Source organism: Ochotona curzoniae, unplaced genomic scaffold (genome assembly GCF_017591425.1).
Source record: "Ochotona curzoniae isolate NIBS_2020 unplaced genomic scaffold, NIBS_Ocur_1.0 scaffold_1852, whole genome shotgun sequence".
Lineage (NCBI taxonomy): Eukaryota > Metazoa > Chordata > Mammalia > Lagomorpha > Ochotonidae > Ochotona > Ochotona curzoniae.
Window position 1 is genome coordinate 23,636,144 of NW_024467087.1, and position 236,110 is coordinate 23,872,253.

Consider the following 236,110-nt stretch of genomic DNA (forward strand, 5'->3'; position numbering starts at 1 on the left):
CCAGGCTCCCAGCTTTGGACAGGCTCCTAGCTATTTTACAATAGCTCTGGCTATTGCAGCCTTTTGGGGGAGTGAACCACTTAATAGAAGATCTCTGTTCTGCCTCTCCCTCTCCTGCCTCTCCCTCTCCCTCTATTTATAGCTCTGCCTTTCAAACAAATAAAATAAATCAGAAGGAAGGGAAGGGAAGTGGAAAGAGGAAGAGGAGAAAAAGAAAGAAAGAAAGGAAGAAAGAAAGAAAGAAAGGAAGAAAGAAAGAAAGAAAGAAAGAAAGAAAGAAAAGGAAGTTGGACTCTTCATTCCAGACTGCCAACCTCAGTAGAAAGCAAGAATAGATTGCCATCTTGTTAACAGGGCATGTGCGGCCAGTCCACAAGGCTCCATAGTTCCTTATTGCTTTCTGGCCTGGACAATTCCTCTCCCATTACTTATTGCTTGCCTGACTTTTATTTGTCACTTCTGATTTTCTCATACTACAGATGCCTTCTGTTTACCAGGAACATTTTTCCATATTGCATGTCAATTTGTGTGTGTGTGTGTGTGTGTGTGTGTGTGTGTATACATGTGTATGCATGCATGTGTATGTGTGGTTATTCTAAGCCTCCAAAACAAATGCCTTGCTTTCTCCTATGTGTGCACTCATAGCCTTTCACAAGTTCCTATATCACACCAAATAGCAGAAGTGTGTGTGTGTGTATTGATTTCCTTCCCTGGACTCAAACTCCTAGAGGCAAAAGACCCTGGCCAGAGTGGCTGCGGGGTTTCTGTTAAGAAGTAGTACGCAGACCATAATCAGATTAGAAAGGAACAAGCCACACATAGACAGCAAGCATCCTGCTCATCCTTAGTGTCCAAGGTTAGGTGTAGTAGCTCGGGGGAGGTAATCCCACTGACACCACAGAGAATAATATAAAGACCAATGCAATGTGGTTAGGAGCACATTCTGTGGCCCACAGTGTTTATCTTTTGTGGAATCTAGGGTCCCTGCTCTTTGAGTGGTTTTCCTTTGCTTCTGCATTTCTGGTTTTTTGTTGTTGTTGTTGTTGTTGTTGTTTAGCAGAATTTATTGGAGAGTGTTGTTTGTGCAGGAAGCCCTTATGATTAGCCTGAGACAAAGTGGGCATGCTGCTGGGGTGGACTTGCCTTGTACCCAGCAGACAGTGGGACCCCAGACTTCAAGGAGGTTGTTACATTACCTCTTCAATTCCACAAGGCATTTCTTTGTACCAAACTCTCCAATGCCAAAGTCCTCCCAAAGACTCTTCCCATGGCATGTGGCATAGGGATGATCCATATTCCCTCTAACTCGCTCTGTTGCTATTCGCTACACCCTCACTTCCTGACAGGCTCTCCCAAGTAGTAAGGAGCCTCTGAAGGCTTGTCCAAGCAAAGTGATGACATGATTCAAGTGATGTTTGGGAGAGCTGGCTTGCTGAGATAAATTACTAAGATTTGCAAGATTGCACTTCTCTCCTGGAAGCCAAAAGGCAGCTGGAAAAGGCTGTTTGTGATGTTATCAGCCGGAGACAGGGCCAGCCTCAGACAAAGAGCTGGCTTCCCCAGGAAGAGGCCTGGTGTGAGGCGGATTCTTCTTTCCTGGGCAAAACAACTTGGGAGTGCTGCTCTATGCCAGAACATATCCCTGCGTACTGGGAGTCCTGATTTCTCTCACTTGCTCCCTTTTAAAGCATTCAGTACCACCCTCTTCCACCCAGGGAAACGTCCTGTCCCTTTCCCTGACCTAGGCAGGAGCAGGGCAGACCTTGCCTACCATCCTAGGTGGCATTTAACAGCCTCATCACCCAGCTCCCTTCAGCTTTTGGATGCCTCAGTTTAGCATTCAAATCTTCATCTAGGTGTCAGGAGCCTGCACTCTTAGGCCTAAAAGGGTCTCCATTGTTTTCCTGAAAGTATAGGGTAATTGATATTTACATTTAAACAAAGAATCCTCCAGACACTCTTACCTCCATCTCCACCATGCCTCTCCCCTGAAGGGTACTCTTTGCATATCTTCTACTATGCTCCAGGAATCAACATGGGTATTTGCATATCCCACTGGCACTCCAGTAGTCACTTTGCATATCTGGCTGTTGGATGGATCACTTTTCCCTAGGAGCAGAACAACTCAACTCCAACTCATCCTGGGATTGCCTATTAATCCCACATCACTTCTTTCACCCATACTGCCTTTGCTGATCTTGGTGGCAGAGCCAGTTGTAGGAATAGGATGCTGTGGGTAGGGATAGGGACCCTGCTCCTATGCTAAGTCACAGAGGCCACCAACAATGCTGCCATTTCCTTGTGCTGCATCCCCAATCCTCAGGATGATATCCATTCCGGATAATTCAGTGTGGTTTGCTTGCTGACAAAGCAGATTGTGTAATTTCTTAAATGTTCCATGAGTGTTTGAAGAGCATGTGTATTCTGTGATTGGGTCTAGTGTTGTACCCGTTCCCATTAAATCAAGTCTATGAATTGCATTGGCCAAAGCGGTATATTTGATATTTTTTCTTTCTCACAAACCAATTGCATTGCTAATAAGTATTAAAATCTCCCACTATGATATTGTGGTGGCATGTAGTCCTTATAATTGCATTGTTTTTTAAAAAGATTTGTTTATTTTTATTTTAAAGAGTTACAGAGAGAGAGAGAGAGGAAAAGAGATCTTCCATGTGCTGGTTCAGTCCTGAAGTGGTCACAGAAGCTTTAGCTGAGGTGATCTGAAGCCTGGAGCCAGGAGCTTCTGGTCTCCCTCATGGGTGCAGGGACCCAAGAACTAAAATTATCCTCTCCTGTTTTCCAAGTCATAAGCAGGGAGCTGGATCAGAAGTGGAGCAGCCAGGACTTGGACAGTCACCCATATGAAATGCTAGTACTTATAAGCTGAGGTTTAGCCTGTTGAGCCAATGTACCCTCCCTCAATTCCATTAACTTTTCATTTATATATCAATTTCAAGGCAATTTCATCATCTACATGCAAAATTGTTACTATTTTCTAGTGATTGCAATCATTGACCTCTATGAAGTAAATCTCAGTAATCTAGTATAGTAGTGTATTTTTTTGGCCTTAAAGTCTATTTTGGCACAGCAGTTAGAATGCTGAGTTGTAATACTAGCATCCTGAATCAGAGTGCCTAGGTTTGAGTCTTGATTGCAACTTCCTGCTAATGCATGTTCTGGAAGGCAGCAGGTGATGGCTGAAGTATTGGGTCCCCGCCACCCATGTGACAGGTGTGGATTGGGTTTCTGCAAACTCCAGGCTTTAGTCATTAGCATTTGGAAGAGGACCAATGCATGGGAGCTTTGACTGTTTCTCTGTGTGTGTGTACTTCTACCTCTTATATATATATTATTTGACAATCTTGACATAATTAGGGTAAAAAGGTTCAAGCACTACAGGAAGATGGGCAAGACAATCAGTTCTGTTGTGGGCTGAGGAGTTGATTAGCATTTGTTAAGCTTGGCTCCTGCAGGAAATGGCTTGGAGGCTAGTGGCACCTTGTCTGTCAGACTCATTAGCATCCAATTGTTCTGCTAGAGGCTTGGGGGAAAGGTATATATGGCTGAATAAAGGGAGGCTGAGAGAGACCTCTTCCACCACTACTGGTCTCCTGTTGGTGTCTGATTCCCTGACCCTCGCGTGTCCATTCCCCGGCTAAGCCGGCCTGTACAGGTGGCACCCAACGTGGGGCACGGCACGGCATGAACATCTGAGGGACCCCTGGACCTGCGAAGGTAAGTTTAGAATTTAAGAATTTTGCAGGGGCATTATTGATTTAATCCCCAGACCCTCTCCCTGCGCTAGGGCACGAGGGACAATCTGAGGGACCCCTGGAACTTTGGAGGGGCATAATTGATTTAATCCCCAGGCCCTCTCCCCATTTAGGGGCACGAGGGACAATCTGAGGGACCCCTGGAACTTTGGAGGGGCATTATTGATTCAATCCCCAGACCTTCTCCCCATTTAGGGGCACGAGGGACAATCTGAGGGACCCCTGGAACTTTGGAGGGGCATTATTGATTTAATCCCCAAACCTTCTCCCCATTTAGGAGCACGAGGGACAATCTGAGGGACCCCTGGAACTTTGGAGGGGCATAATTGATTTAATCCCCAGACCCTCTCCCCATTTAGGGGCACAAGGGACAATCTGAGGGACCCCTGGAACTTTGGAGGGGCATAATTGATTTAATCCCCAGACCTTCTCCCCATTTAGGGGCACGAGGGACAATCTGAGGGACCCCGGAAATGCAGAAGCAAGTTTAGGATTTAACTTTGGAGGGGCATAATTGATTTAATCCCCAGACCTTCTCCCTGTTTAGGGGCACAAGGGCCAATCTGAGGGACCCCGGAAATGTAGAGGCAGGTTTAAAAATTTTCGCAGGGGCATAAGTAAATTTATCAGGGAGCAATAATTCACTAAAATGCAGGTAATTAAGGGAGTCCGAGATCTGCTCCACTCACAAGGCACCGACAGTAAGCTTAAGGCCTCGCAGAAGTTTGTTGAAACTATCTGCGACGTATCCCCATGGTTTGCTCTCCTTGTAGCCACCTTTTTCCTCTGGCACTTGGTAAATATTGCTTTGTCATCCCGTCAAGCGGTGGTGCATCCCTTCCTTCAAAAATTATCTATAAGAAGGGGGAGGGAGCCGCAAACCAGAGTAAGTACACAGAAGGAACTCCAAACCAGGGTAACAAAGAAGGAGCTGCAAGCCAGGAATAGTAGACAGAAGGAACATCGAACCAGAATAAATAGACAGAAGGAATTCCAAACCAGGGCAAATAAGGAAAAGAAACCGCAGAACAGACAAAGTTTAGAGCAATTGTGCGAAGTAGATTCAGAGTCCTCTTCTGAGGACAAGGAAGGGGTAGAGGATGGAAGTGAGTCTTCGAGGATCCCCCGCCCATTGGAAGTTTGGCTGAATGCTTTTGCTGGCTGCTTTTTGATTCATCCAGACCTCCAATACCTGACTCTAAGTTTTCTGTTGCCTGGTTGTCCACCTGTTACATATTTTTATAATATGATCAGGAAAATAGGTAAAGTCAAGAAAAAAGATTTTACAGAACTTGTCCTGTAGGCTTGCAAATTGTACTTTGGTAGGTCTTTTGTTGTGATAAATGTTTGGCAAGCTAGCTTCATCTGCATATCCATGGCCCATGGCAACTTTTGGGGTTTTAGAATTCTAAGAAATACAAGTAATACAAGGCAGATCTCTTAAGTTTCATTTGTGATACTTTCAAAAATGTGAAATTTTATCTCAAATATTTGTTTTAGAATTAAACTCTAACGCAGTACTAAATTATTTCAAGGTATAAGTTAGATTAATGTGGTATTGTATACAAAGCATTTTTATAGTTTTAAATAAGTGTTGTGTTTTTGGCTGGTTATCAAATTTCTCACTGCTTTAAATTGGTAAAGGTTTTGTATTTGTTTTAAAGGTATTTGAGTGATGATTCATGTCAATAACGGAGTCTAATCTATAATGCGTTATACTAACAACAACAAAAACCTTCTTTTAGATATTTTTAGTCATCCTTAAAAAGGCATCCAAGAATTCAAGTTTCCAATTCTAGGGTTTCCCTTGGTATTCGTATAAAGCCTCAAGAATGCCAACAAATTTATCTCCCGTTTTGTGGAGACAGTTAATCAGGCTGATTGGATTAAGATTATTGCTAAATGGAGTAAAATTTTGTCGTGTCAAAATGTTGTACACATCTATGGAGTTGTGAAAGTTTAAATCCTAGTTTACACACTTTTAATGGTTTAGCTCTGCAGTTGTATCTGGTTATTCACTATGTATTCTTAGCATAGTTATTTTACTGAAAAGACTAAAATTCGCATTCTTATTATGATAAAAGAATTTCATAAATGTGACTTTTCTCTCTCAAAGTCGTGGTTCAAAGCTATTTACTTGATGGTTTTTCAGCTACTGGTTTCTGGTGAACACTACTACTACTAAGGTTAATTTAACAATTTTTTTTTAAGTCTCCAAAAGTGTCTGTGTGTGTGTGTGTGCGCGCACATGTGTGTCTTAAGTTTGTCTTCTGTATAAGTTGTTTAAAGTTATAATAATGTGTTACTGTCTCCTTATTAGTCAAAAAATGTTCTAGCTTTTTGTGAAGTTTAAACTTCCTGTAGGAAACATTTTAAAAAGCAGGTAAATTTGCACATCTGTCTCATCAGCTATCTGGATCCTTAGCTGCAAACCCAGGACACATAATTTGCATATCAATAGTAAATGCAGGTTGCCTTGAGCTCTGAATTCTGCAGGCACTCCCAGAGCTTTCTGATAGGACTATAAAAGTATCTAAATGATTTTAAAACTTTGCTACAAACTCATTTACTTTGAATAAAGCTATTATTTGACAGTTTTCACTCTATACTGTCCCCATTAGAGTAAGCAACCTGGTAGCTCAAATTTAAGCCTTCCTTGCTTACAATCTTCAAGGACAGATATTATGGAAAGTGCCAACCGTACTATCAAGGATTATCTTACTAAAACTAAAAAGGGGGAGTATAGCACTCCCCGAGATCATTTGAACCTTGTATTATTTATCTTAAATTTCCTAACTTTGGATGCTGAAGGACGGTCTGCTGCAGATCGTCATTGGAATCCGTCTCATAAGGAGAAGGGTTATGTGATGTGGAAGGACGCCTTGACTGGGCAGTGGCAAGGCCCAGACCCCGTCCTCATGGGGGCGAGGTTCAGTTTGTGTTTTCCCAGAAAACGAAAATGCTCCAAGGTGGATTCCTGAGAGGCTTGTCTGGCAAGCTCCTGCTGCTGAGTCTTGTGAAAGCTCAAGACTGGCCAAGATGATGGCATTTGAATCGGAAGATCAACGGGACAAGCAAGTATATTAGACCTTTATATAAGTATATTAGTATTTGGTAAGCACCCCTCTCTTTATCTTTTCTTTGTCTTATTGAGAGAGGAGTTAGATTGGGTACCCAAGTCATTTTCTCAAAAAATATAATATCCCCCACCGTGTCTTAGATTCACCAGAGCACGTCTCTTCCATGGGACAAGGATGCTATTAATATATCGATTCCCCACCTGAAGTATCGGCCACTACCTCTGGCCATTGTGGGAGGGCCTCAGGTCGATCTCTTTATCATTGATAGGAGGGCAGGAAGAAGTAATACACATCTGCCCTAGGCCTGGAATGTCCTATGTCTGGCACCTTTGCGGCCTTTTGTCCCAAGGCAAAGTGCCATGGAAGGCAGTAATTTTCTTTGTTTATGGATTTCATGCTAGTTTCTCCTTTAACCAGACTTCAGACTATATCTGGTGTGCGACCCCAGTTGTCAGGGGTCTGGCCCAACCTTTATTATAGCTCAATTTCTGCCTGTGCTTTTTCTTATTATTCCCCTGTTATTACCACGGGGAAAATACCCACCTTTTCTATGTGGCAGCTTTGTGGGGTATGGACATGCACTGGCATGCACCCCGTTTTCCCTTCTTTAGGAATGCAGTTATTCCTATGGAATTTATCAGTTCCATCACTCCTCTGGACTTGAGGACTCACTCACGTGGATGTACCTCAACTCCTTGAATTTTGAACTTGTGTCTGCCTGTATTATCCCTATGTTTCTCTCTTACAGAAAAGGCCTGTAAAGTGAATGACACCGAGTTCCAGTGCACCCTGACAGCATGCTAGAATGGCTATTGTGATTCTGCTGTTATCCTGCAGCCGCCCTGAATCCTGCTGTGCCTGTTGGGACTGACGGAAAGGCCTCTGTTGGCCTGATAAGCTCAAAAGAGACTTTGGCATAACGGCGACCATCGTAGCCAGTACATCAGCAGCAGCCGCCACCAGCTATCGTGGTAATAGTGATTGAGGTCGCAGATCTGACTGCCAGTGTTATGGAACAACAGGACTTTACTATGAACATGAGGGTTGGGCATGCTTACGCTGTAACTGTGGGTTGATTTGTTGGCATAGGACAGCAGATGCTGTGAGATTTGGTTTGGCCTCCTGTATTCCATCATATGCCTCTTTGTGTGTAACTCCCCTGTAGTGCAAAATGTTTCTCTAGGCCCGGGAATTGCTGTCTGCGTATTGCTACCGAACTAAGATGTTTCTATGGTCAGGGCCTCTTGTCTCCCATTATGCCTCTATGTATGTTTCACCTGTGTAGTGCTATGTTTTCTCAAGCCCAAGAATTGCTGCCTGCTTGTTGCTACCGAGGTAAATCACTCCTAGCCATGGAACAGGGAAACCAACCTCCCCAAGTATGGTTTGTGCAGCTGCAGCAGACAACGCGTTGGATGGCAGCCAGTGACGGGTAAGATGGACCGGGCACTGACCAACCTAAGACAGGGGCTCCGTCATGCTACGGAGATTCCCAATGACGGGTAAGGCTGGTAACCTAAGACAGGCACAGACAAGTCTGCTTTAAAACAAAGAAGGGGGGGGGGATCTGTTGTGGGCTGAGGAGTTGATTAGCATTTGTTAAGCTTGGCTCCTGCAGGAAATGGCTTGGAGGCTAGTGGCACCTTGTCTGTCAGACTCATTAGCATCCAATTGTTCTGCTAGAGGCTTGGGGGAAAGGTATATATGGCTGAATAAAGGGAGGCTGAGAGAGACCTCTTCCACCATTACTGGTCTCCTGTCGGTGTCTGATTCCCTGACCCTCGCGTGTCCATGCCCCGGCTAAGCCGGCCTGTACAAGTTCTGTGTTGTTTCCTTAATATATCTGATATAAAAGGAGATTTTAAGGGAGAAGCCCCACCCAGTCTCCCACCCCAAGTCCCAGATGTGGGACATGCTCCGAAGGTCTTGCTCAAGTGGTTCTGAAAGTTCAACAGTTCTGAATTGCTGCCATTCTCACGACTCCAAGCATGATGAGGTCTTTGGAGATTCCACTGATTGACATAGTCCATCATATAGTCTCTGTCTGCCCAGTATTTTCGTTGCCAACATATAGCTAAAGTGGTTGATTGACTTGTTCTGTCCTCTGTCATTTGATGGTTAGCGTTCTGAGTCTGAAAGCTCGATTGGGAGGATCCCCAAAGAAACTTTGTCTGAGGTGTTCCCAGACCAGATTCTTGTATGTACTAGCAAGAACAGGGCTCAGCACAGTCCATCGCCCTGATCAGCTGGTGGTTGCAGTTGCTGGGTTGGTTCTGTTTCCATCCCTGTCTTTCACTGGAACCAATGGATGTTTGCAGTCCAGCCTGGTTCTGCCCAGCACATACTCAGCCCTCACATAAACCAGTGGGAGCTGCAGCCCAGCAGGAGCAACCCACAATAACCCCAACCAGGCCAGCCCTCTACCCTGGTTTGCCAGTATGTGTGGCAGACTAGTCCAGTCTGTCCCACATCCCCTTCATACATGTCAATGGGTATTAAAACCTTGTTCCATCTAACCAGCTCAACTATCCAGCCTTCTCAGATGTTGTTGGGTGTCTGTCTAGCCACCCCAGCCCCTGTCCTAGTTTTTGTGCCCTCCCGTGGGGAGTGGTAACCCAAGAGGGAGGAGCCCACTATTTCCCTCCCAGGCCACTCCCACTCCCAGATTATGCACTCTCCATGTGGTTCTGTGGTTTAACTTGACAGAACTAGCCCCCAATGCCAGCTTCTGCCAGCTGATGCTGTGGCTAAGCCCCAACAACCCTCACCCACTCTAATTGTAGATTGCACCAGTAGGAAAAATCAGCCCAGCCTGGTTTTTCCCTGATCTGGTCCACATGGACACACAGGTGCTGTAGCCCTGCCTAGTCTGGTCTGGCCCCATCCCAGCTCACGCTCTCCAGTGGGAGTAGCTGTCCAGCAAGGGAACCACCCCTTATTCCCCTGCCGGCTCTGCCCCTTCCCTTCCTAGTTCTCACGTGTGCTGGTTGGGTGCTGTAGTCACATCTGGCACAGGCAACCTCACCTTGGCATTCCGTGTTGTGTACTGCTTTTGTCGCGCCCGAACCTGGCTCGACCCACACTCTGTTCTGGTGTTCGGATTTGCCAATGGGTGACGTCAACTGATTCAGCCTGGTCTGCCCCCGACCCATGCCAAATGTATGCCAGTGGGACACTTTCCATGACCTCTTGGCTGTTTCCTTCCATGCTTCTTGCTTCCACGCTTACCTGCAGGGTCTGTGTCCTGCCAGAGGAGTTGCCTGGGCTCCTCCATCAGAACCCCTCCAAGTGCCAGGTTTCACGCATACCAGTGGGTCCATGAGCCAGCCCTACTCAGTTCACCTCCTGTCATAGCAGGAACAGTGGCTTTTCCTAACTGGCCTTCAACCCAATCTGGTTCTTCTACCTCTTTAAATAAATACATAAATTAGTAAATAAAATTAAAGAATTTAAAGTGCATTTTGGATGTGGGCTTTGTGGTGCAGTGGATGAAGCTGCGCGTTAAGACAACTGTATCCCATATTGACTGCTAGTTTAAGTACCTTGTATGTTGCCTCTGATTCAGCTCCTTGCTTGTACACCATGCTAGTGCATGGTGACCCAAGTTAGTTGTGTTTTTGTCACCCACATGGGAGACCAGAGTTCCTGGCTTTAGCCTGGCCTAGCCTGGGCTATTGTGGGCAATTAGAGGAATGTGCCAGCAGATGGAAATTATTTCTTTCTCTCTCTGTTTCTCTCCCCGTCTTCCTCTCCCCGTCTTCCTCTCCCTCTCATCCCTCCCCATCACTCTGCCTTTCAAATAAATACATCTTTAATTTGAAAACGTGTATTTTTGTTAATTTTATAGTAACTCAATATGCTTTCTCTGATTAGGATGTGTCTGATATGTTTTCCTATGTCCTTATTTCCCTTTTTCCCTTTTTATTGCCATTATGTTTGTGTCTACTCTTGGACTCAGTGTATGATGTAAATTTTTTCTTCTGTCCAATCGACCATTCTTGCCTTTTAACTGTAGAATTTAGTTCACTTATTTTTACTTCTAGTATATACATATGTTAGTACCACCAGATTTTTTGACAAATTAATTTTTTAAAAGATTTACTATTTTAATTGGGAAGTCAGATTTACAGAGAGAAGGAGAGACATAGAGGAAGATCTTCCATCCTCTGGTTTACTCCCCAAGTGGTCACAATGGCCGATACTAAGCCAATCCGAAGCCAGGAGCCAGGAGCCTCTTCTGGGTCTCCAATTTGGGTACAGGGTCCCAAAGCTTTGGGTCATGCTCTATTGCATTCTCAGGTATAAGCAGGGAGCTGGCTGGGAAGTGGGGCAGTCGGGATTAGAACTGGCACCTATACGGGATCCCAGTGCATGCAAGGCAAGGACTTTAGCCACTAGGCCACCACGCAGGGCCTAGCAAATTAATTTTTAAAAACCTTATTTGCATGGGAAGGACAGAGCAAAAGAAAGCGAGGCAGAGAGAGAAAGAGAAAGAGACAACCATCCAACCACTGGTTTATTCCTCAAATGACTTCAATGGCTAGGCCTGGGCCAGGCTGAAGCCAGGAATCAGGAACTCCATCCAGGTCTCCCACATGGATAGAAGGCACCCAGGTACTGGAGCCATCTTCTACTGCTTTCCTGGGTGCATTATCAATGAACTGGATCAGAAGTAGAATCAAACTGATGCTCCCAGGGAAATCACATCACACGTGGCAGTGCTTGGCTGAACACAGTGATGCACTCAACACAGTGAGATATCCTTTTCCTGTTTCTTTTTATCATCTGCTCTACTGATATCTTTTAAATGCCATGAAGGTCTTTTTTTTTTAAGCTTCTTGGTCTGTTGTTACTTTATAAATTGAGTTATTATAATAGCATCTTTACCTCTTGTAAAACAGGTGGGGATTAAATAAAATGAAATTTAAAAAAAACACCTCACATAACCTTCTTCCCTAGTGCCTAACGCCTGGTAAACATTAAGAAATGGGAACTATCATTAGAATTTCTAGTATTCTTTCATCTCTATGGTTCCCTTGTCTCTTGCAGTTCTGCTTCTGTTGTTCTCTTTTCTGCTAGCACTGTCCCATGCATCCTCAATCCTTTTTCTTTCAATTCTCCTTTACTGCCACTCAGTTTCCTGTTTCTTCTCTCTCTTTCATCCCTCAGCAGCTATGTGCAAAAGCTGCAGTGATGAAGCCCACCAGGCAAGAGAATCCCTTTGCAAGTTGGGAGGGGTGGGGCTTGGTGGCCCGGCCATGCAGGAAGAGAGACTGTAGGGCTTGTCCACTGAGTCCCCTTCCAAAAAGTGGCAGCCCAACACACAGCCGTGGACTGGCCAGAGTGAAATCCCATCCGTGGGGATCCTCAGTTTCTGTGAATGGACATAAAGACCACAGGCTTCACCAGCAATGATACAGCCAAATTGCCTCAGGCCTTGCCCTAGGCCACTCTTAACTGGCCACTCTCTAGCAGTCCTGTGATAGAGCGGGTGACACTTCACTGGGAATTTGTATGTGCACAGGCAAGGCCTGGAAAGAGGAACAATTTGTACTCAAACATATTGCGGTCAAAGCAACATTTTGTCATCACTGTTGTAACAGAGCTGCCACTAAATTTAGCAAAGTGTTCCTTTTTTTTTTTCATGATGTTTGGAGAAAGCAACACATTTTATTTCCAAAGAGTTTTTGAAAACTTCCCAAACCAATGTGGATATCATTTCTAATTTGGTATTTAATTGATGTGGAAATTCCTCACTCTAGCTATAACACACCTCTTTTTTTCTGTGTCCTTTTTTATCATGACCTTCTTTAAAGATACATTGTGTTAAGGGAGGAACATTGGCACTTGGTGGAGTTTTGGGTACTTTTCTGTTCTCTGGTGGTTTCTGTATTTGGATGGAAATAAACAGAGGTGCTGAACTTCCATATTTGAAATGGATCGCCTTTGAACTTGAGAGTGTAATCTTTTGATGGTAATCAAGCATATGCTTTTATTCTTCACAATAGAGTTTAAATAGGTACTGCTGATATGTTTTGAAATTTCTTTTTTCCCCTAAAGTATAATTTCCACTTAGGACTTATACAAATTGCAATAAATTCTTGACTGTTAGCCTGTACAGTAGCAAAATACATTTGCATGGTTCACAAATTCTTTAAAACAAACTTTATATATGTGATCTCTCCTTTCTGTCTTCACCAATAGGAATGCTGCCAGTATACAAGGAAGAGCAGTGTGGTGGCCTGCAACCCAGAAGTGATGTGAAAGAATAGCAGATGAGAGAGATCTGTTCCTGTGGGTTCACAGGCATAGGCCCAAGCACAAGCACAGTGAATGAAGCCCAGGCACAAGGGAGCAGAGAGGAAGACTGTGGTAAGAAGGAGGGGTGCGGTGGGGTTGCGGGGACAGTCAATGAAGGTAGGGAAGACAGAAGATTGGTGTAGTTTTTGTCCCTACAGCCACACAGGCTCCTTCAATTTCAGTGTGCCAGTTTATATGGTTTCTGTTTCTTATATCACTCCATGGTTCAAGATAGCTGTTCTAGCTCCAGCCTTCACTTTCTTTTTTTAAAAAAAAATCTTTTAAAATTTAAATTATTTTATTTATATCAGGTGAATACACTTCATATGTTTCATATATACAGACTTATGAGTGTAGAGATACTCCCTCCCCCCTTCTGCTCCTTCTCTCATCCTCCTTCCTCCTTTCGTTCTTTTTTTTTTTTGTAGTTTGTATAATGCCATCCTTTCAGTTTATTTTATAATCACAGTTCTTTTTCTGTGTCTCCCCTTGTCTCTGAAAATCTGCCTTTCCAATAAAAGTAAATAAATCTTAACAACAACAAAAATAGACACAATGGCCAGAGGTAGGCCAAACCAAAGCCAGGAGCTTTTTCTGGGTCCCCTACTTGGATGTAGGGGCCCAATCACTTGGCCCAAATTCCACTACTTTCTCAGGTACAATAACAGGGTGACGAATCAGAAGTGGAATGGCTGGGACTTGAACCAGTGCCCATATGGTATGCTAGTGTCAAAAGCTGTGGCTTAACTCACTGTGCTACAGTGTCAGCTGCGTGGAATTTTCCATTTTCAGAACATAGTTGATGCAGATGTCCAAGTGGAACTTTAGCCTCTAAACAAATGTCTATCTCAGATGTTCACTTTTCTGTTTGGTTGGAACATCATCAATAGAAGAGTCAAATGATGGCAAGTTTACATTGCAGTCAGGTTGTATTGGTGCCCTGCCCATTGGTTAAGGTATTGGCTATGGCCACTTTTGTCCTGTCACAGTAGTAGTGAGTATTTGTGACAGAGATGGAATGGATGGCAAAGGTGCAAATACAGGTAGCTCGCGGTCTGCAGGTTTCATAGCCACAGACTCAAACAAGCATAGACTGAAAATATTTGGTGGAAAAAAAACTATCTGTACTGAGCACCTATGGGCTGTCTTCTTATCATTACTCTAAGCAACATGGTATAACAAGTATTTACACAGCATTAACATTGTGTCATGTAATCTGGTGATGGCAAAAATATATGATAGGATTGCATGGATTGTAAGAAAGGGCTATATTATTTTGAAGATGTATTTATTTGGAAAGTAGAGAAACGGAAAGAGAGGGACAGCTGCAGAAGTTCAGATCTTGCATGTTCTAGTTCACTCTTGAATGACCACAGCAGTAAATGCTGCCCCAGGCTGAAGGCAGGACTCTGGAGCTCCATCTGGGTCTTCTAATGGGTACAGTAATCCAAGCACTGCTTTCACAGGTGCATTAGCAGGCAGATGTATTGGAAATGGAACAGTCAGGGACTCTAGTGCTCTGATATGGGATGCCAGCATCACAGGCAGCAGCTTAACTTTCTGTGCCACATCACCAGCCTGGCTATGCAGCTATGGTGTTTTATATAAGGGTGTTTCTTTTTTTCTCCTAAGATTTATTTATTTTATTTTACTTGAAAGAGTTACAGAGCAACAGAGGGAGAGAAAGAGCTCTTTCATCTGCTGGTTCACTCCCCTTATGGCCACAATAGCAGGAGCTGAGCCAATTCAAAGGTGTGAGCCAGTAACTTCTTCCAAGTCTTCTCTATGGGTGCAGGGACCCATGAACTTAAGTTATCCTCCACTGCTCCCAGGTCAAAAACAGGGAGCTGGATAGGAAGTGGAGCAGCCGGGATACTAACTGGCACCTATATGGTATGCTGGTGTTACAGGCAGAGGATGAGCATGCTATGCCACCACACTGGTTGTTTTGGGGTGGGGCAGTTCTATATTTGACCCTTTATGAGGAGAATCAAAGGAATTGGAGAGTTGGAGACTGGGTATCTGGATGGGAAGTGGCCTCATTACCAAGATGAAGGACACAGGGGGAAGAGCAGCAGGTTGAAGGGGAGGAGGAGTAAGTCTAGCAGGCCTACAGTGCTTATGACATGTCTGTGGGTATCTAAGGAGAAAACCCCAGAAAACAGCTGAAGCCATATAAGGTTCCGGGACTTGCGTGAGTGGCCCTGGTAGGAGAGGGAAGGTAAATATCATTCCCATTTTCAGAAGTGAATTTCCAAATTTTCAAGTCTCCGCCCATTAATTTGGTAGCAAATGTAAATTTCCAATTTTCTTTTTTTATTTTTAAAGATTTATTTATTTTATTGGAAAGGCAGATGTACAGAGAGGAGGAGAGACAGAGAGGAAGATCTTCCGTCCAAAGATTCACTCCCCAAGTGGCCACAACTGGTCCGAAGCCAGGAGCCAGGAACTTCTTTCCAGGTCTCCCACGTGGATGCAGGGTCCCAAGGCTTTGGACCATCCTCGACTGCTTTCCCAGGCCAGAAGCAGGGAGCTGGATGGGAAGTGGAGCTGCCGGGATTAGAACCAGCATCCATATGGGATCCTGGCGCGTTCAAAGTGAGGGCCTTAAACACTACGCTATTGTGCCAGGCCCTCCAATTTTATTTTCAATTTCAGTGTTTGCTTTAGAAATAAAGATTTGGGCCCGGTAGGATGGCTCAGTGGCTTAAATCTTTGCCTTGTGTGCACCGGTATCCCATATGGGTGCCAATTCATGTTCTAGCTGCTCCACTTCCCATCCAGCTTTCTGTTTGTGGCCTGGGAAAGTAGTTGAGGACAGCCCAAAGCCTTGGGACCTTGCACCCGCATGGGAGATCTGGAAGAAGCTCCTGGCTTCAGATTGGCTCAGCCCTGGCCGTTGCAGCCACTTATGGAGTGAATCGGGATGAAAGATCTTTCTCTATGTCTCTCCTCCTCTCTATCTGACTTTCTAATAAAAATAAATAAATCCTTAAAATTAAGAAAAAAAGGAATTCTGGCTGCCATGCTGTGGAGCCCAAGTAAGTCTGGGCTGCAGGTGTGGGTGCTTACTCTCCCAGCTGCTAAGCTGGGGGAACTTGGACAGGGCTGGGCTTGAGGCTTAGGATCCTAGCTCTGTCCACTGCTGCCATGCGGTGGGCGGATCTTGAGCTAGTCTGGGCTTGTGGCTTGAGAATTTTCTCCATCCATGGTCACCATGCTGTGGGCAGATCCCAAGTGGGTCTGGGCATACTCAGGATCTTGGCTCCACTCACCACCACAATGCTTGGGCAGATCCCAAGTAAGTCTGGGCTGGAGGCATGGGTGATTGCTCTCCCAGGTGTGTGGCGGCAGCTGGAGGAACTCGGGTGAGGCACCTAGGTGCCAATGGTGCTGAACAAAGCGCTCAAGCTGCCCTGCAGTGTGCTCTGGGAACTTGGGGATGTGGGGTTACATGGAGTCTGGGGATGGCACAGCTAGGGACAAGCAGGGATCTGAGGGTTCATTCCCTGGTGAGGAATAACTTCTTTGGGACTTCCATGGACCTGGCCACTCTACTTGAAGGGCAGCAATATGGAACCCACCAGTGAGTGTCAGAAAAGGGAATGGGTACTGTGAGGCTGCACCATGAAGCCGACAAATACTAGAGTGAATCAGGTCTTGGGGTAGAATCTGCGGGGAAATATGTGGGCTCACCCATGTGGAACTGCAGTCTCTATTGGCACACGCAAAATCTGTGGCTGGGAAATAGACCTGGTTGGAGAGCTAAGGGGATGTCCAAGCTAGGCTGGAATTCTTACTAGTGAGCACAAGAACCAGAATTGGGGCATTGGACTGGGCTGGACATGGCTGCAAACTCCCTCAGCACAGATGTGGACTGGGTCTGGGAAGGGCCAGGCTAGGCTAGACTCCAGCCCCCACTGGTAGTCGTGGTTGTCAGGGTGGGTGTAGAACAGACTGGGCTAGATCTTGGCTCCTGCTGAGAGCTGTGTCTGGGCATGGACCAGGCATGGCTGGGCTGCAACACTCAAGAGTAAGAACTGGAAAGTGTATGTTCTGGTTGTGCAAGGATAGCGTTCCTGCCAGGACAACAGGTGGACAAAATCAACTTGGGGCAAGGACCCACTGTGTGCACAAGGTCTGCCACCTGGAGGAGAGTGGATAGAGAAGTTAGTCAACTCTTGTCAGATTGCAGTCCCTACAGGTAAGTGCAAAAACCAAGGCAAGGAGTAGCCCAAACCAGGCCAGGTTATGGTACCCACTGGTTACCATTCACCTTACAGTACCTGCTGGTATACATGTGGGTCAGGTCTGGTGGTGGACCAGGCTGGGTCAGTTCATAACATCCACTGGCAGATATGAGAGCCAGGATGAGGTGCAGGAGGGACCAGGTCGGGCTGCATTATCAGCCAGTTCACACTGGGGCCAGGACAGAAGGCTGAAGCACCTGCTGGTAGATGCCAAGGTGAGATGAGCTATGCCAATCTGGGGATGGTGGGTGCCAGGTCTGTGAGTCTCAGGCATAGAAGGGCCCTTTATCCCACCTGCGATGTGGGTCTGGCCCTAGGGGTGGGGGTTCAACGGGGACTGTGTCATATGGCCCAAGATTTTCAGCCCACCCATGAGGTGGGTGCAGGATTCATGAGCCCCAGAGGTTGGGAATCCAAAGGCGCCTGGGTCTCCTGGTCCAGGTCACTGGGCCTGCCTGCATTGTGGGTGACAGGTCCATGATCCCCAGGGGTCAGGGGGCCCGGCAGGTTCTGGGTCACATGGCTCAGTTCCTTGGGCTTGTTCACGTAGTAAATACTGGATCCATGAACTCCAATGGTGGGGAGTCCAGAGGGACCTGGGTGTCCTGGCCCAGGTCCATGAGCCTACCTATGGGAATTGGTCCTCCTCAGTGTAAAGAATGGAGTGCCGGATGGCAGACCATGGTGCACATAGAGGATATGGTAGCTCATTGGGACCTGCAGAAGTCATGTGGTACATAGCAGAGAATGGAGAACAGACCATATGGACAACTACCCCAGCCAAATGATGACAGCATATATCTTTGCTGCCCATGGACATCGGAAGGGATTCCTCATCTGTAGATCAGCAAGATCGACACCGTTTTGGAACTATTGCATCCACCTGGGCAGAACCCTTGGAGCGTGTGCCACATTGTAACCCTGACTTAATATCAGGTGGCCTTTCCCCATCCTCGGGTACTGGGGTGGTTGGGAGGATGAGTATGGTCTATCCCCTTATCTACCCACTCTCCCCAGAAAAGGGAAGAAGAAATAGAAAGTTCGGAAACAATAATCACACCCACTTCTCCCTAACCCTAGATCCTTCCCACCCTGATCAACTATATAAACATCATGTAAAATGATTTATAAAAAGAGAGAGAGAGAGAGAGAGAAGAAAAAGGAATTGTATAAATGGGGCCCAATGGCAGTGAACATTAGAGAGCTTTAAAAAATTAGTTCCATAAAATGGGATTATCTTCGGTTTAGCTTACAATCCTCTTAGGCTATAAGGGGTTATTATTGTTGAAACTCTGTAACTTTGCCTTTTCCTGTTTAAATTATAGCTAATGCTGCAGCAAAAGGGAATGAGGTAGATTTATAAACATTTTGTTGTTCAGTGTTGTGTTTAGGCAGAGAAGAAAAAGCACCACCAAAAAGGCGGCATTTTGTGTTCCTTCACTCACATGGACTACTGAGCAATGCTTTTCATGATGTGAAAATAGTATCAGTTCCTCTGGGTGCTGTTTATTTCACTGGCTCAAACCCTTCTGGCCAATTCAGATCATTCCAGGAAGCTTTGGTATTAGAGACTGAGGTGAAGATTGCAAAGGTTTGGTTATGGACTGAAAATGAGGTTAAGTACAACCTGGCAATTGCCTTCTGGTGTTTGTGACTTGAGTTTTCCCTCCCCACCTCTGTTCCTCTGTCCATCCTTCCCTCCCATCCTTCTCTTTTTATCCTCTTGGATCTTTTCTTCTTGATTCCTTTCTGTAGGGATGACTAAGAGGATGGATTTTTTTTTTTTAAATATCAGAATCCATGGTTTCAAAGTCCAGGTCTGCCAATTAACTGATTGTGTGATCACTAACAAGTTATCAAGTTATTTATCTTCACTATGCCTCAGTTTCCCCATTCATAGATTAATTCATAAAGCTATAGTGAGCCTTGATTGGCAAGTCTAATGAGACCCACTTTCTTTTTTTTCTTTTTTTAGATTTTTTTTTTAAAGATTTATTTATTTTATTGCAAAGGCAGATGTACAGAGAGGAGGAGAGACAGAGAGGAAGATCTTCCGTCCAAAGATTCACTCCCCAAGTGGCCACAACTGGTCCGAAGCCAGGAGCCAGGAACTTCTTTCCAGGTCTCCCACGTGGATGCAGGGTCCCAAGGCTTTGGACCATCCTCGACTGCTTTCCCAGGCCAGAAGCAGGGAGCTGGATGGGAATGGAGCTGCCGGGATTAGAACCAGCACCCATATGGGATCCTATTGGACACTGGGAACATAGTGTGAGGAGTGCCCACAGCAAGGTCACATGGGGATTCTCTTGGAGACATAAAAGCAATAACGGTGTTGGTGTGTGGGTGTGAGGAGGGTTTTGGGAGATAGGGGCTACCCCTTTACTAGAAAGCAAGCGCTCCCCTTAATACCAAACCCCATCATAAATTGAGAATTAGATATCTTTAGACAAGATTGGTTGTGGGGCTGGTGTCATGGTGTAGTCAGGTAAGCAGCCACCTACAAAGCTGGTATCCCTTTTGGGTAGCAATTTGAGTCCTAGCTGCTCTACTTTTTATCCAGCTCCGTACTAATGCAGAGTGGTCCACCTGATTGGAACACTGTACCCACGTGGAAGACCTGGAAAAAGTTCCTGAGTCCTGGCTTTGACCTGACTCAGCCTTTACCATTAGTCATTTGGGGAGTGAATCAACAGATGGAATACCTCTCTGCCTTTTCTGCTCTCTCTGTAACTCTGCCTTTCAAATAAATAAATAAATACCCCCAAAGTATTTCTAGAGTTACGGAGAAATGGTTAGGAGGCAGGTTAGGAGAACTCTGAAAACCTTTGCAATCTACTTTTAACAGAGTCACAGAACAGCCATACAAGTATTACCAGGGAAGTCTGTAAGAGAGGTAAGAATGCAACTCAACTGAGGCAGGCTGTGTCTTGGATTTTCTTAAAAAGCATCCTGAAGGATCAACTGCCACCAGTTCTATCTCAAATCCCAGATTTCCGTGGTGTTTTGGTCGTGGATGGTGTCAGTGTAGACCCTACAGTGAGAAGGCCTAAGGGATTCTCATCAACCCTGAGCTGTGTATGAAAGCTCAAATGCCAAACAGCTGGCTTCTGTTCAAGGCGACAGGTGCAAGACGGAGCCAGTACTCAGCCAGGATTGTGGTAACACTGGGTGTCAACAGTCAGCATCTGTTAGTGTCCTTATCAAATGGGAGTCCAAACTCCCTGTGACTGTGTGTGTTTGGTAGGGGGTGGGGGAGGGGTATGTACAGAGCGCCATCGAAGAATGAGTTGGAGGGATGCCAGAGGAGACCTCCGGAATACGAAGTGGTAAAAATGGCCTGATCTGGACCCATCTGTTTCCCTACCAACATTTACACCTGTAATGGAGGGATGGTTCCAGGAATTCAGAGGGGAAGGTAGCTGGCAAAGTTCTCCTATGCTTGGGGGGAATGATTACAGCTATAGCCAACACATATATAGGTCAAGGTTATGCAGATATACCAGGCATCACTCTATGTCTTACTGTGCGTCATTGAATTCTCACAACAATGCGGAAAGGCAGGTATGATTTTTGTTAAGATTTTAGTCATGTTTTAATTGGAAAGGGAGATTTACAAGAGAAGGAGAGACAGGAAGATTTTCCATCCACTGATTCAGTCCTGAAGTGGCTGCAACAACCGGAACTGAATCGACCCGAAGCCAAGAGCTTCTTCCAGGTCTCCCACATGGGTGCAGGGTCCTAAGGCATTGAGCCAACCTCCACTGCTTTCCCAGGCCACAGACATGGAGCTGGATGGGAAGTAGAGCAGTCAGGATATGAGTCGGTACCCATATGGGATCCCAATGCGTGTAAAGCAAGAATTTAGCCACTAGGCTATGGTGTCGGGCCCCAGGGATGATTTATATTGATATTTTACACACGATGAAATGCAAGAACAGATAAGGAACAATGCCCAAGGTCCCCACAGATTGGCAAATGACAGAGTTGGTATTCGGACCTGGCCAGTCTGGCTTTAAAGTCTGTTCATTTTACCTCTATACTATGTAGAATGTCAAAACTCTTTCAAATGAAGAGCTGGTATTGGGGCACACTGGGTTTAGGCTGTCACTTCCAACACCAGCATCCCATATTGGAGCACTGATTTGAGTCCAGCTGCTCTACTTCTGATCCAGCTGCCCAATAATGTGATTGTGAAGGTAGCAGAGGATGTCCCACAGCCTTGGGCCCCTAAACCCATGTGGAGGACCTCAGAGAAGCTCCTGATTCCTGGCTTCAGCTAGCCCAGCTCAGGCCCTTGCAGCCATTTGGAGAGTGAACCAGCAGATGGAAGATTAGAATTATTTAAGATCTAGAGTTATTTAAGTGGTGGTTAGCATAAAACAGTATGACACATAAAAGAACAAGACCTGTATGCCATAAATGGACTGAGCTTGGGTGAAAAGAAAAAAGTTTTCTGTCAGGAAAATGAAACAAATTAAGTATAAATATTCTAGACCAAAAAGAAAAGGCTGGAAGTGGACGTTTGATTAAATGTTTAAGACACTGGTTAGGATGCCCACACCCCACACTGCAGGACAGAAGTTAGCTCAGCTTCCTGCTTGTCCTGCAGGTGCTGGGAGGCAGCCGTGATGGTTTGAATGGGTCCCTGTCACACACGTGGGAGGACTGGTTGTTCCCAGCTCCTGGCTTCGGCACTGGCACAATCGCGGCCATTGGGAGCATCTGAGGAAATAGCTAGAGGTTGGGAGCACTCTGTGCTTCTCTGCGTGCTGCACCCCACCCCAGGCTCTCAAATAAAATCAATAAAAAATAAAGGGAAAATGTTAATTCACTCAGTTTGAATGTAAGTGCAAAGCAGGATGATGGTGTCTGAGACAGATACTGCGGAGAACTCTACCCGTCTTTAAACACTGGCTATTTTTCCTTTGCATGCCTGTGTAGTAGTGATTGATTTTGATGGTCATAGTTTATGTAAAAATTAAAATTCAGTAGTTACTTTTTCTACCATTCTGTTAAAAATTCCATTTATGGTACTTCCCTCAACATACATACAAATGTGAGTTTCTCTCTAGCCTCCTTGGGTCTGTTCATGCTGTGTCCTCCATAAAGCCTTTTTGTGGGGATGGGGTCCACGTCTACAAGGGTTCTGCCTTTTCAAGAGCTTTATCACTGATTTGCTATCAGGCTTTTTGTGTCATCTTTTCAAAAAAAGATTTACTTATGTATTCATTTATATACATATTTATTTATTTAACCTCAAAGGCAGAGTGATAGAGGGAGAGAGAAAAATCTTCCACCTCCAGATTCACTCCCCAAAGACCTGCACTAGCCAGGGTTGGGCCAGGCTGATAGCAGGACCCAGGAATTGCATCTTCATATCCTCTGTGGCCGGCAGGAATCCAGACACCTAGGCCCCCACCTGTTATTACTCAGGTGCCTTAGTGCGAGCTGGATTGGAGGCAGATGTGATACTTGATCCCAGGCGCTGCAATATGAGATGTGGCAGCAAATACCCATCCCTGTATACTTTCTATGTGAGTCTTTCTTATCTCCCTCAACCACAATATCTCTGGGGACTGTGCTATTTGCCCATACTGCTTGTGCATAACGAAGGCCCTAGATGTACCTGTTTATCTCAATTGGCTTTATTTCCCGGAAACTGGTCAAGTGCATATACTGTGCCAGGTTCTGGGGAGTCAGGGTGAAAAGTTCAAATGCAGACTCCACACATATGGAGCTCCTTTTTAATTGATTGATTTTAGTAAAAACGAGTAGAAATATGAGCCTGTCTCATCAGAAAGTCACAGAAAGTTGCCACAGGAGACCAGAGGAAGTAGCATATAGTAATTAAAAATTTTGGACTCTAAGATACTTTGGCCTCCTCTCTAATTTGACATACCTTGAGTACATTTCTTAAACATTTGTGTATCCAATTCCCTATATGTAAAATTAAGTATCACTTGAAGAATTGATTCCTATATGATATATAGAGAGAATTGAATGAAAAAACAGATTAAATCATGTTGAGGGAAATCAAATGAACCAGGTTTTAAGCACCTATGACGAACATACAGCTAATGTTAACACAGTATTGAAAGGTAAAAAAAAAAAAAATCTGAAAGCTATCTCTCAAAGACAAGCATTAAAAAAAGGATGTCTGTTCGCACTACTGCTATTCAATCCCATTCAAAATTCCAGACAAGTTTTAGGTAAGAAAATGAAATGAAAATGGGAAAGATGTAAAACTCTATCTGCAGATGACATTATCATATAAGTATTACATGTGTTTGTGTGTATAACTGAAGAGATCACAAAAAACCCTACTGAAGCTTATAAATGATATCAGCAAGTTTTTTTTTTTAAGATTTATTTTATTTTTATTGGAAAGGCGGATATACAGAGAGGAGAGACAGAGATCTTCCGTCCGATGATTCACTCCCCAAGTGAGCCGCAACGGCCGATCCGAAGCCAGGAGCCTCTTCCGGGTCTCCCACACAGGTGCAGGGTCCCAAAGCTTTGGGCTGTCCTCGACTGCTTTCCCAGGCCACAGGCAGGGAGCTGGAAGGGAAGCGGGGCCGCCGGGATTAGAACCATTGCCCATATGGGATCCCGGGCTTGCAAGGCGAGGACTTTAACCACTGCGCCACCGTGCCAGGCCTGATATCAGCAAGTTTTTATGGTATAAGAACATCTATAGATGCTGGCACTTTGGCTCAACTGGCTAGTCCTCCAACTCCAAGTGCTGGGACCCCATATGGACACTGGTTCATGACCCAGCATTTTAAAATGTTCTAGAATTGTGGTGGTGCTAGCACAGACTGGAATATATGAAATTTTTGTTTACTTTTAACAATAATTTGTTTGCTTGGCGCCAGGATCCCATATGGGCACCGGTTCTAATCACAGCAGCCCCACTTCCATCCAGCTCCCTGATTGTGGCCTGGGAAAGCAGTCGAGGATGGCCCAAGGCCTTGGGACCCTGCACCCACAGGGGAGACCTGGAAGAGGCTCCGGGCTCATTGTTTCGGATTGGTGCAGCTCTGGCCGTGGCAGCCGCTTGGGGAGTGAATCATTGGACAGAAGATCTTCCTCTCTTTCATTTATGCTCTCTGTATATCTGACTTTCAAATAAAAATAAATCTTAAAAAAAAAAAAAAAAAGAAAGCGCTATTACTGGTCGATTCCCAGGATAAGACCATAGCCTTGTTCTACAAATGCATTCCCCATCATCAGTCAATTTTTATTCTTTCTTTTGATAATTCAAGCAGTGTATTGTTAGAGCAAGACTTCGGTTGAGGTTTTCCAATATTTTGTGGATCAGAAGCTTGAAATACAGAGTTGCTTATATATTTAAGTGTTTGAGAATTCCTATTATTCTAGTACATTACTAAGGTTCTTTGTACCAGGTAAGAGTAAATGTTTGTCACAGTTCTGGGTTCTGACAATGACCTGCTTAACTTATTAACCAGTGAGTCATACGCTGACCAAGGTCCCATGGGTGTTACTATCACTACTACTTTCAATTTCATTTTTATTTTTTTTTAAACTTATTTTTGTTTGACTTGAAAGGCAAATAGCCAGACAGACCCAGACAGAGATCTTCCACCTGCTTATTTATTCCTCAAATGCCCACAATAGCTGGGACTGGACCAGGCCAAAGCCAGGATCTCAGAATTCAATCCAGGTTTCCCACATGGGTGGCAGGCACCCATGTACTTGAGTCATTTGCTTTCTCTAAGGGTGTGTATTAACAGGAAGCTGGAATTGAAGGCACTAAAACCCAAGTATTCTGGCATGGGTTATGGACATCCCAAGCAACCTTTAAACATCTATGCCAAATACCTACAACTCTACGTCATTTGAAAATATATTTATACTATTTTTAAAAGGAGTTGAGCCATATTAACATAATAGCATTAACAGTGTTACCTTTAGACATGACACCATTGGTGATGGCTGGATTTTTCACTATTGGAGTGGCAAACAAAGGCTCTCAAAGACAACTTACTGACATCTCACAGTACATTCCCAGACAATCAAGAGTTTCCAGAGGGGAAATTTGGATTCAAGTTCAACTGCAAAACCATCAGTATAACAGACCTGTATTTTCATGCTAATTAATTTGTAGAGATTAAATCACCTCATGAAATCACACGTAGTGCACAACGTTCCCTAAACAGAATAGTCTGCTTTTTCTCTAGTTTGCTCCATCTTATTCTCACTGCTTGCTGTCCTTGTTCTAAAAGTCAGGGAAATTAATCCAGTAGAACTGAGCCATGACATGGAGAGCTCATTGGCCAGAGTACACATAATTATCTTTGTTCATTAGCCATCCAGTAATTCATATCCAGTATTTCCATGGCCTTGTCTTACCCTCTCTGTACGTTGTCACAACACTGAAGCCTAGGGCTTTACAGACTCATAACCAGATTAATGCTGTGTCTAATTGCTTTCCTTATTCTTACCTCAAATACAATCTGGCAGCAATATGAAATATTAGAGCTCTAAAAGTAACATTTCATCCAGTACTCTATCCAAATCTTAACCAGCTCCCCCATGCTTACTAAGTATATATAGCTCAAGCACCATTAGTCTGGTATTTGAGGACTTCAAAAATCTAGGTCTACATTTTCTTTCTAGATTTTTAAACTACTGTAGACTTGAACAAGATGGTTGTCCTTACCACCCACTGACCTTCTGCGAATTCTTCTTGTACCTCTGCTCATGATATTTATCCTGTTCAGGATACCCTCCCTGAATATTTACCCTTCAAAGTGCCCGCTCCTTCCTTGAATGTGATGCCAGGTACAGTGTCAGGTACTTGGTAATACTAATGCATAACTTTTCATATCTTACATTGTTAACTCTTGCAGTATTTAATCCTGTGTGAATTTTGCTTCCTCATCTACAGTGCACGCTCCTTGGGGGCCAAGTGCCATTTATTATGCTTATGAGGTTTAACAGACTGGGTTGAGGGCTGTAATATAGACTAGGTTCTGTCTGGGTGCTAGAGGTTCTCCCAAATGCCCACGTAGTGGTTCATTCCACATGCATACCAGTTATAACCACTTTCAATGTGAAACTGTAGAAGTAACTCCAAGCGAATAATGAATAATTGCAAACTATCTTTGAAATAGTTGAGAATCCTCCCTTAAAAGACAGAAGGTTCACTATTTTTCTTTTTTTTTTTTCTCCCCATGGTGGACTGTACTAAACGGGATGCATTATGAAAATGCTGCAGAAATTAATATGTTCATAGGTGGAAACAGAGAGAAGTAAGTCTTCATGCATGGACTACAAGGATGAACTCACAACGAAATGACTGATAATTCCCTACATTGTTGGGAGACATCTCAGTGGCAGCAAGGTGAATTTGTAAAAATTCACCCATTGTAAGACTGAAGGGGAGGACAGAAGAGGAGGGAGGGAACTTGCTGCAGTGGGGGAAGGGAAATCCCAGTGGCTACTAAACTGCATCATAAAACAATAAAAAAAGAGATAGAACTGACATTTAATTAGTAAGCCCATCCTCCCCTGAAAAGCTTAAAAATGACATGTAAAGATAAGTAGCTGGGGTGGGTGGATATTTGGCCTGTTGGTTGAGACATTGGTTAGGGTGTGCAAGTCTCGTAGCAGAGAGGCTCCAACTTCTTGCCACTGTAGATCGTGGTATGCAGCAGATGATGCTTCAAGTATCTGGGCCTCTGACACTCACATGGGAGACCTGCACTGTGTTCCTGGTTCTCAGCTTTCGCCCTCCATGGGGCTGCCGTAGGTACTTGGAGAATGAACCAGCAGAGGAGCTCTAACTTGCTTGCTTGTGCTCACTCACTTGCACATTCTCTCTACTGTTCAAATACACATTCAACAATTAACAAAAGGAAGAAAAATGGCCAAACCTGGGATATAATCTCTAAGATTTAGTTGATCACAAAATACTCAAAAGAACTAATGTGTCATGCCATTCATTTCTATTTCAGTGTTTTCATTGGTAAAATAGACTAAGCTACATAGGGAGAAGAAATCGAGAATTTGAAGTGTACATGGAGGGCATAACAATTCCATGGGCAACACCAGCTAAACAGCTCTTCACCTTGGCTTCTCCAGAATCATTTAGGAAATGTAAGATTTCTTCATAGAAAAAGGTAGTCTCAAGCCAGAAGCTGCTCAATATGTGGGCTTATGTGTGTGGACCCAAGACACACTATAACCATCCTGAATTATCAAAATGCTTATTAATCTTGTAAATGAAAGGATACAGGAAAGATAAAGAAAATCTTTATAATCCCCACTGAAGCCATTCTGTTGCATAAGATATACTGACTTGAACTTCTCACAAAGGCTTTGCTTCACTTTGAGGAGATGCCCAGACTGCAGCTCTGGTGACAAATGCTGCTTTTGATGGAAACCTGTGTCCAGCAAAAATCTCTCATCTCCAGCAAAACAGACATGTTGAGTGTTCATTACTGTTTACAGTCCTTGTTTATACTCTTGTGGAACTGTGGTTTTTCTACTTATTACTTGTTGAATTCTTTATTTAGTCGAGGGTTAACCTCCTGATTGTAAGATCAACTGAAAGCATGCCATTGTAGGCTAGGAATGTCATGACACTCTTAAATCTGCACAAATATGAAATACATGAAATTTCCTCACTTTATATAAATAAAAGAATTTTAAAAATATAACCCCCTCATCTTGTATGTGGAAGAGACTTCAGTGTAATTACTTGGTGACATCAAATCAAAACTACAAGGAAGAGTAAGCTTGTAACTTTTTTGTGGTGGGCTTAGAATTCTTGTGTTTTTCTCCAAGGATTACTACAAATCACGGATTGTGTTTCTCATCAAGAAAAATGCAAAGTTGAAATTATTACTACCTTCACTTCGAATTACAAATGACCTTTTATTGTGTTCCATTATACAATTTTACATAGTAACGTTTTTATTTTAAGCAATACTTAAGCACATTGAATTAATGTTTCAGCTCTACTGATCAGCATATAGATTTACCTTAAAAAAAAGTACAAACCAAGCACAGTGGTGCAATTTTCCAGGCACTTTCAAGTTGCTTAAATATTTACAAATATGTAAGCACCCTGTTGGAAAGCATGAAAATTTTGGTGTCAGGAAGAACCACTACATATGTCTCAAATCTTTTAATTCCAATGTTTCCACAGCTCCAAATATTCCTGAGAAAGGTCAGGCTCATTGTCATTTACATCTGCTTTTCCTCACACTTCAGTGAATCTTGGAGAGCCATAACTTCTGTCACTTGATGTGCCACTAATTGCACAAAACACATGTAACGTGTTATTCATCCAAGGAGAGTGCATCGTATCTTCTTGTAGTATCTAAAACAAAAGAAATTCACATGGTTAGCACAAAGCAAAATAGCCACTGCCAAAAAAGAATGTCTATATGAACTTAGGCGCATATTTCAATTTATCACTGACACTTAGCTATTTAAAATGACAGAAAGCAGAAAGAGCAAAGAATAACATTACCAACTTAAGTCTTCAAAGCTGTTTTACAAAGGCAGCATATTAAAAAAAACAGAAAAGATCTGGTTATTCATTAAGAAAAGGTCATAAAATATGAAATTCAATACAAAATGAGCTAATGCAAACTTTAAACTTTTCTCCCCACTAACAGTTGGTCACAACAACAGTTCTAAACAGTTAATGAATCTTCTCACACACTAGTTCTCAGAATCAACTGGGGGGATTTCAAATATTAAGATACACACCTTTCCTTCCCTGGACACTTGGAAATAATACATAATGCAGATGAAGTCATAAAATTGTATTTTTGAAGACATACTATAATTACATAAATTAACTAATAGAGAAGAGGTTTTTTTTGTAAATGAAGAGCTTCATAAATTCCTATTTCATTAAGTATATAATAAACTTTTACATTCATAATATTATAAATATTTTAAACATACCCATTTTATGAAATCAAAAACGAAAGTCAGGAGAAATTTGGCTTAGATGAAGAAAAAGAAGAGTGTACAGATTGTATCCAGCTCTTTACTATGAGGTCCCATTTTAAGTCTCAAGCTTTGGACATTTTGTTCTCAAGCTACCATTGAAAGCTCACTTGTATATGGTCCATAAATTAATCTGTTATGCCAGTGCTAAGTCATACTGTTTGTGTTGTTACAAGTCATACAGGATACATGAAGGCTATAGTAGAGTCATTTTTTTTTTTTTTTACAAAACTTATGACATTAATCTGAGAGCATGTTAGAGGTTTTAAAGATGACTGATTATCCAAGCCTATCAAGTGATAAGGAAGCAGTGTATTCACTGAGAAAAGACACTATAATGGCCACTAAAATTATATTTAATCAAGAAATCTGCAATTAATTGTTTTGAGATAATATGAATCGCTTTCAGAAAACCAAAAGCTTGAAGAAATGTTTACTGTAACAAATTATACTGAAAAATGGGCCAAGGAATTTCCAAGTCATATCTTTTTTAAACAACTCATTATGGAGTTCAACAGAGTGTTTAATATTTCAGTATCCATGGGTACTTTGCCTTATTTTGTGATATTATTATAACCTTGAAGTTTATGACTATGAAGACTCTCATATGAATATTTAACAGAATTAATTGCTTTACAAAAATTCACTGTAAGATCAATAGCTTGCATAATTAAAAACCAGCACAAGCTAACAGATCTCTTAGTTAGCTATCAAAATAAAATATCAAAGTTCTAAAATACTGATCTGTACAATTCAGACAGCCATGGTTTATGGTAATAATAATAATAATAATACTGATAGGTAGGAAATATGATAGATTTTTTAAAAAAATATACATTTCAGGGCAAATGGAGACTACAAAATGATCATTCTAAATATGCTGATCACAGGCTTTCAATTTGACTAACTTAAGAGTTCAAGACTAGTTCATGGAACTGCAGGCAAATGAAATGACAGTAATATAGTACACACTGGCTTCAAACGGCATACGCAATTTTTTCTTTTTGTAAAGAAGGAACTTGTAATATGATTTCTATACACTATGAGGAACAGAAATTCAACAAGTTTGCTTCAGGAACCAACATGCAGTCCAGTTAATAACAGCATCGGAATATTTAAAAATTCATGGAACAGAATGAAAAAAAATGTTGATTTCAGTACATTGTTTAAAATTCAGGTACAGTGCTTTCATAATACACATTTCATATGAACTTCGCTGCAAACCCCTGATATACCTCCAAATAGTGATGTTGAAGAGAGAACAGTACTCGTGAATTGAGGCCGAAATACAGACAATAAAGAAAGTGAAAGGTTCCCTGATTACCTATGACAGAAAAAAAGGCCTCTGATAACTGAGCAAAGAATACCTTGGAAGTATTTGCCTCATTACAAAGTAGGTGAATAAAAGTAAAGATGGCAAAAAGACAACACAGAACATAATCCCAAGTTCCTCAAGCCAACAAAGTTTTTGGCCACAGAGTGTGGGTCCACAGGAGATTGGGTAACTGGTGTTAATCAAACATAGGGGATGACCTAAGTCTGGCTGACCCATACAGGGAAGATGACAATGGTTGGAAGGGTAGATGCCTGATCACTCTGTCAATTTTAGGATGTAACTAAAATTCCCCACAGCTCATTCTGACAAATAGCACACAAAATAAACTGGGAAAGGCTGGATCTGATTAAAATTCAACTGGCTACCACTGTCCTAGCAGCCTCCCCACTCTGACTTTGCTCCAACATTGTACCACACTTCTTTGGATACTAAGCACTAGGCCTAATTCCATCCTCAGACAGTCTCCCATAGGGAGTAACTGCCTTCAAGTCGCACTGAAATGCACATACCAGAACAAATAAGGCTCCCTAGTTTCTTTTAGTGATCCTCCTTCATTTCTTAAATATTGAGAATCTAGGCCTGGTGCCATAGCCTGGTGATAGTGGCTAAAGTTCTCATCTTGTGTCTGTTGGGATCCCATATGGGCACCTTTTCATATCCTGTCTGTTCCACTTCCCATCCAGCTCCCTGATTGTGGCCTGGGAAATAGCTGAGGATGGTCCAAAGCCTTGGGACCCTGCACCTGCATGGGAGACCCGGAAGAGCTCCTGGCTTAAAATCTGCTCAGCTCCAATTGGGGAGTGGGCCAGTGAAAAGTCTCTCCTTTTCTCTGTAAATCTGTCTTTCCAATAAAAAGAAATAAACCTTTTTTTTTTTAAAAAAAAATTGAGAATCTGCAGTGTTTCTGAAGCAAATTATTGTCATATTGAGCATGTTGGCACTTCTGAGGAAATGAAGGAATCTTTATGATAAGCTTAATGAGCTCAGTTACTCAAGGATTAGACTATCAATGCTGTACCTCTACAAGCACACAGAATATGTTAGAATGCTCAAGTGGTCGTCTGAGAACAGCGGAGTTATACACATCCATTGCCAGAACTTCATATGGAAACAAAGTTTAGCAGAATAGCCCAGGAGTACTTAGATCTTTCTGTAAGGGTCAGCAGGTATATAAAACTTCTAACAACTTAAATTATGACATAATTTGGCTAAATGTGATGATCAGGTCATTGTTTGTACATTTTTACACTCGCCAAGTTATAGACTCAAACAGGTTTTATAAAAACAGAGTTTTGTAAGCCGAATTGGGTATAAAGACCATTCATAAAAGTTGGAAAAATCACCCAGGATATCTCATCCAAATGGTAGTTTCTAGTGGTTTGTTTGTTTGGTTGGTTTTTTTTATAGCCAAGATAGGGCTACTCATCTGGGGACTTGGCTGCCAACCCAACCACTGCACTTCTTTAGCCTTCTTCCTAAAAGACTGCTATCTCAGTATACGGGGATCAGTTCAGATTTTCTCAGCTAGTCTTCTAATGACACGGTTAGCACAAAGAACAGAATTGGTAATTGCTTTGGTTACAGCCTTAGGCAATTTCTTCACATGTGACTTGCACTGTATCATTTCAATCATTAAAGAGAACATGAACAGATTTTATAATACAGACTGAGTAACTTTCTAAGATACTATTTTAAACTAAGAGATTTTGCTAAGCAATAGTTTAGATATCCCAGGTTATATTTCTGTCTCCAGCCACACTAATACTTGCCTGCTCATGGATAATTTCAGACAATTCTTTTACCATGTCTCTGAAATTTGACTTCAGACCTTCATGATATTCAATTTGATCCTCTTTAATTAGCCGCTCATTTAGTTCCAGCGCAATGCTGCATGCTTGTATGAATTTCCTGTGGTTGAACATGAAATATGAATGTTCTGTTATGTAATCTGAGGACAGTTTCTTGATAACTAATTTGATGACACACTTATCAAGGTTTTTTTTAGAAGGAAGATTAGAACCCCACATAGGATCACTGTGCATTTGTTAACATTACCTCCTAAACCTGGAATAACTTCATTTTCCACCTTTGTCTTCATCTTAAAATACTTACCTCTAGTAAATCTAATTCCTCAATCATTTACTTGGCTTTATAAGTTGATTTAATACTAATATTAATTGGTACTTAGAGACAGCAAGACATTCATTTGCTCCAGGTGTGCAGTCGGTTAGCACGTAGTACTTACACTGCAAGTCATTCATTTAAAAATGCTTTATTTGAAAAAAGCTTTATTTGGAGCTTAGATAATGCGCTGTACAGTGGTCAGTACTGTAGCTGTGAAGTATCTACCTCGGGTTAGTAAGAGTGGGGACAGGAACCTGGTGCCATGGTATAGTAGCCTAAGCTTCTGCCTGTGGTGCTGGCATCCCATATGGGTGTTGATTCGAGTAGCAGCTGCTCCACTTTTGATTCAGCTCCCTGCTAATGTGCCCAGGAAAGCAGTGCAGGATGGCTCAAGTCCTTGGGCTCCTATACCCACATGGGAAACTTAGAAGAAGTTTCTGGTTCTAGATGTGAACAGCCCCAGCCATTGATGTCTCTGATGGAAGATGTCTCTGTCTCTCCTACCTTTTTGTAACTCTGCGTTTCAGATAAATAAATATGAATATTAAAAAACAATGGGGGCCCGGCACAATAGCATAGTGGTTAAGGCCCTCGCCTTGCACGTCCGGGATCCCATATGGGTGCCAGTTCTAATCCCGGCAGCCCTGCTTCCCATCCAGTATCCTGCTTGTGGCCTGGGAAAGCAGTCGAGGATGGCCCAAAGCTTTGGGACCCTGCACCCGCATGGGAGATCCAGAAGCTCCTGGCTCCTGGCTTCGGATTGGCTCAGCTCCAGCCGTTGCGGCTGCTTGGGGAGTGAATCATTGGACGGATTATCTTCCTCTCTGTCTCTCCTCCTCTCTGTATATCTGACTTTGCAATAAAAAAAATCTTTAAAAAAAACAGTGGGGACATAGTTGATGTCCACCATAAAGTTGAGAGTATTTTTCTAGTCTTTCATGTGTTTATGTTTAGTCTTCATAATCAGAGTACAGACCTTAGGGTACAAAGTACTACATTGTCATTTGTTTTATATTCTTGTCATAGCAACTATGTAGTCTTTTGTACATACCAGGCATTAGTAAATATTAGAGAATGAATGATTAATGGTTGCTCTTCAGCCTAGAATAGCTGATAACATGCAGGCATGAAAAGTAAATGAAATAGTAGGAAGCAAATTATTGGCTAGACTATCATCTTTCTCCTTGATTGATTTTACTCAACACTTTCTCTTAAGGCCTCTTGTATATTGAACAGAAAGATGTGTTTATTTATTTGAAAGGCAGAGAAAGAGGGATGGAGGTAGGGAGGGAGAAAGAGCAAGAGAGATCTTCCATCCACCAATTCACTCTCCAAATGGCTGCAACAGCCACTGGTCTGTCAGGCTGCAGCCACAAGGCAGGAACTTCATCAGGGTACCACCTGGGTACAGGGACCCAAGCACTTGGACTATGTTCTGCTGCCTTCCCAGGTGCATTATCAGGGAACTGGATTAGAAGTGAACAGCTGAAACATTAAAACCTAACTCACATAGGATGGTAGCATAGCAGGCAGCAGCTTAATCCATTGTACCATAATGCTAAACCCACAAATCTCTTCTTCTCTAATGTAAGACAATTCTGATATGCCTTAGCTTACAGGGCTGGTCACTGAACACTAGACCAGGCAGGCAGAATCCATCAGGAATTAAGGACATGGGATAGGAGCAAGCCTATATAAGCCTTCTAGTCCCAGTGTTATTTCTATCCTGAAGAGTATGAACTGCAATGAACAGAAGGTAAGGTGGGCAAAGTAGGCAATCCAGTAATGAACACAAGCTTGTATTTCTATCACTTAATACCACAGCAACAAAGTAGTGTTTGGCGTGTGTAATCTCTTGGGACGCTGGGGCACGGTTAAGGTGCTGCAGGACCTTAGGCGGTCACTGAAACATTGTAAAAGAGTGCAGAGGATGGTTCCCCCCCCTCCAAGGTGTTATTTGATGAACACTTTCTTGTGCTGTTTTTAAGAAGAAAACAGCAGGAATATAAAAGTTTTATCTGAAAAATGTAGAACATTACCTAAACATGTCTTTCAACTCATTCACTTTCTTAGGTGGATACTTGCTGGCTTGACTGTCATTTAAGAAAGCCCTTGCATATGCCAATGGACCAGCATTGACCTAAATTACAAAAGAAAAAAGAATATTGTCAGGATGTAACTGAAAGTAGCTTTTGTATTTATCCTTTTTCTTTCTTTCTTTCTTTTTTTTTTTAAAAAAAACCCAAATGCATAAGAAATCCGTAAGTGGAAAATACATGTATTATGGGTTACCACAAGTTTACATGCAAATTCATTAACTAAAGTTAGCAATCAATAAAATGACATCCTAATAAGTTAGTTAATGATTTCCAATATGTAAATACAGGCTTTGGCAGCAATCAGGGACTTATGTTAAAGTACTCTGACAACACAGATAAGTTAGAGCCAGCATGCATCGTTTCTATATAGCGATCTAAACTAAAGCATAGGCTTCTGCATTCAGTAAAAGTACAATTTAAACAATTATAGCAGTGCTTGCTCTGTGTCTGTAGGAACACAATAAGAGCACCAAGAAGCATCTCGTCCAGTTGAGCAACCATCCTACCTGTACGGAAACACAGCCCTGCAGCTTCAGCTGGAGCTGAATCATGTCCACGTCAGCAGAGGAGCACAGTTTTTGTAACTCTGCAGTCTTATCTTTTATTTCATCAGTAGCAACATCAATTGGTTTTAAATTAATCTGCTGTTCACAGTTTATAGGAATCCTCTTCTTCACATATGGGAATGAGTTTGATGCTATGAAAGTGTTGAGACTAAATTACTATCTTGAAAAAAAATCATTTCTTCAAACAACAAAATTCAAGAGAAAGATCCATTGCAACAAATGATTTGCACGCTTTCTGTGGAAGATGCCTTTGGCTACCATAGAGGACTGAGGGGGAAGTTCTCCTTAGAAGACATCTATGAGCAATTATGACCGGCACAAGAAAAAGGTGGTTTATAATATGGACATGTTTGTGCAAACTTGTAGCTGAACAAAACAACAGATAATTAACATTTCAGTTGAATATTCCTGCTGGCCAGGTGTTATATGTGTATATCAAAAAGGACCAAAACAAATATGAACATGCCAAATTCTACTTACTAGTCAAAATTGTCCGGCGTTTACACTGTTCTTCTATACACCCTTGCTTTTTCCCCGACAGAGTATAAGGAGCCTCAAAAACAAATCTGTTGATATTATGGTTTCTTTCAAACTCAGTTTTCCTTTCTGTGAGCTCTTTCTCATCAAAGTAGGGCTTCACATAAGTGACTTGTATATGAGCATATTTTGGATCAAGCTCTTTGGCATTTACCTACAAGGAAGGTGATTTAGTTTAATTCAATGGGAGGGAAAAAGGAGTCTAGCTAACCTGCTAATAATGCCATTGAAAACTGTGTTTCTGACTGAATATAATTCTGAATGGAGTCTCTCTTCTTTTTCTAAGGACCATTTACTTATGATTATAAGTAATAAAAACCTATTTGGAAGTCACAGAAATATATAAAAAAAACCACAAAGAAAAAAATGACTGCAATGCAACCACTCAGTGATACTTAGTACATTTTTCATATAGATCCTTCTAATCTATTTTTCTGTTCATACACACACACACACATATTTAGGAAATTAAGATCCTAGCATTAAAACAGCTGATTGCATGGGATGAAGCATTTGGTGTAGCTAGTGTTGCTTTCGACATCCACATCCCATACTGGAGTGCCTGGATTCAGATCCCTGCTCTTCTGCTTCTGATCCAGCGTCCTGCTAATGCAGATCCTGAAACACGGCAGGTGATGGCTCAAGTACTTTTTTTTTTTTTTTTGTCATTCATATGAGAAACATGGATTGAATTCTGGGATCCTGACATTTTATTTATTTTATTTAGTTGAATGACAGAGTTGTGGGGGAGGGGGAAGAGAGAATTAATGAATGAGAATGGATGAATCTTCTGTGTGCTACTTCACTGCCCAAATGGCCACAATAGTCAGGACTGTGCCAAGTCAAAGTCAGGACCTTCTTCTGGGACTCCCACATTGGTGGCAGGGGCCCAGGCACAATAGCAAGCCGCTGAATGGGAAGTGGAGCACCTGGACTTGAATTGGTGAGCATATGGGATGCCAATGTCACAGGCAACAGCTTTACCTGCTATGCCACAACACTAGACCCAAGAGCCCTAGCTGCTGTGGGCATTTTTGGAGTGAAACAGCAGATAAGGAATCTCTGCTTTCTTTTTCAAATAAAATGCATACATACATACAATTTCAAAAATTAATTGTGGATCATGTGGCTTCTTTTTTAAAAGATTTATTTATTTTCATTAGAAAAGCAGATATACATATAGAAGGAGACAGAAAGATCTTCCAACTGCTGGTTCACTCCCCAAATGGCCGCAATGACCAGAACTCAGCCTATCTGAAGCCAGAAGCCAGGAGCCTCTTCTGGTTCTCTCATGCAGGTGCAGGGTCCCAAGGCTTTGGGCCATCCTCAACTGCTTTCCCAGGCCAGAAGCAGGGTAATGGATGGGAAGTGGAGCAGCTGGGATATGAACCAGTCAGTGCCCATATGGAATCCTAGTGCATGCAAGGTGAGGACTTTAGCCACTAGACTACTGCGCCAGGACCAGATTATGTCACTTCTATCTCAATAAAAATATAGTTATCACAGTTCTATTTTTTATTCATCAATATGACACTTTAAAAAGATTTACTTATGGGCCCGGCGTGGTAGACTGGCTTTGCATGCACCTGGATCCCATATGGGTGCCGGTTCTAATCCTGGTGGCCCCATTTCCTATCTAGCTCCCTGTTTGTGGCCTGGGAAAGCAGTTGAGGATGGCCCAAAAAGTCTTGGACCCTGTCCCTGTGTGGGAGACCCAGAAGAGTTCCTAGTTCCTGGCTTCAAATCGGCTCAGCTCTGGCCATAGTGGCCACTTGGGGAGTGAATCATTGGATGTAAGATCTTCCTGTCTTTCTTCTCTCTGTATATTTGAATTTTTAATAAAAATGGATAAATCTTTAAAAAAGGAAAATCTAGTATCCTATAGTCAAGATATATTTGAAAGTTTAATTGTAAGTTTTTCTTTAAAAAAAAAGTTATTTATTTATTTGAAGGAGAGAAGAAGGAAGAGAGAAAGAGAGACATCCCACATCTGCTGGTTTCGTCCCGAAATGCCAGCAACAGCCACAACTGGGCTAGGCTGAAAATGCGAACCAGAACTCCATCACGGGTGGCAGGAACTTAAGCTATCATCTGCTTGCTTTCCAGATGCATTACCACAGAGCTGGATCAGAAGCCAAGTACCCACGACTCAAACTGGCATTCCACAATGGGACGTGGGTGTCCCACCAGTGGCTTAACCTAAAGTGCTGTAACACCCACCTGTCATTATCACGACTTTTAATACTTGTGTGGATATATAATTTATTGGACCATTCTTTATTAATAGATGTTTTTGTTATTTTCCAACTTTTTACTTTATATTTCCATGAACTTCCTTATATTTAAAACTTTATTTTTTTCTTAGAATAAATTCCTAGAAAAGAAATTACTTAACTACAAGATTTATATGGTTTTATGGATGTTGATATGAACTACTCAGTCACCCTACTAAAAATCTTACCAATTTGGCACTAGAAAACTATTTTTTGAACCTGTCATTGATACTGTCTCAACCCAGATGCTTCGAAGAATGGAACTTGCATTATTTTTAACATATTATTTACTCAATACTATGTCAATTAATTCCATAATGTTGTATATCGATGCTGAGGTTTTGTTGGGGCTTTTAACTGACCGGAACTTTACTCTGTTAGCTCTACCTTCAGACCAGAGAAGATCTCCCCAAGAGGCCACTGAACTTATCTGGACAATAAAATGCTGGACTTTATGCTTGCAATGAAGGAATCTCAACTGAACTTGAACTGTGGTTATGCAGCAAGGTGGAGGAATCCACTATGGGGGGAGGGGTATGGGAGGGGTGGGGGGAATCCCCAGTGCCTATAAAACTGTATCACATAATACAATGTTAATAACAATAAAAAAAAAAGAAAACTAGTGTTTAATATTGTAAGGGGAGGTACAATTTATTTATTTATTTTGAAAGATTTATTTGTTTTTATTGGAAAAGCAGGTTTACAGAGAGAAGATTCCAAAGTGGAATATCTTACAGGAGGATTCCACAGGTGGCCACAATGGCCAGAGCTGAGCTGATTCAAAGTCAGGAGCTAGGAGCCTCTTTTGGGTCTCCCACATGGGTACAGGGTCCTCAAGCTTTGAGCCATCCTTGACTGCTTTCCCAGGGCCTAGGCAGGAAGTTGAATGGGAAGTGGGGCCACCAGGATTAGAACTAACACCCATATGGGATCCTGGTGCATTCAAGGCAAGGACTTTGGCCGCTAAGCCACCACGCAGGGCCCTAAACACTTTTAAACATACATCTTGGGTCTGGCATTGCGATCTAGCATATAGAGATGTTGCCTTTGACACTGGCATCCCACAGTGGGTGTTGCTTCAGTCACTCCAATTCCACTCCAGTTCCCTGACACTGGCCTGGGAGAAGCAGTAGAAGGTGTCCCAAGTGCTTGGACTCCTGCTAGCTGCACTGCAGAACCAGATAAAGCTCCTGGTTCCAGTTCAGCTTGGTTCAGGTATGGCTATGACAGCCATTTGTGGAGTAAACCAGCAGACAGAACACCTATCTGTCTCTCCTTTTCTTTCTGTAACTACATTCCAAACCAATAAATCTAAAAATAAATAAATAAATAAACAAAACAAACACCCCCCCCAAAAAACCTCATGCATCTTTACGTGTATAGACCCACAAAATAAAATCTGAAACGTAAAATTTTTGGGTCCAAGAACATATTCACTTAAAATACTGGATGATATTAGGATGACCATATACTGCTTTAAATGGCCCTTAAGCAGATTTTACTTAATTTTCTAAATGTTTATTTGAAACAGAGAATAAAGAGAGGGAGGAAGGGAAAAGAGGGGGACATAGAGAACTAGAAAGAGATTGATCTTCATTTATTAGTTTACTCCCCAAAAGGCTAGGAAGGTCAGGGCTGGACCATGCCCAAACCAGAAGCCAGAAGCTTCTTCCAGATCTCCCTTATGGGTGGCAGGGACCCATCTTTTGCTGCTTTCCCAGGCATGAGTAGGGAGGTGGATCAGAAGGAAAGCATCTAAGACAAGAACCACACCACATCGGGACTTAACCTGTGATATCAACAACATTGGAACGCTTAAGCAGATTTTAAAGCAGGGCAGGGACTGGTGCCATGTTTTAGTAAGCTAAGCCTCCACCTGCAGTGCTGGCATACCACTGCATGCCAGTTTGAGTCCCAGTTGCTCCATTTCCAACCCAGCTCCTTTGTGACAGCCTAGGAAAGCAGCAGAGGACGGCTCAAGTGCTGGAGACCCTGCACCCACGTGGGAGATCCAGAAGAATCTCCTGGCTCCTGGTTTGAGATTGGCTAACTCCATTCAGGCAGTGAACCAGCAGATGGAATATATCTCTGTTTCTCCTCAGTGTAACTGTACCTTTCAAATAAAAGTATTTAAAAATAAACACTAAGGAATCTCTTTTTTAAAAAGTAGGATAAAAGGATGCTTTAATTTCTATTTTTACACATGAGAAAAAATATTTAAAATTACTTATTGTATCTGGTGTCTTTGAGGAATGGCTAAAATGTTGTACTTAGCAGATAACGTCAGAAGTGCAGATACCTGATAGTGGTTTGTCACTAGCATTCTTTTTTTTTTCTTAAAGATTTATTTATTTTTATTCGAAAGTCAGATATATAGAGAGGAGGAGAGACAGAGAGGAAGATCTTCCATCTGATGATTCACGCCTCAAGTGACCACAACGGCAGGTGCTGCACCAATCCAAAACCAGGAGCCAGGAACTTCCTGCAGGTCACCTGTGTGGGACCAGGGTCCCAAGGACTTGGACCGTCCTTGACTGCTTTCCCAGGCCACAAGCAGGGAGCTGGATGGGAAACGGGGCCACCGGGATTAGAACTGGCATCCAAAAGGGATCCTGGCATGTTCAAGGTGAGGACTTTAGCTGCTAGACCACCGTGCTGGGCCCATCACTAGCATTCTTATGGCCATATTTTCCAAGGCAAAATAAAGTAGTCAAATGGTTCACATGAATCATACCTAGATTTCCATTTAAATGTGAATTAATAGAGTGGGGCAAGCCAAATGCTATATGGCCCCAAAGAAATTTTCTGTTGCCTTAATTCAAGAGAACAACACAGAAAAGCGAAACTGGTAAGAAAACAGTAGGCTGGTTTTGCCTAATGTTTTAATTTTGAACCTATCAGCAAACCTATATTCACGGTAGATAATATTTTTACTGTCAGAGGCTTTTTAAACTCTGCCTCCTAGCTTCCAAGTGCTTTACATAGCACTATGCACATCACAGTGATTCATATTGCTGAGGCTACACATTCTGAACTGTGTATCCTAAAAGTCAGCTCTTGGCCCTGGCGTACCCACGCAATGAAGGAGTCAGACATTCCTACTGTGCTTTCCCAAAACTCTCTCTGCAGGAAACTATGTGTTTCCTAAGAAGCAACCTTGCTTGCTGGAACCATTCTCACCCTATGTTGGTTGAGCCTACTAGGATGGATTCCACAGAGCAAGGCCCAAGGCATTCCTCCTAAATACTGGTGCTGTTGGCATAAGTACTGCAGTATCCCTTATGCGTGCAGGTTCAAATCCTGTTCTGATCCAGCTCCCTGATGATGGCCTGGGAAGGCACAGGAAGATGGTCCAAGTCTTCAGGACCCTGCACCCAGGTGGGAAACCCAGGTGAAGCACCAGGTTCCTAGGTATGCACTGGCCCAGCTCTGACCATTGCGGCCAGATGGGGTATGAACCAGCAAATGGAAGATCTCTGTTTCCTTCTCACTGTAGCTCTGCCATCAAATAAAAATGAAGCTAAAGTGTAACTACAGTCACTCTTACTGAACTAAAGCAATCTTAGGATAAAATATGTACCTAAAAAAATTTTAATCACAAAGTATGTGAGAACCATAATATAGAACAGCCTTTATAATAATAGCCAACCTTTATTGTGTATGCTACCTCTTATTATTATTGGCGATGCTATTTATATACAAGAAAATTTAATCACTTTCTACATATGAACTCATTTCATCTATACAACAACTGTATGAGGGGGTACTGTGATTATATTCATTTCATTAATAAGAAAAATAAAAGAAATGAAACTTGGAGAAAACAGGTTAACATTCCCATGGTCACAGAGATGGCAAGTGGCAAAGAACGGAGATTTGAATCCTAGTCTCTCTGACCCAAAGCTTCTTTCCTTTCTTTCACTATCTGGAAGGCTCCATTCACATTCTTCTTCTCCACCAGTTAAAAATGGAAAAGGTCAGGGGCAGGGTAATAGACTATGCTAAGAATTAAGAAATAATGATTTCAAAATGCAGGGCATAGGTTACCTTGTCTGAATCTTGAATTATTTTGACATTCTCTGTACCAAATTTTTCACCATATAGTTTAACAAGTCTCAAGGAAATCTCTGAGAGGCCAGTGAGCTTGGGCTCTTTGTAGATGTACTCCTTTCCATCCTCCTCTTCAAAAAAAGCCTATAATAAAGTTTAAGAAGTAATAATTTATAAGCAGCATAATCAAACACATTTACCAAAACATGACTCATGTATTTGAAATGACATTCCTAAAAGCCACATGCGTATATTCACCCTTTTAACAAAAAATGAAGGATATTTTTCAAAATTTACAATCATGTGAAAGTATTATTGGTTCGATGGTTTCTTTACTACACTTTCCCTCTTCTCTACATACTTAGCTTTTCCTCTGGAAACATTAAGTATTAGATATTTAATACAACCTTTAATAAGCTTAAAAGAAAATGCAGATGAGGGAAAAAATCCAAACACAGAATTAGAGCCAGTAACTGTTGATTATAGTAAGCTAATAGTTCAAAAGGGAAGTTTTTTTAAAAACCACAACTTTATGAACTTGCGTATACTTACTTGGCCATAAAAGGCAACTCTGAAGAAAGTACCTAAAAGTCTCTTCTTAGTATGCATAACCTCTAGGATTTTTGTATAAGCTCCATGAAGAGTTCTATAAACTTGAGTAAGTTTCTGAGAAATGAGAATACACAAATAAGGTTTGTCTTCTGGTTAACCAGTGAATGTCTTCAAGATAATTATTTTAGAGTAAAAACCCCAATATTTTCTTTTCAGAATCGTTTTGGAGGGGCTGTTCACATCCCCTTCCCCCACCATCACAGACACAGTTCTCAACAACTTTAGGTGTTAACAGTAGAACTTAAAGTGATTACAAAACACTTGCTTTAATCATATCTGAAGAGCAATTTTTCCTTTAAAATACTGCATTTTAGGATCTGGTGCTGTCCTGCAGGGGTTTAAGTTACTACTTGCGATTCTGGCATCTCATACTGGACTGCCAAGCCAAGTCTCGGTTGCTGTGCTTCTGATCCATCTCCATGCTAATGGGCCTGGGAGAGCAACCGAGGATAGCCAAATTATCTGGGCCCCCGCCACCCACCTGGGAAACCTGGATAGTGTTCCTGGCTCCTGGCTTTGGCCTGACCAATCTGTGGCAGTTACAGTCATTTGGAGAGTGAACAGGTAGATAGAAAATATCTGTTTTTCCTTATTATTCTACCTTTCAAATAAATAAAAATACATAGCCAAAAATATTGTATACAAATCCCTGTTGTACATATCTGAATCATTTTAACTAAAAGGGCCTGTAATGAATCTGTAAATGCCTTCAGGGTAGAAAATAGCATGCAGGCACAAGAATAAGTAATAGTGCAAGTCTCAGTGAGGACTGCTTTACACAAATTCACAGATACTTTCCAATATTATATTCCTCAGCACACCCAGAAAAAGAGTACACTGTGCAAACAACAGTATTAAAATTGTGAAAAGACAAGTTACTGAATGGAACAAAATGTGTATGCATTATGGACATGGCATGTGTTTAATGGCCAAGCTATTTAGGGAAGTCTTACAACTTCCCTAACACACACACACACACACACACACACACACACACACATATTTTAAAAGGAGCAATAGGCTTGAATAGACATTCCTTCACAGAAGACATATATATGACCAATTAGCATATAGAAGGCTGGTCAACATCACTGGTCATTAAGGAAACAAAAGCACAATGAAATAACCCTTTATTCTCAGTAGCTGCTTTTAATAAAAAGGTAGGGGTGAAGGAAACTCCATTGTGGACAAACAGGTTAATGGAAAACTGAAATGCCAGCATTCTACATTGGAGCACTAGTTCAAGTCCTAAATACCCTGCTTCTGATCCAGCTTCTTGCTAATGCACCTAGAGAACACAGAGCATGATGGCCCAAACCCCTTTACTGCTGCCACCCACATAGGAGACTAGGATGCAGTTCTGACATCAAGACTTTGGCCTGGCCCAGCCTCATCTGGGGAATGAACCAAGGGACAGAATATATCTTTCTGTCTCTCCCTGTATGTTGCTCTGCCTTTCAAATACATAACATGTCTATTAAAAATCAAAACAAAACTTAGTGACAGCACCTCCCCTCCCACAAATGTGGCTGACAATATGGAGAAATAGGAACACTATTGCTGGTAGCAATATAAAACAGCATAGCTGCTGTAGAAAACCATATGACCCAGCAATTCCTCTCCTAGGGCTACAGAGGACTAAAAACATATGCGCACTCCAAAACCTGTTTATGAGTGTTTATAGCAGCACTATTCATAATAGCCCAAAGATGGAAACAAATCAATATATCTCTCAATGGACAGGGGAATAAACAAATCGCAGTCCATCCATAAAATAGGATGTTATTCAGCCTAAAAAGGAATGAAGTTCTGATACGTGTTACAACTTGGATGAACTCTAAATATCATGCTACGTGAAAGAAACCAGATATGAAAAGTCACGTGTTGTATTCTATTTCTTTATGATGTATCTGGAACAGGCAAAATCAAAGAGACAGAAAGCAGATTCCTAGTCATCAGAGGATGACACTAGGATCCAGAGTGCTTCCTTCATGGTACAGGGTTTATGTCTGTGGTGGTGAAAGTTTTTAAACCAGAAAGATAGTAGGCATAGGACACTATGAACACACTAAATGGCACTGTACTGTGCACTTTAACATATTATTTGTATATGTCACATGAATTTTACCCTAATAAAAAGAGGAACACAGAACTTTCTTTTTCCAAATTTCTTCCTCCATATTATCTCCTACAGTTTGTTTTAACATCAATTCAGGGGAAAATTTCCTAGTTTGCCTGATGATACCTTTTAGCCCATTCTACAAAAACACACTGAAAAATTAGACATCAGTGGCCTAGAACTAGTTGCTTCACTTCAGGCAGAATTCTAGGAGATCTACATGGATGCTTATAATCCATGAGGAAATAGGAATAATTCTCCCATGGAAAATATAATTTATTTTCAAGTACAGATAATATTTTTCTTTCTTATTGCCTAGTTGGTTGAGGCACAGAATGTTCTCTGTGTTTCTAATAGCTTGATAGAAACAGCTTGATCTCTTTAAAAGGATCAGAAAATGAGGCTTTCATTATGTAAGGTCCTTAGGGTGCTACAAAGGTACTTAGGAAATGTTTTCACATAAAGGGTAATGCCAAATATTTTGTCTCACAGGCTATTCTTTGCCATATATATGATCTAGATGTATTTTTATTTATTTGTTGTATTTCTTAAAGATTTATTTATTTATTTTAATTGGAAAGTCAGATATACAGAGAGGAGGAGAGACAGAGAGGAAGTTCTTCCGTCCATTGATTCACTCCCCACATGGCCATAATGACCAGAGCTGAGTCAATCCGAAGCCAGAGGCTTCTTCTGGGTCTCCCACATGGGTGCAGTGTCCCGAGGTTTTGGGCCAATTTCGACTGCTTTCCCAGGCCACTAGCAGGGAGCTGGATGGGAAGTGGAGCTGCCGGGATTAGAACTGGCACCCATATGGGATCCCAGCGTGTGCAAGGTGAGGATTTTAGCCGCTATGCTACCATAAAATATTTACTTACTTGAAAGGGAGTGAGTTAGGGACAGAAAAAAAGTGACAGATCCTGAGAGATCCTGAGGTCAGGGGGAGAGAGCAAGAGAAATATTCTATCCTCTGCTTCATTCCCAGGTATCCCTCATGGATGGCAGGGGTCCCAACACTCAGGCCATCTTCTGTTGTCTTTTCAAGTACATTAGTAGGGAGCTGAATCAGAAGCAGAACAGCTAAAACGCCAGCTGGTACTTCGATGTGGGATGCTGACTTCACAAGGGGTGACTAAACCCACTGTGCCATAAAACCATTAGCAGGGAGCTGGATTGGAAGTGGGGCATCCCAGACTCAAGCAGTGCTTATACGGAGCTGCCAGCAGCTCAGGTGGTAGTTTTACTTGTTATATCCCAGCACTAGCCCCTGGGAATTTAATCTTAATATTTAACAGCATTTTAAAGAATTTTAACTTTAATAAATATACACACACGTGCGCGCACACACACACAAGGATTTGTTTATTTGAAAGAACTGACAGAAAAGAGAATGAAGACGAGCAAATGAAGAGAACTTCTGTTCACTGGTTAACTCCCAAATAGCCCAAATAGCCACCAGAGTTAGACCAGGCAGAAGTCAGGAGCCTGTAATTCCATCCAGGTCTCCTGTGTGGGTGGCAGGCGCCCAAGTGCCCAAGTGCCATCCTCTGCTGCTTTCTCTGGCACATTAGCATAGACCTGGATTAGAAGTGAAACATCCTGGACTCAAATTAGCTCTCCAGTATGGCATGCCGGCATCAAAAATGGCAACTTCACCTTCTGGGCCACAACACAATAAGAAATATCTACTGCATGAGAAAACACAAATGGCATACTATAGTGAAGCTTGCAGTCTTCAGAGAACACAGAGGGATAGCAATATATAATATGCTTTCTACCAGGAGCAAAGTCAGCTACACAAGCTAAGGAGGAAACCGTTTAATCTGCCTACCTCAAACTCACGACGTTTCTCATAAATTGGAATGATCAACTTGGAAATCTCAGAAATGACTTCATAACGTTCCGCCTTCCACAAGCCATCAACACATTGTTCTAGTAGCTCCAGCAAAACTTCCTGCATTCAGAGAACACTCCAATTAGGAAATCAATGTTTTTAGGATTTTAGACATATTTTGAACCACTTCAACTTATTAAAATAAAAATAGATTGTACAAGGTTCAATGAAATGCAATAGGAGTATATCAGTGTGCCTGTATTTCTAAATCAGATATTTAGAAGTCTAGGGAATGTGGATGAAGTCTTACTACTTAAACTGAAACAGCAATTGGCATTTGGTCTAATACGATGTATACATCAAATAGCAATCTGTCTAAATATTATTACAGAACACCAAACAATTGCCCAAAAATGTGTTGACACAGAAAACAGATTACAAATTCTTCAATAGTAAGAATTTCTCCCAGGGGACAGTAGGATCAGGCTCAAGGATCAGGCTCAAGCAACTTGAAGCTGCTGTCTGGAAGGCCAGGCTGTAAGTTCAGTTATACTGTGGCATTTATCATCATTAAGTCCTCTGAGTCTTTCCAATATAAAACCAAAAGTTTCAAAGAAATCATCTAAGATCAAGAAAATAAAACTAACTTCTCCATGGGTTCACAACAAAAGATTGAGCTGGGATTAAAATTCAAGTATCTTAATTCTATTATAATCAATTCTTACAGTAAACACATCATGAAGCTTCTGCCACTTCAGGCCCTGATGGCAGCCTGCCTACTTGAAACTTCACTGCCAAGCAAGCCAATGTCAGCTGTGACATTTACAAAACACAGAACTTTGTGGCATTACAAGCCCATCAACTATGCTTTTCTGAGTTTTTTTTCTCATGTTCCCACTATTTGATCAGCCATAGATTTTTTTTTTCCATGTTTCAGTCCCTGGTTCTCTGCTTTTGACTTGGTACATGATGTCCTATACTGCCCCTGCTTTCAGTTCTCACAGGCATATGACTTCCAGATGTGGATTGCTAACTCTGATCCTGTCCCTCAGATTTAGTTCTGCATTTCTTTTTCTTTTTAAGGAAAAAAAAAAAGAGAGAGAGAGAGAGAGAGATGTGTTTATTTTTATTGGAAAGGCAGATCTACACAGAGAAGGAGAGACAGAGAGAAAGATCTTCCATCTGATGGTTCACTCCCCAAGTGGCCTCAGTGGCTGGAGCTGTACACATCTAAAGCCAGGAGCCAGGAGCCTCTTCCAGGTCTCTCATGTGGGTGCAGGGTCCCAAGGTTTTGGGCTGTCCTCGACTGCTTTCCTAGGCTACAAGCAGAGAGCTGGATGGGAACTGGAGCAGCCAGGACATGAATTGGTGCCCATATGGGATCTTGCCAGATATAAATCAAGGATTTACCCACGAAGCTATCACACCAGGCCCACTTCTGATTTCTAATGACATGATGGATATTTCTATTTTGACAAAATAGAATTTATAGCCTTTTCCACAAAATCCAGAAAGTATTCTTTAATTGTCATGGTGTTTCCTGAATCTTTCCTAATTGTGGTGTAGGCCTTAAGTGTTGTTTCACATTTAGACAAGCATGCCCAACTTCCAGCCTCCACCCCCAGCCTCTTTTCACCTATCAATGTATTTCCCACTTTATCATTAAACTAGCCATTCCTCTTCTACACATTATCCTGCTCAAAACCTTTGGTAGCAATTGAACACTTTACTAAATAAAGCTTAAACATTCAAAGTTTCCCAAAAAATCTGGCCTCAATTATGACTTTTCTCTATCTGAATTCACTGGTTTTATGAATGATCTACTCACTGTTCCTCAACTATGCCTGGGACTGGCATTGTGGCACAGTGGGCTAAGCCACCATTTGTGATGCTGACAATTTATCCTGGAGTGCCAGTTCAGAGTCCTCACTGTTCCACTTCCTAACCAGCTCCCTGCCAGTGTGCTTGGGAGGCAGTAGTCGATGACCCAAGTACTAGGACCATGTGGGACAGATTTCTGGGCCCCTTTTTCCACCTGGACCAGGATAAGCACCAATTGTTCTGGCCATTTGGGGAGTGAACCAACAGATGGAAGATCTGTCTTTTTCCCTCTGCCTCAATCACTTTGCCTTTGAAATAAAGTTTTTAAAGAAGACAGTGAAAAAAGTTCCAGACACAGGGCTCTACATTCTAAAAAGAGAACCCTCTGCCCTAGGCACTCTTAATACCTAAAGTTCATTAAGATTCAGTTACCTTCAAAATTAAGTGAGCTGTAATTAAGAAAAAAAAATTAAAATCTTAAGGAGTGAACAATATATAACTGCCAAATTCAGGCTCAGGTATCTTACTTCACTATAATGAACATCCATCATCCCAGCATCTTCCTTCATTGCTCCTTCTTCATCTATATTGGGAGTAATTTTCCTGAAGGCTGAACATCCATTAGGGAATAATTCTGTGTGGATGAAAAACAGGGACAAATTTATAAAGGTCTGCTTGGTAAATAAGAAAGAACTTTTCAGGATTAACTATGCTTACATAAATACAGATGTTTTATGACAAAAAAGGTCATAAGTACAAGTTTCAGTTACAAAAAAAAGAACATTACAAATTACTTCTGCAAACCATTTAAAAAAATGTTTACTTAAGAAGAAAGGGGAGAAACAAGAGGTGGGGAAGAGAGAAAGAGAGACAGATAGAGATAGAGAGAGAGAAAGAGAAAAAGAACTTGAGAGCAAAAAGCCACAATGGCCAGGGCTGGGCCAGGCTGAATGCAAGAGTTTCATCCAGGTCTCCCACGTGGGTTCTAGGGCCCAAATACTTAGACCATCTTCTGCTGCTTTTCCTAGGTATTAGCAGGGAGCCAGACAACAAATGGAGTAGCTGGGATAGGAACTGGTGTCCATACTGGATGCCAGTGTTTCACAAGGTGGCTAACTTTTATTTTCTGCTGTTTTTTTTTTTTTTTAATGAAAAGGTAAGATCAACTTACAAATTTTGTTTTTAAAATAATAGGAAGTACACACAAGAATCAGGTCTGGGATCACCTCAGAAGAAGTTTCTTTGGGGATCCCTCCAACTGAACTCCGGTCTCAGAACCCCAACCATGAAGAGACTGTCAGCCAGTGGATTCTGAATAGATTTCATTATGATTGGAATGGTGAGACTGGCAGCAATTCAGAACTGATGAACTATCAAAACTGCTTGAGCAGGACCCTCGGAGCATGCATCGGGGACCCGGGATGGGTGGGAGGCTGGGTGGGGCTTCTCCCTTTGTTTCTCTCCGACCCCAGATACAGGGGAAAATGATGATATTAGTGTGGAAAGAATGATCTTACCCACTTTCCTGTAGTCCTTGACCCTTTGTACCCTAATCAACTATGTAAGATTATAAACAATTTTTAATATTTATTTATTTACTTGAAATAATGACAGAATGAGAGAGAAAGAATGAGCGAGATTTTCCATATGCTGTTTCACTCCCCAAATGTCTACAACACTCAATTCTGTGCCAGGCTGAAGCTAAGAGCTCAGAACTACATCCAGGTCTTAGGACAACTGCAGAGGCCAAAAACTATTTTTTCCAGCAGAGACAGAGCGAGAGCGAGAGAGAGAGCCACTCATCCTTTGGTTGACTCCCCAAATGTTGGCAACAGCCAGGACTGGGCTTGGCTTAAGAAAAGCTTAGAAATCTCCCATGGCTTCCATGTGGGTGGGCAGGTGCCCAAGTACTTGGGCCATGTTCTGCTGCCTTCCCAGGTGTGATAGCAGGAAGCTGGAACAGAAGAGGTGCTCCTATGGAATTCTGACATTACAGGCACCTAAAAAGATAAATTTTTTTTTATTGGAAAGGCAGATATACAGAGAGGAGAGACAAAGAGGAAGATCTTCCATCCAATGATTCACTCCCCAAAAGTGAGCGCAACGGCCGATGCTATGCCGATCCGAAGCCAGGAGACTCTTTCGGGTCTCCCACGCGGGTGCAGGGTCCCAAAGCTTTGGGCCATCCTCGACTGCTTTCTCGGGCCACAGGCAGGGAGCTGGAAGGGAAGCAGGGCTGCCGGGATAGAACCGGCGCCCATATGGGATCCCGGGCGTGCAAGGTGATGACCCTAACCACTGTGCCACCGCGCTGGGCCCCAAAAGATAAAATTTTAAAAGTAGTACTACAGGGATTATCACCAAAAATCTTACCACTAAAATAAATGAGTTTTCTCAAAATAAAAGAATTAATACAACTAGGTGCTCTGAGAAACAGAAAGGAAGCACAAAATGAGAACAATTGTCTTAAAGACTGTAAACTGTTGCTGGGTCAAGTTATGCCAGCAATTGCAACCATCAGTACGTGCACAAGCTGAGTGGGACGATGGACTGTGCCAGACCCTGTATTGAAGAATCAGGCCTGGGAACACCTCAGAGAAAGTTTCTTTGGGGATTTCCCCCCAACTGAATCACTGGACTCAGAATCCCAACCATGGAGAGAATTGCAGGTTCCATTGTCTGACCATGGAGTGCATATGTCAGAGCTGGGCCTCTTCAGTGGTGCTCATGGAGGATATGGCAGTACATTGGAGTCTGCAGAGGACACCTGGTACCATAACAAAGGATAGAGGACAGAACAAATTAATCAACCACCCCAGCCAAGTGTTGGCAGTGAATATTTGGACAAATGGAGACTCTAAGGTAGACTGTGTCAACCAGTGGATTCTGGAGTGGCGATATTGGCAGTAATTCAGAACCGTTGAACTATTAAAACCTCTTGAGCAGGACCCTCAAAGTATGAGCCTACATCGGGGGCCCTGGGATGGTATAGGGTGGCTGTCCTCAATCCCAGGGTACAGAGGTGGGGCTTCTCCCCTTATCTCCCCCCTTACCCCACGTACAGGAAGATAAAAAAGAATGTGGAAATAATGGTCTCACCCACCTTCCTATAGCTCTTGACCCGTTGTATGCCAATCAAATATGTAAAGATCATCAAAAATAAAAATAATTAACAACAACAACAACAAAAGACTGTGGACTACATCGATAGCAAGAGTCTGGGGATAAAAGCCATTATTATTGTCCTACAAATTTTGGGCAATGGAACAAGTCCAAACAATCCTATTGTAGTCCTCATAGATGGTCAGCCCATGATCAAGCTTCCTTCTGATATTGGATGACAACAGGAACAAACAGCCACTGATATCTATTGTCCTCCAGACTCTAATGGTGATGATTAGAGATAATAATCTTTATTACAAATAACAGTCTGGCAACCTTCTTGGGGTTAGAGAGTGGAGAAGGAACAGAGGTTTGAGAAAGGCAGATTTCATGCTGAAGAGATTCCTTGTAACTCTGGTAGAAAAAAGGTCAGGTACCAGGTGGCCTGGGTCTTGCCTACAATTCTCGCTGAAGTGAAACCTGACATATATTTTTCTGGGCAAAATGTTCAACAGAACATGAGTTATTGAATGAGTCCCACATTTATACGACAGAGAAATGAAATCTGCCATGGAAAGATGGGATTCTTCTGAAGTACTTTTTAAGAAGAGAGAAATATATGAAAAATAATCAGTGGGTTTCCATTAAGGAAGAAATATAAGTGAAAGGCAAAGTTACAGAGAGAGGAGGAGACAGAGAATCTTCCACCTGCTGGTTCATTCTCCAAAGTGCTTCAATGGCCCCCCATTATGCCAGGCTGAAGCCAGGAGCTTCTTCCAGGTCTCCCGCATGGTACAGGGTCCCAAGACTTTAGGCCATTCTCTACTTCCCTCCCAGGCCACAAGCAGGGAGCTGGATAGGAAGTGGAGCAGCTGGCTCCCTATGGGATATGTGCATTACAGGCAGAGGCTTAACTTGGGACACTGCAACATGGCCCCAAGTGATATTTTCTTTGATCCGCTGGACTTTAGGATAATTTTTGCTAAAAGAAATTAGGTAATGGAGATTCTAAAGAGAGAATGTGTTTCATTTCTGAAGTATAAAAAAGTAGTATCTGGTTGATAAGGCTGAATTACATTCAGGACAACACTCCTTGTCTTGTTCTGAGCCAATAACAGTTTGCAGACCAGCAGCTGCTCTTTGGGATAGTCTGTGAGCAGCAGGTGCATGAATAGAACTTTGTGAAATTCAGAAGAAAATCCCTTACTTGATTACCTCCATGAAATCAAGAGATGGGCAGGAAAGAAGGCCCAAGACTTGAGTGAAGAGGCAAAGAATACCATTTCTGTCAAAGCAGCAGGCCAGTCTCTGAAGGCCTCAAGCAGTTAAGACCGTGAGTGGAGAAAACTTCTTTATTCAGAAGAAATTATTAAGTTATTCAGGAATCTAGGTTTTCTCTAGAGTGCCATGATTTATGGCTAGACAAAGAAAGGCATATACCTTTATGTCTCAGACCAGATGAAGTTCAAGGCATCTTGGAAGAGAATCTTCTGGGTGAAATATACTTAAGAGTTAGGGTGAATTATTCTTTGTCTCAGCAACAAAGAAGGTGATAGGTAAATCCCTTTTGGATCTGTTGTCTACTTCCTCAAAGGATTTCTGTCTATAATTCTTGCTAAATCTGTTCTTATTTCATATGGCTGATGAAATATCTACACCTGGAGGACAATATAATTATCCCCTTCTATGCTTAAGTTAACAACACTTGCTAATATCCAATGATATAAGAACCTCTTTGCGCATCTGGGTCTTAAAATGCTGAGTAGGGGGAGAAGTGCGGTATGGTGCCTCACCAGGCTAATCCTCTACCTTGCAGCATCAACATTCCATATAGCCACTAGTTCAAGTCCCAGGTACTCCACTTCCCATCTAGCTCCCTGCTTATGGCCTGGAAAAGCAGCAGAGGATGGTTAAAGTCCTTGGGCCCCTGCATCCACATGAGAGACCTGGAAGATGCTCCTGGCTCCTGGCTTAGGATAGGTATAGCTCTAGCAATTGTGCTCATTTAGGGAGTCAACCAGTAAATGGAAGATCTCTCTTTCCCTTTCTGTCTCCTTGCCTCTAGAAAATCTGCCTTTCAAATAAAAAATAAACAAAATCTTTAAAAAATGCTTGGTGAAAATTCTGAATCCTCTTAGTTTCAGAAAGATATTCAGAGAAACAAATTGGTGAGTCTAGAATTCTCCAGGGTCCATATCTCAGCAGCAGAGATACAAACAGGTCACTACTACCCTGAGTATAAGTTATCACATAGAAAAAGTGAGAAGGGGCGTCAAGGAAGAGGTAGCTGTATACTCTTGATAAAATATGACTTATAGGGGTTGGCATGGTGGCATAGTAGGCTAACTCTCTACCTGAGGTGCTGGCATCCCGTATGAAACTGGTTCATGCTTTCCACCACTTGTGCTATTAGACTGGGTACAAAGACTGAAAAGAGTATTACCCTATAAGGGATAAAAAGGACAAATTATATGGGAAAGGAAAATTCCTTCTTCTGAGTGAATGGGGGGGGGGGTCCGGGAGGCCTGAAGCCATGTTGACCCTAGCATGCTATGTGCTGGTGGAAGAATGCAGGGACTTGACTCTCGTCATCCCCAGGGAAAAGAAGTTGCACCCTCTCTCAGGAAAAGAGAGAAGAATGAGAAGCAAATAACCCGGCCCCTAGAGAACGTGGTTTAGAAATGCTGAGGTTCCCAAAGCAGAAATGAGGAAATCCTGACTTGTTTTTGAATTTACGTGTTTTGGGAATCTGGGAAGAATAAGTATCCCTGACTTAGTGGTGGCTTGAAGTAAAGGAAAAAAAAAAAAAAAAAAAAAAAGATCACATGTCAAGTCTTCCATAGAAACAGGGAAACAGGGAGAGCTCAGCTTCCCCTCTTCCCAGTCAGTTCTTTGCCTGAAAACAATGAAGAAAAGCACATAAACATGGTCCCTCAACAGTGTTATGCAGTCATTCTTGGGGCAGGAATCCTAAGCGATTGTCTGCTTAGGCAACCAACCAACAGGGAAAATGATTGTTTTCCTTTAAAAATAGTGCATAGTAGGGACTAGCATTATTACATGACATGTTAAGCCACAGCACCCCATATGAGCACAAGTTCCAGTACCAGCTGCTCTAGCTTCTGCTCCAACATGGGAAGGCACCGGAACATAGAGTATTTGGGCCCCTGGCACATGAGAGACCTGTGAGGGTTCTGAGCTCCTGGCCCAGCTCCAGGCATTGTGTCCATTTGAGCAGTGAACCAGCAGAAGGAAGATTGGTCACTGCGTGTGTGTGTGTGTGTGTGTGTGTGTGTGTGTGTGACTCTCTGTAACTCTGCCTTTCAAATAAATACATTTTTAATTAAAATTTTCTAAATAGAATATTTGCCTCTGGTGGGTTACCGGCTAAATATTATTTTATTGTGTGTTGATAAAAATGTTTTATAACAGAATTCAGAGAAAACGTCTTAGAAACTTATGAAAACAGACAATTTAGGGCAACTAAAGTAAACCAATGGATTTAAAATATACTGTAAATCTCCTTCCTTGTTGTCTCTTCATTATCAAAGTACAGTTATAACACAGAACTCATGGTTATGTAATTGTCCACATACTTTTGTTAAATATGTTGATCTTATATGTAAATGTTTATTTTTTTTTACAGTTCTGCACTCAAATTCATTTTTATTTACTTAGTAAATACCTAGGTGTTGCCCAGACATCAAAAGGCTCATTTTGTGGCTGGTATTGTGTGATACAGGAAGTTAAGCCACAGCCTGTGATGCTGGCATCCCAAATCAGAGCACAAGTTCAAGTTCTAACTGCTCTATTTCTAATCCAGCTCCCTCCTAAAGCACTTGGGAAACCATCAGAACGCACTCCAAGTGCTTGGGAACTTGCTACCTGTGTGAAAGACCTGAATGGAGTTTCTGGCTCCTGATTTCAGCTTGGCCCAGCTCTGACTATCACAATCATTTGAGGAGTGAACCAACAGATGGGAGATCTCTCTCTTTGTTCCTCTCACTATATCATTCTGCTATTCAAATTAACAAAATAAATACATAAAAGAAGCCCATTGATAGGAGAGTACTTCAGAGTTCTTAAATTTGACGTCAAATTAACAGATCAAGTTTTTAATTAGTATTTTAAATTAGTAGTCTGTCTTGGTCTAACTGTAACAGATCAGTTAATTTTTAGTTGTCAAAGGTAAGGGAGAAAAGTCCCAAGAACCTTACTACTATTATTATTTTTGAATAACCTTCTCTAGTTAAAGCAAGTAGAATTTTCCAGATTTAAAAATAGATAGGCCCTAAAAATAAATCTGCCAACTACACTCAAATTTAATATTTTTGTTTAAAGCACATATTTTTTTCTCAGTGAAGGGTTATTTTATTTCTATATAAAAGAAACCACCTTGGGTTTATAATAAAATATTTAACTGACTAGTTAAAAAGCCCATTTTTGCTTGCTGAAACATGCCACAAGGGCAGTTACTTGGTTTAACAGTGAAGAAGCTGTTTGGGATGTCCCCAGCCAGAATACCTGAGGGTCCTGGCTCCTGATTTCTAGCTTGCTGCTGATGTGAGCCCTGAGAGGCAACAGGCAATAGTCCAAGTGATTGGTTTCTCCTACCTAGATGGCAAATCTGGTTCAATTGCTGACTTTGGCCCCTGGTCGTTATAGACATGTGGGGAGTAAACCAGAAGATAGGAGGAGGAGAGGAGGAGAAAGGAGAGAAGGAGGAAGAGAAGATGTATATCAGAGAAATAAAAAATAAATTAAATATAAGTAAAATGAATCTATATTTAAATTGACATTATAGTTGGGAAAAATCTCTTTAGAAAGAGGTTGTTCACATGGGTATTATAAATGAGGCAATCAGAGTGTTGGATGCGAAAGGAAATAATTAACTGTAGGAATTATGTAAATAATTTTTTTAAAGATTTATTTTTATTATATTTTTATTGGAAAGGCGGATATACAGAGAGGAGAGACAGAGAGGAAGATCTTCCGTCCAATGATTCACTCCCCAAGTGAGCTGCAACGGCCGATACTATGCCAGTCCGAAGCCAGGAGCCTCTTCCGGGTCTCCCACGTGGGTGCAGGGTCCCAAAGCTTTGGGCCATCCTCGACTGCTTTCCCAGGGCCACAGGCAGGGAGCTGGAAGGGAAGCGGGGCTGCCGAGATAGAACCAGCGCCCATATGGGATCCCGGGCGTGCAAGGCGAGGACCTTAACCACTGCGCCACTGCGCCGGGCCCAAAATAATTTTTAAAAGCATGGTCTCAATCCTATGGTCAAAGCCAGAGTGATATAACTTCTACAGGCTGGTTTCATTTTGCTCTAATGTTACCTATGTGATTGCCTTATAAAAAGTAGTGAGGGGGCCCTCCATGATAGTCTAATGGCTAAAATCCTCACTTTGCACGCTCCAGGATCCCATATGAGTGTTGGTTCTAATCCTGGCAGCCCCACTTCCCATTCAACTCCCTGCCTGTGGCCTGGGAAAGCAATCAAGGATGGCCCAGAGCCTTGGGACCCTACACCGCATGGGAGACCCAGAGGGGGCTCCTAGCTCCTGGCTTCAGATCAGCCCAGCTCTGGCCATTGGGGCCGCTTGGGGAGTGAATCAACGGATGGAAGATCTTCCTCTCTGTCTCGCCTCCTCTCTGTATATCTGCCTTTCCAATAAAAATATACAAATCTAAAAAATAATAATAAAAGTAGTGAGGACATTGTGCTAAAAAAGGGTACATTTCTTGATTGCAACCTGCATTGCCAATTGATTTGTAAACCGAAGTCACTGCCTCACTATCTGCATAATTCTAGTAGGTACCAACACTGCTTTGTGCATGGGAAACTTTCAGGCTAATCCTGAGTTACAGAGTCTTGACTCAGGAATCCGGAGCTGTTTGAGCTTCATGCCCTTCAAGGGTATGACTTACTTTTAATAACCAAATACCAAACTGTGGACAGTGGTTGGTGAAGTACAAGGGAAAACAAGTCAAGTGATCCGTATTATCCTGAGCCACTCATGAGCCCTGAGAAGAATTTAATTTGTGGCAGCTTTCCAAGGACACAGTCCTGGAAGATAAACAGTGGGCATCAGGCCTGGTCTGTGCTATTTAACTTATTCTTGTAACTTCTAATGAAAACAGAAGACAAAACGAATAAGCCAGGCTTCTTTACAACAACATCTGGTTTAACCCTGAACAGGACTAACAGGGAATATATTTTGCAGAGCTCAATGCAGAGTTGCAAGCTCCATGAATTAAAAAAATAAAATTGTGTCAACCGAAACTCCCCCCATCTTTCAGAACAGAAATATCTTACTTTTTCGATGTAGAAATTCTGCCACCAGGGCTGCTACATGGACGTAACACATCGCAGCCTGAAAAGGGATGACAAAAGAACTGTCACAGTGTACACAGAGCGTTTTGAAACATCTTGTTTAGGACAAAATCTGAAGTAGTTACCTCTGAGAAATCTCCATTTTTTACATGAATCTTGGCCATGCTATCAAGCCAGGTCTTTCTGAGCTCTGGAGTGCTTGCATAGGACTTAGCTAGACTATATTGGAGGTCAATTAACATCTCAGGGTCTTTTTCATGTTCCTTCATTTGGGCAGTAGCCATAAGAACAGTACGGATTCTCTTGGTCAAATCTTTGACTTCTGTGGGAAAAGCAGTTGCCTGATTTGAAAACAAACAAGAAAGACACATTTGACAATATTATTGGTGGGTTCTGAGCCTTGACATCCAAGGTGATCTTTATTTCTCTTCCAGATCTTGGTATTGCAAGTGGGAAATTCAAGTAGTTTTAAATTATTTTCAAGATATGTATCTAACTCAGGTTTCAAAGGCTCTAAACTTGACAAGAGCATATTTCAATATATATAAAAACATGACCCCTGGAGGATCCAAAATACTTGGTTTTGAACCCTAGATCCTCCTTTGTGAATCCTATAACCATATGAGTGGTCCGTGTTTGCAATTTACTTCCAACAATAACTAAAAATTATTGACAGCATATAATGTCCCTGGCACTGAATGGTTTGTGTGCTATACATGTTTTAATATTCTCAATCATCCTATGAGTTAAGTATTATTAGAATTCATTTTAGCAATGGGGAAACTGAGGCACAGAGCAGTTAAGTACCTTGGCCAAATTCTCATCATTACTAAGTGGGAGAGACAAGATGGGCATCTGGAAGTCTAGCTCCAGAGCTAATGCTCTTTAGCCATTTTTTCACACTGCCTCTGCCACCTGTCATACATGCTAAGGTGAAAACCACACTGCAAACATTTCTGTTTATCTGAAACAGAAGCCATGAATCATGGAACACTCTGAAGGGTTTAAAGAGACCCCTTTCCAAGTGTTGTTTTTGGCCTTAGACCCTAGACTCTGCTATGAAATTCCTATCATTTCCTCTTAACCTTCACTGGAAAAAGCACAAGCATCTGTGATTCAGAGAAGATGAGATAAGAACAGGTACTGGGGGATTAGGAAGTTTGTTAATGGCAATATAATAAAATGTAGATGAAATGATTTTACAAACTGCTTCTTGACCTCTTTAAATCTATTTGCGTATTACATACACAAGGGTCCTTCTTATACTTTAAAAGAGATTCTACTGAATATAGGAGAGACACACCTTGTAATGGTGCTTGTTGGTGATAACTGCTCTAACAGAACAGAACCAAATCATTTCAGAAATGAGTCAAGAGTAAAAGATTTCCTATGAGACAGCCAACCAGCCCCTTTTCTGTAGAAAACCTTGCTAAGTCTATTAATGTGAGATGATATTAGTGATAGCAATGTGTAGCAAAATGAACTCTTAAGAGTCTAAGTAAAAGAACATAAATAGCATACATTGTTCTATGCTCAGGGGCATATACTGTTCCCCCAGGGAACCAGCAGAACTGGCTGAAAAACAAACTTTCCCAGCCCGACAGGGCCTGGCACTACACACCATCTTTTTCAGTGTAAGCCACATTCCTAGGGGAATTTTTTTTTTTTTTTTGGTACATAGAGTCTACATGGCCCACACATCAAGTATGCTGTGACTGTGAGATTTCAGGGTTTTTTTTTTCCTCCAGATTTTACACAATATATTCAGATTATGCTAGAATATGACCTTTCCCAAGAATAGAGATGAATCATTCCTCAGGAAGAAGTCCTCAACTGGCAAAGGACTCTTCTTCTCTTGAACACACTCCCCACTGATGATCAGGACCTGCACTCTGTGCAGTGAAACAACAGATACATTTTTACAATGCTATCATTTGAGGCACAAAAAGGTAAAAAAAAAAAAAAAAAAGAGGAATGCTGTTCAGGGTCTTGGGTCTGGCCTCAGGCCTCAGCTAAGAGGTAATTAACGAATGACAGGCCTGTGTTTAGATTTGCCAATACGGATGGATAGCAGGCCACAATTAGCTAACAGATGATTTTTGAAAACTCACACAAACCATTATGTAATGAATTCCTTCTGTGCCATTCCTCATCTGTTGGCCATGGATTAGGCAGCTGCTAGCTATTCTAAAAAGTGACTTTTTTTTTTAAATTTCAAGCTCAGTGCTTCATTAGCCAATTTATAAATGGTAATAAATGCTAACAAAGATCCACTAAGTTGGGAAATCAAGCCATAACAATTATGAATACACAGTGTATTCATTCTTTTCAACTAACACTGCATACCCTATGTAGCAGTCAGGGTTCTAGCAGTTAGGACAGTGATGTGCAAAAGAAAATCCTCATGAAGCTCACTTCTCACACTCTGCTGAGGCTGAGCATCCCTAATGTGGAACTCCCAGATCCAAAATGCCCCAAATCAGAAACGTGTGCTTAGCACTACCGTGATGGGAAACTTCCCAGGTAGAAACTTCCACGCTTGATATCATGTGACGGGTCACAGTAAAAAACCTATGTACATTAAAAGTATTAGAAAAAGTTACCTTCAAGTGAGGTGCATAAGGCATGTTTATTAATGAATCCTCACGTTTAGATCTGAATCCCATTCCCAAGATTATTTGTACATATCACGAATAAACAAATAGGATAAAATCTGGTCCTCAACATTTTGGATGAAAATACTTACTGTGTACTATCAAAAGTCGTGAATGTAATGACAATTTAACTCCAAGATGCAAACTTCCCTGGTAGTAAAACAAGTTCTAATTTACTATTCAAAACAAGAACATACCTTCATAGGTCTGTCACTATTTGCAAAATTATTGATAATAAATAAAGACTCCTGAAATCTCGATCCTCCACTCAGTGCAACATCAGCTATCAGCTGGCTTACAGCAATGATTATCTGTGGGAAGAAGCAGCAAACATCGTTTTTTAAATGGCTTATGAAACAATGCTGCTTATTTTCATCATGGTATAAGCAGCAAAAACACTCATGAAATGTCTCTTTTTACAATTCTAAATAGTACTATCTTAATCTATTGTTTTCATATATTGAGGAGTTTTAAAGCTTTAAATTGAAACACCTTTCCTGGAAATACGAACTACTTCAAGCATATCACTTAAAAACCTACTGAAAGGGCCCAGCACAAGAGCCTAGTGGTTAAAGTCCTCGCCTTGAATGCGCCAGGACCCCTTTTGGGTGCCGATTCTAACCCTGGTGGCCCCACTTCCCATCCAGCTCCCTGCCTGTGGTCTGGGAAAGCAGTCGAGGACGGCCCAAAGCCTTGGGACCCTGCACCCATGTGGGAGACCTGGAAGAAGCTCCTGACTCCTGGCTTCTCAGATTGGCTCAGCTCTAGCCGTTGCGGCCACTTGGGGAGTGAACCATCAGACAGAGGATGTTCCTCTCTGTCTCTCCTCCTCTCTGTGTATATTCCTGTTCAGTAAAAAAATAAATAAATCTTTTTTTTTAAATCCACTGGAATTTTTCAAAATTCATCACACAACAAGGGGGAGAAATCCACCATGGGGGGAGCGTTAGGGGAGGGGTGGGGGGAACCCAGTACCTATAAAACTGTGTCACATAATACAATGTAATCAATTAAAAAAAGAAAGAAAGAAAATGCATCACACAACTAGATGTACAACTGTTATGAAAATAGTAAACTGATACAACAGTAGCCAAGCTGCCATTTTGAATATGCTTTCTAGAAAGTAGCAATGGTAAAGTTGGGAGCAAATGATGTAGGATTTTTCATTCCTGTTCACTATGCTGTTTCAGCGTGTTGGACTCCCGAGTTCTCTGCCTCTGCTTTTATTCTTTGTGTTTAAGCAGAGTCTATCTTACTGGGTCTGTTTTTTGTTTTAACAGATTTATTTGCTTGCATTGGAAAGACAGATCTACAGAGAGAAGGAGAGACAAAGAAAAAGATCTACTGGTCCACTCCCTAAATGGTTATAATAGCTAGAGCTGAGCCAATCCAAACCTAGGAGCTTCTTTTGAGTCTCCCATGTTGGTGCAGTGTCCCAAAGAACCAGGCCTTCCTTCACTGCCCTCCCAGGCCAGAAGCAGGGAGCTAGACGGGAAGTAGAGCAGCTGGGACATGAACCAGCAGCCACATGAAATGCTGGTATTGCAAGGTGGAAGATCAGCCAGTTGAGCCATTGTGTTAGCCTCAGGGTCTACCTACTTTAACAGCAATTTATACAATGGCCTTTTATTGTACTTTTAAATCTCAGGCTTTCTTAGAGCTAAGGATTCATGCTAGGATATTAATGGTTGGATGCTTTCCACTGATCCTGAGAGCCATGATAAAATAGGAACCAAGTGTGAACTCCACAGTCAATCTGCCTTAGACTCAAATCTTGACTTTAGGGGTGGGCACTATAGTCCAGTGAACTAAGCCATGGCTTAAGATGCCTGCATCCCATATCAGAGTGTTGCTTCAAGTCCTGGTTACTCCATGCTTCTGATCCAGCTTCCTGCTAATGTGTCTAGGAGGCAGCAGATAATGAATGGTTCATGTAGTTGGGTTCCTGTTACTCAACTGAGAGACTCAGATGCAGTTCCTATCTCCTGATTTTAGCCTGACTTGGCTGTTATAGGATTTTGGGAAGTCAACCAGCTGATGAAAGATAACTCTTTCTCCCCCCTCTTTCTCCCTGTCAGTCTACCTTTTAAATAAATAAATCATTAGTTCATGATTTCATTAATTATTCACCATAATAACTAATATCCTGTGTCTCACTTTTCCCTTTGTAAAATGAGGCTAACAATCTGTAGACAGTTGCTATGAAGATGAAAGTGCCCCCAGTAACAATACTACTACTTAACTCTTTATTCAGTGCTTAGTATTTGTCAGACACTATTTTAAATCATGACATTTATTAGTCCATATTTCAATAAAGGACTTGGGAGGTCAGCCCCAAAGAATGGACTCTGATTAGTAATTTCAGGCATATTGGCACCATCAGTTAGTGCCAAGTTTGGGGAAGGTAAGTTAAAAGTGATGTCAGGAGAGAGAAAGATGGCAATAGAAGGTGAAGAGCAGTTTACACTGATGGAGAATCATTAGCCAGGGTGAAGTCGAGAGGACAGCTTCCTGGAAATAGGAGAAAACAGGCCGAAGAGCAGAGGGACACCTGGAAACTCACAGAGACAGGGAAGCAACAGAGACAACAGAGTGATATTGCAATAACCAGCTACCCCAGTGGCAGTCAGCAAACCAATCAGAGCTCCACCAGCGGCCAGGTGGGAAGGGGAGTTCACCGGAACCTCACAAGGTCAACTCAGGCAAAGAACTGCCTGTCCTGTAGATTTGAGTGAAAGAGTGGCAGGCACCAAGCAGGCAGTGCAAGAATAGGGTGGATTTTACAGCCCAGACCACCACCAGTGCCACATCAGGTGCCATTTTGGGTACTGAGACAAAGGCTGTGGGATTAGAGGGACAACAGAGAGCTGTGCGTGCGTTAAACTGGGAGTGAACTTTCAGCTCAATGCATTGCACTGGTCCTGCAGGGAAAACAATACTGACTTGGCATCCTAAGTTTCCACCCAAAATGAGGCCAACGGCCCTCACACCTAATAGCTAACAGGTTCTAGAAAGACCAGCACATCCAACAATCTAGTAATTTGGGACTGTTCGAACTGGAAGAAAGGCTGTGCAGGCAATATTGCAGCCACAGCAGGGGATCACAGGGGGTAGTGTGTGGTGGCTAAGAGTTGGGGCTATGCAGACCATGTTGGAAGCCTACCACAAGAGCCCAGACCTGAAACTCTCTGGAGGGAGTGGAACAAGTGACTCAAAAACAAAAACAAAAACAAAAACAAAACAAAAAAAACCCGAAAAACAGGTATCAAACATAATCAGAAAATTGACCTGTAGACTTATGGGGGACACAGCTTACAAACTAGTCCAAAGGACTAGTGAATTTGTGAACCAGAATTTGTGAACCAGAACTGCAATGACCAGGAGCAAAAGAAGAGACAGAAGCACAATGAATATTACTGATGACTCACCCACAAAGGAGCAAAAGCCTTTGCCAATTTCAGAGTTAACTGAGGAAGACACTGAGAAAATGGGGAATAAAGAATTTAAAAATTGTTACAAAGTTTCTTATCAACAATGAGAAGCACATACAGGAGTTCAAGGAATTTAAGGAATATGCCACACAGGAAATACAACACTGAAACAAAATTAAGCAGAATTGTTAGAAATGAAAGACACAACATAGAAAATTAAAAATTCATTGGAAAGCCTCAATTATAGAATGAATGAGGCAGAAGAAAGAATCACAGAATCGGAAGATATTTCTTGCCACAATGGGGACACAATCAAAAAGCTGGAAATGGAAAGGAGTCAAGCCAAAAAAAAGTATTCAAGAATTAAAAGACACTATTAAAAGGCCAAATATAAGAGTTATGGCAGTTCCAGGAGGCGCAGAAAGAGAAGTTGGGTTTAAAGATGTAGTCAATGAAATCATAAACAAAAACTTCCCTAATATGGAGAAAGAACTGGGAAACAAATACAAGAGGGGCACAGAACTCCCATTAAGATTGACCAAAAATGATCTTTTCCATGACACATGATAATCAAGTTCTCTACAATCGAACACAGGAAAAGATTCTTAAATATGCATGTGAGAAAATCAATTAACATTTAGATGAACCCCAATAAGACTTAAAGCTGACCTCACACAGGAAACTCTACAGGCCAGAAGAAAATGGAATGACATATTCCAGAATTTAAAGAGGAAAACTTGTCAGCCCAGAATAACTTACAAAGCAAAGCTTTTCGTTATCTTTGAAAATTAAATAAATTTTTCCACAGTAAAGAACAGCTCAAAAAATTTTCTTCCTCCAGACCTGCCCTACAAATGATATCTAAAGATGTTCCCTTGTCAGAGAAAAGGAATATCTAGTAAAACCAAAGGCGAATGTGGAGAACATCCCAATAAAATATCAGAAGACTAAATCAAACAATGAAAACCCCATTGCTAAAATGACAGAACCAAATTATTACCTATAAATATTAATCCTGAATGTAAATGACTTAAACTCATCAATCAAGTATCATAGATTAGCAGACTGGATCCAAAAACAAAACCCATTTATTTGTTGCCTACAGGAGACAGGAGATACATCTCACCAACAAAGATAGGTGGAAACTGAAAGTGAAAGGATGGAAAAGATATTCCAGGCTAATGAAAAGGAAAAATGATCTGGTATAGCCATTCATATATCAGATAACACAGACTTTGATGTGAGAAACATTAAAAGAGACGAAGAAGCTTTTCTACTAAGATGTGGAACTAGACAAGCATGCCCACTTTCACTACTGCTATTCAATGTAGTATTGGAAGTCCTTGCCAGAGCTTTTAGGCAAGAAAAATAAACGAAAGGAATTCATTTAAGAGGATGTGCAGTAACTGTGTGACAGGGACTATTACATGCAGATGTGAACATACTATGCAGCATGACCTCTACTTCCAAATCTAAGATGGACTCTCAATGAAACTGTTAAATGTATCTTGACACTATTGCTGGACTCTCTGCCGTTGTCTGTACCTACAATGTCAGGAAACACTTAAATAACAGAATGATGGACTTAAGATGGATTGTGAGGGACTATACTTTTGTAATAACATAGGTGAAATGAGTGAAGAGGGAAGGAATTGGGGAGCAGGGAAGGGACATCCCAGAGCCTATGGAATTGTATCATAAAATAATAAAATTTAAAAATAAAAAGTGATGTTGCATGTGAAACCAAACAGTAAAAGATAGTAAAAAAATCATTTATAATGCTGGCTGGCTCTTATTAAACAACAGATTCATAGGAAGCATTAATTGCTATAAGATGTTCACTTTAACATTCACATTTTTCAATACATTGCATTTGGGTGTGTGCTCATTAATTATTCTGTTTCCAATAAATAGCTTTAAGGGATAGATCATAGCAGTAAAGATATAAATATGACAAAGAATTTCCTATACTGCAAAAAGTCCTATTCAACCAAGAAGTCCTGAATGTGATTAAACTCCTAGCTCAAACAAACAGAAAAATGTGGAGAGGATGAGAAATAGCTACCAGGTAATAAATGTCTAGAGTGGAAAAAAATGTCTAGAGTGTGGCAGGCATTGTACCAGGCACATGCTATTTTTGACCCTCATACTAATCTGCAAGTGGAAAATACAGATGAGATGGGGTCAGTCAGATTGTGCAACACATATGTGATCACAGAGACAGTGAGTAGCTGAGCTATGGTTTAAGCCCAGCTACCAAGTTCATATTTTCTACTGCAACTTGATATCTTTCCCATTTTTTCAGTAAGTAGGTATGTTAGAATATTAAAAGGTAAATAGTATTATCCATATATCCAACAGACTTTTTAATCATCTCTCTTAATCCTTATTAAAAATGATAAAATAGCTACTTTTTTTCTCCTTTTTACAGATGATCATTTGAAAGGTAGAATGACATAGAAGGAAGGGGAGAAGAGAAGGCAGAGAAGACAGAGTCGGAGAAGGAGAGGGGAAGAGATCTTCTGTCTACTGGTTCATTCCCCAAATGGTCACAATGGTCAGGTCTGTGTTAAGCCAAAAGCAGCAATCAGGCCATTTTCTATTGCTTCCTTGGGTGCATTAGCAGGAAGTGTGCTTAGAAGTAGAGTATCTAGGACTTGAACTGCTGTTTTCATATGAGCTATCAGCATTACAAGTGGCAGCTTAACGTGCTGTGCCACAACGCTGGCCAAATAGCTATTAATATTTCCCTTCATTTTACAATTGAAGAAACTGAGGCACTGAGATACTGAGGATTTCACCTGCTCTGGGTCACAAATTATATGATACTCTTAGAATCTAAATTAGAGCCCATAATGTAACACACACATACGCTTGAACATGTCATCCATCTGAAATACGATGCAAGCCACACAGGTAACCATAAATTGACTAGTAGCTGCCTTACAAAGAGACAGAGTCAGGCAAGTGTGTGGTGCAGTTTTAGGGATACATCCACCCCATATAAAAGTCTCTGGCTTTGAGTCCTGGCTTTGCTGCTGCTGCCCCTATTCCTTGAGACAGCAGTGGAAGGCTCTAGTAGTTGTGTCCCCCTCAGCCAACTGGAAGACCTGGATTGAGTTCCTAGCCCCTGGACATCTGGGGAATGAACAGCAGATGGAACTTTCTTAATTGTTAGCTTGTTTCCCTGTGTTTTGAATAAACAACATATACAGAAAACAAGAGAGCTGAAGCCTATTTTGATATAATGGAGCTTTGCATATGTCATGGAAAAATGAAATTTAAAAAGTTTAATTGAAATGTATGCATTTTCACAACATTTTCTATGAAGTTTTTGAAGATCATATTTTTTTTTCTGAACCCAATATGTGTCTCAATTTATAATTTACTTTTAAAAGTATGTATTTTACTTTTAAAATTATATATTTAATTATGCTGTTAATCTGCTGGTTTACTTCCTAACTGTGTGCAAGTGCCATGACAAGGCCAGGCAGAAGCCAGGAGCCAAGAACTCCATATGGTCTCCCTTGTAGGTGGTAGGGGACGCAAACACTTAAGATATCCCCTGCTGCCTCCAAAGGTGTGCATTAGTAGGAATCTGGATTTGAGGGCAGAGCTGGGATGTGAATCAACCACTCAAAAATGAGATGCAGCCATCCCAAGTGGGATCTTCACCATGTGTCAAAAACCATTCTGAGATACCTTAGCTTTTATATATGTTATCGTCAGAAACCAATGGCTATTTTACCCTTTCACCATATCTTAATTCAGACTAGCGGCATTTCAAGTGCTAGACAGCCACATGTGACCAATAAGGAACTGTCCTGGGTAAGGCAGCAAGAGAGCTTGATCCTGATAAGAGACTAAAGGTTGAAGAGAAAAAAGATGAAAAGGAGCATTTGTGTTTTGTTTGTTTTTTCCACTGACCTGTAGGTGCGTCCTCAAGAAGGTTTTCCTTTTGGTGTACTCAAAGTTGTTTCTCATCAGAAGATACAAAAGTGCTGAGGCCTCATTTCTGGTTGAGCTAATTTTTGATGTGCAACACTTTAAAACTTCATAGCAAAATGCAGCACACATGTTTACTCTACCTTTGAAGAAGGCTGACGGAAACTAAAAAACAAAAAAAAAAGAGAGAAAACATTGGTTAATATTTCAAAACTCAACAACAAAAGGAACTAAAATTATGTGAGGTGCTTGGAAGATAGAAGTTGGGGTATTGCTCTTGAGCGAGACTGAGCTAATTCACACAAAGACCAATATGTGTCAATGAGAAATTCCAGTCAACATACATGTTACTGCTGCAAAGATGTAAAGGTACAAAGTATAAATGTTACAGAACTGAGAAGAACTCTAGAACACAAAGCAGGTAGGTACTTAATAATATGCATTAGATGAATGAATAGCTCAAATGATGAATGATGGGTGTCATGGGAAGGGCATTCTGTATTATTTAAAGAGTTCCTTATGAAGTTCCAAATGTTGACAAACTTGTAGTTGAAAGATACTCAACAGGTAAAGTTGATCTTTTCATAAAATTGGGTATAAGTGAAATATGCATACATGTGAAGCAGATATACACATGTGCACTCTCACATCCTCTAATAGTAAACAATTTGAATTAAGATCTGTTTTGGGCCTGGAAGAGGAGTACAAAAGTGAGTACCTAATTCTCCAAACAGCCGAGTACCATGTAACTTTAAGAATATATTCAGCTGGGTTTGTTGATGATACCATGCATACCTACGTAATACAGGCTTGTTACAATTTCCTGTGCTCGCATGTTTGGACAAGCAAGTAGTAGGCTGCTCCAAGAATACATGGATGTTTTTCAGGAAATGCAAACCTAGAGGGGTACCCTTTCAAAAATTACTTCCTGGAAATCCTGAATTTAAATCAGTGTTACAGGAATCTTTGCTTTATCATTCGTCATACCAAGTACATTGCTACACAGATAATGAAGCCCTAATAAATATATTTTTGCTTGGTATCTGGGGAGTTTCAATAATAGTTTCTCCAGATTAAACCAGTTCTTGCTGGATAGTCTAGTACGATAGCAACCTTTTAAGGGAGAAAGGCAGTTACAGTATAGTTAACCCTGTCATCAATCTTCTTTGCACATCACTCAGATTTCCCTAAGTGGGCAGTGGCTAAAATGACTTTTTTTTTTAAAAGAAATTATTTTTGATGATGTTTACATAGTTAAGAAGATGCATATCCATGTAGACTACTGATTAGGGTGGGAAGGTTGAGGATCCCTGCACCCACGTGGGAGACCTGGAGGAAGCTCCTGGATCCTGGTTTTGGATCTGATCCACTCAGCTCCAGCTGTTTTGTGGCTACTTGGGGAGTGAACCAGCAGATGGAAGATCTCTCTCTGAGCTTCTCTCTGTAAATCTGCCTTTCAAAGAAAAAAATTTTAATCTGTTTTAAAAACAAGTGGTAAACCTATCTCCCACAAATCTAGTTCTGTCTCTCCCTGCCAGAGACAGAAGGGTATACTTCTATACCATCACCCTTTCTCCAGTACCCAGTATAGCACTTGGCATGCAGAAGGTCAACCATTCAGCACCATGATGCTCTTTCCTTTCTTGTCTTTTCCTTATCAGGCACGAAGGGCATCGCTAGCAGATCCAAGGCTGGTGTTCTTACCTTACTGATAAAAGCTCGCAGAGAGGCAAATACATGTTTCAGTGACACTTCAGACTGTCCATTTTTAAGAAATGCCAGATGAATGTCAAATACCTTTTTCATTAATGGGTTGTGGCCATCATTATTTAAAAGTTGACTCTATAAAATATGAAAACAGAGTTTGTCGAAATACTTCATTCATACCCCATTGAGAATAAGAGAGCTGACTGCACCAATACTTACTTATGAGATCACTGTTTCAAAACCTCAGAAAAATAAATACAAATATTTAAAAAAATTTTTTAAATCTGTGCCATCTTTCAACTTGGAAATTTCAAAATATTACAAATATACATCTAGAATGCTGATATCCTACAGGTAAGAAAACTTAATTTTTGAAGGCAACACAGCATAGATTTACTAGGGGTGGGGGTCAGCACTTTGGTCTAGTGGGTTAAGTGGCAACTCATAACACCGGCATCCCACTTCAGAGTATCAGCTTGAATCGTGGCTCTTCTGCTTCTGAGCCAGCTCCCTGCTAATGCACCTGGGAAAGTAGCAAATCATGACACAAAGACTTGGGCCCTGTCTTCACTGTGTGAGACCCAACCAGAGTTACTGGCACTTCACTTTGGCCAGACCCAGCCCTCGCTGTGCAGCCATTTTTGGGGTAAACACGTAGATGGAGTTCTTTTACTCTTTTGTCATCTTTCTTTCACTCTGCCTTTTAAATAAGTAAATCAATAAATCTTTTAAAAAAGAAATCTCTCAGCGGTGTTTGCACTTTCTTCAGTCTACCTGCAAGCATGGGAGACTGGTTAGAATCACGGGCTTCAGTGCGCAACAGAATGAGCTGTACTCTAATTCTACCACTGACAATCTAGGCACCATTAATCTCCTTGCTCATGTCACTTTCCTCATTTTAAAATGAGAACAGCAATAGTACCTACATGCAAAAGGCCATTATGAGAAACATGTTCCTATTTGTATTTGCAAGCATGTCCAAAACTACCTACCATAAACATCACCAATGTTAAGTGCAATTCAGTTAATTTTAGTCAGTGTGCAAGGAATTGGGCACTCCAATTTGGGAATATTTTTCTTTACCTCAAAATGGTTGTTCATGACAATTTGTAGTCACCTGAGTTTCCTACTCCTAACCTCACAATAAGAAAGTGAGTTAATATTTATAAAGCACTTAGGATAGTACCTGATATCTACCAGGATCTATATAAGTGTTTATTAAATAAATATCAAAAGAGGAAGAAGGACTATAGCACCAATCATGAGAACAAACGCCCTTCTTGTATATATATATACAATATATATATATACAATGAAAATTTGACATGCTGGATGCATTTGAATGAGAACAAACCTAATACATCATAAAAAGCTTCTTAGACTATTTATTAACATCAAATGCAATTTTCCTTTTTAAACCTCTTTGGAAAACGCACGCCAGGTTTCTATAACAAATCTGGAGGCAGTGAGGTGATCAACTGAATTACTTAGAGAAGGGTGCAGGAAGACAAAGTCCGTACAACTCAAGGAAAAGCAAGCCAGTTTCCTACTTCGAGTCCTGCCAGTAATGCTGCCTTACATAAGACACGGAGTTTTCACTTTTCAGTATTCCCTCACATTCATTATCTCGCTTTTCCACTTTGAACAACTTTCCAAGAAAACAGCTTTGACCTTCTGTTTAAAATCATTCCAACAACGATTTGCACTGAGAGCTAAATATCTGAAGAAGAAAAAAACCCATGAAAAAACCCTGAAGTCCCTGACTACGAAATCGAGGCAGCTTGCCTGGACATTGTTTACCCTGACCAGAGACCTCATCACAACAGGTATTTTGGCAGAACGATCCACTCATAATTTGGGCTAAACATTTGGGGATATTTTCATGCAAGTGTGAAAGAAAAACTGTCTGAACATGAAAATAAAAATAGTGCTTAAGATGCAGAAGGGAGTTTAAGGCCAAATTAATCTAACCCCTTCATGTTAGGGATGACACAAGTGAATCTCAGTGACATCCCAAGGTTGTAATGGTAGACAAACTAGATCAGTCATCCACATTTCCAGACTGTGGCCAACTTTTCCAGTGTATTATCCTGCTCCCTCTGATGACTTAGATTTTCTATGATTCTTTTTTTTTTTTTGACATATCATGTCAACTGAAATTCTGATTCTTCATGTTTACCTTGAAGCACTGGGTGAAAAATGATATGGTATCTAGTACTGTAAGGGATACTTCTGTAGCAGTGTTGCCTTCAAGAAGTGCCTGATGGAAAATATCTGCTTCCGTTGTTGCAGAACCTAGGGTTAAAAACACAAAGATTCGTGAGAAAGAAATGCACATAATAGTGTGGATTGGCTCCCTAAACTCTGTGTGTGTGTGTATGCATGTGTGTATGCATGTGTGTGGGGCGGGGGAGGCAGGCAGGCAGGGGAGGGAGGGAGAGAGAGAAAGAGATTGAGTGTGTGTGTGTGTGTGTGTGTGTGAGAGAGAGAGAGAGAAGCAAAAACAAAGGAGGCTCACAATGCCTGCATATCTGAGTTTCACTGTATTTATATTCCTTAATCAATTACAGTTTAGGCTAATCAACTGCATTGCTTTTCATTTATCTAGATTTATTTATTTTTATTTGAAAGGTAGAGTTGCAGACAGAAGGAGAGACAGAGGAAGAGAGAATCTTCCACCTGCTGGTTTATTCCCCAAATGGCTTCAATAGCTGGAGCTGGGGTGCTCTGAAGCCAGGAGCCAAGAGTATCATCTGGGTCTCCCAGGTGGGTGCAGGGCCCAGGGATTTGGTTACTCTTTCACAGCTTTCCTAGGCACATTAGCCGAGAGCTGGGCGGGAAGTGGAGCAGCCGGGCCTCAAATTGGCACCCATACGGAATGCCAACACCTCAAGTAGAGATTATTTACCACATCAGCTCTTTGTTTTTAAAATTTATTTTATTTTTATTGCAGTCAGGTGTACAGAAAGGAGGAGAAACAGAGAGGAAGATCTTCCATCCAATGATTCACTCCCCAAGTGACCACAACAGCTGGTGCTGTGCCAGTCCGAAGCCAAGAGCCAGGGAACTCCTCCAGGTCTCCCCCATGGGTACAGCGTCCCAAAGCTTTGGGCCATCCTCAACTGCTTTCCCAGGCCACAAGCATGGAGCTGGATGGAAGTGGAGCTGCTGGGATTAGAACTAGTGGCTATTTGGGATCCTGGCGTGTTCAAGGTGACGACTTTAGCTGCTAGGCCACTGCAGTGGGCCCTTCACTTCAGCTTTTTATCAATAGCACTGCAGCACATAATTAGGTGCATACTTCTTTGGAAACAAGATTTTTCTAATAAATTATTGTGCTCTAACTAGGAAATAATGTGAAAGTAATTTTATGCCACTAATTATGTATGCAAAGATAAGAAGGCCATAGAAATTCAGCTGCACGCATACAAATGGTGTGCTAAGATGAGACATTTTCAATTATGCAAATGCATTGAGACTTATTTCTAACTGAGAAGTTATCTGGCCAACTGAAGTAAGTTCTTTATCCTGTTACAGGAGGCTTAAAGCTTTAAAATGTGCCTGGTTATAGAAGTCTTGAGTCTGTTAGCTTAGAGTTTATCTGCTCAAAATATTTTTTTCTTATTAGACCTTACCAAATAGCCAATTTTGCCAGATTCCTTTTCTTCAATTTTCAGGGGAGGATATGAAAATGAGAAATTTCTTACTGTGAGTTCTTAATATTTGCTTTGCAGAGGAGAGCTTTACTCGCTCTAGTCAGTCATCTATATTTGCCAGCTGAGAAAGATTTCTTCCCTCATTCTATTTGCATGGACAACAAATATTATAAGCATTCTAAAATACTTTGGACAACTTGTATTTACACTTCACTGCATTCAGCATGTATAATTCTCTAACCATTAAATAAGTAAAAGGAACTCCAAATAAATATTATTATATCAAACACTATAAAGTGTCAATATTTGCACTGAAGTTTAACAGTAGGGATGAAGGACTTCCAAAAGTATAATGAGAACATATTGCCAGAAGGGGAAAGAAACTTTAATACTAAGGAAAGGATTTTAATTAGAATTACTTAAAATTTTTGAATTAGCTATGTACATTTTATCATTACCTAGTCATATATAATGAAGTGCCTGTATATAAATACTTAGCAAAGATATTCAAGTTTATCTATATATGGGAAATTACTTTTAATAATACTGGTGATTTAAACCAGGACTTCAGGGGTAGGAGTCTGGAGTCTGCTCTTCAATATGCTGCTGCCCTTCACATCCAACTACCTGGACTGGAATCCTGACTTTGCTCTAGACACCAGCTTCCTATTAATGTTAACTGTGGGAGGCACTGGGCGATGTTTTAAGCAGCTGGGTCCCTGATACCCATGAGGAGATCTGGATTTTGAGTTCTTGGTGTTAGGCTGGCCAAGGTCTGGTTTTTCCAGCTACTTAAGAGTACGAACAAGGCTATGAGAATATTTGCTGTTCAGTAAACAAAATAGTAAACCAAGATTTAAAGTTAAATACCATATTAGGGCTGTTTCAGATGGATAACATACACACATTTTTCACTTACTGTGATTCAGTGTAAATGAACTTTCCAGGCTACTGAGATGCTGAAGCCGGGCCTGCATGATTCCTGATCTGCTTCGAAGAGCTGGCATAGTTTGTGATTTTCGGTCTATCCCTAAGTGTTTTGAAAGCCAAGCATCATGCACCCTAAAATAAAAATTAAAATTAGAAACTGGAATGCTCTAATAATACATCTCATTGCTAAGAGTTTAACTAAAAAACAATCAGGCCTCCATGTAAATATGGCACTACTCTCATATTCTACTGAGTGTTACTTGGATTAAATGAAGTGTCACTGAAAATTATTAAACATTTTAGTGTATCTTTAAAATACCTTGAGTTTCAAGAATATAATTTTTAAAATATGGCAGGAATTTATCACTTCTCCTCCTAAAAAACAAACAAACAAACAAAAAACCCAAACAAGAAGAATCTTCACAGCAGGTGAAGAAAGAGAAAAGTGAAGGGGATAGTCAGTCTTGAAATCAAGGTGAAATTCTGGGGTCAGGAATTTAAGAAAATCCATTTCTAGATTTAAATTTGCAATGGAAAAGTTTATTCTTTAATAATACCTATGATTAAATGGGTGATTTTTCTTCTTTCTTGAGTTTAAGGATCCATTTACAAAAATCACAAGTAGATCAAGTTTGAATAAAGAAGGAAAAAAGTTCATCTATTCTCTCTCTAGTGGGCAGAATCCTAGCTAAAAGCAACAATGACCACAGGGAACCATGATGGAAATGGGAACCCTTGAATACATATTATTAGGATACTCTAGAGATGTAGCAATAAACTCCATCCAGTGGCTTTCATTGTCTGTGAAATACTATGACATTTAACTTCTTTTAAAAGAAAAACTGTATTTCAGTTCCTCTGTTGGCCAACACTATCCCTAAAAAAATAGATGCATTATTGAAATAAACAGGTAACCTTGTTTTCCTTAGGACCTGCAAACATTTTGATGTTTCTTTCACTAGGCATGTAATGACAAAAAGAACCGATAATACTTAACAACTGTTCCAGGTTTGAGAGGATCTCACTAAGTTGAAACTGCATATCACTGTAATTATTGTCCCTTGGAAAACTTGATTAGCTTACATTCGCTTGCACTTTGAGTTGTGATGTGTTAAATAAATCGTGGCCATATTAATGTTAACTTGAAATCAATAATCTGGGTTTTATATGGCAAATCTGAGACTGCCCTCTGTTGGAAGAGCAAGAAAAAATTGGAAATTGCAGTGTTATTACCTTGCTATGTTTCTTTTCCCCATGTATCTAAAGTGAAACAAACACACTCTAGGACAAGAGAAAAACAAGAGCACGTTAGTAATCTATTACACTCCTCTGCCACTTAACAAACAACATGTGAAAAGTCATGAATCGTCCAAAAAATGGCCTTTTTCATCATATTGCTATTAATATGCATTTTGGTGTACAAATATAAAGATGCAAAAATAACTACTTAACAGGCTTACAATACTAAATCTATTACATTCAGCACAATCCTCGTGTCTTCACGAGGATTGAAAACTGACAGGTTAAAAACATGTTAGTTGAAATCCAATTGAAAACTGACAGGTTAAACATGTTAGTCTGTGTTCCATATATACCATAGCAAAGATCTCCAACAAAGTCGTTAATGCCTCAAAAAGGCCATAAGCCATAAAAACTGATGCTGCTACATTTTTAAATAATGGAATCAAAAATACTTTCTACTACTGAAAATGTAGAAGACGTAACAATTCAGCGATGGTAGCATACTGAACCCCACATATCACCTTCCAGCTTCAACAATAAACTCAGGAAAATTTTTGTTTAACCTTGGCCCCAAACTTTTAGTTCCATTGATTTCTCCTACCCCCTGTACCTTCATTCTTTATTCACACAAATTCCCAACATAAGATATTTTCATTAGTAGATATTTCAGTGTAATTGCAGTGGCTTTACATTTTTTAACTGCAGTTTCTACTTACTAACATTTTTGGTAACATTGTGAGAGATTTTAATCAAATGGCTGTGCAGTGATTATCCTGTGTTTTGCATATACACATATAAACCATATGTGTGTATTGTTTAGGTAAAATTTTCTTGCATTTGTTTTGATGTCAGATTTGTCTTTTAGCTTTCAATAATCATACACAAACAGCAAATTCCCTTGCACAAATGTCCTCTCTCTCACACACACACTTTAATCATTCAACTGTACATAAAAATACAAATGTTAATGTCTAATCACTTAACTGACCCCATTAATCCAGCATCTACCTCTGATGAATGATGCTTACAATTTTTATTACTTCTAGTTCTTCCAGATCACAAGAAGACTGCTTCTGAACTGCAGAGGTGGCTTTTTAAAAAAATAAGCTAAAATTTTCTGCAATATGGCAAGTATACCATCTGCATGCCTTTCCTATCTACAGGTGAAACAACTGTATGTCATCCTCTAGATTACATAATACTTTGTAAAAGAGTGTAGACATTATTATCAAACATGCTGTTTAATTCAAGGAAAAAGAATTTTAAAGAAACAGAAAAATTATTATAACTTTCCTTCAAGTAAGAAGGTATATAAAATAAATGAATAGAACTTACTCTAGAAGCACAAGAATGTTTATGAGCTCTTGAGGAGATACTTTATTCCAGTAAGTTAAGAGAGTATCTGAAAAGGGAATAATGAAAGCAAGATTTTGAAATAGAACAACTAGCACAGTGAATCCTCAGATACCATAACCTAGTGTCATGACCACCAGTTCACGTTAAAATTTATTTGCATCTTCCTCTCCCTTCCCATTACCCAACACTGTATTCTTCCGAACAAATCTCAAAAATATTATTTAATCTATAACTATTTCAGCTCCAACAACTCCTATTTTTAAATGTTCTTCTGGATGGCTTATTCCCATGTTTATATCATTCCTGAAGACAGAAGATGAATTATTGTATGGTTAAGTTGGAGTTGGTGTTTTTGTTTTGTTTTTATTTAAACCATCTGAACTCTCTGAATAGTGGTGTGTTTGTGTGCATTTTTTCTGAGAGTCAAATGCCTTTCCCTGCTTCTGAAAGTGACTGGTGAACCAAAAAGTTTAAGAACTTTAAAACTTTAGAAGTCCTTTTACTTCTTTCTTTTCCCTCTGTATTTCTGGAGTACTCTAGTGTATCCTATGCATCATTTAGCTTTCAAATAAGTTTTCACAGATTCAACAATCTCAAATCCATCATCTAAACTTTTCACCCATTTCTTTATTCTCCTACCATACACACAGTCATTGAGGTTTTCTTTGTTTTTTTATTTGTTGGTTTTTTCTTTGTTTGCTTTTAGATTTATTTATTTGAAACAGTTAAAGAGGGAAAGGAAGAGAAAGAGAATCTATCTTCCATCTGCTGTTCGCTGGTTTATTCTCAAATGCCCACAATGATTGGAGCTGGGCTGCTCAGAAAGCCAGGACTCAGGTGGTAGAGCTCCAAGCACTTGATTCAACCCCACTCCTCTCCCAGGCATATTGGTAGAGAGCTAGATACGAAGTGGAGCAGCCGGGACACAAATTGGTGCCCATATGAGATGCCGGCCCTACAGGCAAAGGCTTCATTTGCAATGCCTTGTTATACCTCACCTCCTATTCTGAGCCTTAAAGAAGTAGAGAATGAGTCACAGACAGCTGTTTTGCTCATGTGCCAGCTACTCCCCAAATCCTCAGATCTGGCTAAGTCAGACCGAAGCCAGTAGTTATGATCACCATGAACCTGGAGCAACCACAGCAGTTGGGATGTGGAGACAAGGGGGGAGTTTGATAAAATACAGAAGGGGGCATCCCAAGCAGTATTGTAACCTCTGGTCAATAGCCAAACCCGAGATTTATTTACTAAAAAAAATAAAGCTATCAAAATGTCTCCCTCCCATTCCTTTCCTTTTTTTTTTTTTTTTAAATTCTATTTGGACTTAGTTAACAGTATCACAGACTCTCCTTGAAACTGTAACACTTTTGTGGACACCATCATAGGGTAAATTTTCAAACAAGCTCCAGCTATTCGGAAGTCATAGGACGAGACCATTTGGACTTTACGGAAGGTGAAGGGTATACAAAGCGTGGAGGTTTTGGCTTGCCTGCTGGTCACTGAAAACCATGAACACTAAGAGGCTTTAAGGATTTCAAACTATTGATCAAGAATACAAACATTAAAATACACTCAAGCTTGCTTCCAGAAAAACAATAGCAGTGACTTCTACCCTCCCCCCTCCCCCACCTTGCCCAGCTGCTCAAATGGGAAAGGCCATTTTCCCAGAAGTCCCTGCGTTTCTGGTCGCGTTCCTCTCAGAACGCCGCTGCTTGACGCCGCCGTTACCGGCGTCAGGCCAAAGCACTGACGTGACGACCTCGACGGCGGCGAGGGCTTCCCTCTCCCAGAGAGAAGCTAGTGGCCAAAAAGCTGAGATTAGCCATCCCGCTGCCCCCCTTCCCAGCTCGGTGACCAAAGCAGCGTAGGAGAAGGTCTGTGTGGGGGTGAAGGGGCTCCTCAGGGGAGTGGCGAACTCTAGTCAGCCGCCATCTTGGTAACGGTTCTGCCGAGCGCCTAGCCCATCTCAAGCGCTTCGAAATCACCGAGCCATGATGCAGGCAGGCAGCACGGGTAGGGGAGACTGGGAAGACGATGCGAGATCTGAAGAAGATAAATCACAGTCTAGCGAATGTGACTTGTCTTCGGACGAGTTTAAAAATGCATGGGTACTGCTGAAAGATCTCCATGAGGGAGAAGTTTACCGTTTAAAGGCAAAAGTGAGACGACTTAGGAAAGAGAGGTTGGCAGCAAGGAAGGCTAGCAAGAAAATCAAAGAGAAAGAATTTTACGAACAGCAGAAAGTTCTTTGCGATGTTATTGTTGAGTTACGACAGCAGTTGAACTCGAAAGTTTGTATCAACTGTTCAGTCAATGAAGCACTTAGCAGTAAGCTCCAGCAAGAGCTGACTGAGATACAGGAGAGTAATCGTAAATGTGTCGCTGCTCTCACTGCAGAAAAAGAGAAGTTAATAGAAGAAAATAAAAGGCTCGTTGAAAAGCTGAAACTAAACCAGCAACAGTATCAAATCACATTTTCTGATAGCGATGAGCAGGAGGATGTCTTTCCTTGTACCCAAAAGAATATTCCAGTCTTTATAATGAAAGAGCCTCCAGAAGGAGCTAAGATTCAATTGCCTCTGAGGCGTAGAAGGCTGATACATTCTGAGAAGCCAAAATCTGTCATAGTCTGTTCTGACAAGCTAAAACCTGTCACAGACCATCCTGACAAGCCAAAACCTGTCACAGACCATCCTGACAAGCCAAAACCTGTCACAGACCATCCCGACAAACCAAAATCGGTCGGTCAAAAACAACAGCATAACAGTCCAGATTTTCCAATTCCATTTCATAGTCAGGATCTCTTTGAAGTACCCGAGACCTCCATGGAGGAAACTTCCTCTAACACGAATATGCCTGTCCCTGGAGGCTCTCCCAATCAAAAGTCATGTTCACGTTTTTCCTCAACAACCAAACCTGGTCCTCAGAAGGGGGATAGATTTCCAGGTGTGGCCACTTCTCCTGGAGATAAGCCTAAACAGCTTAAAAAGGAAACTAAAACCAAAATACCAAAGGTCTCTACACTGCAGCATGATACTCCAAAAGACTTTTCATGGAGTCTTTCTAGTATCTCAGGAGATAATTTACCTAGTGACATAGTATCTGAAACCTCAGAAGAAAACATGCCTGGTTATAACAAAAGCCCACTTTCAACTGCCATGAGAAAGAACACACACTCTCCATCTCTTGTTGATAATACTGGGAAATCTGGGGAAAAAAGGTTATCTAGTCTTCCTAATTACAATATTGGATCTGCAGTGAGAGATCGCAGTAGCCAGAAGCCTTCTAAGGAGGAAGCTGCCTTGAGTGCCGAACAACCTTCATATTTAGGTTATAGTGTTAGTAACCCTCAAGAAGACTATGAAAGTCTGTTTCCTGGCAGTACAATAAAGAGAAAGAGAGCATTTCCAAAAAGGAAGCGAAGGTAGGTTCCTTCAGCTCCAAAGGAAAATGCTATTGTTTTTTGAAAAGGACAGTCTTCCTATCAACTCAGACTGATCCCTTTTTTCAAGATCTAGAAAAACATGGCATGAAAACTTGAAAAAAATGTTTGGCAGATGACTGTAAAACTCTGAAACAAATTATTGATAAAATGTAGTTATAAATAGGTGAACTTTATTTGTTAGTATTTGTTAGAATCCTTATATTTCCATATAAAAGTGTGCAGATAGACCATCAGTTCTGTTGACACTGAAGTTACTGATGTAATGATTCAATTTTTAAGAAAGCCGAGAGAAAACCAAAAAGGCTGTGGACTAGTAAGAACGTAATATTGCAATATGCATAAGAATAACTAAAATATAATATTTACTGGACATGACAACTAAAAGGCAAAAGGAATGAACTTTGAGAACTTCAACTCATATGTACATAGATGAATTAAAGCAATATTTATCAGACAATCTAACCCGAAAGCATCCATTTAGAAGGGTTCAAAAGCAGTTTTCAGAATAAAACCAGTATGACTTTACAGATACCTAGTGTGACAATATTTTAAAAAGATAAAATGACATATGACCCAGACTGTATTATTTATCAAAAACATGACTTTTGAAAAAGCAAGAGCAGAAGACAGATCAAATACTAGGCAGGGTTCTGTTACTGAGCAAGCAAACATCTATAAGAACAACTATGAAGTCTTCAAGAAATGCAGCAGTTATGGTTTAACCTATCAGGTTAAACATTGCAGCCAGAGACTTGTCACTGGTGAGTACTGTATGTACAAGCATACATGCATATGTGTGTGTGTGTGTGTGTGTGTATGTATGTACTGAAGTGGAGGAGTGAAAATCATGAATGTATCTCTCTTTTTCTTCCTTTGCTATTTGTCTTCTCTATATTATTATTATTATTATTATTATCTTATTATTATTTTGGCTATAGTTTTATTCAAACACTTTTATTTTTCAGCTCCTTTTTCCCTGTTCTCTTTTTTGGGGAGTTTTTTTTTTTTAAATTAGACTCACTGATTTTTTTAATACCGTAAAGTAACTCATTTAAAATGCACAATACAATTTTGCATACTTTGTAAATTATACTTTTATTATTCTATAATATATTTACAAAATAATTGTAAAACCATCAAAACTTTGATGGAATTTTTTGATAATAACTCCCTTGCCTTAAGAATACCTCATAAGGGTCTGGCACAATAGTCTAGTGTCTAAAGTCTTCACCTTGCACGCCTGGGATCCCAGATGGGCACTGGTTTGTGTTCCCAGCGGTTCCACTTCCCATCCAGCTCCCTGCTTGTGGCCTGGGAAAGCAGTAGAGCACAGCCCAAAAGCTTGGTACACTGCACCTGTGTAGGAGACCCAGAAGAGGCTCCAGGCTCCTGGTTTCAGATCGGCTCAGCTCCAGCCGTTGTGGTCACTCAGGGAGTAAAGAGCAGATGGAAGATCTTTCTCTCTGTAAAAACTGACTTTCAAACAAAAAAAAATAAATCTTAAAAAAAAAAAAACCTCATAAACATTGCCATCAATTCCTACATTGTTTCAGTTTTAGCCTTGTTAATTGTGGCTACACTTGTTAAATGATTCATTCTAGAATGAAACTTCTCTCCTTTTACTATTTTTTGTGTGTGTGTGAAACGGTAAAATTTACCACATCGCTTCAATATCAATTTTTAAAAGATTCGTTTAAAAGAGTTACACAGAGAGAAATAAAAAGATATTCCATCTCTTGGTTTACTCTCTAAATGATTGCAACGGCTGGGGTCAGGCCAGAAAGAAGCCAGGAGCCAGGAACTCCAGGGTCTTTGACACGGGTGGCAGGGGCTCAAGTACTTGGACCATCTTCCACTGCTTTTCCAGATGCATCAATATTGGAAGTAGAGTAGCTGGAATTCAAACTGGAGCCCATATGGGACACCAGGGAAGACAGCAACATAACCTACTGTGCTACAATGTTAGTTCCATAATATCTGATTTTCAGTTTACATTGTATCTTCCTAGAACTTACAGATTTCATAGTAAGTTTAAAGGTTTAACGAATGTAGCTTAGCTTAATACCTAGTAATTTAATTAATTAGCTACTAATTTTATTATCTATTTCTTCATTATTAAATAGTTAAAGCAAGTAATATTTGCTAAAAAGAAGAAGAATAGAAAATGGATAAAACAATGACTTCGATGACAAGAACTCAGGTATGTATATTTGGGACACCAGTGCAGAGAGCAACTTAACCCAGTGCACCACAGTGCCAGCCCCCTAATATTTAACTAAATTTACATTGTATCTTTCTTCAGAGAACTTAAAGATTTTACATTGTTTAAATGTTTCATTAATGTATCTTAGTTTATTTAATATCTATTTTTTAGCTAATTAGCTACTAATTCTATTATCTGTATCCCTCATTGTTAAATAAAGCAGGTAATGTTTATTTTAAAATAGCAAACAGATAAAACCAAATAGATAAAAACATGACTTTAGTGGCAAGAACTCCAGTATGTTTGTTGGGACACCAGTGCACACAGCAACTTAACCCACTGCACCACAATGCAGCCCCATAATATATGACAGTTTACATTGCATCTTCCCAGAACTTAAAGGTTTTATATTAAGTTTGAATGTTTCATTGATGTATCTTAGATTTTAATATCTTTTGATTCTTAACTAGTTTTATTATCTATATCCTTCAGTATTAAATGAAGCAAGAACAGAAAATGGATAAAACCATGACTTCAGTGGCAAGAACATAGGTATACTTATTTTTCATTAAATTTTTAACAATCTTCATTCTTATATCTATTTTTGAGCAAAAATGTAAATAAAAGGAAGGAAAGGTTGGGGGGATCATTTTAAGTAAATGTGGTATTTGAGAATAAGCAGTCTGATTTTACTTCCAGGCGTGCTGCATCCATGGTATAAGAAGAACCGAACATGATACCAGATGGTACAGTGGAGTGATGGCGCAAAGGCAACGATGCATTCCCGACCACTTGCGAACAGTTCCTGTCTTTCTGCTTATGCTTTCTAAATCCTGGGTCATGTAAAGCTAACGTTTTAAATATGAAATCTGGTTATTATTATGTCCTTCTCATGGGTTGTTGAATAAGTTCTATGCATAAAAATAAATATAAGGTTATTCCTTTATCTCAGAAATGAATTCTTAAAATTTTTAAAAATTATTTTGACGAATCAAACCTGCACACACTGATATGATATGATCCTATCTTCAGGTTTATTTTCTGAAAGTTTCTTATTTGAAAGGCATATCTCTATACAGAGAGAGAGGAAGAAAAAGAAAGATCTTCCACCCACTAGTTGATTCACTAAATGACTAGGGCTGGGGCAGGCTGAAACCAGGAGCCCAGATTTCCTTGAGTTTTTCCTATAGCAGTGGCAGGGAGCCACATACTTTGGTCATCATTTGTTGCCTTCCTCAGTATTTTAGGAGGAAGCTGGATTAAAAGTGGAACAGCTGGACTTAACAGCACTCAAGTGGGTGGTGCTAATGTCTCAAGCAGAGGCTTTAACCTCAGAATGCTCTAGGATTCATTTTAAGGAAGGTTGTACAGTCAGTATTCAAAGACCTGTTTCTAAGATACATGTTTTCTATTTACAGAAAATGGTCAAATACTTGTATGAATCTCTGAGTAGCTACAATAATCAATGTTGGAATAGTCTATAAACTCACCTTCAGATATCATTTTTACTATGTATAAGTAGCACATCAACAGACTTCTGATTTCATACTGATCCAGCCGGTTATACTGGGAGACACTATTCCTTGTAGAACTCTGCCGTGCCTGTAATATAAGGACCAGACATTTGTGAAATGGAATTACAATTGTCTTTAGCCTCTAACTTGGTAACTTTTCATCATTATCCCTATTTAGAGAAGTTCTAAACAAATATTTTATTATATCTGGAATGTAAATGGGCTGAAGTACAACCACTGGGAATTACTTTGGTGTCCAAAAAGATCAGTAATATTGTGGGTTTCATTATGATTGTACATTTAATATAGGGGCTTCTACATGGGAAAGGACTGTAGGACAAATGAAAGGTTAAAAAAACATCTTAAATTATAGAATATCTCTATAGGGCTCATTAAAATCTATTCTGCAACTTTATAGATCAGAAAAACTGTCTAAAATGGGTTACTGATATTACAGTGAGATAATTAGACTAAGAAGGACCTTTAACAATACAACATAGCAATGCCCATATTATTTCATACCTCTTGTTAAAATATAAAAAATTAAACTATGAAAAGATTTGATTTATTTGAAGGTTTATATGACTAACAGTAATCACCTAAAGTATTTATTTTCTTATTTTTGAAAAGGGAAAGAGAAGCCAGAAAGATAAGGAAAAGAAAGAGAGGCAAGGAGATTTGAGAAGTATTTACTCTTTTTAAAAACCAATCATTTCAATAAGAACTGGACTAGGAATATACAGGATTTACTAAGGCAGGATTTACTAAGAGCTTGTATCAAACATGTATCTAAGTTCTGATCACTTATTAGCTATGTGATTACTAGTAAGCATTTGACTCTGATCTTTGTTTACTTATATATATATAAGAGAGTATATTATAAATGATGTGAAATTGGAACTTTTGAAGATAAATTATTTGCTCAAAAGGTCAAGGAAGTACATATAGTCCACTAGTTTGCAATTGGTGCTCCTAAGCTAGTGGCATTAGCTAATTTGCATACAAATTTGTGGGCCCTTTTCCAGACTTCCTGAATCTCATCATCCTGATGTATACTAAGTGAAAAATCAAAACATGTTAGAATTAGAAAACCCATAGCAGCATGTTCTAAGTCACAATTCAAATTTTAAATTCAAATCAATATTTGGAAATTGCTAATTTTTATGAACCCTTCTCTAATTCATATGATTCTATAATTTTACATGGTAGTGTGACAAAAAGTTTTATTGGTTTAAAATGAGATCTGTGCCTCAAGGCAAACACATCTCAAATTTGATTGTTCATCTTGAAACAATCTGATGGGAAGGTATTCTGATTAAGTCATGCTGAGGTGCTAAGATCAGTTTACAGACTTTCAGTTTCCCCCCTCTCCAGTTAATGGCATTTTAAAAGGTTAAGTCAATCCTGCCAAAGTGTTCTTCAGTTTTAATGACAAGGAGCAACAGATATTTATGAGAGAAGCAGAGGCAGAGAGAGGTTCCCATTTGCTGGTTGACTCCTCAAATGCCGACAGCAGTGAGGAAGCTGAAGCCAGGAGCTGCAAACTTAACCTATATTAGTGGCAGGAAGGCAGCCATTTGAGCCATCAGCTGCTGCCTCCCTAGGTCTGCATTAGCAAGCTGAGTCGTGAGTCGCAGCAGAGGTTCAAACACAGCTACATCAATTAGGGAGATGGGTGTTTCAGCCAATGTCTTAACCACTAGCTCACATGTCTACCATGTTAAATATTTAAAATGTATTTATTTTTACCTGAAAAGTATATAGACATATGGAGGGTTAGCTTCCATGTGGTGGTTATCTACCCAAATGCCTTCAACAGTCACAGTTGAGCCAAGCCAAAACCAGGGGCCTGGAATTAAATCTGCGACTCCCACATGAGCGTTCATGTGCTGCTTCCCAGGGTGCAACTGAGAAGGAAGTTGAATCCGAAATGTTTGGGACTTCAGCCAAGAACTCCAATATGGGATGTGGGCCCCTTAAGCAGCAGCTTAACCGCTGAGCTAAGTACTCCACTGGATATTTTAAACTTAAATCTTCCCTCTCAAGAAACAGGTTACAGTGTGCAGGTTTAAAGAAGAGTCAGAACTATTGAAAAAATGTTTTTTAAGATGTGTAGGGAAGGCAGAAATGGCAGGCTAGGACATACCACCCTGGTTCCCAGGTGGGGGGCTGCAGATTGCCTGGGGAAGAGGGGTCTAGGGGTATGTTAAGAGTGGGATCAGCTAAGGGCACGTCTGATGGGGAGGAATGACTTACAGAGGATTCCACAAACTGGGTCACTGCACTAATAGGTAAGTGAGGGAGATGAAACCATATGGTTTAGAGGGTGGAAACCAGAGGGCATGACTAAGTCAGGCCAAGTTACACACACCCTTAGGAGACCTGGACTTAGCTAAGTAGCATCATCCACTGGCACACAAAAAGCTGGGACTAAGGGATATACCTGGCTGGGCTTGGCTGCAGTACATACTCTCAAGTGTTGGGGTAAGGAGTGGACCATGTCAGGCTGTGCTGCAGCACCTACCAGAATGCAAGAGAACCAGACCTAGGGTAGAATCTGTAGGGGACTTGTGGGCACACATCTGTGGGACTCAAGCACCCACAAACTTGCATAAGATATGGGGATGGTGATGGGCTGAGCCAGGCTAGACCATGAAACCCACTAACACGGGAGCTAGGGCTGGGAGGAGGCTGGGATGGGCCAGGCTATAGCACCTGCTGGCACATGCAAAGGCCAGGACTGAGGGCAGACCATGGCAAGCAGGGCTGCAGCACCCACTGCAGGAAACTTCCCTACTAGGCCATAGCTCCTGCTGGGAAGCACAAAATCTGGGGCAGGGTGCAGGTCAGACCAAGCAGGGCTGCAGCATTTGTGTGGGCCAAGTTTGGGGACAGGTTGGGCTGGGCCAGGTCACAGCCCCTGCTGGCATGTATAAGAGCCAGGACAGGATGTGGGCTATGCTTGGATAGGCTAGGCTGTAACATTAGCCAATGAGAGCTGAGACTGCTGGTGGGCTATGCCAGGCTGGGTTGAAGCATCCATCAACATGCACAAGATCCAGGGCTAGGAACAGGCCTGGTAGGGAAACTTCGGGAACTCCTCTGCTAGGCACAACTCCCACTTGTGACTGAACTGAGCTGGGCACAGCTGCAGCACCCATTGGCATTCATGTGGGCTGGATCTGGGGGCAGGCCAGACTGCACCTGCTAGCACTTGTAATAGCCAGAATGGGTGTGGGACAGACTGGGCTAGGCTGTGGCACCCAGTGGGTCACATGAGAGCCAGGTCTGGGTGTGGGCCAGGCTGGGCTAGGCTGGCAGCACACACTGGCGAGAGCCAGAATGGATGACAATAACTGCCAGTACTCACAAGATCTGTAGCTGGGAGCTGATCTGATAGGAGAACTTAGGGGACTTCCCTGATATGCAGCAGCTCCCACAGGTGAGTACAAGATCCAGGGCTAGGTGCATGCCTGGTATGGAACTGAGTTCACCCCAGGCAATGTTTCTTGGAGGTCTCCCCAACAAGTTCACTGGACCCAAATCCCATGCACAGGTCAAATCAAGGATATGTGGTCCAACCTTGGAGTGCATGTATCAGGACTGGGCCTCCTTCACTGCTGAAGACTGTGTAGTGGACAGCATGTCCAGATGCACACAGAGGCCAGCAGGTGATATTGACTGCCATGTCAAGAGGACAGAAAGCAGAACAGGTTGGACAATTCTGGCCAAGCTTTGAAACATGTTCCTGAGTCTATGGGTGCACACTGAGCTGGACTTGGTCAGCAAATAGACCTTGGAAAGATTTTCTCAATCCTGTTACCACAAAGCTGACAATGCCTCAGAACTATCAAAGCCACTCCAGCAACACTCTCAGAACATTCTTCTCCACATCGGGTTCCCCATTCCCGGTGCTGATGTAGTTTAACAGCAAGGAATGGCTCCCTCTCCTTCCCTTATACCAGACCAGGAGAATAAAATGAAAAGAACTGAAATATTGGTCCCACCCACCTTCCTCCATACCTGGATCCCACCCTAACTGGAGTCCCACATGGGCATATTCTCAACTATGTAAACAATGTTAGAAATAAAATTAAAAAATTAAAACAAGAACTATCAAAAATGAATGCCTGATTGTCCAGAAACAGTTCAGGATATCCAAATAGCTGCTGCCAGGACACAACAGGATTGTTAATGCTTCTAAGAGTTATGTATGTCATGTTTTCTATAGCTCTAGGATGCACAATAGGAGAGTAAAGAGACTCATATGTGTTTTAAAAAAAAAAAGACTGTTGTGTCCTAACACATCACTAAAGTTATGATTTTCGTATCTTACGTTTTCAACTGTGTTGCCCTGATCTGGAAATCCTGTTGCTCCTTCTGGGATGAGGGACCCTCTGGAATCTTCCCTCTTCATGCCATGACCATTTGGAAAAGACACATAAGCTGGGAAAAAAGCCAAGTTACTGTTAAAAACATGACAAAATGTCAAAAAAAATTTTTTAAATAAGTACTGGTTTAACTTAAGATATGTGGGTACTTCAAAAAGGTTGTGGAACACTGAATTAAAAGATTTGTTTTGGTGACTTAAAAGTATTTTTTGAAATCCATGCATGTTTCTTCATAATATACATTTTCCATAAACCTGCTGAAGACCCCTTCTATTACAGGGAATAGACAGTGGTCATATAAAATCTAAAATAAATTAATATCAAAGCACTGTAATATGCCAAGTAACACTTAAGCAGATTTTTTTTTAAATCCCTCAAAATTTATTATCATGCATAAAATTACAAGAAATTCCTTGAGACATAAAACAAAGAAAACTCATAAAAATAGATAAGGAAACTTGGGTTCAACAAAAGGAAGTGTTTTGCCCCAAACTGGTGACAGATAAGAGGATTGAAACCAGTATTTTTCTCACTATCTTCATTTTCTCAGTACATCAAGCTAGATCTTTAAGAAAAATAGTCAAAGTTTAAACAAGCTTAGACAAAAACATACCTAGGCAAAGAAATGTGGCTGCAAGTGTAACAGATTTCAATTACACTTAACAGAGAACATGCTATGTATAGTTTTCTATAGTTTCCTAATTATGAAATACAAAGCACAATTTCTAAAACCCAAGCAATGTACAATCTTTAAAGTGCTTAATTACCAGTATCTTTTTCAGTACTCAGACTCCCTCTACTTGCAGGTGAAGTAAAGCCACATGGAAACTCATCCCTGGATGCCTGTAACAGAATAAGATATCTTGTTATTTAAACTAATTATATGCTAGGATAGGATGTGGTTACAAGCATACTGATAACCATGACTCTAATCAAGCGACATCGCTCTAGATGGCTGTAACTGGTGCAATCTAACCAGGGCTCAGTTCTCCTTGGAATCAGGGAAAATGCTAAAAGTAGGGGAGTGAGTCTAAGCTCTAAGTGAACTTGACCTACAAAAGAAAAGATCAGATCAGTGAACTATTTCTGAATATCACTGTTACATGAATACGGAGTGAGGCTAAGTATGGGCTACTCTATGCTCATTAGAAAAACCACCCTAGCACACAGGTAAATGCTTTAGCATTCACATTCTGCTGACTGACAAGCTCAGGAGGTCAAGGCAAGCTTGGCAGCGGTTGGCACTGCATAGGAGGAAATTCCAGAAGAAACTATAAAGAGACATTTTTGAACCTGTGATCCAACAACATAACATGGTTCTAAGTGCAAGAATGGGGCACAGTGACTAAATCCTTGCCTTATATGTGCTGGGATTCTATATGGGTGCCGGTTCATGCCCTGGCTACTCCACTTCCTATCCAGCTCCCTGCTTGTGACCTGGGAAACCTTTGGAGGATGATCCAAAGCCTTGGGATCCTGCACCTGTGTGGGAGACCTGGAAGAAGCTCCTGGCTCCTGGCTTTGGATTGGCTCAGCTCTAGCAACTGTGGTCACTTGGAGAGTGGGCTTGCGGACAGAGAATCTTTCTGTATCTCTTCTCTGTAAATCTGCCTTTCGAAGAAAAAAAAAAATAAACCTTTCAAAAAGAAAAAAAAAGTGCAAGGGTGGTTGTGGGCTGTACAGAACAGGGTTTGGGGGCATAGGACTCAGGGCTGGAGGAAACAGGTGTTTAGCCCATCTGTTAAGTTGTCCACATCCCCACAGTGGAGTGCCTGGTTTGTGTAACTGCCTTTGGCTGCTGACCCTAGTCTTGCCAGTGCAAACCCTGGGAGGAAGGGGTCTTCAAGAGACTGGATCCCTGTCACCCATGTGGGAAACTTAGTTTGAGTTCCTGGCTCCCAACTTTGGGATGGTCTGGGCTGGGCTGTTGTGGGCACATGGAGAGAAACAGCAGATGGGATTTCCTTCTTTCTCTCTGCCTTTTAAAGATATCAAATTTTATTTTTTAAAAAAAAGATCCTAGAGGAAGAAAACACAAACACAGATGAACCATAATAAACTAAAAGGGATTCACCAAGAAATATTCAAAGGAGATCACCAAGGGAGAGGAAAAATAGACAGAGTCTAATTCCCAGTGCATAAAACACAAGGTGAAGAATATTTGTCCAATTTTCATGCAGAATAAATATGTAAAAGAATATTAACAACAAAAAAAAATCTTAAAAACCAAGGGACTCCTGATGTTTTCTTGGACCTAATTATTGCTATTCACATTCTAGTGTACGGATCAACAGCAGCCAAAAGCTTGTTAGAAGCACAAACACTCTAGTCCTGACCTAGGTTTATTGAATTAAAATCTGTGTTAACAAATTTTCCAGGCCAGAGGCCAGCATTTGGCACAGCAGATAAGCAACCATGTGCAAAACCAATATTCTACTTGGGTACCAGAGTGCTTGGGTTGGAACTTCTTTTGGGTTAGTTCTCCATTTCTGCTTCTTGATTCTGTGCCCATTGCAAGGCAGCAGATGATAGTTCAAATGATTGGCTCCGTGCCACCCATACAGGAGACCCAGATTCAGTTCTAAGTCCCTGGCTTTGGCCCGGCCGAGCCATGAAGGTTTTGTGCACTTGGGGAAATGAAGCAGCAGAGAACTCCCTGTCTCCATGCCTTTCAAATAACTACCTATCTACCTACCCAAATAAGTTTTAAAAAATTTCCCAGGTAACTGACAGGTGCATTAGAGTTTAAGAAACACTTTTCTAGAAAAGATGATGTAAATTTTTAAATGGAGTAGAAAGTGAATTCTTAAGTTTGATACAACACAACATTTGGTTCAAGTTCCAAATGCATTCAATTAAGATAGGAGAAAACTCCAAAAGAAATGCGTTACTACTTACAGAATTAGGCATGGCTGCACAGGAATACAAGGTGTCTCGACCTGCTAATCGCTGTATATTTTCCAAAAGCAATCCAACAAATGGGAGGTACAGTTGTGCTATTTTTGCTTGTTGATTCTGAAAAATAATTAAAGTTTATTAGATATATAATATGCATATATTACAGATAAACACAGTTGGTTCCAGATAGCAGTTTGAAGACCCTCAAGAAATTAACAAAGCACGAGTTCATTTACACTTAATGCGAAGCTATCACAAAACTTTGTTAGCATTTAGTTGTACATGACTCAGTCAACTCATCCCTCAACATAACTACATGAAGTAAAATGTTTAACAGCAGTTGACCTATAAGGCAGGAAATATTCTATTTTTAGCTCCCGTGAGAGCTGAGCTTCATGCGAGCAGGGACTGTGTCAGTCTTGTTCACTGCTTCATCCCCAGTGTCGGGGAACAGAGCAGACAGTTAACACACATTCACTGAATGAATGAATATATGGGAAATGGGGGAAAATGGCAAATGACTGTACTCGTGTGAGAATGAATGGACTTTTTTCTTTGCTTAAAGCTGCAATTAGAATGACATGAGCTTAGCCCTCTGTGTCAATTCTGAAACTTGAGTGACTGATGTATTTATAGGTATAGAGATACAGTTGACCACTAACACAGCCAATGTGGCATCTTTTACACACATTTACTCTTGCTTTCCTGAGCTACAGGCATTCATCATCAGCTACATAGCTATATTAAAATCAGAGCAAACAATGTGATGGCCTAAGTTGTATCCTCCCCATTTCAGGACTTGGAAACATTTGACAAAAGACTTGAATAAGGTTTCTAGAGCAAAATGGTCAGTCTAGAGAATACAGATTATAGTACCTCACTGTTGTTCTAGTTTGAATTTATTCTAGACACCAGACATTTTTCATATGTTAATTGGCCATCTGCACTTCTTTTGTGAATTTCAAGAACCTTTACAGACTTACTTCCAACATAACACATCATTAACAATAGCTTCTATCAGCAGAAGGTTTGGACTCAATAGGTGTGAGCTGCTCTAGATGATGCTGATGTGCACCGTATAAAGGTTTAAAAACCCTTGTCCATTCGAACTTCCTGCCCAAGGCAGCAGTGGATCTTCCATAGACCCCTGGCAAATACTTCAGTCCTAACGGCTGGCCTTAAAAACGGTAGCCTTTTTGTGGGTTCTGGAGTTGAAACACATTGTTGTAAGTTCACCCAGCTAGGTGTGATTTTATTCTTCAGAGCTAGAAAGTTTAAGTCTGCTTTTACTTTCACATGGAGACTTTTCAGGTGTGGGGACCCTGCTTTCTGCTAAGGGATACATGGACAGTTATGATATAAATCACAAGCATATAAAATTGTAAGTTTAAAAATTAGCCTGTGGGCCTGGCGGTGTGGCCTAGCGGCTAGAGTCCTCGCCTTGAACGCGCCAGGATCCCATATGGGCACCAGTTCTAATCCCGGCAGCTCTACTTCCCATCCAGCTCCCTGCTTGTGGCCTGGGAAAGCAGTCGAGGACAGCCCAAAGCTTTGGGACCCTGCACCCGTGTGTGAGACCCGGAAGAAGTTCCTGGATCCTGGCTTCAGATCGGCATAGCATCGGCCGTTGCGCTCACTTGGGGAGTGAATCAGACGGAAGATCTTTCTCACTGTCTCTCCTCTCTGTATATCTGACTTTGTAATAAAAATAAAATAAATCTTTAAAAAAATAGCCTGTTACATAAAGGAAACAATATGGAAACAATAGTCTTACCCACTTTCCTATAGCCCTTGAACCTTTTTACCCTAATTAGCTATGTAAAGATTGTCAAAAATATAATAAAAAAATGAAGAAAAAAATAGCCAGTTATAGACTTACTGAATTTCAAGTTCTGTCTGGATGCCTTAGCACGGATAGACCAAATGATTTTTGCTGGCTTTCATGTGGTTCATGGGCCAGCAATGCCCCACCTCTGCTTTGGAGACTGTTACCATGAATTGTGTTAACTTGCTCTTCACGAGGGTAAATAGCCCTCGGGAATTATTCCTTTTTTAGTTTAGGGATTTGGATTTATGATTTTCTTATCACCATGATCATCCATTTGGCAGTTGTCTATGTTTTCAATGCCTCAACTTGAGATCCAAGAGACAGTACAGATTTGGGAACTAGCTACATATAAATCTTCCTCTTCCATTTAATGGCTGCCAGACTTTGACCAATTCAGCCTCACTTTTTTCCTCAGTAGGACCTGATACAGATATTAACGCATGTGATGTATTTAATACACTATTTGGCAGTGTGTCCTCAATGAATTCTGGCTGCTATTGTTAATACTACAGCTTCTAGATAAAAGTCCATTTTTATTTTGCTATTGAATTGTCTCTAGGGAGGGAGTCAGAACAGCTCTTTTCAAGTGAATGGAAACATAGGAAAACACATAATCACTGCAAAATACATGAAAGTTTTGCTGGCACAAAAGACAGAAAATAATATTTGAATATAAGACTATTCAGATAAACTAAATAAGGCATACCCATATGATGGGATACTTTGCAATTATTTTTTTAACGTTGTAGATCTACGTAGCAGGACGTATTGTTAAGTGAAAAAAGAAAAAAGCATAATACTCTCTATTATATATATGCACACATCTGTTTCACATTTATCACCTAGGTCTGTGCATACATATAATAGAAGTATACAAAAGAAAGGGGCAGCAGAAGTTGTTTTTTGGAAAGACGACCTTCAGGATGAAGATAAAGTGAGAGAAGCATCTTGCTTTTTGTTTTTCACCCTGTATTTGGGTCACATTTTCTCAAAACCAAACAAAACAAAAACTAATTTTCCCACAGCCAGCTGGAAGTAAAAGTTACAATTCTCTTAGGTGTTAACATCATTTGTTTTGGGTACAGGAACTATACACAGTCCAGCACAAGTATTAGATACTGGACATTCTTGTTTCAATTATGAAAGATGCCTCTTGGTAATTATAACAAGAGACCTCTCCCAGAAGTTTCTAAATAAACAGGGTCGGTCCTGGCTATGTATCTAGAATTCCATCAGAGGGTGGATCACATTGGTCATGTGAAAGGGAAAGGATGACCATGGAGTCTACGCTTAAAGTATGCTTTCTGTAGGAAACATTCCCTTAAAAATTTTAACTGTTGAAGCCAGCACAACAGCTCAATTGCTAGTCCTCAGCCTTCCATCACTGACATCTGGTTCATGTCCCAGCTGCTCCACTTCCCATCCTGCTCCCTGCCTGTGGTCTGGGAAAGCAGCGGAGCACTGCCCAAAGCCTTGGGACCCTACATTCATATGGGAGACCCAGAGGCTCCTGGCTTTGGAATAGTTCTGCTTTGGCCCTTGATGTCATTTGGGAAGTGAATAGCAAACAGAAGGATCTCTCTCTCTCTCTCTCTCTCTCTCTCTCTCTCTCTCTCTCTCTTTCTCTCTCTCTCTCACTTCTCTCTGTAAATCTGCCTTTCCAATAAAAATAAATATATTTTTAAAAAAATTTAACTATTTATTGGAGGTCACATTGGAGGAATGAGTGCAAATTAAAGCTTGAAGTTCCCTTTGAACCCTTGATTTGGCAACATCATTCCTGAGAAGCATATTTTACTTGAATGCATTTGACAAATGACCTGATACCCAGGTCACCTGTAAACTCTTCAGACAAAACACAGAAAGCACGTTTTGTATCTTCTTCCAATACGCTAGGATTGAAACAGCAGTAACCAGGTCCACGAAGCAAAGTTCTTTTGGAGGGATTCCTATACTTAGTTGATGCCTGTATGAAGCTTTTGAGCAAAGAGGTAAGGGCTTCAGAAATCACTAGAAGGTTGATGAAGCTGGACATGGCAATATTTCCCATAACTTAAAATATCAAACAGGCATAATGTCTAACATTTTAACAGGTACCACTTTGAAAGTGTGTGCTTGTGTATGTGTGTCTGTGTGCATGTGCGTGCAAACAAACTGCTTTCAGAATTTAAAATGTAACAATGTGCAAATTTGTGTTGTGAAATATTTCAATTCCAATTCTGGGGAAAACTCTGATTGGATCATATTTTCCTTCACTTTAATCTGTAGAGGTAGTAGAGAAAAACACATCTCTCTGCTTCACTGCAAGGAAGTTCATTTTGTACTTTTCCTGTGAATCCTTTAAATTTTCAGCAACAGGCATTTTCCTCTGCACCACAAAAGGCTCTTTCTCCTGTTCCTCAGCCGTTAAGGAGAGCTCAGTAACCCCTGACATTTTTGAAAATATGACTTAGCATGGCTGGACCGAATAACTTGCAAGATGTTTTTAAATTTGGACTGTTATATACCATAACATATATATAACTCGTGTTAAATCAGTATCAACATTAACAAAAAACTATATGGCACATCAGGGAGAAAACTACATGAAGTTACAGTGTGTTGTAACAGTTCAGATGTGGCAAAAACAATGTAGACCACAGTGAGCAAGTTACATTTTAAAGCATAGGCACTTTTACTAACTCTAGGAGAAAAAAAAATGAAAAAAAGCTAGCAAGATCCGTAATTAAAAAAAAAAATCTTTGAAAAGAAATCTTTGTAATTAAAGAGGTATGAGAAGACATCGCCGGCAGGCATTTTTGTTTATAAAGAGCAAAGGAGTAGGGGGCAGTGCTGTGGCAAAGCCAACTCAGCATCTGCCTACAGCACTGGCAATCCTATATGGGTACCAGTCCAAATTCTGGCTGCTCCACTTCTAACCCAGCTCCATTCTAGTGCCTTAAAGAGGAGGGCAAGGGAGAATGACCCCCGTGTTCAGAGCACTGCACTCAAGCAGCAGACCCAGAGGAGGCTCCCGGCTTTGGACTGGCTCAAGCTCCAGCCATTGTAGTCACTTGGGGAGTGAACCAGCAGATGGACAAGTTATCTCTGTCTCTCCTTCTCTCTCTGTAATTCTGCCTTTCAAATAAAAATAAATCTTAAAAAAAAAAAAGCCGAAATACTGTGGGAAAGAGTAAAACACATCTCTGAATCAGCTTTCCAAAATGATCACAATAATCAATAAACTCATCATTTATTGTATTTCAGTGTAAAAACAAGAAAAAAATTGTTCATTCAGGAACAACATGCTGTTTGCCTTGAGCCATGTAATGCCAGTGAAATAAGTCAGGCCATTTGAAATCTATTTAGCTTTTCAACCCAGAGGATTTAATGTCAGAAGATCTGTATACACTAGGGTCCTTCGAAGAGTATGCAGAAAACAGAACAAAAAATACAAGTTGATTTTGGTGCAAAAAAACCCTGCAATTCATGGATAGTTTTGTCATAATACACCTTTCCAATACATATTTTAAAGACCCACTGTGTGTACGGTTTTAAAACATTTCACAACAAAATTATTTTTAATTCCATTTCTGTGAATTGCTTCTTAAGCCCAGTCATTTATTAGAAGTGCAAATGATAGCAACTATAGCTGTGGCTTACACAAACAGCTATTGTATAACATATGTAGGGCTTAGAGCCTCACCCACATCGAAAGATAGCAACACTGCTACATCAACGTTTAGCGGGAACAAAATGTTCGTGTTACCTATTTATATATGATATGCTTAACATATATTACAATATTTAATAATGAATAACTATAATATTTATTTAAAATATATATATCTTTAAGAATATCTATTTAGCTTTACATTTGACAGAATATGCATGGCTGCAATCCTGTAAGAGTTCTTTAAAAATTCATAATCAGCTTATGTAACTATTCTGAAATGATGGCTACATTGTTCTTTAAATATTTAAGAAACCAGTATTTTTGTACAACAGTTAACTTAGCAGTTTTTTTTTAAAAACCTCGTGATTAGAAACGGGAAAAAAAAAAGCTTATTTGTAAAAATAAGACTTCAAGGCCTGCACAGTGGCTCAACAAGCTAATCCTCTGCCTGCAAGCACTGGTACCCAATATGGGCACTGGTCCATATCCTGGTTGCCCCAATTCCAACCCAGCTCTTTGCTCACTGGACTGGGAAAGCACCGGGGGAAGCTCAAGTCCTTGAGCCTCTGCCACCCATGTGGGAGACCTTTTAGGAAGCTCCTAGATACTAGCTCTGGATCGGCTCAGCTCCGGCACTTGTGGCCATTTGGGGAGTGAACCAGTGGGTGGAAGGACTCTCTCCCTCTCATCCTCTGTCTCTCCTTCTCTTTGTAAATATGACTTTCAAATAAAAATGGATAAATCTTTTTTAACATTTCATCAATGCTCATGTGCTCTTTCTTGTCAACTGAATAAAAAATCTTACTAGACATTTACTAATGTGGTGTTCACAACTCTACAGACATCCTTACCTTGTGTTGGTACCTAGTGTCAAATGCATGCTTTATCAAAAGATTCTTTACGACAGAGATAGCTGTATATCTGATTTCATAATTGTCTTGAAGAGCAATGGAGGTTTCCCTCAAAAGTAGACCAACCAGGAAATGATGCTTGCAATACTCATCTGATAAACTGTATTCAAGACTGGAATCTGCAGTACAATGAAATGGAAAACCCATTTATAAAAATATCAAAGAAATCATAATATAAAAAATATTACATTTATTGCCTACAAATCTATAATCATGCTAGCTAGAGCTATGATTTTTTATTATTCAAGAATCTGAATAATTCTTCCATTGTACATTATAAGCATGCAAAATTTCGTAAGAGCTCTCATCATTAGGACTAGATGGTAGTTTAAATGATAATTTCAGTCAGCCAGAAAATCCTGAGATTCTCTCCCCTGCCCCAACCCTAGATTATTTTAAACTCTTTAAAATAGCATGGAACCTAGAATAAAGTAACGCTATATTTGCTCATGTCTTAAACTATTTCTTTATATCTGAAGAAGTTTCATTACAATTACTCATGTTAAGTAACTATTCGACAGTTCTTTATTTATCCAAATATACTTGAAAATAGGAGGAGAAACTAGGAACACCTGAACCAATCTAACAACATCAACTGAATATTTTAGTAAACACTACATATTGGCCAAAATCTGTATGTGAGATATAGGAAGAAAACCAGCCTCATCTCGCTCCACTCCACCAGATGAAGTCTTCACTCCCTATTATCTTCACAGTGTATTTGAAACCCCAGATGTTAATTTCCCTGCTTGGAATTTGCCTTCTAGCTACTCAGAGGACACAGTGAATGGGTTTAATCATTTCAACTATGCCATTTCTACTCTCCATATCCTCTTTCCCTACCTCGTGATTTTGTGAGGGTCAAAAAAATGAAGTACATGTTTTCTTTCTTTTTTTGACCTGTATAGCATCTAATATAATTCTATTTATCCAGAGTGAACTTAATAAATGCAGAGGTGTAGTTTCATTCTAAATCCCTGATGAACTCCTTACCCCATTTTTTCCTGACTTCCTCATAGCTTTCAACACATTCTAGAGCAAGTAGGTGAGCTATGCAGATACTCAAAATGTATTGAAGGAATGGCTGAACAGGGCTGCTATGGTTTTTACATTTTTTTCTCTATTTTTAATGGCTGTGATTGCATCACTAAAGCCATCACTCAACAGATGCTAAAAACCAAGGTGATTGGTTTTTCTCCCTGCATTGGCCATGCTTTATGAATCTCACTTTGTATACATAAGGGCTACTTACTGCCTAAGCAAGGTAGTCTTATCTGAGAAGATTTTGCAAATGGATTTTTTTAGTTCAAGCCACACCTTCAAATACGAGAGAAGGCATGACTGAAAGAGATACCATACTTTTCAGAACAGATACTTTCAGCTCCACCCCTGGCCCCATGGCAGACTGCTGCAGGAACTTATGTTCAAACTGATTTCAAGACTAGCAACACTCGAGCTTATTTCCAAAGTAAACATACTGCCTCCTAGATTTTCTGAGTACTTGAACTGAAGCTTCACTTTGGCTAGGGAGGATTTGCCAAGCAAACAAAGCCCCCATCCACCTCAGCCATTCATCAATGGTGTTTAGAGATAGCAAACTACTTTAGAGTGAACCGAGTAAAACCTACCTACTGAAGTCAAACGGTCCACCGCAAATGAAAAAAAATCTAATTAATATATGAAAAGAAAGGGGACAAATAAAAAACATAGTAACATAAGAATAGTGCTACACAACAAAGCATACAATAAAACTAGCAATGGAGATCATGAAAGCATTTCATAGTTAATACATACATACTATGATTTTATTCTATAATTTTTTGATGCTTTCAGCAGAAACACATTCCTATTTTTCTTAATTTTGCCTCATGTAAAATTTCAAACACCAATACATAGAACAATTTTATCAGTATCAATATCAGCATTTAAGCAGCAATTTATGTAACACAGTGTCATCATGCTATGAAGACAACCCTTGACATAAAAGAAATGGCAGAATACCATTAATGGACCCAGCTTCACACTTTAACAATTCTGAGGTCACATTCAAGATGATCAGTTTAACTAGGCAGCACTACACTACACTAGCACTTGCGAAAACAAAAGGGCAGGAGCATCCCAGATGTTGGAAAATGCCAATACATACCTTGAACTCTCTGCAATTTAGGTTTTCCAAATGCCATTGGCAAGTTCAGAGGAATGTAATGTTCATGGTTGCAAATCGTTTGCAGAAATTCAAACTTGTATTCTGCCAAAACCTAAACCAAAAGAAATTAAACACTCACTCATATTTGGCAGGCATTTACAATTTTAGTAACTAAATCGTTTGTATTGATTGTCACAACAAAAGCATCTAGACTGAGATGGGCTCTGTATGCGTGAGAGTTAACACAGCTGGCCTGAGACTGCTCCCCTCACAAAGCACATGCTCCCAAGGTTGCTCTTTGGCTGGCATCTGGAAAGTTGGATTTTGACACATTTCCTTATCAATTTTTGCACACTGAGTGCCAGTCTGCACTATTGTTAGATTATTTCACAAACAATGATTTTACGGCAAAAACCTGTTTTGATTTCCTTCCTCAGAGTCTGGAATTTGGATGAGGCACCAGTATTCATACATGATCAGTCCCCAACAGAAATCTCAATGCATGGAGTCTGCAATAAGCACTCCTGAACAGAATTGATGTACACATGTGGCTGCCCGTTCAGTGATTAAGGGAGAGTGTGAGCCCACACCGGAGAGGGAAAAGCCCAGGAATCCTGCATAGTCACTGTGCCAGACTCTGCTTGATGTCTTTTGTTCTTTATGGGCCAGCTCAGGCTCCTCTCCATGTCAGTCTGTGGATCTTAGTCCTGAGTACGAGCTATATGCTGAGTTCCTGCTAGTAAGCCAAACATTATATTCTTTCAAGTTCATCTAAACTCAAAAGTACCTACATGAAAACAGCACTTTCAAATCCTACAGAAGAGAATAAATGTCACCTTGGTATCATGCACTCATGTCTGACATCTGCTACTATCATGTCCTTTTAACTTACCTTAGGATCTTTGGGACTGAATCCAGATACATAGTCATTTATTAGATTGAAAACGAATCCTCTATCCATTAGTGTCAAACAGCGCTACGGAAACCAAGAGAAAATGAACGGTTAGGTACATGATTCTGAAGGTCTGTCAGCCAGATATTTTTAATATTTTAAAATTTGTTCCATGCTGGAGGGGGTGGAATTTTCAATTTCATAGATAACAGAATAAGAGCTTTCAGAGCTACAGATGACCTTAAACAAGAAGAAAAAGGGCGAATGACTTGTCATTGGATTTAGGACACACACACACACACACACACACACACACACACACACACACACATCCCTGTGCTCTCGGCTTCATAAGGTCTGTAGTTCTCTCCCCCCCACACACATACACAGACACACCCCTGTGCTCTCAGGTTCTCTTTTTATCTACACACACACACACACACACACACCTGTGCCCTCGAGTTCTTAAGGGCTACAATTCTCTCTTTCCCCAACACTCACACATTCATGCTCTCAGCTTCTTAAGAGTTGCAGTTCTGTCTCTCTCTACACACACACACAAATACATACACACCTGTGTTCTCAGCCTCTTAAGTGCTGCAATTTCTCTCTCTCTCTCCATACACACACACACACACCCTGTGCTCTTGGGTTCTTAAGGGCTGCAGTTCTTACACTTACACACACACACACACACACACACACACACACATACACACACACACTCCCTTCCTCTGTAGTCTCTTGGTTACATTGCTGCATTTGGGTCAAACCTTAAAAACTCACATAGGGCATTCAGTTAACTACTGAAAGTAGGGCTTGCCCATGTGGAGAATTCAGATCAAAAGGGAAGGCTTTCTTTGGGTCTGGGAAGTCTTGGCCTGCTTAAACTGTCAGCCTCTGTGGCAGTCTTACTGGCTGTTCTTACTTGTCTACAGTCATCCTCTTAGTTAAGGCTCTCATTGTTTTTGCAACTCAAGAACTGCATTTAGCTGACTTGCCAGTTGGCACGACTCTAATCTCTCCAGCCATTCAACTGCTTCAGATTAATCTCTAAATTCTATCCCCATTTATGCCACCTTCCTGCCCCAAAGCTTGCAATACTTCCAAAGAATGTAATGCAATTCAAAACTCAGACTGACATTCAAGGACACTCATGATCTTGGATCAACATACTTTCCCAGCTTTACTTCCCAATAGAGCCCAGCCCATTGGTATATTATCTCCTCTGCATGCACTGGCATTTCTCACTTATGAGTTATGACTCATACCAAGCTCAGCAATTCTATCATCACCTCTTCCTAATCTTGCCCATTCTTTGATTCTAGGAACTGCATAGTAGCACAGAAGACAAAGCTGGAGCCTACAATACCAGCATCCCACGAGTGCCAGTTCATGCCCTGGCTGAGTCACTTCCAACCCAGCTCCCTGTTAATGCACCTGAGAAGACAGTAGAGGATGTCTCAAGTGCCTTGGTCCCTGCCTATCACCATGTGGCAGTCATAAAGTTCCTGGCCCCTGGCTCCAATCTGGAGCAGTCCTGTCCATTGTGGCTATTTGGGGAGTGATCTAACAGATTTCTCTCTCTGTCTCTCCCTTTATCTCTATAACACTGATTTTCAAACAAACAAATGAATAAATAAATCTTTTATAGAAATCAAGATGGTCTGTCTCCTTTACACTATAAACTTCAAGTTTAAAGTCCATGGAAGGAGTCAGCTCTACGGCACAGGAAGTTTACCTGTTGTCAACTACCCAGGCATCCTGAACTGGTACTGATTCAAGTCCTGGCTGTCCAATTTCCAATCCAGTTCCCCGTTAAAGGCCTGGGAAAAACAGCAGAAGAAGGCCCAAGTGCTTGAGCCCCTGCCATCCATGTGGAATCCTGGATGGAGTCCTTGGCCCAACCTTGGCTGTTGTGGCCATTTGTGGAGTGAATCAGTAGACAGAATATTGATCTCACTCTGTGTGTGTGTGTGTGTGTGTGTGTGTGTGTGTGTGTGTGTCTGTGTGTGTGTAAAATTCTGCCTTTCAAATAAATAAAATAAATCTTTTTAAAAAGTAGGAAGCCCATATGAGAAACAAGGATTTTCAGAAATGTCATCGCTAATTTCCTTTTTTAAGTATATGTTTGCTTTCGAATGCACAAAAAAAATTGGCTGATGTGATACCAATCAAGTATTGTTACTTTATATAGGATAGTTGTGTTCTGACAATATCCATCACACACTAACAATAACAGAACACAATAAATATTCTTTCATACATATAAAGATTTCTGGCATCTTACCAAAAAAGTGCACTCACCAAGACTGATAATTCCCACAAATGTGTACTTAATATGTACTTGCATATATGTAGATTGTGGTTTGGTCACCAAATGGGTTTAGTTCAAACATTGAAAACTCAAAAGCCAGCATGGGCCAGACAAGTGGTTTAAATACATCCATAGGGTTAGGGATAGAGTTAGGAGTGGTGGATACTGGTGACCTAGACAGTATGTGCCACATCTAAAAGCATCCAGAACACAATCTGTTTAAAAGCAGCTCATGGGGCCCAGGGCTATAGTCTAGTGGTTGAAGTCCTCGCCTTGTATACCTGGGATCCCATAAGGATGCCAGTTCTTGTCCCGGCAGCCCCACTTCCCATCCAGCTCCCCGCTTGTGGCCCAGGAAAGCAGTCAATGACGGCCCAAAGCCTTGGGACCCTGCACTTGCACGGGAGACCTAGAAGAAGCTTCTGACTCTTGACTTTGGATTGGCTCAGCACCAACCATTGTGGCTACTTAGGGAGTGAAAAAGCATGTGGAAAGTCTTTCTCTCTGTCTCTCCTTCACTATGTAAATCTAACTTTCAATAAAAATAAATAAATTAAAAAAAAAAAGAAAGAAAGAAAGCAGCTCATGAAAGAAGCCAATTGTTGCTATGTGGGAGCTCGAATTTAATCAATTAGCCATTTTAGCAAGAGTGAAAAAAATCAACCTTGGCTGAATTGGCCCATCAACTGAATGAAAAGGTTACTGTGACAGCTGTATGAAGATCTAGATGACATCTTAGGGTGTGGATGACTTTGATCCTTGGCTTTCAGCCTACCAGTGAAGAAGATATTCCTACCATGTTTTAGCTGCTTGTAACTCACCTTCAGAAAGCTCGCCAAACTATAATTGACATTTCTGGATTCTTCAGGAATCTCTGCATAGCGAATGGTCACATGGGGAATTATTGCAAGAAGCAAAGAATGTAAGACATGATGAAATGCTTCTGGAAATCTCTGGCCTCTGGGAAGCTTAAAACAAACAGGCAAAGAAAAAAAAAAAAAGTCAGTGTGCCATGAGTCTAAAGCAATCAGCCTTTTTTATTTCCAAACACATTCTCTATACTAGGTTTCTAAACAGAAATGCAATTTTGCTCTCAACTTCGAAATGATATCACTATTTCAAAATGTACTTTCCTCTAAATTATACAGGAACTAGCTGGACCCTGGTAAGAGAACTGAAATCATCAGCACGAACGGGTCATTCTGACCCAACTTGATGATATAATTTTCCTGATTGGCAGGCACATCATCACAGTGTTCCATTCCATTTAATTCTGGCACACAGAATAGGCTCGTGTCTCAATTTCAGAAAAACTTATCTTATGATTAATCCTTTAAAACAGTCAAAGCTTTATGATGCACTTAAATGACAGTTAAACTCATAACTGGTACTAAGAGATTATATACTGCTGTGACAACATGGGGGGAAATGTAGGAAGGGATAATGGGCTGAGAGGAAGAGGGGATTAAAGCCTATTTCTACAAATGTACCATGGAAATTTTTTTTTAATTGTAAAAAAGGAACCAGTAAGAGCTGAGCATTGACAATTTTGAGCTTTACAGCTACTGTAAGAAAATCTCTTTGTATTTCAAAAGCAAAAATAAAACTAAATGCCGAAAACCAAAGGTCTTGATGTCCTTGAATATAAACCTGACTTTGCACATCGTGGCTACCTGTAAGATTAGTTTCCTTTGTGTGTGTTAAATTGTATTCTTGTAAATATATACAATTATTAAGTGCCAGGTAAAAATAAAACAAAACAAGAATATTCTTGAGTCTACTTACCTTAATTTTATTTTCTTCCAGCAAGTATGTGGCCATCGACTTTGCAATTATTTCAAAGAAAAACCATGAGTACTAAAATAAATAGATAAGTAAACAAATGAATAAATAAAACCTTAATCAACTCGCAGATGGCTGAAGCCTTGCAAAATCTGCCAAGTCAATATGGAATTTTGTCTGTGAACTGATGCTAACATTTTCAACCACTACCAACTCACTATCCAAGTCCCACAGAATACCTTTGTATAATATTGTTTGAGCCAAAAGATAGGACAAGACCTCAGCGCTGACTAGTGGTGCACAAGGGGAGGATGGGAGTGCAGTGTTCTCCACGGGGAGGAGTTCTGTTTTTATCCTTGACATTTGTTCTGAACTGTCCACATGTGGTTATAAAAGCAGAAGAACTTTTTGTTTCTTTCGTTAATGCTTTCAAATGCTCTCCAAACAACAATGAATGCTCTTATTCCCCACACTCAGTGGGGGTGCCATCTTTGTCCCTGTGGCCTGAGCAGCTTGGGACTTGCCTGCCTTGTGAGGGGTAGAGGGAGGCCTCAAGCACATACATCCCAAGATATCCAAAACTGTACCAATAGAATAAATAATGAAAATAATGATGTTAATAAGGGCTACCATTTATTGAGTATGCCACTTGATTTAAATTTGAAAAATGAGGAACCGGAGGCTCAGAGATGCCAAAATTCTGGCCCTACATCACAGAATTGTGCTGAGACGGATATAAGACTCTAACTCAGGCTCACCCAGTGGAAATTTCCATTATGCATTTGTCTGAGGGCAGGGTGCAAGTAGGGAGGGTGAAGAAGCTTCTGTAGAGGACGTCAGGATAAGGACTCATGTTTGAAGTGGTACGACGACTAGAGCTGAAATGAGAAGGCATGAAACAAGCCCTTCGGGAACTGCGTTGGTCCCTGGCTGTGTCCCATGTCCTTACCTTTAGCAGTTTGTTTATTGCTAAAAAATCTGCAGACTGTTTCAATATTGCTATCATAGTAGTAGCCAGAGTTTCATGTATCAGCTGTGATTGAGGAGCACTTGGTTTTTCAGGTCGGAAACTATACTACAAAGAAAGGAAATGAACTGTAAGGTGCGATCTTCTCAGAAAACCAACCACCCAGAAAGAAAGCTGACTGCACGAACCTTGATGAAGGATCTTAAATAACTCTCCAAGCCTTCTTCATGGCATGTCGATACGATATGTAAAAGGACCCTGAAATGACATTCATGAAAGTCAGCATGCCCTGCGACAGTGAATGACCAGTTTGTTTGTTAAATAAGACCACTGTGCCCTACCCTAAAAGCACCTTACATTGCCTACACAATTCAAAGTGAGAAGACTATATAAAATAAATTATATAGATTTTAGCACCTGCTATATTCTGGGACTGGGAAATATATTTTCTGGTTCAAACATCCTATGGTATGGTCTAAGACCTCAAGGAAAGTAATAATCAAAATACCTCTAGTGAGAATAAACGCAAAAGAACAGAGAGATAAACAATGCAAAGCATGTTAACAGATGACAGAGTGTGGGGAAAGAGTGGAAGGGAGAAACAGGACAGGTGTGATATGAGCTGAAATAGGAGATGAATAAAATTAAAGAGGCTAGCAACGGCTGTCAGAGTTGAGTGTACATCAGCATCACCAGAGGGAGGGATTTGTCAGAAGACCACCAGACCTATCTTCCAAAGGTTCTGATTTTCCAGGTCACCATTAGGGTTTCTATTAAGCTCCCAGGTGATATTGACACTGGTGATCAAGGAAGCATACTTTGAGACTCACTGGACTAGAGCAGTGCATCTTAAATTTTCAGCCAGATCAAACTCCAAAGCAGGCAAGAGCAGAAGATGTGTAGGTGTGTGCGAGTTGAGGCCTGGTGTTGGGAGGTTATGGCCCAGCTGAGGTGGCAAAACCAGAAACACCTAGCATTGAGCTCATAATACTTCTGAATTCTCCTGCCTTAACTTCAAAATTCAAGGGCATTTCCACAATCTACTATGCAATATATCTTATAATATAAAAATAATACTCTGTATTCTTTCTAATAAAAGGCAGTGGCGTAGGATCGTGTTCTGTCCAACACAAGAGCTACTACTCAGATGTGACTATTCAAACTGGTTAAAATGAAACACAGTTAAAAAGACAGTTACTGAGACAAATTACCCAAAGTCCATGTGCTCGATAGCCACACAAGGATACCATATAAGATGATGTAAGTACAGAACATTTATACCATTGAAAAACATTCAATAGGAACTTGCATATTTTTCTTGCTAATTATACAAAGCAAATAGTAATGAACATAAATGGAGAAATGGAAATATAAAACAGCAAGAGACTGTTATTCTACTAAACATTCCACTTTCAATAATGAATGCATTAGAAAGTAAGAAAATACTGGACTATAGATCAAATGGACCTAAAAGACACACAGAATCTTTCTTCCAGCAATGAGAAAATACATATTCTTGTCATATGCACATGGAATATTCTCCAAGATAAACCATGTATGAGGCCACAAAAGATGCTTTAACAAATTTTAAAAGAGTGAAATCATATCACGCATTGCTTCCATCCACAATGGTAAGAAACTAGAAATCAATAACAAGAGGAACTGTGGAAAATGTAAAAATATGTGGATGGGTCCTGAACAACTGATGGGTCAAAAAAGAAATCATTAGGGAACTTTTTAAACACCTTGAGATAAAGGACAATGGAAACACAATATATCAAACAGACGGGATGCAGTAAAAACAGTTCTAAGAGGAAAGTTAGTAGCAATGAACATTTCCTTTAAAAAAGAAAAACAAAACATCTTTAATCAATCAGATATTTTGGTCTTGTAACACCAGAACTCACTCACATGGTGCAGTTGATAGGAACATCATCTTCATGGGTCATGTTTGTAAGTACTCGAAAGAGTTGCATAAGAATTACAGGTAGAAACTGTATCATGACTTGGATCTCCATGGCATGCAAACACTGAAATAAGTCATTATTAGTTATGAAAATACGCAGAACTATGATGTTACATAGGTGAAACAACAACAAAAAAAATTTAAGCAATTACAAATGCATTGACCAGAATACAAGCTTGCTTAAATGTGGGCTTCATGAGACAGGGGACAATGCTTTGTGACTAAACTATATACTTTTTCAGTGCTCAGATGTTGGTGGGTTATTTATTATGAAGTACTTTACTGAAGATGATATTATAATTGGGATAAACAGGTCTTGGAAAAAAGATAACCGACACTTTGTTAACCGACACTTTGTAAACCAACACTTTGCAGGGGCCTGGCATTGTAGCACAGTAGGTTAGCCCACCGTTTGGAACACTGGCATTCCATACCAGAGTACTTGCATGAGTTCCAATTGTACTGCTCCTGATCCAGCTCCTGCTAATCAGCATGGGAAAGCAGTGGAATATGGCCCAAGTGCTTGAGCCCCTGCCACCCAAGTAGGAGACTTGCATGGAGTTCCTAGCTCCTGGTTCTGGCCTGGTCCAAATCTGGCAGCTGCAACCAGTTAGGGAGTGAATAAATGAACCAGTGAATGGAAGATCTCTCTCTCTCTCTTCCCTGGCACCATCCTTCTTTCAAATATATGAAAATAAATCTTCAACAAAAAGAACCACTCATCTCTGGGGTTGGGGGTGGATAGATTCAGTAGTTAGCAGACACGTCAATTAGCACTCGACACTGTTTCACAGGGGAATGTGAGCTACTGGCTAACCTAGTAAGAACTTAAGCAGGTTTCAAAACTTAGTACTGCTTTTTTTCTTCTTTTTTTAAAGCACACTTATTTATGGGCCCAGCACAGTAGCCTAGTGGCTAAAGTCCTTGCCTTGCATGCACTGGGATCCTACATGAGCACCAGCTCATATCCCAGCTAATCTACTTCCCATCCAGCTCCCTGCTTGTAGCCTGGAAAATCAGTTAGGGATGGTCCCAAAGCCTTGGGACCCTGCACCCACGTGGGAGACCCGGAAGAAGCTCCTGGCTCCTGGGTTTGGATCAGCTCAACTCTGGCCATTGAGGCTGCTTGGGGAGTGAGCCAGCAAATGCAATATCTCTATCTCTCCTTCTCTCTGTAAAAAAATGTGAGTTTCTAATAAATATAAATAAATCTTTAAAAAAAGAATACTACAACAATAAAAAAATAAAAAGATAAAAAAAAATTAAAAAAAAAAAAGAAAGAAAGAAACCCTGGGTGAAAACAATCCTTGCTGGTCAAGCAGTAAGACACTCTTGGCTTCGCCAAGTTGTTCTGATAGAAAAGAGCCTGTAGGGCCTTGGGTGATAGGCTAGTGACTAAATCCTTGCCTTGTACATGTTGCGATCCCATGTGGGTACCAGTTCATGTCCTGGCTGCTCTGCTTCCCATCCAGCTCCCTGCCTGTGGCCCGGGAAAGCAGTCTTGGGACCCTGCACCTGTGTGGGAGACCTGGAAGAAGCTCCTGGCTCTTGGCTCCTGGCTTCAGATCAGTTCAGCAGCAACTGTTGCAGCCACTTGGAGAGTAGCTCAGCAGACAAGATCTTTTTCTCTGTCTCTCCTTTTCTTTGTAAATCTGACTTTCCAATAAAAATAAATCTTGAAAAAGAAAAAAGAAAAAAAAAGAATACTTATTTATTTTAAAAAGCAGAATGACAGAAAGAAGGGGGGAAAGTGAAAGAGAGGCAGTGAGTCAGAGACAGAAACACAGAGAGCTCTTCCATCCTCCAGGTCAGCTCCCAGAGGACTGCAACATCCAGGCCTGGGCCAGGCCAAAGCCAGGAGCCAAGAACTCCATCCGCGTGTCCTACCTGGGTGGCAGGGGCCCAAGCACTGGAGCCGCCCTCTGCTGCCTTCCCAGACTCATCAGCTTGGAGTTGGACTGCAAGTAGGGCAGCTTGGACTTAAACTGCTGCTGCACCATGAAATGCCTGCACTGCCAGCGGCAGCTTACCCGTTGGTGACATGATGACAGCTCCACTGAAGTGCACATCTATGCACACGTGGTTCTACACTGGCATCATTACAGAACTTGGGGATCTTTGCATTCTAACACCTTCATAATACATTTCCTCAAAGTGCTAACACTGTCTCTGAGACAAGGTGTGATAAAAAATACCAGGAAAGAAATGTGTGTGTGTGTGTGTTTCCAGGAAGAACATAAACAGTGGAGTTTTGTTGAAATCTCTTCTGCTTTCTGTCCTCTCCAACCTTACTCACTCACTCAGCTAATCCAAAAAAAAAAAAAAAAAAAAAAAGCAAACCAACCAGCCCGAGCAGCCTCTGTGAGTGCGGCAGAGAAATGAAGAGTCTGTGCTTCGGGAACGCATCCTGAACCTCTGCCTCCCTGTCTGCTGCCCCAACTTCCCATGTGTAACCTTTCGCAGCAATCACCAACTACATGGGAGTCATCTCGGAACAATCGCTTAGGCATCTGTGCATCTTCTCTTCCGTCAGATGCGCAGGGCAAGATCAGGAGCTTAAGCAAGCGGCTGCACTTGCAGCTTTTCCTTCCTGTACCCCCTTTCTCTTTCCATCTGCCCACCACCACTGCCTTTCAGGACTGTGTCATCTAGAACGAAAACAGCCTCATGGTTTTCTAATAGGAATCTGAACAATTTTTCCTGCTAGTACATTCAATGCCCACTTCCCAATGAACGTTCCTCGAATGCTAGACTGAAAATCTCCCTATTACACTTCACTTGACATCCTTTGGCCAGGCAGGGATTCAGGCTGTGAGTGTCTTTTTCTGGGAACAGGAATCAAGATGAGGAGGTATGGCGAGGATAACTGCTATTTGCTTTTACTGAGAGTCCTGAATAGCCATCTTTGACTTATTAAATAAAATCTGATCCAACAAATCAAATTCGATCACCAAATTTGCCAGGGTTGAATTCAAAAGAACTCTATCCTAGGCAATGGCTCAAATGTAGCAATTATATAAATGATCTGCAGTTTTCAAAGTTTGTGGGAGTGTGGATTTCAAAAAAATTACATCAAAATAAATGTATCTTTTAACTTCATTTTCTGACAAAAGTGCTCAAGGTTTCTCCTCCCAAGATATTTTTGATGCCTCCTATTCCCAGGGGCAGTGGATCTCCAACATGGGCTGCTTCATCCTGTCTTCCCCTGCCAACAGATCCAGCAATGCCTGAAGACTTTTTTGGTTGTCACTACTGACATCTAGTGGCTAGGGTCAAGAAGTGTTGCTCAACTCCCTACAACTACAGCAGACAGCAACCCAACAAAGATCCATCCTGCCAAAATGCCAACAGTACAGAAGCTGAGAAAATATAACCTAGAATAGTAAATCCTGTTAGTTCAAATGCAGGCTACATTCTCAACCTTACTACTTCATTACCAGTCTTTACAAGGTCCAACTGGTCTCTTCAGTGTTCCTTGGATGTATCATAAACTTCTTACCTTTGTGCCTTGATTCACAGCTCTTACACCCTTCCAAGACAAGTTCAGCGAACCCTTCATTTTTTCATTCAATAAATGTGTACCAAATAAATTCCTAATTGCCACACATGCGCACACACACATGCACACTGCAAACAAAAATGATTACCGCCATGCATCAGTGCAGTATAAACACACAGAACTCAATCAGTGTGATACAAACAGCACACCGTATGAGAGTGGGACACACAGAGAGCACAAGGGAAGAGGCACCTGAGTGTGGAGGAGAGTCAGGCACACCAGAAAGGCTTCAGACCACAGCAGAGCCCCCTGCTCCTGCATCCTTCTGCTAGTCTGATTTCTTCTTAACACCCAGGATTCTTTTTTGAAATGCAAACTAAACATCGCGCTCTCCCATTTGTTCAAGACAATACCAAACCAACCACCGCCACGAGTGAAGAACTGTCAAACTGGCATGGGCTTCCAACACGTATCCCCACGTCTCTCTCTTCAAAAGTCAACTCACGCCATGCACTCCCCCACTCCCCGCCTGCTTACTGAACTCCCACTAATAGTGCCTTTTCTTGCTCTGCCACGAATGTACCAATAGAAGGTGTCTCTATTTGCTGCAATGCGTTGGTATCCTTTCACACAGCTTCGTCACCTAAAACTTTCTTCTTGTCATTGCTTGAGAAGCACCTTCGCTGACAACTCTATCTAGAAAGTTCTCCTGGTAAAGTCACAGGTCATTAACATACTTGATCTTCTTTTCTAAAAACTTATTCATTTTTATTTTAAAAGAAGATTTACAGAGAAAGAAAAGAAAGAGCTCTCCCATTCACTGGTTCACTTCCCAAATGGCCTCAATGGCTGGAGCTGAGCCAATCCAACCTGAAGCCAGGAGCTTCTTCTTGGTCTCCCACATGGGGGTAAGGATCCCAGGACTTGAGCCATCGTCCACTGCTTTCCCAGGTAATAAGTGGAGAGCTGGATCGAAAGTAGATTAGCTGGGAACAGAACCAGCACACACATTGGATACTGGCAATGCAGGCGGAGGATTAGCTTGCTATGACACTGTGCCGGCTCCAACCCACTTGATTTCCTTCTCAGCATTAATCTCTATCTAAAAGTGTTTATTTATCATCTCTGTTCCCTAACTCAAACAAGTATGGACTCCAAATTTTTCCCACCTCTTCCAAGAACCTAGAAAAGTGTCTGGTCCATACTAGCTGCTCAAAAGAGATATCCAATGAATTACAAAACAAGTGAGTGAATAAAGAACCAAGGAGAGGTTAATTATGGATGCCTTCTGGCGGGCAATGGTTTCACAGTGATACCCTGTATCATTGACACTGAATCACATATGGTTTTGTATGACTGACATACTACCATTTAACTTATGTTGTCCTATCTGCGGCTGGGTTGTAATAACTTAATATGACCATTAAGTTATTCTCCACAAGACCCACAGCATTTAGGAATACATCTATCTGCATAATAAGAGCTCGCTAAATAGATATTATGTTATGTGAACTATCAAATGAAGTCATTTAAGGACAACAGACAGCCAGGTGTCTAGGTAGCAAGAGACAAATGGCACAGCTGTGGCTTAGCTCTGCTGTTAATCAGCTCAATGGTTGTAGGCAAAGTCACTTCTCACTGCTTTTGGTTCCTTATCTGTTAATAAAAATATCTGGAGAGCCCAGCACGATGGCTCAGTGGCTGGATCCTTGCCTTGCAAACACTGGGATCCCATATGGGCACCAGTTTGTATCCTGGCTGCTCCATTCCCCATCCAGCTCCCTGACTGTGGTCTGGGAAAGCAGTGGAGGATGATCCAAAGTCTTGGGACCCTGCACCCGCGTGGGAGACCTGGAAGAAGCTCCTGGCTCCTGGCTTTAGATTAGCTCAGCTCCAGCCATTGCAGCCACTAGGAGAGAGAACCAGCAGACAGAGATCTTTCTTTCTGTCTCTCCTTCTCTGTAAATTTGCCTTTCCAATAAAAATTAGATAAATCTTTTTTTAAAAAATGTCTGGAGTTCTTTCCAGCTATAATCTTTTTTAAAAAATTTTTTTATTGGAAAGTCAGATATACAGAGAGGAGGAGAGACAGAGAGGAAGATCTTCCCTGCTATGATTCTCTCCCAAGCAGCCGCAACGGCAGGAGCTGAGCCAATCTGAAGCCAGGATCCAGGAACTTCTCCCAGGTCTTCCACACGGATGCAGGGTCCCAAGACTTCGGGCCATCCTCCACTGCTTTCCCAGACCGTAGACAGGGAGCTGGAAGGGAAGCATGGCTGCTGGGATTAGAACCAGCGCCTGTATGGGATCTTGGCACGTTCAGGGCAAAGACTTGAACCACTATGCTATCATGCTGGGCCCTCCAGCTATAACCTGAATGTGACTGGCTACTTTCTATTTTGTCAGTGTAAAGGGAACATATTTATATTGTTCATAGCTACAAGTTAAAGAACATAACGATACCTTCCCTTACTTGCTCTCTTCCTGTTTTAATTTTTGCGATCACATTCTTTATTTACTTTATACTCAAAGGCATAACATTCCACTAAATAAAGGGTTTAACAAGTAAAACATAGAAAGATCAGAGTTCAATAGGAATATAGACCAAGGCTATAAATAATCAAATCCAAAGATGTCAATTCCATTCATGTACAAGAAATGTTGGCTATTTCTGAAGTCACACAGTAGTTAACTCACTGCCACTAGAGGGCGAGCATATGTCACAAAAATATCTGAAATTCCACTCTGAAAAATACAAGTCTGAGTAATTTTCTTTCATTTAAAAAAACAGGTATATGAAAATGACATTTTGATCCACTTAAGTCTGCTAACACTTTTAAAAAAACATCCTGGGCCTAGCGTGGTAGCCCAGTGGTTAAAGTCCTTGCCTTTCATGCGCCAGGATCCCATATGGGTGCCGGTTCGTGTCCCGGCTGCTCTACTTCCCATCCAGCTCCCTGCCTGTGGCCTGGGAAAGCAGTCGAGGATGTTTTGCCTTGGGATCCTGCACCTGTATGGGAGACTTAGAAGAGGCTCCTGGCTCCTGGGTTTGGATCGGCACAGCCTCAGCCATTGTGGCCACTTGGGGAATAAATCAGCTGATAGAAGATCTTTCTGTCTCTGTTCTTTGTATATATATGACTTTCCAAAAAGATAAATAAATCTTTTTTTTTAAAGCGTCCTGATTAGAATAAAAAGACAATGCCCCTAACAGGCAAAGTATCCAAATCCACACGCATAACTGATGTCGTCCTAGACGTCATCCAACAAAAGGATCTTAGTGTTAGATGACTATTATGCTTCTTTATGAAAATCAAGAGCAATAGGGCTGAGCATTTATTGCAGTGGCTGAGGTGCCACCTGGGATGCCCACACTCCACATCAAAGTACCAGTTCTGGCTCTTATTTCTGACCCAGCTTTTTGCAATGTTCATCCTGGGAAGTAGCAAGTGATGGTTCAAGGACTTGCGTCCTTGCCAGCCACATGGGAGACCCAGAGACTCCTGAGCATTTGGGGAATGAAGAAACAGATGGGAATTCTCACTGCCTTTCAGATACAATGAAAATAAATACAATTTAAACAAAAATGCAAAAGAACCATAGCTGCTCTCTCCCTTTTCCTGGTCTTCCAATGGAGTAGTTTCTACGTGGCTAAACAGAGTGATACTTCAAAAATCATGTCACAATGTGTCACTCCTTCGTTCAAAGTCTTGCAAAGCTTCTTATCTCACTTGGAATAAATTCAAACTTCTTAATCAGCCCAGCTCCTCAGCTACTGGCCAAGACACTGCATACCTCTGCAGCAGCAGTGCTGGGGATGGTGCTGCTCCTTGCATGTACTAACCCTAACCTTGGCAACGGCTCCCAGCTGTCCCCCCGGAAATCTCTACGCTCCTTTCTTGCCTTCAGGTTTCTGCTCAAATGTCCGTTCTCCAGAGAAACCTCATCTGAGCACTTGAAGCCAGCTTCATTCTTTTTCATGCCTCCTCACACTTCATTCAATGCTACTGTTTTGGTTTTCTTCAGAACCCTTTTTTACTGCCTTACATGACATACGCGTTTATTCCTTTAGGTATTTAATGTGTGTCTCCAAAAGAGAGCAAACTCCCTGACAATGAGAACATGCTTGGCTTTCTCTGCTTACATTTTCCGGCCCTTACAACAGCTGCCCTACAGGAAGTGCTCAAGAAAGAGCTGTGCCATGGATGACTACAACAGGGCACATCTTCCATTCCATTCAAGCCTCGGAACTACCTTGCAAGATAGGTAACCACTGCTATGCCCAAGCAACAGAGAAAGAAAGGAAGACTCTAACAAGTTCAGGAGCTTAGCCAAGGTTCATCACAGAACCAGTACCTGACAGAGCCGAGACAGAACCCCATTCTCTACTTCCAGAGCTCACGCATTTTATTTCATGTCTTACCACCTCTCAGGGAGAAACAAAACATGTTTGTTTCCTAAGACTATCATGCAGTACTGCCATATATCTAAAGGGAAGGTTTGCAGAGGTCTCCTTTACAGCTCCAAGTCCCCACGCGCTTTTCCTAGCTAAGCCACTAAACCCATAATCCAAAGACTAAGTGTGTGACAACAAGCATACAGTCCCAGCACAGTGGGAGTAAACTGACACATGTCAGAAAATATGGGTCTCCTGTCCCCTGTGCAATGTGCTGAAAACACACTTCTTTGCTCTCTTTAGCTAGTCCTTTTGATTGTCTGTGTTTTCGTGGATACAAGAGCCAGTTCCCATTTCATTCCCAGCAAAAGGAATTCACTGCTTCCCTCGCCTTTACTGGGCAGTCAGCAGGAAAAGAAGAGACCTCAAAAACCCATTTATGAAGTGGAAGTAAAACATTTTCATGAGATTAAAAAACACGAGCCTGGTGCGATAGCACAATGGTTAAAGTCCTTGCCTTGCATGTGCCGGGATCCCATATGGGCACTGGCTCTAATCCCGGAGGCCCCGCTTTTCATCCAGCTCCCTGTTTGTGGTCTGTGAAAGCAGTCGAGAACAGCCCTAAGCCTTGGGACCCTGCACCCACGTGGGAGACCCAGAAGAAACTCCTGGCTCCTGGCTTTGGATTGGCTCAGCTCCAGCCATTGCGGCCCTTGGGGAGTGAACCATTAGACGGAAGATCTTCCTCTCTATCTCTCCTCTCTGTATATCTGACTTTCCAATTAAAAAAAAAAATAAATCTTAAAAAAAAAAACCATGATATGAACTTCTGCACCCAAACTTTCGTCCTAACATAGCAAGCAATTGTGCCATGCGCATCTAAACAGTTCCTTGAGGGCAAATGCATACGACAAAGTATTCTCCTGAGTGTAGACAATCAAAAGAATCCATTGGGTTCTGCTTTTCATGTCAAAAGGTGATATCACAGTGCCAGGAAAAATCAACCCTTCACAGAAAGAGACTCTTGCATTTACCTTCAAATATTTAATGAGCTCGCCTGGAACTTGTTTGGATCCTGACTGAATCAGCTGGCAATGATGGAAGAATTTGTGCACATGCAGATCCTGGAACACAGATGGAAACAGCCATATGAGACTGGATTCATTGCCATCACGTGCACGCGCTCTCCTCCTGCGTTTTGCAAAAACCCTGTTATCTGAGATGCCGTTGTCAGACTCAGCAGCTGCAGCTGTCTGTGTTCCCAAGCCTTCTTGAGTACCCCACAACGCAGCAAAACCTGGCTCGGAGGACATGTCCCTACGCACATGTATACCCAAATACCCGAACGTTCATTGAATTCATTTTCTGCCTAGTGTGCTCTATGAAACTGAGGTGATCCTCCACTGTAATGGACAGGAAGAGAGGTCTGAGCTAACAGGTGAAGCGAAGGCAGCCACAGGGCTTTCAACGCTCACTTTCTTAGGGGATGCATCCAACATTCTACAAGGAATTAACGTACACTGATACTGTAGACAGTTAGGGCTCATCAGGAACTGGAATCCTAAGGAATGTGCATTCTGACTCGGTACCCCCAGTTATTACTGTGTGTTCCCGGCTAAGTCACCTAACCTGATGGAATCCCAGCATCTTCATCTACCAAATGGAGATGACAATTTTGATATTCCTCTACAATGAGTAGTGTAGGCTCCCATCAAGCTGCAGGGGACAAAGGGATTTTGTAATTCAAGAACTGTAGAATTGGGAGCTAGGATGATGTTACAGTTAATAGAAAAATCTTACATGCCACTTCTCTAAGGATGTTGAAATCAAATACAGTCCATTTTAAACAGGAATCATACTGTATAGCATGGAAATTGACAAAAGCTAGGTTATACAACTTACCTGAGTATACACAGTAGACTCTAAGTGGCTTCTAATCTTCAACAATGGCTTGGCACCATCTACCCACTTGATATCCACATTTGATTGCTGTGAACAGAAAGTGGAGCTTCTATGACAAAGCAATGGACACATGAACGACCCAACACCTTTCAGAGTGTCAATCTTTACCCAGGAACAAATGTGCCCATTTCACACAAAAGAGATTACTAGAGAAAATAACCCACATCTTAAATAAAAGTATCCTAAGTCATTTTAAATTTTGAATTGTTGCCAGACTAACACTTTGTAAGTTACACTGTAAGTGAATTACTCAAACAAATGAAAAATTTGAAATAGTGCACAAAATTAAAATACATTTTGAAAAAAAAATCACTGTTAGAATCAATGGGGATAAAATAGGTCTGTCACACTGCCAGACATGATAAACATGCATTCTCTCCATATTTTTCTTTATTGTGGACCACAGCTGTACCTCAAACCACATTTTTTGTGCACCGTCATCTTAAATGGACAAACTAGACCAAGAATGTTCTATTTTAAAAATATTTAGACATGATCACATCAACAAACACAAAGATTTTCCTACCCTTCTTGATTCTGGCTCGTTCACGTTCAAGTAGCCTGGGGGAAGATTAGCCGAAACTGGCAGCTGCTGCTCAAGTGTGATGATTCTACCATCCTTCAGTAAAGGCACCCAGGCGAAGCCAACTGCCAAGGCAATTAACAATGACGAGAAACAAACCAGTAAATGGAGCTAGTGCCACAAATGTCTGACAGTTGCAGGGCAGGGCATAGTAATGATGTTTCCAGGGATCTGTACATGGGAGTATAGTGGTGCGGCCTCAGAGGCCTGGGAAATGAACATCATTCTATCTCTTTAACCATGAATATGGCAACAACAGTGCCAGGATCAATGGCTGAATTGGCTAATCATCCACTCACAAGCTCCAGGATCCCATATGGGCACTGGTTCAAGTCCCAGCTGCTCCACTTCCTATCCAGCTCCCTGCCCGTGGCCTGGGAAAACAGTGGACAGCCCAAAGCCTTGAAACCTTGCACCCGTGTAGGAGACCTGGAAGAAGTTCCTGGCTGGGGGCTTGGGATCAGTTCAGCTCTGGCCTTTGCGGCCACTTGGGGAGTAAACCAGCAGACAAACTTTCTCTCTGTCTCTCCTTCTCTCCATAAATCTGATCTGCCTTTCCAACAAAAACAAATAAATCTTAAAAAAAGAAGAAAATAGTAACAGCAGTCTTTTCATCCCAAAGAGTTGAAGGAATAGAGTGAAATAATATGGGAAACAGCTTACAAATGTTAAAAAGTGCCTCAACATCATTATCTTAAAATCTGGGGGAATATTTTGGGAGTAGATTTAGCTTTTAAAAGGTTTAGATCCCTCGTGTTCACTCTTACATGTTCCAAATTCTTATGGTGACCCCTAGGGTAAAGTCACAATTCAAAGTTACACTCCAGGTTTATGCTGGGCAATTGCAGTACTAAGTCTTTGGTTTTCCTGATTATAGACAAGAGAGGTGTAAGAGGAGACCACAGCATGGTGTTTATGACTGGATGCCACCAAGAGATTTTCCCCAATCTGTACATTTGTCAACAATTTTACCCTCCCTTTAAGGGCCTCTTGGCTTCCTATTAGCAAACACATCATGTTTTAGCTAACAATGCCAGAGCCATCTGTGTTGCCCCAGTCGATCAGTGTCAGTGTTTCCATTATAGAGATCGCACTGGGTTTCAAGTGTTTATAAGTCAGCTGTAAAATCGCTTGCTCTGGACTGAGTTTTGGCAAATGACAGGAGCTGTTGGCTGGAGAGTACTTTGTAAAGCCCCTGCTTTCTGATCCTCTCAAGTTCTTGCCGAGGTCCACATGTGCACACGTGTGACTTTATACTGTGAGCGCCGAAGTCAACAAAAATCTGGTTAGAATATTTTTGTTTATGTGTTTCACTTGCCAAATGCTTGCATTCTCTAAAAGAAGCCAAAAGAATGGCTTTCTCTAAGTAGACTAAATGGCTTTTGCAGACTGCGAGACGAAGCTGGAGGGTATTTTTTTTTTTTTAGTAGTACCACTCCAGACAGGGTTTCCCAAAAACAGCTGAGGGAAGGAACAGAAGCACCACAAAACTGCACATCTGACAAGGGACAACAGATCTCCAGCTCAGAAAACAGAAGACATCCTATTGTTATTCTTCGGTTTAAATACAATTTGTATCTGAAACCAATGGTTTTCAGTGTAATTGCCAAGCCTGTGTCTTTATCACAGCTCCAAAACTTTTTCATGATCCCTAAAAGAAACCCCATGGCCCTTAGAAAAGGGGGAAGTTCCCATTTCCCTCTTTCTCCAGCCCTTGGCCATGTATCTACTTCCTGTCTCTGTGGAGTTAGTTAGGCAAAAGTTTTCACACTGCAATTTCATCAGAACAGAGCCAATCATGTCTTTTAGTCAAAACTCATACGGAGCACTTGGAAGCTAGAAGGGGTCAATGTCAAGCAGACCACTGGTTCAAAGGCAGCAAGCACCTCAAGAGAAAGGCAGTTCAAGGTGATGAATGGCATACAACAACCATCTTGTGCAGCATTGAACACCTCATCCACTTTAGTTTAGGATTTGGATAAGAAAGAATAATTTACCTTTGAGGAGGCCACATATGGGTTCCCACTGTTCTGTTGGACTCTGCCTTATTCCTCAGGGTCCCTGCACTAACTGAAATTTCTATGGGCACAGATAACAGGATCAAACTATCCACAAAAAGGACCCCTTCCTCTCAAGATGCTTCACTAGCACCTCAAACTCAGCATCAATCCAAAAACAGGCACTCACACTTTGGCTGCTGACAAACACCCTCTTTCCATTCATTCAGGTTTGAAACCCCAGTGTTGACTGTAAATAGCCTGCACAGACCTTCCTATATACCACAAGTCATCTCAGTACTACTTATAAGACATAATAGAAATGTGATGTAAATAGTGGTTATGCTGAATTGCTTAGGAAATAAATATGGAGAATAAAAGTTAGGTACAGTTACAATTTGGGGTAGCGGGGAGGATATATGTCCCATTCATGGCCAGCAGAATGTGTGGCTGCAGAACCTGTACATGAGAAGAAGGTTGTGTTTCTTCCATGACTGCCCTTTGTTCTATTCCCTGGTCCTGCCATAGAATGACCTGCTTTCCTGGTTGGTCCTTTAAAATGGCCTTTTAACTGCCAGTCTTCCTTCTTTATTAGAGACAGAATCAGATCAGACCCAACCACCCAACCACTGACATTAAAGGCTTTCCACAATCAGATGCCTCCTTTTCTTCCTTCCTTTTTTTTTTTAAGATTTATTTACTTATTTGAAAAGGCAGTGTTATACAGAGAGGAAGATGTAATGAGAGGGAGAGGGTTAGTGCTCCCATCCACTGGTTCACTCCACAAAAGGCCACAATAGCCAGAGGTTAGACCATGCTGAACCCAGGAGCCAGGAATTCTTTGTAGGACTCCCACATTGGTGGCAGGGTCCCAAATACTTAGGCCACCTTCCCCCATTGCCTTCCTGGGCACATCGACAGAGACCTGCATGAAAAGCAGAGCATACAACAAAGTGCCACAATGCTGGCCCCCATTTTCAGCTATTTGAAATGCAACTGGGCAGTATCTAACTTCCCTTCTTCAAATTACAGACTGCTGCTCTCCTTGACCAAAATTTTACATTGATGGGGTTAAAAGTTCTCGAAAATTCTAAGACATTATATGATCAGGGATTCAAACACAGATCTCATTTCCAGTTAGTGTATGATGTACTAGGAGGAAAGAGTCATTCTGTAGGCAATTGCAACACTAAATAGACAGGAAGCCTTGCAGTGTGAACATGGGAAGATCAAGTTATCTAGTAGGTGGAGGGATAAGTCGCTGGAAATCAGGGAGTACTTCCAGGAAGAGAGATGTTAGTGAAGTGTTAAAGAATGACATTTGATAATGTGATGATAGCAAGACTTCAGAGATCCTCAGATGAATGAACCATGAGTACAGGGACTAAGGATTAAGATATGGGCAGCAAGCTGTACTTGGGACATAAACCAACAGATAAAAGATTGTTCTCTCTTCTCTCTCTCTCTATTGCTCTTTCAATAAATAAATTTTGAAAAAAGCTGCAGAGTTGTTTTTAAACTATTATTTTTAAAACGTTAAATTTATTTTAGTTCTGTGAGAAGCAGAAAAAGAGAAATGGAGACAGAGAGTTTCCAGCTGCTGGTTTACGTGTCAAATGCCTGCAACAGCCCTGACCGGGGAGCCAAAACTAAGCACCAAGAATTCCATCAAGGTCTCCCCCATGGGTGCCAGAAGCCCCGTCACTGAAGTCATCACTGCTACTTCAAGGAGATATATCAATCGGTAACCAGAAGCAGGGCTAGCACCTAGATATTCGGATATGAGGCCTGGATACTCCAACAGCTAGCAGCCACTAGGCCAAATGCTCAAACAACGACAGATACTTAAGGCACACTCGTACCTGGTGTTTCAACGGTGTCCTGCTTTTTGGTAGTTCCCTTTGTGTTGATTTCACAACTCACATGATAAAACGTGAAAAGCAAATGATGTTTTTGATGCAGGTGAATGGGAAGCTCAATTTTCATCTGAAACGAGAGCAAACTCCACATGACATTTTTGTTTTTTTATCATCATCAAGCTGGACTGTTAAGACGTTTTATTGCATTTCAGCATAATGTTCCAAGAATGCTTCCTACACACAAACCAGGGGGCCCTGCAGTAGATATCATATCAATACATTCCAAAGGCTTCTCTGGTCATTTTCAGTTTGACAACAGTTATCTCCTGAATTGCGAGGGCTGCTTGATGGCTTTTGCTGAAGAATCCCATGGATTTTTCCCGGATTCAAATTTGCAACAGGAGTCTTCAAAAACATTTTATCAAAACCACAACTCCACAGCCCAGGGACACTGTATAAACCCAATCAGAGCTAACAAATACACATTCTGTTTAAGATGTGTGCTAATTTTGCAAGGATAAAGTTTCTATGTTTTTGCTTTCTTTTACATGAAGAAAAATTAAGTTCTTCAAATTAAAAAAAAACTGTGGCACTATAACATTCACAATTTACATAAATTTCTCTAGAAGAAAATCACGACTTTATATATATATACACATATACACACACATACATATATATATATATAAACCTGAAAAATTTTTACTCAAGACACATCAATTTGATTCAAAATTAAGGCTTATAATGAAGTTTCTGAAGCAATTTTATACTCAGCACTCAGCAGAAAGATTATAATCGATGATTCCCAGAGGTATGTAAAACACAAGTTATACACATTACAAATTTAATTGATCTAATGCATAGGAGTATATCCACATAGCATAGATGAACATCAGTCTCTCTCTTTACACTGTTCTCTATTCCTCCTTCTCTGTCTCCACCCTGCCCCTAGTCAATGAATGGTGAATGATTTAAAAACCTGCTCGTTTTAACCATCTTAAAACCAAGGCAGGTGAGTGACATCACATGATCAAGTTTGCAGTAGTACCCGGTGTTGGCCAGGTGCATGTATTAAATGGCTTGGCGATGACATCTGGCCCAACTGCCACTCACAGGAGGCATGGCTTTTGTGTTAAAACTCATGTGTGTGGTAAGTATATTTCACTATGGCATGTGGCTATTCACAGCATCCAGGCCATCTGGGTATCTAATGCTCTGTTGCACATCAATACGGGCAGGCATCCTCCCCCAGTGGCAACTGTGTGGCATTACTCTCCCCCCTCCCTGCTCCAAGCAAAATCATGGCCATCAGACAGAGAGAGAAGCAAGCAAGATCAGAGGCTTCTATAGATCAGCATGAGTCCCTGGGGGAAGTCACAGTGGCAGTGGGGTGGTTTCAGCTCAGGTCAAGAATGCGGACACGAAGATGGAGCAGTACAAACTGCACAATATCTGGCCTGGGATGTCCATGCCTGTTCCATGGAAATACGCAGGAATCAATAGCAATAAGATAATATGATGTCAAATCTAGGGATAGTATATGTGAATCTTACTCTATGTTACTTACCCATACCTTCTGGAACAAGATCTTGTGATGTAATTCATTAATCAACCAAACATAAGAGGCTGATTGTTTGTAATCACCTGAGACAATGAATGTCCCTTTTATCACTGTTATTGGCACTGCCTATAAATAACGAAGATCTAATCCTCATTGTACCTACATTAGGGCCCTAGGATACAAGCATGAATCCATAATGCAATGACTGACAGCCTCCTTCATGGTTGGGAGATACACTCCAGCAGCAGCATGACGGACTTGGGAAAATTCACGAAAGACACACATTGTGAAACTGGAGGGAAGAACAAAGGGGAGGAGAGGAAACTTGGGGGAGGGGGTAGGGAGAGTCCAGCACCAGCTAAATTGTATCCAAAAGCAAACACAAACAAAAATTAGCAGTCTACAGGTCTGGAAAAGCCAGATGCAGACACACCACAGAAGCTGTGGCACAAACACTGCAAAACATTTTAGAATGTAAAGAAATGTAAAAACAGAAGAGAAGTGGGAAAGGAAGGTGGAGAGAAGGGTTATAGATAGGCTCAGGAAAGCGTGAAATATAGGAGTCCACATATCCTGTGGTAGTTCTTACGCACTCGGACTCTGTTGTCCCAGCTGTGTGGCTGTGTCTCTACAAGTGTTTTATCAGGCAAGGCTGAGCTCTACTACATAAAACCACATGGGCAAAAAAGGTGCAAGAACTGTCAACACCTCTCTTCTGAATGGCTTATTTTAAAGCTGAGGGAACAGAAGCTCAAAAAAATTATAGAGACTTAATTCATGTGCCAGAGCTTGGCAAGGCCAGGCCGCTTGCCACATTCTGGCATCAGTTTCCTTACATTTGCATCCTGAGTCTGAGAAGTCCCTCACATGTGAGAGCGACCTGTCACTGTCATCAAAAGGCACCAAGCAGGCAGGTAGCCGTTGGCTTCGCGGTGACATTCTCTGTTTGCTCTAAATGAAACATTCAGGGATGGCAAGTGCAGATAAGAAGGACGGAAAAGACACAGAGAGAAAATGAGGAGCAAGCATTGGATTTACTACACGTCACATCATGATGCTTTTACCTCATCGTAGAACTCGGGATTTTGGTTATGATGTGAGACAACGGCATAAGCGTTTGTGGTGAAAACAGACCCTGCAGGTTTTCCATAAATACACTGCAAAAGAAGGAAACACAGTCACTGCTCAGAAGGCAGTCTTGGAATGTAACAACATGCAACCACATACACTCAGAAGCATCCGTGAGCACAAGAACACGGCCAAGGCTACCTGGCTTCTCCATCCTAAGTCACAGACACAGGCATGCCAGAGACCACCTTGGACAGCACCTAAGTTGTCTTTCTGGATGATCTGCAGCTTTCAGGCAACTAAAAAAATGCAATTCCCCACTACTGACAGCAAGAAGCTGAAGACCTAATCATTTGGGAGGAAAATTCTCTCCAACCAGGTCTATAAAGCCTCTGTCACATTATCTGTGTTCCTTAGCACGAGGGTACGCCCAGAAGACACACGGAAGTGGGATTAGTGGGTTGTGGTGCAGAAATCAACTGAAATCCATGCACAGATTTTTCACAGTACACATTTTTCTGGAATTTTGAAGACCTAAATATGAGAAGATTTCCCTTAGCCAATCAGCAACATTGGCTGTATGCTCACCGTACAGCAAGCAAGTTGAAAATATTTTTTATTATTGTTATTTCTAGGTTAAAACAGAGTTTTAGCCTAAAGGACTTTAAAAATAAATACCTAGTAAGCTATGGACAAATCTACTGTTATCATACATTGTTAAAATGTGGCACATTTAGAGCCACATTTTAGAACTTGTGGGCTTTCAGGTATGCCATTAAAATCAATGTAAGGCTCTCTGTGGTTCCGTGGAATGCTCCAACTGCATCTGTGATGTGAGTTCTTCACTTCCATGAGCCTAATAAGCCTGAAGATGAATATGAAGCTGGTATGCCAAGGGATGAGCTGCCTCACTCTGATACTTAAAGGCCAACTAAGAAATTGGGATCCTCTATGAGTGCACATCCAGTGCTCCTTAAACACGTTCCTGAAAGCAATTTGCAAGAAGTGCTGAGAGGTAACCTAAGACTCCTTAAGTACACAGAAAGATAATGCATGGAGGACAAGCAGCATTTCTCATTTGCACTAAAGGGAGAACCAGAGAAAATACATCAAAATAGTGGCAATAACTAAGTTCTCTCGGGAAAAAAAAAAAAACCTAAAAACCCAAAACACCCCTCTTTTCAAAGGTAAGTGCTACTGAACAGTGATAGAAGGGGCATTTTAGCCACTTTCCCTAAGTGATTTGGGTATAGGACTAGCCACTCCAGTGGCTTAAGCCTCGGCCTGTTGTGCTGGCATTCCACAAGGGCTCTGGTTCTAGTACCAGCTGCTCCACTTCGCATCCAGCTCCCTGCCTGTGGCCTGGGAAAGCAGTCGAGGACAGTCCAAAGCCTTGGGACCCTGCACCCACATGGGAGACCTGGAAGAGGCTCCTGGCTCTTGGCTTTGGATAGGCTCATGGCTTTGGATCGGCTCAGGTCTGGGCATTGTAGCCACTTGAGGAGTGAACCAGTGGATGGAACATTCTGTCTCTCTGTCTCTCTGTCTCTCTCTCTCTCTTTCAATCTGCCTCTCAAATAAAAATAGATAAATCTTAAAAACACAAATACTAGCCAACCATGCCTTTAACTTAGGCTAGAAGTGGGGAGTCAGGTAAGCACTGTGCAACGGCTGGCTGCTCTTATAAATTTCCTTTCAGGTCTGGTCCATGAGAGAAATAACAAATCAGAAAACCCAGCTAGGGAGAAGGAAAATGTAAAGGCACTGTGATGTGACAGGCATTTAAGGATTGCTGTATCAGGGTAACTGTTAGATTCTACTTTTCACAGATCACAAATCCATGTCTGAAGACAGCATCTGACCAGACAAAGAGGAAAAGTCATATTTCAGATCAAAGCAGTCATGTTGTGCTTCTGTCAGCGCAAAGCCTGTTCAGATTTCAAGGAGAAAGGAGTTCACAGTATCCTGTTGGAACCATTATAAGCTCTCAGGTCATGAGAAAATGATCTAGGGACTGGGAATCAGAGGGCTACAAAATCCAAAATCTCATGTAGAGAAACTTACCCCAGTGTAGACCTAGATCTATTTCTATTTGAACTAACCCTCATAACCCATGTGCAAGAGTAGAGAAGGAAATACTGCTTTTGCCACTTCAATACACTTTTATTTTGATTTTTGAAATATATTAAACTTAGAGCATGAGAACATTAAGTACCCATATGTCCACCTCTACCATCACCAGGCAAAGTGCAATGCTTATTAGGATCATAAACAAACCTTTAGAGCACAGGCATCACTTTCATCTGAATCCCGGAATTCCACGCAGACAGCAATATTCCTCGCCTAAAAGGATTATTTAAAATGAGTCACACTATGGGAAGATCACAAATAATAAATACTCCAGTCTCTGAAAATGTACCATTTTGGCTGTTTACCTTGGCAAATGTCTTCTGGCTATCATATTTTAATTGCAAGGGATATACATACAGATGGTTTTTGTAAATAGTAAACGGATAGCAATATTTTGTCATTTCTGGAACAAACTCTTCAACCTCCACAGCAATATTTTGACAGTTCTTTTCAAAAGGCTTCAGGGGCACATATGAAGATGTGATGCAATCTATAATTGAAAAAACATACAGGAAAAGAGCATACCATTTTAACAACCCTTAACACTCTCTGGCATTTGTAAAATCATAGAAGGATAGTGTTCCCAAAGCATAATTTTAGAGACAGAATTCTCGGTAATTGACCAAAAAAAAAAAGAGCCATACAGCCATTTTAAGAACCCAAAACAACAGGATGAGTAGCCTGGTCCAATTTTAGCGGAACCCTTCACATCAGACGTGGATTGCTTTTCATTCTCAATGTCGAGTCATTTGCCAAATATAACACATCATAATTTTGACAAAGTTAAACTGCAGAGAAATACACTGCAGTTTCCCTCCTGCGGCTGCAATTTAGCTTTCACTGCAAATTTTTATTAGTATCAGGGAAAGAAATAACAGTCAATTTATGCTTCCAATTAGCTCATGGCAGGTCATTTTTTAAAACGTTCACTGGGTGCAGGTGCAAATTTTCACCTAAGAAATAGAAGAAGCCTTTTCAAATAAGATCTTATGATGTGTTACAATCATAAATGCCATATCCCCAAATGTGAAAACACCAAGCTCAGAGAAAGTTTGGCAGCACATGGTACAGAAGTCACCACTTGCAGGAAAGGTTACGCATACACTTCAGGGGGTCTAAGACTGCTCCTCCTTACTGTAGGGCGTGAATGATGGAGAAGGAAGACCCAGGGTGAGCCAGACCTGAGGACACAATAGTTCTGGTTCGGTTTGTTATTCTCTGATTACTAAAGTGGCACATAATTATATTAGGATATCTGCAGATGTAGAGCAAAGGTACACAATAGTGATTAATCATTGTACTACTCAAAGACAACTGCTGGTAACATTTTATTTTCTTTTGATGCTGCTTCCAGGCATATTATATATCGTAATATATAAATTTTTACTATGTGTATATCTTCTATTTCTGACACTTCATCTGATGCCTTATTTCAGAAACTGTAAACCGCAGTTTTTAAAGACTGCACAAAGGTTCATGACACTTATGTGCCATGATCATTGTAATCATGCTGACAGTGTCAAACTCCAGTTGTGTCTAATTTCCTTCCAATATAACTAACACGGCAAAGAACCTTCATATGCATAAACTCCTGTCTGCATGTGAAATGATTGCTTTTCTAAAAATAATATTTATTTTCCTAAACGACAAAGTTAAGAGACAAGAAGGGAGAGACAGAGAAATAGAGAACTTCCAACTACTGGTTCACTCCTTAAGTGGTTGTAATGGCTAGAGCTGGTGGTCTAAAGCCAGAAGTTTTTTCTAGGTGTTAGAAGTGGGTGCAGCGGCCTAAGGATTTATGCCATCCTTCACTGCTTTTCCTGGCTCACTAGCAGAGAATTGGATCAGAGGTGGAATACTCAGGACACAAACTGATGCCAATACGGAATGTTACTGCTGCAAGTGGCAACATAACCTGCTAACACCACAGTGCCAGTTTTCAAACAATTCCTTTAGGGAAAACAATTCCCTGCACTCTTAGACAAAATGTATGCTGGATACCACATTTCTAAGTCTTCAGTGACTTTTCATTGGACTTAAAACAGAATCCAATCCTTTAAAGTATTACCTTGAGTTTTACAACTCCCTATTATGATCTGATTTCTCCTGCTTCGTCTCCTTTCTCCCCTTTTGCTGCAAACAGCACGCTGGAGCTACAATGGCTTCCTTTTCGCTTATAGCAATCCAGTACATTGCCACTGCGAGCCTCTGCAAACTATGTGGTACCCTCAGTCCCGAACGCATAGTCCCCACCAGCACATGCTGGTTCCTGCTGTCTCTTCTGTGTCTGATTGTCAACATTGCCTTTCCCAGTCACTCTTTTGAAAAGCAGCTTGTTTCCATTAGAAACTATAATTAGTCATTTATTTGTTTGCTTGTTTGTTTACTGTCACTCCTTCTAGATCTTACTGCTTAAGTTTAAAGCACCACGGAGCTGGTGTTGTGGTGTAGCAGGTAAAGCTGCCACTTGTGCCACACTGGCATCCCATATGGGTGCTGGTTTCTGTCCTGGCTACTCCACTTTCAAACAAGCTCCCTGCTGATGGCTTGGGAAGGCATTGGAGAATGGTCCAAAGCCTTGGGACCCTGAACCCGTGTGGGAAACCTAGAAGTTCCTGGTTCCCATTCTCAGGCCACTCTAGTTCTGGCCATTACAGCTATTTGGAAAGTGAACAAGCAGATGGAAGAGCTCTGTCTTCATCTCCCCACTACCCGTATACTCTGACTTCCATGTAAAATAAATAGAATATTTTAAAAAGCACCTAGGGTCTATCTGTGACAGGTCATGGTCCCTGGCCAAAACAGTACCGGCCTTAGGTGGCTTCATTTTTTATGATTTATTTATATTTATTAGAAAGTCAGATTTACAGAGAGAAGGAGAGAGAGAGAGAGAGAGAGATCTTCCATCTACCAGTTCACTCTCCAAGTGGCTGCAATGGTGAGAGCTAAGCTAATCCAAAGCCAAGAGACAGGAGTTTCTTTCATGTCTCCCATGTGGGTACAGGGTCCCAAGGCTTTGGGCCATCCTCCACTGTTCTCCCAGGTTACAATCAGGTTGCTGGATGGGAAGTGGAGCAGCTGGGACATGAACCAGCACCCTATGGCATGCCAGAGCATGCAATAATAGGATTTAGCCCCTAGGCCATCACTCCGGGCCAAGGTGGCTTCATTTTAAATGTTTTTTGTAGGAGTGGGCATTTACCCTGGCAGCGAAGACCTGTGTCTCATCAGACTACTTGGATTTCATTCCCAGCTCTGGCCTCTGACTCCAGCTTCCTTTTAATGTACACCTTGGGAGGCAGAACTGACAGCTCAAACAGTTGGGTTCCTGGCATTCACGTAGGATACCTGGATTGAATTTTTACCACCTGTTGTTGGCCTATCCTAGGTCCAGCTACTGTGAGCATTTGGAGAGTAAACCAGGATGGGAGACTTTTGTCTATATGTGTTTGTATATGTCTGCATGCCTCTCAAATAAACAAACAACATTTAAATTATAAAATAAAAATTAATAAATTCACTTTAAACATTTTCTGTAAGGGCCAGTATTCATAGTGTAGTGGTTTAAACCACCATGCACAACACCAGCATCCCATATCAAACCACTGGTTTGAGTACCAGCTGCTTTGCTTCTGATCTAGCTCCCTGCACCAGGGAAGGCGATGTAAGTTGGACCCTGTACTTGGAGTCCTGCCAAACATGGGGGAGACCTGGATGGAATTCCAGGTTCCTGGATTTGGCCTGGCCCAGTCCTGTCCATTGCAGATATTTGGAGAATGAACTAGTGGATGGAAAATCTCTTTCTCTCCCTGTCAATGCCTTTCAAATAAAAAAATTAAAAATTATAAATTATGATACATCAAAAGTATCATGCTTCAATTTGTGTTAGAATTATTCCTGATCTTGACTGTTTTGACATTATGTACTTAGCCATCTCATTTTTAAAATGTTTTTACATTTGTGCATTTTTTGAGAGGCAAAGACCACAAGCTCCCATTTGCTTGTTTATTCCCCCAGGGAACTGAAGCCAGGATCTAGCAGCTTAGTACAGGTCTCCTGTGTGGGTATCAGGAACCCAACTACCTGAGCGTTCACCATGGTCTCCTGAAATCTGTACTGGCAGAAAACAGAACTCAAGAGCAGGAGCTGTGGATTGGCTCTAGGCACTTCAGTATGGTACGCGGGTATCTTAACTACCACAACAAACATCTCTGTCCCTAGCTGCTTCATTTCACTGCTAGCAAATAACCTTCTGTGTCTTCTCTTCATTTTTCTCCTAGACTCTTAGATTCTGATCCTAAGACAACAAAAGAAGATGTCCTCATTGTTTGATCTCTTAACTAATGACAGGAGAAATGCACCTAAGATAAAAGGAGGCAGAAACGGGCTGAGGTACACTCCAATATCATCTTATGAAACAGTATTATGGCAAAATCAACATAATTTACTTCCTAACCTGTATTCATCATATACACAGGGTCAAAGACCGTTCCCTCCAAAAATCATGTCTACCTGAAACCTCAGAATGCGTCTTTATTTGAAAATAGGATTTTTGCACATGTAATTAACTAAGGGGATATAATAATGGATTGGAGTGGGCCATAAACCAATACATGTGTCTTTATAAGACCCTGACTCCAGATCTCTAGCCTCCTAAGCATTCAACTTTGTAATACTTGGTCCCAGCAGTCATAGGAAACTAACATACCATAGACGCAATAAGAAAAATGTTGAAAAGATCAGAATCCGAGAGGTGAAAATAATCCTTAAGGTTTATGTGCAATATGTTTTGTTCTTACTTGATAAATCCACAGGAACACATTCTACTGTGATGTTTAGCTGTCCAGGAATAATCTGCAATTTGGTTTTTTCCGGCCTAGGTATAAAACAAGGAAATTTTAGAGAGTAAAATTATGAGTACTAAATACACCAGTAACCCTAGATCCAAACATTAAATTTTAAGTGTTCAGTTCTGTCCATATACTACCTACATTTACCATTAAGAAATGGATAATTCATATTCTATCTAATATGTTCATTTATAACAATAAGGTTACTTACTTCTTGTATTCTGAGAGCAATTTGAGAATGTCTTCATTTGAAAGCTTGCTACTGTCTTGTTTATACAAGGGGGAAAATCTTCCATCAAGATCCAGAGAACCTTGAATATCTTTGAAAATGGGTCTAGAACAGCAGTAGAAAAAGGCTTTTTTATGTCTAGAGTTCAGACAAATTCAGAAGATATTAGCACTGATGGGAATGTAAAATGGCAAAACCGCTTTGGAAAATTTAGCATACATGTACTCAGGATTTCACAATATCACACCATAAGCATATTTCCATGTGGCACATGAATGTTTATAGCAGATTTCTTCACTATAGCCCCAAACTGATAATAATTTAGATATTTATCAGGAAGTGAATGGATACAGAAATTGGATTATATTCATACAATAGATACTATCCCAAAATGAGCTACTGATGTTCAAAATGATACGGATGAATCTCAAAAAATATATTGAGCACAAGAAACCAAACACAAAAATCGATATTGCCTGGCTCCATTTCTATGAAGGTTTGGAACAGAGAAAATCCACTTTTAGTGATAATTAGATTGGGGTGGAATGACTGACTGGACAAGGACCTGAAGAAACTTTCTGAGATCATATGTTCTAGAATCTTGGTAGTAATTATGACTTAACACATCTGTGTACATTCATTAAGCTGGGCATTCAAAAAGTACGTTACTTTATCAAAGCTAAAGCACATCTCAATGATGTTGATAAAATTACTTGAAAGGAGCATATGGCCCAGTGGTTAAGATTCCCCTTGGGGAGCCCACATCCTATGTTAGACTGTCTGGGTTGGAATACTGGCTCTGCTCCCAAGTCTAGCTTCCTGCTCATTTTATGCACCTTGGGAGGCAGCAGGCAATGGCTCAGGTGGTTGGGTCCTTGCCACCTGTGTGCAAGCTAGCACTGAATTCCCAATTCCTGGGCATTCCAGGAATGAACTGGCAGATGGGAGGTTTTTCTGTCTCCCCAAAACTAATTAATTTTTTTAAAATAGGATTAAAGATTCAGAGAAACCCTTAACGATCTTTAAAACATCAAATCGGATCTTTAACATAACTTTATATGGATAATTTATATATGTAGACTCTCTCATATGAATTTGAATTACTCCCCACCCCTGCTCTTCTCCCATTTTTGAACACCTATTTTACTGATAAAACGGGAAGTCAGTCTCAACACACCTGAAGGGGAAGCAGTTCCTAATTTCCCCTGGCAGAACCTCTGAAGACACAGATATAACCACTAGCCCTATTGTTCTCACTTCTAAGCATACTTCCTTTATTTCCAGTAAAGAAGGCTTTATCATGTATTTATTAAGTATTCCAGCCAAGCCTTTGGAGTAAGGTTTTGATAGTGCCAACAAGCAAGATAATCCAGCAATGAAAAAATTAGCATAATCGCTCACTGGAACTGGAGAACAAAAGTTGTAACATTGAAGATTTGAAAATTAATTTTGCAACCAGCAAAATCAGATCAAACAGCTACTGCTGAGTCTTGAGGGAAAGTCTGCCGCAGTGGTCTAGAGGGGGCTCTGCAGTCAGGTAACTGGGTTCTGACTCCAGCTCAGCCACATGCTGTAGGAACTTAGGCAAGGATCTTTTTTTTTTTTTTTTTTTTTTTTTGACTTCTGTGCCTCAATTTCTTCATCTCCAAGATGGGAATAACAGTAGTGACCTCTTAAGAAAATATTCACTGAGCACAGAGAGCTTTGCTTAGAATAGAGTTAATCTTCAATAACAGAATAAATTGTAACAGCAGCAGCCACAACTGACTTTCCAGGCTGCCGCATTGCTGGCGTGCTTGTTAATAAGCCACATTTCATCTTCTCGATCACTTACATACACCAATCTCCCTATTCTTGGCCACTCACATATCTCTTGCCTACCATTTCTTTTTTTCTCAGTGTGCACAATGCGATAATGAAACCTTTTCAGCAGCCAACATAAAATACATTTTGAGACCTTTCACAAAAATGAAATGATTATAAATAGTGACAGAGATGAGTTAATTAACTTAGAATCTCCTACCCTTATGCTAGTCCCCAGCACCCACTGAACATAATTGATTGAATTATTCAGAACATGGTGCCCTTTCCCCAGGAGTTCCAGTGAGCTGTACCGGTTGTATCATAAACAAGCCAGTGAACCTGTACTTCAATGCGGAGGGGGGATAAGCAAGAAACATGTTTTAGGTCATCACTTGCAAGAGTTGGATAAAATAATGAAACTTAACCTAACATATGAACTATAGATAACACATGCTTCCAGATACACTACCCCCAAAGGATCTGCTCAGTCTATCACCAGGAAGCAAGAAAATCTATTAATTAGTTACACATTAGCACTTCATGGCTGTATTCTTTGTCAAACAATTTTAGTATGTACTACAGAATTCTTTTCTAATAACTTTTTAAAAGTATAAGCCAAGACAACTTTAAAATAGAGGCATACTACTATAACTCACAGCAATGTATGGTCTTTTGGAAAAAAAATTCCATCACTTGGGCAAAGAGGCAGTGCTTTCAGCACAGTTAAATTAAGTTAAGATCAGTAACCCAAGCCTAAGGAAATTTCCCTAAAGCAAGACAGGAAAAAAATGACAGGTTCTTTGATGTATAATAAATTCTTGTTTTAAAAAAAGATTTATTTAATTGGGAAGGCAATTTGCAGAGAGAAGGAGAGATAGAAAGATCTTCCACCCTCTGGTTCATTCCCCAAATGGCTACAATGACTGGAGCTGAGCTGATCCAAAGCCAGGAGCCAGGAGCTTCTTCTAGGTCTCCTACATGGGTGTAGGGTCCCAGGGCTTTGGTCCAGCCTCCACTGTTTTCTTCAGCCCATAAGCAAGGAGCTGGAGGGAAAGTGGAGCAGCCAGGATATGAATCAGCACCCATATGGGATCCCACTGCTTGCAAGGTGAGGATTTAGTCACTGAGCCAAAGTACCAAGCCCGATGCATAGTAAATTCTAATAAAGAATTTTTATGTCTTAAGTGTCACAACATATCAAGACTCTTGAAAGTTCATGAAAATGATAGTACAAAAAAATTCACGTGGATTTAAACATTACTTGTGCCAAAATGAACTCCTTTTAGTTCTATATTGCATGAACTCTGGGAAGTTTTCTAACTGGATTACCAGTATCAGACAGATAAAACGCTGATAGGGGCAGTGGCCCTCACCATCAGATTGAGTGTGAACAGAAGGGTCAGGATTATAATTGCACAAACCTTGCAGCCCAAGCAAAGGGCATTCTGTATTGTCCAAGGCGGCTACACACTTGTTTAGCTGTCCTGTGCACCTTCTGGGCTGTCTAAGGTGAGAAAGAAAAAGATAAACTCATATTTGTTCTAATAGCCATAGACCCACCCTGAAAAGATAACATCATTAGGCTTTCAAAACTGCAGATATGAAATACATGACATAGGTTCCCTTTCAATAAATTAGAAAAAAAAAATAGTTTCCCTAATTTTCCAGTATCAAAGACTAAGAATCTAGAAAAATCACAGGAACAGCCTCAAATAAAAACACAATATGCTACCTAATTTCCCTAATCTTTCTTAACAATTTTGCATTCTATCATTAGCAAAGCCTTTACCGTTGTATCAGAAGACAGACAAAATAGATGTCAGATGTGTATAGTAGCAAAGACCTCTATGAAGAAGACCTTAAGCACTTTTAACATGTATTTCTTTTCCCAACGCAAACAAATGTTCATCATTCTTGGGAGAAACTTGTTCTGCATATAGTCAACCTCTCCACTCAGAAGGAGCGGATGGCCAGGAGTCAATGCACTTAGTCTAGTGTGGGCAGGAGATGCTGTTTGCATCTCTCTGTAAGATGACAGAGGAGATTAACTGCCTCTGGAGTGCAGGCAGGCCAGGAAATGCTGGCTGGATGCTTCTCCCCAGGGATACAGCATGCTATGGGCTTTTATCTCTATCACCGAAACATTTCTTTCACAAATTAGCCAGATATCTCTTCAGCATCTTTTACCTAATAAACGCTATTGGGATACATAACACAATGCTACATGTGAGAGATAGACACTTCATAAGCAACACAGCAGCCACGGTCCCACTTAAGAATTGTAACATGAGGGCCCAGCGCGATACTGATAGTGCAGTGGTTAAAGAAGTGTACCATGAGGCCTTTCCCTCTCTGGATCTCAATTTTTTTTCATTTATAGAATGGAAAGATGGGATTACATCAATGAATTCTTAATGTTTAGTTTTTACAATGGAGAAACATATCAGATGATATACAATTACTAACCTCATTATGTCACTTAAGGATATTCCATGAAACAAAATAAGTAAATTCCTTAATTTTTAATAACAATGCACTTTAAAACTTTTGTGAGAAATGGAATTAAAAAATAAGTTTATATTGGCTAACTTTATGTTGGCAAAAATTTTAAATTCAATCACAATTTTGTCATCATTCATACTTTCCATGAACTTTCTGAAGATCTTGTGGATTTAAAAAATAGTTTTCCCCAATATCAGTTTCTCTTTTAATTTGGTTTTCCCTGGACCTTTTGAAGTCCTCACATAGGCCAATATCTCATGAAAGAAACATGCACATAACATCTAAAATACTGGAAGAGCAAACAGAACAAATTTCATCCTTCAAATTAAACAGAGCTAGCTGCCTGAAACACTCATTGTCTGCCTTTCTTGTCTCATTTTATCAAAGGAGTAAATCTGGATATTCTGGCATTGGGACTGGCACTTGGGATCTTTGGACTAGATTTCCTTTTCTCTCCAGCATGGACATTCTATGTGGACATTCAATGGCTGAATATAGGCTGCAGCTAGGGAAGGAGGGGCTGCTGCCAAGCAGACAGTGTCAATTAGCAGATGCTGCCTAAAAGCTTTTAGCTCTGACTCTGATAAGCAAGCAAAGATCAGACTATCATGCTAAAAGAACACAAAGGAAAGGGCAAAGAAAGCCAGGTTCATGCTTCAGTGTATACTTCCACATCTATACAATCTATACACTCACACAGTGTACAATCTATAGTCACATGGTATACAGTACAATTTTCATTATCTATAGCATACTCCAAAAATAGGGTTGCTATGTATAAAGGGGTCACTGACAATGTTATGTAATATATCAGCAAAAGACAAACTTTAGGTTAAACTGAAATGTTCACAAATGGCTGTTGCAAATACCTTTACTGGGTCTGAATTTTTGATGTAGGGTTCTGCACAGTGTGTAATATTTCCCTGTAGCACCTTTTCAATTCTGGCAACTAGAAAAATTTCAGGATGTGGATTTGTCACTGAGAAAATTCCCTGGGGGGAAAAAACAAAGCACTTTCATTAGATTTTAACATAAATGCATAAGGGTGGCTGTTTGGTTAGTGACTCTCAGTAGTGTGTGTAGTATAAAAAGTTGATATTCACCGTATGATTGTGTTCAAGATGCTAAAATTATGTAGTATTTCCTATTACGCAGTATTCCAAGATCCCAGTCATCCTTTCAAAGTGGACTTTATATTTCATCAACAACTTCACTTTTATTAGTCCCTCAAGTACAGGTGTCACCATTACTGCTTAACCTTTTTCATGCAGCTACGTTTATAAAATGAGTTCTTAGGCCTAATTAATACAGTTTTGCTTTGTTTGACTTAATGGGTATGTGCTAAAACAGTGTGCATTTCCCAAGTGGAACTAGATAGGTAGGCCTTTTTAAATGCAGTGACATGCAATTCTGCAACAGTTCCCTCACAATTAATTCTCTTTGCAGCTAAAAGGAACAAATCACTTTGCCTCAACTGTTCAGCATAACATAAAAATGAAATCCACCTGAAGAAAGCAGCGCTTTGCTCCCATTAAAGGCCTGTGGTGTTGACTATGCAAAGATAGCAAGTGGACTTCACATCTCATTCTGTCTCCATTTTAGGGCTACTAACACAGACACAACCAAAGTTGCAGAAGTTTTTCTGAATGCAGTGAAACAGCCCTGTCATCCACCTCAGCTGCTTCCAAATACAACATCCTCTAAAGAGCATGTTGCTGGGTTGTGTCTCATTGAAAGGAATACCACACACATGGAAATGAGTGCAAAAATCCATCACTGGGTCTCTACCAAGTTTTGTTTTTCTGCCTGGTACATTACCAACTTCGTTATTAAACTGCTTGCCAGTTTGCAGTTCAGACACATTATTATCTCATTGGTTCCACATACAATCCTCTGAGGTAGACAGGGCACACCAGAAAACTGGGAGCTCAGGAATTCTCCCAAGGTCAGACAGCTTGTTAAGGAGCTCAGGCAATAGCTGCTGCAGCTTTGAATTTCAAGCAGCAAGCAGGGAACAAAGTTGTTAAAAACTGCTTAGGAGTCAGACTGCCTAGGTTCAAGTTCTGGCTGTGTCATCCATGAGTTTAGGCAAGTCACATCCTCTCCAAGTCTTGGGAGGCTCATCTAGGTAACAGGGTAATGATATACAGAGTAACTTCATCAAGCTCTTGCATGGCTTCAGGAAAACAATGCATGCTAGATAATTGGTTGTAGCCAGGGTGGCTCGTCAAAGCATCTCAAGGTCAAAGAAGTTGGCTCTGATCATGCTGTGAACATGTTACTTAGGCTGTGAGCTGGGTCTGGCAGACTGCCTAGCAGTCCCTACAGAAAGCATGCTGAGCAATGCATTGCAAGTGCAATCTTACACTGACTAATCGCCACCTAACCAGGCTGGTTGTTTTTCATGCTTCATCTCACTCAGCCTTCGGAACAGTCCTCTGATACAGCCACTACGATACACAAGTTACATATTAAGAAACAGACTCAGAGCTGTTTAGGCAGTCAATTAGGCTGAAAAAAAAAAAAAAACTGTAGCCTGGACTTCCAGACTATGCAGTCCAGACTCTAATGACTCACAGTCTTATGACTCACAGGCCGTGCAGCCAATATCCCACAGGATGAAACTAAAGTGGAATAGTGATATTGCATTTGGTGCAGTGGTTAGGACATGTTTAAAATGCCCACATTCCATATCAGAATGCTTGAGTTCAAGTCTTGGCTCAGCTTCCACTCCAGCTTCCTGCTAAGGCATGCCATGGGAGGTAGCAAGTGATGACTCAAGTACTCGAGTCCCTGCTTCCCACACAGAAGCTTTAGGTGAGTTCCGAGATCTTGGACTCAGCCTGACCTAGTCCTGGCCATTGCAAGTATTTGAGGAGTGGATGAGAGCCCTCTTATTTGTGTCTCAAATAAATAAAATGAATGAAAAAAAATTGGAAAAACAATGCTAACCTTGATTACTGGTATAACTAATATGCACAGAGTAGCTATTGGGCGCCATTCCCAGTACTCCAAACATTGCCTCACACTGATGCCAGCAAAGAGGATTGTAATTTTAAGATATTTGACAATAGATGAAAGCATTCTGTTTTCACTTCTTTGTCTGAAATCACTATATTACTCCCAGCAGCTACACCGATTGAGCAACCCTAGCCTGTCCTAGTGTTCGCTGCATTCTGAGGACAATGCACCTTGTTTAGCCTCATAGTCCCTTCGAGGCAGGGACTCTCATTACTTCCATTTTATAGAAGACGACTGATCAGGGAGTCCAAAAGTAGAAAGGTCATTCTACTTTTTAGTCCTCATGCTTCTGGTCATCTTGCTGGCCCCTAGAATGCACAAAGTGGCCAAGGAGTGCCCAGAAACCCCATATGGCATTCTAGCACACGTCTCCAGCACAGCCTTCCCTCCTTAGCTAGGGAAACCTGATGATGAGCATGCCCACTACAGGGTGACTCTTAGGTTACTACCCTTCTCTTTATAGAGATCAGGCTTAGGCCCCCTAACTCAGCCCCTAAAATTTGCACAGACCTCCAGGATGAAGTGAGACATGAGGTAATATTATACACTTAATTATAACCTGCAACATATTGTTTGCGTTCTGGCCAAAAGACCTAGATTCAAATCCTGCCTTTACCACTACCAGCTATGTAATGACTGACAAACTTCATTTCCCCTGAGCTGCAGTTTCCTCATCCACTAAACAGCAACAAACACATCCTCTCACAAGGCAACTATGATTACAATGGAAAATACACACACATAGGAGATATTTTTAAATGCTGATTTTTTTTCCTGATCTAGATCACAAGTTGGATGCCACCTGAAACCACAGTTTAAACTTCCTGTATTGAACATATAGCTGAGTACAATGAAGTAATATACTGTATACATCATTAGCTTACTTGATGTTATACAGGGATTTAAAGCATCTAATTCAATAACAAATTTTCAAGTACTTATAATCCAGTAGTTCTTCAATCTCTTTTAGAAGCCTCTGCCTATGGGGCTGGCACCATGGCATAGTAAGCTAAGACTCTACCTCCAGTGCCAAATGGTCACTGGTTCAAATACTGCTGTTCCAGTTCATGGCCTTACCATGAAATAATGAAAGATCCAGATACCTATGCACCTATGAAAATAGTGGAGGATGGTCCAAGTTCTTGGGCCCCTATATGCACATGGGAGACCAGGAGGAGACCTCTGGCTCCTGATTTCAGACTGCTTTAGCTCTGATGACTGTTGTGATCATTTTGAGAGTAAACAACTGGATGGAAGTTCTCTCCTCCCCTCTTTCTCTGTTACTCTTTCAAATAAATCTTAATTTTTTTCCCATCACAGTGGAATGTTCACATAAATGACAACTCTAGTCTGAGTAATTAATGAAGAGATGGGAAGGCAAAAAGGGACTCCTTATGGGAAAAGCAGCCATAGATCCACAGGCTGAAGAGAGAAATCATATGTAAAGAAACCCTGCCCCCATCATTGCATAATTTATGCCAATGAATATAAGCTTCCTTTTTAAAAAAAAAAAAAGTTTTTAAAGATAGAGAAACTGAGGCGGAAAGACTGGTCTTCCCACTAGTTCACTCTTCAAGTGGTGGTGACAATCAGGGCTGTGCCAGACCAAAGCCAAGAAACTGGAACTCAATCTAGGCCTTGCACTTGGACGCAGTAACTCAAGCACTAGAGCATCACTGCTGTCTTTCGGGGTGTCTATCAGAACATTGGAAACGGAAGCAGAGCTGAGACTAGAGCTTACACAATACGGTATGCAGATATCCTTAATTGTATTTTTTTTAAATATTTACTTATTTGAAGAGTTAGACACGCAGAGAGATCATCTGTCTACTGAGTCATTGCCCAGATGGCCATATTGATCAGGGATGGGTTAGGGCTGGGTCAGGCCAAAACCAAAAATCAGGAGCTTCTTACAGGTCTCCCACATGGTGCAGGGGCCCAAGCACTTGAACCATCCTTGTCTGCTCATGCCAGGCCACTGGCAAGGAGATGCACCAGAAGTGCAGCAGCCAGGATACAAACCAGCACCCATATGGGATCGGCAGTGGCTTTATGTGCTATGTCACAACATCATCCCTAAATGATGTCTTAACTGCTGCACCAAATGTCCCAGGTATAACACTTCACTTTGAAAATCTCAATGTTTGCAATTATTCTAGGAAGATAATTCATCGAATGAAGCAGAATGTATCCTGAAGAATGTTCAATATAGCGTTAACTATGTTATCAAAAGCTTAGAAATATCCTAAATAGCTAAATCATTAGAATATATCAGCTTCTGGAAATAATATGACTGTTATAAAGATACTAGAACAGAATGATTAACATGACAATAAATGAATATAATAAAGAGCAAAACATGGCATAATAGCTTCTAGTCAGGTCAGAATACCAAGGAACCATTAAGCTCTTCCTAATGGGGATTCTTTGTCTCAGATAGATCAGAACACAGTGGAACAGATTTGACACAAAAAGTCCTATCCCGTTGCTTTTTCACCAGAATCCCTGTATAAAGAGCTTTCATACTACACAAAAACTACCAACTCATCATGGACATGGGGGTGAGGAACGGGAGATTTAACGTAAGGTCAATATTTACTCACAGAACAAACTTTCTGGACACCTCACTCAAAAGTATGTGTCTACAGATCCATCTTGTGAGTCTCACATCATGGTTCCACTGAAATGGTACTTGGCAATGTGTTACTGTTGCATGATACTAACATGCTACAACATGTTGGTCAGTTTCCATTTTTCCACTCTGACTTTAGTCATCAGGAAAACCTAGAGGCAGATCTCATAGGAATTGGAATGCCATGAAAACATGGGCCCTACCATGAAATAATGCAAGATGAGTCTGTGTCTTATTCCAGCCATGCTAGAGAGACTAAAGAGATTCTTTACCTGCTTTATGCAGCGTAACTGAGACTCAGCAATTCCATGAATAAAAGATTCGGGTGAAGAGCCCTTTGCATTTCCATCACCAGCCAGGTGAGTTGAAGAGCCCCACAGCATTTCACGGACTGATGGGGGATTCAGGTCTACATGAAAGTCAGCTGAAATCTTACAATTGTTTTTTACATCAAATAAGGCAAGATTGATAAAAAAGGGCTCCACCTGGGAAGGAAGAGAGTTACATTTTTTAATTAAGACTTTTGGGGGTAAGCATAAATTTCAGGATAATTTTTTTCCTCATTTCTATGATTATAGTTTCTTTTTGAGTTCAACATGCAAATCACATTATGGCTTATCTGCCTAGGAAAAAGATCACTCCAGTGTAACCAACTCAATCAAATTTTCACTGTTGTCAGGTATAAATCACATCACAAGCTGCACTTCAAAACAATCAGTAGACATCAAAAAACACATTAAAGACAAATTGTTTGGTAAATAAAATTGAGTTATCTGCACACGTACCAAAATGAGTTAACACAATCTCAATATTATAGAGCAAAAATCAAACTTCAGTTATAGCTCATTGGATTATATATCTCATAAGAGCTAAAATCAGTCACTACCAAATTACTTGATAAAAGCTTTGCCCCATCAGCAATTTTGGAAGCCACAATTTCTCCCTACAGATGGCATTTGAAAGCCGGTCACAAAGAGAAATTTCATGCCAGATGGCATAAAGGTTAACCCTTTTCACACAGAAAAGTCTACTGGGTGAGTTTCAGCTGCTTTGTAAGAGAACTAACCATCACTGTCCATATTTGTAAAGGATAACGCTATCTCAAAAAAAAAGAGGAGCATCAAATATAGCCTCTTTGAAAATTTTACATTTATTATTTCACATGCTTTTGAGAAATTGATATGATCCATGACATTTTAAACTGAAAATCTGCTCTAAATTCTCATTCTACAAAACAGGAGTGAGCAGGCTGTACAGCATTTCTAACCCAGCACGGCTTGGGACTTGCTTACTCACAGCCATGAACCAATGTCAAAGAAGCAACCCTATTCTCTTGTAGAATTCACATATTCGGAAGTTTTTTCTGGGTATGTGGGGACAGGTCCCTCTGGAATGTCAAAAAGCCCACTCCTGCTGCTATTCTGAGTAGGTAAGACTTGCACAAATGTTCTCCAGATTTTTACACACACAAATACACATTTTAGCAAAGCAATGAGATATGAAATTCTTCCTTGTCACATTTATCATAATGCCCAAGCAAGGAATTTTTACCCAATAAATTCATTGTCAGCCACCAAAAAGAAGGTCATGTCTTCACATGACAGGTTTTCATGGGAAGCTAAAAGAAAAGTCATACGTACATTGGTGGATGGTCCTTTGGCATTGTCTCCAATTTGACCCAAGATATTGAAAGTTAAATCATGGCAATTTACCAGGAAACGCTTGTTGCATTTTTCTTCGAACGGCTTTATATCAGGTTCAATTCCTGAAAAGTCCAATCTCTACAAAGCAGATGGTATGAATCATTGGGGAAAAAACATAGGACTCATATTAAATATTGAATAACACAGTCAAAATTACAGAATCTCACAGTTCTCAATTTTTTTCACTTGAAGCCTTTTTGGTTTTTATGTTCCACAAGAGTTGGTGGAGCTCTTACAAGGTCAAATGGTGATGGAAAAATTCTAGAAGATGAAACTCTGATCTAAGCCAATAGAAAGCACTCAGGTCTCTACCATGCCTACAAAGCCCTACAGGACTTGTCTTCTTTTTTAAGATTTATTTATTTTTACTGTAAAGGTAAATTGACAGTGAGAAGGAAAGGCAGAGATAAAGATCTTCCATCCACTGGCTCACTCCACAAATGGCCGCACTGGCCTGAGCCGAGTTGAGCTGACCCAAAGCAGCGAGCAGGGAGCCTCTTCCTGATCTTTCATACGGCTGCAGGGTCCCAAAGCTTTGGGCCTTCCTCTGTTACTTTCCCAGGCCACAAGCAGGGAGCTGGGTGGGAAGTGGAAGAGCTGGATCATGAAGCAGCACCCATATAGGATGCTGGCACTTGGAGGCAGAGGATTAGCCAGTTGAGTCAAAGCACCGGCCCCAACCTTGCCTCCTTTCTTCCCTCTAATCTGATCTTCTACTACTTAGGCCTCCCCTGAACCCTCTTCTTTTATCAAATGTTCTGCTTTCCTTGGTTATTTCTTCAGTACACCAGGTATACTCCCATCCCAGAGCATTTTCACTTGGTATTCTGTCAGGAATCCTCTTTTTCCCAACAGTCATATTGTTTACTTCCCTGGTTTCACTTAATTCTGACCAACTACACTGTCTCACCAAGAGGGATTTCCTGATTCCCCAGAGAAAGCCACACATGCCTTACTAGGTTACGCTTCCTTTCTCAGATTCATCTATGCAGTGTCTCTTTTTAGTATTCATTTAGGGGTTTGCACTGTGGTGCAGTAAGTTAGACCATCACCCAGGATACAAGCAGCTCATGTGAGTATTCATTCATTAGAGTCCTGGTTGCCTCATTTTGAATCCCTGAAAAGGTGCTTGAAAAGAAACAAAATTGGTGTAAGAGTTTGGGCCCTGCCACCCACATATGAAACTTAGAGTTTCAGGCTCCTGGCATCAGCCTGGCTCAATGCTGGTCTTTGCGACCATTTGGGAAGTAAACCAGGGGATGGAAGAGCTCTTTCTGTTGCCACTCCCTCCCCCATCGTGTGTGTGTGTGTGTGTGTGTGTGTGTGTGTGTGTGTGTATGATTGCCCCTCTCTATCTGCACCTCTTCCTTTCAAATAATTATTTTCATTCTAAATATTCATTTAGTTGTAGATTATTTGTCTTTCCCACAAAATGTGTTTCAGGGTAGTGGACTTTTGGTTTCCTTCATGAGCTGGGGAGACAAAATTGACAGGAATAGAAATGGGAACATCTAGAATGACCAAAAGTCCTCTAGCTTGGAAGATTCCACAGATAGTGACATCGTGAACTCAGCCGCAAAATAAAAATGAATGGCAGACATGGGGGCAGAGCGAGAAGAAATGACAACTGCCTAGTGGGATGTGTTGTGTGTAAGGTGATGGTAACAGGCTGGCTGGAAAAACAGGAGAGCTCTGGCTTGGAGATGTAGATTTGCGAGCCAGTGGCACAGAGGCGAAGAGGCAGCCCCAGCTGGAACCCTGGGGACCATCTACATTACACTGAACAGAGAGAGAAGCGTCTGTTTCCGAGGCTGATAAACACCGGCTTCAGCGAAGCAGAGCTGGAGGATGTATTCTAGCTGCTACAGAGATAGGAAAGTACTTGGAAATGGTTATGGAAAAACATCCATTGATAAGATAAGCTTGTTTCTGTGCAAGAGTTTTTTGAAACTCACGCAATTTCTTCTTTCATAATATGCATGTTCCATAAAATCTTGGAATATTCCCCTCAAATTTTTAATGCAGCATTGCAAAAGTAGAAAAAAGGATTTTGTTTTTGAGGTTTTTTTTTTTAAAGATTTATTTATTTATTGGGGCTAGCACCATGGCTAAGCAGGCTGCCTGTGATGGCAGCATCACATGTGCATACCGGTTCAAGTCCCAGTTGCTCCGCTTCCCATCCAGTTCCCTGCTTGTGGCCGGGGAAAGCATCAGAGGACAGCTTAAGTCTTTGGAACCCTGCACCCATGTGGGAAACCCAAAAGCAGTTCCTGCCTCCTGGCTTCAGTTTGGCTCAGCCCCAAGTGTTGGCAGCCAATTGGGGACTGAAGCAACAGACAGAACATCTCTGTGTGTCTCTCCTTTCTCCTCTGTAAACCTGCCTTTCATATAAATAGTACTTCAAAGACAGAGTTACACACACACAAACACACACACACACACACACACACACACACAGGAGAGACAGAGACAGAGAGAGGAGGACAGAATAATCTTCTATTCACTGGTCCACTCTCCAAATAGCTACAATGCCCAGAGCTGGGCCAGTTCAAAGCCAGGAGCCAGGAGCTTCTTCCAAGTCTCCCATGTGGGTACAGCGTCCCAAGGACTTGGGCCATCTTCTGCTGTTTTCCAGGTCACCAGTAGGGAACTGGCTCAGAAGTCGAGCAGCTATGACTTGAACCAGCAATCATATGGGATGCTGGTGCCCCAGACAGAGGCTTAATTAACTACCCCACAGCATCAGCCTCATCCAACAGTATTTAAAAAACAAAGTAAAATCTGCCTTTCCAATAAAAACAAATAAATCATTTAAATAAATAAGATAAAATACTGCAAGTCAAGAAATTCCTCTTGATAGGGAAGGTATCTCCTAGTCCCAGGCCTCAGGCGATAAATTAATGTATTCATTGTGAATGTCAGAATAGACTTATGATCCAGACACAAATGTGCAGAGCAAAGCATAGATTGTAGCATAATTTACTACGCCTTCATAGGTGGGCCAGAAGAGGGTGAATCTGAGCAGAATGGAAAATTCCAGCCAAGAAACACACGGGCTTTTTCTCAATTATCTAAGTAATTGAGGCCAAAACAAGTACACTGTCCAACAGTTAGATAATTATGGCTGTGGTGAACTAGCCTGCACAGCTGACAAAAACCCTCCTCCAAAGAGCTTGATGCGTGATATGTGTACCTGAAAGCATGATTTCCCACCCTTCCCACCCACCCCCACCAGAGTTTATTTAGCTATCAAAGAAACACAAATGTGTGGGACTAAACCCGCTCTCCTGTGAACACTTATCTGTCCGCCGAGCCAGCAGACGCAAGTCATTGCTCACGGAGGTCAGTTCTAATTTCCACCCACTCATCGGCTCTCCTTTTTGTCTTACTCAGGTAGCAGAATGTACAGCAAACTGGACCCATCAACCCGAGCCCCTGAACCTCCTCCTTTCCCAGGCCTGGGACTGAGCACGAAATGTGGAGAGACACAGATTCCCCCAATCCTTCAAAGTCTGAGCCATCTTCTCTAGTCAATGCTTATTTTGTGAAGTCACAGTGCCTAAATGCTGAACTGGAACTGAAAGAGAGGGCTGAAATGATGGGCTGGCACTTCACCTAGAGCAGGTGATCCATATGTACAACATGGATTTCTTTGTGGCAAAACTGCTCTCCACAAACATCAAGTTCAATTTTATCTTGAAATACAAATGTTTCTCCCACTGTAGATCACTAATAAAGAACTCAAACACAAGATCAGATCAGCTCCATTACCACAAAAACACAACATCACAAATTTTCAAAAATACTAGATTTAGTCTCAACCACAGTCAATTGCATCCTTTGTATCCAGTGAAAGAGTCTGGCATGTCCGATTAGAGTCCAGTCGTGTGGATGGGATCAAAGGCTCAAAAACGCTTGAAGCCAAGTAAGTTTCTGAATGAGTACCTTACAACTAAACATTCCTGAGGCCTGCAACGCTGGTTTTTCATAATTGTGTGACTTCTACACTAAAGCATGACAGTCTGTTTTTTCCAGATAGTTTTATTTGAAGGGAATATTTTTATTTATGGTGAGAAAAATCTTTGCATTATTTACAAGCTTTATAGTTTTTTTCTTTAAAAAAAACAAAAGAGGTATTTTATTTCTTTGAAAGGCAGAGTGACAGGCAGAGGAAGATCCTTGGTCTGCTGGTTCACTCCCCACATGACCACAAGAGCCTCGATGGCACCAGGCTGATGGTGCAAGTCTGAAACATCATCCGGGTATCCCCCACGGGTGGCAGGGGTCCAGGCATGTGTGTCATCCTGTACTGCTCTTCCAGATGGTGTCACCAGGGAGCTGCATTGGATGAGGAACAGCTAGCACTTGAACTGGCACTCTGACATGGAATGCTGGTGTCACAAGCAGAGGTCCAACCCACTGAGCCACAATGCCCGCCCTGATTTTCAATGCAAACTAAATAATACATGTTAATTAAAAATGTTATTGAAGAAAATAAATAACAGCAAATAAGTCTTAGCCAAAGAGTTTATATTTTCACTGAAAAGATTAGAATGCTTATGGTAATACATTATTTTCTTTTTTAAAAAAGACTTTTTTATTGCAAAGTTAGATATACAGAGAGGAGGAGAGACAGAGAAGAAGATCTTCCATCCAATGGTTCACTCCCCAAGTGGCCACAAGGGCTGGAGCTGAGCTGATCTGAAGCCAGGAACCAGGAGCCTCTTCCAGGTCTCCCATGTGGGTGCAGGGTCCCAAGGCTTTGGGCCATCCTCAACTGTTTTCCAAGGCCACAGGCAGGAAGCTGGATGGGAAGCAGGCCACTGGGATTAGAACCGGAGCCCATATGGGATCCTGGCATGTTCAAGGTGAGGACTTTAGCTGCCAGGCTATCGCATCTGAGCCAATGCATTATTTTCTATTTTTAAACAAAATCAAAGACTTTTAAATAAGAAATCTCATGTGAAAAAAAAAAGAAAAATTGTGTCAGCCTGGATAAGTAATGATTAATAACACTGATAATTCCAATAGAATCCCTGGCTGCTCTGCTTCTGATCTAGTTCCCTGCTGACGAACCTGGGAAGCAGCAGGAAATGAACCAAGTCCCTATTACCCAGGTGGGAGACACAGAGAACTGGGCTCCTGGCTTCAGCCTGGCGCAGTCCAAGCCATCATGGTTGGGGGAGTGAACTGCAAGATGGAAGATCTCTCTTTCTCTTTCTCTCTCACTCTCAGTGAACTAGAGGTTAGAAGATGTCTCTTTCCCTACCTCCGACCTGCTCTCTTCTCTCTGTCACTCTGCGTTCCAAAAATAAATAAATAAATAAATAAATAAATAAATAAATAAATAAATAAATAAGGAAAGAAATCTTTTATAAAAAATAAAGAGGGGGTATTTAAAAAGTTTAGCTCCCCCACCAAAAAAATATCTCATTTTCTTATTACTTGGGAAATGTATTTGTAATGATTCTATACCAATTTTGTTTTCAATTTAAATAAGCCTACCTAGAAAATGTCATGGAATTCAAAATTAATCTATATATTTTATATAGAACATGAACAAGGCAAAAATATTTTTACAAACATGGATCTCCACCTGCACTCCCCTATGCCATTCTCTGTTTAAAAAAGATTCAGCCACACATGAAATTTATTCCTATTTTATAGCCCTGCATCAAATGTGGAAAATATGTCTCCCATGACTCTATAATCTTTATAGTGTAGATGCTCATTTCCAGTAGATCATGATTGTTTCATGGTTCAATGAGCACTGAAGCTACATTTAAGGATCCTTTTTTCATTGAGAGGAGCAAGATGAGGCAAAAAGAATACATCATGCAGTTAGTGTGTGTATGTTATTCTTGAGTGAAGAGACATGTGGTAAGCTGCCTGTTCAAAGTGAACAAGACTAACACAAAGCAGTCTGTATCCTCTACTGGCATAAAGCTCAAGGATTTCAATGTTTCACAACTGTTGTTGACCCGAATAAACATTTCTAGGACTCTTAAAATAAAGAGATCATTAATACCTGAACTTCTGAGTCAAAAGAAAAGAGATTCTGTCTTCCATCTCCTCTACTGAGTTTGTTTAGCTGTTCAGTTTCTCTTCCATACTAAAATTAAAACACATTTGTAAAGTCATTTCATTTTCTCCAAAAGAGTATTCAGTACCATTTCAATACACAACTATGTAAAGCATCAATTTGACACAGCTTCAAAAATGTAACATTCTCTGTTTCCATGTACTTAAGATGCCTAAAAGGCACTTGCTTGGCCGGAAGTGATAGATCAGCATTGTTACAACCTGCAATAAACTATAGGTCAGCTTCTCATCATCATCTCTATGTTCCTCTCCACAACACCAACAAAGTTACTCATCCCACAGTCAGTACCAAAAAAAAATTCAATGGACTTAGATGTAAACAAGGAAATAACAAAACGGAAAACACACACTAGTGTGTGTGTGTGTGTGTGTGTGTGTACATATATATCCAAGGAACATTATATACAATTCAGATTCCATCACCTTAGGAAGCACATAATGGGCTGCACAGTATAGGATGACAACATTGAAAGGAGAATACAACTAAAGTACACAAAATCATGCAAAGCCCAGGTCAGAGGATCAGTCCATTCCTAAATTTTGAAAAATATAGCTTTGAAGCTTAACAGGGTAATAAATTTAAGAGAGGAACAAATTAATTTCTAAACTTGTATAACAAAACAGTCCATGGAGAGGGAAAAATATATAAATATAAGAGGTTTGGGAATTCCAGTGCCTATAAAACTGTGTCACATAATGCATTGTAATCAATAAATTTTTTTTTTAAAAAAAAAAAGAGGTTTGACAAGGATCTAAATGAATAGATTGGGTCATTTCTAATCTATTGTAGCAAAGTCTACAGACTAAAATGTGCATCCTACTAAGCCTTGCGTAGTAATCCTAGCCATACTCTTAAAAGTAGTCCAACCCAAACCCCAAAGAACAAAGTAAACAGCATCAATAATGCCTGTTCACCAACACCTTTATTTGATGAAATTACTCACATTCCCACATATTTATATATAGGGAGACTGTGACTTTCCTATGAAATGAATATGTATAAATCATTAGATTGAATATCACATGCATTCACCCAATGTTATGAATGATATACAGCAGCTACACTGAATAATCAGCAAATAAAATAAAATAATAAATAAAGTCACAAAAAACTGAAAGTACTTTCTGGAATCTAGAAAAAAAAAAACAGAATTTTCCAAACTATCAGTTGGCACTTACAAATTTGTCTTTAAGAGAAATAACTTTCCTTTCACAATTGCTACCCATTTTCCAACTTGGTGTGGTTTTCACTTGGAAATGACATTGCCAAATAGAATCCATCATTAAAACATTAATTTAATAGCTGCTCCTGCTTTATCCCAGTTGAAGGCAATTTGCCATAAAAAAAGACATACCTTCATCAACTCCGGATGCATACTCCTCTCCAAACTAGCCATGATATTCTCGGCTTTTCCTTGGCTGCTCGTGTCATCATCTGCAAATTCATTAAAAGCAGATGTACTAAGCCATACAGACCATTACTAATTACCTAAGAGGAATGTTCTTACTATCTCTCCCACCCCATTCTCTGCTACTAGATTTATTGCGAAGAATTTTGATTATGAAAGCATAGGGAAAACTTAAATGGACTTTTGAAAATCTGCCATGAATTTCCTATCTGTTTTTAGTTTGGTTATATTTCCTGTGTCAGAGCCCATACAACATCAACACTTTTAAAAGTCTATGAATTCACATAGTCACTTTGAATTAAAAGGCAGATCAAACTTAATGATTAAGAGTTCTATATTCACCCCAGCACAAAGGACATTCCCATGGATTAAAATCAAGGGCTTATCTTCAATAATGAGTCATTGAAAAATTCTGACCTTGTACCGTGTCTACTGTCTCCTTTTTCTCTTGTACTAAACTGTCGGTATTGATCTGAATAATCTTTTTCAAAGTTATCAACCATTCCTCCATTTCCTGCTCAGTTTCAGCAGCCAGATAATGGCTATACTTATCTAACATCTTGAGTTCAAAAGCATGACGGCGCATTTTGGGGCACTGGAAAGGAGGGGAAAAAAGCATGCATTCAGTTAATTGAGTTGCCCTTTCAGTACTAGATTTCATTAGTTTGTTTATTTTTACCTCAGCTCAGCACTTTATGTGCGTCAATTCTTACATGAAATAGTTCCTTCTTTCAACCAGAAATAGACACTCTTAAGGCGATGAATGACCACATACAACACAACATCTTTGGTCCCTTGGGGACTGAGCACAGTAGTATGCACATGAAGTTGACATAAAAGACTACTTGTTAGTAAAAAGTATCAGCTAAGGCTTTTTGACATCCTTTCACATGTAGGAAAATCAAGCTTCCATCATAAACAGAAGCAAACTTTTCATTCTTTCCACCATATTTAAAGTCTTTATCATGCATATTTATAGATGTTTGAAGTCAGCTCTTTAAAATAAGCTTAAATGTGAACTGAAACAAATCTGCTGCTTGTTTTACATTGTAACACAAAATGCAATATGGACACTCAATAAATTTGAACACATATAACCCTGAATATATCACACAGTATAAAAGAAGACTATGCAGTTAATTCACATTAAATTGTGGCTCTAAATAAAATACATGGAAATTGTCCCACGCTAAATACTAGCATACAAGGATAGTAAAAGCTTCTCTCAAACCTGATACATTCTTTTACTCCACTACTTCATCTGCTGTGACAGAAGAAATGGCACAGTGTACCCTTCCAAATACCATAGCAGTAATTTAAAGAAAGGCTCGTGAATTTATTTTTCATTGCATGATCATTATTTAAGAAGGAATGAAGATAAGTTCTTCCTTCCTATCCTCAAAGTATAGGAAAGGATCAACTGAAACTACCCTAGTGCATCCTAAAGATGTATATGTTTGAAAATCTTTGGGAGGGGAGATCATAAATTCATGCAAGAGACAGATCCTAGGTGAACTACAAAGAAAGCTCAATCCAGACTAGGATTAAGTGAGAAAATCCATAAATTCTATGTGTCCTCCTTTTCCAATAAGACAAAAAGATGTTATTATGTATTACTCAGAGTACCTTCCATTTTCACAGATCTTCACACTTTTAAAGATGTTTTCCCATTTTATTTGACGGGATATGCAGACATTCTTATGATACAATTTTGAAAGTTAAAATTCAGGTAAACTGAACCAACACTCCCTGCTTCTTTGTTAGCCCAGGAGTCCTTCTGGTCAACCATATACTCTGGTATAACAGTAATGGCTTGGACAATTGACTTCCTATTCTGATCATCTCTCTGATACTGATTTCTCACCTCTGTCTTTGCTTATGCCTCCTCTGTAATTCAAGTAAGACCCTGCTGTGTGCATGATCATGCTAACTTTTGTAAGAGCTACAGAAGTGAGACGTAGTCCCAGTCATCTGGGAAAAGAATGTACAGAATGAACAACAAATCAGGAGTGTGACTCACTTGTAACATAGAGCAAAAGTCAGTGGCATGTAGCACAGTGAGGCGGAGTTCCACTTGGTAGCCAGAAGGTTGAGGAGGGAAACAAAATCTTTCATGGCAGGGGTGGCATTTAAGCTGAGTCTTAAAAGATCAAGTTCCAACAGGAACCAAAAGGGAAAATATATGGTAAGGCGAGACAAAAATCTAAGGGAAAAGTAAGTCTCTTATGTGGGAAATTAACTGCATAGTCTGGGGTATCCAGAAAAATCAGCAAGGATGAGGCTAGAAGGCAGAGGAAGGCCAATCACAGTAGCCAGTAAATGCCAGGATTAGAGCCTCAGCCCTCATTCTGTAAGAAAACAAACAGCAAACAAGGATCTGAAATGGCAAGTGGAAGATCTAATGTATGTCTTGGGAAAACAGACTAGAGAACACTAACAAATCAGGAGGTAAAAGGCGGGACTCAGGAACAGTGAGAACAAAAGAGAGAACCAGAAACACAGAAGTGGAAACAGAGCCAAAATAAGTGACTCAAGAGGCATTCTGGAGGCAGATATAAAGGAATGGGTCAATACTTAAGGGGCTAGCACTAGGGCAATAGGCAAGAGTAGGGCACTGAAGAGAAGTCTGAGGTTTCTGAGGTTCTGGAGGATGGAGATGACATTAACCAAGACAAAAAGTCACCGGGGGTCTTAGGTTCAACAACCCTCTTGGAGAAAAAGAAAAACTACCTACCTGAATGAAACAATTTTTTTTCTTTTAAATATACAAAGTGATGGAAATTGATTTGAAATTTTAAGTAAGCTGTTTATAGTAAAGCCTTTTTTTAAATCATTATTTTCCACAATGCAGTTTTATAGGCAAAGCAGTTCATCCTTCCCTCTCCCCTCCCACCCTCCCTTTTGCCCCCTTCCCCCATTTCTCTGCTTTATCACTATGGTGCCTTAGTACAAACTACAAGCTTAACTCTCTATTATTTAAATGTACCATGACATGGTAAGTACAGGATACAGATATCTAGAACTGTGCAAGCAAGACTAGAATACCAGGAAAGGAAAGGTACTATACAGTATGTATATACATCCGAATAAAAGTAGAACAAGACAGTCTTACCTGAACAACATCAATGCAGGCATCCAAGTAGATGCAACCTTTAGATTCTTTTGAATTTTTCTCATCTTTATAGGAATTAAGAATATATGAACCATCAGGAAGTTGAGTCAAGTAAAAATAGCGTCTCTTGAATACCTATATAAACACAACCCAGCAATGATAAGTTTGCTATGTATTATGTATATAATGCTTTCATGTAGCTTCTTACAGCAAATAACTTAGTTGAAAGGTTACTTATTTGAAATTCAGAGTTACTGGTTCACTTCTCACATCACGGAAATCAACAGGTGTGGACCAAATGGAAGCCAAGAGTTTCTTCTCACAAAGGTGGCAGGGTCTCTTACATGGATGGCAGGGGCCCAAACACTTGGGTCATTTGCTGCTGCTTTCCCAGGCACATTAGCACGGAGCTGGATGAAAGATGGAGCATCTAGGATGCAAATTGCTGCCCATAACGGGTGCTGGTGTTACAGGTGGTCCACTCATGACACAACACCGGCCACAAACTGCAAAACTTTAAATGGCTTGGATGACATTGTATCTGGACAATCTTCAGAAAGCCCGCAGAAATTTTTAGGACTTACCATTATCTTCCTTTGAATTAAGAAGAAAAATGTGATGTTAAGTGATCTACCATCAGATAATCAAATAGCTGGTGAAGAACAGTAAGATCCACTCTTTAAAATGTATAAAGCATTTTTCTATTTGAATCTCTCACTACAGCATTCTTTTCCCATTTAACTGCATGTCATGCTTAGATCATTTAAATTAGGTTGATGTGATCAGAAATCCAAGATGTGTGTGTGTGTGTGCCTGTGTCTTTGTTCATCTTTTCTGCATTCGCCTCTGCCTGTACTCATCTCTCAGCTGCTGGAAGTCAAACTTACACTGCACTTAACAGGGAAGCAAAGCATTAGTTGTCTCCCATTGTTGCCGAGTGCCCTAAATGCTGAGATCTAAATTCACAGGCCTAATGGGACATTTGTTTGGAGTTAGGGATTCATAATAGTGGAGGGACAACTTGTTACAAACAGCAACTTGTTACAAACAGCAAAGCTCACAGGTCAGGGAAAAAGAGGTAATCTATGTGATTCCATCCATGATGTCCCCCACTCTCATCTCCATGTGCAGTCCTGAAACCTGATGGAGAAGGTGAGTAAAGGGGACCAGGAGCTCCCTGGTAGATTTATGTTTCTTTAAGTCACAAACTACAGGCTGCATCAAGCCTTTGTCACAAAGGTACAACTTACTGCTATTGCACTTCCCCAGGAGTATGGATCTAAACTCAGTTCGGGATGGGAATGGAAAGGGATCAGGAAACGCTCTCTTGGCGATTACGGAAGGAATCTTCTCTACTTGCAGAATCTGGCTTTATAACTTAAGCTTCAGATTTTTCTATAACCTATAGGATGATCCAATATGATCTCTGACTATTTTAAGTGCTTTAATTATGTAAAGTGTATTATTTGGCAAGATAATTCTTGCAAACCACTTAGCTTTTGGCCAACTTCTGAAACATCAACAATTTATTTCTCCATCGCATAAGTAAGGAAAGTATATAAACATGTTAAGGGCTATTTCTTTGCAGAAAAATGAGCAAAGAGAACTGATGATGCTTGTAGCTATTTTATCACTTGCTTAAATATCATTGATTTTTGAACAAAAAACAAAAGTATTCCAGGGGCACAGCACAATAGCCTGGCAGCTAAAGTCCTCACCTTGAACACACCAGGATCCGATGTGGGCACTGGTTCTAATCCAAGCTGCCCTGCTTCCCATCCAGCTCCCTGCTTGTGGCCTGGGAAAGCAGTCGAGGACGGCCCAAAGCCTTGGGACCCTGCACCCACATGGGAGACCTGGAAGAAGCTCCTGGCTCCTGACTTCGGACTGTCTCAGTTCCAGCTGTTATGGCCACTTGGGGAGTGAATCAACAGAGGGAAGATCTTCCTCTCTGTCTCTCCTCCAAGCTGTATATCTGCCTTTCCAATATAAATAAATAAATATATTTTTTAAAAGTATTCTAGTGTGAGGAACATTGGCTTAGGCTAGTAAATGCTACAGCTTTGATTCCAGGGAATGACCACATGAGATATCTAGTATTAACAGAAAAGAGTGTAAAAAGAAATGTTTAGCTTGTTTTCCCTTGCTATTCAGATAAATATCACTATACAAAGAGTCCTTCAAAAGTTCATGGAAACACACATTCTGAAAAAATTATACAAGAAGTTCAAAAATTATTGTGTGTAAAAATCTTTGATTCTACTTTTTATGAGCTTTTAAACATATTTACTTACTTATTTGAAAGGCAGAATGACAGAAAGATGAACTAAGAAAAAGATCTTCACCTGCTGGTTCACTCCCCCAGATAGCCACTATGGCCAAACCCAGAAGCCAGGAAGTCCATCTCCCAAGGGGTGGTAGGAACCAAAGCACTTGGCCTAGCATCCAATGTGCTTTCCCCAGCACATTAGCACAGAACTGGACTGGAAGCAGAGTAGCCACGATTCAAACCCCTCTGACAAAGAATGTCAGTGCCATAGGCGGTAACTTAACCCACTGTGCTAAAATGCTGGTCCTCCATGAGCTTTCTGAGGTATTCCCATATTAAAAGAGAAAGATACAAGAAGAGCATGTATATGTTTATCTTTCATATCTCATATATATGAGACAATATATCAGATAATGCATATACTCTCATATTCAATTAACCTACACTTGAACTTTCAGAAAAAATCTAAATTAATAAATAAGAAAAGCTAATCATCCAAACAAATTAAAATTACATATTGAGTTTATTTTAAATGAGTGAACATTGAACACTTTGTGAAGAATACTACCTTTTAAAAAAAGATTTATTTTGGGCCCGGTGCGATGGCACAGTGATTAAGGTCCTCTTCTTGAATGCCCAGGATCCCATATGGGCACAGGTTCTAATCTCGGCAGTTCCACTTCCCATCCAGCTCCCTGCTTGTGGCCCAGGAAAGCAGTAGAGGATGGCCCAAAGCTTTGGGACCCTGTACCTGCGTGGGAGACCCGGAAGAGGCTCCTGGCTTCGTATCGGCATAGCATCAGCTGTTGTGCTCACTTGGGGAGTGAATCATTGGACAGAAGATCTTCCTCTCTGTCTCTCCTCCAAGCTGTATATCTGCCTTTCCAATAAAAATAAAGGCAGATTTACAGAGAGAAGGAGAGATTGAGAGAGAGAGATCTTCTATCCACTGGTTCACTCCCAAAATGGCCACAGTGGTTGGAACTGAGCAGATCCAAAGCCAGGAGCCAGGAGCTTCATCCAGGTCTCTAATGTGGGTGCAGGGTCAAGGACACTGGCACCTTCCTCCACTGTTTTCCCAGCCATAAGCAGAAATTCTGATTGTAAATGGAGCAGTCAGGACACAATCCATTGCCCATATGGGATGCTAGCATTTATAGATAGATTAGCCTGTTGAGCCACCATGCTGAGACCCCAAAATGCTACTTTTTGAGTTATTACAGCACCTATGTATGACCAAAATTAGAATATCTTTTCCATGAAAAATGAATATGGAAAAAGTGTAAGCAGATCCAGCTTTGTATTATGAGCAAATCTAAAATTTCAAGTCTATAATTTTGGTGATAGTCTATAGAATACACCTGGAGAATTTAGAGGTAGCAATGATGAAAGGGGTAGAAAAGGAAAAATACAGTGAAACATCCACGGCATAGAGTTAAATTATAGCCTGTGAGTCTCTTTTTCAACATGTACTCCTGTCTCACCAAGCGATGAAGCCCAGGAGCAGCCACTTTCTCCTGTATTTTAGCAAACCACAGTTGTACAGCAGGGAACGAAAGTTACATTACAGTAAACTGCTTCCTGTGACATCACAATTATGCCTGATTGGGGCACTGAGGCAGGCAGCTTGGGACTGTGTCAGGAGCATGATGCCTCAAGAGCACTTGGAAAGAGCAGATGCCTGCAAATTTTATTATCTTGACTCTCAGCCAGGAACTCCTGCTGATCAACAGGGAAATAGTCTTTACGACTCTGCTTCTCTTCCTCTCTTGCAAAATGATGGAACCAGACCACCTGACCCGTAAGAACACATCAAGATCAACAGATGATCTCATTGAACTTGAACAAATCACCCAGCAACTGTCCCAGGCTGCACACTATCCCTCTATGCCCCACCCCAAATTAATTCTTCATATACTGAAAGCACATGGTTTCCACTGTAAGGACTTAAAAAAATCTGTGCTCTACATCATGCTGCAAAATGTGTAAGATCTCTTCTCATTCCAGCGTTCTATGATATACGCCAGATTTCAATCATGGGAGGCTTACAAGCTGTCTTTTTCAAAGAGGAAAAGGGCATTCAAAGTCTCTTATATGACACCGAAAAGGAAATCAAAGATCCAGCTTCTCTGACATTTTTTTTTTTAATTTCAAGATGTGGCTATTTAAAGTCCAGGTTTACATTTGTTCTACCTTTCAAAAGGAAAATACATGTTGAAATAATGACTGTGCAGAATAGTGGAAATTATTGATATCAAGTCAAACCTTTCATCTAATCTACATCACATCATTCTATATTTATCATATAGCTACAGCATAACTTTCATTTGAAAGGCTCAAGTCCTTTGTAACCAAAAGTTAATTTTCTTAATGCCCCTTCAGGATAAGTATCATTATTGTCATTTTACCTAACACCAAACTAAGATTAAGAATCTCATTTAACTTTGCTTAGGCAAATCACTGATAGACTGGAATCAGAATCATATTAACAATCTTCCTACCAAGGTCACAAAAGTATCACAAAACCCTCACCAGATCCTAGAATGCTGTGTATAATATGGCCTCAGAGCACTTACTGTATTTGACTGTAGCCCTGCTGGCTCCAGTTACTTTCACATGCTGTTTCTCAAACATCTTAGGATAATTTGAACTTTCTCATTTCCTGTTCCCACACCTGGAATCCTCTTTTCCTACATATCCACACAGGTCACTCTCTCAAATCTTTGCTTTAATCACATCTCCAATGAGAGGCCCTCAATGTATACCAGTCTTCATCATAAAACCCTGTTTTATCTTTCTCACATAGTATCAAAGTATCATTTGTATTATCAAAGTATTATCTGTTTAAAAATGTTTAAGATTCATTTATTTACTGAAAGTCAGAGTTACAGAGACAGAAGGAGAGTTGGTTGGTAGATAGATTTTCCATCCACTGGTTCACTCACCAAGTGGCCACGATGGCAAGGGCTGAGCCAGGCTGAAACCAGGAGTTTCATCTGGGTCTTTTATATGGGCAGCAAGGACCCAAAGAGTTGGGCCATCATTTGCTGCTTTTCCCAGGCCATTAGCAGGGAGTTGGATCAGAAGTGGAACAGGGACGTGAACCAGCACTTATATGGGATGCCATCACCTCAGATGGTAGGTAGCTTTACCCATCTGCCACAGTGCTGGCCCTTCTATTCAAGTATATCTTATCCATCTATTTGTTTTTTGCTTGTTTTCTTTTTCCAGACCATTGAGGTCTATGTTTCATCTACTGCTCTGTCCCTAGTCCCTATAACAATGTCCAGATGCAATATAAATTTTGCAAATTGAGTAAATGAATGAATAATTCATGCATCAGCAGACTTTTCCAGTTTATGCAATGGAAGTATCTATATATTTGTCCTTCCTTGACTTTAATATTTTCCTAGATGGTGAACACATCTGAAAATTCTCCATCAATGGATACTCTGACCAGCCAGAAGAATAAAACAGAAAGGAAGTGAAAGAATCCAGTCTTACATTTTTTTTCAAAATATACTTTTTGCATAAATGTTTTGAAGGTCTCTAATATACAAGCATTTCTATATTTTTGCATGAAAATAAACTTACATTTTAATTCTATTTTATGTGAACTTTTTGAAGTCCCCTTCCATACTCACTTCTTCCTTTCTGATTCTCTTCCTTCAAGTGCCTGCCTTCTTCAGAAAACCTTCTCTGACCCAGGCTATAATGATCTGCACTCATACAGCACTTGGTCTCTACACTGCCTTCAAACTATTGTTCTTAGTGTGTGCTCATCTCCCCTAATAAGTATCAGTCTCTACATGTGACACTTCTTTCTACTCTATACAATGTTATTAGAGAAGGCATTCAATATCTATCTGGTGAAGGCTTTATAGATTATTAATATTATCTTGTACACAGAAAGCATCTAATAAACGGCTTTTGAACAGTGACCAATAAATCAGGGAAAGCAAAATACACAAAAACATCTGAAAAAATCCTTTATCCATAATAAATGAGCATTATCCATTTTCTGGGTATAAGAGAAAATCTGGTAGAATTGAGGATACAAATGGACTAATATATGAAAAATGAATTTTTTTCTCTTGCTCTTATTCCAACATACACAGTGATCTTGACCTCCTAGCAATTACTCTATTGCATGAACTTTCTTAGGTAAAATACTCTTTTGATCTACTATTCTCCTGCTGCAGAGGGGGAGAGAAACCATCCTGTAAATAGCCAAGAGTAAGTGAGGACTCTGGCTATATAACAAATGACTGTTTCTTGTGCATGGGGGGAAAAAAGGAAGGAAGGAAAGAAAGGGCACCAGAAGTGAGTCATACATCAAGCAGTTGAACTTGCAACCCTGATAACAAGACAGTTCAATGTTTAACTGTGGAGAATGAGGAGGAGGGAGCTAGAGGAATGTGACCAAATTGAGCCAAGAAGATATATAAAGGTGAATGTCCCAGGGTTGGTCAAGACTCTGCAACCATTTTTTAGAAATAAAAGATCATTTTCAAGTTCAAATTCTTCCTTTTCCTATATATCATTATATCCCTTAGGGGGGAAAACATAGTTCTAAATACCAGGGAAAAGTCTTGTCCAATTTCATGGCTATCACATCCACATAAAGTTCCTTGCTGATATGGAAAGAAATGGAATAAATTAGCTGGTTTTAGAAGCTACTTGGGAGGGACAGAATGTAAATGAACAGGTTTCTATTTAGGAGTGGCGTCTCCGTTAAGGGCTCATGCATTCTCTACCCTACATTAAGCCTGTCTTCAATTCTTTTCCTGGAATTGAAGAGTGGTAAAAAGGATGTGTTCTCCCTAACTAGGAAGAACAGGTAAGGAAATTAGTCACTATGACAACGCTGTCCTGCTTTAACATAAATCCCAAGAACAAAGCACATTAGAAGTGCTGGTTAAGATGATCAAGGTGTCCAGACAGCCAAAAGAGCTTGTGCAAGAGTTGTGTGAGGCCAGCAACCCCTTCAGTGAAAAGAAACCTAAGGGCCCTGAGCACTATAACCCGTGGCTTGAGGCAACACCCTTGGCGGCTCCCATGTAGCCTGGGATTCTCTAGGCTGGTCTCAGCTGACAACAGAATTACTCAGCAAGACCGCCTGGGAAAAAAAAAATAATGACAGCTGTCATATCTCTGGAGACCAGAGCCAGGAGAAAGGTATACGATGGAGAGAAATACAACATTGTACTATATAAATGGAAGTGTTATAACCTTTCAAAATGAAGAACTCAAGTTCCTCCCCTTAGCGGCCCAAGGCCCAAGTTCCTCCCCAAGGCCCATCATCACTCAAAGGTTCTTACAAAACTCTCCAGCAGGTCACTAGGAAAGCTTTACCTTTCTAATTCAGCCCTAGTATAAATTACTTTAGCTACATAGAGCACGCGCATGTGTGTGTGACACACATTTCAGGTCATGGGGTTGCTTTCTCTAAAGAATTTAATTTTTTTAAAAAGTTATTTCTTTATTTTAAAGACAGAGTTCCAGAAAGAGGGAGACAGAGAGAGATGGTCCAACCACTGGTTCACTACTCAAATGGCTATAAAGGTCTGAACCCAGGAGCCTCACTGAGGTCTCCCATGTGGGTATGGGGTCAAGGACTTGGGCCATCCTTTAATGTTTGACCAGGCCATTAATCAGGAACTGGACTGGAAGTGGAGCAAATGGGACTCAAACTGGCGCCAACATGAAATGCCAGTACTGCAGGTAGCAGTTTTAACCCACTTAGCCCACAGTGCTGGGTTTCTAAAGATTCTAAATATCTTATGAAGTAGGCATCCTCTACTCCCTTTCATCCAATGGACTTTCATTAGCTGCCTTTAATTCTTTCCCTTTATTTTATTTTCGTAAGTTTTGGGTTCCTGCACCATCATGGGAAACCTGGATGAAACTCCTACCTTTGCCCTGGCTCAGCTTTAGCCATTTGGAGAATAAGCCTGTGGATGGAAGATCAATAATACTCTTTTTCTCTCTCTCCTTCCGTCTCTATAACTCTGCCTTTTAAAACTTATCATTTTTAAAAAGCTGTTGTGCCATTTCAAACTTTCTAAAGGACAATTTTTTAACATTCAGAGAGTTTCCTTACACTGTACATAAAGAACCTAACACTATATTTCACTTTGAGAGGCAACAAGCTGACCTGCTTTTATTTTTCTACAGACCTCAGGGAGTGGTGGAGAGAAGGGAGTCTGCAGTCAAGTGTCAAGCCACAGTACATCAAGGAGACTCAGATAAAATGTGAGAGAAGAGGCCTGGATTCCGTAGGCTGTAATTTGCCCATGAGTCATGATGAATACCCGGATCCCACTGCTGGAGCTTCCTGGCTGATGTGCTGTCAACTCACAGGGGCCACTAAAAGCGTGGATTCTCTGAGGAGCAGTAGCTTTTTGCATTCAACATATGCGGCTGTTGTTAAAGAAACCTGAGGCTCTCATCAGCGTGGGCTGCACAAGGCTTGAGAAGCACTGCAAATCAATCCACCTCCACCATCAGGATAATGACTCACAGAGCAGCACACCTGAGTCATCTCCCCAAATGTGCTTAGGCCATCCATTAATATTCTTCACTGCAAAGATTCCATTTGGAATGTCTCAAACCCTGCCAACCTTTCACTTTCATCCCACCTTCTGCCTGTCCTAACTCTCCAAGAGCTGAGTCAGCTGCTCACCTCATCTTAAGGTTGAGCCTCTCTCCTATGCCTGAATCAATCTAAGCAGCAAGCAGAAAGCATTTCCATGCAGGTATTTCCAAAAGTTCATAGAAAACACATTTTTTTAAAAAGATTTATCCATTTATTGGAAAGTCAGATATACAGAGAGGAGGAGAGACAGAGAGGAAGATCTTCCGTCCGATGATTCACTCCCCAAGTGAGTGCAATGGCCGATGCTATGCCAATCCGAAGTCAGGATCTAGGAACTTCTTCCAGGTCTCCCACATGGGTGCAGGGTCCCAAAGCTTTGGGCCATCCTCGGCTGCTTTCCTAGGCCACAAGCAGGGAACTGGATGGGAAGTGGAGCTGCTGGGATTAGAACCGGCACCCATATGGGAAACTATTGGGCGCATTCAAGAAGAGGACTTTTAGTCACTAAGCCACGCCGCTGGGCCCCAAAGATACATATTTTTAAAAACTATACATGAGTTTCTTCAAAAAGAAAAAAACTGCACCCAGGGCCTGGCACAATGGTTCAATGGCAAAATGTTCATCTTGCATGTGCCCAGATCCCATAAGGGTGCCAGTTCATGTGCTAGCTGCTCCACTTCCAATCCAGCTTTCTGCTGTGGTCTGAAAAAGCAGTGGATGGTGGTCCACTCAAAGCCTTGAGACTTTGCACCTGTGTGGAAGACCCAGTAGTTCCAAGCTCCTGGCTTCAGATTGGATCAACTTCAGCCATTGTGGCCACATGGGGAATGAACCAGCAGATGAAAGCTCTTTCTCTGTAAATTTGATGTCCCAATCAAAAAAAATAAATCTTTTTTAAAAAATGCATCCAAGTAAACTTTTAATTCCATTTTCTCATGAACTCCCATCCTGTGATAGAACATCTAAAGATACAAACCCAAGTTTTTCACTGTGTTCCTGCTCATAGGTCTGAATTTCTGCTTGGCTATCATTCCAAAGTTCCAGCTAGCAACTACAAGACTGGTGTTTATTTCCAATCCTCTGGTAAAGACACACATGCATGCAACCACTTGTGCTTATAAAAAAAATTAACTGATTAAAATTATGAAAGCCAACACACCAATCCCAATATGGCTGAGCTAAGTTAAGAGCTAAAACAGTTCTCATAGGAAAAAGGAATCTTGGCAAAATCCTTTAGAATGTTCTAGCTGCGCCTTTCTCCCATGCCCATTCTAGTTTTGACAAGTCCTAAAATATATGACTACTGCTATGGCTTAGGCCATAAAGTCAGCAGAAGGGAGGAGATATTTATGGTTAGCACCCAGAGAGCCAATCCAGGTTGAAGGCGGACAGGGAAGATGGAAAATCCATAACCCAACACAGTTCCCAAAGCACAGGCGCTCTGTATACTATGGAGCATTCCCAATTAATATTTGTAAAAGCTCTGTCGCCGCATGTGAACATTTTGGTTTATTCCCCCTTTCCTTCAGTTGGTCCACCATTTCCCGAAGTTCTAAAAAGAAATAAATGCCTTACTGACACTGAACTATGGTCTCATACCCCAAAAAAGGAAATAAGTGGCCCAAATATGAGCAGCTGGCGATAAAAAGAGGCAAAGCACTAATGAGCTGGAGACAAGTGGCAGCTGCCCCCTTCAGTAGGCCTCAGGGTCACCAGGTGTCCTCAGACCTGCCACCAACTGTGGGGGTGAATTGATGGTTGCTGCCCGGCCCCTGTAAGTGCTAGAATTTTCTAAATTAAGGCTGGATAAGACATAGGCTGAACAGTCCATCTTTGATTGATTGTATTCCTTTCTATTTCTGCAACAGCACACTGCCACCAGCTGAGTGACCTAAAATAATACGAATCTGCTATCTTAAGAGTTCTGTAGCTGCAAAGTCTCACATGGGTTTTACTGAGATAAAATCCAGGTGTCAGGCTATGTTCCTTTCGGGAGACTCTTAGGGGGAACCCATTTCCTTTCCTACAGTTCCCAAGTTTTCGGAGGTGAGATTTGAACCTATTCAGCACACAGCGTATTTCCCAGAACAGGTTTCTGTACTCACTTGACTTATCCTGATTCATTTCCACCTCTCTTCCTCTTACCCAAATCCTTGCCTATCTTGAAAAGTCAGTGTTCCCTCCCTACCAGCTAATTAGTAACTTAATCTCAATTTGCCATTTCTGGGAACATTCATAGGTTGCAGAGATTGACACATGGACTCTGGGTAGCTCAAGGCTATGGGCCCCTGCGCTCACGCTCACGCAGGAGACCGAGAAAAAGCTCCAGGCTCTCAGCTTCAGACCAGCAAAGCTCTGGCCACTGCAGCCATGCAGCCATTTGGGGAGAGAGGCAAAGGATGAAAGAAATTCATTTTCTTTCTTTCTCTTTTTCTCTCCCTCCCTCCCTCCTTCCCTCCTTCTCCCTCCCTCCCTCTCCCCCTCTCTCTCTTCCTCCCTCCCTCCTTCTCTCCCTCTCTCTTCCTCTCTCTCTCCCTCTCTCTTCCTCCCTCTCCCTCGCCCCTCTTCCCCACTTCCTCTCTCCGATCCCCCCCCCCGGCTTTGTAACTCTGCCTTTCAATTAAAAACATAAATAAATCTTCTTTAGAAACAAAAGAATATAGATTTAAACATCAACCTGTCTCAATTCAAATTCCATGTCCATGTGACCTCAGGTTAACAAATGGATTTCTCAATGCCTCACTCTCCCCTTCTGCAAACTAAGAAAAACAACAGCACTTGTATCATTGGGCAGCCAGGAGGGTCAAACAAGACAGAGAAGATAAAACACTCAGGATGGTGCCTGCCACATATGAAGTCCGCAATCTCTTTTTATGACCCTATGCTGAGGCTCATGCCCAGGTGTGGGAGATATACAGGAAGCAACCTCACAACTTTGATTCATTATTTTCAGGGCTTGAAAATGAAAGTGAGACCAGAACATGACTACTAAAGGGAGAGTAGCAGGCAAAATATTAGCTTAAGATAAAATTTGAGTCTTCCCTTGGTAGACACCTATGGTTTCCACTTCCAGGCTAGCTGAAAGATAGAATGACCTTTAATTCTTAATGGGAGTGTGAATCATCCTCAGCAAAGTACATGAGCCTATATTAAATATCTGAAAGAACAGTTATATTTGGTATCAGAGAATAATTTGTTTTTCTTCTCAGGCTCTTCAAAGAGCTTGTTGGCTTTTTCCCTTGGATTTAATAGCTCTCCCAGCTTCCTAAACAAAAGACAACCTCATCCAGAAGTGTGTAAGGTTCTGCATGATTTTGTCCCTTTCCATGTGTCCACTTTTATCTCATGCATCCCTTACCCAGACAAACAACTGTGAAACCTTCTAGGTAGGCTGCTCTGAGCAGATTTAGACTGGGTAAGTGCCAAATTAGTAGCATGTGCTAAAGGAATGGATTAGGCTGTCCCTTCCACTCCTGAAATTCATTCCCACGTATGAAACTTTTGATGCCCTTTTCTATCAAAGCTATTTTCTTCATTCAACTGAGAGCCTCCTTTTAAATTTCCTGATTCAGAAGATGATAACTAAATTACAGTGCCTTAAAAAGCTGCAATTCTAAATTGATTCCAAGGTTGCAGACTTTTAAAAATCATATGGATCTGTAAGAAGCCTCTCATTAAATTAAAGGGTTTCTTGTGAGTGCTCATTATAAAATAAAGATTTTTTTTTCCAGATTGGGTACATACACCAACATCCTTAAAAAGGAGGAACAGTATAGTAACTACTTCCTACCTTCATGGTAACCGTGATGGTGCTATTGACATTCGCTTTGTGCAACCAGCCTTGTTTGATCACACCACCCTTCTGAGAACATAACGAAGATGAGTCCTGAAACAGAATGGAGGCCATCAGTCAAATAGTGGCCTCCCAGGGATTTAAGAAGCCAAACATCTGGGATATACAGAATCAGGCCCTGCCCCACTGCCTTCATTAAAATGCAAAATGCGCAATCCCCCATGAAGATTTCCAAGCAGTGACTATACAATGGTATGGCTCTCTACTGTGCGCACAGTAGGCCCTTAGTATGTCCTGAGTATATACAGACATCCTCTGGGAAAGCCTTCTGTACCATGTAAACAATCAAACTGCACTTTGAAATCGAAGTATCACTAAGTCCAGAGGAAGCAAGGTGACACAAGCCCAAGCAATGCATAGCAACTCTAACAGCATGTCCCAAGGGGGCGGAGCATGTTTATATACAAATCACAGTCCATTTCACTTGGTTTTTCCTAAACCTCATTTGTAAATTAACATTTAAACAATTTTTTTTTTTAGAAAAACACTAACTAGTTGGAAAGCTGATCACAGATCACTGTTGACCTTATTTCATGGCTTCTCATTAGTGGGAATGTAATAATGGAGTAATAGAGACTACCATATCCAGATGTGGGGATACAATGCAACATGTATCCCTACTTCCAAATCAAAGACGGACTTCCAATGAAACTGTTGGAGATGTGTAGACAATGGGATGCTGGACCGTCTGACGTTGTCTGTACCAGCAATGCTGGGGCACACTTAAATAACAGACTGATGGAATTATGACTCCTTATGAAGGACTATAGTATTGTAGCAACATGGGAAAATCTGGTGGGGGTGTGATTTTGGGGGGTGGAAATTCTAGTCTCTACTGAATTGTACCATAAAATTTAAAAAAATCAAAATAAAAATTAAACAAAATAACAAAAAAATTGAAAACCAATTCTTTCCTTCATCTTAACTCAAGAAATTTCCAGTGGAATCTCTTCCAACAGGAGTGCCCTTGAAGAAACACCCCTCTCCTTACCTCATCTTTCTCACAGTCCTCATCAATCTCAAATACATGATTAGGAATCTTTTCTGGTCTCAGAGATTTGCTGAAAATGAAAGAAAAATGCTTTTGACTTTGAACAGAATAGACCCAAACCAAACAACAAACAAAAGCATGATAAGAAGACTTCTTTGTTTCACTAACAAGAAAATGCCAACAAGACAAGAAAAAGTCAGGGGCTGGGGCCATGGCTTAGTATGCTAAGCGTCTGCCTCTGGTGCCAGCATCCCACACGGGTGCCGGTTCATGTCCTCGCTGCTCCACTTCCCAACCAGCTCACTGCTTATGGCCTGGGAAAGCAGCAGATGATGACTCAAGTCTTTGGGAACCTGTACCCATGTGGGAAACCCAGAAGAAGCTCCTGGTTCGGGATCAGCTCAGCTCTGGCTACTGTGGCCATTTGAAGAGTGAACAAATGGATGGAAGATCTCTGTCACTCTCTCCTCTGTGTAACTCTGTCTTTCAAAAAAATAAATAAATAAAATGAATATTTAAAAAAGAAAAGAAAAAATTCAGTCTCCCCTCTGACAAAACTTTTGTAGATACAGGTTCTCATATGTACAGCCAGCAAAAAAAACAAAATGAAAGGACTTACTGACATGTATGTCAGTGCTGCTGCAGGAGCAGAACCTTATCTTGAACAAAAGGAGATTTATTTGAAAAGCAGAGTCACACACACAGAAACACATCTTCCATCCCGATTCACTCCCCAAATGGCTGCAATGGCAAGGGCTGGGCTAAGCTAAAGGCAGAAACTCCATCTGGGTTTCCCATGTGGATGGCAGGAGACCAAGTAGTTGGGCTACCCTCTGCTGCTTTCCCAGGCACATTAGCAGGAAGCTAGATCAAAGCTTAAGTATTCAAACAGCACTCCCCTATGGGATGGTGGCATCAGTGGCTTCAGCTATGGTACCACAACACTGACCCCCAAGAAGCTTATCTTTCCAGAGGGAGGCCTTTGGCACAGTGGTTAGTCGCTGCTTGGGATATTTGTGCCCCTTATCTGAGTGCCTGGGTTTGAGCCCCAGCTCCTCTATTTCTGATCCAGCTTGATGTTAATGTGCACCCTAGGAGAAGCTGATGGATGGTTCAAGCACTTTGGGTCCCTGCTATCTACATGGGAAGATGGGAGACTCAAATTAAGTTCTGACTCCTGACTTCAGCCTGGCCATTTGAGGAGTAAATCAGTACATGGAAGACATCTATCTCTCTGCCTTTCCAACAAAAATATAAATTAAAAGTAAACATTTTATTAAAAAATACAATATAATTGTGGTTTTTAACAGTTGTTTGCTCTGTGGCCTTGGACTGGTGATTTTAGGACTTAGATTTCTTTTTGGGTGCCAGTTCGTGTCCGAGCTACTCCACCCCTGATCCAGCTCCATGTTAGGGCCTAGAAAAAGCAGTGGAGGAGGATGGTTCAAATGTCTGGGCCCCTTTACCCGCAAGGGAGATCTGGAAGAAGCTCCTGGCTCTTGGCTTCAGACAAGCCCACCTCCGGCCGATGTGGCCATATGGGGAGTGAAATAGCAAATGTAAGATCTGTCTCTCCTTCTCACACTCTCCACCTCTGTGTTTCAAATAAAAATAAATCTTTAAAAAACAGAAGACTACATTATATTTTCCAAAACATTTCACATATGATACTCTGTGCAGTTAATAGTATTAAGGAGGAGAAAAACAAAAATAAAAAAGAAAACGAGTGACTGATGCAAGGTCATGCAGCTACTAAGTGGCGTAAGAAAGACTTGAACCTTGACAGTCTGGCTCATGCTACTCCTTCAGATCAACTAAGAAAGATGTGCTATCTTCACATGATGTCTAATAACACCAAACTGAACCAAATAGCTTCTAGGTTTTTCTTTCCACTAACCTCACTGGAAAATGTGCACTGCATTATCTAAACGGAGAGTACACATTGTCATTGATATTAATGTATCAATACCAAAAAAAGAGCTTATCCATACTGAAAATAGTATCAATGAGCAATATCCAAACATTATCAGTTAACCAAAATACTACATTTATTAAATGTGCTGGTTACTTCAAGTCTTGCTTTATCATAACTTCTGAATTTGATATTTCCCCAAGTGGCTTTAAAAAGGGGGTAAGAAGTTTAACGGTTCCCCTTTTAAGCGCTTCTCTTGAATTCTAAACTTACCATGGCAACATTCTAAAGTCTCCAGAGAAGTCTTCATACTTGTAGTTTACCACATGCCAATCTGTGCTATAGGTTTTAATACACTAAAAGAAAATAGGAATGTTTAATCTCAAATATAGAGAAATACACATTTATCCACTTTTTACGTCTGGTAACATGCTATGGCTATAAAAAACATTGAAGAAGTATGGTAGTGGGATCTTCCTTTAGGAATAAACTGTATCACTAACTCAATTGGGCAATAAAACCAAACTCCTACTGAACACTCAAACCTCAAGTCTATAGAATATTCAAATTCAAAAGATGTCAAGAATACATGTTGCCGAGAAATAATTAAAATTTTTATACAGATGTATTTACAAGTGAATTACAAATATATGAAGATATAAAAATATTCTAAATCTATGATGAATGCTCTTCTGTGACCTTCGACCTTCTTACCTCTTTGACAAATAAACTCTGGGCCTTCTTTTCCGCATCTTCTGGCACAGTAGACTGTACCGTTCTGCGCTGGCGACCTATCACTGAGATCTAGAAAACAAAGAACATTTTGACAGCGAGAGGTGGCCTGGAAAACACCATTGGTTCCTTTGAAGCAGTGCTTGTGAACTCACAGATATATCTTCCATTGGAAACATCAGCAGGTCTCGGAGAGGGTCACTGTAAATCTGAGTCTTTCTTTGGGTGACAACATTCTCATAGTCCAGGGGCTCAACAACTTTGGCCTTTTCCTTTATGAAAGAAAACAAAAATAAAGTTATTATAGCGAAACTTACAAAAGCTATTTCACAAAAAAAATGTTTCTTGCTTACTAAAACAAAGTAAAACGAGACACTTTCACAAGAGAAATATCTTGCAGTAACAAGAAACACACACCAAGCACATATACACACAAAGAGACTAACCCTTACTAAAGACAATTCTGGAGAACAGTACTGTATCATGCCTCGCAGATATTTATTGAATTTTAAGTAAAATAAAAAGTGCTATATTCGGAAGCCTGTCAGTTGATATTCACTGAATATGCACTGTTCATTGGGTAACTGTAGGCGCAAAGTACCAATGGCCACATGTACATTCTCTACGGAGCATATTATCCAGAGTGTGTCAACTTCTGGCACAGCTGGGGCAGGCATGAGAACTGAAGCTACTTGAGCCTGTGGACAAGGCATGAGATGGTAAGGTTCCAGGTGGCAAAACCAAAGGATCCCTGTCAGACTCCCAGGATGGTAAGGCCCCAGTCTGGCTACAGTAACAAGGAGCAGGGTTGGCGATGCTGAGAAATGTAGGGTATGAGTTTAATACTAAGGGCAATCTTGATAGTGAGCCTTTACTGAACACTTTCTACATTTCAGTGAGGATTCTGAGTGCTTTCAGTCTATTTCCTCATGTAATACTCATAATAATCTGCTGGACTAGTTTTATTCAGAATCCCCATTTGTAAGTTCCTAGACACACATTAAGTAATTTGCCCACCTTCAGAGCTAGAATCCACATGTGTGTCTGTGACTTTTTTGAAAGACATATATTTTTATTTTCATTGGAAAGTCAGATATACAGAGAGGAGGAGAGACACAGAAGGAGTCTATGACTCTTACACAGCCAGCTTTTTCTCCCCTCGTACATACACAAAGATGGAAGGGGCATTTAGCACAGATTTAAGTCTCTGTTGGGGTAGCCCACATCTCACACCAGGGTGGCTGGTTTGAGTCCTGACTATTCCTATTCCAATTCCAATCCAGGCTCCTTCTGATGGATATTCTGCACCCTGGGAGGCAGTGGATGATGGCTCAAGTACATGGGTCTCTGCCACTCACATGGCACACTTGGATGCAGCTTCAGGCTCCGGGTTGTCCTGGGCATATGGGGAGTTCCAGGCATGGGCATATGGGTAATGAAACAACAGAGGAAAAAAGCTCTCACATAAAAACACAAGTAAAATAAAAATGAATTAAAATTAATCCCCTTTTTGAAAAGAAATACAAAGCTATTAATGTGCAAGGTATTAAACTTGGAAAAGAATTCCACTATCCACCTTCATACCATTTTTCCCATGATTAAATTTACCATGATCAGCATGCTATATCATCTATTTTACTTCTCTGCCTATCTGAGGCCAGGAATTTTATTTGTTTGCTGCTATAACCCCACCCCAATACTTACACCAGTACTGGCACATGTTATGCATCCAATCAGTTATGGAATGAAATACAGAGATACTAAGATTCACCCAGAATCACATTTCAACATTCTAAACCAAGGCAAGCATATCAGTAACTTCTAATAATTATGATTTACTTAAATGGAATTATTTTCTTAAAAATCTACAGTAAAAACCATAAAATGAAAACAAGGTGAAAATGGAATCAGGGTTATATTTATAGTTGCATGCATAGTATTTGAGGCAATCTATTCTCAAAACAGTGGTTTGAGAGTTGTTTTCACATGATTCACAACAGGTTACAGTTATTACTAAATATGTACATCTGAAGGGCATCTCAGAGTCTTCTCTATAACACTACTTACAGATACTAGAATAAACCACTCTAACCAATGAGAACCTTCATTCAACAACAAAAAGAAGATCCTAACAAAAAAGTAGGCTTTTCCCCCAAGATAGCGAAAGAAAAAGCAAATTTGGGAACAATGATTTCACCCACTTCCCCCTAACCCTCTATCCTTCCCACCCTGATCAACTATGTAAACATCATCAAAAATAAAAATTAAAAAGATAGACTTTATCTCAAGTATTAAATGTGTAAACCCATGAGACCAAAAGAAAGTTGGCTGTCTATCACGTCCATGACTACTAGTACGAAATGAGTTAAATAGAAGGAATACACGTTGTTCAGAAACCCAGAGATTTTGGTAGGAAACTCCAACCTCTTTTGCTACATCTATCATGTTTTCAATGACCCAAGTGAAAGGAATTTGTACTTTCCAGGTCTGACATTAGGAGTAGTGATTAATATCTTAAGAAGTTGAACAAACAGAACCCTATCTACTAAAATAAGCTTCAGACACTGAAAAACACAGGAAAGTCTTGCTTTTGCTGCCAACTACCATTCCAATATGGACTCCAATAACAGTCTCCTAATTCCAACATGTCAAGTTAGCTTCTACTAACTTCTTATTCTCTGCACAATAATCTCACAAGTACCTGCATCAAAGTAATGTGAAAAACAAACAAGCCAAATACCAGAAAATCCTCCTTGTAGTGTCAATAAGGCAGCTGTCAAGTTAAAATAGAAAAGCTTATATCAAAATGAATTACTTGTTTTTATGTAAACACAGTACATGCCTTCTAAAAAGGAAACTTCCAGCTATCCATCCATGTGTTTGGAAGGTGATAGATGCATGCTACAGAAAGTAAGCATACACTTTGCATTTACAGACAAAGTGCTCAGCGGCCTCACTCCTATTTGCTTTGTCAGAAAGATTGGGTCCTCAAAGTTTCCTTCACAAAGTATCTAAGCCTATGATCTGGACTTCAGCTCTGTAAGGAAAAAGCAGTAGGGACTGAATCTTAAATCTTCCACTTTCCTTTTAGGAGGCTTCAGCTTTAACTCTGCTAGCATCAGAGAAGGGAAACCTGATTGCTGGAATCAGGATGATTGAACAGAGACTGCCCAGTGCTCCGCAACTCATCCCTTACCCAACACTTTCCCTCAGTTTCACTGTTCCAAAAGCTCCTAGCACACTCAAAAAGTATCTTTTGGGTTTTCAGTGTATCCCTTCTGTAGGCCTGCATGCTGACTAGACTGCAAAGTGCTGTTGTGTTAACTCCAGGAACTCAAAATAAATGGGGTAGGTACTTCAAGAACATTCAAATGATGGCTGTATATTTTTATACAGTACTGTAGCATTGGGAAAGTAAAAGGCAAAGGCATTTATGCAATCTGGAGAGAAGCAAGCATATGTTTCGGTCTTTTCTTCCGAAGGAGTGACAGGAAAACCGTCAACCTAAATTTGGAACCTCCTCAGTTTTCACCACAGGGAAAGCAAAACAAAACAAAACGATCTGTCTTTGGAAGTTCTCATTCACTGAGCCTTAAACACTCTGGAAATGCATTGCTAGTAATAGTATCTCTTCATCAATGCATTTAGAGATCGCTTTGCAGCCTGAAGAAAACATGTTTCAATAAAAGGGTACTTCAAAAAGTTGTTTGTGGGGCCCAGCACAATCTCTAAATCCTCACCTTACAAGCATCAGAATCCTATAAGGGCAGCAATTCATGTCCTAGCTACTCTATTTCCTATCTAGCTACCTGCTTGTGACTTGGAAAAACAGTAGGAGATGGCCCAAAGTTTTGGGACCCTGCACTCACGTGGGAGAACCAGAATAAGCTCCTGGCTCCTGGCTTTAGATTGGCTCAGCTCCAGCTGTTTTGGCCATTTGGGAAGTGAACCAGTGGATGGAAGATCTTTCTCTTCTTCTCTCTATAAATTTGAACTTTCAATAAAATTAAATTAAATCTTTAAAAAAAAGTAGTGTGTGGAAAATGGAATTAAGATACAAACTTATTTTGGTACAAACAATTGTGAAATTCATACCTAATTAATTCCTACATGCATTTTTATAACATGTATTTCCATGAACTTTTGAAAGGGCCCCCTCATACATTCTACCAGATTCTTACAAAAAACCTGCCAAGCAAACAAAGAAAATATTACCATCTCAACCTTGCAAATGAAAACACTGAATCGAAAGTTTAAGTTGTTCTGTCTACAGTAGCAGCAGGATCAGGATGCAATTTCAGCAACTCCTGGTCCTTTTTCTTTTTTCTTTTTTTTTTTTTTAAATGATCTTTTCCAAACACAAGTACAACTTTCATGACTTTAAAGAAGATTTATCTGGGGCCCAATGTGGTTGCCTAGTGGCTAAAGTCCTGGCCTTGCACATGCCAGGATCCCATATGGGCACCTGTTCTAATCCCGGAAGCACTGCTTCCCATCTAGCTCCCTGCTTGTGGCCTGGGAAAGCAGTCGAGGACTGCCCAAAGCCTTTGGATCCTGCACCTGTTTGGGAGACCCAGAAGAAGCTCCTGGCTCCTGGCTTCAGATCGGTTCAGCTCCAGCTGTTAGGGCCAATTAGTGAGTGAATCTGCGGATACAAGATCTTCCTCTTTGTATATCTGACTTTCCAATGAAAAAAATAATGTTTTTTAAAAAAAGAATATTTATTTGAAAGGCAGAGTGATGAGTGGTATTAGAGAGAGTGGGTGGGGAGAGGCATAAAGAAAGAGAGAGAGAATTTCTATACACAAATTCATTCCCCAAATGGCTACAACAGTCAAGTCTCGGCCAGACCAAAAAGCCAGGAACTCCATCTTGGTTTCCTGCATGGTGCTAGTAGCCTCCTACATGCTCTGCTGCCTTCCCATGTGGATTGTCAGGAAGTTGGATCAGAAGCAGAAAGCTGGCATTCTAATCACTTGACTTAGAAAGAGACCATCTTAATCGGTGGTTAAATTTGTTGTGCCACAGCACTGGCCCGATCCTTACAACTTTTGCCACACCTTTTACACCAACATTTTTTTCTGAATTTTTCTTCAAATATCTTCATTGTTGAAATGCATTCATTGGGGGAAAAAATCTTTCTATCATCCTAGAAAGGAGAATAAATCACTACTTTCCTAATCCCTAAAAAAAAATTTTTTTAATGTGAATTTGTGTCCCATCCTTTAGGAGACAGTATATAGCACATGCTGACTCAGTCTACAGAGGACCAAATATCAACAGACTTCCTTGTTAAAATTCTACAACTTGGTAAAATGCATACAATTCAACATACTGAGAGAACACATTTATTGCTAGCATGGGAGAAAGGACAGAGATCAAAACAATTAGCTCATCAATACACACTCAGTTCCACTATGCCACTTGGTCCAGAGAGGAAGCCATGGATACAGACAGTAACAGCCTCATAACCTAGATGTTACACTTCTGTGGTGCTTCCTGGGCACATATTAGACAAAATTATTGATGCTTCATCATCTCACGTATTTCTGTATAAATCCAAAACCATTCCTGCAATCCTAAAACAAATACAGTCAGATGTTCAGAAGTACAGTTGACTTAGTGGGCCTATGCATGTTATCATTAAAAACTTGCGCATGAAAATCAAGATGGCAGAATAGGGTAAGAAGGACATGTTTATATAGATGGTGAAACATTAACCAGTGTGAAGCAGAGAGGTAACATTCGAGGAAACAGGAGAGGACAGAACAACAGCAGAGGGGCACCTGGAGACTGACAGACACAGGAAAGCAGCGGACACAATGGTGTGGTGCTGCAGTGACCAATACCCTAGCCATATTCAACAAGCAGTGATATGAATTGCAGTGGCAGCTGAAACTCCACCAGCAACAAGGTGGAAAGGGACATTCACCCAGAGCTCAGGAGGTGAACTGAGAAAAAGAACTGTCCATCATGCTGGTCTGTTTCATTTGATCAGGAGCACAGACAGAGCTGCAGGTCCCAGATGGGCAATGCGGAAACAAGGTGGATTTCACAGCCCAGTCAACCCCCAAGAGCTGAATTGGGTGCCATTTTGTTTTAGGAGGCAAATGCTATGGGACAGGACTGAGCACACACTAAGCTAGGAATGAACTCATTTCTGGCTGAACAAACTGCAACAAAGTGGCATCTTATAGGTTCCACCCAACAAAGGTCAGAGTAGCCCTCAGTCCTGACAGCTAGCAGATCAACAACTCTAGTAGTAGCACATCAGGTGCCATTTCTTGCAGTGTGGCAAAGACTGCAGTGACAATAGTGAGCTGTGCATGCTCTGAGATCAGCAAGAACTCACTGAGCTCTGTGCACTGCACTAATCCCACATGGAAAACAATACAGATTTTGGCATTGTACAGGTCAAAATAGGTCCGTATGGCCCTCAGACCTAACAGCCAACAGGTTTCAGCAAGATCACTACCACCAACAACCTAGGGATATAGGACACCTGGTATCTCCCTAATCCTGAGACCTGCTCCAACTTGAAGTGGGAGAAAGGTTGTATAGACAATGGTGCAGCCTCAGCATGGTATCACAGGAGGTGGAGAGTGGTGAGCCAGGAGCTGGGGCTACGGAAATCTAACATAGGAACCCAGACCTGGAACTAACTCACTGGAGGCAGTGGCAAAAGTGACTGTAAACAAAGAGACATGTACCAACTACAAAAAGTAAAATCAAACTGTAGACCTGTGGGTGACACAGCTTAGAAACCTGCCCCAAGGAGAAGACTCTGCTAACCATTAGTTCAATGACCAAGAGCAAAAGAAGAGACAGAGGCACAATGAATATTACTGAAGACTCCCCTGCAAAGGTACAAAAGCCTTTGCCAACCTCAGAATCAACTGAGGAAGACATTAAGACAATGGGGAATACAGAATTCAAAACACTTGTTATAAAACTTCTTATCAATGAGAAGCATGTAAAGCAGGCATTCACATAATTCAAGAAATATGTCACACAGGAAATAGTAGTCATAAATCAAATGAAATCTTATATATCAGAAATGAAGAATACAGTAGTGCAAATTAAAAATACAGTAGAGTCTCCAAAATAGAATGGAGGCAGAAGAAAGAATCTCAAAATTAGAATATACTTCCTGTCACCAGGGGGAAACAAACAAAAAGCTGGAAGCAGTGCTGGGTCAAGCTAAAATAAAAGTATTCAAGAATTGAAAGACACTATTAAGAGTTATGGGAGTCCCAGAAGGTGCAAAGAGAGACTGGGATTAGAGTTGTATTCAATGAAATAATAAGGGAAAATTTCCCTAATCTAGAGAAAGAATTGGGAAACAACATCCAGGAAGAACACAGAACTCCCAACATCTTGACCAAAAGCAATCTTTACCATGACACACGATAATCAAGCTCTCTTCAATTGAACATAAGGAAAAGATCCTTAAATGTGCATGTAAAAAAAAATCAAATGACATATAAAGGAATGCCAACTAAACTCACAGGAGATCTCTCACAGGAAATTCTACAGGCAAGAAGAGAACAGAGTGACATATTCCAGATTCTAAAAGCAAGAAATTGTCAGTCCAAGATATCATATCCAGCAAAGTTTTCCCTTGTCTTTGAAAATGAAATAAAATTCTTCCACAGTCAAGAAAAGTTAAAAAAAAAAAAACATGCTTCTTCCAAACCTGCCCTACAAATCATACTTCAAGATGTTTTCTTGGGGCCCAGCAGTGTGGCCTAGCGGCTAAAGTCATCACCTTGAATGCGTCAGGATCCCATATGGGCTCCAGTTCTAATCCCGGCAGCCCCGCTTCCCATCCAGCTCCCTGCTTGTGGCCTGGGAAAGCAGTCAAAGACGGCCCAAAGCTTTGGGACCCTGCATCTGTGTGGGAGACCTGGAAGAGGTTCCTGGATCCTGGCTTTGGATTGGCATAGCATCGGCCATTGCGCTCACTTTGGGAGTGAATCATTGGACAGAAGATCTTCCTCTCTGTCTCTCCTCCTCTCTGTATATCTGACTTGCCAATAAATAAATAAAATCTTTAAAAAAAAAAAATAAAACAAGATGTTCTATTGACAGAGCAGAGGAATAGCACGCACCAAACCCAAAGACAATTTTAAAGAACATTCCAGTAAAATAACAACAGAAAATTAAATCAATGAACAATCCATTGCTAAAATGACAGAACCAAATTACCGCCCATTCATATGAACCCTGAATGTAAATGGCTTAAACTCATCAATCAAATGTCATAGATTAGTAGACAGGATTAAAAAATAAACCCATCTATTTGTTGCCTACAGGAGACATATCTCTCCAACAAAAATCAACAGAAACTATATCTCACGATTTTGATTTTTTTGTTTCAAAACACTTTTTTTCTCATTAAATTCTTCATTGACTCATTGATCATGCAGTAGTATCATTTTCTTCAAGAAGTTTCTTGATTTGCTTTTTCATTTCTTCAACAACACATTCGTCATTCAGTAGCACGTTATTTAACTTCATGGTGTTGTTAATTTATTTTTTCTTCCTGTTAGTGGTTTTATTTTGTGGTTTTTCATTTAAGGGGATGTATAATAGCTGTGTAATAGAGACTGTCATATCTAGTAACATGTTAACTTCATGGCATTGTAAATTTCTGTTTTTCTTCCTGTTGTTATGTTTTGTGGCTTTTCATTTAAGGGGATGTATAGTAACTGTGTAATGGAGACTATCATATCCAGATGTGAAGATACAATGCAGTATGCATCTTCCAGACCAAAGATGGACTTCCAATGAAACTGTTCACTATATCTTGACAATAGGATGCTTGATTCTCTGCCATTGTCCATGCCCGCAATGATGGACATATGACTGTTTATGAAAAGGTATGCAACAGTAATATAGGAGAACTCAGTGAAGGGGGGAGGGAATTGGGGAGGGGGTAAGGGAAATCCCAGAGCCTATGGAACTGTATCATAAAATGATAATAATAATAATGAAGTGAAATTTTTAAAAACTTGGGCATATGATTTTTTACATTTCATTAAAAATGTACTAGTCATCATGTAATATTTTTTGGTGAACAAAGTGAAAATGAGCCCTAGGCTGCTTCTGTTTAGATAGAAGGTCATTAGTTAACCAGTAAATCTTTTACTTCACAAACTAGATAGCCTTAAGAATTCTAAGAATGTCTTTTCTACTGAGTCTAAAGTGAACACTGGCTTCATAGAATTACTCCTTCGCCACAATGCCAGCAGGACCAGCAGCAGGCAAAAATCTTAGCAGTGAACACAGGACCAATTCTAAAACATTCCTGGCACCTCCACATCACCACCTCCCCATGAATTCTTGGGGTGAGAAGAACACGGCAACAACAAGGCTTAAGGAACAAAGATTTAAGTCCAAATCTCATATATATTTTCATGTTAACAACAAGGCGTAGGAAGAAGCATGCTCACAAATTGGTGCCTCTCCTTCCCATGGTTCCTCCACCTCCCTCACGGGGACTTCTCCAAGCCTCCTAGCCTTTTGTTTCAGATGTCTCTTACAGAGTTACAGTGCCTCCTCTAGAGACTTGTCTTAAAATAACTCCCTACACTCAACATGGTCACCAGAGGCACAGGCAATTTCCGGTAGCACAGAAATCAAAGGGAGCTCCCTAAACCACACACTGATTGAATCCCAACTAGGGTCCAGACTCTGCTAGCAGCTGGCAGTGTAGACATGAAAAGAACCACCCTGTGCCCTATGGAAGTTCACAGTCTAGTGGGAAAGCTAGTAGAATCTGAGACAATTGAACTTATTACAGACAGTTGTAAACAAACAGCCCCCGTTGGGTCTGGTCTATCATACAATCTGCTAGCCACATCTTTGAACAAAGCAACTGCACGACGGGCATTGCACATGCACAGGATTGCATCGATTTCCACTTACACCAATCAAAAGGATTTTACAATGTGGGTACAACTCAAGTGTAGACTCAGATCTTTTCGTTCTGTCTTCTACTTTCAGTCATAAACCCTGTAAAATTAGACTCTTGAGAGTAGTGTTTGAAGATGAGGCATAGCAAATATTACTCTGAGTGACAGAAATGAGAAAAGCTATCACTGTGTGCTAGAGATTTTTAAAAGGGGGACACTCCACAGTACAATAAGGAACCATAACCATGAGGACCTTTTTCCTCATGTTCAATACAGAACTTTTGTTATGACCGTGTCTTCTAAACATGACTACCTTCTACCACTTCCTCTCTTGCCCTCTTCCTCATCAGGAACTCCAATTACTTAAGGAGCTCGGAATTACTGTAATGTAACGATGAGAATGCCAAGGGGAGACTGGGCCATCTTTTTAATTAGTACAATCCAACTTGGCAAAATAGATGTGAACATATTTTTGTAAAGATTGTTTTTAGGGCAAATCTTGGCATAAGAATCCAAACACAAATGGCATCAGAGAGAACATATCTTACACTAAATAGATCATACTTTTCATGAGCTGTATGGGTCACATTTATTTTTCATCTCTGCCATGACTTAGTTACTCTTTTGATTGCCCCTCCCTTCTCATTTAAGGCCCTTATTGCCTTAGCCATTTACTGTGATATTTAGTCATACATATTTTCCATGACCTTTTGGAAGACTGCCTTGTCTTTCAAAGGATTTCAAGGGAGACTCTTTTATTGTTCCCACTTTAAAGATGAGAAAATTGAGGGGTAGTCCAACAATATAGCACATTAATCCTCCACCTGCAGCACTGGTATCCCAAACAGGTATCAGTTGGAGTCCCGGCTCTTCCACTTCTTACCCAGTTTCCACCTTATGATCTGGGAAGGTAGTAAGTAGAGAATGGCCCAAGAGTTCAAGCACTTGCATTCATGAAGGAAACCTGAAACAGGCTCCTGGCTCCTAACTTCAGACCTGCCCAGCACTGGCCATTGCGACTATATGGGGAATGAACTAGTAGATGACAGATTAATATTTTCCTTCTCTCTCTCTCTCTCTCTCCCTCCCTCTATATCTGTATCTGATTTACAAGTAAAATAAATATTTTTTAAAGATGAAGAAATTGAGCCTTTAGGCAGGTACAGATTCAAAAACAATTTTTTTGATAAGTTTCAGGACACTGCTCCTAGTAATAGTATACATGACTCTACAGTACTAAAGTTAACAAAAACACAAAACATTTCCCTAGCCTCACTCCTACCATATTTTTCCCCTAGATGGAGTTTGCATTTTAGAGCTTTCTGAGGTTTACTCAAGAATTACGCTATTATTTTTACCAAATGAGGTCATGGGATGACATAGAGCATGACAAGCTTAGAGAACTTGTAAATGCAACTGGATAAGGAGTTTAACATTTGTAAACTTTTGCTTCCAATTTAGCAGGTGCCATCAATGAGCAGAGATTAGCACGTTAGGTCTTTCACTTGGCGGAAAAGAGTTGGCAGATTCAACTTCAAGTACATAAGAATCAAGTTACACAAAACATTAGTAAGGTATTGTCAAGGGACCATGTCTAATTCATGTCAATACCCTCTACAAAACCCCTGGTAGAGAGCATGAGAACTACAAAGCCAGAAGGTTTTGTGGTTTAGAGGAGGTGCAGCTGAGTAATACAAGGGACCGATCTTACACAAGTGCCTTCCAAGCCAAAATGGTGGCGCACAGTGGAAAGGGCAAGTCATTAATGCTTTCAGAATTTTCAGTTCTGCATTTACACTTAGGGACAACTTGATGTTCTAAAAATCAGCAAAATAAGATTTCAAAGGTCTTTTAATCTAGAAAAAACTGAGAAAAAAAGAGAAACCTTTTTTTTTTTCTCTTTAGTCTACTTAGCTACAGATACAAAGTTGAGGATGATTTTTTAAAAATAAATTGACAAGACTTTAGCCATGTTGTGTGATTCATTCATACTGTTAGCAAATGCTGTTCATCAAAGCCAATTCAGATATTATGTGAATCTAGATTATCTACAAATGAATAAATACAATTTTGATGAGTCCTCTATCAAAAATGTCATTTAACCAAAATTACTTTCTTCAATGTGCTGACAGGAATGAAAACTGATTTGAATTCCAGTGCTCTTGGCTTTTTGTGTTCACTGTATGCTAACTGGCATTTAGATCACTCAAACATAAGACAAAAACAGGTAAAAAGAGCTTTAATACATTGAAAGTATTGAAAATTAACTTTAACAATTATAACAGGAAAAAATTATGATAGGGTAGGCATTTGACATGATGTTTAAGACATGGCTTGGGATGCTCACATTCCGTATCAGAGTTCTGGGTTAAGTACTGAATCCACTTGCAGTTCTTGCTTCCTGCCAATGTGTACCCAAAGAGGCACCAGATGATGGCTCAAACATGTGGGTCCATAACACTCATTTGGAAAAACAGAATTGGGTTCTGAGTACATAGATTTGCTTGACCCAAATCCAGCTGTTACATGCATGTGGGGAGTGAAGTAGCAGAATGGAGAGTTCACTCTTTTTCTCTTCCAAATAAACTTAAGGAAATAGTTCTTAAATAAATACAAAGGGATAACTGTTTTGTTCAGCACACAAAGAAAAAAAGAGTACCTCGGTCATACATAACGAAGACCATCTAATGAATCAGGGAATTTAACAATTTCACATGGACACACAATTACTGTCAACAATTCATTCATGCAAAAAGAAACCAGATTGTACCCATTATGTGCCTATCAACTAACCTACAATCTGCCATGAATCTGTAGCACACACACACACTAAATCTTACTTTTTCCTGAGTTTTATGAACAAAATCATGGCATATTTTGCATTCTCAAGCAGAAAAAAAAAATGAAATGCGCAAGTGTTCTATAGGTCTATAGTTTTTGCCAGCTAAATCACTTTCATGCAATGAAAATTTGCATGCTTAAATGTCTTATTCATATCATTTGAACACAGCAGCTATAAAATTCAAAAACTCAAAAATCTATAAAGCACCCACCCATCATTTCCCACGTTGGGCCAAACCATTGGTCTACCAATCCTGTTAACTTGCTTCTGATAATGGAATAAATAAAATTGATGGGCCCTATTGTGAAAATCAATCCTGATGGGATAAAATGCATCATTCTACAAATATTTTCATTTCCCATACCCAGTCATATGGGTTCTACCCACTAACTGAAATTATCTCTCTTTTGTGAGCCCACCAACATTTGAAGTGTATACTGTTACATGAGATGAGATATGCTAAAATCTATTTTAAAAAAAATCAAGGAACAGCTCCTTTCAATTTCTTAAGCTTACCTCTTTAAAATGTCAGCAGGTATAATTAAGCTCAGAGTCTAGTATCCTAAGCCTGAATTCTTTTCTCAACTGTGGTTCACCCAGAAACTTGTATCTCACTTTCTTATCCACATTTTACAGCTCTGTGGGCTGCCTTGGCGGTACAGCTTCCACAGTTTACTCTCTATATGCTTAAGTAGAATGTTCAGTGAGACCAGTACCCCTAGGGTAACCAGCTCTGAGCTATTCAGTTTTTGAAACACATCTTCCTCTAAAACATACAAGCTTGATCTACCTACAACTTCCAATTTTTTTCATTGAATAAATTGAATAAACAACTACCTATCACCAGATATCATTTTTAAAAATTCTTAGTATTTGGAACCTGCACTGTGGAATAAAAGGTAAAGCTGCTGCCTGCTACAAAAGGTTCTTTGAACATCTTACATAAATAACCTTGAAATGATAAGAATCTTAAAAATTGATTAGAGTGGTGGTTTCACAGATCTGAGAATATACAAAAAAAACTGAAATATACACTGGAAATTGGTACAGCATATGCTTGTGAATTAGATATCAATAAAACAGCTAAGAAAACAAAAACAGGAAACAAAATTATTATTCACACCAAAGGACACACAAACCAACCAAACTCCAATACTTATTGCAAGACGATTTCCCAGTAAAGAAATATTATTAGATTGATTAGGTTTGAGGGTCAGAAACTTGGAGCAGCAATTAAGATAATGCCTAGGGCTTTTGCACACAGTATTGGAGTGCCTGGTTCCAGGCCTGGCTCTGCTTCTCCTCCAGCTTCCTGCTAATACACATCCCGAGGAGTCAGCAGATGACTCCTGGTTTCAACATGGCCTAGCACCACTTTATACAGGAGTAAACTAACAATGCCAATTCTCTCCCTGTCTCTCTGTCTTTCAAATATTTAAATTTCAAAAGAGAGAGGGATCTTTCTCTTTGTTTCTCCTTCTCTCAATAAATCTGATCTACCTTTCCAACAAAAACTTGAAAAATCTTTATAAAACAAAACAAAAAGGACCTGGCATGATGGCAAGCATCGGAATCCCATATGGGCACTCTTTCTAATCCCAGCTGCTCCACTTCCCACCCAGCTCCCTGCTTGTGGCCTGGGAAAGCAGTCGAGGATGGCCCAAGGCCTTGGGACCCTGCACCTGTGTGGGAGACCTGGAAGAGCTCCTGGCTCCTGGCTTCAGATCAGCTCAGCTTCAGCCATTGCAGCTGTTTAGGGAGTAAGCCAGCAGATGGAAGATCTTTCTCTCTGTGTCTCTCCTTCATTCTGTAAATCTGATCTGTCTTTCCAATAAAAATTTAAAATTCAGTTGTTTTTTTTCTTTTAATGGTTAGGTTTCAACATCTGAGGATGCTGCACTTAGGGTAGCCACAGATTTCACTGATCAATCTGCTAAAAGGGTAAGGCTTGATACTGTTATTTCCTGAGCATATATTAACAGAAATGGGGGGTTGGTGTGGAGGTATTGCAAGTTAATCATCCTAATCATCCACCTTCAGTGTGGATACCCCATATGGATACCGACTGGTGTCCCAGCTGGGCCACTCCCAATCCAGCTAAATGCTTATGACCGTGGAAGGCAGCAGAGGATGGCCGAAGGCCTTCAGACCCTGCACCAACACAGGAGAATTAAAAGAAGCTCCTGATCCCTGGCTTTTGGACTAGCCAAGCTCCAGCCATTTTGACCATCTAAGGAGTGAACCAGTGGATGGAAAATCTCTGTATTTCTGTCTCTCCTTCTCTCTCTGTAGCATCTGCCCTCTGCATAACAATAAATCTATAAAAAGAAAAGAAAAGGGGCCCGGCATGGTAGCCTAATGGCTAAAGTCCTCACCTTGCACATGTCAGGATCCCATATGGGTACCAGTTTGTGTCCTGACTACTCCAGTTTCCATCCAGCTTCCTTCCTCTGGCCTAGGAAGGCAGTAGATGATGACCCAAGGCCTTGGGACTCTGCACCCATGTGAGAGACCCAGAGAAGGCTCCTGATTTTGAATCAGCTCTGCTCTGGCCATTGCGGCCACATGGGGAGTGAAACAGCAGATGAAAGATCTTTCTCTCTGTATCTCCTTCTTTCTGTATATCTGTAATTCCAATAAAAATAATGAATCTTTAAAAAACATATTAAAGAAATGTGAAACACATGACTTAGTTCTACACATTCACTGAACATCAAATCTCGGGCCAGACAACAGGCAACAGAACTACAAAAACAAAGATGGTCAACATGGGGCTCTGCCTTTAACAAACTCATGGGCCAGAAGGAGAGAGACAGCATCCTACCCAGAGAGCTATGATGCAGCAAACAGCAGAACAGGGAATTCCAAGTGCTACATAGATGCAGACTGTGGGATGCTTAAGCCCCTTGGTTTAGGAGGTTTTGAGAAAAATTGCATCTGAGCTGAGCATTGAAGGGGATGTGAGAAAAATATCCATGGCTGGCCAAGCAATTAAAGGCATTTCAAGCAAAGGAGAGAGCCCAAGTGACAGCATGGAGGAATAAATGCAAGGGTTCTGTGAGTCAAGGGATATACAACATAGGGAGAAAGGGCATAGCAGGAACTGAGCTGGAATGGCACGTTTGCGGATAGCACTGCATGCCAAGGCGAGGAGTTTGGACGATTTTCTATTGTAAGTGCTGGGGAGCCAACAGAGGTTTTTAAGTGATGGAATGACATGAGCAGATGTTTTGCTCATATTTATGCGCTGGAAGCCAGAAGGTCAACACTAATGGAAAGTAATCCATAAAATGACAGCATAGGCTGAAAATCTGCCCCATTGTCTATATTTTCCGAAAGCAATACAGCGAATTATGGAAAACTACTCAGCAGAGTGCACACGAAACTGTTGAGGAACAGAACGTTAGAGCACTGGCTATGTGAACAGCCTGTCTTTCTAAAAGGAAAACACGCCGGCATCATCTGATTCCTCCTGAGACACAGAAGAATCTGAACTCTTCACTTGGATCAGCTGCTGAACTGCGCTCCATTTATTTGCAACACCATTTCAACAACTAATTTGATCCAAAATGGTTCAACTATTAAAGAGACAGAAGTTGGATTCCAGTATTCCTTTACTTAAATCTCATGCATCACTTATCAGAGGCTGCAGAATAAAGCACGGAACTGGTTAGCAAGGCTTTGAAGATGCCTTTGATCTGGCCTCCACTTGTAGCCAAAAAAGTCCATACCCTTCAGTTAGTGTGCAGCTTCCCTCGTGGGCCATGTAATTCCACCTTTGCTGCTCCTGACCCTTCTGATTCTCCCTCAGGTTCCCTTCTCACCTCAAGACCCCACACAGCTGCCTGCCTATACAGGTACAAGTGGTCACTCTCCTATCCAGTGCTACCCAGCTTCTCACATCTTTGCTTCCTTCCCCATCCTGGCCTATATCAGAGACAACCAGGGATAGTGTGAAGTCTGAATTCATGGGCACTGTATTGTTCAAATTATTGATTGATTGATTGATTGATTGATTTGAGAAACAAAGAGAGGGGGGAACTCTCTCATCCAGTGGTTCAATCCTCAAATGCCCAGGATGATCAGTGTTGGGTCAGACTGAAGTCAGAGGCCAGGAATTCAATCCAGGTTTCACATGTGACTGCCAGAGACCCAGTGACTTGAGCCATCACCAGGAAGATGCAAGCAGGAATCAGAGACAAAAATGGAACCCAGGCACTACAACGTGAACCATGGGTGTCAATCATTAGGCAAAATGTCCTTGCCTAGCACTATCTTTCTAACCCTCAGAATTCACACTGTTTCTGCCACTTAAAAGCTTTCTAAGATGACTATAACCTCGAAAATACTCACTGAAATACATCTATTGGGATAATTATTCAAAGGTGCCCTACTGTCGAATACTTTCTAAGTATACACCAACATCCACTCATTTCTCCTTTGGTAACTTCCTAATGCCATGCATGATGCTTTCCTAGAACAAAGTATCCCTACAGGAACACATATTCAGTGTCAAGAGGCAGAAAATAAGGTTGATTGAACACTCAATCTAAGAGGAAAATGATACATGAAGCCAAACTTCTTTCATAACTGTGTTCTCCTTGCCAAACTTCCTCTCTCCTCACTCCCTAGAACTCACATTGCGTGTGCGTGCTGAATGAGCCAACGGGCCCATTTCTTACCCTTTCTCACCCCCAAAGTTCTACAAAGCATGCACAGGGTCACACCTGCCAGAAACTGAGATGGGCTCATGTGGTGGAAGCTCCAGCATGCCCTGCCTCACAAACACTTCCCCAGGCATCTCCATACTGCAATGTTAACCCTGGGTCCCTGCAGAAGCTCCCATGAGACCTCAGAGTAAGAGCAACCCAGCCTCCACACACAGCTATCTATAGCATTTGGCTGAACTCTTGTCCTAATAACACAACCATGTCATTCCGAGAGTCTCTTAAGACTTTTGTGCCAGTACATTCCCCAGCTAGCTTCACATGGCCCTTGCCATTCACTCTCTGGGACGGTGGATCCCTACGCCGCTTTCATTTTCAGTTCAGCTGGGACTCCAAAGCTGATGGTGCTCTCGCTCCTGACTTGTCACTTCCACTGTCACTCCCCAGCCCTGGCTCAAATCTCCCAGCCTCATTTGGTTCCGAAGCTGCTCGAAGAGGCTTCCAGCCCCTGCTGCTGTGAGAGAAAAAAAAAATCCCAACTGCGTGCCTGATCAGGATCTTTACTCACACACATGCAAGCCTGAAACTCAGCACTGTGCTCAGCCCTCCCCCCAGCAGCTCCTTGGGCAGCAGCCCGGAACAGGACATGGGCAGTGTCACCCATGGGGATACAGTTCTGTCTTCTGCCGGCTGTCCTGATTGATGTGCACAGCCTGTCACAAGGACTATGCTTTGAGTCAGATGCCCCCACAATGACGTCAACAGAGAACACAGAACTCAACATTGTTCCATATTTCTTTAGCAGCTGATCCCTTTTGGGGGCACCACTTCATCTACTTCCTAAAGCAGATCCTAATCCAAGGTTTTAAGTGGGTCTTGGATAGGCTAGCAGGAATCTGTGAAATTCTGATGAAATTATATGGAAATGCTATATGGCTACTTTTCCAAGAACAGGGCACAGAGCTCAAAAAAATATTTGATACCTTCCCTCCTGTCTTCCCCTCCAAAAAAAAATTAGGCTCTACTGCCTTATCAGCCATACATAAACAGATTATTGTATTCTTATATAACATTTATTGGTTTTGTGTAATTATAACGGCAATATATGTTCACTGCAGAATGTGTCATTAAAATGTATACTGAACAGGCCTGGTGGCGCGGCCTAGCCACTACAGCCCACCCTGAATGTGCCCGGGATCCCATATGGGCGCTAGTTCTAATCCCAGCTGCTCTACTTCCCATCCAGCTCCCTGCTTGTGGCCTGGGAAAGCAGTTGAAGACAGTCCAAAGCCTTGGGACACTGCACCTGTGTGGGAGACCTGGAAGAAGGTTCCTGACTCCTGGCTTCGGATTAGCTCAGCTCTGGCTGTTGTGGTCACTTGGGGAGTGAATCATCGGATGGAAGATCTTCCTCTCTGTCTCTCCTCCTCTATGTATATCTGACTTTCTGATAAAAATAAATAAATCTTTTAAAACGTTTTTATACTGAAGACAAAACAAGTCACTTAGAAACCCATTACCCACAGATGGTCATTGTTAACATGTTGATGTCCCTCCATCTCTTTTCTAGTTTTTCACTTTCTGAATTGCATTCAGACTGTCAAGTGGATTCCTAATAGTTGCAGTGTCCTAAACAGTGTAGAGTAACTTCAGAGTGTAAGGGATATGGGACAAATGTTCAAAACCTCCTTTGATTTCTAGGATACATCCACCAGTACCCTCAAGGCAATGTGCCCCCAAGGCAAAAAAAAAAAAAAAAAAAAGTCAAGACGTATTCTGGTTTTTATACACAAGCTGTTTAAAAATGCCAAGGATGTTGGGGGTTGGTGTCATGGCATAGCAAGCTAAGCCTCCACCTGTGGAACCAGCTTCGAATATGGGTGCCAGTTAGTGCCCCCAATGGCTCCACTTCTGATCCAGCTCCCTGCTTATGGCCTGGGAAAGCAGCAGAGGATGGCTCAGGAAGAAGCTCCTGGCTCCTGAATTTGGGCAAATCCAGCACTGGCCACTGTGGCCATTTGAAGAGTGAACCAGTGAGTGGAAAATCTTTCTCTTTGTCTCTTCTTTCTGTGTAATCTGCATTTGTTCCCATGAGGAATTCTACCAAGTTTAAGGAGGAAGATCCATCATTGTCTATATATTTCATAATCAAGATCAATTCTGGAAAACAGGATTATTGCTTTTCCAGCCCCAAATGGAGGATTTCTTGCCACTCCAGTCCAGTTTTCACACAACTGTTATCCCCCATTATTGACATCCCAGAGCAGGTTTGCTTAAGATCTTGCTTGGGGAACCAGCATATCATTTTGGGATGATTGGATTGAAGTCCTGGCTTCACTTTTTTTACACATATACTTTTTAAAGACTTGCTTATTCTATTTGAAAGACAAACTTACAGAGAGGGAGAGACACAAAAAGAGGCCTTCTACCCACTGATTCACTGTCTAGATGGCCAGAACAACCAGAGCTGAGCCAGACTGAGGCCAGAGCTCTACTTGGGTCTCCCACATGAGTACAGGGGCCTAACCACTTGGACTATCTTCTGTTGTTTTCCCAGGCACATTAGCAAGGACTGGATCAAAAGTGTAACAGTCAGGACCCAAACATGCACACAAATAGTATGCTGGCACTGCAGGAAGTAATTTTACATGCAAAACCACAGTGTCAACCCTTCCCCTTCCCAGGGTCTACTTCTGATTCCAGCTTCCTGCAATCATGAATCTAGAGAGGCAGCAGGTAACATTCCATGTACTTGGATCCCTGACTCCCATGTGGGGGAACAACACTGAGTTCCTGGCTCCTAACTTCTGCCTGATCCAATCCTAACTTGCTGATGCAGGCATTTGGGGGATTGAACCAACACATGGAAGATTTCTCTCTCTTCCTTTTTCTCAAAGAAGTAAATTTTTTTCCAAAAAAATAATATACCGTTGTCAAATCGGAATACAAATAAAATACTGAAATGCCTACTAGCTTTCTGCACCAGTCACCCCCTCCATTGGTAAGCCAGTAAACTCCTCTTCCCTTCTCCTGTGGCCATTGTGAGGTTTTTCTCAGGGAACAATCCAGGCCAAGCCTGGTAAGAACTTTCCAGAACCCAGGAACACACCAGCACTTATAGGCAAAGCTAGGTGAGGGGTTTGCCTCAGCTTTGTTGGCAACTCCAAAAGCAGAAAGCAAGATGGTCCTCAGGACCTCCCTGTATATCACATTTTGCTTACATCTTCCTTTGCTGGTGAATGTTTGGGTTGTTTCCACGCTTTGGATACTACAAGTGATACTGCTATGAACATTGGTGTGCAAGTATTTATCTGAGTCTCTGCTTTCACTTCTTTGGGACCAAAGTTCTCAATTCCACCAAGAAGTGGGATTGCTACTTTCTATGCTCGCTGTATATTTATTCTTTTTTTATTTTTTGTTTTGAGAAACTACCCATATTTTCCACAGTGGTTACAACAATTTCCATCCCCATCGTTAATACACAAGGTTTCCAGATTCTCCACCTCTTCCCCAATACTGACTTTTCAGTTTAGCAGAGAGCAACCATACTAATAAAGCTAAGGTGGTATCGTCCCTGCGGGTTTTATGTACATTTCTCTCATGACTAATGATGTTCAACATTTTTTCTTATTCATTTTTAAAATATTTATTTACTTATTTATGTTTGAAAGGAACAGTGACAGAGAGATCTTTTATCTACTGGTTTATTCCCCCCACATGGTTTCAGGGGCCAAGACTGGACCAGGCTGAAGCCAGAAGCCAGAAGCTCCAACTGAGTCATCCACATGGGTAGCAGCAGGACTCAAAACATCATTTGCTGCCTCCCAGAAACCTTAGCAGAGAGCTGAGCTGTGAGCAAAGCAGCCAGAACTGGAACCAGCACTTCCCATATGGGAATCAAACGTCCCAAGCAGCTGCTTAACTGGTAGCCCCACATCTACCCCTTCAGGTGTTTACTGACCACTAGCTTATCTTTTTCAGAGAAATGTGTATTCAGGTCCTTTGCCTGTTTTGAACTTGTTTTTGTTAGCACTGGTGTTCAGCTGCAGGAGTTCCCTATATATTCTATATAGGAACTGTCTACCACATACATGTTTAGCAAGCAGTTTTATTCACTCTATGGGTTGCCTTTTCTCTTGCTATTTTCCTCTGTTGTGAACAAAAGCTTTTGATTCACTCTACTTTAAAAAAAGATTTATGTGTATTGGAAAGACAGATTTACACAGAAGGAGACAGAGAGGTAAAGATCTTCCGTGCGCTGGTTCACTCTCCAAATGGCTGCAATGGCTGGCTGGAACTGAGCCAATCTGAAGCCAGGAGCCAGGAGCTTCCTCCAGGTCTCTGACATGGAGGCAGGGTCCCAAGGCTTTGGATCATCCTCCACTGCTTTACCAAGCCACATGCAGGGAACTAGATGGGGAATCTAGCAGCCAAGACACAAATTGGCACCCATATGGGAAGCTGGTGTTTGATGGTGGAAGATTAGCCTGTTTAGCCACAGTGCCTGCCCCTAATCCAATATACTTTTCTTTTTTTTTTTTCAGTATACTTTTCTTTTTTTTTATTTTTATTTTTATTGGAAAGACGGATATACAGAGAGGAGAGACAGAGAGGAAGATCTTCTGTCCGATGATTTACTCCCCAAGTGAGCGCAACGGCCGATGCTATGCCAATCTGAGGCCAGGAGCCTCTTCCAGGTCTCCCACATGGGTGCAGGGTCCCAAAGCTTTGGGCCATCCTCGACTGCTTTCCCAGGCCACAGGCAGGGAGCTGGATGGGAAGCGGGGCCACCGGGATTAGAACCAGCACCCATATGGGATCCTGGGCGTGCAAGGCGAGGACTTAACCACTGCGCCATCGCGCCGGGCCCTCAGTATACTTTTCAAAGAAACTACAAGGAACATTTTCAGGAGGCAAGTAGATAGACTAAATTATAGACATGGAAGTAAAGTCTTGTATCTTCTTTTTATACTCCCTTCTGTGGGTAAAGGAACACAAGTTGGGGTCATCCCAACGAGGTTATAAATTCATGCCCCCTCCCCCAACTTGGTACCTGCTAAGGCAGGTGATGTTAGGATACTTGGGTAACTAATCAGAGTCCCAGGAAGATGACATGGTTATGGGGACAGAACCATAAGGTTCCAGGGCTCTGTCGGGTTATGTTTTAGAAGCCATCCTTCTTCTGGCTACCTCTTGACCAGATACTCAAACTTTCAAATTTCTCACATGGAAGATAAACATGAACATTTCTCACCACCAAATGCAGTGGAAATTTTTTAAGTAATCACTTCAGTAACGCCATGAAGAATCAAACTCTCCAGAAGTGATTTCCTATGCATAGATCACAGGCTTTCCCTTTCTTTCTTCTCTGCCTTTTGTTTTTCTTTTCACCTCTGCTATGGTTTGACTCTTTGTCCCCCAAACTTAGGAGATGAGTCCCCAAAGTTTCACATGATTGATGCTAAGGAGTTGGAACAATCCGATTACAGGCTTCAGAGGTGGCACCTTCATACAGTCATTAGACTAGATTAATTCTTTAGCATGAAATTACCATGATGGACTCCTCATGGCTTTATATAGACAGAGACACACAAACACACATATTTCCTGTCACTTGCCATGTGTCACATCAGGATTCTGTAGCCAGATGGTCACTGCCAGATGAGGTTCCCACACTTTATGCCTCCAGATCTGTGAACTACATAAACTTCTTCTGTACCAAGATAATCTGTCTTGTGTATTTTGTTATAGTGATTGAAAAAAAATTCTACTTTTCTCTTTCTCTCTGTATATACTACTATCTGTAAAATGGAGATTTTATACCACTTATCTGCCACATGGGAGTTTATTTTCTAAGTTTTATTGACGTATAATATTTACCTTTTTAGAAGATTTCATTTATTTAAAAGGTAAAGTAACAGGGGAAGAGACAGAGACCTTCTATTTGTTGCATTCCCCAAATGGCCTGCCTGGGCCTGGCTGAATCAAGGAACCTAGAATTCCATCCATGTCTCCCACATGTGTGGCAAGGATCCAAGGACTTGAGCCATCATCTGCTGCTTTTTCCACATGCATTAATGGGAAGCTGGATTGGAAGTAGAGCAGCTGGGACTTGAACCTGTGTTCATACAGGATGCTGGCATTTCATGCAATAGCTTAACGCACTGCACCACAATACCAGCTCCAAAACATAATTCATTTCTACAGATAACAAGAAGAAGCAACATACTCTCATTTTATCTTGGAGATGGCCTCAAAGCATATCCAACTCTTGAGATGCTGTGTCTCAGTAGTTAAGGTGAATAAACGCACTCTGAATTCAAGACTACTGTGAGACTGAACTGTCATTGGGTATTTTAGGGCTGAAATTTAGACACCCTGTATTAAGTCTTGATTGATATCTCTATAAAATGCTGATTTGTTCGTCCAAGGTACTATCAATTACAGACCACTGGCATACTCTCTTCACTTTATAGGTAGAATACAAAAAGCATTTACCATATCCAGAAAGTACCTCAAGTCACCAATCAAGAGAGAGCATACACTGAGTATTACACATATATTCATTCAATGAAGAATCAAATGAGAATGCTACTCAAGAAAATCCTGTAGGGCCCAGTGAGATGGCTCAATTGGCTAACCCTCCCCCTCCAAGCACAGAGATTCCATATGGGCACTGGTTCACATCCCAACTGCTCCATTTCCCATCCAGCTCTCTGCTTCTGACTTGGAAAAGCAGGGAGGATGGCCCAAAGCCTTGGGACCCTGTACTTACATAAGAGACCCAGAAAAAGCTCCTGGCTCTGGATCAGCTCAGCTCTAGCTGTTGTGGTTGACTGCAGAGCAAACCAGCAAATAGAAGACCTTCTTGGTCTCTCCTTCTCTCTGTAAATCTGCCTTTAAAATAAAAACAAATCAAGCTTAAAGAAAAAAAAATATGGGGCTAGGTCTCACAGTAGTCATGAAATTACTGCAAAGAATTGAACTGCACCAATCTGAATGAGCTTGGAAAGAGCCCCTGAACCTCCAGATGAGAACAGAATCCTGCCCACACCTGCCAAACCCTGAGTGGGGACTCCAGCTGAGCCTGCCTCTACAGAGACATTGTGCCACTGTAACTGTGCCTCTATTTCAGCTGCTTCCTTTATAATAATATGCTAGGCAGCTGCAGAGAACAAATATGGTCAGAATTCAGCATTAGGGCTACTGACTCCAGAGCGCATACACTGAACTCCTACAGGCGCTTCCACAGCAGTTTCACCAATTCCTACATGCTTCATTCTCTAAAGGAAGAGAAAGGCATAATCTCCACAGAATGGTACTACTCTTACTTTCCTCTTTTGATAAAATTTCAGAATATTTTTTGAAATCACATTCCAGTGTCATACAAAACCACTCACTGATGCTATATTTGAGATATGGGGATGGGGGACAAACACTCAACAGAAACCTGGTTAAAACACAGTAAGTGAGTAATGAAAACTAAGCAAGATCTGGAGCTGGCACAGCAGTTTAACAAGCTAATCCTCTGCCCTATGGCACTGGCACCCTATATGGGCAATGGTTCATGTCCCTGCGCAATGGCTCAATTTGCTAATCCTCCTCTTTCAAACACCAGGATCCCATATGGGTGCTAGTGCACGTCCCTGTTGTTCTACTTCCAATCCAGCTCTCCGCTTATGGCCTGCGAAAACAGCAGAAGATGGCCCAAGTCTTGGACCCCTACCACTGCATGTGCAAGAACTGGAAGAAGCTCCTGGCTCCCAGGTTTGGATCAGATCAGTTCTGGCACTAAGGCCATTTTTGGGGGGTTGTAGGGGTGATCCAGCAAATGGAAGTCCTCTGTGTCTCTCCTTCTCTCTGTAAATCTACATTTCAAATAAAAACAAATATATATTTTTTAAACTATGCAAGATCAAAGTTTATTTTAATAAAAAAAAAAACCTAACTACAGTAGACTTGGCTTTTGTCAGCACTCTAGATTGTGCAACTTACACTTTCCTTCTGAGTATTGCATGAGCTACAAAATCTGTCATCTGTGCTTCCAAGGAGATGACAACACATTACCTCTCTCTTCCCAGGGCTGGACTAACAAGTCAGTGGATACAAGAGTGGTCTTGTATCCACTGTGGCCAGTGGGTGGCCAGTGAGTGGTCTGCTGGAACAAAACACCATAAAGAGAATTCAAAAAAATCAAACACGGTGTTTGCTTACAGGAGTCTCACTCTACAACTCATGACTGATGTTTCTCTCTCTCTCTCTCTCTCTCTCTCTCTCTCTCTCTCTCTCACACATACACACACACATACATACACACACACACACACACACACACACATTCACACAGAGGCAAATTAGATTTAATAGGAACAGCTAACACTCAGACTATGCCAAGTATTTCCCAGGGATTATCTCCTTTAGGCCTCACATGGACCTTACAAAGCAGGATTATTATAAGCATCACTCCCATTTTACAAAGAAAACAGACTCTCAGAAAGGTTAAGTCACTGCCTCAATATTCAGCAACATTTGCGTGGCCTTTCCACCCAGAAAGATGCCCACGCCAGAGGTCACATTCCTCAGTCACTCTGCTCAATGCCTCGTCTGCCTGCTCCTTTCCAACTGAAGTTATTTCTTCCCTCCTTCACAATAATCCAGCACAGCACATTCACTGGGGGATGCTTAATGAACATCCACTGATAAGGATAAGGAGTGACAGCGGAGCCTGAGGGAGTAACCATTCATCATCCAGAGGAGATCAGAGATGTGGAAAGGGCAGTCGCCAAGGTGAGATAAGGAGACTGGCTGAAGGCAGCCCTGCTCTTATATAATTTGAGCTCAAAGAAAGTGAACATACTACTTCAAAATCCAAAACCGATTATGTGTTTACTAACCACATACAAGGAGATTTGATCCTGGCCCCAAGATAATTGGGGGGTGGGGAACAAACCTAGTTTTCCAGAGTTTATTTCTCCCTTTTGGAAGCGTTTCTGTTACCCATCTGGAAGTGATTATCTAACACACTCATCCAATGAGTCATCTACAATATTAAGCAATGATTCCATAGGGTGAACCCTGATCATATTTTTCCATTAAATGCTCTCATTGAGGTCATTGAAAGGCAAAGGTTGGCTGACCCAGACTTGGAGAACCTCACCCTCTACAATCCCATTTCACATAATCAAGAACTTTTTTTATAGGAGGGATAAACACGTGCTGTAACTAAATACCCTAAGGCAAGACATGTACTGATACCCTTAGTTGCCTTACACACACACACCTTAGATCTAAAGGATAGTTCAAAGGGAATCAATCCAAAGTAAAGCTTGCAGAGGAAAAAAGCAGACATTCAAAAAGCAGGAACTGTGTCTGTCCAACTAAAATTGAGATGTCAATGAAGCAGTTACAAGATGTGGTTAGAAACTTATATTTTCTAACACATTGGTCACTCAATACCATGTTAATTAATTTCATGATGTTGTAAATTTCCATGCTTAAAAAAAGCAGCAACTGTTGGGTGGGCTCCCTACACAAAAGAATATGACATTCTATGATGCACAGACTCTTGTCAAAGCTCTAGAGCCTTAATGTTGCCAGCAAGAACTTCTTCAAGGAACATTCTAGAAAAAAATGCCAGTCCACATCTCACTCTTTCTTTCATATGCTATAGTGGGTTCAATCATCAACCTTTAGCTCTAATATCTGAAACCTCTAATGCCAATGCTTGTGATGTTCAGTGACTTCTGATACTTAGCTTTCTTTCAGTTGAAATGAAGGGATGAGTCACACACTCTCAGAGACAAAGCAGCCAATTAACAAAGCTATTCTACATCTTTCAGGTGACAAGGGTCTTATTTAATTCTGAGAAACAGTAATTGACCACATGGCTTCTTCAGGTCTGAAAGAGTTAATGCAACCTCCCAGTCATGCTTCTCTCCCAGACACCAAAGCAATCTGACTGGCCTGGGAGTGTCAGACTGTTACGAAAACTGTATTTCTCCCTTACTAAATTCTACCTTAGGAAACATATAAGTAGGTGGGTGGTCATTTGCATTACAAAACAATTCTTGGCTTTGCTATTCAAAAAATTCAAGCTAATTCTTGGCTTTTTCTATTCAAAAAATCAGATCCCTAGATACAAGCTAAATGATTCACTCAAATTTGATTTATGCAAGAGCTGCACTGAGTAAATGCTGCTGTCCCCAAGCCTCAATCAGACTGGTATGGATCTCTTTGCCATGATTGTGGTGTGTCACATAGCCATTTCTTGCATGTTCTGCCTCCAGGTTCATCCAGAAAACAGTAGGTCTTAAAACTCCTGACTCATCTTCTTCCACTCCAAACAATAAACTTCCTTGGATTCTGCTTGTTACCCTTCATCCAAAGCCTTCAGAGTCTTTAATCCACATTTTCTAGTATAGCCTTCATAATTATGCCCAACAAATTGGCAAGAGATGTGGGAAAATAACCTCCCAGAATACCAGGGATGGGAGAAAAAAAACCATTTGTAACTGTTAGGGCAATTTATAGGCAGAAAAGCTAAACATCCACATAAACACACACACACACACACACACACTCTCTCTCTCTCTCTCTCTCTTCTTTCTCTCCATTGTTTGTTTTTTTACAAAGAGAAAAATACTTCAAACCTTCTACCTTAATTCTATTTTTAAGAACAATTTTTGGTTCACAGCAAACCTGGGCAGAAAGTATAGAGTACAGGAGCCAGGATTTAGTGCAGGAGTTAAGGCGTACACCACTTGGGTTCCAGTCCCAGCTCTGTTCCTGCTTCCTGCTTCTCTTAGTAGCACACCCTGGGAGGCATCATTTGCTAACTGAAATAAGAGTTCCTGCCACCCATATGCAAAATTGAGATCGAGTTCTAGGATCCTAGCTTTTGACTGGCCCATCACAGCTTGTTTTTGGCATCAGGGGAATGAACCAGTGAATAGAGGAACTCTACTTGATTGAATGATTGATTGAATGATTTAGGACAAGAAGTACATAGTGCAGTTCCCATAAATCACCCGTTCCTCTATAACACAGCCACTGTCTCCCAACCATATCCAGCACCAAAGTGAAATATTCATTAGAATCAATGATCCTACATGGACTCATACAGTAACACTGAAAGTCCATAGTGTGTCATAAGGGTCACTTGCTGGGTTGTGTACCCTATGGGTTTTGACAGGTGTATATTGATGTGTGTGTACCACTACAGTATTGTAAAAGTTTCACTGATCTTAAAATCCTCCATGTCAGCCTCTTCAATCTCTCTTCCCTCCTCCCAATCTTTTAAATAAGAACAAATATCCAAAACTCAACTTGGAATCAAAAAATGATTTTATACATCAACCTCACATAATGATCACAGCAGGAAGTCAAATGAAAAGGCATGAGAAATGCAGTAGAGAAGACACAAGAACAGAAGCATGATAAAAGAAGTGAACCCAAGGATAAGTATATGATAAGGGAAAAACGGTACACAATATAGCAGGGGAAAGAGCCCTGTCTGCCAAGATATGCTCCATAATCTAATTGCCTTAAATGTCAGAGGCAAGACCTTCCAGTCAAAGCTTCTAATTCATCAGTAATTTTCCCATCCATTTGTTTTGGAATCCCTAAGAATTCCAATAGCATTTTCAAAATCAGAAAAATGAACACCAGAAATCCTTACAATATCAACACAAATAACCTATTCATTCACTTCATTCACTTAATGGCAGATTAATCTTATTAATGGCAGAAAAGGATAACTCCAGTATCAACAACTTGAAATATATTTCCCTAGCAAGAAAAGATGGAAGCTGGCTTAATGTACATTTCAGAAAATTTAGTAACCCCTTTCCTGTAGCCCTTGACCCTTTGTGCCCTAATCAACTAGGTAAGGATAATCAAAATAAAAGAACTTTTTAAATGTAGGATGGGCATTTCTGCTTCTCAAAAATTATAAAGACAAAATATTATATTACATATATATGGGTATGCAACATATGTATACAGATATTATGAGTGTGTGTATGTAAATATTCTAAAACATATCATAATCAATGTCCAGGGAACATTTCAGCAGATAGGGTTGAAAAGCTAATTGGAGTTGAAGTCTCTAATCTCTAGATCATTCCAACTATATTAATCCAACAGAGAATCTGAAATAAGAGCATTGGACACAGAGCTTCAAGATTCTAGAAGAAAGTATCTGGATAATAATGACTGAATACTATATAGAAGGTGCCTGTTTATGAATGTGTGTGTGTGTCACATAAATATAGCAATCTTCAAATGCAAGTATGATTTTTGTCTTAAACTCTTCCTGATTATAAAATTATGGTCAATATAAAGTAAATGAGTAAACATATTAAAAACAGAAAATATAATGTCTGAATCAAACTTACTCTTAAACCCACCATCTAGAGGTATGCATTATTAATATTACATATATACACACATTATATATGTGAGTTATAACTACAGAAACATCCTTTTTTTAAAAAGATTTATTTTTATTATTTTTTTATTGGAAAGATGGATATACAGAGAGGAGAGACAGAGAGGAAGATCTTCCATCTGATGATTGACTCCCCAAGTGAGTGCAACGGCCGATACTATGCCGGTCCGAAGCCAGGAGCCTCTTCCAGGTCTCCCACGTGGGTGCAGGGTCCCAAAGCTTTGGGCTGTCCTCGACTGCTTTCCCGGACCACAGGCAGGGAGCTGGAAGGGAAGCGGGGCTGCCGGGATAGAACCAGCGTCCATATGGAATCCCGGGCATGCAAGGCTAGGACCTTAACCACTGCGCCACCGTGCCGGGCCCTACAGAAACATCCTTTAAGAACGTTTCTATTGAATATAAGAGTAATACTAATATCTACAATTATTCAACTCATTTTATAAGCCAGGTATTTATCTAAGTACTTTATGGCATGATTTTACTCAATTCTTACACCACCACCATGAGGTTACTAATATTATCTACATTTTACAGATGAGAAAACTGAGGCACAAGGTGTTTAAGTAAATACACATATATCCCCAGTGCATTGTTTTACAAAAATAGGATTATACTTCATATGCTACTTTATAAACTAAACTTTTCCCACATCAACAATAACTAACAGGGGTCATTATACATGGGAGTAAAATTGGTCAATCCTTCCTTTTAGATTTTATCCCTTTTGCTATTATAAGCAACTGTACAAGGCCCAAGATCAATGCTATCATTTCCATTTCACAAAGGGGCACAAGAGGAACCCCAAAAGGTTAAACAGCCTGCCCGCCATAACACAAGATTATCAGACTACTACTACTCTTCTACTCTCTGGTTAGCCCCCTAAAAGCAAAGAGAAGAACGGTCAATAACTTCAGTTAGCAAGCAGAATTAATCAATCTCTTACACCAAAGAGGTAGCATAGCAAAGGCAGACTAATTCAAAAGTGTCTGGTTCTCCCCACCCCACCACCAATATAGGGCCCTTGCTAATCCCCTGAATTTACATATTTTTACCTCTTGGCAAAAGGGTCTTGTATAAATATGACTGAATTCAGGATGTTGCAATGAGGAGATCACTGTGGCTGATTGGGGTGGGATGGGGACTGGGGTAAGGAACATGATAAATGCAAACACAACTGTCCTAAGAAAGAGGCAAGGGCGATTTGACACACATCAAAAAGATAAGAAGCACAGAAGCAGGGACTGGCATGATGCAGCCACAGGCCAAGACATGCTGACAACCACTAGAGCTGTCAAAGGCAAGGAAAGGGACTCTTTCTAAAGCTTCCAGAGGAAACATGGTCCACTGTCACTGACTCCAGACTTCTGGTATCTAGAACTGTTAGAGAAAAAAAATGCACTGATTTTAAGTCACCCAGTTTATAGCAATTTTTTATGGCAGCCATCAGAAGCCGACATAGCCAGAAGCAGGCTATGGGGCGGTCAAGGGAGGGATTCACTCCAAGCGGCATAGTCTCAAGCAGATGGCCAGCTGACTGAAGTCATGAAGAACACACAGAATTCCCTTCAGTTTTCTAAAAAACATTTATTTTTATTTTAAAGGCAGGATTACAGAGAGAGAAGGTGAGACAGAAAGAGAGAAATGGAGATATTTCATCCACAGGTTCACTCCCCAAATGGCCGCAATGGCCGGAATCGAGAGCCACAGGACTCTAACTGGAGCTTATATGGGATGTTGGCACCACAAGTAGAGGTTCAACCCCTTAGCAGAGAAAGGGTTGGAAGAGCATTCTAGAGTGACAAGTGAATATGTTCAAAGGTACAAAGGTGGGAAACCATGGGGTATATCTGAAGACGAGCAATGCTTCAGTGAGGCTACAACCCAGGCCACCAGAGGGGTCGCGGGATCAGCACCACAGCATAATAGGCTGAGTTTCTGCCTTTGTGCTGGCATCACATCTGGGCATCAGTTCATCTTCCAGCTGCTCCAGATCCAATGTAACTCCATGCTTATGGCCTGCGATGGAAGCAGAGGATGGTCCAAGTCCTTGTTACCCTGCATCCGCGTGAGAGACCTGGAGGAGGTTCCTGCCTCCTGGCTCCTAACTTCAGACTGGCCCAGCCTTTCAAATAAAAGTAAAATAAAATAAAAGAGGGGTTGCGTTAGGAGTTGAGGATTCCTTAGTGGGATTGGCATCACTGGTGGACCTCAAGTGTTACAAAGGTTCCCCTGGTTGAAATCTGAGTGCTCGTTTATGGTAATGTAGAGCCAGTGCAGAAAGAATTTGCACTTTTTCTTTTCTTTTCAAGATTTACTCATTTTATTATATTTATTACAGATTGAGCAAGAAAGAGAAAAAGAAAAAAATTAATCTTCTTTCTACTGGTTTACTCCACAGATGGCTATAATGACCAGGACAGGGCTAGGCTGAAGCCAGAAGCCTGGAGCTTCTTTCGGGTCTCCCATGCAGGTGCAAGGACCCAAACATCTGGTCCATCTTCTGCTGCCTTCCCGGGCACATTAGTACAGAACTTGGTTTGAAATGGAGCAACCAGGAAGTGAATCTATGCCTTAGCATCACAGGCAGCGGCTTTACATGCTACACCAAACACTGGCTTCAGAATTGACACTCTAATGGTTGTGGGATTTATGTTGTTTTCCTCCCACCCTCCCAAGAGGCAGCAGAATGATGGACAGTTCGTAGCTATTTCTAGATAACAACATTTTGCTTACTCTCAAGATGGTAGCCTCTAACTTGCTATAACCCTAGGGACACAAAGACAAATCTATGCCCAGATTTTCTCCAGAAAGAGTGCAAGACATATGTGAGTAGGCAAACCCTCTCAATTCCCTCATCCAGACAATGGGCAGGGAGGATGCTCCCACTCTGCCAAGAGACCCCCTCAGGTTCATGGCCTGTGAACCACACAACACAGCAATATCCTCAATTACACTGAGCTACAGGAACTTCATTAGTCAGATGTAACATGGCTTGACTTTGGAAAAGCCTACTGAGCCAAAGGCCATACTTTGCCAATTAAAATAGCAGAAAGACACACACACACACACACACACACACACACACACACACACACACACACACAGTAAAAATGGGCTCTAGTTAACTACATCATTGTGTAAACTCTGCATTCTGATTTCATAATTCCACAGCTAGTACGTACCTCCCCTTCTTTCAGCTAGAAATGAAGCCAAAGGCAGAACATTCTATGGGATAACCTTGCTAGAGGTGTAGCTCCAGGACATCTCCTTGGCACCCAGGCCATGTAGACTTCCAGAAGAGGCATCCAACCATCACTAGCTCATGCCTTGGAATTTTCCATCCTTGGCTCAAGTGGAGGTTAAAAGGAATCAATACACTTGTGACTGTGTTCAGTGAAGAACACTTTTCATCCAGAGAGAGAAAAAAGGGAGCAAACAGAAGATAAGAGCGGGAAAGTAGACACATGCCCATGGTAGAATGCTATTTGCAGACAGTCTGGTATTAGAGAGAAGCACACACACTGGCTCGGGGGGCAGGGGGGTTCTCTAGGTTTGGGATTGGACCAGGGAGCCAGATTTACAAAGGACTGTTCTGCAAGCTGACACTGTAGAGGCGAACGCTGGAATAGCAGTGGAGGCAAATTAGAATCATGGGAGAGCAGTTAGTGGGTCGGGATAAGAAAACGCTGGAAAATGCAGATGCTGTCCTTAAGAGGAGGCCAGCCCCAGCAGGGACCAGTCTCAGAAAAAGTCATTCCAGCTTGGAAAGGCAGCCTTCCTTGCTGCAATTCCTAGCAAGCAGTGTTTGCTACGGGGTCTGGGATAAGGTGTGAGTTGCTGCCCTCTTCTACCCTGATGGAGGCTATCACAGAGGGAGAAGGACCAGGCTGGCACCTGATCTCCACATGTGACTCTCAAAAAAAAATCTGCCTGTTCCAATTACCTTGTAGCCAGGCTTCCCTGGCATCCAGCTAAGCTGGAGAATTGGGTTCCAACTGCCATGCATAGTGGAAACCGCATACAATGGTTTTCTAGATTCCTTGCCTAACTGACTTGGGGTCTTGAATTATGCAAGCTGACAGCATGCACAGTCTCCTGCCCCTGAATAAATTGTGGACTTACCCCTCATGTCTCAGATAAAACTGTTCAATTTGCTTAGTACAATGTCTGAAAGGTTTGATTTCTTCCTGATTCAAAATCATATTGATACTCTCACTAAATATTGTTAATATTTTAATCTCTGGTCTCTTGATCTACTGTAAGGCCAAAAACAATCCCTTCATTTTTCTCTTAACTTTTCTTGGCCTTCAGTTCTGTCAGATGAAGCTCCTGTCTCAACTTCTCCCTCCACCACCCATACTACCTTACTCAAAGTGGATTTTATCCATTAAAAAGAAACCAGGGAAAATAGATCCTTGGCTTCTCTTCCAGCAACAATTATCGAAGCAGTTCCCTTGGGACTTGAGCATGAACCATAGGAAAGTATCTGTCTTTGCCCTGAGCCAAGGCAGCCAGCTCTATTGCACAATTCAGCATCTCTCTCCTGCACACATACACACTTTAATGTATAGTTTGTCTCAAGATTTTGAAACAAAATCTGGGAGTTTCCCTCCAACCTTTTAGGCAATGATTTCCAGCGCATTACAGCCAAGTTAGTTACTCCAGGGCTTGTAAAATGATAGGCTAGTCTTGAGAAAAATAAAAGGCCAGAACCAATTAGAACAGATGGAAAAACAGACAATGCAATCCACATCTGTGCAGGAGTGCTTCTGTGCAGCAGTGAAGCTCTACAATGTCACAGCACTGTGACTGATAGAGTGGTCAGTGGGAGGGGGGCTGGGTGCCGCGCAGGAAGCTGGCACGGTGTGTGTCCGGTGTGTGTCTCTAAGAGAGCAGCCACTGGCTGTGCTGGACAGAGAGCAAGTTTCAATTCATCTCTCACTGGAAATCACCACGAAGCCAGAAGGAATTCACACAGAACTTTCAGGTCTTCCTCCTGCTTCTCCATTTCTAAGAAAGGGGCCCTAAGATTACCTTGAAAGTATAAGATGGTGGGGTGACATTAGGATAATTTTCTGCCTGCAATTGCCAGCATATCCCATATGAGTGCCCGTTTGTGATTTGGCTATTCCACTTCCAATCCAGCTCCCTGCTTCGTGACCTAGGAAAGCAGCAAAGGAACGCCCAAGCCTGTGGGATTCTGGACCCACGCGGGAGACCTGGATTCCAATCAGCTCAGCTCCAGCCATTCGAGGCCAGTTGGGAAGTGAACCAGCAGATGAAAGATCTTTCTCTCTCTGTCTCTCCTTCTCACTGTAAATCTACCTTTCCAATAAAAACAAATTAATCAAAACAAAGAAGAAGAAGAAGAAAATGATCTGACTTGTCGTTCAAGCTGGGTGAAGCATCCTTTAAACAGGCTATATGAGAGGCATACTGGAACTTGTCAGCCAAGCAAATCACCCTTTGTCTCCTTTATACATGCTTCCAATCACCTGCCTACACACACACACACACACACAGAGAGAGAGAGAGAGAGAGAGAGAGAGAGAGAAATCCAAAAACCTTCACACACTCTTGCCTATTTTTTCTTCACTAAGCATGGAAAATTCCATAGGCTTCAGCTGGTTAAATGCTGGTGCTAAGCAGCTGTCCAGTTTATATGCTAAAACACCTCAAAGTCTGAAAATATTGCCCATTACAAGAATCCCAGACTGAATGAGTCCTGTATGGGGGAGGGGGGAGTAACTATGAAAAATTTAAGAAAACATCAGAATTGAAATTGCAGACTGCAGACCTTGTAAATGGCTTTGTTTCAGCCAAAATCCTCCGAGGGGACTGCACTATTCCAATGGAATTCTGTGAAGACTTCTGCATGTGGCTCATGGTTTTCCAATCTATCACATTCCCATTCCTCCCCCACACTAATGCAGGACTCATGATGGGAAGGCGTCTGAGCCAGGGCTCCAACTACTCAAGCTCTCACAATGCTCTGCATTGGAGACAGTGACAGTACCCCAAAGAGGGTCCATCCACAGGATGAGGGAAGCAGGGTCATGTCAATCTGCTCTGTGAAACTCAAAATGAAGAACTGGGACTGGTGCTCTGCCTACAGGGCTAAGACTCTCCGGTTTGTGTCCCAGTTACTCAACCTCCCATACAGTGCTCTGCTTTTGTCCTGGGAAGGTAGTGGAGAATGCCCAAAGCCTTGGGCCCCTGTACCTGTGGGGGAGGCCTAGAAGAAGCTCCTAGCTCCTGGCATTGAATCAGCTCAGCTCTGGAAGTTGCAGCTATTTGGGGAGTGAACCAGCAGATAGAAGATTCATTCTCATTCTCTCATTCTCTTATTCTCTTATTCTCCTTTCTCCCTATCTCTCCCTTTCTCTTCCCTCTCTCTCCCTCTCTCTTCCCTCTGCCTCCCTCCCTCCCTCCCTCCTTCCCTCTTTCTCTATAACTGTGCCTTTCAAATAAAAATTAATTTTTAAAAATGAGGCACTGCTGGTTTGATGAGAGAAAGAAGGGGCCATAAGCCATCTCAGGTGGGCAGCCCCTGGAACCTGGCAAAGGCAAGTGAAGGTATTCTTCCCCAAAAGATTCTGGAAGAAATAAGGGTAACACTTTGGCCTTAGTCTAGTGAAATCCAACTTGAATTTCTAACCTCCAGAACTGTTTTCAATCTGTGATGCTGTAAGGCATTAATCTGATGGCAATTCATTGGAGCAGAAAGAGGAAATTAATATACTGGGGTGCCTAGTGTAAACCTTAGCACAGCCAATTGGTGAATTCCACATTTCCAACACTCTTCCTCCTCTGGGTTCCACAGGCAGATGTTCACTCCCTCAGTGTGCATTTGCACTGTGCTGAGCTCAATCTATTATGTGGTCAGCACAGAAAAGGGTAGGGCATCCATCCTCAAAGGGCCAGCAACAAGACCAGAACTCACTCTGAAAGGAACTAGGCAACTGTCCAGGAATCCCAGGCAAAGGGTTAGACAGGCAAGGGGGTCAAGACATAAACACTGAAACAAGGAAGAAAATCAAGGCCAAGGGACTGGAAACAGATTTTAACAACAGGGCTGAATCAATATACCTTGAGACAAAGAATGTGGGCTCTGGGTGTGAGAGTCACCTAATGTCTGAGCCTGGGTCAGGGCTGAGCTGGCAGTGGACAACAGAGTGGCTGCAGTTAGAAGCAGAGCCTGGAAGCAGGGAGGAAGGGTAAAGGAGCTGGAATGGTTGTTAGAAAACTGAAGCAAGAAGCTTCAAACAGTTTTCCTCTGGCTGTCCTGGTGAGAATGTGCCAGACCATTTGGAAGGGACAAGGAGAGGTCAAGTTCCTCTATCAACAGTCATGTGGGTCACTGTTTGTGCTGAAGCAAATCTCCCCACGGTCAAGTTAGTAGAGGGCCTCCTTGGCTCCACAAGCAGCAGAGCAAACACAGACACCGGGCTAGACACAATAATAGCAAGCATCAATTCCATTCCATTTATGCACCATTTGATTGAGAGCCTTCTTGGTGGTAAGACTGGTAATATAGGGCCCAGCAAAATAGTCTAGTGGCTAAATCCTCACCTTGCATGTGCCAGGATCCTATATGGGCACTGGTTCATGTCCTGGATGTTCCACTTCCCTTTCAGCTCCCTTTTTGTGGCCTGGGAAAGCCATAGAGGAAGGGCCAAAGCCTTGGGACCCTGTACTCACGTGGGAGACCCAGAAGAAGCTCCTGGCTGCTGGCTTCAGATCAACTTAGCTCTGGCCATTGCAGCCAGTTGGGGAGCGAACCAGCATATGGAAGATCTCCTTCTCTCTGTATATCTGTCTTTCCAATTTAAACAAATTTTAATTGTTAATACAGAAGGTGACATTCCTTCCTTGGGCCTCCTAGGAAGCCACTGGACACACCAAAGAAGCACTAGGAACTTGAATCGTCAGACCAGTAACGTTCTTCCACTCACATCGTGAACAACACTGTGACAACAGGCCCTGCAAGACAACAAGTGGGTCATTTCCCCAGTGGGAAAATTAAACTAGTAACATAAAAGTCATGGAAAAAAATATACATGTTGTCCTTTTTTGGACATCACTTGAAAAAAAAATCATAAAAATTTTCCACTAAACTTATCCCAGGTACTTCTGCTGGGCCAGTGTTCTGCAGACATCTGTTCCCAGATAGCTATTCACACAGGAAAGAAAGAACGGCAAATTACAGAGTTTTCAAAAGTCCTCAGGCTTACTTTGGCAAAGAAATATCTGTACTGACCTTGCCCACATTTCTTATTATCAATCTCATCCGTCTGGTTTGTCCTCACCTACTACTTTGCTCCTTAAGGAGACATAAGCTTGTTTAGAAACATAAACACTGTTTCCAAGAAGAAAATCATCACCCACACTGTGGTATAGCAGGTAAAACTACCACCTCCAACATTAGCATCCAATTCCAGCACCAGTTTGAGTCCTGGCTGCTCTACTTCCAATCCACTAATGTGTCTGGGAAAGCAGTAGAAGATGATCCAAGTCCTTGGGTCCTTGCACCCATGTGAGAGACCTGGGAGAAGCTGCTGGCTCCTGGATTCAGCTCAGCCCCAACCATTGCAGCCATTATGGGAGTGAACCAGTGGATAAATGGCACCTCTCTAAGTCTGCCTTTCAAATAAATTAATTAAAAGAAAAAACTAGAAGAGAGATGATGACAATGTGGTATTTATTTAACAGTGACTGTGGGAACATGTGGTCATACACCATGGCATCTTTAATTCTTCCTGAGATATAGGCTATAAAAACACACGGTCTCATCCTGGTTCATAAAACATCATGCAGATTCGCTCCCAGCCTTCACACTGAGCGCCCTGAAACACTTCAAACAGGCATGTCCTGTCTCTGAGACGTGGAGGAACATGTGGCTTCTTGGTTAAATCTTACCCAGTAAAATCTTTCCAGTCCTTAGGGAGAGAGCAATCTGAAGGGAAAACTGAGTACTAGAATATCTTTAAACATCTCTCAGAAGCCAGAAACACACCATCAAACAGAGACCATCAAGAAGGCAAAATACACGTAACTTTCCAGAAACAATCCACTCAATCAACAATGAACCTCACAGAGAGAAGAATTGCAGGAAATCATTAACAGCGGATTTAAGCACAACTGTGCACAGACAATGGGGGACCCACGTGTCACTGGAACAGCTGGCTGGCATGCTCTCCACCTTCCTCTGCTGGGAACCTGTACGTAATATTCTTCCTAGAACTCACCCAGCTACCACAGAGCCAGCAGAGCTGAATCAAAAAAGATATTTGATGCAATGATAATTTTCTTCTAAAATACACATCCAAAACAAGATTTTTATAAAGGCATCTGAATTTCAACATCCACTTGATTTCTAAAAAGTGCCAATTATACATGAAAGGTTATCACTACAGTAATAATGCAAAAGGCAAAGAGTGTCAAAGCTCTAATTTTCCCTGAGAGTCCAATCACCTGTTTGTCCCCTTGCATAAACCACACTGATGAGGCTGGCCTAAAGGTGACTTTTGTCAGAATCATGACACGGGGAACCTTCCCACAGGCACAGATGAGGGACTTTTCCGTGCTTGAGGATGAGCCTTCCCACTCACTCATCAGACCAGTTTGTATGCAGGCACTGCCAGAAATGACCCACAGCCTTAGTTTCTGCCCATGAGGTTTTTCAGTGACTAAGAGAGGCAGTGGATACTACCAACAACCTAAGCAAGAGGGTGGCTGCCAGTTTATTCTTTCAGGAAGTTTGTGATTCTTGGTTCAGTTGCATGTGTTCTTGTCTATTTGGGGACATCTTTGGAAGTAAGATTAAAAATAAAGCAAGGATGGGGCCAGTATGGTGTCGTAGCAGGCCTGTGCCACTGGCATCCCATATGGGCTCTGGTTTGAGTCTTGGATGCTCCACTTTTTTAAAGATTTATTTATTTAATTTTAATTGTGAAAGTCAGATATACAGAGGGGAGGAGAGACAGAGAAGATCGTCAGTCAATTGATCCACTCCCCAAGTAAATGCAACTGCCAGAGCTGCGCCAATCCAGAGCCAGGAGCTTCCTCTGGGTCTCCCATGTGGGTGCAGGGTCCCAAGGCTTTGAGCTGTCCTCTATTTCTTTCCCAGGCCACAGGCAGGGAGCTGGATGGGAAGCGGGGTTGCCGAGATTAGAATCAATGCCCATATGGGATCCTGGTGCATGCAAGGCAAGGACTTTAGCCACTAGGCTACCACGCTGGACCCAAATGTTCCACTTCTATGCCAGCATCCTGCTGATGGTCTGGGAGGTCCTTGAGCCTCTGCACTCACGTAGAGACCTAGAGAAGGCTTCTGACCCCCAGGTTCGGATTGGCCCAGCTCTGGCTATTGTAGCCTTTTGGAGAATGAACTAGCGAATGAATGAGTTCTAAATCTCTCCTTCTTCTTCTGTCTCTGCAACTCTTGACTTTATAGTAACACAAAGTAAATCTTAAAATAAAGAAATAAAAATAAAGCAAGGATGTGGCACAGTCAACCTTGTGGCACTACCATCCTACAAGGGAGTGTAGATTTCAGAGCTGAGTACTCAGCTTCTGATCCAGCTTCCTGTTAATGTGCCTGGGAAAACATGTGAAAATGGCCCAGTGCCATTCTTCTACATAGAAGACTTGGAGTGAATTCCAAGGTCATGACTTTAGTTTGGTCCAGACCTGTCTGTTGTGGGTATGTGGTGAGTGAGCCAGTAGATGGACAATCTCTGTGTTAACTGTCTCTCATCTGTTTTGCACAAATACAAATCTATTTTCAAAAGGCAAAAAGGCAAGGGTATATGCTTCCCTTCCACCTGTAAACTCAAAAAATATGTGTTTACTTGAAAGGCAGAGTTACAGAAAAAGGGACAGGACTAGGAGGAGAGACATCTTGTAACCACTGGTTTACTTCCTAGACAGCTTTACTGGCCAGGGTGAGAGAGGCTGAATCTAGGAGCCAGGAGCTTCATCAGAGTCTCCAATGTGGCTGGGCAGGGGTTCAAGCACTTGAGCTATCTTCTGCTGGTTTCCCATTAGCAGCCAGTAGAATCAGAAGCAGAGTAGCCAGGACTGCAATACAAGCTGGCATCACCCCCGGACCCCTCTGGTTCGTTTTTTATCTGTTCACATATTAGCCTTGAATCCTGGGAATGAGAGCAACAGCCCAGAGTCTCAACATGTACCCTGTGCCCAAGCCTATTGCAAATGCTCTCATTCCAAGCTCCAAGTAACTCATGGAAGCTTCTCAACCATGCCATGAGTAGCTCACCAGCTAGGAAGCAACTGAGCTGAATTTTGAACTTGACCAGTATGCTTTCAGCATCCCAAGCTCTTACCCACTCTGTGGAACAGAGCCAGCTTCCAGGCAATGGCAGATAATGGAGACATCCCTTTGCTACACTCCAGTTACTGCTCTGGGAATCTTCAGGATGGCCCCTCAACTCCTTGCAAGGAATATCAAAGGTGTTTGGCTGAAGGCAAAAGTTACCCAGCAACTCCTCTGCACTTCAGATAAAAGCCAAAGGAAACAAGAGATCTAAATCCTAATCCCAAGGCAAAATATATTCAAAAGGACCGTTAGGATTAACAGAAAAGGAGAAACCACTGCAGCACCTGCTCTTCCCCCTGGTTTCTGGCCTCCCCTGCCTAGCTAGAGTGTTTAACAAACTAATAAATTTGCAGGGTGATTTGTGGACAATTCAGTATCTCCTGAGAAAAGCAAACAACAGAAAAGCAAACAAGTAGGTCCAGGACTCCTCTGAACCAACTGGCAACATACAAGCAAGGGTGACCCCTGAAGTGGAGCACAGAAACTTGGGAAGAAAGCAACCACTTCTTCCAGTCCGTAGGGATCAAATCAGGGAATGCCTTGGTGACCTGCACCTGTACCCTATATACAAATTTCTCTGGGGGCTGGATATTACCATTTACTCCTCCCAGTCCCACAGAAAGGGAAAGGCAATCCAATTAAATAAATGTAGATAATCCCATAGAAATGAACAATGTTCTTCAAGTTTATAACCTTCTTGAAATCAGCAAGACTCCAAATTAAGCAGGACCAAAGAGGCAAACAAACAAACAAACCTTAAGGAACACATCCACCTGTAGAACCTAAGATCACAGCGTGTGGGCAGAAGGGATGCTGCTAATCTTAGAAGGCCAGCAGCCACCTACCAGGTCAGCATCTGCACTCTTTCGGTTATTTGCATACATTCAATCTTCCTGTTATGCGAGTCCCAAGGCAAGGGACAGAAACTTGCCTATTAGCCTCATAGCCAGAGGCTTATCTGCCCCTCCTCCCCTTTGCTGCACAGGGGCACCTGCTGCTCAAGCCTTAATTGCCCACCACCTTTCTAGCTGGAACACTGGGGCTGGCCTCCACATCATTGCCCCACACTCTCAGGCTGCCTCCCACTTCCTTAATTACCTCCAAAAATCCAAAAAATTCTTCAACCACCTAATCTCCCCTACAATCTTGTCTCCTGCTCAGCCCTGGCCCTTTCCCGGAGCCCACTTGGAACTCTTTCCTCTCTGCCCTTAAGAACCTCAGTCTTACTGCCAAAATACAACCCGTACATGCTTAGCCTTCCCCCAAGCTTAACTGAAACCTCACAGAGCCCTGATAAGGCTCTCAAACAGAGGTTGCTCAATTTCTTTTCTCTTCCCCTATCAACACACCTTTTCCGCCTGCTCACCCAAGCTGAGAAACCTCAAAATCATCTTGACTCCACCTCATCTATTCCTCTCTCCCCACCCCCCACTTCAAGAATCATCAAATTCTCTTGATTTTATCACTTAAATGTCTCCTATAACTTCCCCCTTATCTCTATTCTCATTGCCTCATTAAAGCTGTTGCTATCTCTCTTGAACTGTATATTGTAACAAGTTCCTGGGCCTCCAGGCTCTGATCTCAATACCATCCTCCCCCTTGGTTGCCACAACTTCTGAATTCTTGGATCACATCCAGAATGTGAAAACAAAAAAACATTGCCTATCCGTTGTACACTGCAGCAGGCCCTCCCAGAATGTTGGTTCCCTTTTCACCAGCTCTCTCCCCTGGTTTAACCTTTATGAGTCACGTACACAGCAGATACGTTATGCTACCTCAACTCTTCACAAGGACCCCACAAGAAAATAACTATCCACTCCCATTTCACACCTGAGGAAAACAAAGTCAAGTCACTTGCTTCAGTCACAAGATGAGCAGGTAGCAGAGCCCAGATTCAAGACCAGTCTTGATTCTTGAGCCCATCCTCTTCCTGCCACATTTTTTTAAAGATTTATTTTTTTACAGAAAACAAGAGACAGAGAGAAAGATCTTCCATCCACTGGTACATTCCCCAGTTGACTACAATGGCCAGAGCTGAGCCGATCTGAAGTCAGGAGCTTCTTCCAGGTTTCCTACTCAGGTGCAGGGTCCCAAGGCTTTGGGCTGTCCTCGACTGCTTTCCCAGGCCACAGGCAGGGAGCTGGATGGGAAGTGGGGCAGACAGAATACAAACCGATGCCCATATGGGATAGTGGCGGATGCAAGGTAAGGATTTAGCCACTAGGCTACTGCACCAGTCCTACCCCTCACATTTTAAGCAGGACACCAAAAACTTCGAAAAAAGCCCAACTTGCATGACTATCATGGGAAAAATATGAAAACTAACTCATGTGAGACATGAAAGAAAGAAATGAAGGTGCTTTGGTCTTACGAGGACGGAATTTAAAACCAACATGATAGCTATTTCCAAATATTTGAAGGGTTACCATGTGAAAGAGGAAGCAAACACATACAACCTTGTATGGCTCCCAACCCAAGCCAGGGCGTAGCCCACAGGAAAACTTGCAGAAGAGCATTTTCGCACCAAAATCTTTTCTAGGGGCACTATTTTATACAACACTTAAGATGGCAATGTGTGTGCCAGATCCTATAATGAAGTGCCTTGGTTCCACTCTCAGCTGCACTTCCATTTCCAGCTTCCTGCTAATGTTTACCTTAAGAGGCAACAGGTAACGGCCCAAAGGCCTTGGGTTCCTGTCACCCATGTGGAAGATGTGGGCTGAGATCCTGGCTCCTAGCTTTGGTCTGACCCAGCCTGGCTACTGTGGACAATGGAGAGTAAGCCGAGGATGAGAGATTTGTCTTTATATATGTAGGTATGCATCTATCTGTCTGTGTCTCTGTCTCATATCTCTGGTTTCACATATACTGAATAACTAATTTTTTAAAAAACAAAAGTAAGATATATGTGTGGCCAATCAACTGATGGAAAAAAATGTTGAAGAATAATTTAAAAAAAAGATGCAGACAATCCAAATGACACCATTTACAAATGCCCACAGCAGTATTCACATAATTCAGTAGTTTGGTGCTATTCACAGTTTTCCTTGGATGTCCTGGGCCTTTATGGTTCCATATGAATTTTAGCAGTTTCAATTCTTAATAAGTGTCACTGAGTTGATTATTGTATAAACTTCATTTATACTCCTGAGGAATAGTGTGAGGCTTTTGTTTTTTCTTTTTGTTATTACATTATTTTCTTCCTGCCAATTGTTGAAACCATTAATGTAGTGTTAAAAATGTGGAAAAATAAATTTTAAAATGTGAAAACAAAACAAACCAAAAAGAATAATCAAAGAAATGCAAATCAGGTTAAGTGATATGGCATTTATTTTCTGTCAGACTAAAAAAAAAAATACTGTTAAGCAGTGTTGTCATGGGAAAGGGGAAATGAAGATTCTTACACTCTGCTGGGGAAAGAACTGGAACAACTTACCTCAGAACAAATTAACTATGTTTCAGAAGAATTTTTAATACTTGTGGTATAATCTTTCAGCAAGCAATTCCACTGTGAGAAATTCATCCTAATAGGATGCTGTCAAGTTTGAAAATGCCTTGTCAAAGATGTTCATTCCACTAATGTTTATATCAGCAAGGAGAGACCCGTCTTCAATGATAGAAATGCTTTGTAACTATACCATTCAAAATGGCAGCCACCAGCCACACGTGGCTGCTTGAACTGTGGCAAGCGCAAATTATAAATGGATCATTTTTAATTGTTTTAAAATTAAGGGTAAATAGACACATGTGGCCAGTAGCCACATTCTGCGCAGCTCATGTTTATAACACAAAATTAGAAACTATCAGAATATCAACAATAAGGGATGATTACTTATCGTAGAGCTAAATGAAATTTTTGCCAGCCACTAAGCATGGTTAAGTAGATCTATATTGATTAACATGAAAACATGTTCACAAACAACTGTAAGTGAAAACTTAAAGCTCATACATGCTATGTTTCTTTCAGTCCAGTTCATTTTATATCTATAAAAAATGGACAGGATAATCTGGGCATATATACATTGGGATGTTAAGCAAGTTCATTCTGCCTAAGAATACAATAATTCTCTATTTTTCTAATTTTTCTATAGTAAAAATAATCATTTGTTAGGTCATAAAGCAATAGAAGTCCATAGAAAGCTCACCGATAATCAGAACACTCAGTCCGGAGCATTTCAAAGTATTAGGTTAGCTGAAAAGAAATTCTACCATACAGGGCAAGCTGGAATGGCTCAACTGGCTAATCCCCTCCTCCCAACCCCCTCCACACCTCCAGCACTGGGATCCCATATGGATACCAGTTCACGTCCTGGATGCTCCATTTCCCATCTAGCTCCCTGCTTGTGGCCTGGGAGAGCAGTAGGAGAGGGCCCAAAGCCTTGGGACCCTGCATCCCTGTAGGAAACATGCAAGAAATTCCTGGCTTCAGATTGGCACAGCACTGACTGTTGTGGCCACTTGGGGAGTGAACCAGCAGATGGATGATCTATGTCCTTCTCTCTGTATATCTGTCTTTCCAATAAAATAAATCTAAAACAAAATGAGATTCTACAATTTGATGCTTAAATAATGGTTCAAGGCTAAGGCCTGTCTGGTTTCACAACAAACTATACTGAGCTTTTGGACAAAGCCTCATGCAGTTGTTGTGGGAGGCCAGGAGAAGGAGTAGTGAGACATTTTGAATGTTCAGAAGCCTCTAGTTAACCTTCCTGACTCTCCATTCATTGAGGGCTAAACTAAAGCCTCTCAACTGGAAATGCCTGGTCAAGTAGCCCAAGCTCAAAGTGCCTTTCTTCTGGCCTCTAAGTTCTCAGACCAAGCTGTGGGGTTTTGTCTTAAGTACTTTCAACAAATTCCCCCTGGGGAACGGGAACAGAGGCCCTCCCTTATGTTTGGCACTTCCCTAAACGTGAACAGAACAAGCACTCCACAGAGGTGGCTGTGTGTGGCGGCGAAGGGGGAGTCAACAGCTGCAGAGGCTGTGCAGCTCTCCTCTGCTTCTGAAAAGCTTTTTCAAGGCTACAGCTATCATTTGCCTGCCAGGGTGGGGGCTGCTGCACGCATTCATCCTGCCTCAAGGGGCTCCAACCAGATATTAAGCAGCAACTCTTTCCCCATTCTCAGGTGCACAAGGAACTGAACAGGAACTCCTCAGCAAGAGCAAAATAGTTTAAAGGCCTACTGGGTGTCTTTCCCTGATGGCCACTGGGAAGGGCAGCCATAACACAACAGGTTGATTAAATGCCTTTGTTCCCTGCTGAGACAAAAACAGCTGCATCTTGAGCTATAACAAAAAAAACACTCAAGATTGTCCATCTTAAACCTTTATGTATGTAAGAAGTAATCACACACACTTTCGGGTTTGTAATATTTATCTCCTAGGCTTCTCTTGAGAAATCTGTCAATGGTGATTGAGTAATTATCCTTTTCCCTGGGTTAAAACTGACCTTCTTAGAAAAATGCTGACCTTAGAGGGAAAAAAATCAGCCAGAAAACAGCCCCTCTCTGTCCACTTCATTATGAATGTAATAGATTCATAGAAGTACTAATAACTGAATGAGTGTTTGAGTACACTACCACTTGCTATATATAACCCAGGCCTTCTGAATTTTTCCAACACTGGGCAAAACCAAACGACGTTTGCAACAACTAACAAGGGTGTAACTGTAAAATCCTAAAAACAAAACGAAACAAACAAAAAAAAAAACTAAACAGGAAAGTGTCTATTTGTCTATTTGTGCAACTTGGTGAGTTTTCCAAGTTTAACTTTATGTGGTAATAACCCCGTCTCATACTGGAGATGAAAGCTTGTTCCGCTTTACGTGATAATAACCCTGTCTCATACTGGAGCTCTCCAACGTGAGTATCTCAGGTTTACAACAGCAAGTGTAAATCCTACCTCAGCTGTTCCTTAATAAACACTTGGCACTTAAATCAAGAAAATCGCTGAAAGTTCTGGCAGCAGCTGCACCACGGGCCCTTCATTCTCCAGCCACTCTCCACCCACCGACTGCTTTAACAGCTCTCAGGGTCAAAAAAAGCAAGGGGGAGTCAAGCAGGGGAATGCACTCCACTGAACGCTGCCCTAGCTCCTAATTGCCTCAACTGCTTGCAAACTACCTTCAAATGGCCACATTTAAAATTGATTTGTATGCATAATCTGTGTGTTCTTCGGACACACACACCCAACCAGGATGGGAATTAATGGGAACAAATGAAGAAAAACGCTTCCACATTCATAGTTTTAGGACATCTAGCATCGCTGTCTAGCATTTAGTGGAAGCTCCACTGATACTGAGATTCCTAGCATCTGTTCTTCCTACCCCAACCTCAATGTGTATCACACCTCGGAGTGATGAGAAAATACCTCCTCGGATACCTTTGCTGTAAATGCTACAACTCAGTCACTTGAGAAAGCTGGCCTGGCTGGGGAATGGTGGCCACTAGTGGCATCTGCTAGAAGAGTCTCTCTCCCAGTAACAGGGTGGGTGCACAGGGGGTGTTGGGAGTGTGTGTGCTTTAACAGTGCTGCAAAATCGATGGTTAGGAAGGGGCTACTCCACCTATGACACACAGTATTGTTTTAAAAAGCATAAAAACCTCTTGTAGAATGTCCATGGTCCTTTCTCTCTCCAGCCGGGGGAGGCAGGTGAAATGCTGGTCAAATGCCAGCGGAGTTTCACTGAGTCCCTTTATTCCCTTGAGACCATCTGTCCACCTCACAGCCCACTTGGCATGATGCGGTGCTGGAATATCTTCATCCCCAAATCACAGTGCATCACAGAATAACCCAAGTCCATGAGGAGGACAACATTCAAGGTTGAGGTTTAGCTCCACTAAGCAGCAGTATTAAACTTTCAAGGGTCCAAGCTACGATAAAGAATTCTTTAAAATCACTTGGCTTTGGGTCACATGTATTAGGGATTCGATTTTTATCTCAAAGGTAAACATTTTACCTTTGATCCTCTTCCAGGACTCCCACTAATGTCAACTTTCTGCACTGGTCGCGTCAGGCCCCCTCACGGAACCTTCCTTTAATGTTAGTTTTACTGCTGATTGTACAAAGATCACCCGGAAAAATTACAAGGGAAAGCTGTGAAACTGCCTTCCGAGGACAAGTTGTTTCTACAATAACAACAAAAACAGACCTAATTTAAACACAGCAAACCCCGACACACTGTGAGACACAAACAAATCAACACTCCCCCTTGTCCCACCCCCAAAAGGAAAACAAACACTAATGAACCAGGCTCACTGCTAATTTAGGAGGTTATTCTCTAGTCCGAGAAATTGGCAAGCCTGTCTCCATAACCAGAGAAGGAGTAAGCGCCCCCTTAGCGTTGCCCAATCCCTGCCGAATTGGGCACCCTAGACGAGGCCGGCACCAAGCCAGAAAAAGCTCCCAGGGGTACCAATCCCCATCCTCCAGCCTGGCGCTGCTGCCAAGACGCCCTCCACCCTGAGTCCCCCCACCATCCCCGTTAAGAGCACAGCCCGTCTTCCCGCTCAACCCTAACCCTTTGCCTCTGAAGCGCTCTCGGGTCCCAGGGGCTTCGCCGCCGCGCCCACCCGCGGAACCCCGTTGTTTCCAATCCCCCTCCTTCCGCCGCAACGGCAGCACCCCTTCAACACTCCTCAGCACCCTCCGCGGTAGCAGGAGGAAGTGGCTCCGCTTCCTCTGTTCTTACCGCCCGCCCTGAGCGTGGACGCCCGGGGCTTTTTGGGTGGGGTTCTTTTTTGTGTGTGTGTGCGTGTGTGTGTGTGTGTACATCGTGTGTGTTCGCGCTAGTAAGTGTGCGTGCAAAAAGCTCATCGCATCCTTCCGCCTAGGCTGCCTCAGGTACCCGGAGAAGGGGACCGGCATCTCCCCCTGTGGTCCCCGGCTCTTTGTGCGGGATCCAGGGCAGCTCGAGGTCTGCTCTCCGCACTCTGGGTCGTTGATCCCAGCCGCCACCACCACCCCCCCACACACACACACACACGCGCGCGCACACACACTCTTCAGTCTCATTGCACAGCCAGAGCCGGGTTTTACGCCCGTCCGCTTCCAGCCCGGCGCTCGAGCTTCCCGCCGAGCAGGGCAGCCAGAGCGCTGTCAGTGGGGCGCCTGGGACTCCGACCTCAGTAAGCGGCCGCCTGTGTGAAAACTTCACTGGAGCGGAGAAAACAAGCGCGCACCACCACCGTGGTGGGCGCCCCCTGGAAGCGCGTTGTTGTTGCGCGCGGGAAGGCACCGTCGCTCCGGCTTTGGAGCGCGTCCCCTGGGACGCCCGGTTCCCCACCCCGGCCACTCACCAGCACCACGGAGCCGCGCACGGCCTCCGACACGCTCTGGCGGAGCTCGGCCGCGGTGCCGGGCTTGCTGAGCCGCTTGGTGAATTTGCGCACTTCGGCCATGGCACCGGCGGCGGCGAGCGGGCGGACGGACGGACAGGCGAACGGACTCAGTGTCCTGGACCCGGGCGAACGCGGCCGCTGCTGCTCGTTCTGTTTACCCGCCGTCCGGCCGGCCACATCGCAGCTCAGCGGCGGCGCGGCTCCCGCGGCTCCTCCCTCCTTGCTACTGCTCCTCCTCCTCGCCTTCTTCGCTCCTTGGCTCCCGGGCTGGCCGGCTTGCCTCGCTCTCGGTCCTGCCCCAGGGGCGGCGGCGGCAGCTCCCTCCCCCTGCGAGCAGAACCTCAGCTCCCTAACCCGCCAGAGAGTGAGGGTGTGTCTGACAGGGAAGGGTGTGTGGCGGGGGAGGGAGAAGTGGAGGTGGAGGGGAGGGTCACGAGGGAAGAGGGGGGAAGTGGCAAGCGCTCGGGCTCCGCCCGCAGCTGGTGTTGCTGGTGCAGCCGCATCCGGGAGGCGAGATCGGGCTGCTGCTTCTTTTCGCGCGTGTAGGGCGGGGAGGGGCAGCAGAACTGGCTGAGAAAATGTCTCCAGAAGTGGGGCGTGTCTACCCCAGGGTTCCCCCGCCACCCCAAGAGAGCTTGCAAACGGGAGCTAGGGGTGTTGTCCCTTTGCTCCTTATGCTAGCCTATGCAGCAAGCCTCCCCCGTCCCCCAGGGCACTGGCAGCGAGGAGGGGTTGGAAAAGCACGAGGAGCAGCCACCTATTGTGTGCACCACTGGGTCACAGTGAGCTGTTGGGTTCTCCTCCTTGCTCACATTCTGGAGGCAGCCCCAGAAAGGGAGCCGGTTGCAGGGAAGTGAAAACTTGGCTGCAGCGGCCCCTCGCCCCGAGCTAGGGAGAATTAGGTGGTGGGAGCTGAGCCTTTGTCGGGTGAGTAGCTGAGCTGTGACCTTGCCAAAGGGATGGGGTGCAGTGGCCTAGGGAAGGCCAAGGTCTGAGGTTTGGAGGATTGGCTGGTCGTCCAGCTTTTACATGTTTGCAAAGTACCTCTCAGTTTCTGACTTATTGTCTTTTCCTGTGCTCTCCAAGAAACTGCTGTTTTTTTTTTTTTTAACAAGAATCCCAGAGACGCTTCCTAGTAGGTAAAACAAATATTAAGACAGAAGTTAAGCATGGAGGTCTTGGAGGACCTGTAAAACCTTCCGAAGTACAAGGAAAGAAACTGCACATGACCAGAACCGGTTTGTTTGTTTGTTTTTAAAGATTTATTTATTTTCACTGGAAAGACAGATTTACAGAGAGAAGGAGAGACAGACAGAAAGAGCTTCCATCTGTCCTTTTACTTGCCAAATGGCTGCAAATGCTGGAGCTGAGTCAATGCACAGCCAAGAGCCAGCAGCTTCTTCCGGATCTCCCTCGAAAGTGCAGGGTCCCAAGGCTTTTGGGCCACCCTCCGCTGCTTTCCCAGGCCACAAGCAGGGGGCTGGATGGGAAATGGAGCAGCAGGGACATGAACCAGCACCCCTGCTGGTGCTTGAGGTGGAGGATTAACCAGTTGTGTCATTGCTGGTCCCTTCTCCAGGTTTTTGACCCTGGCCCAGAACTGGGTCTTAACAGTTTGCTATCCCTGCCAAGGAAGGCACTTTCCTCAACTTCAAATGTCAGTGCTTCTCACACAAGGAACTCTGTTATGGATGCCAGAGCATTCTTGCTGGTTTCTGTGCACTTCAGAAAAGGCCAGGTCTCCTAGCAGCAAGAGCGTTTCAGCAGCCATTGCATTTGTCCCAGTAAAGCACCCGGGGAGTGCCAGAGAAAGCTTGGTCCATGACATCTTCTTTAGAGGACTGAAGTCTTTGGAGGCAGAAGACATGCATCACACAACTTGGCCCGGCATATGTGTGTAAAATGGGTTAATTGTTGCATGGAGGTGGCGCATCACCAACTCATGTCCTCCATTGCGTGTATGCCCATGTGGCTCACGCTGTTGGTTACCTCCGCAACAAGCCAGAACATGGTTTCCTTGCCAAGAGAACCAGATTAGCTGCAGATACAAGGCAGAGCCACGGGGTTTAATGAAGAAAAGCCCCGCTCCAGATAACCAATCATGACCGGTGTGAGGTGTGTGTGTATGTATATGAACAATCCATAACAGTGTCTCCTTTACTAGGGGGTGGCCTAGACTCCCACTTGCACATTGAGCCAATCAGATATAAAAGGAAAGCATAGGAGGGAAGCATATGGGAAAGCTTTTTCTCTCCAACTAAAAAGAAAAAAATGATGGGATGTCTTCTTGAGGTGCTTCAAGCCCTTGGCAGCCATATTACAAACAGAGAGAAAAGCCAAGACAAGATCAGAGAAGCCAATTCAGAATCCAGAGAGCCCTGAATTGTTGGGCCAACACTGTAACACCTACCTCTGTGTTCCTTCTCAGGAAAGGAAAACTAACTCAACATTTATGCCGCACTAAGTTGAACATATTCCTTCCAACCAAAAGCATCCATAAGTGCTGCTAGCTATGTTATCGTCACAAAAAAAGGGAGGGGGCAGTGAAGTAAGATAGCCGAGGTCCTTCCTCTCCTGGAGCTTGCGTTCATTTCACAGAGAGATGAATGCTGAGTTAAGGTGAGATGATAGAGGGAGATGAACTGAGGACCTAACTTAGAAGAGAAGGTCAAGAAAAGCCTCTTAAGAGGAGGTAAAAATACAGCTAGGTCCTGCAAAAAAGAGAGAAGCTGGCAGGGATCAGTGGGCTCCAGGCAGCAGGAATGCTGGGAACAAAGACCTGAGATGAGAGCAGGAATAGCTGTGTTCAAAGACCAGGTAATGGGGCTGATGTGGTGGTTCACAGGCTAATCCTCTGCCTGCAGTGCTGGTACCCCTTATGGGCATGGGCTTGAGCCCCAGCTGCTTGTCTTCCCATCTAGCTCCCTGTTGATGGCCTGGGAAAGCAGCGAAAGATGGCTCAAGTCCTTGGGATCCTACATCCATGTGGGAGACCCAGAAGAAACTCCTGGCTCCTGGCTCCTGGCTCATGATCGGCTCAGCTCCTGCCACTGTGGCCACCTGGAGAGTGAACCAGTGGATAGAAGATCTTTCTGTCTCTGCTTCTCTCTATATATCTCTCTTTACAATAATTTTTTTAAAGGAACAGAGAGCATTGATTCTTACAAAGAAAATGTTAAGAAAAAAAAAAAAAAGATTAGGTCTATATGGAAAACTCCAAATATCTCAACTAATAAAAGCAAGTTGGAAAGTAATTCTATTTATTAAAAAAGTGTGTGCGTGCGTGTGTGTGTGTGTGTGTGTGTGTGTGTCCTATACATGAATTAACAATGGAGAGCTCATGGGTAGGAAGTGAAAGTGTGGAGCAAGGGGGCTTTCAGATTTCATTAGCTAAATGGGGAAAGCTCTTAAGTCAATATTCTCAGCTTCAGACATCAGACTTGTGTATCTAATCTACCCCTCCCATTATAATGTTTATTGAGTATCTTAGATCAGCCATGTCCCAAATGTAATTCCTGTTCTTTCTCCAGAAGTCTACTTCTGTAGTTCCTCAGGCCAAAGACCTAAGAATCATTTCTTGTTTTCTACACAGCCAATGTTTTTTAAGGTTTTTAAAAATTGTTATTGGAAAGGCAGGTGCAGGTCCCAAGGCTTTAGGCTATTGACTGCTTTCCCAGGCCACAAGCAGAGAGTTGGATGGGAAGTGGAGCAACCAGGACATGAACCAGTACCCATATGGAATCTCAGTGGTTGGAAGGCAAGAATTTAGCCGCTAGGCTATCGTGCCAGACCCTATACACCCTATATCTAATCCAATAGCAATTCATGCTAGCTCTGCCTTCAAAATAGATCCAAAATGCAACCACTTCTTATAATGTCCACCAATGCCCACCTAGTCCCAAGCACTAGCATCTGTTTTCTAGATTGTGCCAATGTCATCTCTCTTCACCTACCTGCTTCCGTTCTTACCTTCCTACAGTCTACTAGGAACATTTCAGCCAGTGTCTCCAAGCATTCCCTTGCTCATTTTTTTTCATCCCAAAGTCTTCTAACATCCAATGCATTAGTTATTCCTTGCTGTATAATGAATTACTCTAAATTTAGCAGTTGACAGAAGCATACAGTTTGAGAGGCTGAGGACCGAATGTGGCTAGGATAGGTCCCCTGGATAAGAGTCTCTCCCTGGCCTTCCATAAAGCTATTAGTCCAGGATCCCTCACGAGACTGTGGCCAGGATGTTAGGGGATTAGGCTACCAGAAGTGGAAGCTGCAGTCTTTTATAACCTAAACTTGAACGTGGCGTTCCTTCAAGTTCATTGTATTGCATTCCTAAGAGCTGGCCCACACCAAAGGGGAAGGGATTGCACAAGGGCATTTAATACCAGAGGTGAGGCTCGTGGGAGCCATGTCAGTAGTTCCCTGTCACGGTCTACAATGACCTGTTCCAGTACCCCTCTCTTTATACCTGTCTGGCCTCATCTCCTATTGACCGTCTTCCTTGTACTCTCTCTTCTTAACCACGGAGGCCTCTTTGCAGGCTCATGCAATGTCAAGGCCTGTTCACTTATCGTTCCCTTTATCTGGAACAATCTTCCCAAGGTAGCTTCATTGTACACTCCCTAAAGTGTGTAAATGCTGTCTAATGTCAGCTTCTCAGTTAGGCCTTCTTTTAATCTCCTGTGTAAGATCATAACCCTTTCACCATCTGCTTACTAGATCTTTTTAAAGAGGTTTTTGGGTTTTCTTGTTTTTGTTTTTGTTTTATTTTTTTTGAGAGGCAAGAGAAGGAGCAAGCCCATCTACACCTTTTAATCTCCAAATGCCTGCAGAGGTTGAGGACTGAAGTCAGGGAACTCAATCCTGGTCTCCCACTGACCCAGAGATCTAGATTTCATCTATCACCCCCTCGTTAGTGTCAGCAATAAACAGCAATTTGGAGTTAGGAGCTCAAAGTGAGTTATGGGACCCAAGCACTATGCTATGGGACAAAACCATTATATTCACACCAGCTAGGCCAAAACTATGATCCATTCTTTGTGTCTCTTTTTAATTTTTCCCCAAAGCACATATCACCATTCGATATACTGTATATGACTATCCATTTTGCTTCTCACTTGTCATCATACTAAAATGTTAATTTCCAGGGTGAGCACTGAGAAAGAGAAGTCACACAGCAGGTGGCAGAGCTAGGAATAGAAGACAGGTATTTAAATCTCTTTCAGATACATCGTATAGGGTGAAGTAACCTGAGTGGTCCTGAGAAGATCCATTTCACTACAGCTCATTTTGGATCCATCTTCCAATAATGTATAATGAAGCTGTCAGATTGAATACAATGACATATGCAATATGAGGGCACTTCAAAAATACTTATGGAATTGGGGGCTTGTGTGGGGGCATACAGGCTAATCCAACCTGTATTGACATAGCATCCCATACAGGTGCTAGTTTGTCTTAGCTCTCCACTTCCTATCCAACTCCCTGCCAATGTCCTGGGAAAGCAGCTGAGGATGGCCCAGATCCTTGGGACCCTGTACCAGTGTGGGTGATCTGGAAGAAGCTCCTGGCTGCTAGCTTCTGATTGGCCTAGCTCTGGCCTTTCTAGCCATTTGTGGAGTGAACCCACAGATGGAAAATTCTCCCTGTCTCTCTGTATAACTCTGCCGTTCAAAGAAAAAAGAAAAGAAAAGAAAAGAAAAGAAAAGAAAAGAAAAGAAAAGAAAAGAAAAGAAAAGAAATCTTTAAAAAGTTTGTATCTTTTATTTTGAAAGAGTTACATAGAAGGAGATACAGAGAGAGATCTTCCATCTACTGGTTCACTCCTCAAATGGCCACAATGGCCAGCAGCGAGCCAGACTGGGCCAGGCTGACCAGGTTAATGAACCACACTCAGTTCCCACCCACCCCCCCTTTTTTGTCCAAACTCCTCGGATCCCTACTGCCCCTCCCAGTCTCTAGTAAGCAACATTCTGTTCAACTACTGTATTATAAGAGACTTTTCACTTTGAAATCACTTGAACTCACACAAAACTTAACCAAGGATTGTGTGTTCTTCCCTCAGGTTTCCAAGTTGTTCCTGTTTCAGCACATCTTTTTTGTCCTCCTCTCTCTGTGTGAATGTGTAGCTATGTTTCTGCAACACATTGAAAATAAGTTTCAGACAATGGCAGTTTCTTTCATCCTTCCTCCCTTTCATTCTTTCTTGTTGTTTCTTCTCCTTTTTTTTTTTTTTGTTTTCCTTTTTTTGTTTGTTTGTTTTTTATCAAAGCCTGTTTCCTGATTTGGCTAGTTGTGTTGTGGTTGTGGTCGATGCCCTTCTTCTAGAACCTTCTCTTCATTCAACAGGGAACCTGCCTCCTGTGAGCAGATGAAAGGGTGTAGCCACTCCCTGCTTTCAGGCTGCTTTCCTGTCCCCACCTTCTGCTACTCACGTCCTCCTGTGTGCCTGGCTGCCTTAGGCTTGACGTGGCAAAATAGAGCTCATTATCTTCCACCAAGCCAGCTTCCCCAGCTTCTCTTTTTCTGCCGCTGACGTCAGCACAAGACATAAAACCTGAGTCATGTTTGACTCCCTTCTTGGGTTCACACCCACAGTCTATCAATCACCTAGTCTTGTTGACGCTTTTCAAAAATGCTTTGAATTTATGAGATATTCCAAACACAAAGAAAAGTGTGGGAAATCAGCAATTTCACAAACACACTGGCTTGGCAGATCTTAATATTTTCTCATATAGGCTTCAGAATTCAAGAAATGAACCGTGGTGAGCACATCTGAACGTTTCTCTGTGCCTTTCTTCAGTCCTGTCCCCAACTACCTTTAGAAAGAGCCACTGGTGCCAGCACTGTGGCACAGAGAGTAGAGCAGCTGCTTGCCACACTAGTTCCATTTCCCATCCAGCTCCTGGCTAACATGCCTTGGAAAGCAACGGATGATGGCACAGGTACTTGGACCCCTGCCACCCACGTGGAAGATCAGGAGGAGGCTCCTGGCTCCTGCCATCAGCTTGAACTAGCCCCATTAGGGAGTGAGACAGCAGATGAAAGATTTCTCTCTCTGTGTCTGCCTCTTTCTGATATTCAAATAAATAAATAACTCTTTTTAAAAAATGTAGCCGGGGCAGTGCTGTAGCAGCCAGCGCCAGCATCCCATGTGGGCACTAGTTTAAGTCCCAGCTGTTCCATCTCCAGCTGTCTGCTTATGGCCTGGGAAGACAGTGGAGGATGGCTCAGGCCCTTGGGCACCTGTACCTGTGCCCACGTAGGAGACCTAGAAGAAGCCTGTACTTGTTTCCCTTTACAGTATGTAAGCATAGAAGAGTTTCTCTGGGTTTCTATAGTAAGGCTCAGGCTCGCCTCTCCCAGAGACTGGTAGACTTATGGGAAATTTATGTCCTTCCAAATGGTGGTGTAAGCCTTTTCCCACTTGCCTGTCTCCCCTTTTTCATGAATGCTTATCTGATTTTCTTCTGAAAGTATGCATGATCTGTTTTCTATTTAGATCTTTAATTAACTTGGAATACATTTGTAGGGATAGTGTGTGATAGTGCTCTAATATTATTAGTCTTCAATTTGGATGCTCAGTTGTTCTGATACCATTTAATTAATAGTCCTTACTTTCTCCTCTTATCTGTAAAACCATCTCTATCATATACCAAGTTCCGTGCCAGGGTAGGTTTGTTCTGGCTTCTCTGTTCTGATCCATTGAGCTGTGCAAAGCCCACAATGTCTTCACTGCTCTACCTTTTAAACAAGTAATCACATCTGATCAAGAATACTCTACCGCATTGTGTTCTTTCCAACTGTGATAGTTATTGACCCTTTTCTTCCGTGTGACTTAGAGGATCGATTTATCGAATTTCACCCCAAACTATAGAGATTCTGGTTGGGTTGCATTCAGTTTGCTTTTGTTCTTATATTAACTCTTCCTGTCACTAAACGGAGTGTATTTTTTCTTTGATAATACCATATGTTTTTTACCACAAAGCTTTTATACATTATATTTTTGAGAGACAGATAGACAAAAGGGGAGAGACACAGCTCTCATCTGCTGGTTCACGCCCCAAATACAACATTTCCTGGCCAGGGGCAAAGCCAGGAGTTGGGAATTCATTCCAGGCCTGCTATGTGGGTAATAGCAACACAATTAATTATTTGAGCTGTCATCATTGAATTCCTGAGTCTACCCTGTTTTCGCTCATATTTTTAAAGATTTTTTTTTTTAAATTGGAAAGGCAGATCTACAGAGAGAAGGAGCTACAGAGAGAAAGATCTTCTGTCCTCTGATTCACACCCCAAGTGACTGCAACAGTTGGTGCTGTGCCGATCTGAAGCCAGGAGCCAGGAGCCAGGCGCCTCCTCCAGGTCTCCCATGTGGTTCACGGTCCCAAGGCTTTGGGCTGTCCTCAACTGCTTTCCCAGGCCGTCAGCATGAAGCTTGATGGGAAGTGGAGCAGCTGGGACACAAACTGACACCCATTTGGGATCCCGGCAGATGCAAGGCAAAGATTTAGCCACTAAGCTATTGCATCTTGCCCCTGTTTTATTTTCTAATTATTCGTCCTTGATATGCAGAATCCTATTGGATTTTTTTTATTGCAAAGTCAGATATATATAGAGAGAGAGGAGGATAGACAGAGAGGAAGATCTCCCGTCCAATGATTCACTCCCCAAGTGACTGCAATGGCCAGAGCTGCACCGATCCAAAGCCAGGAGCCAGGAGCTTCTTCTGGGTTTCCCACACAGGTGCAGCGTCCCAAGGCTTTGGGCCATCATCCACTGCTTTCCCAGGTCACAAGCAGGGAGCTGGTTGGGAAGTGGAGATGCTGGGATTAGAACCAGCGCCCATATGGGATCCTGGCGCGTGCAAGGTGAGGACTTTAGTCGCTAGGCCACCGTGCCGGGCCCCCCTTATTGGATTTTTTAATGTTGGTATCTTATCTGTTCTCTATGGGTTTGAATAGTTTGTGGATCATATGTTGGATTCACTAAGTAGATAGTGGTACAATCTACAGATAGCAATAGCTTTGTTCTTCCTTTCCGATTTCTGTGTTATTTCTTGCTGCATTGACTAGGACCTCTAGTACAACACTGACTAGTAGGGACAATACTTAGAGTAATGAGAAGGCCTTTAAAGCATCATTAACATTAGGGTTGACGTTTTCTGTGTTTTTGGTAGATGCAGCTCATTAACTTAATGATGCTAATGCTTTTCCTTTCTTTTTCTAAGATTGCTATTTTTTTTTCATGAATGAGTGATAATTTTATCAGATGCTTTTTTCCTGGCTCTATTTACATAATCATGCTTTTTCTTGTTATTTCATTAAGTGGTGATTTAATAATTTTCTGATGTTGAGCTATTCTTATACCTGTAGGAGAATTTGGGTTTGTTCTGCACAATGAGCAGTATCCATTCCTTTCTTTCCATCCATACTGTCACTCATTTTAAAAATTATAAAACATATACTAAATCTTTTTATTATTTTATTTTGTTTTTATTTGCTACCACAAGAAGAAAAGACAGAGAGAAAGATCCACTGGTTCACTCCCCAAGTGGACACAAAGGTCAGAGCTGAGCTGATCCAAAATTGGGAACCAGGAGTTTCTTCTGGGTCTCCCACATAGGCGCAAGGGCCCAAGACTTGGGCCATCCTCTTTTGCTTTCCAAGGTCATTAGAAGGAGTTAGAAAGGAAGTGAGGAAGCTGGGACTCTGACACCCATATGGAATACTGGAACAACGGATGGAGGCTTAACCTACAATGCCATGCTACTGGCCACTGACAGCAGGACTTACGTGGAACAGAAACAAAATGTAAGCTTAATAAATAACTTATTTGCTTGAAGTATCCCCTAATGGCTGTACATTATCTTTTAAAAAATCTTTGATTTATTTATGTTATTGAAAAGTCAGATATACAGAGAAAAGGAAAGACAAATATCTTCCATCCATTGATTCGCTCCCAAAGTGGCCATAAAGGCTGGAGCTGAGTTGATCCGAAGCCAGGAATCAGGAGCCAGGAGCTTTTTCTGGGTCTCCCACATAGATGCAGGGTCCCAAAGCTTTGGCCGTCTTCAGCTGCCTTCCCAGGCCACAGGCAGGGAGCTGGAAGGGAAGTGGAGCAGCCAGGATATGAACTGGCACCCATATGGGATCCCGGCACGTTCAAGGTGAGGATTTTAGCCACTAGGCTACCACACTGGGCCCTGCACATTATCTTTTGACTACCATTTCTGTTAGGGCTGCTTGATTTAGCAAATAAGAATACAAGATGCCCCCTTAAGTCTGAATTTCAGGTAAACAACCAATGATATGTTTGGGATCTACCTTGTGTAGCTGAGGTTCAGACGTTAACTAGGTATATTGTATGTTATTTGTCAGTCTCACTTTCTAGACTTGAGGAAATGGCCTAGCAGACAAGGCTCATGCCAGGTACTTAGCATCTTTTTTCTTTTTAAGATTTTTTCATTTTTATTGGAAAGGCAAATCTACAGAGAGAAGGAAAGACTGAGAGAAAGATTCTCCATTCACTGGTTCACTCCCCAAGTGCCACACTGGCCACTGGAGCTGAGCCGATCTGAAGCTAGGAGTCAGGAATTTCTCTCCAGGTTTTCCATATGGATGCAGGGTCCCAAGGCTTTGGGCCGTCCTCTACTGCTTTGCCAGGCCACAAGCAGAGAGCTGGATAGGATGTAGAGAAGCCAAGACACGAACTTGTGCTCTCAAGGGATGCTGCCATTGGAAGGGGGGAAAATTAGCCACTAAGCCATCATACCAGGCCTTCTCACCACCTTTTGCAGCCAACCTGCAAATGTGTGACTCTAGTGCTGCTTCCAAGAGATTTACATCAGGCGGTGTGGAGGCTGATTAAAGCAGGCTCTGCACGGAGCCTTCATTTGCGCTTCAAGGAGGGGCCCAGCTTTCTTGGGTGCTGGATGCAGTGCTGGGCAATTTTTATCATGAGGATTACGGCCACCATATGGATACACATACAAGGAATACCATTTACGTGCACTTTGTTATCATGGCCATAAAGTTGCTTCTGCGTTGTGGTTTGTGGCATTTTGACAGCTTCGCTTTGATTATCCAGTCCTTCCAACAATTCTCGGAATGTCTCGGTATCCTTTAGTAAACAGATTATCTGCTCTGTGGCCCAGAGACAGCTTCTTTGGCTTCTAAGTGAGAATCCTGACGATAGATAGTGCTAAGGGGCTTCAGAAAGCTCACATGAAAGCCCTGTTCATGGATTTCAAGATCTTTTCGCAGCAGAATAAGCTTATCTTTAAATTTCATTATCCATGCATTTTTTGAATCACCATTGTACACATCAAGAGCCTGTACTCTTGTGTACAGAGTACATCCTAAGATTCTTACCTAAATGTGCATGCTATAGCAGGGATAACATTTTGTACACAAATACGTCCCTCTAGGTTTCTGTTTGGAAAACTGAAAGATGAAAATCAATTTAAATCTTTAGCAATACGAAAATGGTTGAATAAATTATGGTATATCAAGGTATCAGGACACCGTATTATCAGGCAATACAATCATTAGGGGAATATTTAAAGATATTAAGTGATGAAATGAAGATAAAATTTATATGTGTACCCTGATCCCTGTAAAACCAGCAGAGAAGAAAGACTGAAGGAAAAAAAAAGGCCAAAAAGAGATCAGTTTTGAGCCATCAGCCCATTTTTTCCTCCTTTTTCTTTATGTTTTGTTACATAGAGAATAAAAATCACTCTTGAACTTCTAAAAATGACCTCTCTTCTGACCCTGGTGGGCAACCTAGACTGCACCAACCAGACACACTTACATGGTACAGACATCATGCGGGATTCTGGAGGAGTTGGAATTCCAGATGTGTGCCCTTTTCGGGGGGGAGATCTTGAATTAGCCCATGGAGCAGAATAGCAAAAGTGCTTCTACATCCTTCCGGCCGTTTCTGGAGAAATGCCCCCAAGCCCCTGGGGAGCTATCTCAGTCTTGTGGATTCTGGATATTTTTGGTGTTCAGTTGCATAAAGAGCCCCATTGTCTCTATTCTGGCCAGGCTTTTCAGGACTCTGGCCTTCAGAAGGTGGCAAAATCTAGCCATGCTGATTGAAATATTACAATCTGCTTCAGAGTTCCAGCATAGTGGGTTTTTTTTGTTTGTTTGTTTGTTTTGTTTTTTGTTTTTTTTTTAATCTGTTTGGCAAATCAAGATAAGTAAGCCTGAAGAGGAGTGAGATGGGGTGGGGAAGAGGTCATGAGGCTAGCCATGGGGCACATTTCCCTGGAGTGGCCATTTAACTAAATGATGAATGATTTCAAACTGCTATTTTCTATAAAAACAAACTTGGCTATATGATGGAGCAAAGAACAAACTTTGTATGGGTTTTAAAATAACTGCCCCCTCCTGCCCCCCCTAAAAAGAATAAAACCTGAGACAAGGCAGGATTCTATACTTAGAGCATTCATAGGCCTGCCTTTGGGATGCCTCTGTGGGAACAGGTGCAAAGTACAAGAGGGTGTAGCTTTGCTTCTACCTGGAGCAGGTCTTCGATTTCTCTGTTGATCACAGAGCATCCTTGCTGGCTGCTCGGGCAGCCCCTCTGGGGGGGTTAGTTTAGAGTAAGGCTCATTTTCTTTAACTGCCCAAGATGTAGTCAGTGTGACTAAATTTCTTTGTTTTGTTCCTCCTCTAAGCTTGTGTAATGAGCTTTTCTCCTTCACCTACTTGGTTTGCATGCCAGAATTTTTGTGCAATGCTGGATAATGTGTTTCTAGTCAACTTTATAGGATGAGCCCAGAAATCCAGCAGCACCAGAGGGATCTTGCCTATCAAGATTTTCCACATATAATCTGTGATAGCAGACTCGGGCCAAAATTCCAGCTTTGTGGCTCCACTTCCGGAATCCCTTACACAAACTTTTTTTCCGTTTTGGAATATTGTCTTTCAGACTCTCACAAAGATCTCTGTTCTCCAAAACCACCCCAGGGCGTATCTTTCTCCCTTTCTCTCTCTCTAGGACACATTTCTTACAGAATTGTGAAATACTTTGAGAGTCTAGAATGAGAGATGGGGTGTAACCTTTCAGCAGAAACGGAGATCCATTTCTCATCCAAGATTTCAACATTTAGTAAGTGCTCACTAGGCCCCAGGAACTGTCCTACGTGCTGGGGATTCGATAGTGAGCCAAGCCTGACACCATCCTGGCTCTCAAGGAGTTCTTAGCCAGTGTAAGAAATGGGCCTTAATTAAGCAAGCCACACATGCGTGAATAATTATACTCAGAATACTATCAATAGGGGGGATAGGCACTGTGGCATCATGGGCTTAGCCTCTACCTGTGGGGGACCAGCTTACCATCAGGGCACTGGTTCAGACCTGCCTGCTTCTGGCCGGTGCTGCCATTTGAGGAGTGAATCAGTGGATGGAAGATCTCTGTCTCTCCCTCTCTCTGTAACTCTGCCTTACAAATGAAAATAAATCTTTTTAAAGATTTATTTTTATTATTTTTTCATTGGAAAGGCAGATATACAGAGAGGAGAGACAGAGTGGAAGATCTTCCGTCCGATGATTCACTCCCCAAGTGAGCGCAACGGGCCGATACTATGCCGATCTGAAGCCAGGAGCCTCTTCTGGGTCTCCCACGCGGGTGCAGGTTCCCAAAGCTTTGGGCCGTCCTCTGCTGCTTTCCCGGGCCACAGGCAGGGAGCTGGAAGGGAAGCGGGGCTGCCGGGATTAGAACCGGCGCCCATATGGGATCCCGGGCGTGCTAGGCGAGGACCTTAACCACTTGCGCCACCGCGCCGGGCCCTACAAATGAAAATAAATCTTAAAAATAAACAGAAAAGAACTGGACCTGGTGCATGACTCAGTTGCTTAATCCTTTGCATTTTACGCGCCGGGATCCCATTTGAGTACTTGTTCATGTCCTGGCTGCTCTACTTCCCATCCAGCTCCCTGCTTGTGGCATGGGAAAGCAGTGGAGGACAGTCCAAAGCCTTGGGACCCTGTGCCCACGTGGGAGACCCTGAAGAAGCTCCTGATTCCTGGCTTTGGATTGGCCCAGTCCTAACTGTTCCGGACATTTGAGGAGTGAACCAGTGGATGGAAGATCTTTCTCTCTGTATCTTCTTCTCTCTGTAAATCTGCCTTTCCAGTATAAATAAATCTTTTTTAAAAAGTAGCAATAAATAAATCTTCAACTCTGGTGCAGGGACAGCAGCGTCTTGAATTGAGTTGTTAGTTTGATATCTTCCTGCTCCCTAGAGTAGAATGGTATGTCAACATTTATCATTATTATTACTATTTGCCATGCAACTTTGTAGTATATACCCAGGAGAGCAGGTGGAGTATCTTTCCTCTGCTGCATCTACTTTGGCCTGTGGCCTTTATGCTGATAGGATGAGGAGCAAAGGGATAGTGTATCCATTTTGAGCAGAGGTTTTACCAGGCGTCCTTTCCCCTTCATTCTTGTCTTCCTGTCATGCACTGAAAGACAATTAGGCCACAGGTGACTCCTCCTTTTTTGGCCTGGCTTCTGGAATTTGAGCTGCGTGGAGCAGCTGACTGCCTAAGGAGTCAGGCTAGCCAGGCCTCATGAATGCATAGCCAGTGCACAGACCGCATGCCAGAGACAAATGCTTCTCCTTGGGAATAACTGGGGTGGGGGAAGGCTGTTGCTGCAGCAAAAGCTGACTGCCCATTTTCCAATATTTATTGCTAAGCTACTCTATGCCAGGCTCTGAGCAGGTGACTGTGATGTAGCCATTTGTGAAAATACCCACTGTTCTCATGAAAATCACAAACCTCTCGTTTTGGTTGAACCAATCCTTAAAGTGGGTTGGCATAGTGTACTATGAACATGTCTTAGAGCTGAGCATGGCGGAGTCTGAGCTTCTGCCTTTGCCTCCCAGCAGCTTTGCACCAGCTCCCAGAGCCCAGGGCTTCTGACCGCATCTGCATTTCCACTGATGTAGAAATCTCTGTCTCCTTGGGTGAAATAAGTCTGGTAGTCCAGAAAGGTTGGAAATGAGCCCCTATATGATTAAAAGCTTTTCTGGTGGTTTCTTAGCACTTTTAGAGAGTTTCATAGGTGTAAACAGTCTGCCCTCTGGCCTGCCTATTTGCAACCTGATGATCTAATGAGCAGCCCATAGAGCCCTCCCTACTTTTGTTCTGCTTGTGACTTAAGAAACCTTTGAAGGGCAAACAGAATTGATAGTATGTGTCTTTGGCCTCTGGTACAACCAAAGAATACACCAGAGAACGCCAAAAGTGGTATTCCAGTCATCTTTATTGAATCCACCCAACATACCCATGGCATATATTTTCATTAAAAATGCTGAGGAGCAGGGCCGGTGGCGTGGCCTAGTGGCTAAAGTCCTCACCTTGAACGCACCAGGATCCCATATGGGCGCTGATTCTAATCCCGGCAGCTCCATTTCCCATCCAGCTCCCTGTCTGTGGCCTGGGAAAGCAGTCGAGGATGGCCCAAAGCTTTGGGACCCTGCACCCACGTGGGATACCCGGAAGAAGTTCCTGGATCCTGGCTTCGGATTGGCCGTTGTGCTCACTTGGGGAGTGAATCATCGGACGGAAGATCTTCCTGTCTCTCCTCCTCTCTGTATATCTGACTTTCCAATAAATAAATAAACTCTTTAACAAAAATAAATAAATAAATAAAAATAAAAATGCCGAGGAGCAGATGTGTGGCACAGCAGTTAAGACACTACTTGGGATGCCCACGTCAGAGGATCTGGCC

At 41.6% G+C, this 236,110-nt stretch overlaps 1 protein-coding gene and 2 long non-coding RNA genes across 5 annotated transcripts; 2 read left to right on the plus strand and 1 right to left on the minus strand.

Annotated features, from left to right (window-relative positions):
- The first annotated feature begins 12,600 nt into the window (after positions 1-12,600).
- On the plus strand, positions 12,601-35,494 carry LOC121169526. Its single transcript, XR_005885851.1, has 3 exons — positions 12,601-12,827; positions 13,058-13,225; positions 35,407-35,494. It is a non-coding gene; the product is annotated as an uncharacterized LOC121169526 (long non-coding RNA).
- On the minus strand, positions 27,826-220,700 carry DOCK11 (dedicator of cytokinesis 11). 3 transcript variants are annotated; one of them, XM_041000112.1, is made up of 54 exons: positions 220,319-220,700; positions 170,964-171,080; positions 170,791-170,880; positions 170,350-170,432; positions 168,165-168,234; positions 167,111-167,206; positions 154,454-154,588; positions 151,759-151,936; positions 151,288-151,367; positions 149,859-149,942; positions 143,768-143,908; positions 142,400-142,612; positions 137,344-137,466; positions 135,394-135,476; positions 132,152-132,274; positions 131,890-131,966; positions 127,396-127,580; positions 127,238-127,303; positions 124,957-125,049; positions 122,335-122,458; positions 118,419-118,540; positions 117,833-117,919; positions 116,965-117,054; positions 107,981-108,099; positions 106,258-106,327; positions 106,052-106,177; positions 105,106-105,177; positions 104,142-104,288; positions 101,004-101,087; positions 100,112-100,223; positions 97,906-98,084; positions 91,572-91,688; positions 89,441-89,516; positions 88,619-88,728; positions 84,259-84,370; positions 77,100-77,166; positions 75,756-75,803; positions 74,512-74,654; positions 72,116-72,231; positions 69,934-70,071; positions 68,212-68,394; positions 61,051-61,164; positions 58,325-58,540; positions 58,182-58,239; positions 49,293-49,399; positions 46,942-47,064; positions 42,932-43,045; positions 42,377-42,523; positions 36,000-36,210; positions 35,460-35,650; positions 34,894-34,994; positions 32,500-32,638; positions 28,638-28,753; positions 27,826-27,836 (listed from the first exon to the last, which is right to left on the minus strand). In XM_041000112.1, exons 1-54 carry the CDS (start codon positions 220,418-220,420, stop codon positions 27,833-27,835), a joined length of 6,222 nt encoding a protein of 2,073 aa, XP_040856046.1. In that variant the 5' UTR covers positions 220,421-220,700; the 3' UTR covers positions 27,826-27,832. The 3 variants fall into 3 exon arrangements, with proteins under 3 accessions (XP_040856046.1, XP_040856044.1, XP_040856045.1); XM_041000110.1 differs by lacking the exon at positions 27,826-27,836 and adding an exon at positions 99,594-99,632 and having other exon boundaries at positions 28,286-28,753; positions 220,319-220,698; XM_041000111.1 differs by lacking the exon at positions 27,826-27,836 and having other exon boundaries at positions 28,286-28,753; positions 220,319-220,698.
- Positions 82,690-83,532, plus strand: LOC121169527. Its single transcript, XR_005885852.1, has 3 exons — positions 82,690-82,765; positions 83,261-83,320; positions 83,468-83,532. It is a non-coding gene; the product is annotated as an uncharacterized LOC121169527 (long non-coding RNA).
- Positions 220,701-236,110: the final 15,410 nt, after the last annotated feature.

Excerpts from the sequence above, each read along its gene's own strand:
- DOCK11 (XM_041000110.1), bottom strand. The coding sequence starts at position 220,420 with ATGGCCGAAGTGCGCAAATTCACCAAGCGGCTCAGCAAGCCCGGCACC. Across the intron at positions 142,613-143,767 it reads CCAAAGGACCATCCACCAAT|GTGGAGCCCTTTTTTATCAA; the intron begins GTACGTATGACT and ends CTTCCTTCCCAG. Across the intron at positions 42,524-42,931 it reads GAGTTGCCTTTTATGGCCAA|GCTTTTTTTGAAGAGGAGGA; the intron begins GTAAGTATACGC and ends ACTTTATTATAG.